We start from the raw sequence: 288358 nt of genomic DNA, 5'->3' as shown, positions 1-288358 counted from the left end.
AAGCCACCAAAATGTGTCAAGATGATAGCTGAGGGTGACAGATGCCTAGTGGAGGTGGCAGAAGATGAGTGCCCGTTGTGCTCTGAAATCAGCTGCTGCCACACAGGCTGTGTCCGTCCATTAAACTCCTTTTCCCAAGTCTTCATGCAGGCTGACACCTCCTGGAGGGTGTGATGAGAGCTGTACACTGGTGGAAATTAAAGGCTGGTCCAATTTAAACTAGTCTTTCTGAAAGAGCCCTCTTCTAAAAGTTAATGTTTTGTGAAGGAGGAGAAGTAATCCTTACTACCCACTTGTTATAACCTGTGAAAAGCACTTCATGGTTACAATAATGTAAATGTTTTTAACCATGTTAGGAAGTAGGGGGTAATAAAAATATCTGAGTGAATATGAGAGAGAGAGTGGGAGAGAGAGAGAGTTTTGGAGGCTGACGAATGAAATAGAGTTAATTCTTCATCTTCCACGAGAAGGCAACAGAGGAGCCCTAAAACGGAAAAAGCAAGTTATAAGTTGTAGTAGTAAAAACACGATATGAAGGAGAAGGCAAATAAGAATATTCAGCTTAAAGAATTGCGAGTGATTGGGGAAAGGAACAGGAAGTACAGTGAGATTAATCTTTGTTTTACAAAGAGATGTATTCTTTCTTAAACGTGTGCATGCCTGTTTATGATTGAAAACAAAAAACAGCAAAAGGAAATCTAATTATCTACCGAGTAATGTGAATACTTAGGATGATTTTATTTCTTCTTAATCCCTCACCCTACTTCCTCTTTATAATGAACAGTTTAGGATTTTCATTTCAGTATTATTAGCATTAAATTGTAAATTATAATGTCATTTGTCTTCTGTTTCATGTTTAACTTCATATTTGTAAGGATTTTATAATTATACTAATAACATTTTAGATGTAGCTATATTCTATTGGTCTCCCTCCTTCTGTTTCTTCTTTCATTCTTTTTTTTTTCCTAAATTTAATTCTGTCATTCTCCAGTTTTTTATTTTGATTTATCTCTACCTAGCAGGACTAAACCTTTGTATATTTTTAATAGTATGTTCAGGGAAGGTAACTGGGCACTTGCATCCTGGAACACAATTCCAGAGACAGAATTCTACAAGGATACTACAGCATAAAAAGCACTGTATCGCAGGTAAACGAGGATGGTGTGCTCTGGGAATTGGTATTAGAAGACTTGAAACTTGTCTTCAGTGATGATGACGGCACTGATGTTGAATATGTATATGAACAGTTAGAATAAAATAGATTCTGTTTTAGGAGTTCAAAAGCAGCCTTTTAAATTCAAACGTTATTTACATAAAACATTATTTTATATGAGTGCCTAACATATAATTTGATTATTACAAGTATGTGTGTGAGTATTTTAAAGATATTTATAAAAATGTATAACATCAAATTTGCCAAAAATTAACGTCAGATATTCTTGTTGATGAAAGTGGTTTCAGTCTTGATTTAGTGCCATATGGTATTGACTAGTCAATCTTCAAATGACCCAGTGAGTTAAATCTTTCTTGTGCAGATGAGCAAACAGAGGCTCAGAGAGTTAAACTTATGCTTAGTGTCACACAGCTATCGTGTTTCCCCAAAAATAAGACCTAGCCGGACCATCAACTCCAATGCATCGTTTGGAACAAAAATTAATGTAAGACCCGGTCTTATATTATATTATATCTGGTCTTATATTATATTAAAATAAGACTGGGTCTTATATTAATTTTTGCTCCAAAAGACACATTAGAGCTGATGGTCTGGCTAGGTCTTATTTTCGGGAAAACACAGCAGTGGAGAGGGGAGGTGGGAAATAAATACAGATCTAAATCACACCCAGCAAACTCTTAAGACATCTTAGTATGATCTAAACCAATTCCTTTCTTTACGGGAACCAGTGTTAAAAAGTCTGAGCTAGGGAAGGGCAAAGCTGGGTGGACAGGGTTTCATGTACAGGACAGTCTTAGTTTGAAGATTATAGTAGGGGTTGTGGAAAGAAGAGCAGAACTCTAGAGCTCAGCACTCAGGTAAAGGGCATATGGTAAAACACAGCACACCTGTGGACAGATTGCGCTTGCGTTATCATTTTCTCATCAAGCAGGCCTTGCCAAGGCTTCCACCTGTGTGGCACCCCGTGTTTTCTACAAGTCCTTGCTCCTCCATCAAGGCCTTTTCAAGTCCCTGCTCTGCTGGACTGCCTTCTCCGACCTACGTACTCCTTCCTCTGAGCTCCCCTGTGTACATATATGCCCTCATCATCATTATCATCATCCAATAACTCAAAGGCAATTATTAGTAGCATGTCTAGCTCCACACTGGATTGGAAGCTCCTTGAGGCCAGTGTTTAAGTTTTTTAAAGGCATTTCTCTGCACAGCCTAGCTGAGTATCTGGAACATAACAGGTGACCAATAGTAGATCCCTGCTCTGGTTATTACATGAATGAATGAATGAATGAATGAATGAACGAATGAATGAATGAATGAATGATAAACAGATTCCCTTGTAGGCTTATTGGTGCAATGGAGATTGGGAGCGTTGTTGAAAAACGGGTTCTGGGTATCATCACAGGAAAGAATTCAAGAACATACCAATAAGCCAAGCAAGCATTTAACACGAAAGAAAGACAGTACACTCTCCAGAAGGGAGAGCGCGCAGGTCCGGAGAAGAACAACTGCCCTGAAGAACAAAGAGGCTTAGGAATTTATTATTTCAAAATGAAGGTGTGAAATATTCAAGACTTAGGGGTGACATTACAGGTGTTCCTAGGCGGGGCCTCGCTTACCACACCTTCCCATCAGGAGGGGGGATTTTTGTCCTTATTTGGCCCTTGTGGGAACTGTCATGATGACACTGGGTGGAGATTTTCCCTAACCCCAATGCTAATAATATTATAATCCATTACGATTAGCTAATCTTCACCTTGGGTGGCAAGATGGTGTCCGGATCTGCTCTCGGACACCGAAATCTAGTCCTGGCCGGTCTGGTTGCTGTATTTTTTCTTATGGATGATCTCATCTCCTCCCTCCTTTGTTTTCCCACATTTCCTCTTTCTCTTCCTCCCCCTCTCTCCCTATGGCACTATTCTTTCTGCCTAAGGTAACAGGAGTACATTTGAAATAATTTTTCCTTGTTTTGATATTTTTATCCTGGAGGGAAAAAAATGGTGATGTTTCACAGAATGGTAGATTACGTTTCAAAACGCTGGAGATAATTTAATGTATGATCATCTATCATTCTGGAACTTGTTTTCCAGAGCTGGTTGTGTTTAATCATCTTGAATATTTGGACCTTACACTGAGAACATGAGGTATTGAGATATCAGACTGGGGCCTAAAGGATAAGCAGCATGTGGTCATGTGGGAGGGAGGGAGCATGCCTTCCCTTCACTCCTCCATGACACACTTAAGGAAACTTATACTGCTCTTAATTTGCAAGCTCTTAAAATTACAGGACCAATTTTCCTATTAGACACCTTGACATAATTGAGTGAAAGAGAAGTAATTTTGTTAAATTGATAGTAGAAAATGAGCTGTAGTCAATAAGTCTATAGAGATGCATGCTCTGAGTTGTCAGGGCACCCTAGTGCTACCCATTGTTCTTTGATCAGTCGATCTGAAGGAGAAGACAGGGTTTACTTTGGAGTCTGTTCTCCAGAAGAATGGACTGCTTAGATGTCTCAGAACCAGTGGAGGAGTAACGTGGTATTCCCCCAGGATGTGCTGTTCTTCCCATGGGCAGTCATTTCTATTCATGTTGTGGAGCACAACCACAGACTCTAAAGAATTTGTTCTGGGAAGTTATTCATTTCTGCAACAAACCAACCTTTCTACACTCTCGTATAGAGACATCTCAAATGTGTTTTATCCCTCACAGCTAGTCTACGCAAAGGATCTCTGGCACTGGGGGCTCTTTTGTTTTTTAATGAATTCACTTCAATGACGAGTAAATGTGACAGGTATTTCAGGAAGCACACACAACAGTTCAGCCAGGGATAGTTTAAAATTCTCTCACGTGTAATATCTCTAAGCCTAACATTTTGGTTGAAAATATAGGTTTTGTTTCCTTCTTTATCTTTTCCCATCTGAAACATTGTCTTCCCAACTCTTTGTGTACCTCATTGATGGGCTGGGAGAGAGGAAAGATTTAGGTTGCCTTTGCCAAAAAATAGCCTTGACTCTGTATATGTCACTCAGTAAACTACTCGATGCCTCAGATTTTGAACCTGTAGAATGAGTTGGTGGCAGTCTCCATGGCTTCAAATAATCCTGTGCTAAGGATTTACACATATGATTCTGAAGATGGACATCTTCAATCAAATATTTCACTAATACATTAAACAAAAATGAGCTGAGTGTCTTATCAGTTTTTCTGTTGTCGTCTGTGGTGGTGAATACTGCCACCATCTCTCTAGTTACGTAAAGGTACTTGAACGCCATCCTTGGTATTACAACCACATTACCTACCACGTACAAATCTGTGTGTTTGCCCTGATTTTTTCCTCATTCATGGCTTCTGTGTTAAATTGGCTTCGATGAACTTAAAGATGTTTGGATCATTGTTTAATAAAGACAATATTTTCGTAATATTTCTTGATATATTTTCCTTTTGGATAGGTACACTTTTTGGTGTTGACTAGATCATGAGATTGAAATAAAACATGTGAGGGACATTACATAAGGAAACAGAAGAGAGAAATGGGGGACACAGAAATCTCTCTTCTGGATTGGATATCGGACAGGGAAAGGGGAGTTGAAGGGAAACAGGTGGGATGTCTGCACTCATTCCTGGGGAAATCCCAACCTTGGATTTAGCAAGACATCACTGTATTCTGATACATAGAAAGTAGTTTACAAACAATTGAAGAAGGTATCTAGATTGGTGAAGTGACCTCCCAAACAAATGGAGGCCTGGAGTTGGGATGAGGAGGTCACAGGGACAGGAACTTTTGGACTAAGGGTAGAAGCTATGTCACTGATACCCAGAGTAAGTAGAATGTAAATACAATCAGGCAAGGATTTCTGCCTCTTTTGCTTACTACTGTGTGTTTCTAGAACCTAGAATACTGCCTGGTATATACTAGGTACCCAATAAATATTTATTGACTAAATAGGTGTGACAAGATACCCAAAAGAGTTAGACGTGGTCAAGTCCACTTCTGGAGACATTACCACCGGATATCCAGAGACCAGGCAGTGTGAGAAATGTCTCTGGGAGACAGGAGAAACCTCCAATCTCAATATATGGGTTCAAAACTGATACCAGGTTGGTATGTAAGTTCCTCACTCCCACCTCAAAACTTAGTTCTTAAGTTAAAGGCAGAGGAAGGGAAAACAAATCCTGAATTATTTTGGCTTCACCTGATGAAAGAGATTTTAAAACTATAGAAGAGGAAAACTGTTCTTAATTGACTATTTTCTTTTTCTCCTATCTCTTGAGGGACCATGCGAGCAGTTACAAAAAAGAGTGTTACAAGACATGACTGGGACCTCACCGCAATTGCTGTCATCTCCTGCCTTCTCTCTGCTGCCAGTTTTGTTCATTTGTAAAACCCTTTAATGACTTCAGGTAACATGGGAGAATGTTGAGCATTCAGACCCCACATGGCTTCACTATGTCTTCAATCTTACCTCTCACCTCCTACATGTCTCTTTTTAAAAGACATTTTTATTAAAAATATAGCTAACAAACAATATTATATTAGTTTCAGAGGTATACCATAGGTAGTCAACATTTATAGACCTAAAGAAGTGATCACCATGATAAGTCCAGCAACCATCTGACACTGTATCATGCTATCACAATATTATTGACTATGTTCCCCATGCTGTACATTACATGCCCATGACTTATTTATTTTGTACCTGGACATTTGAACCTCTTATGCCCCTTTACCTTTCCCCCCACTTTTACATTTTTAAATTACAGTTGACATTCAATATTATATTAATTTCAGGCATACAACACAGTGGTTAGACATTTATATAATTTAAGAAGTGATCTCTCTGAATAGTCTAGTACCCACCTGGCACTATGCATAGTTATTACCATATTACTGACTATACTCTCTCTCAATGCTTTACTTTACAGCCCCATGACTATTTTGTAACTACCAATTTGTACTTCTTAATCCCTTCATCTTTCTCACCCATGACCCCAAACCCCTCCCATCTGGCAAACATCAAAATGTTTTCTGTATCTATGACTTTGTTTCTGTTTTGTTTGTTTATTTTGTTCTTTAGATTCTACATGTAAGCAAAATTCTGAATTGCATCTGTCTTTCTCTGTCTCAGACTTCACTCAGCATAATACCCTCCAAGTCCATCCATGCCACCGCAGATGACCCATTCCCATCCATGGCTGAGCAATATTCCATTGTATCTATGAACCACCTCTTCTTTATCTATTCATCCATCGATGGCCACACAGGCTGCCTCCACATCCTGGCCATTGTAAACAGTGCTACAGTGAATATATCGATGCACACGTCCCCTTAAAGTAGCATTTCGGGTTTTTTCAGATACATACTCTCAAATGGGATTATTGAGTTCTTCATTGCTACTCCAGCTTTTTTTGTTGTTTTTGTTTCCATTTTCATGAAATCTTTTCCATCACTTTACTTTCTGTCTCTGCATGTCTTTCAATCTGAAGTGAGTCTCTTGTAGGCAGCATATATAAGGGTCTTATTTTCTTACCCATACAGCACTCCTATGTCTTTTGATTGGAACATTGAATCCATTTATATTGAAAATAATTGTTGATAGATTTGTAGCTATTGCCATTTTATTATTCATAATTTATGTTTTTCCATCTTAAAGAAGTCCCTGTAAGATTCCTTGTAATGCTGCTTTAGTGGTGATTAACTCCTTTAGTATTTTCTTGTCTGGGAAGCTCGTTATTATCTGTCCTTTGATTCTAAATGATAGCTCTGATGGGTACGGTAATCTGGTTATAGGTCCTTGTTTTTCATCACTTTGAATATTTTGTGTCAATCCCTTCTGGGAGGGGCCACGCTGCAAACTGAGGACATCTGCCCCCAGTACCATGCCTGGGTTAGCTCTGCAAAAAAACAGGATACCCCAAGACCTGCTGCCACCTGCAGGCTCTCTTAAGGTTCAGCTACTGATAAAGCCTCATGTGGTATGCAAGTTGGGTAAAGCAGTGTCTCAGGGAGTCACTAGAATAGGAAGAGTTGTGGTCACCAGGTTAATGTAAATTCTGGTTTGGTGCCAGTGCTGAGCCTGAATCAACTCAGCAAAAGTCTCAGATACCACCGAGGCCAGTTACCACCTGCCTGGGGCCTGCTGGACTCTGATAGTTTTCCAAGAAAGAGTGCAATGTGGGCAAGGCTGGCTGCTTGCAAGAGAGTGTCTCCAGCATTGGAGGAGTTGAGTGTAACAGGGTCCCAGCGGAGTGAGCAGGGTGAAGAAGCAGATTAAGATTTGGCTGTGTGGGGGAGGGCTCAACACAGGAATGATGGTACCTGCCTGAGGGCTGCATGGCAGCAGGGCCCCTCACAGGGAACGTTGCAACATCCTCTAGACCTTGCTCTGGAGCCACACACCTCAGTCTGCCCCCTATATGTCTCTGACACTCTCCCCTTCAAGTCACCACCCCTCCACCAAAGCCTAGGGTGAGTGACTGAGAGTGAGTGAGTCTGTGTACAGGCTGTTTAAGCAGATGTCTGGGTTTCCAGCAGCCTTCTGTCCCACCCAGATGGTTGGAATACCCACTGTTTTTCACCCAGATATTGTGGGGGCTCCTTCTTCTGGCTCTAGTATGCTGGCAGAGGAGCCTGGGGAGGGCTTGGAGTCCCTTGCTTCTCCTAGGGGAACTTCCATGACGGAGATATCCCTCCTGATTCTCAACTGCCATGCCACACAGAGTTTTGGGGCCAGTCCGGTTTGTGTCTCCACCCCTTCTACAAGTCTCGATGTGGATTCTTCTTTATGTTTTTAGTTATAGGACTTCTGTTTGACTAGACTTCAGATGGCTCTGCAAGTTGGTTGTTTTATAATTTAGTTGTAATTTTAATGTGTTCACAGAAGGATGTAGACACAGTGTTCATCTACTCCACCACCTTGGATCGCTCCTCTATATATCTCTTTTGTAGTCTTTATTTGAAGGCCACCACATTAAGCATCTGGTTTAAAGGAGAGTGATTGAAAAAAATCTGTTCAAGTTAAGGGCATCCTTTTCTAATTCACATCAAAATGCTACATGGGCTAGACATGGTCAGCTTTCCATCTCCAGAACCTGCACACCAACACATTCTCTCTCTCTCTGTAGGCTTCAGTTAAGTCAAATTAAGTTCCAATATAGAGACGTAATACAGTGGACAGGACTAGATTTTTTGAGTTTTGACTCTCATTTCAGCCACACACTAGCTATGCAAACTTGGCGAAGTCATGGGACACATTTGATTTCAATTTCTTCTTTCATTTAAGGAAATCTAATAGTGATCTTCAAATGGTGGTTTAAAAGTAAAAAATATGTTAGCATAAGTGGCCGTTCTTTGGAATTGCAAAAAAGCTGGATCGTGCCTTTTGGGAAGTTCCTTATCCTCTTTCCAATCCTTCAAATCAGAAAGAGGAAAACAAATCCTACAATAGGAGTTGGAGGGTATTGATTGTGAGAATAAAATAAGAAACATTTTTGTAATAACTAGTGCTGCAATCACTGCTAAGATTGGCTCTCATTTTATAATGAAATGTGATTCTGTGAAGTAGTAGTTAGCTAAATGTCAAATGAAGGTTATTCCATTAAAATGCTGTTTTAGTCCAATCAAGCAAAGACAAGCTCATGCCTCTATTACTATTACAGAGTACAGCTATTAGTATTTGCTGTATTTATGCAATTTTCTTTGGCTGGAGGTGTTTTTGATATTTTTTATTCAGCTTTTCTGCAGTATAATAGTGTGCGAATCTTTGTGATAATGAAAAATTGCACATTTCAATCTATAACATATATTAAAGTAACTCTGTAGTGCACTATGTGTGTGTGTGTGTCTAATGCTAATCTGCTATTTTAAAATAGGGCCACATGTTAAGGAGTTAAAACGTATGCAAGGCTTTGTCTTGATGCTAAGGTTTGGAGAAATGCAGTATGTTCTATGGCAAGAAAAACTAGCTTTAAAGTCAGAGGCAGAATATTTTGTCTTAGGTACTACACTTAACAAATTAGTTTGACCAAAATATTTAAACTCTCTGAGATTCAGTTTGCTTACTTGTGGAATTGAGGTTATAATTTCTCAGTCTTGTTATCTCTTTATTGTTGTAAGATGTAAAATAATTAGATAACTTTAAAAGTGAAATGTAAAATAAGAGATGAACTCAAGAGTATTATTATGAATCCTAGAACATAGCGTTTGGGGCAGACATATGTACTCATGTTGTGTTTACCAATTATTAACTGGATGACCTTAGGCTGATTACTTAGAACTCAGTCTTCTGTAGCCCCATCTGTTAAGAAGGGGGTGACATTTGTAAAAGGCCTTGGATGTGATGGACATTCAAAAATTAGCAATCTCAGAACTCTCCCCTTCAACCATATCTCTAAGTCAACACAAATGAAGCTTTTTATTTCTCTGAAAAAATTAGTTTCAGAGAAACTTTTTTCTGATCATAGTTGAGACAATTCTTTTTAAAACAAGCCAATAAGCAAACAAACAAAAAGCAAGGTACCTGTACTTAACTCCTGATAAATTGTGGAACCCTTGTCTAACTCATTCCTTGTTTTCTTGTCACATCGACGTGACAAATGAAAAAGTAGAGATGAATCAAAGACTTTCTCAAAGTCACATGCTATTATACTTTCCCAGCAAATGTGTTTATGAAAAATGAAGAACAGGTTACTTTTATTTCTTATATTATTTTGTTTAATTTAGGAAGAATTTAGTGACAAAAAATGGGCACAGTAAATAAATAGTTATTGTTAATCCATCACATATTAGTTCTGTATTACTTGTTGGTCAGTATGGAGTGCATGCTTCACCAGCAGAGTAATGATAAATATCTTCAAAAGGGTTCATTTCCTTTGTCTTTTCAGCACATAAATGGAAAAACTGGTTTATGTCAACTGAGTGGTTGTAACTTCACTTCTACCACATCTCTTAGTCTTCTTTTTAGTTTTTTTGCTCCTTTGAAGCTTCCATTTCTTGCATATTTTGTTATATACACACATACAGATATGTGTATATGTGTGTATATATGTACATACAATACATATACAGATGGATATATGTGTATATGCACACATACACATTCATGTATATATACATATGTGTATGTATGAGGTCTGACAATTAAGATCGTAAACTCATCCTAGAAAAAGTGCTATATACCTCATTGCTAAATATCACTATGGTCACCTTTGAAGTACTCCCGTTGGGAAACTCCCCAGTGCCTAGTTCACTCTTCAAAGCAATTTTGGTACTCTTTTTCTGGAATGGCCATCAGAGCTGTTGTTGTATTACACTTGATGTCCTGAATGTCATCAAAAGGTCTTCCTTTCAATATTTCCTTTGTCTTCAGGTAAAGAAAGAAGTCATTGGGGGCCATGTCAGGTGAGTAGGGAGGGTGTTCCAATACAGTGATTTGTTTACTGGCTAAAAACTCCTTTGCTTTTATTCATTGGTGAGCTCCTTCAGGACAACTTTTGTACACACCTTTCTCATGCCAAAATTTTCAGTTAAGGTTTGCCTAATTGAGTCTCTATTGATGTTTCCTTGGTCTGCTGTGCTACTCACAGTCAGCCGACAATTTTGACACAGAATTCTATGAATTTTTGCAATGTTTTCGTCAGTTCTTTCAGTTCTGCTCGTTACTGGCCGCCTGATCTCTCTTCATCAGTGACGCATTCTCTCCCCTCAGAAAAACGTTTAATCCATTTGTACACTGCCATTTTCTTCATGGCATTATCCCCATAAACTTGGACTAACATGTCCCTGATTTCACTTCCACTCTTGCCAAGTTTAACAAGAACTGTGATGTTTGTTCATTGCTCTAATTCAAGCTCAGACATTCTTGCGACAATACACAAAACCACGCAACAACAGTAATGAACACCACTCAGCAAGACACTGCTACACGTCAACACAAACACAACTGTGAGACACTCATGTACCAAGGTTATGAGACCTTACTGAACTGTTTATACAGTGCTGCCAATTTAAGCGCAGGGTAGCAAGTTTGTGAACTTAATTGTCAGACCTTGTACATATATGCACATGTGGATATATATATATATGTGTGTGTGTGTGTGTGTGTGTGTTTGTGTGTGTGTGTGTGTGTGTGTGTCTATATGCATATCTCCTGAGAACCACTGCTCAGTATAACTCAGGGTTTCATACACAGTTCTATAAATTTAGACTTGGCAGGGACTATTGGTAGCTGGCATTTTTTTTCTTTCATAAATACCCTTTTTAGAATTTCCTCTAAAACAACCCACTGGTGGATGTGAACCCTGATTTATTCCCAGCCACCATGGCAAGTACATGACTCTGTTAATCATGTGTGATGGAATTTCCTTCTTAATTTTTACTTGTTTGAAGAAACATCGTATATTGGATCCAGACTGTCCATGGAAGGATGTAAGACAGATTTAGACAGTTCCAGAGCCAGAGGGACACTCAGAGGCTATGTTTAACTTCACTTCAGAGAAGGAAATAGAGGCGCTGGAGACTTTCAGAGGCCAATGTTTGCAGAATCTCCGAGTTCTAGTCCAGTGCTGCCAGCAACAATCACTTTTTTTAAAGCTTTTTTTCCCTGTCATTTTGCTACTGATAGACCTTAAGAATATTTTCTAAAGTTAAAATATTTGTAGCAAATAACAAATGCCAATAAAGATATTTTAATCAAATCTTATTCTAAAAGTCATAAAACGTATACCTTAATAGAAAGATTCGCTTACTAGTTATGCGAGCATGTGACCACCCATTTATCCATCGAACCACCCATCCAGTAACACTTATTGAATATCGACCATAAATGAAAATTTATGCTAAGTTTGAGAATGAATATAATGATGAAGACTCAGTCCATTCCCTGGAAGTATTTTAGTTTCTTAGCAGCTAAAAGACAACCATAGGCTGTAGTTCAAAGTAAAATACAGTGTTTGAGATAGACATGGTAAGTTACCATCGGGCATAGAGAAATATTACTTCTAGCTGGGGCTCAGCCTAAGTGAGAAAGATGCCTGGAGCCAAACAGTAAATGGGGAAGATAGTCAATGCTGAGAACCAACTGAATAAACATGTAGAGCTAGGACAAATGATGAAGAGTGAGGAATGTTGGGGGATTTCATGCATGAAGGAGGTAGTGAGAGGTAAAGCCAGAGGAGTAGTATGAGATTTGAGCTTGAAGGACACTGAATGCCAAGGCATAGAGTTTGGTTATGAGGCAGAGAGGGGTCATTGAATGCTCCGTGCATGATGGCTGGAGGAGAAAAATGAGACAATGAAAACTGCTCTCTGGAGGGGAAAATTCTCATTATATAAACTGAGTGAGTGGGGAATTTTAAGTAAAAGGTGGTAAGCAAAGACTTTGAATGAAATTGGTATGATAAAAACACACCCACACCCACATACATACAAGCACTGGGGTAAGTGACTAGAATATACCATTTGGAATATAGTTAATCAGAGTGATTGTGGTGGAAGCCAGATTAAAGTAAGCCAGGTTTTGTGAAACAGTGACTAAATGGTCTGTAAGTAGTAGGTGGAAAAATCTTGATAAATATTTTGAGAAATTTGCCAGTGTTCTTCCATCAGTCTACCATGTTGCCTACCACACTGTAAGCACTCAATTAATATTTGTGCAATGAGTAAGTGAAAGGCCTATAAATCTTGATAAGCCATACATTTCTTTTCTCTGTGGAATTAGCTCTAGGTAAATTACCATATACGAAGAACCAGCCATCTTGTTCATTAAGTAAAACACAAATCTACGTGTCTGACCATTTGAAAATGTATATCTAAATGTGAATGTATGTATAGATATTATAGAAAATTAATATAGTAAGGATAGAAGAGTCAGATTACCTGAGTTTTAATATTTGCTCTGCCTTAGATAAACTTTTTTTAACCTCTTTGTGCCTCAGTTTCCTTCATTCTGTAGAATGGAGATTACAAAGTAGGCAGGTCCTAGCCATTTAATGAGGATTATGTATTAATACATGTAAGGTGCTTAGAAGAAACTCTGCAATACGGCACACATTATATTAATGTTTGGTTATTATTATTATTATTATTATTATTTTTAAAGAATATACTTTTGAGAATTTGCATGATCCCTATAAAATTTGTATTCTACCTTAAAATTTACAAACCACATTCACATACAATATCTTAATTTATTCCTCCATCTCACTCCCATCTCCTCCACATTTTTAGTGAGGAAAATTAAAATCTGTCAGGTTAATTGACCTGCCTAAGGTGGTACAACTGAGTCGTAAACCTAGGTCATCTAGTGAATAACCATTAATTTCTAAATGGTTGTTGTGTAGTAAGCATTGTTTTAAGAACACCACCAAAATAATCTCATTTAATTGTTATTAAGCAAGAATAGGGAACAGAGGATCAGAGAGGTTAAACGCATTACCTAAAGTTACACAGCTAGAAGGTCATAGGGAGGGCAGTAGAATATGAAATCAGGTCCCATATGTTCAAAGCTCAGTCTTTTGATCATCAAGCCGGAAGTGATGTATGAGAATGTGAAGTTCGAGGAAGAGAGAGAACACTTGGTAAAGATGGAAGAAAGGCATCTCTAAGATTGCTCAGTGGATTAATAATCTTCTCTGCCCCCTAGGATCTTAGTCCAGCCAATGCTTTTCTTGGTTCTCACATGCAGGAACTAAGCTCTTCCCTTTACCTTCATTTCTGAGGCCCATCTCTTTGACTCCCCTGGCCACTCTCTGCCTGGGCTCTGAGTAAACAACCACAGCCATAAACCCTTCATGTAGGTGCAGAGAAGAGCTGTTTTTCATCAGGTCGCTGTCGTCAGCTGGGGCTGCCAACTCCCCATCAAAGCCTCATAAACCCATTTATGAGACCCATAAAACGCTGCCTACTCCTGTTAGGAGAGAAGAGCACAGCCGTCAGACCCCAATCACTCTGGTTTCAATTGCTTCATTTCCATATGTCAGAATCCTTGGAAAACCAAACGCAGGCCACAGCCAAATAATAAAGTGGTCTTTGTGTTCCGGTGGAGTTCCTTTACCAGGCCTCCCGTGTCCTGTGTTACACAGTAGTGTTTGATACCCGGAGAGCAGTTCTGGGTGGTGGAGTCAGCAGCAAAGACTGCTGGGAATCATGTCTTCAGAGCTGGAAAAGTGTTGGCTGCAGAGTGGGTTCTGTTTTCCTCCCCATGGACCTTTAGAGAGAAGTCCACTTCCTGACAACCTCTCATGACTGCCCCACTGCAGTTGTACCCGTTTCCATTCATGTTCCTGCCAGCAGCTGTGTTTGACAAAAGAAAAGATAACCACCTTGTTAACTAGGTTCACGGATCTGCCCAGCCTCCAAGATTTTCTTGTCTACCAGCCTCACATAATGCTTCATCTTCTCTGCTCTGTCATAGAAAACCAGCCAATTTTACAATTCAGGGATAACCCAGTTCTCTAGTTAGTAGGCATTTTCATCCCGTGAGACTGTAAGCTTCCTTAGGAATAGGCATTACTTGTATTTCTTTATAAGTGTCTACACTTGCACCTGGTTTATAGAAAGAGTGCAAAACTTCAATAAATGAATCAGTATTATTACATGTATCAGTCAGTATATGCTAGGTTATGCTGTGGTAACAAACAGCACTGAAGGTTTACTTTTCATTCTTGCTGTCAGTCCATGTCAAGTTGGTTGTTCCATGCCTTCTTTACTCTGAGATCCAGACTAATGGAACTGTTTCTACCTGGAATATCCCCACCCTCTTGACAGAAGGAAAAGAGGACAGTGATGTGAAACCCAAGTTGGTTCAAAAGTTTCAGCTTCAAAGTTAGATACCTCACTTCTGCTCCCATTCAAATTTCATTCAAATGAGGAGCAGGTCTGACTTCAAGGGGCTGGGGAATTTTAATTCTCTCATGCACTATCACTTTCATAATTTCTGTTGTGTTTTGCCAGAGTTTAATTATTTACTTGCATTTGATGCCCCTAAGATACAATTTAGGGAACATAATATTTCATTGTAATTCCAAGCAGGCACAACTAATCTGAATATTTCAATAGCAGATGTACTTTTAGTACTTGAGAATGAAGCCAGTGACAAGACAGCAAACCAATATTGATGGTTTAGAATGGAAAAGCTTCATTCAGGTAATGTTTTGTGTTCAGCACTCCAACGTTATACATCTACAGTCCTGTATAAGAAGGCTCGGTGTCCAGATCAGTGATGGCTTTGGCACCAGAATGATCTTCAATCATCAAAGACAACTTCTATTATTACTATCAGCTTATAGTGACTTAGGCAAAGCAAGAGCTTGATATATTTCAGGAACATTTTCAACAAAAATTAGTCAAAACAAACAAATACAGAAAGCTTTTCTGTTGAAGCTACTTTTCAATTCTTACAAGAATATAGGGAGGCACAAGAACATCATATTCAGGAGTGGTTTTATTCTGCTTAGATTATTCCATGCAAGAAACCACTCCGCCAAGGAAATGACCTTCAGTAACATTATAACTGAGGTTTAAAGAGTTTGCTAATTGACTAGGAAGGAAAAAAATAAAAATGAAATTAAAAAATGAAGTCCTTAGCAATAAAGAAAAGGTATTCTGGGAGGGACTGCATATGGAGTTTATGTCAATTGTAACGATTTGGGAGGAGAGAGAGAAATTAACATTGACTGACTGAATGCTTGCAAAAACATTGTGCTGCATGCTTTTAACATATGGGATTTTGTAATTAATAACTCAGTGCAAGAGCCACTTCCTATGAGAAATCTCTCCCTTTACCCTCTAAAATTAGTTAATGATTAAACATAGTAACAGCTAATATATGTTGAACATTTCCTAAGTGCTATACCAGTGGTTCTCAAACAGTAGTGTGATTTGGTACCCGGGAGACATTTGGCATCGTCTAGAGACATTTTTGGCTGTCACAAATGGTGGAGGAGGGTAGAAATAGTTCCGTTACTGGCATCTAGTGGATGGGGACCATGGATGCTATAAATACCCTACCAAGCACAGGACAGACCCCATGGCGAAGAATTATCTGACCCACAGTGTCAGCAGTGCTGAGGTTGAGAAATCCTGTGTTAGATGAAGTTCCAAGTGTTTACATTAACAAATGGTAGATAGCTAATTTAATTAACTAATTTAATCCTCATGATACTCTTAAGAATACACAATATTGTTATTTACCTTTTACAGATTGGAAAACCGAGGCAAAGTATCCAGTAACTTCCCCAAGATTATATAGCAAGTGAGAGTTGGGGCTGGTGTTTGAAGACAGGCAGTCATGCTGCAGTCTCTGCATTCTTAGCCACTAGCCCTTGACTCTTCCCACCATCAAGTAAGTTTAGGGAGGGTGGGAACTCTGTATATTCACTACTGTTTTCCACCAAGCCTCTAGCACAATGCCCATAATAGTGTTTTAAAGTGTTTATTGAATGAATTAAGGAATTTATCCTCACTGTGTACCTGGTTGAGTACTAGTTTTTTAAGAAAGTGACTCCCAACTTTCAATCTAAATGAGTCCTTTATAAAGTAGTCTTCCAGAAATTCTATTTGTAGAAAAATATTTTACACCAAGCAGAAATCATTTATTCATTATTCAGTACTATCACACTGGTTTTCACTCAGTATGAGCCTCTGATCAACGTGAGATGAGGTTCTGTTGGCTGGACTGGGCTCTTGTCTGGAGATGGAAAGAATCCACTTTCAAGGTCACTCTTCCTCAGTCCTGGTGTTGGCTGCATTCAGTCCATTGTGGCTGTAAGACTGAGGCTGTAAGACTGATAGCCAGCCAGGGCCTATCTCAGCTCTTTAGGGCAATCTGCTTTCTTTCTCTTATTGCAGCACCTTCTTTAAGCCAGCAATGACACATCAAATCCCTGCAAGCTTGGAACCTCTGACTTCTTTACAGATGACCACCAACCAGTGAAAGCTCCCTGCTTTTAAGGGCTCATGTGATCAGAAGGAGCCTCCCCAGATAATCTCCCTTTTGTAAGGTCAACTGTGCCTCATAGCATAACATAATCATGGGAATGACGCCTCATCATATCCCCAGGGATTAGGACGTGAGATCTTTGGCAGAGGTGAAGGGGGAGGAAGAAGAAGTTAGACATTCTGCCTACGACAAAGCACATAATGAATACTCATTCTACGCCAGATAAGAGACAGTCTAACCAACCCCTTGATGCCAGTCTTGTGATCTCTGAGCATAGATCTCAGTGGATTATAACCTACAGAGCTATGAGCTAATACATGATGTTATTATAAGCCACTAAATTTGTGGTAATTCTGCATTTCTATGGCGCTCATGTTATAATGAAGATATATGGTATATAGTAGTTGCCTCATGAACATTTTTTGAAGAAGTGAACAGATGAATATTCAATTATCAACTTAATTATGACTAACAAAAGATAATTTTTACTATGTTCAAGTATTGTTATACATGCTTTACATTATTTAATACTTTAATCCTCATAACAACCCCATGTAGTAGGTTACTATTCTTATCTCCATTTTAAAAACGAAGACATGGGCACAGTGAGGTTAATAACTTGTCAAAAATTACAGAGCTAATAAATTTGGAACTGAGATTTAACCGTAGGTAGTCTGGCTTTAGAATCTGGGATATTAAAAAGCTATTCTGAGTAACTTCTCAACTGTGATAAGTAACATCAAAGAGAAATAGTGGGTATCATGTGAGGGGAGATAACCCGGCCTGGGCATCAGAAAAGGCTTTGTAAAGACATAACTTTAAGCCAAACTTTGAGGAGTCAATAGAAATTAGCTTGGAAAAGAGGTTGCAGAAATATTTTAAAAGGAAGAACTTGAGGGGATTATAGTGAAAAGCATAAGAAACTTAGATTTCTGTCAGTCCATGCAAGCTGGATAAATGTATTATTTTCCTCCAGCTTTAAAATTGAGCAGAGTTAAAAGACATCCCAAAATCTGGTTATCCCAGATGAGGAACCACTGAATGATGACAATGGGTGACTAGTTTGACAGTCACACGGGAAAAGAGAGAAAACAAAACAAATCAAAACACCTTTTTATCCCCCTGGAACTGGAGTTGCAAAGGAGTGTCCACAGGCCAAATCTGTCACCCTCCAGGTTTTTGTAAATAAAGTTTTATTGGAGCACAGCCACACTCATTTGTTTATGTATCGTCTATGGCTGCCTCCACATCACAAGAGCAGAGCTGAGTACTAGTGACAGAGACCATATGGCATGCAAAGCCTAAATAGTCACTATCTGGACATTTGCAGAAAACATTGGCCGACCTCCGCCACAGAACAAAGCTGCCAATAGTTGAAAAATAATCTTTTTTGTCAATTATGTGGTACAGTAACACTGTTTTCCAAGAGTACTGTCCAGGCCTATTCTGTTGGCTTTGGAAAGTACAAAGAACCTGGCAGTAGGGCTCTCGTCTGCCTAGAGACTATCTGAATGACTGGCTGGGGTCTGAGACATCAGGACACCTGCTTTACAGAATAAGTGGGAGGCTTGTTGGAAGCACGATCATACGGTGTATTCTTTACCCAAACATGAAGATGTTTAAAAACATTCTGGGACGTTTAATTTCTGCCAGGGTTCCCATGAAAAATACACCACCATGTATTTAAAGCAGCATACAAACAAACCTAAAAGTGCTCTATTATTAGTTGTCACTGCATATGGATTTCAGCACAAATTAGACAAAATACATCAAGGCGACCAGACTTCGTTGCTAGTGTCTGTCTCAAAAATACATATTTTTGTTCACAAGTTTTTAGATAATTTTTTAAACTTTCACATTATTTAGATCCTCTTAATGAATAATTCTTTAAAATATAAATTCAATGACTTTGCCATAATGGCTTTTTTATTGAATATAGAAAACTAATGGACACAGAGGCCATTTTTACAACTTGGTGTTGAAATACAACATATGTATAGAAAAATGCACATATCATATGTCCAGTTCAATGTATTCTCACAAATTAAACACATCTGTGTAAACAACACTTAGATCAAGGAACAGAAAGTCTCCAGCAGCCTTCTTATGCCCATTTTGAGTCAAAACTCATCTCAAGGGTAACACTTATCCTCACTTCTAACACAATTCATTAGTTTCGCCTGCTTTTATTTACTCTTTTGTGTCTTTCGCTCAACTTGATGTCTGTGAAATCAATCCATGTTGTTACATATAGTGGTAACTTGTTCATTCTCATGGCTATAAAGTATTCCATTGGGTGAATACATAATTTTTATTTACTCTATTGTTGAGGAGCATTTGGGTAGTTTCCAGATTGAGGCTATTGTGGATAGTGCTCCAGTGAACTTTCTTTTACATGGCTTTTGTTGAACATATAAATACATCTCTCCTTTTTTGCACAGTGAAAGTAATATATATATATATATATATATATATATATATATATATATATATATATTTGTTGAACCTGTGTAAAATGAATTATCTCTGTTTAATATATTATTTCTTGCCCAGAGTAAAAGAGACTAATTCATTTGAAAATATTCTTGATAATGAATTTAAAAATCTATTGTCATAGAATCATTAAGTCTTATACTTGGAGCACTTCAGAGGTCATCTCTAGGTCATCTCCATGATTAATTTCTCTAACATTCTCAACAAATAGGCAACCAGCTTCAGTTTATTTACTTCCAGATAAAAGAAACTTACTTCCTAAACAGGAAGCTACTTCAATTTTCACAAAGCTCAAATATTTAGAAAGTTATTCTTTATATTAGGTGGAAATACAGCTTAGTATTTACCCTTTGATACTAATTGTACTCTCAAAAGTCATATAGATCTGAACTTAATTCCTTTTCTGCATGGTGAACTTGTAGGTATTGAAACATAGTCATTGCGCCTTTGAAAAATGTCAGATTTCCATTTTTTTGTATAGGTAATTGTTTCTAGATTCTTCACCATCATGTAAACATTACATTTACACAGTCTAGTCTGTCACCATTTCTTAAATGTTGATGCTCATTTAAAAAAAAAAAAAAGACAGAGAAAGGGAGCAAGACTGGAAAACAGATACAAAAATAACGAATGTTATTTCTATATCCTAGGAAAACAGATAATTTAAATAAGTTTTGGCTTATATTTTTCCTAGGAATTCTAGAATGAACTTAGAAATTTTTTGGGGGGGTCGGGGTGGGGGAAGAAGCCATTAAACAATATGGTGTCCAAAGCTGAGCAAAATCTTTAGAGAATCACTAATCCAGTGCAGAACAGAACACAATTATTTTCTCTCTTACACTGAACCTGATTTTTCTATAAATAGTTCAATTTTGTTAATTATTTTTGGCAAACATTTAATTATCATATCATATGTGAGATATAGTCAATGAACATTTCATGATGACTTTCACTTATTCATTCAGCAATTACTTATTAAACACCTGTTGACCAAATAATATGAATTATTGGAGTCTCTGCTCTTAAGGGGCATACAACTGGTGAGGAAGGTAGATTTCTAAACCTGCCTGTATAAAACATGTGATAATAGCTGCAGCACAGCTATTATCCACAAAGGAGCACCCAGTCCATTTCCGAGTCTTGTTCATGAGCCCTGGAGTGAAGATACCCAAGGCTTCTGGAGAGCAGGACCACTACTTCGTATATGCACAGCTTGCCCGGAAGGGAGATGTGTGGGTCTGGTGTGACCCTGGAGGAGGGGAAGGAAGTGAGATAAAGTGGAGTTAGAGAGGCGGCTAAGAGTTGACCAGAGACCAGATTCTTAAAGGCTTTCTGAAAAGGTACTCTGATTTCAACGGGGCATCAGCAAAATGTTTAAGCTGTGAGGTGACATGATCAGACTGGGTGTATCCAAAAATGCATTGCGCCTGCATACCATTCCATTGTGCAGTCAGCTTTACAGGGTTGTGTATTTATCTTTAGTAATTTCTGTTTTAAAATTTATTTTCTATTACAGTTGACATACAATAGTATATTTGTTTCAGGCTACAACATAGTGGTTAGACATTTATATAACTTACAAAGTGATCCCTCTGGTAAGTCTATTACCCATCTGACACTATACCGTTAGTACAATACTACTGACTATATTCCCTATACCACACTTTACATCCCCATGACTATTTTTATAACTGGCAATTTGTACTTCTTAATCCCTTCACCCATGCTCCCAACCCCCTCCCCATCTGGTGATTATTAATTTGCTTTCTGTATGTATGAGTTTGTTTCTGTTTTGTTTATTCATTTATTTTGTTTATTAGATTCCACAGAGGCAAAATCATATGGTATTTGTCATTCTCTGTCTGACTTAGTCACTCAGCATCCATGTTGTGTCTTTAACAATTTCAATTTCAACCTAAATTTCATCATTGAATAAATAGCATTTCTATAGTCAATATACAGTTAATCTTTAATGGTCAGGGAGAAAAACTAATGAAACAGATATTTTTTTTTTTCCTAAACCAGATTTGCAAATTTCATTTTTCCTGGCTCTTTCATAGATGTTAACTTCAGACTTCAAATATTTATTTAATTTCACTGGTGTTGGTGGATTTACTATCTTTGAAAACTAAGTGTGACATAACTTTATTTCATATTAATAATGCTGTCTGAGCTTGGTTTCTATGACTTTTGGATACTCTTTGGAATGTAAAGGCGATCTTCTGGAAGGGGAACAAGACCTTCACAGCTGTGCTTCTGTTAAGCGGTTTCTGTCCAAAAATAATCGTGCTCTTGTGTTACCAGAGGGCACTGGGCTTTCTTTTGTGTTCAGCATTGATTTGGATCTGTAAGATTTAGTATGCCAAGTTTGTCATCGAATCTTTGGAACTCAGGAGAGAGAATGGAGTTTGAGGTTAGTTTTGCAGAAACAGAACTTTTTATTAATATTGGAAAATAGCCACATTGACTCAAGGAAGGGTGGAAAAGCAATGCTATGTCTCTTTCAGTTTGAAACAACACGCGATCTCTTGCTAAGTGCTTTACTCCAAAGAGCTGACAATGTACAGTATTGGGCTGCTTGAAAATCAGTGCTGGCGAGAGAAGGAATAATAGAATAATGTCTTTCCTCCAAAAAATGTCAAGGTCTTTGCCTGAACAGGCTTATTTGCCCACTGCTCTTTGGCACACATCAAATCCAGCCCTTTAACATCAGTCAAATTGTCCAGGTGACAAGCACAGAACTCATTCCACCAATTGCTCTGTGCCTGTATTTTCACATTTGGCTTGGCTGGCCCAGGTTCCCTCAGCAGTCTCTTAGAATGTGTGAAGAGAGAGATTATGCCCACACAGAACCTGTGTTCAAAATTATCTTCAGCTTTCAAACCAGTTCAAACTATCTGTACCTGAAATGAGAGAACCTTGGATTACCAAGCCCCTCCCTGCAAAATTCCTACCTGGTGGGCACATTTATTTTATAGATTATGTTATTGTCGTGGGGGGCATCCGGCGGGGTCTCTGCTCCCGCTCCCCACAAGAGAACTCAGGATATGGTGAGGCCAAAAAGGAATACCCACGGAGCCATAAGTAGGGGAGTCATATCACTATATTCTTGCTGGCGGCATCCGCCTCTCTGCAATCCGCACTTGCTAGCTCAGCCACCATCTTCTTGCTAGCCCCCAGTTTTCTGCTAGCCTAGCCACAGCAGTTATATTAGTGGCCAATGGCTCACTGGTTACAGCTGATGGCCAACTAGCCACAGCTGATGGCCATGCGATTACAGTTGATGGCCATTTACTACCTGAGCCAGCACCTGTCTATGTGAGGCCGAGAGCCTGGAAACTGCTTTCTGGGGTTCTGTCCCCACAGTTACTCAGTGTTATGAATTGAAGTGTGTCTCCACAAAAGATGTTGAAGTCCTAACCCTCACTACCTCAATGCTGAAGTCCTAACACCTACTACTTCAGAATGTGGCCTTATTTGGAAATAGGGTTGTAAGAGCTGTAATTAGTTAAGATGAGATCACACTGCAGTAGGCCCCTAATCCAGTACGACTATATCTAAATAAGAAAGGGAAATCTGGACACAGAGACACACTCAGGAAGAAGTCCACGTGAAGACTGGAGGTATGCCACCACAAGACAAGGAATAAGTTTCTGGTGAGAAGCTAGAGAGAGTCCTGAAACAGACCCTTCCCTAGTGCGTGAGAGGGAGCATGGTCCTACGGACACCTTGATCCCGCTAACCAAAGGTAAATTTGACATCTTGGTACCCTGGCCTGAAGAGCAGTCTGGGCTTCTTCTCTGGGTTGCTCTTCCTTGAGCTGTTCTAATAAAATTGCTTTATTGAATCAAGTCTAGGACTAGCACCGAGACACATTATCAACCAGCTTAGTGGCAGCCTTGCTTAGTTAGTCCTAGATGCCCAGAGGGATTGATTATCTAGCCTCCAAAATCCAGCTGTAGGGCACGGTGGCAGACCCTCATGGCAGGCAAGATGGACCACGTTCAAAAGACTTTTGGCACAGCTCTGAAATGACTTCCACCGGCCAACCTAGTGCCGTAATTCATTTTTAGTACATTGGTCCTTTATTCTCTGCTTAACCCTGGAAATAAAATTTGCCAACTTGAAATGTTAGAAATATTTTAGAAGTGGCTTTAGAACTATTAAGGTAATTTAAGATGAGGTTAACCATACTTTTATTTGGAAGAAGTTGGGGAACCAGCTTACAGTCTTTCCAGAAACGCTTTCTGTGGTGTATTCAGTAGACACATTTGAATATTAGCCATGAGCATTACATTATGTAGAAGACACAAAAATGAATATTTAAAAAGTGAGCTCCTCTATATGTTCAAATCAACAGATACCTGTTAAGTGAGAATAAGGTAAGAGCAATATTAACTTACTGAAAAATGAATGATTTGGGGTTCACCTTATGCCTGGCCCACGCTGTGCCTTGTTGATACAGCGATGAGTGAGATAAAATGGGCCCTGCTCTCGGGAATTTCCATTGTAGAAGAGGGTCTCTTTTTGGTTCTCAAGGGGTATGTAATCTAAAAGGGAGAGCAGATAAATGTAAAAATAACTATATTGAAACCAGATGTAAATAAAGAGACTTGAATGATAGGCAAATTTCTGTGAGCAAATAGAAGTGAAAGCAAATACAGTTATACAGTTAAAAATGAAGTGGGACAAATCACTGAAATATTAGTCCAAACCAAGAGTGATAATTGTGTAAATAGGCTTCTTAGACGTATATTCTGGCAAACTATAAAGTGACTGTGCTACTACTATTCTGTTATTCCTTTCCACCTCCTAATGCCTTCCCTTTATCGCCTGTTTTTGTTTCATCTTTGTAATCTCAGGAACAGGCTCTTTGTATAAGATGCTTATTAAGTTTATAATGATGCAGACAACAGCAGAATATTATTAGAAAATTTCTGAGCTCAATAGCACAACTCAATTACACACATTTTACCATACAGTGGAGGGGTGAGTGGGTCAACATGGCATGTTCATTTCTTTTATTACCAATGGTCAGTGGAAGGGGAGCAAATGTCTATTTATTTGAGGGAATCTGCTCCAGACGGCTAAACCAATATCTGCTAGTATAATTAAGATTACTGTTCTTGATTCCTTTAGAAGTAGAGTCAGACTGGAGAAAACATTCTAAAATGGAAAAAAGAAATCTATTTTTTTCAAGATTTTAATTTCTCTGTATGTCAGTGGAGATAATTATCACTAATGATTCATCCAACGAGAAATAATATAATATACAGAGGTAGGAACTAACCTTCAGGGAGCTTGAAGTCCTGGATTCTAGTTTCTACTGTGACACCAACTTTCTGTGTAGTTATTGAAAACACATGTTCTCTCTCTGAGCAGTATCTGTATCATCTGTAGAATCAGGTGACTTGGCCTGGCTGATCACTACATTTTCTTTCTGTTTTGAGATTCCGTCTTATAAAATTAGCTCATTTAAAACAAGAGGCCCATAATATACATATCTTGTGTTCTCTCTGGCTGTGTGTTGGCCAGCTGCTCTTGCCTGCATAGCTAATAATGTAAGCTATTGAGGAAATAGCCGGTAGCAATAGGGAACGTTTGTACCAGATGTGCTGCCAAGGGTCTTACTGTCTCTAGATTGTGCCTTTTCACCACAAAGCGGGGCATAGATGCTTATCCTATCTACATTGCACAGATGGGAAACGTGCTCTAGGTCATCCAGTTGAAAGATAGAGACTCGATTTGCACCTGAGTCCATAGGCTGGGCTAGAGCTCGAGGCTTCGTAGGTGGGTTGCATGGTGGGTGACTCCTCAAATGATGTATCTTGCCCCTGGAACCTGTGAATGTGACTGACCTTATTTAGAAACAGTCTCTTTGTAGATGTAATTAAAAATCTTGAGATAAGTTCATCCTGGGTTCAGGGTCGGTTGTAAATTTAATGACCCATGTCCTTATAAGAGACAGTAGAAGGGGACAAAGAGACACACAAGTGGAAAAGCCATGTGAAGATAGAGAAAGAGACTGGAGTGATACAGCCCTGTATCTGGAGCCCCTGGAAGCTGGACAGGCAAGGGGTGCTTGTCCCCCAGAGCCTCTGGAGGCAATGTGGCCCTGAGGACATCCTGATTTTGGATGCCTGGCCTCTAGAACTGTGAGAGAATAAATGTCTGTTACTTGAATCCAGCAAGATTGTGCTACTTTTTTTTTTTTTTTTAAAGAAGACTCTAGGAAACTAACACAGTTTCCATTCTGGTGGATCTTTAAAAATCACAGGAAGATTTTCTTAAATACAGACATCAGGGCTTGGGCCAGATCAATTGAACGAGGATGACATTTGTAAACACCAGACCATTTAGTTGCCATTAGTCTACAGAAAACTGTATTTTGGGAACAACCTCCTCACCCCCCTGCACCACCATGGCCCTCACCCGTGTCAGGGTGACTGAAATTAGCCATGCAGTGGGCAACTGCCTCAACAGGAGATCCGGAATTCTACCCCGTGAGCTCCCTGAAATTTCCTCATGCTTCTTGTTGCTCAGCAATTACTGACAAAATATTGTGACAATTCAGTACAATTTTTATTTGAACTATAAAGTAAAGTAAAATAAAATAAAATAAAATAAAATAAAATAAAATAAAATAAAATAAAATATCAACAAAACGTAAACGCTCAAAAATTTAAAAAGGTCCAGCGTTCATGTAGCTGCTTCTTTCCCTGGTCATTTGAAAGGTAGATGGTAACTCTTTAGCAGGATAATAGGAAAGTTAGGCTGGAACCCAGGCAAACCCTCTGATCTCAAGTATCAGAGTGTTCATCTATTTATTGTTTGATTTTATTGTGGTTATTTGTTTCAGTGTGGAGTCATCCTTTTTAGAAATGCACACTCGTCTAAAAAGCGGTTTTGTTTCTTCTTTGTAAAATTAGAAGCCACCAGTTTTTGTCAAACCTCTAGGTTAAATAGGGCTTTACTTTTGGGAAATCCCACAAAAAGCCTAGGATTCAAGTATTATGATAATATAAATGTACGTATACCACAATAAATAAAATAATCTCAGAGGTACCGTTTCCTGGTCTATAAAAAGAGAGTGGAAATGGCACATACTTTGCGGGAATCTTGGCAAGAGAACTTTGAGAATGAGATGACACCCGATACAATGCCTGGCATACTGTTTTTATTTTTGCTAGTGTCTTTTAATGGACTTGAGATAGGTTTTCTCTTTTAATCTCATCTGCTTTATGTTTTCCTAAGTACGTGTTTCTTATAAATAACTTTTTAGCAAGAAATTATTCTAGAGTATTTTATACTTATTAATACACTTCCAGGAATTTTTGTTAGGTGTTTATTTAGAAAAGATGTACAATCATTGTTTAATGGAGTAGTAATAAAGTCAATACTCTAAATAAGGAAAGATAATGCACCAAGGTTAAGTAATAACTTTATCTCCCTACATGCTTGATTGAATCAAGAATGCTTTTATTGGATTTTGTCCTAAAGAGAAACTGAACCATCTTCCTTTTGAATCCCAAGGACTAAAAGCATTTGAAGATTATTCTTGATTTTCTCATTTCAGTGAGCTCTACAGGAGAGTTTATTTTATTTGAGTTTTAGGAAAGGAGTTGTTCCCAAGGAAATAAATATCTTTTTGATTTATATTTTGCCTTGATTTTGTGGTAACAATAACACTTAACTAGTTAAGGATTTGCAAGGCCAGCTTTTTTCTCACTTCCCCCAATGGCTTCCTTCCTTCTCTTTTAAGAATTGCTGAAGACGCTTTTGAGTCAGTCAAATAAATCGGTTAATGACAGATTTCTGGAAAACTATTTTTTCTTAAATGTAAGATTTGCTTATTTCACCAGAAGACAGTGATGTTTAAGAAATCATATCAGTGCAGTGTCATGGGAAAGCTATCTTACGTCTACAACCTTAGGCTGCCTACTGGTGTAAATTAGTTTAATAGGTAACTGGAATTCCTTTTATCACTTTTACAATAATATGAGTTAATATTTGCTAAATTATTTTTGTGGTCTAAGAATTGTAATAAAACTTTGCATATGTAATCTTCTTCCTATATCCTTTTAAAAAGTGAGGAAATTGGAGCTCAGAGAAATTATATAATTTGCCTAAGGTTACATAGTTATTTTAATTTGCCTAAAGTCACATAGTTATTAACAATTATTCTTTTTCTAGCCTCTTTTGAAAAAAAAAAACATTTATTGGGGTGACACTGGTTAATAAAATTATGTAGGTTTCAAGTGTACAATTCTATAATACATCATCTGTATATTGCATTTTATGTTCACTACCCAAAGACAAATCTCCTTTCACCACCATATAGTTGACCCCCTTTACCCTTTTCTACATCCTTCTGCCCACCCCCCTGCCCGTTAACCCAACCCCCGTTCCCTCTGGTAACCACTATACTGTTGTCTGTGTCTATGAGTTTTTGTTTGTTTGTACTGGTTGTTGCTTTTAGTTTATATCCCACATATAAGTTACATCATATGGTTCTCAACTTTTCCATCTGACTTATTTCACTTAGCATGATATTCTCAAGATCCATCCATGTTGTCGCAAATGGCAGTTTTTTATCTTTTCTTATAGCTGAGTAATTTTCCATTGTATGTATGTACTGCATCTTCTTTATCCAATCATCTATCGAAGGACACTTTAGTTGTTTCCTTGCCTTGGCCACCATGAATAATACTGCAGTTAACATAGGGGTACATGTATCTTTATGGATAAATGTTTTCAAATTTTTCAGGTAGATACCTGAAAGAGGGATTGTGGGTCAGATAATAATTCTATTCTTAAATTTGAGGAACCTCCATACTGTTTTCCATAGTGGCTGTACCAACTTACATTCCCACCAGCAGTGTATGAGGGTTTCTTTCCCCTGCAACCTCTTCAACACTTGTTATTACCTGTCTTGTTTATGATAGCCATTCTAGCAAGTATGAGGTGGTACCCAGTGTGGTTTTGATTTGCATTTCCTTAATAGCTAGTGATTTTTAATAGTAGTTACTAGCAGTAGTACAGTAATGACATACAAAAAAGTAGCATAAGATAGTGTCTATTACTGATCCAAAGCTTTGAGACAATACATGATTTATTATTATCATATGTGCTCAATCAGGGAATGTTTCACACTAAACTGCAGGGCAGTTTTCTCCATGCATGTTTTGGTTAAGCATGTTTGGTTAAGCTGAATGGTTTGGTTAAGTTTCATTGTCACAGAGTAATCTCAATATAAAGCAAAGCAAAAAATTTAGCATTAAATTGAGAGCTGGCAGAGCAAACTGGCAAGCGCTTATATCAGTTATCTGTTTCAGCATAAAAATTAAAACAAACTTAGGGACTTAAAATAACATATTCATTTTCTCACAATATTTGTAGGTCAGGAGTCGGTGCACAACTTCCCTAGGTCCTCTGGTTCAGGGTCTCTCATGAGACTCCAGTTAAGGTGTCAACAAGGGCTGAGGTACATAGGAAATCTCGAATGGGGATCTGTTTCCAAGTTCATTTGTTTGCTACTTGCAAAATTACCTTCTTTTTGAGCTATTGGACTGAGAGCCAGAGTTCCTAGCAGGCTGTTGACAGGAGACCATTCTCAGGTCCATGCTACATGGCCCTTCCCAACATGGCAGCTTGCTTCATTGGGTACGGGAGAAAATTTGCTACCAAGACAGAAGTCAGAATTTGTGTGATCTAATTATGGAGATGACGTTTCCTAACTTTGAAATATTCTACTGGTTACTGAAGGTAAGGGGTTTTGGAAGACTGGGTATTGGGAGGTAGAAATCAGTGCGAAGCAGCCTACTATAAATCCTTTCCTCTTTTTTTTCTTTCTTTCTTTCTTTCTTTCTTTTTTTTTTTTTTTTTTTTTTTTTTTTTTTTTTTTTTTTTTTTTTTTTTTTTGCCATTTTGCTATGTTTCTGGACTGCTGTGTTATAGTGCTCTTGATACCTTTCAGGGGATAATTCAATAGGGAATCAGGTTCTTAAATTGGGTTCCCTGCCACTGAAATCTCCTCTCTGGTGCCTGTGATATCATTTGTCTGGCTCTCTAGCCTTTTGGATTCTACAGCCCTCTAGGTGTTCTTTGTCTATATATTGTACTTTCTATTATCACATCAAAGGTTTTTGTTTTTTTTTAACAGACTTGACTTTTTGAGAGAAGTATTGGGATCACAGCAAAATTGAGCAGAAAATAGAGAGAGTAGAAATATACCCACTGACCCCAGGCCCACTCCCTCACAGCCTCTCCAGCCATCAATATCCACTGTCATTTGTTATAATTGATGAACCTGCATTGACACATCATTATCACCCAAAGTCCATCATTTACATTAGGGTTTACTCTTGGTGTTGTACATTCTATAGGTGTTGACAAATTTATAACGACATGTGTGTACCATTATAGTGCCACACAGCAGAGTTTCACCGCCTTAAACATTCTTTCTGCTTCAGCTACTGATTCCTCCCCTCCGCCCCCAACCCCTGGCAACCACTAATCTTTTTACTTTCTCTATAGTTTTGCCCTTTCCAGAATGTCATATTGTTGGAATCGTATAGCATGTAGCCTTTTCAGATTGGCTTCTTTCACTTACTAATATGCCTTCAAGTTTCCTCCAGGTCTTTTCATGGTTTGATAGCTCATTTCTTTTTAGCACTGAATAATATTTCATTATTTGGATGTATCACAGTTTATCCATTAACCTACTACTGAAGGACATCTTGGTTGCTTCCAAGTTTTGGCAATTACGAATAAAGCTGCTATAAACATCTGTGTGCAGGATTTTGGGTGGACATAAATTTTCAACTCATTTGGGTAAATACCAAGGAACATTATTACTGGATCATATGGTAAAGTATGTTTCATTTTACAAGAAACTGCTACACTCTCATTCCAAGTGGTTGTACTATTTTGCATTCCTGTCAGCAATGAGTGAGAGTTCCCGTTGCTTCACTTCCTTGTCAGCAATCTGTTGTCAGTGTCCTATATTTTGGCCCTTCCAGTAGGTGTGTAAGTGGCATCTCGTTGTTGTTTTACTCAACAATTCCCTAAAGAAATATAAGATGGAGTATCTTTTCATAATCTTATTTGCTATGTATATCTTTGTTGAGGTGTCTGTTCTACGTTCTTTGCTCATTTTAAATCAGATTATTTATTTTCTTATTATTGAATTTCAAAGTTTTTTCATAGATTTTAGGTAACTGTCTTTTATCATATATGTATTTTGCAAATATTTGCTCCAAGCCTGTGGCCTGTCTTCTTCTTCTTTTGACATTCTCTTTTGAAGAACAGAGATTTTAATTTTAATTTTTTGAAGTATAATTTATCAATTATTTATTACATGTATTATGCTTTTGGTGTTGTATCTAAGAAAGTAATCACCAAATCCAATCAAAGTCATCACTAATCCTCTTAAATCATGCAGCTTTTCTCCTGTGCTATCTGCTAGGAGGTTTATAGATTTGCATTTTAATTTCAGGTCTCTTGTCCATTTTGTGTTTATTTTTGTGAAGGATATAGGTCTGTGCCTAGATTAATTTTTTGTTTTGTCTTCCATGTGGGTGTTCAGTTCTTCCAACACTATTTATTGAAAAGTCTGTCTTTTCTCCATTGTATTGCCTTGGCTACTTTGCCAAAGATCAATTGATTGTATTTATCTGGGTCTATTTTGGGACTCTCTATTCTGTTCCATTTATCTAATGTGTTGTGTTTTTTTTGTCAATACCACACTGTCTTGATTGCTGTAGCTTTATAATGTCTTTAAGGTGGGTAGTGTTAGTCCTCTGACTTTACTCTTTTCCTTCAATATTATGTTGGCTTTCCTGCATCTTGTGCCTTTTCACGCAAACTTTACAATCAGTGTGTTGATAGCTAATAAATAACTTGCAGGGATTTGTTTGAGATTGTGTTGACTCTATAGATCAAGTTGCGAAGAACTGACATCTTGACAATACTAAGTCTTATCCAAAAACATAGAATATCTCTTTATTTAGTTCTTTGACTTCTTTAATCAGAGCTGTGTACTTTCCCTCATACAGATCTTGTACACAATTTTGTGGTTTTTACCTAAGGGTTTTATTTTAGAGGGAGTTAATATAAATGGTATTGTGTGTTTCTTTTCAAATTCCACTTGTAGGATATACTGGAGCAATTAAATTTTGTACATCAAACATGGATCATACAATCCTGTTATAATTGCTAATAGTTCCAGGAGTTTATTATTCTTTTTGATTCTTTCAGGTTTTCTACATAGATGGTCATGCCATCTGCAAACAAAGACATTTTCATTTCTTCCTTTTTCATTTGTATACCTATAAGTCCTTTCTTACCTTAGTCGTTAGCTAGAACTTCCAGTATGATGTTGAAAAGTAGTAGAGAAAGGACACATCCTCACCCTTTTCCTAATCTTAATGGGAAATCTAAGTTCTCACCATTATGTATTATATTAGCTATAGGGTTTTTGTAGATGTTCATTATGAAATTGAGGAAGTTACCCTTTATTCCTAGTTTGCTAAGAGTTTTCTTTTCATCATGAATGGTTGTTAGATTTGTCAAATGTTTCTTTCCATCTACTGACACCATGTGTATTTTCTTCTTTAGTCTATTTATGTGTAATCTATTATTTTTCCAACCGGCCCAATTTAGGACAGTGGCTGCAGTTTTGACTGGGAAATTCTATTCAGGAGGAAGAAGTACAAAGCCTGAGCTTTCTTTTCCAAAGCAGTGTATAGTAGTAAAACTATATTCATAGCTATGTCTTTTTTTTTTTTTAACCAGTTTTCATTTGCTTTAGATCTTGGCGAGAGGGAGGACTATGATTAATTTTTGCATGTAAATAGAGCCCTCTGAGTTCCTAACAAAGAGTAGCAGCAAATTTTTAAGTATATGATGTGCATTAAATGAAATTTGTATTCCATCGTGCAGTACTTGGTACATGGTAAACAAATCAGAAGTTATTTCATCTTACTCTCCTTCTCTTCTCCCTCCACTTTCCCCCCTTCCTCTCTCTACTTTTAGTGATGATGATGATGATGATGATGAGATGGCTGTGATCAGACTGAGTTTTCTAAGGATTAAGCTAAATATTTTTTACTACCTAGACTACATATTTATATTTCCAAGGTTATGCTATGTGCTATACATTTTTAATATGTTACATATTCTATTACATATTCTCAGGTAAGCCAGAATATGCAAAGCAATCAACATATTAATAAAAATAAGTAAATTTTTTTGTATGTGGTTAAGAGGAATATGTAGAAGGGGTAATATATCAACTCTTATGAAAATAATACAAATGAATAACAGTATTATAGAGTGATCTAGTTAAAATATTTTCCTGGTAGGAGCATCCTGGCTGGTTAGATGCTTAGAAAGGCCACTGAGAAGCCGGGTATCTAGTGCTGGTGATTCCACTGTGCCCTGGATGGAGAGAGCTGGAAAAGAACCAAATTACTCGGTGAAAGAAATTGGGAATAAGTTTTAGAGACTGTATCGCAGATAAAAAGATGGTGTCTTGCAGGTGATGGCTAAAAAGGGATAGTCAGGAGAACAGGTTTTTCTTTTGGTATTAATAGTTTGGTGTGCAACACAAACCCTCTCCTTCATTTGTCACAAACTTTTCTTAGTAAACTCCAACAAATCTGCATTGCTCATGAGTAGTGTGATAAAATGATATATTTGGGGTGAGAAGATTCAGGAGCAAATCTTTTTTAAAGATTGGTTTGCTGTGAAAGCAAACACTACCCTTTGAAAAAATAGGCACATATGAACAAATAATTGAACGTCTCTAGTGCACTCACTAGTGTGCTATGTGCTGTGAATACAGAACTAAGTATGAAGACCCTGCCTTCACTGAAGCCACAGTCATTACTTCAGCATAGCTTGAAAATCTCATAGTTTATTGCTTGTAAACCTGTTGAGAATTATTGATAAATGTGCCTTGAAAAAGGGTTCCTTGATTAAAGAGGTTTGGAAAATGCTACATGCTCTAACTCCTCTTGGAGATTCCCAAAGCACGTTAGTGCAATAAAGACTCAGAAGTCTGTAATTAAGTGTACTCACCATCACATGTACTTATTTAACTTTGTTTAAGCCAGTTTTCCCCAAATGTTTTATTTGCTCATGAAACTCGTTTTTTTAAAGAACATGCTCATTACCTCCACTTGACAATGTTCCTGGGAAAATCTCATTTGGAAAAAACAAATTTAGCAGGAAAAATAAAGTACAGAATGTTGTATTTTTGTAAGGGGGCATGAAGTTGTTAACATAACAGCACATCGGAAAGAACTACCAGTCTCTTTGAAGTTCTTTGAGAATGATAACCCTGTTAGGTCATTGTATTAGTTAAGGTAAGTAACAAGAGCTGTTGTAACAAACAATCCCTAAATCTCAGTCACTGAGCATAATTAAAGTTTATGTCTTGCTTATGTCACCGTTGCTATGCTGGTTGGCATGGAGCATTGTTCCGTGGAGTCATCCAGTGAGTCAGGCTTCTTGCAACCATATTCCAAAGCTTCGGAGGACTGCACGTGATCATGGAGAATTATGCAGATAGTGTTGGGATCAGGCCTAGAAACAGCAGACATCCTTTCTGCCCACATTTCATTGTCTGGAACTTGGTCATATGGCCTCACATCTATTATTGTGCCCAGTAAAAAGAGGAGAACACAGATAAGGGCGAGCATTTGAAATTCCTATCACAAAATCTTAAAAGTGTTTAGGGGTTTGCTAGTGGAACAAAGTAGGTAAGAATATTTCAGATACAGGAAGCCACATAAATAAAGGGCACAGATTCACAAAATCAAAGGGAATTTTGAAGAACTGTGAGATGTCCTGATAGTAGATGAGTCTGAAGAGATCGTTTGGAATAGACTGTAAAGAATCTTAAGCCATGTGAAGACTTTTGGACTTTATATTATAAATGATTGGGAATCAATGGATGCATGAGTATATTTATTTCACATAAACATGTCTAATAAGAGTGTACAAGATGCACTAGCGAGAGGAAAGACTTGTGGAACGAGAGGAAAGACTTGTGGAAATAGAGGATAATGGATAAGAAGCTGTATACTTACTTGGAAGAGAGGTTTCAGATTCTTTATTGGGATTGCATTGGAGGTGGAAAGGATAAGCTAATTTGGAGAAATGATTTCTTGGAAAAATAAGCAAGATTTGATAAAGTGTTTGTTGTGGTGGAGGGCTGGGAGAAATGAATTTAAGGTTTCTGGGTTTTGAAATGAAGAGGATAGTGTCATAATTTATCAAGTGTTATTTTGGAGCTGGAGCAGATTTAGGGGTAAAGATAATAAGCTATATTTTTTCACATGGCATTTGGTGTGATTGTTGGAGGTACATGGCTGGAGTTTGCAAGTGAGTAAACTATTTCTTGGAGAAGAATAAACACTTGGACTCAACTTGAAACCTTCAGAATATGTGAGGTCACCACCTATGGATAACAGTTAGAAAGAAAAAAAAGAAAGGAAAGAGAGCCAAAGAGAGAACTCTATACAATGCTGAGAGTTAGGGGATGGGTAGAGAAACAAAATCGCTGAAATTATCTTAGTGATCAGAAATGAAAGTTTATCTAGGTTAGGGTGGTGTCCACCAGAACAAAAATGCCCTTTTATACAACATGATATCCAAGAACTTTCCTTCCTTGAGTAGCACAGACATTTTTGTCCCTGTCAAATAGAAAAATAAAATGTGTTGCTCTTGGGAGTAAAGAAGCGTCTCTGTGACCATGACTTCAAAACATGTTTCTGAACTTGTTGCTTTACTAATAGAAAGCATTTGTGTTGAAAACACAGCAGCCAATATCACTTTTTCCTATAGTATCAATATTTGGTAAACACCAGATTTTACTGGAAAAATAAGGGAAAGTAATTTCAGTATCCAGATGCATGTTATGGAATAAGGGACCGTTTGGGAAGTCAGAATGCTCCAATAGTCTTTGACCACTGATGCGGGATGGTTGACTTAGTGGGAAGATGGAAATGGCTGTCATATTTTTATTTACTTAGTGGAAGAAATATGAAACGAGTTCCATGAAAAATGCATATCCAAGGGAGAAAAGAAATAACTGCTAAATGGATCCTGATTTGGGGCATAATAGAAACTTGGTCATTTCCATATTTATTTGTTTATGAACATTTCATTTGTGAACTTTCAAATGAACATTTATAAGAGGTTTAGTATTTTGGGCAGGAGAAATGTATAATGAACATGGTGCCATTTTGGAATGTGAATAAGGAAGCAAAAATACATTATTCTATCCGTTTTCTCAATTTATTTAAAGCAACAGAAGGCTATTGATAATCGGCTATATTATTAAATTAGTGTTTCTTATGGATCTGTGCATTGTCCCACCAGATGCATGTTCTGTGTGTGCCTCTTTGCTCTAACCATTACTATCTTTCTCTTGTTGGCTTCCTTGCTTCTAGATAAAATTAATTTACAGTCTTCCAAGTATATTGGTATGGAATTGAGGAAATGCATGGAGATAACTTTCTCTCTGCTTTCTGCACAACACAGCCAAACTTCTCCAAAAATTTGCTATACTCCCAGTGCACTTTGCTGCCCTCTGGCTTAGACACTTTCCTACTCCTACATCACATCAAAACAATGCTGAGCAAGCTGCCAAGGATCTCTCCAAACAGTGGACTCCCTACTGGACGCCTTATGCATCCACCCAGTTCACATCTCTCTTGTTTTGCTGCTTTGGCTTCCATGAAACAATTCACTCCTGATTCTTTCCTTACTCTCTGGCCACTCCCTCTTTTTTTCTGCTCCACATCTCTGTAGGACACTCAAGTGTGGTCTGTCCTCGGATTCTCTTCTTTAAGCCCCCTTTCTGCTGACTCTGTGTCACATTCTTAATTTTCTATGTATGGGCTCACGGCATTATAAAATTTGGTTCAGAGATCATATTCAAATGGATTAACAGACTCCAAACAACATTAAAAAGCTATTAATAATTATGACATAATTAGCTTAAAGATCTTTCACAATGCAAAAAAAAAATAATAATCCACAGTCATTGCACTACTTGAATGGACTTCCTCAGCATGGGTTAGATAAGGTTGTTGTTCTGAGCATAAGTTCTCACTGATTAATCAGATAAGCTTCAAATGCATATCAGCAAAACCCTGGTCATTCTTTGGCACTAGCTTAACATTACAATACACCTGTACTTAGGGCACATTGTACCTCATCCTACAAAATATCTGCAAAAGTTTAATCAATTGTGCCATATAAATAGTTCTTCATTTAGTGCCCTGGTTTCTATTCACCATACATCCTCCAGTTACCTGACAAAGTTGGTAATATTTTATGACAGAGGTAAGAAATTATGTCTAGGAGCTTCCCTCCATTTCCCAACATGCCTTGTGGTCAGATTATGGGCACAGAACAGCTCTGGCAATGGATGTTGAATGGAAATGGCATATGTCTCTCCTAGCCTAAGGAATGTAAAAATAAAAATGATTTCTCCATGCTTGTTGTTCCCCTGCCCTAACAACCTTTGAGGCCAAATGTTCCAGATGCTGTAACTTCTTGATGGCTAAGGACAGTCTGCCACGGATCACAGCAGATGAGAGCAACTCTGAGATTCCAGAGCGATACCGTGGACTCAGCCCATCCTGACTAATACACTTGCAACTTTTCTTCTGATTGCCAGCATTTCTGCTTTCAATCCATTCTCTGCATCATTACCAGCTGTCTTTCTAAATGCACCTCACCCCATTTTTTTATTATATGATTTATTCATGTCTACGTCTATAAAGTCTACCTGCTCGGACAGCACACAAAGGGTCCTTCAGGAGCTGGTCCAGGACTACCTGAAGCCTCTTGTCCCCTGCAAGCTTTTCATGCACTTCCTCTCCAATCACATTAAGCAACACATAGGAGGAGGTCATGCTGTTTTTCTTCTTTTTTTTCTAACATGATATTTCCTTTGTTTTCATAAACGTAATAGGTACATATAGTCTCACTACAACAAGTCAAATAAGGTAGGAGAATACAGAGCAAAATGTAAAGCTTGCCCGTTTTCTTTTTTTCCTTACATTCATTTCCATCCTCAAAAATTACAAATCATGGTCTATCAACATTTGGGGGTACATTCTTTCAGTTTGCTTTCCATGAACTCACTTATGTAAATGTGCATATTCTCATATATCTTTTTCTAAAAATAAATATTAATCACAAGGCCACTTCCATCTGCAAGTGAACCTGGGAACTAGAGAGTTTTAGTTAGATAAATTGCCACATCCAACAAATCAAAGCTCTGTTAAGATGGAAAAAGAGAAGACTGGATATTGTGCTCCCCAGACTATAAAGAACATTTGGATGTCTAATGTGATGAACTAACTCATGTACCACATCTTCCACTTACCTGCTGTAGTGCTTTTAACAAGTCATATAAAGTCCCTGAACCTTAGTTTCTTAATTAAAAAAAAAAAAATGGAGATGTTAAAATCTCATTTACTTTATTCAAGGGGTACCGATGAATATTGAAGGAGATTATATATGGAAAACCACCTATAAGCATACATTGTAAAGTCTGCATTTGAAGATGACTTATTAAGCACCTACTCTGTGCCAGGTATGGTCTATGTGCTATACTTAAATCATCTCATTAACCTTCACAACAATAGTTATAGGTAATAAATATAGCCATTTATTGTTGAAATTGAAAAGCATGGTAAAAATTGAGGCTAGAGAGGTCGATAGAGACTTGATTCTAAAAAGCCTTGTAGATATTGTTACATAGAGTTTTTTTTTAATACTGTGGAGAGTCTTTGAAGCCTTTTAAACAAATGAGAGACATAATGAGATATGAATTTCAGAAATATCCACCTGGGTGGCAGGGAGGAAGGTTGATTAGGGGGTGAAAGGCGGTGTTGGGGTGGAGACAGTAGGATCAACAATACAAACGTGCTTGATTGTTTTTTACAGCCACTTTAATCCTGTATTTCAAATCATTAGTTTCTTATCATCTAAGAGGAAAAACATGCGATATACAGCTTTTGAAAAAAATGTTTCAGTGAGAAGATTTGCTAAACCTTGGTCAAAATTGATATCCAACGAAGGATTAAGGCTAGAGTTTCCTTGGCACTTTAGTGGCTTTGTTTTTGCTGATTAAGCTCTAATGCCTTTATGCTGCAAAAGGGTATGGATTTGACTTAGAGCCGCGTCCACCCTGATCAGTACAGAGTTTGCCTGTGACCAGAATCAGTGTGGGGCCTGAGGTGCATCTGCCTATTTCTGGGCTTGTGTGGGTTTACATGTCTTTGTACCTGGTTCCCTGTACCTGTTTCCATGTCCTTGATTTTGTGACTATGACAGATGCATTCTCAGCATGTTGCAGAGTAGAAAAGGAACACCTCCTATCTCTGGAAAACCCCAAATCTGTTTTAGAGGGACCAAACATTGATCTTTTCAGAATCACATATGCAAACAGATATACTTTTTATTATTTTCTTTGAAAATATGGATGATATAAGCCAACACAGAGTCACTTACATGGGGTATACCTTCAGTGTTGATTTCTGGGATGGTCCTTACTACCGTCTCCAGTGTTTCTCTTGTGCTCTCTTTGGTATCTCTGGGGCTAGAAGACCAGGAGATACATGTCCCAGCATTTCTTATTACATGTGTTTGGTTTGCTTTCCTCTAATAAATGACATTGCATGAGTGTTAGAAGGTGGAAGGGAGCAGAAGCCATGATACTTTGTTAGTGGCAGGTGGCACCTGGGCTTCAGCAGATATGAGGTTCTGCATCCGCAATGCCTTCTGGGAACGATTTGAAAATCACCCACCTTAATGCTTCAGGCAGCGGTGACCATTTGACATTGGTTTCCTGGAGTTTCTGACCTGGTTGAAACTTGTTGAGTCTCAAAAGGCTGGTCAGGTAAACCTGAGAGCTAGTGTCAGTCTTCTCTGATCTTGGTTCCTTCAGCCCTTTTTACAGTATTATTGGCACCAAATTCTGGGTAATAGATATTTTCCTGCTTAAAATACCTAGAAAAGCTCCTGTTTTATTCTCCAAACCTGACTAATACACCCCCTGGATCCTGTTACCCACCATGTTACTTAGAAATCTAAAGAGAAAATTACTGTTTTATTGCTGGTTACTCATATCAGGACTCTTGGTGGACTGAAAAATGGTCTGAGTGACACAATCAGCTGGGTGCACTGAGATAGTCCTCTTATCCAATGTGTTATCACATTTCTTGAGCCAAACCTTGAAAATTCATGACCTCTTCTTTTGATTTATCACTTCCATGCACCAGAAGCCGTCTCTCTTCCTTATAGAAAACAATTTCTTACAAGACTTATCTACAGAGGGTGCCAAAAAAATGTATGCGCATTTTAAGAAAGGAAATAAACTATTAAAATTGTAATGCTTAATATATACCAATAACAAAAGCTGAATACAAGTCACGTTTGACTTCAGCAATTACAAGAGGTGCTCAAAGTGGTTACCATCAGCGTCCAGACAATTCTGATTACAAATAACTACTGCTTGAGCAATGTTGACCATGGTGTCCACTTGTGTACATTTTTTTTTGGATACCCTCCATGTACCTCCTCCAGACAAACTTGTAAGAATTCTAGGGTGAACACAATGAAAATATCACCTGAGACCGCTGTTATACATGTGTGAACATCATATCGGATAAGAACAACTTTTGGCTTAATCAAAACACATTTGTATTTTGGTGTTTCTCTATGTTTTTGCTCAATCTTAGATAAAACACAGTTGGATAGTCACTTTAAGAAATAAACACTACCTTAATTCAGAAATTTCAATATCCAGTGTAATTATTAATCAAAACCCTGAACATTATTTAATGCCAGTCTTCTCCCCTCCTCAAGCTCTAACCTGTTTCAGGGTGTAGACCTGTAATTGCTTGGCTTCTATCCTATTTCTCTGCCTTCTTCTCCTGCTTTACTCTCATTTATTTTCTTCCCAATTTCTGAAAGCACCAAGTTAAGGGAAGGGGTTAGAGAAATTGTAACATAAAGAAAATACATAACTTTAATTTGTTCTCAGGTAAGTGGCTGTGTGTTCTCTGGTCCTGTCTTACATTTATCCTGTTTCCCCGAAAATAAGACCTAGCTGGACCATCAGCTCTAATGTGTCTTTTGGAGAAAAAATTAATATAAGACCAAGACCCAGTCTTATTTTAATATAAGATCGGGTCTTATATAATATAATATAATAAATATAATACAATATAATGTAATGTAATATAATATAAGACTGGGTATAATATAATATAATATAGTATAATACTGGGTATAATATAATATAATATAATATAATATAATATAATATAATACTGGATCTTATATTAATTTTTGCTCCAAAAGATGCATTAGCGCTGATGGTCCAGCTAGGTCATATTTTCAGGTAAACATGGTAAAGCTAGATCTTTCCTTATCCTAGGGTCACTTTTTTCTGGTCTTGTTGAAAAGTCCCTCTTGAACTCCTCCAACTGTAGGTCCTTTGATCTGGGGACAGATGCATCTCCATTCCAGCTCTTTGCCTCGGACTTTCTGAACTCCTAAAAACCAGTGTTAAAATAACATCTTGATGACGGCTTTCCTCTGCCTCTATGAGCCAACTTATATGAAGATGGCAAGGTGATCACAAGTCAGCTCTCTGTCTCCTGATTTGCCTGCATCAGGTCTGTGAAAACACCCATGAATCCTCTTCACTGACAAACTCAGGGAGCACAGCCATCCACCCGTCCTCTTTCTAATTTTTCCTGACATGTGTGATCTTCCATGCCCCTCCTTTTCCGTGAACATCTATAGTGGTCTTTTCTTTATTCCTTTAGTTGAGCTTCATTATTTCAATGCCTTTGTTCAATTATATTGAATTTGATTATTGCTTTAAACCTCCCAAGGATATCTATATATCTATATATCTATATATCTATATATCTATATCTATATCTATATCTAATCTATATCATCTATATCTATATCTATGTCTATATCTATATCTATATATTCTGTAAACTTGTTCTGTTTTCTAGAACCTCTTTCCCATTCTCTTCCATGGCAGATTTATAAGATCTTGATTTCAGGAGCCAGAGTAACTCTTTGGAAGTCTTTCTCTGCCTTCACCAGCTTCATGACCTTGGGTCAGTTATTTAACTTTCTTGTGTCTTACTTCCTTTATCTGTAATATGGGGTAAGAATAGTATCTCACATATAGGTTTCTTGTGAAACATAAATGATATGATCTACGTGGAGTCTTTAGCGTAATGACTGATGCTCAGTAAATGTTGGCTATTTTGCTGTTGTTATCTATGTCTAATTATACTCTTACTTCCCAGAGTGATACCGCTTAAGAATTACCTTCTCAAGGTAATAATTTAAGTGATTTGTAGAGGAGGAATCTAATCATCCTCCAATTTGAAGTGTCACTGAAAGTCAGGAAAATACTAATGTCACTTGAATGGAGGGAGTATATGACTAAAACACTAATGTAGAGAAAGGAATACACAGGACCAGGAGCAGCCTTGGAATTGAATGGAAGAAAATAAACTAGCAAAATAAACAAACAAATAAAAAAAGAATGAACAGCTCTTAATGGCAGGTAAGAAATAAGAAAACCCAGTATACAAAACGTGAAATGAGAGGTACTTGGAAGAGGTGTTTATCACAGTGGAGAGTTTAAGGAAATCAACTACTTCAGTAAGAACTCCATCCACTTTGACGTGCAGTGGTGCCTGCTATCCAAGCACTGCTCCGTGCAGTGGCTCCAAGGCAAACCCAGCAGATCCAAATCATGTCTTCAGATTTATGGTTAAGAAAAATTATTTCCTGAAGATGTCAAAAAAGAAAACTATTGATGTCCTGCTTGAGCAGTGAGTCTCAACCTAGGGAACTTTAAAACTATACCTGGGTTTTACTCTCAAAGATTCTAATTAAATTGGTTTAAGTGGTCTGGCAATTTAGAAAACTTCCAAGTTAATCCCAACATTTAGTCAAGAATGAGAATCACGTACTTGAGAATGATTCTCAGAGTATGACTTGGACCAGCAGAATCAGCATCACTTAGGAATTTGTGGGAAAGGCAAATTCTCTGGCCATTCCCGCCACTCACTGAATCAGAAACACTGGGAGTGAGCCCAGAATTTCGTCAAGCACTGCAGATGTCCCTAGTGCCCACTAAAATTTGAGAACCTTTCACTGGATTAGTGTAGAGTTTCAGTGGTGTTGGGGTTGGGGAGGGAGAAGCTAGGTTGCCAGCCTTTGCATAGACGATATATGATAAGAAAATGAAGTCGGGAATGGATATCGCCACAGTTTGGTGGTAGAGGGTGGTTGGACTGTTCCTCCTTCTTCTCCTTCTGCTTCTGCTTCCGTTTCATCTTTGCCTTCTCCTGGTTTATGCAGCTTTGTTGTATTTATTAATTTGTTAACATGGTATTTCTTAAACACTGCAGATAAGTTGAGCTGCCATACATACTTTGCTCCTGGTTGGAAAATTCTATGAAATTTGACATAGAGGCTAGGGAGAATTGGAAGGAGAAAGTCAACATGTCAGTGCTCAGAAATGTTACATAACTTGACCAATGTTTCTCAGCTAGTAGATGGCAGACCTGGGATTAGAATCCAGGGCGATTTCTCTCTCAGATATGTGTTCTTCCCCTTTTCGACACAATGCCCAGTCTTTCTTGCAGTAAGATGTGGCCATGTGATGGAGTTCTAGTTAATGTGAGAAGTGAAGGGACCTTCCGGATCTGGTTTGTACATCTCACCTGTTATTCTCCATGCTCTCTCCCTTTCTGATGGCTTCCTGTAAATGGGCCTGGCAACCCTGTTAGTGAAGATGGTGCAGCAAACACAATGGTAGGAACCTGGGTCCCTGAGTTGCCACTTGGAAGACATGTGACAAGCTTTGGACTTCACATAAGAGATAAAGTTTTGAAATTTGAGTGGTAAATGAAAAAGAAGCTGGCGCAACCCTAAAAGACCCCAAATCTGCAGTGATCGCTCAGAACACTCCTATAGTGGTGCTAAGCGTGTCTTCCCCCCTCTTATCTCTCCTGCTCATTGTCACACCTGCTCCCTTTAGAAACTTTCTGGCAGACCTAAAACAGTCTGAGCCTTTATGTCTCATTTGCTTCTGTTTTTGCTGAGGCTGATTAATTCCTGCCTATCATTTGCCTGCTTTGTGTGGATTTAGGAGTGAGACTTTTGTCTCCAGAATGGGATTCTAGTAGGATTCAGCATTCCCCTCAGCAGTGAAAACTTGGCCAGTCAGCTAACAAGTGAGTCGGTGTTCCAGCAATCGTCTTTCTAGACTCTCTTGGAAATGCTCTTTGCTTCTTCGCGGCTGATCTTTGATTCAAAACCCCACTTACTTCAGATACATTGTTGAACCAAACTTGGAGAGAAAATTAATATCCAACGGCTTTCTGGAAATCAGCAAAATCAGAGTTTTAAGCCCATCAAACATTCTTTAGCACCATTCACACGGTTAGCGTCATTAGAAAGAAAATTCAGATTATCTGTCTTCCTATGTATTTTTAAATTCACTTTAGCTAAATGGAGTCTGATGCTACAACTGCTTCTCATTATGCACTAATTACTTACTAAATTTGATTCAGAAGAACAAAGAAATTTTGAGTTATTCAAGGACAAAAAGTCTCCAATCCTCAAAAATATGCATTTTTTACATTCCTACTACTCAAAAATAGCTAACACATATTTCTTCACGTTTGAGGGGAAAATCTCCCAGGCTAAAGAATTTGTTCCAAGTTTTTTCAAGGAAAGAATTTATGCTCTAATTTGGTGCCTTAAAAAAGAAGAAGTTTGTAATAAGGTCGTCTCCTTGGTTCTAAAATGCCTTTACTTAGTGGTATTTTGAGCATGATTTTGACTGACTTTTTAGTGTGATTTCGATTTTCTTAAAGTGTTGTGACTCTCCATCATCCATTAACATCATTTTTTAATTTTTTATTTTTTTACTAAATGCTTATGGAAAAGTTTTCATGCTACCTACCCTCTTTGAAATTCACAATGTCACCAGCATATTGAAATTTCTGGCGTATCCTCCTGTAAAGTCAGCCTCCCCATCCCCGGCCAACCATTATTTTATATACACATATATATGTGTGTGTGTACATACATATATACACACACATCCTTGCTTTTTAAATATATTTAGTCACTTCTGTGTTTTTATATAATTTCTTCAGAAATTCTTTCTGTAAAAGCAATCTTCTGCTTGTTCTTTTGCTAACTTCACCTATTTTTCTCAACATAAGTCCTATAACTTTAGTGTGATTTTAACACATTTGAATTTCTGTCATTTACATTTACTATTCCCTTCATTATCTATCTTAGTGCTATGAGAGACCCTTAATACGTATTTCTTAGAAACTTGACTGAAGAAGAAAACAAGCCGATGTGTAGCAAATTCTCCTTCACTTCCCTACATAAAATGTGACATTTCTCAAGTTGCTTTGGATTTTTCTGTTGACATTTGTTTGACCTGTTTGGATTGGGCTGTAACAGGATTGGTCTGAGGCAACAGCATGTAACTGGGAAAAACATGTTTATTGACAATGAGGCACTCTTCAAGGTTTAGAGGACCCAGTTCTGACCTACGAATGCTTTTGTAATGTACTTGTTATAATTAGATATTTGTTTGTCTTCCCCACTGGACAGTAAATCTTGGCAGGCAAGAGTTTTGGCATAATAGTTCCTCTACCTCCATATCCTCACAGCCTAGCGCAGTGACTGACAGCAATTTAGCTAATGTGTGACTGAGCTTGCTATTTTCATAGGGAAAGAAGCTCTACTTGTAGTTCTAAGTCATCTAAAGCATTTACACAGTCAAGTTCTATGTTCTGGGGACATGGATCCATGTTGTATCCTCAGCACATGACCTATCAGGGAATTTTCCATATTTACAATTTGCATCATCAATATAATTTAAAATAAATGTTTTTAAATTTCATACATGCCCTTGTATTAATGGATGGTTTATTTCCCAGTATATTGTTTGCATATATTGCTGTAAGTTTGAAAGCTTTACTTGAGATGGAAGTGTCATGTTAGCCACCAGTTACTTCTCTCAGTCATCATATCCACAAATGATTGCATTGTTTTTGTCTTCCAAAATCAACTGTAAGGTAGTATATCCATGTTTAAGAGATGTGAATCAGCTGAGATGGCTTCATGCCGCTGGATTCAGGAAAACATTGCCTATAATTTGAAGTTGTTGGTTTTCTGGAAAATTTATGACTTCTCCTATAAATAAGGGCAAACTCTTCTATTAAAGCAGTATACAAATCAACTTAAGGCTTATAACAAAAAAAATGAAAAAAATATAAAAGTGATTAAAAATGTAAGTTAAGGAGAAATTATGATTACTATAGCTGTCACTAATATGAATACACATTAGTTAATTGATTAGTTAATATTAAAGAAAACCTTGATTTATGACATTTGTAAAAGAATGGTAAGGCAGACTTTATTCAGTATCTCCTTGATAGATTAGGGACCACTGCAATGGGGCTTTTGTAGTAGGGGAGAGAGACAGGGCTCAACTCCGAATATAATAAGAAAAAATGGGAATTTATAGCCAAGCAGCAGAGTGGGGCTTAGTAGTTAGAGAACTGAGAGAAAACATCAAGAATAAGAGGGGATTCTAGTTCACCCTGTCCAACATAACTTTTGCTAAAGCCATAACAGGGTGATCAGACATCACCTGGGGAATGGTAGAGCATGAAGAATTCTATTGGATATGGGGGTTGATTAGACATTGAGGGTGGGGGATTCTGCTTAACCAACTTGTCAGGATTCTTGCTAAAGTTGGGCAATTCAAAACTGAAAGAAACCCCAAAGTCAAGACCTAGTTGGGAAAAGGTTTCAGAAGAACTTGACTAGAATCTGGTCAAGGAGAGATTCTCTTTTAGTATAGATGTGGTCTTTATAAACCAGTTTCATTAAAAACTAGACTGGCATAGACATACAAAGATAACTAATGACTAATGATTAAACTCATATTCTTTTAACAGTTGTTGAGTTTTATTTAATGAAGAAAACTGATTGTGTATTTAAAATATGCAAACTAGAAAAATATTCAAATGCTAATTTCAATAATAATTTTATTTACGTTAAAAGAAATTTTTTAAACTCTGCATTTAAACACTATATTTTAAAACTGTAATTAGGTAAATCACTGTAAGTTTGAAACTTTGAGAGTAAAGTAACAATAAATAGCACCATAATAGGCATTATTTAGCTTCAAAATTTCTATAAAGTTCCCAACTCATGAAGGTAATACATAATAGTAACAATAAGAAACTTGCAGATATGAGTCAGTGTTTTTAGAATATCACCATTCAAAATCATTGTAGGTATTCTAATACTTTTGGCAATTTATCTTTTCTAAAATATATACATATTTAATATACAAGGAATGAGGCTAATTTTACCTTTTGTGACCTCCATGTCACAATCAGTCCCCACAATGGTGTCACTTGCCCAATTGTATATTTCAGTCTTGATCTGTAGCTGTCAAATAACTGGGGGGTCGGGGGGGGGTCATGTACTCTAAGGCCTCTCTTTGAAAATTCCCTTTCCCTCCTCTAGCTGCAGGTTTCCAAGATTTGCTTTCTTCCATCTTTCTTCTACAACACCATTTTAGGAATATCATCCATGTTGCCTATGTGGCGTGAAAATTGGGTAGCTGTCTTCGGGGGTCAGGGAAGAAAGAGAAGTTATATTTGTAGAACAAGGTAAAAGTATGGCTCTGGTGTATCAATTACATTCCACATCATATCAGTTTTTATCATTTTTCCCTATGATCTTTTCAGATGGAAGAAGATCTGCTGGGTGCCCTGCTGGTTGCTGCTCATTTGCTAATCTGAGTGTTGTTCTAATTGAGTGTATGGGAACTGGGGGTTATGGCTTGGAATGGAGCAGCTGGAGAGTCGATAAATGTATTCTAGTCATACGCATATTTGTTCACTTGAATGTCATATTCTAGTGACCCTTTGCTAAAATAAAACTTTTAGTTTATATCTTTATAATTAAATATAATTAATAAAATTTGGGAAATGCTCTCTAGAAAATTATAAGAATTTTGAGGACATTTTCTCTGACTACATCCTACATTTCTAATAAACTTGTAAGTAGCTAGCATGTTCATTTCTAACAATAAAATTCATATAAAAAGTGAATTTTAGTACTGTAGTACTGAAATAGTTAAGGTCAGGAATCACTAGTGTTTCTGGTTCCTGAGACCTGACAAAGAAGCCTGACTCCCACATTGATGATTTGGTCATCACCTAGTTGATGAGCCCAAAGTGGACTCATCAGTATCGAAGGTAGGAAACTAGAGATGAGAGATGAAAGAATATTAAAATGTTTGCCTCTTTGACCTCTGAAACGGTGGCAAAAGCGGGGAATTTGAAGATGGGAATCTGGGTTGGAAAAAGAATCCTTCATCTTTTTCCTTATCTTTAAAACTGGGGGTAATAGTACTTAGTTTTCAGGGTTGAAAAGAACCTACGATGATGTCTCATACTCCTTAGTCATGCTTTAGATTGGAACTATATTTCTGCAGCCATATATAGGAATTATTATTCCATAGGTAATGCAATGTACCTTTTAATTCCCACATTAAAGTTAGCCTCTTAATGTGCCCCATTCAAAACCCTATAGAATGTGCAATCTTTAATTTCTACCTTGAACTTTCTTTTCCACCATAGCCTCTGTAATTGGAACCATAAGGGGACTTACATGTTGGGCTATTATGCTCCCAAGGCTAAGACATAAGAACTAAATAAAACAACTTTACAAAAAAAAAAAAAAAATACTTGGTAAAGTTCTTGAGGGCTGATAATATCATCTGATATTCTGACTCTGTGATCTTGGTGGAAATTGGATGAGGTATGTGCTAAGTGCTTTTGTAATCATGAGGAAGATTATTTTATATCCTGAATGAACTATAAAATAAACTGCCTAGGGAGAGTTACACCAAAATATGCACACAGTTGTCTTGAATATTGGAAGATGGCAACTGATAGAACTCATCCGTGTACGACGTGTGATCAAGAAATATGGTGAATGTTTAAATAAAAAAAGTCATTACAGTAAAAGACACATTGCCATTAATCCCCCTCAGATTACTCTCCCATGCTTTGAACACACTTCTCCCAATATTCATTCTTGCCACTTTCTGAAGGAGTTCTGGAAGTCCTCTTTCATAAGTGTCTTTAGTTGCACTGTCTTGAATCATTTTGACTTTGGGGAAGAGCCAGAAGTCGCATGGTGCCAGATTGGGTGAATAAGGTTAATGAGGACACACTATAATGTTTTTATTTGACAGAAATTGCCGTACCAGAAGTGATGTGTGACACTGAGCCTTTCCGTTGTGATCAATAAATATGGTGAATGCTGCTGCCAAGTGGCTTCCAACAGAACGACAGGGATCTTCAATACTGAAAGCTGCGGGTCGAACCTTAGTAACAGTGTGTGACAAGTTTCAACTTGTTCGGTGCAGTCAATCAGGTGTGAGCTACGGTTGAGAGAAGGTGTGTTTTAAAGTGTGACGTAATCATCCTCCATCATGACAACGCTCCGTGTCACACATCGCTTCTTGTACATCAATTTCTGTCAAATAAAACCATTACAGTGTATCTTCATCTACCTCAGTCACCTGATCTGGCACCGTGCAACTTCTGGCTTTTCCCCAAAGTCAAAATGATTTAGGACATTGTGGCAGCCAGGACAGTGCAACTAAAGACAATCATGAAAGAGGACTTCCAGAACTGCTTTAGAAAGTGGCAAGAATGAACATTGGGATAAGTTTGTTCAAAGCAAGGAGGAGTATTCTGAGGGGTGATTAACGGAAATGTGTATTTTACTGTAATGATTTTTTTATTTATTTAAGCATTCACCATATTGTTTGATCACACCTTGTATACTAGTCAATGTATTTACAGCATTAGATAGATATGATTTTCTTTTCTTCATCATTTTTAAAGTGGAGATAACACTGACATCAGTGGTTGAAGTGTGGGCTTTGGGTACTACAATTAGCTTTAATTATTTGAGGAGTAAGAGATGTTAAATAACCTAATATACTTTAAAATTACAAGATGCATACAAATAAAAGTAACTGTTGTTGTAATATATAAAAAAGCCATAGTGTGTGTGTGTGTGTGTGTGTGTGTGTGTGTGTGTGTGTGTTGGCTGGCTTATAATCTTAAACTTCCCAAATGTTCAAGGCTCTATTAAAAATTGTGCCCAAACCAGAAACCTATTCTACTACTACGTGTTATAATTTAATATGATATATTGAAGGTATCGCACATTCACGGAGAAATGAAAGATTACTTAATATATTATACTGGCACACTTGGCAAGCTATTTGAAACAATAGCTGCTTTATTTTTTCATTTATAGGGAGTATTTGTCATTTTGGGGCAACTCAACATCTTTTGAACACCCATGTGTTGTTCTGAGAACTTTGCACATTATAAATTCTGCCTCTCCAAACTCAAAGTTTGGAACTGTCTCCTAACCCCCTTCAAAGGTAGATCAGAGCATTTGACCTGGGCTTCAAAAATTATATCTACAAACTCATGACTCAGATCATAAACTAGTTAGTGAAGAAGTAGACGACTTGGCCTTTTGGTAAGGATGGTGGCAGTGACATCTGTCTTTTTCTTTGTTAGTAATCGTGATCCCTGACTGATACATCATTTCACCCCATGCACCAAAATAAATTTCAGATGGAATAAATAGTTACATTTTAAAATTTAGATTTTAAAAAAACATATAAAAAATGTAAAAGAAAATTGCTATCAAACCGAGGAATGAAAAAGCACTTTAATTAAAAAAATGAAAGAAATCACAAAAAGAAAATCAATATATAAAAACGTAAATTATTTCTATCTCTAAATATATTCAGCAGATATAACTAGGTGCTAGATTAATTGCTTTATTATATAATGAGTTCATATGAAACCTATGACAACACAAATATTGTTACTGAAAGCTTGAGTTAAGTAGCAAAGAAATGATAAAAGAGAATTTATAAAGTAAAAAACAAATGGATAATAAATATTTGAGTAAGATATTCAAATCCATTGGAAATGAAAGAAATTTACATTAAAGCCATGATCAAACATAATTTATTGCCTCTCTGATAAGTAAAATTTTCCTTTATAATAGAAATACCTCATGCCAAGGAGTGTATAGAATGCTGGTATACTCATATACTAGTGGAGAGAGTACAAATTGATACAAGTATAACTTTTTGGGAAACATTTTAGAAATATACTCATATATCAAAATATTAATGTTTTTGGATGAGTATTTCCCCTCCTAGTAATGTTTTGTTAAGGAATAATCTGAAATATCCAACAAGAGTTATGCATAGGATGCTTGAAGAAGCATTAATTATTAAAGTACAAACATTTTAAAATTAAAGGACAAAAATTTAAATATCCAACAACAGAGAAATGGTTAAGTACATTATGGATGATTCATATAAGTGAATATTACAAAATTCTTAAAATTGTAAAATGTTCCTGAAGAGTTTTCAATAACAGAAAAATATACATTATAAATTAAGTGAAAATTGAGATGATGAAATTATCTCTATAGTCTGAGCTGAATTCACTATGTAAAGTACAGAGAAAAAAGGTGGGAAGGATGTCAGCAATCAATTCCTCTGGGGATGACTTGGTATAATTATTTCCATTTTTTATATATATTCATGCTTGCAGATTAATTTTTTATAATTAAGGAAAAAGTTTCATAAAAATAATTTTGTCCACAAGAAAAACTGGGTTGACTAACTTTGGTTTAAAAATAAAATGTTAAATTAAACAAGTTCTTGTTGGAAACAACGTGTTTTATGGAAAAAATTGTTTTTCACTTTTCTGCTGCCAAGATCATTTATTTTAAACAATGCTTTTATCTTGTGCCCTTTTTTAGAAACCTCATTGGCTCCCTGTTTCTTATGCCTTCAAGTATAAATCTCTTTGACTGCTTTCAAGGCCTTCCATAATTTTGTTCCATTGAAAATTATTTCCTCTTACTCTGCCTCCTGCTTGTCTAGATTCCAGCATGTATTGCGATCACCTTTGAAAGTCCATACTTGCTCATAACACACACACACACACACACACACACACACACACACACACACACACACATACCTTAGATTGTTTGCTCACCAATCTGAGAGAAACCATATCACTCATTCATTCTACACATATCTGGACCAGGTGCCGTTGTAGGAATGGGGGATACAGAGTGAAAAAGTGTAAGGAGCCTGCTCTCAAGGAAATTTTGGCCCAGAGGGAAAATTATTTAGCACTTATCCTCTAAAGGCCATGATGTGCGTGGACTCCTCTACGTTGAAGGTCTAACCTTAGAACTTAAGTGTGGCCCCAGAATTCTGCATATCCAGTCAAACGAATCTGGTACCTTGGATGAAAGAAAGCCTTCACTGTTTTTTTAATCTTTGGTTACCACATATTTACAAGAAAAAACTACATAACATGTACGATTGTAGGCGCTGTAATGAAAATGCTGTGGAGGGTGTTGTTCCTTGAAGCCATTCTGTTTTACCCCATAAAGTTTATGTGCCAGTCTTATTTTGTAATGTGTTACTAAAGAAAGTTTTATTTCCTCTGAGGAATTAATTTGCTTTATCCTCTTTGGTAACGATAAGATATGATACTTCCTGTTTCCCTTTTTGTCCCAACTACTGGGAAGATCAGTACCCTATTCTTCAGTTGCAGTGACATCTGCACATCTTGGCATACTTGCTGTAGTATTATTTTCAGATATTGATTTTTCATTTCTAATTATATTGCTTTCTTTTATTGCTTGTAACTTCTCTTAAGGAGGCCCAAACTCCTGTGAAAAGAGAAAAGGGTGCCACCCAGGTGCTGCCTGCCGCTTGAGGTAGTCATTCTCAGTTGCTTGGAGTGCTGATAGCCATTGGCTGTCAGCTGTGTCCCTCTTTGGTAATTGCCCTTAGTCAAAAAGAGCTTCCTTCCCAGGGCTATGTCCCCATCACTGGGGCAGCCCACCTCCAACACTTGGTTGACTGAGGCAGGCGTATAAAAACCCTAATCCTTTTTCTTCAAGGGAAGATAATGCTGAAGGTCATCCTAGATCAACTGCATTGTGGGTCAGCTTCTTCCTCCATCCAGCCCTGCATCTGTTACCCTCACAGGTGTTGTTTCCTAGAGCATTCACCATCACATCTCAGTCATGCAAATTTCAGTCTCACTATCTGTTTTCCAGGAAATCCTACTCAAATAATTATATTAATGGAAATAGAAAATGGTAATATTTCCTATTAGTCGTCCATAGGTACCCTCTACTGGGTCAGGTCAATAGCCTTGCTAACCCCAACCCCATATATCACATTATATCCATGAGGACACCATTGGTTATTGGTTTCTATTTTGCTGCGGACTTCTGCAGGTCTAAGAGTTAGAACCACACTTATTCTTAATTCTTCATTGATTTCTGGTCTCTGTTGTTTCAGAATGTTAGAGCCATATGGTTATACTTGATACCTCTTCCGTGCATCCTCACCTTTTTGTGTGTGTGTTCATGGTAAGCTTTCAAGTACTAGAAACTTTGGCAATGACTTGGAGGAGATTACATTGCCCTCATAGCTATTGTGATACTTACTTCTTCACTTTCAGCCTGTATCACTACTTGTGCAGAGAATATAATTGTATTGTCTGGAAATTACGAGCTTATATTTGCAAGAGGCAAAGCTCTACCCCATACGTACCCATTTGTGGTGTTGCTTGGGAATTATGATCTGGCTGACACCTATAATTAGAATCAAGGTTGTTTTAGTTTGCTAGGGTTTCTGTAACAAAGTAGCACTAATTTGGTGGCTTCAAACAACAAATATTTATTCTCCCACGGTGCTGAAAGCCAAAATCAAGGGTCTGGCAGAGCCACGTTCTCTCTGAAGGCTCTAGACAAGAATTTTTCCTTGCTGCTTCCTAATTTCTAGTGGTTGCTGGCAATCCTGGCAGTTCCTTGACTTGTAAGACCATCACTCCAGTCTCTGCATCTGTCAGCATATGGCTTTCTTCCGGGTGCCTCTGTATCCAAAATTTCCTCTTCTTATAAGGATACCTGTCATATTGGATCAGGACCCACCTTAATCCAGTAGTACCTCATCTGAACATAATCACATCATCAAAGATCGTTTTTCCAGATAAGGTCATATTCATTGCTATCAGGATGTAGGAGTTGAATGTTATCTTTTTGATGGACACAATTCAACCTACAAAGGTATATCTCACTCTGTTCTTAGCTTCTTGACCCAACGAGACCAACATGAGAGATGCGACCATGATACTAAGCATCTTCAGTTGAGTAACCTTCCTTGTATTTATTTATTGAAGTGTGACAACACACCTAAGAAAAGTTCACAGTGCTTTAGCTTAAACACCAACAGAGCCATGGCTGTAGACATCTGGCATTCCCTCCTTGCTTATGTAATGCCCTCCTCTTTCCCTTTCTCTGCCTGGGCCTGCCACTCTTTGCCCAAGGTATGCAGGGTGCAACATCTGGCAGAATTCTGTAATCTCCTCTTACCAATTGTACTTTTTGTTTCAAACCTTTTTCTTATGCTTCTTTTCTGTCATCCAGTTTCCATGTCCTGTGTATCAATCTTCAGGATTGTGTAAAATGATGAGAGTCATTCTGATGGCTCCTCATTTCTAAACTTTCTATATTAACTTGGAAAATGAACATTAATTCAGGAAGATGTTAAGAGACATTTTAAAGTGTGTGGATTGGAAGTGCTCCGCAGGCAAATAAATTTAGGAAATATTGTGTACTAGGTCTCCTCTTTCAGATTCACAAGGTCTTTAGCGTATTTAGGTTGTGGAATTTCCACAAGCAAAGAAGAGCAAAACAACAAAGTATATTGACCTGGGTGTAAGTCCGCATTTCCCAAATGTACTTAATCACAAAATATACTGGTAGAGCCATGTTGTGGAACTTTTTCATAGCTTCTGTCTGGGGAATAAAACAAAACTGTCACCATCTTGGTATATCTCTCCACACAGAAGGATTTTTAAAGTTAGTCTGTGACCCAAATGATAGAAGTCAATGATTGGGAATCTTAGGTAATAGTATTGGTTTCTAAGGGAAGCGACCAACACCTTTTAGGATGTATGTTAGCATGGATATTAAAAATATGGGTTCCAGAAACACATCACTTGAGTTTAAATTACTTTTCTCCAATAATAAACTGTGTGTCTTTGACCAAATTATCTAATCCCCCTTAGCTCAGTCTCCTCATTTATAAAATGACGATAATGACAGTAATACAGCATGATTGTGGAGATGGAGCAATCCATTTAAAAAGCCTAGCATAGTCCTCAGCATGCAATTCAGTCTCAGCCTAGAGTTCCTGCTACCAAACCTTCATTCTCTCTCATCACACACACACACACACACACACACACACACACACACACACACACACACACACACACTGCGTTATTAATGGTAAAATCATATTGAATGGTGGATACCTCCATTATTGTTCATCTTGGAGCTGGAATTTGCTTTTTCGCTTTGGAAAGGGCACTCTACTGAGAGTTAGGTTATCAGAACGCTGGTTCCAATTCTGGGATTACCCATCTGGGAGGCCTTGCGAATCAATTCTTTCTAGGTTTTATTTTCTTTACCTGTAAAGTGCACTGAAGATGCAAGAGATCTCCAGTCCCAAACTTTAAAAATCTAATTTTTTAAAAAAATCAACAACTATATTCTAGCATAATTGGCATTTTGTTTTCATGAATAAACACTTTATTTTCACATTCTGTATAACACTTCCCCATATTTCAATAGTTTTTAGTTTCTGCTAGCTCTTGCCTTAGCAGCTCAAAACTTTAGAGGATCACATTAAGATGCCTAAAAGATTTCAAGAAAAACATTGAAATGTTAGAAATCCATTCACCACAGATTTAGAGACTATCCTCCTTTCACTGGGGACTTAGATCAGGCAGCCTAGTGTAGGGTGAAGGGCATGACCTGGAATCATAAGACCTAAATAATTATCTTGGTTCTGTCAGTTTTCATTTGCTCAAGCCCTCTGTACCTCAGTTTCCTCATCCGTAAAATGGAATCTCTACTTTCATAGAGCTATTGTAAGATAATATATGCAAGATAATATGCAAGATAATAAAACAATGCCTATGTATTGTAGGCACTCATACATGTGTGTTCTTATTATTGCTAAGTAATCCAATAGTTTTACAGATGAGAACGCTGAGACTTGGAGATTAAAATTTCTGCCCTGGAAGTCACAGAAATAATTAATGTTAGAGACGTGATTTGATTCAGGTTTGGAGCCTCATTATCCCTCCCTTTTCTTAACAATTGCATTCCACCAAGATGGCTGTAAAACCAATCTCAGTTGCTTCAGTCACCCAATTTGATTACTCTCAAAAGCCCTAAATCACTTTGGCTTACTTTTTCAAAGTATATTAATTTTTAAACAATGTCTTATGATTCAGTGCTTTTTTTCCCCCCTGGTAGGTGAGATATAGCAGAAGGTTTTTATGAAGATGAAATACAAAAAAGGTAACTTAACTCCAGATATTTATTATCTATTTTACAAGTAAAGAACATATGTAAAATTTTAGAACGTGTTAGGAGAAAATCTGCCCCTTAGTCGTTTTTCATGAGGAGATTTTTTTGCCAGAACTCAGTCAGCATGGGTGCATTTATTCATGTAATAATATTTATTTAAAACCTGCTGTATTCACCAGATACTATTCTAGGGGAACAGGAGAGAGTGGTGAGCAAACCAGGTAAATTCTGTTTTCATGGAGTTAATATTCTGATACAGAGGTCAACAAACTAGGACCTCAGTCCTCAGTCCAAATATGGCCTCTACTGATGTTTGAAAATAGAGCTTTATTGGTACACAGCCATGCTAATTAATTTCTGTTTTGCTTATGACTACTTTTCACTATAGTGGTAGAGTTGAGAAGTTTCAATGTGGACCTCAAAGCCAAACGTATTTACTACCTAGCTCTTTACAGAGGATGTTTGTCCACCCACATTGCGCAGGAGAAGCCATTCAGTAAATAAGTAAACAAGCAAATAAATAAGATTTTTTCAGAGACCATGGATACAATAAAAGAGGATTATATAACAGAGCTAGCAGAGAGAGTCTTTATATTTGGGTGGTTATTAACGTCTTTCTGAGGTGGTGAGCTTTGAACTGAGAACTAGAATGACAAGAGGGAGTAAATATGTCAAAAATGAGTTGGCAAAATGTTTCTGGAAACAGGAACAGCAAGCACAAAGGACTGATCAAGAACGACCTTGGATAGAATGTTGTGAGTGAGGCCAAGAGCAGTAAACAGAAGGGGAGAGAACACGCAGGGGTTGAGTCACATAGGCGCCTCGCTGAGGAAAAGTGGCATTTGATTCAGAAAATTGGGGAGGACTTGACATCTGTTAGGGATAAAGGTTAGTACTTACGCATGACCTCTTCTCTCTTCTATACCGATCACAGGATGCAGAGCAAAGTCACCTTTTTCGCTATAGATAAAAGTCTTCATATTGCCGTTCCCCTACTTTTCTTGCCATGGGGGAGATGACTCTGGGTGCTTTTGGTCCAAAATCCTAGGTTCTGAGAGGGACATAGCTGGTCCTGCCCCATTCTCCAAACAGTTTTATCAGTAATAAAGTTTCACTGCATTGTAGAGCTGATTTGGCGTATTGTATGTTCTCAACTGCTGCAACCTGCAGAGGAAAGGAACAAGCCTCATACCCAGATTTATTTCAGTGAAGTAAAATGCTATTGCTATCATAACACAGAGTCCAGTGCAAATTTTCATGCGTAAAGCACAATTTACACACAGAATAAATGAACCAGCTAGGCAACATTGAGTCTAATATCTTATCCTAAAATGCAAAAGCAATCTTGTGATCTGCATTTGAAACTGTAATTGTCTGTGTAAGTCAGAGGCAAATGAGCAAAGAATAATGAAAATGCAAAACATCATATAGGTAACCACAACTGTTCTAACTAAAGGGATCTCTTTTAGGAGAACTGGGAAAAATCACAGATAGAAAGCTGGCAAAGTCGCAAGAATTGTCCAAACATTTCTCCTAACAGCCCTTAGTGACTACTTCACTGACAGTATGCCTGTATTGATTTTGCTTTCATCCAGGGCATTCTTAAGTTGCTTTACTTACATACTCATATAATCATTATGATACCCCTATTGTTATTGATTATTCCTAATAATTATTCATGTTAATATTATTTATAACATTATTAAATAATATTTTAATAATTTGTACAATTAAGTTTAGTGGCACAGTTAGGACCCCAGCCAACCCGTCTGATCCCAGAGCACACGCGGTCCTCACAGAACTGATTGGGGTCATATGGAGCAGACTATTCTAGAGAAGAGGGTGCATGAGGTGTGCAGTCAGATGGATCTAGATTCAAACCCGAGATCTGTTTCTCAGGGGCTGTAGGATTGGGAACATCTCATTATCTGTGCAATCTGGTTTCCTCCTCTCTAAGTTGTGGATAAAACACAGCACATAAGATTGTTTGAAGGACTAAATTAGTCAAAATGAGGAAAGCATAAAGTACAGCACTCCCACGGGTTAAGAGCCCCATGGGGAACAGCCATTTTTACAGTCCCAGCATTTCTGTAGCAATAGAGTGAACTGTGAACTCCAGCTCAAAGCAGTAATATGTTAACAATTGCCGAGTCAAACTATGTTTGAATATCTCAAATACAATTGATATGTTCCCTTAAAAAATCAATACACTGAAATTCTAGTAATTATAGATGTAGCAATTGAGAAGTAGTTTGTCACGGGCTCTCATACCAGGGGGACTCACAGCAGGGCCATGGCAGTGTGGGTGAGTGTCACAGCCGGGGACCAGGGGGTAGTACATGACCACACATAAAAGGCATAAAGAACCCAAACCAGAAGCAGAGAGCTGATATATAACTGCGTGGTAAGCAGTGTATCCTATCAGGTGGAGTCTTCTTTTTCTCACTGAATACTTCTGTAGGCTTTCTGTACTGTTAAGTTAAAGAAATCGAATCCGTCATATTTAAGACAAGAAATTCATACTTGCTAAACCCAGGTATTATTTGTGGTCACTTCTTGTACCTGTAGTAACAAGGTACTTACTTGTACCTAGAGTAAGAATTCTGTTCATTGGAACGGAATTCCTTGGAAACACAGGCCAAGGCAGGGTCTGTTTTTGATTGGATGTTTCACCTTTTATATTGGGGGTACCAAGTAAAATCAGGATAAAAATTGAACTTCCCGTGAAGAATATTCTTTTATTGTGAGAAAGTTTCATAGCAGCCATCATTAATTCACCACTGTTACATGCTAGGCAATTTCCTATTCTTTTAGATTTGTTTCTAACCCTTTCAAAAAGCCCATAGGATACTGTAGGCGACCATGACATTTAATACATTAATTAACTCACAAGAATTGTACATCTGGCACTGAAGTAGTAGAGTTTGGGATTTAGTTTCTCTGGTTCTGAAGTCCTTACCCTATTCTCCATGCAGTGATTCTCTGAACTTGAAACTGATGAATAACAAGCATTTCAACCAACCAGTGAAACCTAGGTTTCTAGAAGATGCTGCTTGAGTCTTCTATGGGCTGATCAAAGTTTCTGTTCATATTTTCATAGCACATCTTTTCAGAGGCAGGTGTAACAAATGGAATCAGAGCATATGCTTCCAATCTCTGTCTCCCTTCCCATTCCCCTGCAAACGACAACAAACCCTTTGCAGTCATGTCATTCTAGGTGCTAGTATAAGAGATTCAACAGCTTTATTTCATTGTGTTTTCTTAGCATCAAAATATCTTGCTTATTTGATCAAAACTTATGTCGATTCACTGGAAAAAAATTACCTAAGCCCGCTAGTTGTCAGTTAATTATCTAAATATTTCTCACCCAGATTTTGGTATATCAGAAAGGTCAATTTGAAATCTCAAAAACTTTTATCTTGTGTTGTCTAAACAAGTTATTATTTTTAGTTCTCCAAGTCAGAGTGAAGACCTTGACTTGGAAGAAAGATTATAACAAGACCAAAATCTGTTTTATTCCAAAAGTTAATTTCTTTGGCAAATTCTTTCAAGTGGAGAGAAATCTGTGGATTGGTCGCTATTGAAATCTATTTAACATGATCCTTTGTTTGTGACTTGGCACCTCTAGTGTATATCTGAACCTTTTTTCGTTGCTTTTTTAAATTTGGAAAAAGAAAGAAATGGCAAATAGTTTGGAAAAAAAAATAAAGATAACAGAAAAACCACCTGTGCTATTTAAATGAAAAAAAAAAAAAAAGATAAATTTTTATGTCTATTTTTAAAACCATGTAAATGGAAAAACATATGGTCTAATTTTACTCATTCACTATGGAAATTTTAATGAATGAGATTCTGAGCATAAAAATACCCAGCGCTGTTCACCTGGACCAAGCTGTGGTCTGAGCTAGTAATGAGGAGATTCTATAGCAGCCACCCTGGGCCATTCGGAGTCTGGCTTACGTACAGAATTCCAACCCACACCCCTGAAGGCCCTGCTTCTAAAACAACCCTGATGGGGGAGGAATTTTAGAAAACAAGAAAAAATTAGGCCACTGGTGAACTCATGGAAGCTGTTAGGGAAAGTCTAGTGGATGTCTGGGGACTTTTGACTCTTCAGATGTTATTTTCCTTCCTCTGATTTCTCACTGACAAACTTACGAGGTCAGACAATTAAGTTTGCGAACTCATCCTAGAAGAGGTGCTACGTACCTCATTGCTGAATATCACTATGGTCACCTTCGAAGTACTCCCTTGGGAATCTATGCACTGATGCCAGCACCTATTCCACCCTACAAAACAATTTTGGATCTCTTTTTCTGGAATGGCCATCAGAGCTGTCGTTGTATTACCCTTGATGTTCTGAATATCATCAAAATGTCTTTCTTTCAATATTTCCTTTATCTTCTGGTAAAGAAAGAAGTCATTGGGGGCAGATCAGGTGAGTAGGGAGGGTGTCCCAATACAGTTATTTGTTTACTGGCTAAAAACTTCCTCACAGACAGAGCCATGTGAGCTGGTGCATTGTTGTGATGCAAGAGCCATGAATTGTTGGTGAGAAATTCAGGTCATCTAACTTTTTCATGCAGCCTTTTCAGCACTTCCAAATAATAAACTTGGTTAACTGTTTGTCCAGTTGGTACAACTTCATAATGAATAATCCCTCTGATATCAATAAAGGTTAGCAACATCATTGCAAAAAGTTCATGAATTTAACTGTCAGACCTTGTAATATATATACATACATGTATACATATATAAAGTCACAGAGTCATTACTTATACTGATTCATATAAAGCCTATATAGTCCTCACAATAATTCTATGAATTATTTAAAAAAATAATTCCATTTTAGAGACGAGGAAAACAAAACATGGGCTTACTTCTCTTCCATAACGTCACATATCTAGTGAGCAGCAGTTGAAATCTGAATGCCAGAAGTGTGACTCCAGGACTCCCACATTACACTTCTCATGGCATTGGGGAATAGACCACCCACCATCTGCAAGGATCTTAGTCCTGCTCAGGCACCACGAAGATGATGACTTTGTGAATAATGTACTTTTCATTATTTCTTTTAACTTCTTTTCCTATTATGTAGGAAAGCTATTGATTTTTATATATTTACTTTGCTGTTGGGTAACTTATTGACCTCAATTATTAGTTGTAATAGCTTTTCAACGATGCCATCTGAGTTTTCTAGGTGTACAATCAGAGCATCTATAAGTGAGACAACTTTTTCTTCCTTCATTCCAATTGTTTATAACTTGTATAAGTTTCCTGCTTTATTAGATTGGATATACTGTAAGTTTTATTACAAATTAGTTGGAATGATGAAATGTGGCATTTTGGAGATTCTATAAACATCTAAGAAGCTTTTCAGGTATAAAGTAATAATGGTTCGTCCTAAATAATGGCATGGGAAAATCAATATCTATTAGAGAGGGATTTTATATTAAAAATTGACTAAGCTTGGGGATATGGCCTGGGAACATTAAAAGGTTTTTGACTCTGAAGCATGCAAGTCTAATTGATAATGACCAGGAAATTGACTCTGTTTTAATAGCTGTGGAATTCCACTAATCTGTTCATCTGAAATGAGGTGACTTGAAAGAAATAATTAGAATTTTCAGTTTGTATACTGTTCCAAGAATATGTCTTTAAGAGAAATATTTATACACACATGCATATATATTATTTTTACAGCCTCTCAAATAGTCTGATATTTGCTCTAACGACTTATAAAATATGTAAAGCTAGCATGATACTTATCTAATTTATAAAATAACTTGAAAAACAATATACTGACTCACATAGCCTTTTAAAGCCCTGAGATGGATAATATACTGGTTTTTTTAATTTAATACACTTCAAACTCATGAGAATAGCTCTTAAGGTTGGGTGTTAGTAGCAGATTCTTGATATAGCCAGTCTAAGGTGGAGCCTAGGGATCTACATTTTTAGCTATTAGTCCAGGTAATTCTGATAAATTGGGAAACCTCGGTCTTGGTCTTTACAGTTTGTACCAGCACTTTGCAGTTGTGTGCTTTCTTTGGTACTCACATCTCCGTCATTCCTGTACCATATTTCAACACCTTCTAATGTTTCTCTGAACAGACCATGTTGGTAAATTTTTCTCTATTCCTGTCCACATGGACAGGTTTGCCTGACACTGAGAGTGTCCTGGTTTGCCTATGAGACTAACAGCCAAGTTATCCTTCCAATGTCTATTCAGGCTGAGGGGAGTCTTTGTTCTCTTCCCCAAGGTGGTGAAGTTGAGGGTGTACATGCCCCTCCCACGTGGAGGATGCAGCCACGTCATCCTTTGAGCTCTAGTGGGACTGAGCAGAAGGACCACAGGACAGGGAGCTGTCCTCACACTTGCCAGCATCCACGACAGTCCCCAAACTATTGGAAATGCCCTGTTCCTTGGTGAGCTTTCATCCACAACCAAATGAGGATTAAACAAAAGTGAAAAAGCAAAATTTGTTTTTAAAAAAGGCACTCTGTCACTCCTACTTATTTTCTTGTGAGAAGTCAGAACACTATTCAGTATGGTCTATTTTATAAAAATAAAAATATACTATATATATCCTGTGAGTATAAGGAAATAAAATATCTGAGTCTGCAGAGCTTTTATCTACCTCCAATAATTACTTGTAAAGAAAAGGGGGATAGAATAAAAACACAAACCACTAAGATTGAGGAATGATGGTCCACCTGTTTCTGGAATCTAGTACAGATTTCCATTAACTGCAAGAACAATATGGGTGGATTGAAAAACACAATGGTGAATCAGAAACACAGTGCTACTAAACAGCTTGGGACTGTTTACTTGAAAGTAGGTAGAAATATCCTGTCAGACCCTCATTCAAAACCCATGTTGCATTTAACTTGAGGACTGATTAGCCAGCATTCTGAGATACCTGGAAAGGAAGGGAAGACCGGTGGTGAGTCACAACAACTATACATCCCACAAATAAACCTCTGGGGTTAGGACTGAAACACAAAAGTCAGGTCATAATAGTCATGGGTGAATTTAGTCTTGACTTTCTGCCTCGGCATGAGTGCCAGACAATCACAGATGATTCTAGAAGAGCACCTCTCAGGACCAGAGACTCGGAATTCAACCATGGACTCTGCACAGCACATTAGTGTGATGGCCAGTTTGAAGAATAAAATAAACAAAATAAATACAGCTTACCACACAGACCAACCAACCAACCGACACACTGCAGAACAAGACGAAGAAAATGGCATACTGAAGACAATCCTGAAAGAAGATACCGCAAACTGTGTCAATCATTGGCAGCATGTTTGAGTAAGTTTACAATTACAGGACCAAATATGATGGAGGCAGCCCTCATTTGAATGGAGAGTGTCCAAAACATGTGCCTAGAAACAGTCTCAGTGTATTACCATTTATATAATTTGGAAGATATTTTTGCGATCTCTCTCTTTCTCTGTCTCGCTCTCTCTCTCTCTTTTCTTTCTTTCCTTTTTTTTTCTTTTTTTTTTGTGAAAGAAAGAGAGCCCCATCTCTTCTTATATCCCTCCTGGGTGGTCCTGTTGTTCCTTCATAGGAGCAGAAAGGGTATAAATTTTTTCTTCACTCAGAGATCTTAAGTGGAGGTGATTGCGCTGCCTTTATTGTCTGTTGCATTCTTAGCACAGCCTTGCGTCTACTAGTTTGTGTAAGAGCCCAACAGGGGGCTTTCATTATCTTTTCTCTAAGTGTTGCCTTCCTTGCTTTTCCCCTTTGTTTCCTTTCTTTCTTCAGTTATCTTCATTTTCATTTTACTGGGATGTTTCTTTGGAAAAGGAGAAAATAGTATAGTCCTTTAAAAGTATATTGCATTCAAAACATAGCGAGATTAATAAATTGAGAGGAAAGGCTTGAATTGAGAAAGTTACAACTCCAAAAACTGCCATGGTGGGAGAGAAAAGAGGGAAAGAACAGTAGATCGCGTGAAACAATCTAAGGCGGAACGCTGAAAACCTCTATTCAAAAACGCAATAAATTGGACATTTACTTTAGTCTGTCAATCTCCTATTCTCAGCTCTTATATACCATCTCTTTTTCCTGATGCTTACTCTGAAGTATTTCCTCTCATGAAAAGAATGGAGTTTTTCAAACTCAAGAGCCTAATTAGGAACAAGGTTTTCCATCCTTTCACTATTGCATTGTAAGTTCAGCTTCTCTTTTCTGCACTATTTACAATGGAGGCATTTATAATAGAGGGTATCACAGTAGGACTGTACCGTCACTGGTAGTATCGAAATGAGGACTGTGGAGAGAAAATAGACATAAGTTCAAGTACTGTGGTGTCCATTCTTTGTGAGAGTTTCAGTCTAATGCAATAACAAGCAGACACCTACCATATTGGAGCCACACTCAGTGGGTTGCGAAACATTTCGGCACTGTCGTTAAACTGCTACGGCCATGTGGAATGAGCCTCCAATTTAGTATTGGAAAAATGCAGCTCACTTCCAAATTTTGACACCACTTTTTTAGGCTACTTTTGTTTAGATTTAAGGCAGGAGCAGAACTAGAAATAGAAATAAAGAAGTCAGAGACAGAGGGGAGTAAAGGAAGAATTTTCATGAAAGAGATAGAGTATTAGTTAGAAACACATACAACAGTGCTTCTCAAACTTTATTTTGGCATGCATACAAATCAACTGCAGGGCAAGATTCTTGTACCTCATTACCAGCTGTTCTGCAAAGGAGCCCAATAATTTGCATTTTCAATATACGTTCTGGTGATGGTAATTCTTTAAGTAAATACCTGGACCACACTTTGAGTAGCAAGGGCATGAGGCACGATGTTTCTAGGGAGAAAAATTAAAATAGGAGATCTTGAAATTTTGAAGTTGTCCTTGATTCTTTCTTTTACTCATATCCTACTTCCCTGAGCGCCCTCGCCCTCTCACAATTTCCAATCACTCGTAGATTGAGCTCATAGATTCTACCCTCAAATTACCTCTTTAGTTGACCCCCATATTTCCAGTCCCCACTTTAGTTCAAACCCTGATTACTGTTTGCCTGGATCTTCAATGGTATCTTGAAAGATCTCCCAGTTTCTAGTCTTGTCTCAATTTAATCTAGTGTCCATGTAACTTTCTTTTTCAAATAAAATCTGATCAAATTGTTCCTCTTATTAAAATCTAACAAAGACCTCCAATTCTCTACAGAGTGAAGTTCAAGCTTCTTAGCATTACATGTTAGGCCTTTCTGATCTCTCCCTCATCCAACTGTCCAGTTTTCTCTCTAGCAGTTCCCCATCCCATCCCCTCTAAGCAACTTTTTATTTATCTGACAGCCATGTTCAACTACCCATGGATTCCTGTCCCAGGAAGGCTATGGTCTCTCCAATTGAAATATTCTTACCAAGAAGAATTTCTATCCATCCTTCAAAATCCGACTCAAGCATAACTCTTCTGTGAAATTTTCCACGATTCTTCCATTAGCTAACTGCATAAATTCTTTCTGCTCTGTGGCCTCTTGTCACCTTGTTGTAATTATTTGCTTATTTTCTTCTCTAAAATAGTGTGATTCCTTTGAAAGCAGGGTTCAAAATGCAATTGCATCTAGCACAATGATGTTTGCTTAATTAAATTGATTTTAAAGAGATTAAATCACATTTGAAGATTTCTATTCTTCAAATATGGAGAGAAGAAAGGAAAGGTAAAGAAATTGTGTCATAGCCTCTAAAACAGTACTACAGAGTAATGTGATGATGTCTTTGCTAAAATGAGACAATTCAGTCAGGATTTCTGGCTTGTTAAGAGGCTTGTACAGATCACTGTTAGAACCACGGAACACTTAGAAACCAGAGAATGTGTCTGTCTGTCTGTGTTTCTAGTCTTATGCCAAAGTACATTGTTTAAATACTCAGTACAAATATCACCAATTGTATATAGAGCATGCAAATTGCTAATACTTGGGTTTAGTCCAGCTGTGAAAAAGTATTTGAAAAAGTATTGGATTTTACCTCATTAAACATGAAGCCTACAGCAAGTCTGAAGATTTTCTAAAGTATCTATTTTCCTATTAACCAAGAAGAAAAAATTGTCTTTGTAAAGTACAACATAACAGAATGCTTTCTCCCTTCCTCTTCTCGCATTCTATACTTGTATATACCAGCCAGAGTCATGGAAACTTGGGTTACCATAAAGTTATAGTATATCCTTTCATATCTCTAAGGCCAGGGGCAACTCTTAAAGATTTCAACTTTAAGAGGGAATAAGAGTTATTATAAAACCAAACAATCCTGGCCCCAAACACTACATGAATAGGCCAAGGAAAATTCACTGGGTAAATAACATAGATTTATAATGGCAGAAATAGGAAAACAATAGGCCCTGATAGAGCCCCATACAGGTAGGTGGTGGTTTGATAAATGCTGGTTTTTGAAATGTTTGACCAGGAGTCTGGTTCTCCATATGGTTTCAAGGCTATATATATATATATATATTTTAATCATAGCCCAAATTCTCATAAAAGAGTGACTCACTTAAACCTCTCTATCTGGCTTCTGTCTGTTAAAGCCCTCTGCTTTCAACATGGGCTCATAGTGACAGAAAGAAAGAGGGGGCTCTTTTTTATTTTGATAATTTTTATAAGAGTTTTTTTTGAGTCAAACTGACAAGACGTCAAGGAGCAAGATCTCAAATGCTCCCAAAGGGTTCTTGAGCTGATTCTGGGCCCCGCTTTCCTACGAAACTCAGGTATGTGCAAGCTACGGTAACACCGCACAGTGCAGCTGGGGGGCGTCCCGTGTCCTCGGATTCATTTGTCCCTGGAATTCTCATTCTAAACCTCCCTTTCCTGAGCCTTACCGTCATGGAATTCAGGAACAAATTCACACCTCCTGGGGCATTTTTGACCCAAAAGAGTCTTTAAGGTAGTACTGGCCTTCCCTTTGGAGACTATACCAATAATCATAACTATGGAAAGGTTACTGAGCTCACGGTTGCCAAGGAAACCAAGAGAGCAGAACACACCTGTTTCAGGAACTAGAACCTCCAGATGGAGAAGCACAGTTCAGAATGCAACTTGTGTAGCATCCAGCAGAATGATGTTTGCTCAATTAAATTGATTTTAAGAGAGATGAAATCGCATTTAAACATTTCCATTTTTGGTTCTCCGTCTGGCTCCAAGGCCTGTGGGTCATTTCTGTGATAGTTTTATTCACTGCCTCCAGATTTTCACCTCGATGCTTGAATCGTGTCTCCATACATTCTAAGCATAAACAACTCCAGTGATGAGGAATTCACTACTTGTAGAAGAGAGTACTTGCCTACCTAGAGATTCTCGGACTTTTAATCCTTAGAACAAATACAATCCACTTTCAAACTAAAAATCATTTAGTGTTGGAAAACATCACCAATTCTCCTAGTTCCTTTATGACAATATTTCTCTTGTCTTTAACTTCCTGATTACTCTCCTCTGAATATGATCTGATTTTAAACTTTACTTGATTTTTATGTAGGTTATGTAAAATTTTATGTTAATTTTATTTTTAATTATTAGGTGTTTTGTTATGTTTTAGTTGATAAAACATGTAGTTTCATAGTTTTAAAAACATTTCAAGTTTTCCAAACAAAATAAGGATTTAAATTTTTAGTGTATATGTGTGTGTATGTGTATAAAAGTATAAATATATGTATAAATTGTTGTGCTCTGAATGGAAGACAGATGTATTTTGAGTGACACACAGCACGATTGTCACTTCTCATATTTTTAGACTTTCCTACTTTAATGCAGCATAAACCTATCAAAGCCTTAAGTTGGGATTTATAATACTGTTGAATATTAGGTGTACCGTGAAAGAAACACAACAAGATAGATTTTTTGTTAAAAGAATACATACTGTATACTTGTGTTGTATGTTTTTGACCTAATATAGGGATCTATGTAATCTGTGTCTATCAACTTAGTATCATTTTGATCCAGCTACATGTGTGATGACCATAGTGGTGAACTTTGTTTTGTTTCAGTCACTGATTCAAATGTTGAACAGAACATTTACCCTGTGGTAAATCTTTCCAGGTTGAGAATTTAATTTTTACGAACAATATATGTATAATATATTAAATGTATAGGTGTGTGTGTGTGTGTGTGTGTATCTCAGAAATATAATGCTTGTTCAGCATTTGAAAATTAATCTGCATGATTTATCACATCAACTATAGAAAGAAGTGAAACCATTTGATCCTCTCAGAAGATATAGGAAATTACTTTAGAGAAATCCAACATCCATTCATGATAAAAGATCTCAGCAAACTAGGAACAGAAGGAAACTTTCTCAACAGGATAAAGGGCATCTACAAAAATGGATAGCTAACTTCTTAGTGGAACACTGAATGCTTTTCCCCTAAGACAGAGACAAAGGCAAATACGTCCACTCTTACCGGTCCAAAGAACAACATACTATAGGGTCTGGTCAGTGCATTGGGGTAAGAAAAAGAAATAAATCCATATTAAGGAATGGAAGAAATGAAACTATCTCTGTTTTCAGACAACATAATTATCAATTTAGAAAATACTGACGAATTTAGTAAGGATGCAGGATACAAAGTCAATATACAAAAATTAATCACACTTCAGATCATTAGACTTATTGTGGTGATTACTTCATAAGTTATACAAATGTGAAATCACTATGTTGTACACCTGAAACTAGTATATAATATTGTATGTCAACTATATTTTAATTTTAAAAATTAATCATATTTCTATATATTAAAAACACTTTGAAATTTATAAAAGCCATTTACAATAACACCAAAACATGAAATAATTAGGAATACATATAATAAAAAATATGCAAATTCTGTGCACTGAGCGCTATGAAACCAGATGAATGAAATATTTAAAAGAATGCATATATCCTGTATTCATGGATTGGGAAGGATTAATATTTATGTCAGTTATCTCCAAATTGCTTGCTAGCTTCAGAGTAATCTAAGTTAAAATTCTAGCAGAAAATCTTTGTAAAAATTGACATTCTGATTTTAAAACTTATATAGAAAGTCAATGAAATTAGAATAACTAAAATTTTTTAAAAAATCATGCAATTCTTGCACGACCTAATTTTAAGACTTATATAACTACACTATTCAATATAGTGAGGTGTTGGTGAAATTATAGATACAGAGATCAAAGGAACAGAATAGAGAATCCAGAAGTAGCCCTAAGGAGTAGGGTCAACAGAGTTGTAACAAATGACTAAAGGTAATTCAATGTTGAAATGACAATCATTTCAATAAATGATTTCAGAACAATTGGACATTTATACGCAAAAAAAAAAAAAAACACAAAAAAAAAACTTTGATTCTTAAACTCAAAATGGATCGTATACCTAAAACTGAAGCCGAAATGTACAAATGTTTTAGAAAACACCTGCTCATTGAAAGATACTCTTAAGAAAAATACAAGGCATAGACTGAAAGAAAATATTTTATATCACATATCTGATAAGGATTTTGTATCCTGGAGAGATAAAGAACACCTAGAACTTAACAGTAAGAAAGCAGACAATAATTGAAATGTTTTGAAATAATATTTGAACTGATACTTTACCAAAGAAGAAGATATATAGATATCAAATAAGCACATGTAAAGATGCTAAACATCATTAATCATTAGGGAAATACAAATTAAAACTATGATGAGCTACTGCAATTAGCATGGCAAAGATTTTAATAACTGACAACACAGTGTGTTTGTGAGAAATGCAAACCAACTGGGACTTTCATAATTTGCTGTTGAGAATGTCAAATGGTACCTTAACTGTGGAAAAATAAGTTGATAATTTTTTTATAAAGTGACGTATTCACTTGCCCCCAGTCCCACTACTGAGGATTTATCTGAGTGACATGAATGCTTGTTAATGCAAAAATCATATGCAAATATTTGTAACTTTATTCATAATCAACAAAACCTGAAAATAACTGAAATGTCCATTCACAGGTCAATGCATAAGCAAACTATGGTACATCATAGTATGGACTACTACTCAGCAAACAAAGGAACGAACTCCTGATACCACAGCAAAATGAATGAATTTCACATGCATTAAGGTAAATGAAAGAAACCAGCCCCCAAAGACTATCATATATGTGACATCTTGAGAAATACCAAACTATAGACACAGAAAATGGATTCATGATTATCAGAGGCTAGGGTGAGAGGGAAGGATGACTACGTAGGGGGATGGGGGAATTTTTTTGAGTTAACGGAATTTTTCTGTATTTTGATTTTGGTAGTTATATGACTATGTATTTGCAAAACCAGAGAACTGTATATAAAAGAGTATGAATTTTACTCTATAATGTATAACTTAATAAAAAATAGCTGATATAAAGAAGATTTAAAAAGGAAGCCATTCAAGTTACATAGGATTGAATTCCAGGCCAGATGATGTAGGTTGGAAATGTCATAGGACTTTAGAGAAGGAGCAAATCATCACACACTAGAAAGCCAGAACATTCTGACGGAGGACGTAATATTTTATTCAGATGTTGAACATCGCATTGGTAAAAGGAAGAGAAAAGAGCAAGATCAGAATGGTGAGGGGGAATTGTTTGAACAAAACTTTGTGCCATAATGATTTATTTTTCTGTTTTGTCTCAAGACTTGGAAAAGGCAAACAAGTATAACAAAGATTTAAATCCGGGTTTGTGAGTACATCGCTGCTTTATTATGAACCACCTATAGGATCTTGGATAAGTTTCTACAAATAGTTAATTTCCCATTTTGATATCCTTATAAGAGAAATAACAATTCATGTAGTAAGACTCAACAACTAACCAACATTTACTAAGTCAACAAATAACTTGGATCTGACAGTTTTGAGCTGAGGGACTGGGTATGTTACTTAACCTCTTTGAACTTCTTTTCTCTTCTCTAAAAAGAGAATGATGACGATACTTATATGTTACACTTGTTGAGAGTACAGAATAGCATCCATCATGGGGTCAATGAGTACTCAGCTTGTTTGTACTTATTCTAGGTCACATACAAAAAGAAATGGTCACAGCCCAGGAAGAGTATACGCAATATTCAAAGCCAAGAGAGCAAGAGAAAATCTGGTGCATTCCGGAAACGTAAAATAGTTGATGTGGTTGACACTCAGAGTTAAGGGGATGAAAGTGGTTAGAGAGAAAAGATGGAAAGTAGTTAAACCATGACGAACTATGTGTGCTTTGGCTGGAAGCCTTTATTTTATCTCTCACTATTAGAATAGCAATGGAGAAGTGTTGATTGATTTGAAAAATATTTGGGAGGCAGAATTTGCAGGGTTTAGTGACAAATTGGAATGGGAAATGAGGGTGAAGGAATCTGGGATAACTCATTCATTTGGCTTAAGTGACTGGAACGCCCCTGGTGTTAGTAACTAGGAAATGAAGGGCTAAAAAGAGGTGTGTGTGTGTGTGTGTGTGTGTGTGTGTGTGTGTGTATTGCACCAGAGGAATGGTTTATCAATTGATTTTATAATTGTTGGGTTTGAAAAGATAATATCCATCAAGTGGAAAATTTCAATAAGCAGCTGTTATTTGGATCTACAGTTCAGAAGAGAGATGTGAGGTTGAAGGAGATTAGTAAATTTTAGGATTTATAGGTGATAATTGTAGGAATAAAATAAATCAAATAAATTGAGTATATAAAATGGGCAGCTGGGCATAGAAGAGACCCAAAGACATAACTCCAGGAAATACACATGTTTGATGTCTAAGATAAGGAACTGAGTTCAAGATAGAGACTTTAAGGGAGAGACTAGATGATTCTGACAATAAAAATTATAAAGCCTAGTTAATATTGACTGCTTATGATGCAATAGACAATGTACAAAGTTATATATAATTATTATCTCATGTTATATATGGGGAAATGAAGGCTTATGGGGAATAAATGATGTCCCAAAGCACAGAGCTATACCGGTGAGTGGTGAGTTGAGGTTTGAAATTCAGGAAGACTGACTGCAGAGCTTGAATTCTTTACAAAGTAAATCCAACTTGGCGAATTGTCACAAAAGACATGAGGAAAGAGGAACATAAGAAGGAAGAGTTTAACTGAGTTAAAACAAAGTTTGTACACTTTGCATAGGATTTAACCATTGGAAGAGTAGACATGAGTGATCTTGAAAAGAGACATTCCCTATGTATCCCAGGAGGTGAAGCCAGATGACAAACACTGAGCAGGTGAAGCAAGGACAATAGCAGCCATGGTCTTATTGATGATTCCAAGATCACATATTTAGTAACCAGAGCTCTTGGATTTCTGGAATAACTTTAAGAACACAAAGACCTGACTGGTTTGTAAACAATATAAAGATTATTAGCAATCATGTATTTGCTACATGAATGCTGATAAGAGAAGTGAAACTCTTATGTTAAATAAGCAGGACTCATTATTTAGCAACAATGTCAAAAACAACATGTGTTTCCCCCACCCTTAGTATCCATTTCAACCCATATTGTAGGACTGGTTCTTCCTGTCCACCTGAACCAGAAAATTACATTAGGACTCAGGAATTTGCTGCTCACTCTTAGAGAATGAAAAGGTCTGTGTAACTTCTATCCACAAAGGAGACTCAATTCAATCATTAATTTGTGCAGAATAGTGTAATACTCAAAATCTTAGAACTTTAAAGGCCAGCTTTCCCATCCATCTCTTAGCTAGAACCTGAATCAGCTGATTATGTGCAGGGGTGGAGGTGAGACTTCATAGATTGCTTCTCTCTTTCCACTGCCAGCACTTTTGATCTTTCACTCTCACCTTGCTAATAGACTTCTGACCAATGGATCCGGGAACATTTTTTGCAATGAAAGAAAGAGAAATAAAGAGGCTCGGAAACTCTTTCATTCCAAAAAATGTAGTGAATGAGCTGAGTTTGATGCTCTCTGGGTCTATGAGGTGTTTACTGTTGACTGAATCACCCATTGAGAAGTTTCCTGAATTCTTATGAGACCCTTTCCCATCAGTGGGTACGCTCTAATTCTCTAGATGGACACGTGTGTTAATGTTATTGTTTGATCAATTCTGACTTTTGCAGGTAACAGGAAATACAGTTCTCATGTTCAAGGGATATTCCAAGATCCCTTGCTTATCCATGCATGGGAGAATAAAAGTCTCTCATTCCATTTCACTTTGTCACGCATAGTCTACTACAGATGCTTCTGGACTTTCAATGGGGCTGCATCCTGATAAACCCATTACTAGCTAAAGTATCGCAAGTTGAAAATGCATTTAATACAGCTAATCTACAGAACAGCATAGCTTAGCCTTGAACAATGTGAGTTTGAACTTTACAGGTCTACTTAAGGCAGATTTTTTCAATAAATATTCTAAATGTATTTTCTATTCTTTATGATTTTCTTAGTAGCATTTTCTTTACTCTAGCTTACTTTATTGTAAGAATACAGTATATAATACATTTAACATACAAAATATGTTAGTTGACTGTTGATGTTATCAGTAAGGCTTCGGGTCAGCAGTATGCTATTAGTAAAGTTTTGGGGAAGTCAAAAGTTATAGGAAGATTTTCAACTGCGTGGTATGAGAAACCCAAACCCCTGTGTTGTTTAAGGGTCAAATGTACACTGAAGAGTACTGGTTGTTCACCTTTGTGATCGCATGGTTGACTGGGAGCTGAGGCTCACTGCCACCGCTCAGCGCCATGACAGAATATCATACCCGCATATTGCTAACCTGGGGAAAAGATCAGAATTCAAAATATGGTTTCTACTGAATGCATGTAACTTTCACACCGTTGTGAAGTTGACAAATTGTAAGTTGAATCAATGTAAATTGGGGAAGCCCTGGAGTAGTTCAGAGGTACCAGCCACTTTGGGCTCATCTTCATAAGCAGATGAGCTGCCGTTGAACTGCTGTTGCTATGGTGCTATTTCAAGTGGACTCTAGGTTTTTCAGCAGGATACAGAAGTGAGTCCACTTTGTTTCCCAAGTTTCTAGGACATATGATAAGCACCTTCAGTGTCTGTCTGAAACGTCTGTCCCTAGGTTTGAGGTAAGGGGTAGGAACTCTCATCCCTTCCCTCTCAGGTATAGTAGTACTCATAGAACCCCAATGGCTTCCTCTAATATTACTCCTTAATCTCTCAACATTATAAACTTTATATGTGAGAGAAGGGTTAAAACTGTGAATTAGTTTTGTGATATAATCCTGGGCAGTCTTTAACCTCAATCTGGAAAGTGTCTAAATTCTTTAGGGTTTTGCCTAAATTGATTCTAAAATAATTTATTAAAATCGATTGACTTGAAACTGAGAGGATTTTTCTTCTCATTTGCATGACCGTTTTCTCTCTCTCTCAAAGAAAAAAAAAAAAAAGGATGGCAAAGAAAGAATTTAGATCCCATGCCTAGAAATGCTGCTGTTGTGTCTCTGAGTGAATAAATTCAGTTGAGCCGTAATTAAAATAGCAGCACAATGAATTAGCACAACTTCTTTGTGCAACATAATGATCAATAAAGAAAGACACAAGTGCCTTAGAGAAAAATTTAATCTAAGTGCAAATCTTTTATTTATAAGTTTCAAATTAAGTCTGCTTGACTTCTGAAAGTTCCATTCAAACATTAATAAATGTTTTTATATCAAAGGGGGAAAATGCCACACTTCTTTTGTAAACTAAAATGCATATGACTTTCCATGTTCCCAAATGAAGAGAACAAAAAAGAGCCAAACACAATATATGAGGAAAGAAATAAAAGTAAAATGAGTTTATCGTAAGCAAAGGTTTTAGTATAAGTCATGTCCACAATTGCATCCTATGTTATGAATAGTAATATTGTCTCGATTTATTTGTCAAACACAGGGAGTATTCTTGACTAAAGAATTCAATTTATATTAGAGTGAGCAATTTAAGTATTTTACTGTTATCATTGCTGACTGAGTCTCTATAAAGATCTTTGCCATTAAGGCAAGGTTAACATGGGGGAAAAGTGAAAGGAGATTAATCACTCTTTTTATGAACAATAGATGCTCATAGAACCAACCTGAGGATGGTCCACAAGGGCCCAGCAATGGCCTGCACTTCCAGTTACACCTTCACAGATGTTCTCATAGTTTAAAACATTATGCTTTATGGAAAGAGGAAATGGACACCAGCTTCTTGCGCTCATGAGACTTGAAATGTCTGATTTTATTCGTGGATGGCAAAGGACCCTAATTAAGACCGTAGTCAAAATACATGCAAAGTATTTTGTGAGGACTCCTCAATGAAGAATAAACACAGAGCACATAGGAAACCAGAATAAAATCACCAAAAACAAAGCCAGCTTGGGAATGAATATAAATTCTGGTTCTCACTTTGGATTGTTTTTAGAGATGTGCAGAGTAATTTCTTGGACTCCTGGTGAATCAGGAGTATTCACTTTAGTGAAGATCACATTAATATCATGAGATGAAAGCAGAGAATGACATGAAATAAAACAAAGTCCCTAAAGATTTATAGAGTCCTCCCCTCTCTCTACTATCACAGGGGCGACAGTAGTTATATAGGGTATTTATAATAGATCTGGTTGTAAACTGACTGTGTATTGGTTAATAATGTGAGATTTTGGAGTCAAGTGACCAGCATTGTAATGGTGCAGCTGCAATCCTGAAGTTGTTTTCTGATACATTTCCCTTGTTTGCTTCCATCATGTCAGCTACACATCCTAAAATATTACTTTGATCATCCCATGGTCAGTTTGGGAATTTGAAACATTTCACTGCTGTTCCCCCATTCCCACCCCCTCCACAAAAACTTTTTTTTTCCTAATCTCTTAAACTCAAGTTCAAAGACCTTCAGGAACATACCCCAACCTACTTTTCCCGGTGTTTTAACATTCTGTGTTCTACGTAAAGCTTCCCTGTCCTTCAAACTAGACACTTCACCTTCCTATGGGAAATCTTCAACATTCTTGCTTCCACTATTCTTGTTTATTCCTATTTGGAATGTTGTGATTCACCCCGACCTCTCTTAACTCTATCGCGCATCCTAAAATCTCCTCTACAAAGCTATGACAATTTCAAGATGAAATAACCTCTTTTTAAAAAATATTGACCGTGTAGTAACTATCTTTCCATGTATTTACTTGTCTACCTCCAGTGCGTGGATGTGCTAGTCCTCAAAGTGCAAGCAGAACAGGTTTTTCTTCCTTTGTTACTTGGCTGCGTTATTCCTCCCTCACCCAGTCCAACGTTTGAACAGATCCCATAGCTTCTTTGGTCATTTTCATCTATAAAAAAGTCCCACTTCTAGATATTTTTGAAAGTCCCATCAAGCCTACATTAAGACTGCAGTCTGATCTATTCTGTCCTCTCAGCTACTGCTGTTCCTGCAGGGGTCCCAAAGCTGGCAGACAGGACTTTTTGGTTCTATTACTTTAGGAGGACTCTGGTTCAGCTCTCTTAGCTCTTTGGTAAAACTTGGATCTTTGCTTCTTACTCCGGGCTATCTTTGCTTTCTTTGCAGGACAAGTTCAAGCAGTGCTAGTCCACTTTCAGATTTAAGCTTTCCAAAGAGCTTCAGACACCAAATCCCTTTGCTAAGCTTGCAAGTCAAAGAAAGCATGCAAGTCATAGAACAGGATAGGTCTTTGAAGTTCTATAGCTCAGCAAATAAAAGTATGATATTAGTCTCCTTTCTGACAAGCACACCAGTCTTTCTGAGGAGTACCATTGTTGCTTTCTGCATTTCAGTTTGGGTTGGAAACATAATAAGTAGTATTGGGGGAAGAAATCCAACATGGCACCATTTTTTAGCTCCTTCCTTGAGACGGAAAGAAAAAAAAAATAGAATCAATCAATGTAACATGTACCACATTAAGAGAATGAAGATTACAAAAAATGAAACAAAAACTCCCTTATGATCATCCATCTGATGCAGAAAAAGCATTTGAAGAAAGTCAATAACCTTGATAAAAACAACCAACAAACTAGAAGGAAATGGCCTTAACAGAATAAAGGCTATATATGAAAACACACAGCTAACATCATCCTCAGTGATGAAAGACTGAAAATTCTTCCTCTAAGTTTAGCCAAAGACCAGGATGCCTGCTTTTGCCACTTCTCTTTAACATGGTACTGGATGTCCTAGCCAGAGCAATTAGGCAAGACAAAGAAATAAAAATAAATACAAAGGGAATGGAAGAAGTAATATTATTTCTGTTTGCTGCAATATGATCTTATATGTTGAAAATCCTAAAGATTTCACACACACACACACACACACGCACACACACACACACCTACTAGAACTAATAAAAGGATTCTTTAAAATTGTAGGGTACAAAATCAATATACAAAAATCCGTTGCATTTCTATACACCATGTACCATACTATACACCAACTGTCAACAATCTGAAAAGGAAATTAAGAAAACAATTCAATTTACAGCGGAATACCTAGGAATAAACTTAAACAATGAGGCAAAAGACATGTATACTGAAAACTACAAAACACTGCTTAAAGAAATTAAAGAAGACACAGATAAATGGAAAAATATCCTATGCTGATGAATTAGGAGACTTAATATTGTTAAGATGTCAACACTACCTAATTTACACGTTTAATGTAATCCCTATCAAAATCCCATTAGCATTGCAAATGGCATTGTAAAGTCTATCCTAAAATTCATATGGGATATCAAAAGGACCCCAAAGGGCCAAAACAATCTTGAAAATAACAAAGTTGCATGTCTCACAGTTCTCAATTTTAAAACTTATTATCAAGCTAACATAATGAAAACAGTGTGATTACTGGTAAAAACTATACATATAGATCAATGTAATAGAATACACAGCCCAGAAATAAATCCTCATATAGATGGTCAAATGGTCTTCAACAAGCATGACAAAACCATTCAATGGGGATATGATGGTCTTTTCAACACATGATGCTGGGAAAAGTGGCTATCCACATGCAAAAAAAAAAAAAAGAAAGAAAGAAATTGGACCCTTACAAAATGACATATACAAAAATTAACTAAAAAAATTGATTAAAGACCTAAATACAGGTGCTAAAGCTAAAAAACTCTTAGAAGAAAATGGGGAAATCTTCAAGACATTGGTTTTTGCAATGATTTATTAGATATGATACCAAAAGCACAGGCAACAAAAGTAAAAATAGATAAGTTACATCAATATTAAAACTTCTGTGCATCAAGAGACAAAATAAACAGAGTGAAAAACAGCCTATGGAATGGGAGAAAATACTTAGAAATTATATATCTGATAAGAAGTTAATATCTAGAGTATACAATGAACTCCACAACTCATCAACAAAAACAACACAATTAAAAAAAATGTGCAAAGGACTTGAATAGATATTTTTCCGAAGAAGATGTGAAAATGGTCAAGAAGGACATGAAAAGGTAACAGATACCACTGATTATTATGGAAAAATAAATCAAATCATAATGAAATACCAACTCAGACCCATTAAGATGGCTACTCTGGAAAAAACAAAAATAGAAGTGTTGGTGAGGATGTGGAGAAATTGGTGCTCTTGTACACTGTTCACCGGGATGTAAAATGGTATAGCCACTGTGGAAAATAGTATGGAGGGTCCCCACAGAAATGAAAACAAAATTACCATGTGATCCATCAATTCCACTTCTGGGTAGATGCTCAAAATAATTGAAAGCAAGATCTCAGAGATACTTGTACACTCATGTTCCCAGCAGTGTTATTTGCGGTAGCTAAAAGGTGGAAGTAACCTAAATGTACATCTGGTAAATGGATAAACAAAATGTGCAATTAAAGATAGAACTATTCTGAGACTTTATTTAACACGAGTGCAGTAGGGACATTGCAGTAGGGAACGATTGGGACTACAAGGACAAGTGGGATTTACAATCCACAAGCAGAGTTAGGGGGTCAGTGAATTATTAAAAAGGAAACATCAAGGGAGGGGGATTCTTGCTAAACCAACTTAGACATAATAGGAGTCATGCTTAAGGCAGGCCAAGGGCTTCGATTTAAAGGTGGAGGACGAGGAACTTAGTCAGAAACCAAGGGTGGTAGAGTCACTCCATACTAACTTGGCGGGATTCTTGCCAAGACTGGGCTATGGAAGCCCAGCAAGGACAGAAGCCAAGATGAAGGCCTGGTTGTGAAGAGGGCTCAGAGGACCCTAAATGAAGTTTGATCAAGGAGAAAGTCTTTGTCAGTGGTATATACTCGTAAAACAAATAAAGTAATTTTTTCAGCCTTAAAAAAGAAGGGAATTCTGATTTATGCTTCAAGACGGATGAACCTTGAGGACACTATGCTAAATGACAAAAGCTAGTCATAAAAAGACAAAGTCCAATTCAGAGACAGAAAGTAAATGCCGGTTGCCAGAGTCTGGCAGGAGGAGGAAATGAGTCCTTATTTAATGGGTATAGATATTCAGTTTCACCACAAGAAGTTCTGTAAAACTTCTTACAACTTATCACTATTGAACTGTATACTTAAAAGTAATTAAGATGATAAATTTTATAATTACTTTATCGCAATTAAAAATAAATTAAAGAATTCTTCAGCAATGTACAAACTTCTCACTGCTGTTCATCATCAATTAGATTTTAGAAAAGTTTGAGTCTTATTACAACTACTTTGAAAGTCATCAGTGCGACTTAGGTTGAAATTTATTGTATTGAAATGTATTTACTGCAATTGCATTTTTAAAATTCTGGTTGATTTTTTTTAAACAAAATCTGTTGGAATACTTTAATCAAATATAATAAATGCAATCTATGAAACTTCATATTTTGACAGTTTCATTGAATTATAATTATTGAAAACAAAGCTTGCAGATGAGAAGTCATTGACATTAATCACGACAAAATCAAAATAGGATTTTAACAAATTAAATAATGAGTGCTCGAATAATGTATGACATGTTATTTTGAAATTCCATATTTGTGTTTTGGAACATTTTAACTTGGTGAAAAAAAAATCATTGTTATTGTTCCTCAGTTAAATTCACATTTAATAACAGAATGAAATAAAATTGATGAAGCCTAATTTTGCAGCATCCAATTTTGAAACATTAAAAAAAAATATGAGTAGAGAAATTATTTGATGAGTCTTACTGCATCAAAATATTTGTTGAAGAAAATACACTCTGAATGGAGGCAAGAAAACAATACCTGTGAGAATATTTGAGTTTCAATTTACACAATATAACAGGAAATATAGACTTGAGGATATCCTTCATTTAGCAGAATTTTCTCTGAGTTTACCAGTTATCTCAGCACCTATAAAAAGAATAGTCTCTCAACTATAAATATTATGGTCTATATAGAACAATCAAAGATACCAACAATTTCAAATTTATAAATCCCAAAATGTGACTTGGAGAAAAATTTCAGGCACATACTCTCCAATAGTCAGCATTTCTGGACTTTCATTTTTAATATTCTTAGTGTGTTAAATGGCATCTCATGGTGAGAAAAAATGACCATTCTCAGAACTTTATTTCTACTTTTTAATATTGTTGTCATATCATTTTGGAAATTATATTTTCTGCTGGTATATGTTTTTTAAAAATTGGGCTGGAGATAAGATTCTTGGATTGCAGATCTCTTTCCAAAGTGAAATGTAAATGTTGTTTCATGTTTTCTAGTTGTAAAATTACCATTTGAGAGTCACAATTGGGCAAGAAGTGACGAAAACGTGCCTGAGTGGATCACGTGGGGGCTGCATGTCTGCCCCTTTTTGTAAGAGCAGTCCAGCCTCTCATTGATAATCGGTCAATTATCCCAGCCAAGGTGATTCCTCTCCTTCCCTGCTGGTCCCAGGGTGCCCAGGCAGCTGTAAAGCTAATGGTTCCATGGGACCTTTGCTGTACGCTCTTTGTGGTAACAGGGGCTGATGATGTTTCACCTACCATAGGTGGGGCTGTCCTCACTGGCAACTGGGCAGCACGTGATCCATCTCCAGAATCCCTCATATCACCTTTCTCAGACCATTCTCAGTATGAGTATCTGGATGTAGATGCTGAGAGGTTTAGTTGGCAGAGTATTTATTAGGTTGGTGCAAAAGTCATTGCGGTTTCTGCAATTATTTTTAATCTTTTAAACCGCAATGACTTTTGCACCAACCTAATATTAGGCATCAACTCCTTTGGAAGAGAAGGGAAGAAATGATTGGGTAGAGGAGATGTTGAATCATGTCAACGTCCTAGCTAAGCTTCTTCCAACCCCGCAGGGAGTTCTGGAACAGAAAACCCATCGGAGTTGTCCAAAGGTGGCCCAAAATACTTGGGTCTTTATGCCTAAGTATTGATAATTCATTAGATGTGGGCAACCCCTGGGAAGGTATGCCCTAGATCTCTGCAGCCCCAGCAAACCCTGAAGGGAGTTAAAGCTGGGGCATTTGAAGTGGGTCAGGTGGACCACCTGGGGTCTAGACTCTAACTTTCCCTCTTTGTTTTCAGTGTTTCAGGTTTTTATATTTTGCTCTATGCTTTTTGATATTTTGTTCACTTGCTCTTACACGTCAATAGTAAAGCTCTCAACAATAACCTACTGAATTGTTTAATGGGAAAAAGCATGTTTTCTTTTTCTTTTTTTTTCTTCTAACTCTAAAATGCATTTTGGGAGATACTTTTCTTGTAACTTCTATAGTATTTTTACTCACGTTTTCATCTAAAGCCTCAGCTGTCTTCTTTCTTTGGGTCAATATTGTGATCACTCTGCATGTTTTCTACTTCCTGGTTGCTTGATCTCTTCAGGGAACTGGTCATTTTTCTTTGCCAGCTTCTGAGGCCTCTAGACTGGTTACTGCTATATCCTAAAATGTGCTGAGGGAGGGGCTCTCTTTCCCTGTGAGGTGGGGGGCAGTTGTGGAAGAGGGAGTGTTGCGTCCCCTGGCAGGGAGCGAGGAAGACGCTGTCTCCACTGTCTTGGACTCACAGGGCCAGGCCTCTGTCTACTCATTCACATGAGTTTCTGTCTCATCCATTTTCTGAAACTGTCTGATGATCATTCCCTTTCTCTAAGTCGGAAAAACACACAATGATTGTTATACTTCTTCCCATCTATGCCCACTTTGCCTCCCAGAGGCAATGCGTGAGAAGCTGGGAGGATTCTTCTGAAATTCATTTTACCTCTCTGAGACTCACTTTTCCCTCTTCTAAGATTTTACTCTTTGAGGAAATCAATCTCTATTCTGATTATTTCTAGAACTCTCTATACAGAACTGTCTACACAAGGAAAAATAAAAGACAAATTTGATAGCGAATGATAACACATCATTGTTAGAGGAAGACATTTTCTACAATCAGACTTGACTTTGAATCCCTGTTGTGTCATTTACCAGGTTTAAATGTTGGGCAAGTGATTTAATTAAAACAAGACTCAATTTATTTCCCTTAAAAATGTTTTTCAATTGCCTTGAAATTTAGTTGTGTTACTTAGAAATGATTTATATGTACTACTTATTTGGTGGGGCTCAAACTTGATTCTATGAACTCTTTTTTCCTACTACATATAAAAACTTATTTATTATAATGCAATTTCTAGCTTATATTCCAATAAAATGTGATTTAGTGTCACAGAAATTTGAATTTAGTAGAATTTCCACATGACTGAAAATATTCCTTTTTAAATTTTTCCCACCATTGGAAAACATTAGCAAATATATGTCAACAAAAGATATTGCTAAATTACACTGCATTATAATTGGAGTGGAACTGAGGAGTAGAAATAAAAGAGAGATGACAAATGTTGAGTGGGGGAGGGAGAAGGACGTAGTGTGTTAGAGATGGAGATAAATGTGAGAGACAGGGAGAGAAGAGATGCAGAGAGAGAGAGAGAGAGAGAGAGAGAGAGAGAGAGAGACACTTAGGCCTTTGGCTTTCCACTTCATGGATTAGTAGCCCAAGCCAATTAGATTTAAGGCAAGATAAATAACTCCAGCTGTCACTTTTGGATATATATACACACAAAAAGAATTAATCCTTTAACTCTGTCTCTAACTAAAATTAGCCTATATTAGGGGTCAGCAAACTACGGACCATGGACCAAATCCAGCCTGCCACCTGTTTTTGCATGATCTGCAAGATAAGAATATGATTACATTTTTAAATTGCTGATAAAATTCAAAGAAGAATACTGTTTTGTGGCATGTGAAAATGAAATGAAATTTGAATTTCCATGATTGTACATAAACTTTTATTGCAACACAAACTCCCCGATTCTTTTCCATGTTGCTTATGGCTGCTTTTGTGTTACCAGCAGAGTTAAGTAGTTGGAACAGAGACGGTACAGAGACTGCAAAGCCTAAAGTATTTACAGTTTGGCGCTGGTGTTTGGTGTCTCCTGGCGTTTGGTGTCTCCTGGACACGTGACCCAGTTCTAGTATTCAAGGAGAGGCTTTGTGAAAAGTGCTGACACTCCTTTCTGAGAAATGACATGAATAAAGTTGTTTCAGAATCAGCAGATCTAGGAAAAGTCTCCAGTTTGCCACATGGCTAAATTAATAAACATTCAAACAGATGACATTGTGTGTCCTGGTTGGTGCCTGAAACATCTTGGTAATTATCAAGTGGCTTCATTAATCACACCTGTCCCCTATTATACATTTCCAGCTTCTTATTAATTGTATTTTCTCTATTCTCCACTCAATAGTTCTGGGGATTCATCTCCTTAACTTATGTCTAACGTGTTCCTGAGCTGTATGTGGAGGTTAACACTGAGTTGAACACCAGGGTGGGTCAAACCAGAAATTCCAAAAAAGTTCTCTAACAATTTTTCTAAGGAACTGTGGGATCTTCAACCCATTGCTATATCCCCAAAAAAGGCTTTCTATTGCCATGTTTTGCTCTAAGGATTTATCCTTTTTACTGATTTCAGCATTCAATTATTTCTTTTCCTCTTTTTAATCTCCTTGGTTATTACTTTGGGTCTGTCCCTTCTTAGTCCTTATAGAAACACAAAAAGCAGGTAAAAAAATAATTCTTATCTGACTTCTTTTTTAGCTTTATTGAGGTATAATTGATATACGAAGAATTATACATATTTAATATATACAATTTGATGAGTTTGGACATATGCAGACACCTGTGGTAGTATAACCACACTCAAGGTAAGAGACATATCTAACACCTTTCAGAGTTTTCTTGTGTCCCTTGATTTTGCTTTCCTCTTTTTTTAATGGACAGTGTTCAATGGATACAAAGTTTCAGTTATACTAGATGAAAAATATCTGGAGATCTGCACAACATAGTGCCTGTAGTAAACAGTACGTGTTATGCACTTCAAGATTTGTTAAGAGGGTAGATCTCATGTTAAGTGCTCTTAAAACACACACACACACACACGCACACACACACACACACACACACACACACACACACACACCCCTCCTGAGATTTCTTATATTTAAGCCAGGTCAAGTGAAAGGAAGAAAGCTTAGAATAATCCAATTTTCTTTTGTAATGATTGGGATACACACCTAACCCTTGTGGTTATTTGCACTTCAACACGAAGTGTCTATATTTTTGCTTGTGTTAGCTCACAGCTTCTCATCTGCAGGAGGATCTATAATGTACCCTTAATAAAGGCAGCATCTGCCTAGCTCACAGTCAGGTATTATGAAATATCAAATTAGAGAAATCATGCCAAATTCATTTCCCTCTGATGAAATCGTAGGTGCATTTTGTCCTTTTCTACATTTTTATGAACATGACTGTCCAACTGCACGTATGACTTCACCGCTTTGCTTGAAGTGTGAGAGAAAGACAGGGCTCATCGACCTGTCGGGATCCTGAAACATACTGACGTCAGTTGTTTTGATTACTTTCAACTGAGTCAATTTGTTACAATCCTGATATGAGTTGACATGATGTGTGAATATATTGTGGAGGGAAATAGCCCACAGGCTGACATAGTCCTGACTGAGAAACCTCACAGGGTGCAAGAATTCCACTTGAATCCATCTATTGCAATTTTTCTCAACCTAAGGAGTAAACGTGTTGACATGTATATGCTTGTTCACCCAACCAGCATTTACTTTGCACCAGCCATTAGTGAAGGTCTCAGACGTAATTAAGACATCTTTGTTCCCCTAGAAGTGTTCAGAGTCTAGTAGAGAGGCAGACTTGTAAATCATACTACAAGGGGATGTAACACATGCTATGGCGAAAGTATGTACGTGTGGAGAAAGAACGACTTCTCAGAGAAGGGAATACGCATGCTAAGAACCAGGGATGTGTAGAACTCACCAGGGCAGCAAGATATCCCATTCCAGACAGAGCAGTGGATAATGGCTTGCTTCTAAGGATCTCTCCTGCCACCCCCATGAGCCACACCACACGGTGTTTTGTCCTTGAGCTGTCTGCAGCCCTTGAATCCGGGCTAGCCCTTGGATTCACTCTTGGTCAGTAAATGGTGGCAGAATTGATGCCATGTGACTTCTGAAGCTAGATTTTACAGCTTCCACCAGGGCCGCTTAGAATTCTTTTAGCATGTTCTCTCTTGGAACCCATCTTGTAAGTGCATCTGCTTGAGGCCGCCATGTTGTGAGAAGCCTGAGCCATGTGGAGAGACGCAGAGAATGAGACATGACACTGAGAAGGAGAGTCCAGGGAACGTCCTGTCAAGGCACCAGGCATGTACATGAAGAAACTATTTTAGAAGCGTGTCTTCTAGCCCCAGATACCTTAGGTACAGCCATGTGGAACCAGGCCCTTCCGAGATTGATGATCTTAAAAATGGGAGCCATGTAAAGGATTGTTTTAAGGCCCCAAGTTATGCAGTAGTTTGTGACATAGCAAAGAATAACTAGAGTAGAGGGCATATGTGCAAAATGCAGAGGTATGAAAAGGTCTATTCTAATCTGGGAGTAGCAAGTCGTTTAGTAGTGTAACATGGATACAGAATAAGTGCTAGAAGAAATATACTAGTTAGAACATCTGCAGTTACAAGTGTGGGAACTCTAGCTCAGTCAGAGTCCGGAGGTGCTCACTTCAAGCATGAGAGGGACAAGTGATTCAAATGAGGCTTTAGGTCTCTCTCCTCCAATCCCCCTCACCCCTTCCTCCTCTTTCTCCTCCTCCTCCTACTTTCTCTCTCTGTCTCCCTGTCTCTCTGTCTCTCAACACTATACAAGATGTGCTCAAAAAATATGATGAATGTTCAAATAAAAAATTATCACAGTAAAAGACACATTGCCATTAATCTCCCTAAAAATATCCACCACCTCTCGCTTCGAACACACTTATCGCATCGTTCTTGCCACTTTCTGAAGCAGTTCTAGAAGTCCTTTTTCATGAGTGCCTTTAGTTGCACTGTCTTGGCTGCCTCGATGTCCTGAATCGATTCAAAACATTTACCTTTCATGGTCATTTTGACTTTGAGGAAGAGCCAGAAGCTGCACGGTGCCAGATCTGGTGAATAAGGTGGATGAGGACACACTGCGATGTTTTTATTTGACAGAAACTGCCATACCCGAAGCGATCTGTGACACAGAGCGTTGTCATGATGGCCGATGAAGTAAAGAAACTCACAAAAGAAAATTTCCAGAACTGCTTTGGAAAGTGGCAAGAACAATGAGATAAGTATGTTCAAAACAAGGGGGAAATTTTTGAGGGAGGATTAATGGCAAGGTGTCGTTTCCTGTAATAATTTTTTAAATTATTATTATTGAAACATTCACCATATATTTCCATCACTCCTTGTACTTGCCACTATTTTCTACACAGTGGGGAAGGTGACAATAAGCAGCTTCCAATTCACATGACTGTACTTTTGTGATCCTTTCACTTCCAACTCCAAACTGAATAATCCAAGAGAAAGACTCTTATTGGCTCAACATGGTTCATTTGTCCATCCCTGGATCAAACACTGTGTCTGGTAAAATGGGCTATTATGATTCACTGGGTCAAGGTCAAATTTTCTGCCCAGGGGTTGCGGGTGCTGTGGGTTGTACATAGAAGTTGGATGCAAATCGAATTAATAGAATAAGAAAGAAGCTATTTTCCCAAAGAACAGGGATTGTTAGACAATAGTGCACTAGAGAGAGGAGAAAGTACCTTATTTCAGCAGGCTTTTGTCATGGAAAGTGTTATATTTGGGATACAGCCAGGATTTTTACCAGAGAATGTTATGTAGTCACTTTAGCTTGTGATTTATTAGATGTGTTCTCTTGCCTATATTGTTTGTCAAAGCTGCATGTATTTATTTATTTATGTACCTAGTCTTATTCTGTTTTATATTTAAAAAATGAGATGATCCTTTTCTCTTAGTGTGGAAAATATTGGTACATTATAAACCCTGAGTTTTTCTTCCAGTTGTACAGATGGATTTGTGTCAAGAGAACTGTATTGTTTCATTTAGTCCCTATGACATATTGTTTCAAGATACTTAATAAGGAAGTCTAGCTGTGGTATAAATTCTTCAATTCATTCATTTATTTGCAAACTAGTTACTGAAATGATCTTTTCTTAGAATATATGGGTGGGTAGATGACAGAGATAGATAGATAGATAGATAGATAGATAGATAGATAGATAGATAGATAGATAGATAGATAAATAGATAGATAGATTCTATTGGCCTTGATTTTTCCAGTGATCAAAATAAGTGGGGATGGATACACAAAGACAGTCAGTTACACTAGTTTTGATTTTCTACAAAGGAAAACATAAAATTGAACCATTTTTCAGCAATTAAAAAGGACGTTTCCCATATGAATCTTCATATAGAAGACCCCAAGAGAAAAAGAGAGGTACTAAACAATGTCTTATATATGTCTATCTTACAGCAAAAAAATCAGAAAATGTCTGAAACAAATAAGAGACAGCACCTTCCCCCAATCACTTACACAATAGTGTAAGAAATAAAGGTATGACCATGAAGAATAACTGTCTCTGAGTAATTGTGATTATGATATGGAGTTGTATTCCTGCTTCTCAGGAGTGGGACCCTCTCTTACGTATGTCTGGGATGTACCGGTCCAGTAGATAGGTTAGACAGACACCGAAGTGATTTTAGCTTGAAGTAACAAAAGACAATTAGCTGTGAAAATAGAAACAGGCACTATAATGTTTTGGAAAAAGCACTGAATGAGGACAAAGCAGATCTAAGTTTTCTGTTTGTTTTCTTTTTCAACTCTTGCTCTGATAAATTGTATGGACAAGTTATCACCCCACTCCAAGATCCCACTCTGTCATCAGCAACATGGTAACGTAAGCCAAAGAGACTTCTAAGATCCCTTTTAGCTTGAAGATCTTATGAATCTGTGTATTATGCATCTAAATTGATGTGCTCAGAGACCGTGAGGTGAGTTATGTACTATTACCTTCTAGACAATGGATTAAAAACGATGTAATGTCAGAGTGTAGAAGAAGTTTGACCGTGAACTCTAAGGGAAGGAGTTTGACCGTGGACTCTATATAGCCAGGTTCTATTTAATGCTGTGGTTTAGACTTGGATTTCGTCTACTTATTTGTAAAAGCAATGAAAAAGGCAGACTTTCTGCCTTCATGGAGCTTACCGTGATGAAAGAAACAGAATAAGTAAAACAAATAATGAAATAACTGTGCAGGGTGCTACATGCTCTGAAGGAGACAGGGCTCTGAAGTCAGGAACCATACCGTCCTGGAGAAGGAGAGCTCAGTGTGGAGCCCTCAGCCTCAAGTTGTTGACATTCGACTAAGACCTAGACCTGCAAGAGAAGACAACCAAGCGAAGAGACTTTCAGGTAGTAATAACAGCTGACACCAAAATCATGAGACTAGAATCAAGTCAGTACGTTGGAGAACCGAAAAGGAATTCTGTGTGTCTGGTAAAAAGGAGTGAGATGGAAAGAGGCGTAGGAGGGTCCTGGTGGGAGCTGTGACCTTGGAGTTCCTAGCGAAAGGGTTATCTATTATTTAATTTCATGGGTAGGGTTTTTTCAAGCAGACAATTTATAGCAAATATAAACTGAATTCATATGCGCCAGGTTCTGTCCAAATTGCCTTTCATATATCAATTTATTTAATCCTCACAACAACCCTATGAGATGGGAATTGTTATTACCCCGGTTTACAGTTGAGGAACCTGGGCAAAGAGAGGTTATTTAGCTGGGGGAAGATCACACAGCAAGATCGTTTCTAAGCTCTATTCATTCTTAGGCAGGCTGACGACAGGCTCTTACTGAATGTACCGTCTGGATGCGTTTCGTAACTTGGAAGTTTCAGATGCTTGATTTGTGTAGACGGAAAACATTCCACAAGCGAGTCTGGTTCTTTTCCCTCCTCCTTTTGAAGAAGCGCTGCTTGACATGGCACAGCCGTAGGTGGAGAGTTTGTGAATGTCATGAGCGTGACTCCTTCAGAATGAAAAGTACACCCCTTAAAAGAACAGTAGGGAACAAAGGGGCTGCTGGTGATGCTTGAAAGACTGTGTTTTTTTTTGTTGTTTTTCTGTGTTTTTTTTTAACTTATCTCATGACACACTTATCCTCTGTCTTCATACTCAGTTAGTGAAATTAACCTCAGCATAAGCTTGATTTACATGATTCTGGACCAGTTGTTTCAGTTAAAATAAGGTGATCCAGGGATAGAAACAGTGAGAGTTCTTTGTGCCTTAATTTTGACACTTGTGAGATGGGGAAGATTATGTATGTATGTGTAAAGATAAATCTGTAGATAGGTTAGATAGATGAATAGATACATACATAGATAGATAGATACATACATACATACATGCATACATACATACATACATATTAGGTTGGTGCAAAAGTAATTGCGGTTTAAAAGGTTAAAAATAATTGCAAAAACCTCAATTACCTTTGCACCAACCTAATATGTATAAAATGATTAAGATGATAGATCAATGATAAATATGTAAATATAAATAGAAATAGGTAACAAGAGATGATATCTAATGACAAGCTATTATTGATATGCTTAACAAGCAATAATGACAGTTAACATATATATTGAGTGTGTCTTATGTGTCAATTTTGTTCTAGGCACTTTAAATCAATTCTTTTAATCCCTTCTACAATTCCATGAGTATAATTATCCCCATTTTACAAATGAGGACACTGAGGCACAGAGTAACTCCCTCAAGGTCATAGAGTTAGTAAGTAGTGGTGTCAGGATTCACACCCACCAAATCCATCTGCAGCTTGTTCTACTAACCATTACCCTGACTCTCCCTCATGTATATCTTGATTAGACCTCCTTTACTGCTGGCAAGAAAGACTCTTATTCTTTTTGCTTTTCCTAACCTCACTATACACAGTATAGCAACAGTGAATAATATTTCTGATAGCTGTCAAAAACAGTAACCAATTAACATGGAAGAGAATGTCAGTTCCTACTTTGCAGGGGAAATCCTTAAAATAACATTTTATCTAATTTCTCTTCCTTTGCATTTAAAGAGGCAGGCCAGACATGTGGGAAGAAGTCACTCTTTTCTAAAGCATCCTAAATTAGGTGCTCATGGCCTGTGCTCCCACGAGTCTCTCTCTCTCCTGCCCCCACAGCCCTACCCAGAGCCATTTAATGGACAGATGATGGGGGATTGCACTCAGACTCTACTTGCTCATTGCCCGTGAGGTCATGGGCACTCCCGTTCAGTACCATTGACGAACCATTGCTTACATGAAATGTTAGCACAGTGCTGGGCAATTAGCAGATGCTCTCCAAATGGTCATTATGAGTTTCTGTAGTGAGCGAATTCTCCACTGTCTATAGGGAAGTGAAACTTCCAATTCAGCCTGGGATTAAAGTACATTAATCTGGAATGACATATGTGAACTGGTCTTAGACGTAATGTCTATCTATGTCCTTTCGTTATTTCGGAATTGAATAAATCTCCCTCTGCTTCTCATTGGCTCTATAATACTATTGAGATTGGTTTTTGATCCTGGGAGATGCAGATTTATGTCAGGATTGGATTTGGAGTCTTAAGAGGTTATTTTATGATCAACGGGACATTCAGCTCCTCCCTTGCTTTCCCATATGATTTTGTGAAAGCTGATCATATTTTATATTAGTAACCAAGTTTCAATTTACCATGTGGGACACATTTGCAAAGAGTATTCTGATGGTACATGTTTGCATGTAATTTCCTCTTGTTTCTTATCTAACAGTGCTGAAACAGGCCCACTGCATATTTTTGGTGATCATTAATGGTATTTCTGTTTTATTGAAAACCCTCCTCGAGACTAGAGCCGTGCTTCTTGATTTAACATGTATGTGAATCACTTGGGGACCTTGTGCTATTGCAGGTTTTGATTCTGTAGGTTTGTAATGAAATCCTGCATTTCCAAACATCGAGTAACCAGCTTCTGATAGTTCCTTAAACGAAGAGCTTTTAAATGTTTGCATTCCCGGGCCCTACTCTCAAAGATTCTGATTCAGTAAGACTGATGATCCGGTGTCTATGTATTTGAATATCTGCGTAAGTAATTCTGATCATGTGCTGTGTTGTAGAGCTGCCAAAATATATTCCAGTTGTGGATGTCTGGATTAATATGGGTCTAATCTATTTTTGCAGTCTACCCTTGTACATCTGTTCTTTGTCTATGCTGTAGGTACATCAAATTACTTACAATTCCCTGGCTACCTCCTCATATGTTGTTTCCTTTGCTTTAAAAGAAATAATATTGTCATTCTGTTTATTGAGGAAATGACTACTTATCTTATATAACTACTTATCTGATATAACCCTATCTTGGTAACGTTGTCTGATGCTCTAGCCTAATGGTTCTCAAATGGGGGTGATTTTGTCTCCCTCTCCCTTTAAAGATAATCGATAATGCCAGTAGATATTTTTGGTTGTCATAATTTGGGAGGAAGGGGTTGCTGATGGCATCTGGTGAGTAGAGGTCAGTGATGCTTCTAAACATTCTACAATACATAGAACAGTCCTCACCACAAGGAATCATCCAGCACAAAATATCCATAGCTGAGGTTGAGAAGCCCTGCTCTAGGCTGAATAGATGTCTGTCTTTTATTTTCCTCCTGAGTGATTCTTATTACCTATTAAACTTAATTTTGTATTATCTATTTTTCTATCCCCCTAGTAGCCTGTTATGTCCTTGGGCAAGGGATTATCCCTTTCACCTCTATTTCCTCACAATCAGTAGATTGGTATATCTACCAAAATATTAAAGAAAGTACACGGGTAAATATCTCCTTGATTATATAACTGAATTTATAAATAAACTCATATGCAGTGTTTTGTGCTAGGCAGATGGGCTAACCCAAGATCGAGATAGATTCATGGACTCTGGTTGAGGGTGAGATGTTACTCCAGCCTGAAAAGCATAATATCAAGTCATCAATCACCAACTGCAGACTCAACCCCCTGAGAAAAAAAACTCCATTTATCGTTTGCCAATTGGAAGGAATACAATTGACTAGAACCAGCTGGCTTTGGCCTCTCCCAAAGGCTGTGACCCATTTAATCAGTTTGGAATGCATCCATAACTTTGAAGGTGGACCAGGAAGGATGGCAAGCATGGATGAAGTCAGCTCCGACTAGCAATCTCCCCATTTAAAGTGTTTGATGGAAGAGACACGATGATTAAAAAAGAAAAAGCTATGTGAGTGGGGTCAGGGGTAAGGGTAGGAAGATGGGTCATTCTTTATGATTTTGAAAACTGACAAACTGTGTTTAGGTTGGAAAGACCCGAAAAACCTCACATAACTCAGCTTGTGCTTCATTTCATCCACAGCGTGGGGAAATAATGAAACCTGCAGTTCCTGCTTTCTATCTGTCATCTAAGCCATTCCAGGGACAGTAATCCTGGACAGTGTCTTTCAGTTGGAGCCATTTCCCTGGAGAGATGGAGTTATTAGGAAGAGATACACTGAAAGCTCATATACTTTCTCCTACCTGTTTTTGATTTTTCCTCTTCCTAATGCAATTTCTCTGATCTCTTGGAAGCTAGAGAAGCTAAACAAGAGAAGTTCTTTACTGCTCATATTTTTCAAATGTACTCCCCTAATTGAAAGGCTATACCATGTGCAAAATTCAGGTCTAGGAGATTGGAAATATTCTCTCTCATTTATATGGGGTACTCCTTCTGAAGAGCACACATTACACTTGTGTTTTTTGTCCTGACCTCACTGTACTGATTCACTTTCCTTTCCATGACCCAAAATGGCAGCCGCTCTGTAATTTTAATTTCAAACATCATTTTTCTTTTCGTGCCTTTAGTGCTCATTCCCTTAATACCCCAATTTAACATTTTTTTTGAAACACACTAAGTTGTAGGAGCCACTGATTGTTCATTTTACGGTCACTCTGCCCTTCATGCCCTCACTTAATCAGCATTGAATCCAGGGTCTATTACTCAGCTCTTTTATCCCCCTTCAACCCGTCTACTATTCTTTGCCTTTTTTTTATCTGCCCATCTGAGCACCCACGCTGGTTAATCCCAACTCTCTTCCTTTTCTACTCATGTACCAGAACAGCTGAAGGTGTCTGGAGAGAATCCCCTTTCCCAGTCCTGTTCTGCCCCCGCCACACACACAGCCACATCTATGTTTACGAGTCTCCCTTTAAATTTATGGCCATGACCTTGCGACTCTTAACACTCTTTTGAAGTCCAACTCACCTCTCTAGTCCAGAGGTTGGCAAATGTTTTCTGGAAGGAACAAGATAGAAAGTATTTTAAGCTGTGGGGGCCATACGGTTTCTGTCACAGTTCAGTCGTCTTGCAGGAAAGTAGCCGTAGGCAGTGCATACATGAATGGACATGGCTGCCCTCCAACAAAAGTGTTTATGAAAACAACCAGAGGGCTGGATTTGGCCCACAAGCTGTGCTTTTCTCCCTGCTCTAGACCATTCAGTCTTCTACTCTTCTGGATGACTATTTTATTATATCTTCTCGCTTTCCTCAAACCTTCTACACTCACCCCCCACTCCATGCCAAATCTTTGCTATTAGGCTTGCTCTCCATTTTATGAAAACATCAAAGGGAATCAGAAAGAAAGAATACAATCTTCTATGGATATGAGCTCTGCCTTCCCTCCTATCTCTGTGCCCGCAACACCCATATTTCTCTTTGAGGCCTACCGCACCCTTTGTGCACTGGACACCATCCCCTCTCCTCTACTTAAGGGAAAGTTTCAGCAATCCTCTCTTCTTTTTCCTGTACTATTAATTTTCCCCTTTGCTGGATTGTTTATATCAGCATATAAATAGGCTGCAATGGCTGCCATCTTTAAAAAGGAAAAGAAGATACAAATAAATGAAACATCCTTGGCCTCACATTTCTCCTTAGCCACAGCCCTGTTGTCCTGCTCCCCAGCAGCAAACCACTGTGAGTTACTTACACTCACCATCACCCTACTTTCTCTGTCTGTCCTTTCTTGAACCCACTCCCATCAGGTTATATCTCCACCATTACATGACAGCAACTCTTTACAGTTGACCTACCCCAGTTGCCTTCTCATTGTCAACTCTAACATTTATGATTAGTCTATATCCCAGAAACATTTAAGAAAATTGATCATTGCATTCTGTTTGCCATATCACCGTCACGTGGCTCCATGGATCCACTCTCTCTCGTTGCCTCCTATATCTCTGTTCTTCTCTGGCTCAGGATTTCATGGGCTGCTGGTTAAATGTCACCTTTTCAGAGACCTTCCCTGGTCACCTTATGTAAAACAGCAACCCCACCACAGCGTCCCCTATACCCCTTATTTGCTTTGTTTTCCTTATAGCACTGATCACCATAAAACTCCTCATATACTTGACATATGTTTATGTTTTTCGTCTTTGCTTCTTACCACTAGAGAGTAAGCTCTGTGAGTTCTGATAGCGTTGTGTTCACTATTGTATTCCTAACACCTAGACTATTTCTGGCATGGAGTAGACAATCAATAGCTGTTGAATGAATGTATGAATCTTTTAAAATCTTTCTACACACACACTCACATGAGATGCTCACAGCTTCCCCTTGAGTGTTATCCTTTTTATTTTACCACATAGAAGCTTAACACCCTAAGTGGCCAAGTGATCTGTGGAAGATCACATCTCAGGTGAGAAGCAAGCATGCAAAGAAAGATACATTTCACCACAATTTTTGGTTTGTTTTATGAGAGATGGCCATCCAGCCTCTCTTTAACATCCCAGTTTTGAGAGCCTAGCAGAAACCTACGCTGCTGAGGGGGCTCCATTTATTAGCCAACGTCCTCTACTTATCCCCCATTCAATCTGAGCAAGGACTCCATATTTCTGCCACAACTATTAAAACCCACCTTAAAAAAACGTGTGCCTGAATTTTCACAAGCTATTTTTGCTGCCTTTGTTTTCTTTGTCCACCATACAACCTCTTTCTTTTAGTACCTACAAGATGTTGCCCCCTTGCTGGAACATTCACCACTCTTCTCCAGTTGTTAGTTCTTTCTGTGAGCTCTGCATCACAGTATTCAGCTCTGCACTTTCTATCTGCCTAAGGACGGGGCGTGCCTTGTCGTCTTATCTCCTCTCAAGCTTGTAACAAAGGGACACTAATAAAAACTATCTTTTGTAGAGTCAGGCACTATGCTTGCCCTTTCACCTCTATGATTTCAGTTAATCTTCACAAAGCTATGAGATAAAGATCAAGAGAACCAGGATAAGAGAGTGTAATAACATCCTCACAACATCTGCAGTTTTTATATTTTACTTATTTTTTAAATTTTGTTAAGGAATAATTGACAAATACATATATTTAAAGTATCTAACATAATGATTCAATATACATATACATTGTAGAATAATTACTAAGAACAAGAAATACATCCATCACCTCACATGGTTAACATAGTTAATTATTTTCATTCTTTTATGGTGGTGAGAATGCTTAAAATCTACTCTCAGCAACTTCCAAGTATACAATATTGTATTATTAACTATAATCATCATGCTGTACATTAGTTATATACTCAGAACATTTTATAACTGAAAACTTGTACCCTTTGACCTATATCTCCCCATTTCCCCCTTTCTCTAGCCCCTAGCAACTACTGTTGAATTCCTTTCTATTTTCTGTTTCTATGAAGTTGGCTTTTCAATTTTTATTTATTTATTTATTTATTTATTTATTTATTTTAGATTCCTCATATAAATGATGCCATACAATATTTGTTGTTGTCTGGCTTATTTTACTTAGCATAATGCCCTCCAGATTTATTCATATTATTACAAATAGAAAGATTTCCTTTTTTATGGCTGATAAATATTCCATTATATATATATATATGTATATACATATAAACATGTATACATACATATATATATATACATATATATATATATATACCAAAAAAATAGACATTTTTCCAAAGACATACAAGTGACCAACAGATACATGAAAAAGTGCTCAAAGTCACTAATCATCAGGGAAATGCAAATCAAAACCACAATGAGATAGCACTTCACAGCTGTTAGGATGACTACTATCAAAAAGACAAGAGATAACAAATGTCAGTGAGGATGCAGAGAAAAGGAACCCTGTGCACTGTTGGTGGGAATGTAAATTGATATAGCCATTATGGAAACAATCTGAAGGTTCCTCAAAAAAGTTAAAACTGTAGCTACCATGTGATTCATCAATCTCACTCCCGGGTGTACATCCAAAGGAAATGAAATCAGTATCTCAAAGAGATATCTGCACTCCCCTTTTCATTGAAGCATTATTCACAATACCCAAGATAGGGAAAACAACCAAAGTGTCCTCTGATGAATGGATGGATTAAAAAAAAAAAAAGAAAAAGAAATGTGGCGACCACAGCTTTTAAACGTAAGAGTATGGACCACCTGTACCCACATCTGCTTGACTCTAATGGCCATGGTCTTAACTACTATGTCACGCTCAATAATTTTGAATGAAGGAAGGAAAAAATAAGCAAACAGAAGAATGGATAGGATCACATCCATCTTTGATCATTTGGTCTCGCCTGGTCTGCTGGAGCAACAGAGAATACTTGGGTTCATTCTGCAAAGAATGAGCTTGTCAGTCTTTGTAGAGAGCCACTGTGATCCTCCCACATCTCGTCTGCAAAGCCATCTCACTGTCTTGGCCGCTGCTAGACTCCACGACACCCAGGTGGTTGTCCTCTGAATGTCCAAAGGGACCAGCAGGAGCGGATCACTCTGTGATCTGACCACAGTGGCTCTGAGGTCAGAGAGTGTAGCACCAGTGGCCAAGAGCCTGAGTCATCTTGAGTGATTCTGCCTCCAGCACCCACAGGCTGGCTGCTTTTCTCTCAGTGACTTAACCTTCTTGTGGCTCAGTTTCTTCATCCGTAAACTGGGGTTAATAATGTGCCTCAAGGATTGTTAAAGAGTTAAACTAGTTAATATTAGTGAAGACCCTGGTGCATGGGAAACTCTGGTGAATTAGTTGGTAAATACAACTGATTTCTCCCCGCGTCTCTTGCATCTGACTTCAGCAGTACAGCAAAAGTGGCACTGAGCTTCGTGGTGGGTGATCTTAACCTGTCGTTGGAAAGAGCACAGAGAAACAATGTAGGCTTTGTTTCCTTGGGGCTGGTAATTTCTTCTGACCAATTTGACCTGTCGATTCAAAGAAAAAAAGAAAAAAAAAAACTGCCGAACACCTAGTCCTTCAGTCGAACATCCCTCTGGCGGATTATTTCACTGATTGATTGGACGGGCCGTTTGCCTGTGGAGATCAAAATGGCTTGTTTGGCATCTCCTGGCACAGGCTGAGAGCTGACCAATGATTTTTGAATTTAGGGAAATGGAATCTATGATGACTGTCTACTGCCATGATTGTGGCCAGGGTTATGACTCCAGGTCACGGCAAGGAAATTATCAGGGTAATTAAACTTCTGTTGGTGACCAAACATTGCGACTCATGGCTTTGGGGCCCTGGGTTGGTGTTGCTTTCTGTGCTTGGCAAGTGTACCAGGTCTAGGTTTCCCTGGCTGCTGCACAGCTGTGTGGACCCAGGGGATGTGGTTGTTGTTCTCTATGAGTGCCGACAAGAAAGCTTCCCATCCGGACTTTGTCACCTCTAACTTCTGTAATTCCCTTCCCACGGTGCATAAGACTCGGTTAATGTGCTGTGGGGCTGTGCAATGACTGTGCCCGAAAGTACACTGAGGCTCAGAGGTTAGACAGGACCCAAGTGGGCAGCATGGGTGATCCAAAACCAGACTCACTTTGCGGGGGAACAGTGTACTTAGGAAAGTCAGAGTTGCTCCCCTTTTAGTTCTCCTTAGAACCCAATGACACGACAACCATGAGGGCCCTTCTCTGAGAAGACTTGGCAGTTCCCAGCTGCGAAAGGCCTAACAGGCCAGGGAGGCACCCATGAAAGGACACGCTAATGAGCTGTCATTAGGGGTGATGCTGACCAGCCAATTCCTCTGTGAAACACTCCACACTTGAGTGGGCTTCATCTCCCTGCCCAAACTCAAACCGATGCTACCTGCCACCTCAGGGGCACTGTGACTACTGCGTCCTGGGCGGAGCTTCAGCGGTAGGCGTGTACAAAAGTCCATGTGGAAGACTTTACCCACCGCTTCTCCCTTCTGTCATCTCCCTTCCCTTTCCTTAGCAAGCCCTTCCTACTGATGTACTCATACCCACAACCTTGCTGCTCGAAGTGTGGTCCCATGAGCAGCAGCGCAGGCATCCCCTGGGACCCTGTCAGAATTATACAATCTCAGGGTCCACCCCAAACCTGTGGAGTGAGAATCCGCATTTTCACGAGACCCCTGATGATTCGAATGCACTTTCAAAGTTTGAGAAACACTGCGCTAGAACAGAATTTCCAAAAGGATTGTTGACATGGGGTACAGGAGTTGATTTTTAGGTCATAAGGTAGATGATATTTGGTTTCCCAGGAATCAGGGTTTCTGCAATAGTAAATGACATAGTAATGAGGTTATCCTTTTCCAATTCTTGTTCAGTCCTCTTGCCTAGAGAGAATCTAAGTTATAAGCTTGGGTTTTTAATGCTTCTTTAACATTTGCACCTCTCTTTTTCACACAGGAAGTACAGGCTCAGCATTCTTTGGCAGCCAACAGTAGCTAGCTGTAATTTAGCAATATTGCTTAATTTCCACTATATTTTTATGCATACTCTCTATTTGTTGCAAATTGAGTTGCTTTTTCTCCAGTGGAATTGGTACAAAGTTTAATCTTTAAACACATTTATTTCCATTAAAAATCTCAGTTGGATTCATATGGAAATGTTAAATAAATAATAATAACTATGATGCATGGATAGGGTAAAACTCATGCAGATATTTAAACAACTGTAAAAAAAAGCAAGCATTGATTTAGAGGTCTGAAATTAGAGTATGGCTTATAGCAGTTCTTCTCACACTTTAATATACAATTTAATCAACTGAAGGTCTCATTAAGATGAAAACTCTGATTCAATAGGCCTGGAATGGTCTAGGGGACTGGAGCTTCAGCCCTCAAACAAGTTCCATAATAATGCTGGGTGCCAATCCCACCATTTCTGTGAACATTCTGAATGACAATGGTGTAAGGGATAGGCACTCAAAAGGCCTTCCTTCAACTGCCATGCACAGAAATGCTGCTTACAGCTCCTGTTGATCCAACCAAGCTCACCAAGGGCTTACACTGGGGTAGGGTGGGGGCGACATTGATGCTAGTCATTGAGGTGATTGATATCAGCTCATGTTCTCTAGATAAGTGTTTCTTAAAATTTAGTGTTTTTCATAATCACTCAGAGTGTTTCTTAAACCACGCATTGCTGGGTCCATCAACACATTTTCTGACTAAGTTGGTCATAGGGATGGACTGTGAATTTGCATTTTTAACAAGTTTCAGAGGATGGTCATGTTACTTATCCAGAGACTGGCTTTGAGAACCTTTATATAATGGATATAAATATTTCCATTATATTTATCTCTCTTACACTGTAGGGAGAAGACAGGTCTAGTTTCCCACACAATTATCATGTTGATTTGAATAAAACCTTGTCATATTTTATTACCTCAACAAACTGGATCTTTCAATGAATAATGAAATTGGTGGGAATTTAAGTGATTGTAGGAAAGGGTGGGTAAGCTTTAACATCCAAGATACCCTCGGGTTGCAATTCTGACCTCTCAACCTGGAACAGAATGGTGTCTCCTTCCCTTATCTACTTCCGGTCTCAGCCCAAGTAGAACTGCTTCCAGAAGATCTTACCTATTCCCAAAATAACCTGTGAATTCTTGCATTCTTTTATAATTGTGTACATACATACATTTTTGTACTTCTAGTGCCTTGCAAAATTCCTGTGACATAGTGAGCATGGGTTAAATGTTAAAAAAAATACATAAGGAAGAGAGACGGTGCCATCTTTAATTTCAAAACCAGGCTGGTCCAGATATTTCACTAGATTTTTTTTTTTTTTGGTGGGGGTGTCCTGTGCATTGTAGAAATATTTAGCAGCAGTCCTGTACTCTACCCTTTATATCTCCCTGATGCCCAGATGTGACAAGCAGAAACATCTCCAAGCATTGCCAAAGGTCCCCTGGGGTGCAAATTGCATTCGGTTGAGAACCACTAATAAAGAGGACTCATAATGTATGTATCCATTATTCTGTTGATGGACATTTCAGTTGTTTTTGGTAGAATATATTCAGTTCCAAAGAATCAATCAATCTCTCTCTTTCTCTCCCGGCCTCTCTGCCTTTCATTCCTCACTTTTCTTTGGCTTGGTAATTTCTAATTGACTGGGTGAAAGAGATACCCAGGGTTAAGATGACTGTGGTGAACCCAGTGTGGGTAGGAGGACAGACCATTTGTGACAGGAAGCTTTTCAGTGTGGTGGATACATCTGAGAGTGCCTGACTCAGAAGCCATAGCGCCAAGACACTTACTCACCAACCTGTGTTTTAATTCTTTTCCTTCTCATATTTCTCTTACCCCAATCTGTCACATACTAGCATATATTTTCTAAGCATCCATTTTACTTTTTCATTTGTCATATAGCAATAATAATAGTACCTAAGTTAAAAGTTGTTGTGAGGATTAAATAAAAATAAAAAAAAAATACCCGTAGAGTGTTCCATGACAACACCTGGACCAATAAACATGAACAGCCAAATAAAGAAACCCTATTTTAAGACAGGAAGCACGCTACCATAGCTGGAGTCTTGTGGATGAGGGGATGGGAGGGAAGAGATGCTGTGGGGAAAGAGTCCCAGAGAGCAGTTTCCAGGCTCTCAGCCTCACGTAGAAAAGTGCTGGCTCGGTTATTAGGTGGCCATCATCTGTAATCAGATGGCCATCCACTGTGGCTGCATAGCCATCAGCTGTTACTGGTTAGCCATTAGCCACTAATATAACTGCCGTGGCTACGCTCAGGGGTTGGTTGGTTGGCAGAGAAGTGGACAGCGGAATGTGAATTGTGTTGCTCCTATTTCCTGTGTCTCGCCTGGCTGCCAGTGAGACTGGGGTGCAGGAAGACCCCCTCCCTGGGGTACTGGCGGATGTTTGCTTTTGTGTCTCGACCAGCCACCATCGAGAATATAGTGGTATGACTCCTCTATCTATGGCTCCGTTTTTGTTCCTTTTTGGCCTCACCCTATCTTGTGTTCTTGTGCGTGGAGCGGGAGCTGAGTCCCTGCATTACAGATGCAGTAGTAGACAAGGTCAGAGGCCAACACATATAGTTTTATAGGACAGGCCTGTTTGGAGTTTAAGTGTTATGAGAAGTAACTGGAGGGTTTGCAGCCAGTGTATTACACGATCTGATTTATGCTTTAGTTTGCACTGCCTTGCAGAGAGAATGGAGGCTAAGAGGCAAGAGTGGAACTGGGAGACTACTGCAGTTGTCCAGGTGTTAGAATATGGAGCTGGGACGAGGGTTTTACAGTGACGATGGACAGAAGTAGTCAAATGCACTCCGTATTCTGGAGTCTGTTGACAGAATTTGCTGAGAGATTGCTGAGCAGTGGGAAAGAAACAGAGGACTCAGGATGACGCTCGGGCCGAAGTTAGTGACTGAGGGTGCCATTTGCTGAGATGTGGAAACGCTAAAGGAGCAGGTTTCGGGATGCTGACCAGTGTGTTTGCTGAGGCCTACAAAGCTGTGACTGTTTACTAGATACATGTGAAGACATGTGAAGGAAGTGTAGAGTCTGAAGCTCAGACAGTAGTTTCAGAACTTGTGGTTCCGTATTTAGGAATCATTAACATTTAGAGTCTACTCAATGTCTTGCAGCTGGAGGAGATCTCATGAGATGCCAATAAAGGTAGAGAAGAGATTGCCTTCAATGAATTCCTGCCCACTGGGGCACCGAGGAGTGAATGCTGTAGGTTTGGCTGAAGAAGGGGACTTGTGCCCATTAAGACAGGACCTGAAGATGTGGCAGCACCTGGGAGGAACTGCTCAAGAGGGGCACCTGGAAGGATGGGAGTTATGTATAGTACTTACCACTAAGTCAAAGATTTCTGCACCAGACGTGGCAGGGGAACATGCAGGGAGAGGCAGTGGGTGTCTGAGCAGCAGAGTGAGGAAGGGTGGCAAGGCACCACAGATGCTTACTGATGCCTCAGCGTTCAATAAGTCCCTATTCTTGGCACAGCCTTAAAGGGTGGAATGTGCCCTTCAAGTGCCCTTGGCTCTTCAAGAATGCAACAAAAGAGCTGAAATTCCCATGAGCTAGAAAGGAATGGGACACTTAACCAAAACCAAGTTGGTCTAAAGAAAATAATGAAATAAGATTTGTTTCATGTAGCCTGAGATTTGCACCCACTGCATTCTGATTCTTTTTTTTTAATTGAAGTTTTTTGGGGTGACAACTGTTAGTAAAGTTACATAGATTTCAGGTATACAGTTTTGTAATACATCATCTATAACTCATATTGTGTGTTTACCACCCAGAGTCAGTTCTTTCCATCACCATATATTAGACCCTATTTACCCTCTTCTAAAGTCCCCCTCCCCCCTTACTCTCTGGTAACCCCAAAATGATTGTCTATGTCTGTGAGTTTTTGTTTCTTCATTTGTTTGTCTTGTTCTTCTGTTGTTTTCAGTTTTATATACCACATATCAGTGAAATCATACGGTTCTCTACTTTTTCTGTCTGACTTATTTAGTTTAGCAGCATACTCTCAAGATCCATCCTAATCGCTGATGATATACTTCCCTGACTAGTTTTTTGTTTGTTTGTTTGTTTTTTTCCCCTCATCATTTTGCCATTCCTACGGAATGCTTATGCTTGCCTACTATTTCAGTTTGGGAGGATGATCTTTTCTGTGCCGTGCTGAGTTAAAGAAGCATCTCTCTCTGCCTGGAACCATGAACCTGATACAGTTAACACAGTGAAATCTGCTGTAGTTTTAATCAGAGGTAGTTAATTTGATTTTCTAAAATTAAGCAGAGCATTAGCTTGTCATTAGTTCTGAGAATGACTGCATTTCTGAAGTCACTCGGCATACCCCAAACGGGCTTTATTGGATATGAATAATAACAACCTACAAATATATAGAGGATAACGAGCCTCTAGATGTTCTGTAAGGAAAAAAAGAAAAAAAAAGTCCCTGATGAGCATGAATGGTGACTCATGATGGCCAGAATTTTTAAAATTTATGATCATTACAACATGAAAAAATAATTATGAATAATACAAATCTGTTATGGTAATTAGCTGTAATGAATGCTCATGGTGAGCTAAATGAACTGGAACAATTTAAGGCAATAGCACATAATTTGCATTTTGTCTTATGTCAGATCATTTTATCATTAGACAGAGAAAGAGGGGTAAGAAAGATAAAGAGACAGAGGAGACAAAAAAAGGAGCTGATATAGAGAACATAAAATAAAGTGTTCAGCTTTCTATATTCCTGTCTTCTAGAAACAAAAACAAAAAAGTGAAAAATGCTGTGCATTGCATTTTCCTACTTCAGTTTTTGCAGCCCTTCCAGCTTCTTCTTTGGGGATGTCAGTAATGTGAGAAAGTAAATGAGAATTGATGTAGCATACATTCAAATCTTACAAACTAACTTGAGTTTGAACATCTACCTGCCTTTTTTATACATTACGTGATGTAGGCAACTTGCTTAACTGACCTAAGTCTCAGTTGAATTCTGAATATTGAATAAAAATAGATACTGCCTAAAGTTATGGTGAGGCGTGGATTAGCAGTATTAACAGCTAACTCTTAGTAAATGCTCATTATGTACCTGGCATCCTAGATACTTTCACATGAACTCAGTCATTTCATCCTCCTGACAACCCTAATCAGTAAGTGGTATATTTATCTCTTTTACAGTTGAGAAAACGAAGACACAAAGTGATGGAATATAAATAGCAAGTGGTGGAGTGGGATTCGGTACCCATGCAGTGAGTCTCCAGAACGCACCACTGTTCCCAGCAGCCTCTGCCAGCCGGACTCAGCACACCGCGGGCGACACAGGTCAATAGACGTGCAGGTATCTCGATTTTCCATATCACCTTCGCAACGCATGATCGCGTGTGCATTTACATTTGTGAGTGGGCCTTGTTGTAATTAATTCAACTCTGCAAGCTGAAGGGCAACATTTGGGGATGGTTTTCAAATTCCCCTAATGTAACCGGTCTTATCCAGTAAGGACCCCTGCCTTTTGAGATGACAAGTTTACTGCAAAGTGACTTTCTCAGTTGGAGGGTGATGGGCAGCTTTCAGAAGCAGGTTCTTCCTGACATTGAGCAATATCAAGGGCCATCACTCATCAACTGGTCGTCTAGGGATGGTCCTGGGGTGATCCCCTCCCCACCAACCTCCACAGGGGTCATTCTTTGACTGGCTGGTGAGCCTCTCCGGGTGGGGCTCAGTAATGGAAATGAGGGGTGGAGGCAGGTGTCCTGGAGCAGGAAGACAGGACGCCTAATTTACCCATTTCCTTTTCTCTGCTTGGGAATTATTTGCAAATAGAGTTACACATACACATCAGAACACAGTCCTGGTCTGTGTTCACTTAGATAATATTGGAAGAGGTACTCATTACATCCCTTTGATTTTTAAAAGGGAGCATTGAAAATAGAGCCCTAGTTTCATAACCCTATTTTGTTATTTCTTTGTATATTATATCAGGAGCTTTGTCAAATGGGAATGTTTTGGACTTTCCGTGTCCGGGGAGAAAGCTGGCACGGTTTATGCCGAGTTGAAAGTGTAGGAACTGTTAAGGTGCAGATGGGCTGACCCTCTCTGCTATATAGAGACATAAAATAAATGCAAAACCAAAACGAGGAATAAGCAAACATTAAGTGGGGTTCCTTATCCTGTGCATTGGCCCCTTTTCTTTTCCTTTAAAAAGAAATGCAGTGACTAGGAACCGCAGCCCAGCCCTTTCCTCTCCTAGTCCCACAGCGCTCGCTCCTTTCTGTCTTCCCTCAGGTCCCTTGGCTTGCTCACCACCTCCCCTGCTTCTGTTTGTTTCCTGGTGGTCTGCCTGCAAGAGCTTATCAAGTGACTGTGCACATAGCTGGGAGCTCCCCCTCTTTCCCCCCAACCCCCAGTTAGTTCCCTAATATCCTCCTGGAATCCCCCCGGGGCAAAAGGGTGGTTTGTTTCACTGTTTTTCCCTTTTGAGGATGTGCTTCCTCTTGTCAGACAAATGCCTCCAGGCTGAACAGGGACCCATAGGAATTTGCTTGGAAACAAAAGAGAGAACAGAAAGACAGGAGAGAGGAAAGTTCTTTTTCCACAGCATTTTTCCTCTGGGCAGGTTGACTCCAGCTCCAACTTCCCTGGGCAGAGCCACGGGGCTGAGATTAAGACACTGCCTCATCTGTATCTGTGGGTATCATATCAAGTGGGAAATCTGTCTGGGATTTAGATGGTGTCATTCACTCAAAGGACATATTTGTGACCCAGTGACTGCTAAAGTCTCACATATGAAATAGTGTGGTTGTTTGATTATAATCAGAAAAGACTGGGTTTCTTTAGCCTGCACAGGGGTCCTTACTCACAGTTGGAGTTAGCTTCAGGCAAAACAGAAATATGGGAAAAACATAGTTCTGGGTTGCCAATTATCTCAGGTCTCCAATAAGAATTGTTTTGTTTTCATTTTCTTGTCAATTGCTTTGTTAAAGGAGAGAGAGGGAGAGTGTGTGTGTGTGTGTGTGTGTGTGTGTGTGTGTGTGTGTGTGTGTGGAGAGAGAGAGAGAGAGAGAGAGAGAGAGAGAGAGAGAGAGAGAGAGAGAGAAACTTGCTTAAAATTTTTCATCAAGCGATGAGGACATATCTTTGCTGTAGCGATGGATTTTAGTGGTTTTCTAGGGACAAAAGGATATTTGAGATTCAACGTCCAGTTTTGCCATTTTCTCAGAGGACCTAGTGACACAATTTTATTCCTGGTTTACAAATTGGGGTTTCTTTAAAAAGCAATATATGGTCAGGTTGTGTGAACTGACTTTAATCAGAGTTCAAAGTCCCCGATTCCAAGGCTTAGATTTGTTGTTTTTACATTAATTCTGTGTGTTTGTCATTTCAAAGTAAATTTTTGTCTAAACCAAATACTTTCATGTAAGACAAGGACAGTCGGACATCAAAATATATATTCCCCCAGGGATGGCTTCAAATTATTTCTTTTGATAACATTCTGCCTGACATGTTCAGTGCACCCATCACATCAAAGCTGATTCTGTCTTTAAATAAATAAATAAATAAATAAATAAATAAATAAATAAATAGTACCCAAAAACAAAACAGCAGCCAAAAAAAAACCCACAAAAAACAGGGAAAAAAAACCCCCAAGGAAGACACTCTTTAATTTGTTTTTCTTAGAAAATGCATTTTCTACTTTTCTCTCCATGTGTATTTATAAAACCATTGATGTACTTTCAATAGAGGATTTTCAGTAACGTTTAATAGAGATGTAGAATGTACAATTCTTATTTTGAACACATGGGACCTGACCAATTTAGGAAAAGTTGTTAGAGGAGGTCATTTTGGGGCATTTCTATAAAATGTTTAATACTGACCTCAGTGGCCATGGACAGAATAAAAGCCTTCAAAGTACCTTCTCTTCCTGGAGGGTGATAAGTTGGCACAATGCTTAGAGTGCAACTTCTTTTCTGTAATTATTGCCAGACTTCTGGGTTCTGGCTTCCTGATGAACCTGACCTATCACACAAGGTCTCCGATTGCCTAAGAGATGGATCACTGAGATGGACCACTGAGATGGAGCAAATGATGTTTAAAACACTGATCAAAATGTTATCACTAATGTAAACACATTATGGAGGAAAAAATACATAGGTTAAATGTAGGTTTAAGGCTCTTCGTACTTTGTCTAAATGTCTTTTAGAAAGTGGCTTGGAAGTTGGATTTTAAGGACTGCTGAAATAGTAGTACTTTGATGAAACTGGTGATAATAGCTGTGATCAAATAAATAATACACTTCTGAGGTTTCATGTACTTATTATTTTCATAATAGTTATTGAGCATCTAGTATATGTCAGATGAATAGTGGGGAGATTGAGATGAATGCTGCAGTTACTGCCCTCATGGTACAAAAAGTCTGCTGAGAGAGGCAGATAGGAGGTGGGAGGGTTTCATGGAAGAGGAAACCATGGAGTTGTCAGGATTCTCCAGAGAAATATATGTATATGCATAGATACCTTTTTTTTTAAGGAATTGCCTTACACAATTGTGTAAGTATCTTTGGGGAGAACAATATATATTGGAAACTCAATAAAGTTGGTTAGTGTTAGCAATTTTGCCTAACAAGCTCAGTTTTCACCCTTTTAGCTAAAACTTCTTTTACCTTAGCATAAAATCTGGGAAAGAGGCCTAGGCTTTTTTGTGGTGTGCCCTGTTTGAACCAGGAATGGCACAGGACCCAAGACCTGTCATTGTTGAAAAGGTTCTCAGCTTGATCCTGGGCCCCTTTCTTTCTCCTTCTGGATTCTCTGCCCAGGTTACCTCTTGCACACCAACGCTGTCAGTCACTGCTGCATCCAGATGGCACACAAATTATATCTTTGGCCCACACTTTTTCTCTGAATTCCAGACCGATATAGTCTACTATCTTGTCTATATCTCTTCTCTAGAAAATCTTGGAGGAATCTTTCAAATCAAAGAAGACTTATTTTGAAAAGTGTCACTAATCCAATTAGGCTTAACCAGAAATTCCACGTTATCACTTAACCCACTCATTCCTACGCTCCCTCCACATCCAATTCATCACCAAATTCTGTTGATATTACTTTTTAAATTTCTGGAACCTGGCAATTTTTCTCTATATCTTTCCCCCTAAATCTTCAAACTACAATAAACCCTTACCGGTTTGACTGCAAAATTATTTTTTGTTCCTTGTATCACTTGTCAGTATTCTCCACGGGAGGGGGGGGGATATATATATGTATACACATATATATATGAAGTGGCTTACACAATCATGGGGACTGGCAATTGTGAAATTCATAGGGAAGGCTGGAAACTCAAGCAGTGTTGAGGCTGCAGTCTTGAGTCTAAAATCTGTAGGGCTGGCCATCAGGATAGAAACTCAGGCAGTATTTCTATGTGAGGCTTGAGACACAATTTCTTATTCTCTTAGAAGCCTCAGTTTTGACTCTTAGGTGTTCAACTGACTAGACGAGACCCATGCACTTTGTGGAGGGTAATCTCCTTTTCTTTGAATCAGCAGATTATAGATGTTAGGACATGTACAAAATACCCTCACAGTGACATGTAGGCTCATATTTGGCTGAATAGCTGGACACCCTATCCTTGCCAAGTTGTCACATTTCATCATCACACCTCTAATCCCTTTTCAGTACTACAGCGAGAGTTATGTTTACAAAGCATGAATTGAATGGTAGCATTGCTAACTTACATCTTAAATACTATAAACATCTCCCCATACTCTACCTGGCAGCATGGCCAAGTCAGACTAAGCTATACATTCATTTCTCCCATATCACACTCTGTGGATCAGCCGCAGTGGCTTTTTCTGTTTCTCTGGTTAGAGTTCCTTCCTCCGGCGACAAGGATTTTGCAGACTTTTTTTTCCTTCTACATGGAATGTTCTTCCTTCCTCTCTTTATTAGGTCCCTCCTATGCATCCGCATTTTAGCTCAAATGTTCCATGTTCAATAAAATCTTCCTAATTTCCTTGACAAGATCAAGTGTGTTAGATGCATTTACAGTGCTATGAACTTCTCCTTTACAACTTGTGTTCTAATACCTATTCATGTTTGTGTGATTGCTTGATTAAAGTCTGACGCACTTCTAAACAGTAAACATCAGTAGTTTGCTAAGAACAGAGACTATGATTGTTTCTGTTTATGATGGTATCCTCTGCATACAGTACACTGCTAGTTTCCTAGTGAATACTCAATCAATACTTATTGAAAGAAAGAAAAAATTAATATGAGTGAATAATTTTGGGGCAACTCTTTTACAATAAACATTGAATGTTTTGTGTGTAGCGACCCTCTCTTATTTTGCTATTTTTATCACCATGCCCAGCTTTTTACTAGGAATGTGAAAAGTTTCCTCTTGAAAAATTTAGCCTAGAGATATTGAGACAATAAGCATTCAAAGGCTGGCCCGGAGACCCAGAGTGCAGTACATAGAGTTGTAGTTGTTGGTCATGTATTGTTTGTAATAAGGCAATACAATAAAATAAGCAGAGGCAACTTTTGGGGAGAGAAGTGAGTTGGGTGACTACCTAATATGAAATAGACCATGGGGCCCTAAAGAGGTGAAGAGTGGCCTCAGTTGCTAAATTTCTGTGCTTTTTTTTTTTTGAAGTCTGGACATAACTTTACTTCAGTCCTTGTATTCTAAGAAATTTCTGTATCCCTATAATGAATCTCAACTGTACTATTCTGTTTTAATATTTAGGTTATTTATATGAGCTTTTACTCAAAGGAACTCTGAATTGAACAACCTGTCACGAGGGGATGCTCTGAAGAATTACTCACCATCCTGCCTTTCTTGTCTTTTTCTCCTGCCCTCTTCTCCTTCCCCTGTTCTCTGTTTATCTCAAATGCATATAGAGAATTACAGCAAAGGACATATTTTGCTGAGCTGCTCTAAAAGTGAGTGATGGGAATCGGGCTAGATTTACATAAAAGTTCAATAAGCTTAAAAATCCAGGAAGGAGCAAGTATAACAGTAATAACATTTACTACTTACTTATCATTTATTGGTTTCTTACATTGTGCCAGGTTCTCTGCTAGGTTTTTCTGAAAGCTTCCCTGACTGGCTCCCCTCTACCCTTGGTTGGATTAGGTACCACCCCCACCCCCCACCCCTTAGTCTTGTTTGCATCTTGTTAGCATACTTGCCACATTGTTTTATAATTGCTCTTATCAGTCATTCTCACCATGCAGTGTACTGTTTTCAGTTTGAAGAGCCTAACACAGTAATCTCTAAATCAAAGATGTTGAATTTGTGTCTTCTCTATGAACAAACAAATAGGTAAAACTACATCATCTTTAATAATTTCAACAGAACTAGCATGTATATAGTCCTTATTAGCTGCCAGTTATTTTTCTAAGTGCTTTGAATCTATTAAACTAATTCGAAGAGTTTTTTTTGAATTGCAAGGTAGGGGTTTCTGGATTCCTAAAATGGTAGTCTTTCCACCAAGTTTTGTCTCATTAGGGAAGCTGGGTTTAAGTTATGACTCTGTGCTTTATTTGTTTTGATATTGTATGTATTAGTGTTCTCCAGAGAAATAGAACCAATAGGATATATCTAAATAAATATAGTTATAGCTATAGATTAGATATAGATATAGTGATATATATATATATATATATATATATATATATATATATATATATATATATATATAGAGAGAGAGAGAGAGAGAGAGAGAGAGAGAGAGAGAGAGAGAGGTTTATTGTGAGGGATTGGCTTGTGTGATTATGGAGGCTCAAAGTCTTGCAATCTGCTGTCTACAAGCTGGGGGCTCAGGGGAGATGGTAGTTCTAGTTCAAACTGAAGACACAAGAACCAGGAGCACCAGTGTCTTAGGGCAGGAGAAAGTGGATGTCCCAGCACAAGTCAGAGAGCAAATTTGTCCTCCCCCTGCCTTTCTGTCCTATGCTGGCCCTCCATGGATTGGGTGATGCCTATCCACATTGCTGGACGTGATCTTCTTACTGAGTCAGCCAATCCAATGCTAGTCTCTTCCAGAAACACCCTCACAGACCCACCCAGGAGTCATGTTTCCCTAGCCCTTTGGGCATCTCTTAGCCCAGTCAAGTTGCCACAGAAAGTTAACCATCACTCTGGGCAAGTCACTTCACCCTATGAGAATCAGTGTTCTCTCATATAAAATGAGGATTGTGTCACACACTTCTCAGCATGTTGGCAAGATGGAATTGTATTTTCTTGGCTCTCTGGGCCAATGGGGTATTGTAAATCCTTAACATCCTTCACCATTACTTTTTAGATCAATGTAACAGCACAATCAAAGAAGAGAGAGACAAGAGGTTTCAGGGTATAGAGAAGATAGTGACTGGAATTATTGACCACTTTAAGATGAAAAAGAGAGGGAGTAGGATCAATGGATTTTAGGTCATGGTGCTACAGAAGGATTGGCAGAGTTGGACTACTAGATTGAGTAAGCTGGAAAGAAAGGAGATGCTGGTCAAAGTAGGGTATGCTCAGAATAAAGATTCAGAACAATAACCATAGTTGGAAATGACAAAGTTGAGGTGGAACCTTGGAATAGAGTGATAGTGAGTTGGCATCAACACTGGAGGATAGGTGAACAAAGAACTGAGAGCCAAGAGGGGGGAGAATAATCTACACAAATATATTGGAATTGTCTAGAACATAAGGCAGATAGAGCGTGTTAGAAAGAGTATAAGTGGCCTTGGAGTTAAAGAGGACAAAAATGACCTACATATTCCCACTGAATAATTGCAGTATGGAGTCAGAAGACTTGAACCTTACACTTTACGCTGCCAGTTGCAAGTAATATGACATTGTAAAAACTCTTTTCCTGAGTGTTAGATTTCCCATTTTTTAAAAAGTAATACAAGAACTGCTCTACATTCCTGAAATATGTTTTGACATGATCACAAGAAATAATGCATATGAAAGTTTTCTGGTGTAATACATGGAAATTATGAGATAGGTAGAGTGCCATCTTGACCTTTACATCTCAACCTTCATTTTTCAAATCAACATAACAGTTATTATTTCATCCAACACTTGGGGCACTCGGTCTGTGGTATAGAAAAGAAAGGGAGCACCCTTCTATTTTTTTTCTTTTATTCTTTTAAACAGGAGGCTGGATGACATTTGTGGTTGCTTTTTCATTTACTTTCCTATATTCATTATCTGTTTTCAAACACCTCACTCTGATCAATAAACATGGTAGATAATTTTATTCAATAAATATTTATAGAGCATCTGTTTGATGCCAAACACATTCACCATGTGAGATATTTTACATTTTTCCCCAATACATCTCAGTTTACTTTACAGTGAGTCCCTCCATTTTTATATATTTTTATTGTAGCTAGGTTCAGGAAAATACCCAAATTTTCTTCCAACCTAAATAATTTTTCATTGACAGAAAAATCCTATAGTGTCCTAGGTTCAACAGCATACCCTCTTACTCAACTTTAAGTCAAAGATCAGTAGAATTAATCTTGGTCTTATAATAATAATTACTAATAGTTATGAACGCTTTTAGAAATGGAACCAAATATATAATAACTCTGCTCTAATGATAATTACAGTCTCTAATTTGTCTCTATTTGCCAATAGATTTTGAATTCTTAGAGAGCAAGGGTTATGCCAATTTTGTATTTTTATTCCCAGGGCCTAGCACACAGTAGGTCCTCAATAAATGTTAATTGCTTCTAATTATATTAAAGATAGATGGAATTTATATAGAATAAAATGATCTTTGAAATGAATTATAAACCTCAAACCAAAACAAGTTAATACTTAATATGTAAAAATAGGTATTATTTCTAAATTAATATTATAAAAATCATACATCAAAACTCTAGTATCTCAAATATTTTTATCTTTGGTTTTAAGAAAGCAACAGCTATGCAAAATGCTTCTAAATGTTAAGAACATGTTTGTGTAGGATAAGTAATTTACCATGTCTGACATTAAACAGTAGTTTAACTGACCCCTCCACCCCTCAAACATCTGGTATGTCTCTAATAAATAGGGCAGCACAAAAGGTAATATAGAAGAAAAACTTGCTCAGGGGTTTAGGGATATAAGTTTGTTGGGCCTTGGGATTATGGATGTATATGCTTTTAATCATGAAAGATTATGAACATATAATCAGAATTTTTTATTAAAAAAATGTAAATAGCTTCTGAACAACCATTGGAATTTGAAATTAAAGCAGTGAGCTCAAAGGGCAATGTAATTTTCTTAACAATAACAGCTTCCATTGAATGAGAATTTTTGTTTCTCCTGGCATGGTGATAGGCAAATTGAATTCATTACCTTTCATCCTTAAAGCCATCTCAAAAGATAGGTATGGTCCTCCATTTGATTACAAAAAACTAAAGTGGCAAGAGGTGAACAAACTAGCTTCAGGTCACAGAATAGAAACTAGCAGACCAAGATTTGACTTCAGGTCTCATAGATGCTAAGGCACAAGCTTTATTTGCTACCTACCTCTTAGAGTTGTTGTGAGACTAAGATAATGGTATGTAAACACTTTGCATATATTAACATACTTAATCCTTGCTGCAACCCTATGAAAAAACTGGGAAACAGAGAAGGTATATAAGTTGGCCAAGGGCAAACAGCTGCCGTGTGAGACAAGGCTCTTCAGCATAGAACTACGCCATTTTCTTGAAAGAGGAGCAATTATGGACAGCTACTAGCTCAAAGCATGGTATATTTTTGGTACCAAATAATTGTAAACTCCTTTCTTTCTACTTCTTTAACGCCTTCCACAGAGTGAACACTTAGTATTTTGTTAAATGAATAGCCAAACTAACAGCTGATGTATATTACGTGTAGATGTACTTTAAAGCAACCCAAATACTAGGTAGGTAAAGGAAAATCCCTCAGACTATTGCTCTGACATTTCTGCCCTCCCACTTACTACAAGAGAATTACGATTTTCTGTATTTAGTTTTATAAAAATATATCTGGCACGGTCATCACTTTTTGGGTTATGTCTGTTTCATAAACTTTTGTAGTTGGGGCATTTTCATCTACATGCCAGGCAGTTTATGATTACTCTTTGTTTTATGACCCTTCAGTTAGTATGCAATCTATTTGACAGTGCTCATCCAACACCTATAGCAATTTTGCCTAATACGAGAGCACGTTTTCCTGAGACACTAACTTGGGCCTGAATAAATCAAATATAATCCAATACTTCTGCAATGCTTCCTTAATCGACTTATCTTCAAATGGCATGACAAAAAGAGTCATATTTTCTGGCATGATTTGTTTCTTTGGAAATCTATGCTAATTCCAGCTCATGGTCTATTGCTTTTTCTTTACTAGACTATTTTTATGAATAGGTAGTTCATCATTCTCGTGAAGCTAGAAATAAATATGCTTATGGAGAGAGGAGTTTTCACACCATCATCGTATTGCAGATCATTGAACTTCATCATTTGCCTTTATTTAATTTAGGTAAAATTGATAGGGAGACCATTTGGGGGATATTTATTTAGTTTGCAGTCATTTTTCTGTCCCTCCCCCAAACACATACAATTGAGCATTCGTGTGTATATTCTTTACCTCCCTTTACATAGAACATGGTTTTGAGACCTGGTTTTGAGGGCTAGAGGTAGTGATTTTTAATGCTATTTTGTTACTTTCTGTACCTAGTGCAATAAGAGACACATAGTAGGTGCTCAGCAATTCTAGTTGGCTCCTGTTCTCAGTGAATGAACCAAAAAGAAAAAAAGCCCTTCTTTTCAATATGCAGTACTTATATACCACTCCATTAAGTATATCATCATCCCAAGAATAGACACATGAAATATTTTCTGTTGGAGCTTTCTCTCTCTCTCTCTCTCTCTCTCTCTCTCTCTCTGTCTTCCCCTCCCTCCCTCCTTCTCCCCCTCCTTCTCCACCTCTCTGTATTTAATTTAACAATTGCTTCACAGTGATAGTGAGAAAGTTACTTAACCTTCATTTGTGTTATCATCTATAAAATGGTACAGTTACTCCTGACTCACAAACAACACATACGAGTGTGTAGCACCCTGGTGACTTTTAAGTTTAGATTCTTGTGCTGGATATTCGCATGACTCTAATATGCAAGCAATTTTTGTGTTTAGGAAATATCATGCCTATGTATGGTGTCTGTACAGCATGCTTTATACATTGGGTGATTGAAGATTTTTGGCTTGACTGTGTCAGCAAGGAAAAAGGGTATTTTCTTCCTAATGTAAAATTTCACTAAAATAAGTAGGTCAGGGTCTTAACTCCATGAGATTTCTTAGGTACCCACATTCATTTTCTCATGTTTCGCTATCATTCCCTGAGATGTTTCCTTGTCTGCAGGATAAAGTTTGTTCACCATCTCAATGTCCCCATCCCAGCTTTTGGGAAAGAGGAATGAGGACAGAGAGAACAAAAAACTTCCTTTTAAGGACACCATCCAGGAGTTTAACACATCACTCCCATCACAATTCACTGGCCAGAACTTAGTCAAGGGTCTTTGCTAGTTGCAATGGGGTCTGGGATCCATAGTCTTTAACCAGGAGGCTATGTGCTCAGTTGAAACCCAGAGGCTTAATTATTTAAAGGAAGAAAGAACAATGGATATGAGGGAATGATTAACAATTTGCATCACATATATGTCATTGCTACAGTTCTCTAAGGGTGATTCTATTGCCAGTATTCAATGGATAATGTAGTTGAAATTCATAGAGAAGAGGTTACTTGTCAAAAGTCACTTAAATGTGTAGATTGAGGAGGAAGGATGATTGCACTCAAGGCAGTACCACAATAGATTTTCAGCTATAACAGAGAATGAGAAAAATAGCTACTTAATGTTGTTTTGCAAACCCTTAAGAAAATCAGCAGCTACGGCGTTCATGTGCCATTGGCAAGCATGTGTTTTGGAGGCAATCTTGTGGGAGATGACAGAGAAGGAATAAATTAAATCATTGAAAGTAGTAGCTAGAATTAAGTCCTTGGGGATAAAGAAAAAGCATCATTTGTTTTCAGTTACCTGATTGCATAGGTCTCAAAAGATCTCCTAGAATGCCCTGGGTATTGAAATCTCCGTTTGTTTTTACACCATCACTTTTAGTTGAATTTTCAGTTTGAGAGAACAACCCTGGGAACACAAATAATGTAAATTTGCATGCAAACCATATTCAACCCTGAAAATGTGAGGATGACAAGACAATAAAAAATGTAGGAGCAAGAAGATTGGACCAAGCCTATCAATTTGCCAAAACTTTGAGGTCAGATGTCCATAAGCCATGAAAAGTTTAAAAATTACTCCGGATAAATAAATGTATGTTTGTAAGGATTGCTTACACAGTGTTTCTTGAGCTTTCTCTCTAGGAAAATGAGAAGTTAGGTGAGAGGACAAATGCTTTAGGGCCGGGAACAACATCAATACAAGGGAATGTCCCCAGGCATGAATGTGACATATTCAGCAGTACATCATTACTGTCCTTACCCCCTCACCCCCATTTGTGGGGGGAAATTTCTAAGCAGTCTCAAGTATTTAAAAATAATCTTAAGTTCTCCTATGAGGCATTAAACATTTTCCATCAGCCATCTAATTTTATTGCAGAGTTCTTATCTTTTACATTTTTCGCTTTTTTCTTTTTTTCACTTATGAAAGACTGAATTGGATTCCACTGGTATTCACACTCTTCTTTAACCTTATCAACACCCCCTAGCCCCCCTTACAGAAAGGTTACCTATAGGCTTCCATGGTAGATAACTTTGGAGGGTAGTAGGGAGGTTTGGGTTGGAGGCAATAAATATTGTCACTGAGAACCTAGAATATGAAAATAGAAGATGTTCCTGTATGTCAAGCATCATGACTAAAAAAGAGAATCTCAGTTGATTTCTTTGGTGGAATTAATCGGTTAACAGCAACAACAACAAAAAGAATCATATGACCTCAGCATCTCGTGTTATAGTCATCACCTCTGTAGATTCCTTCTTGTCCTGTGAATGCCCCCACACAGCCAAAATCGATGAATAAATTCAGAATCCTCGTCTAAGTAGCCTTTGGAAATTTTTCTCTCCTTGGTTATCCGTCAATATTCCAGTAATAAACACTCAGTGAGCCATGTACTATATTAATTTTCTAGTGTGCAGCATTATGCAAAACATCTAACTATGTTGATGAAAAAAATGGAGTTAGACTTTATAAGATTAATTTTAGTAGTTTATAAAATGCACAAAACAGTATGGTATATTTATCTTGTACTCTTGGTAAGGCTGTGTATTAGTCTGCTCAATCTGCCATGGAAGAATACCACAGACTGGCTTGCTTAAACAACAGAAATTAGTTTTTTCATGGTACCATAATCTGTAAGTTTAATATCAAAGTGCCAATATGTTTGGCATCTGTTTTGGCCTCTCTTTAGTGTGCAAACAGCTGCCATTTACTGCATCCTCACGTGGCCTTTATTCTTATGTGCACATGGAAAGAGGGAGAGGGAGGGAGGGAGGGAGGGAGGGAGGGAGGGAGGGAGAGAGAGAGAGAGAGAGAGAGAGAGAGAGAGAGAGAGAGAGAGAGAGTTCTCTTCTTATAAGGACACTACTCCTAGCAAATTGGGCCCCAGCCTTGTGACCTCATTTAACCTTAACTAAAGGTTAAAGGCCCTCTCTCCAAAAACAGTCATGTTGGGGCTTAGGGCTTCAATGTATTAATTTTGAGGGGTTACATTTCAGTCCATGACAAACTGTGGCTCCCCCGAAACACTATGAGAAATGAATCTATATCCTCAGTGAAGAAGGAAGCCAGACACTTTAAAAATATCTCCTTAACATAGGCAGCATTATGATATTTATTAGCTGTCATTTTAGAAATCACAAAACAGGATTTTGGTAGTTTGGGACATGGGACAAAGCTTTTTTGACAGAGGTGGTAAAATGGCCTTGGAAATGACAATAACCACCTGTAGGTAGGAAAGGTCTCAGAGGGACACAGGCAGTTGAAAGTTGAAATGAGGAACAGGGATGCAGAAATGGGTTACCAGGACCATGTTTGTCACATTCTTGCTCCTTTGGCATAATCCAACTGCTTTTCTACGCCTTGGCTAACATGTATTAAGTAAATTCTGGAAGTTCTCTGTCATGATTTACTAACACTGTCCTGATCCCCTTCTTGGGTCTCATTGTCCAGTTTTTCTCAATATCCTTGATCTCTGACATTTGATCCTAATTATCATTGTTCTTATTTCTTGGGCATGTTGACTGAAACTTCTGTTAGACATAATATTAAAAATAATAATGTATTCATGTAACTATAAAACTTCCATTAGACGTAATATTAAAAATAATAATATGTACATATAACTATAAGAATTGATACTATTATCACAAGTACTAATCTATAAAACATTAACTGATATTCCCTAAGAACTTACAATGGGTTAAGTGCTTTCCATTCATCTTTTCATTGTGTTCTAAAAATTATATTCTTTATTATCTCCATGCTTTTCTGGTATTGAACCTAGATCTCCTCCCTTGAGCCAGCATCCCTTGTTAGTTTGGGTGTTCTTATCTCAGAGTAAGAGATTGTATCTATCCTTTAGGCTATAACCTCTGATATAAAACTGCAGAGACACAGAATGGAAGAGGGTTTCTAATCTGAGTCCCCACAGCACAATGGCAGCACAGCAGGTGGCCAATTCAATGGTAAACATCCTTCAGATTCATTTGTTTGGTGTTAAGTAATGAAGACAATTGCTTGATGGGGTGGATTTTCCACTTGACATTAGGTCCTTATTGTTTATCACCATAAGGGAGAATATACAAGAGTGTTTCTGCAGACCTGTCATCTCCTCTCCTGACACCTCTAACCTGCACAGAGCATCTGCTCATCTGTTTTACTGTGGCTACACATCAAGGGCTCCCTTTCGCTTGGGTACCCAGGAATTTTCCTGATAAACAAACTGCTTAGAATGAAAGAGTATTTTAGACATAGAATTGTGCTTTCAGACTCTTGATCTCTTTTGAACCTATTTCATTACTCATTTAATGTAGCTTGAATTAAATTATTTTAAAGTTGATTCAATTAATTGTAATCTGCAAATCATTTGAAGCAACTATTGTATTATATTAGATTAATGTATAGTATGTTGAATGAGTGCCTAATATGTGCCTGACATTATAGTAAAGTGATAGTTTGTCATACTAAAAGGATGGACTGTGTAATGCAATACGGGTGTTCAATATGCGTTACTTTCATTTAAAGATGCAGAAACTGAGGCAGGAACACACACACACGCACACATCTTTTCCACATGTCTTTTCCAGAGCTTGTAAATGGCAGACAGTGCTGGGATTCGAAGCCATGGCGGAGAGACTGCAATTTTGATGTGTTTTACCATTATGGTGTGGTTTCTCAAACGATTTAGGCTTTTCCAAGTTATGAAATGTGGTCACAGGTAGCCATGGCCACTTCAGTTAATGTGTATCCTGGTTTATATAAAAGGTTTGTTTATTTGCTCCCCTCACTATTTCCTGTGTATCCTAATAACATGCCCATTTGCTTTATACGTTTACGGTAGGAGTGAAAATCATGCTTTTTCTGTATATATTAGAAATTCTCCTTGTCTTGAATAGAAGAACCAGAAAAAAAAAATTCTTGAACCACGTTAAATAGTGTTTCTGTATGAGGTCTGTGTGTTCTATTTTACTGTTTTTCCTCCGCAGAGATTATTTTATTTCCAGTGAGGTCTGAAGTGCAGTAAGTGTATCTTCGGATATTTAAGAGAATTAAAATCCTGCTTCAAGAGAATTAACATCAACCCATTTTGTGTTCATATTTTAGCATCCCCCAAGTCCCTCTGCCCACTTATTTTCTGACTAAAACCATAAGCACTCTCAGAGCCAATTTTCAAAAATTTTACTTTGAAATTTTTATTTGATCAGCAGCCTCAAGACCTGAAGGGGATTACATTTCCCCCCTTTTCTTGTTTCTCAAACTAGCATAAATAATCCTCTTTGTGATAACACCATCTCCCAGAGCCCTTGTTTATCATAAGAGGACTCTTGTTTCCATGGACTAATGCACTCAGAAGCTTGGCTGACTTTCTGATGCAAATGTTAGACAGGAACCATGTCTTTGGATTTCCAGCCAAATTGCTTCATTTTTACAACACTATGCTTGATTTATAGGGGTCTTTGAAATATTGAAATTGCCCCCCGCACTAAAGAAATGCAACATGTAGGCATTTTAGTATAGAAACATTAATAAGAATAATTTATAGGGGAAATGGCTTGCAGAGTTTTGGAAAATACTTAACTCTTTGAGCAAAATATGGCAGTGTCAATGAACACTGACATTCTAAAGGGAGGTACGTATATTGTGGGGTAACCAGAGGCAGTCCCAAGAGAAAGTCATAATTTCTTCACGTGGATTTCAATAACCGTTATAGAAATAGCAAAAAAAGGAACATAAGAAATCGATTTGTGAGTATTTTTGTTTTTCTTGTAGTATGCTTCATTTTTAAATTGATAAATGGTCCAAAATGACTATCAACCATGTACTTACTCAAAAATAGGGCTTGTATCTCAGTGAGGCATTTAACAGGGGATGATAGCAATGTCTGCATAGAAAGTGGGGAGGATGGAGACTAGAACTAATTTATTGTGCATACTCAACATGCCAGAAACAGGGACAGACAGCTTATGTGTCTTTTACATTCCATTCCGTCCATATATTGGGACAGATGGATGCAGGGGTGTTAGTGTTCACATGTCATTGCTAGAAGACAGAGAGGTGAAGTGATATGCCTCACATCTCAGGGTTAGTAAACCTTGGGTTGAATATGCAATTCAGAGCATATCTTGGTGAGGAGAAGACAGTACACTAGTAGGTTGATTTCAAAACATATTTATTTTATATATAGTTTTAAAATGCCAAAATACTACTACATCCTGTGAGTCCAAAATTATTTTTTTCTAGCTGTGTGACATTATTTCAACCCCAATTGGGTTTTTGGTGGTGTGCGAATGGGGAGTGGGTTCTGGGAACATGGTTTCCATCCCTCTTTAGAGTAGTTTCATATGGTATCATGTGTCACTTAAATAGTTTTATGACTGTTTAAACGTTATGGGGAATATTTCAAGATCCTTTAAACAAGGACCGTGTTTGACAAGAGACACATGGCAATAAAAACTAAAGTAGGAGGTTGAAGGGTGAGTAAGAAAAAAGTAAAAATGAAATGGGAGAACAAAGAAACAGGAAAAATGAGGAACAGGAGGGGGAAATGTTGATTAAATCCAATGCCTTAAAGACATGGGCTGCAACTGCTTCTGGATAATTTTATTCATTTGTGTTTAATTATTTTTGAGGTCATTATTATTATTTTTTTTGATGCTTTCTATGTGCCAGCCTTTGTTCTGAATAAGGAAGGTACACTGTTCCATGACCTCAGGGAGCTCGTCGCCTATGGGGTACGCCGAGATGGGGAGTGACTATGGGAGAACAACAGACGACCCTAATCCAAAGTTAAAAGTTTTGGAAAGGCCTCTAAAAGGAAGTGACAGTTGCACTGAGCTGAATCTAAGGGGGTAAGGAAGAATTCGGCAAAGATAAAGAAGTTAGGGCTGGAGACAGAAAATTGTTTTAGGTATATTTTTTGATATGCAGTAGCCCATGAGTGAAATGGGACAGTCCAGGAGATGTAAATAGTCTGGAATTCCTGGAATGTAGAGTGAGAGGACACCAGAAGTCGGAGGTAGGATTAATGGGTAGACTAAGAGGCTGTCCATTCATTTTTTTCATTAAAACAGACATCATTATCATAATTGCAATCATTCTGTCATTCATCTACTTACTATTCAGAAACATTTCTTATACAGCAGGGGCTCTGCCATTCAACATGAGTGTTTTACAAAGGAAAACGTTTTTTTATAAGTTCCTAGAAGAGTTTGGAAAAACACTCCTATGTTTCTCCTTTACTCACACACAAAACTTCTGACACCAGAGGTATGGGTTTTCTACACATCAACTAATGCTCTGGGACACGAGCTGGGTGTCCTATAATTCAATTCAATTCTGACACCATCGACATGGAGTCACCATCAAGTCCCACGAGCTAAGGGCTCAGACCCACAAGATTTCCCCCAATTCAGACACCGATTCTAAGTCCCAGGTCGTCTGTCATCTGCACTTCTGACTGACTGTAAGTTGGGCTTCCCATGAACCCCTCCTTGGATTCAGTAATTTACTAGGATGAACAACAGAACTCAGGGAAACACTTACATTTACTGGTTTAGTATAAAGGATATAACAAATGATACAGATGAACAATCAAGATGAAAAGATACATAGGGTGGGGTCCAGAAGGGTCCTTAGCTCAGGAGCCCCTGTTCCCAGGGGTTGGGGTGCTCCATTTTCCTGGTACGAAACTCTTTGAACGCTGTACTTTTTTGGATTTTCATGAGGCTTCATTATGGAGGTATGGCCAATCTTGAACACAATCTCCAGTCCTTTCTCCTTCCTAGAGTGTGGGGGTAAGATAGGAAGTTTCAAACTTCTAATCATGGCTTGGTCATTCCAATGACCAGCTGCCATCCTGAAGCCACCCAGGAACCAAGCAAGAGTCGCCTCATGAGTACAAAAGACACTGGCATCACTCAGGAAATTCCAAGGGCTTTAGGCGCCTTGTAGCAGGAACTGGGGTCAAAGTCCAAATATTAGAACAAAAAATGTTCCTAGTGTTATTATCATTAAGGGAATTACAAGGGTGGGTTTGGAGCTCTGCTCAAGGAACAAAGATTTTATACATACCTACATATATATATATATATATATATATATATATATATATATATATATACTTTTTCCTTATTATTTCACACTAGAAGACAAGGATCATACCTCTTTTTATCTGTTTTCTCAATGATAGCCTGAAAATTTCATTGTGTATAAAATTTGTTAGCATATATTAGGTACTTGTGGATTGTCTTGATGTTATAATTGATTCTAGATAGCAGCTAGGAGTAAGAAAACAGTTAAAACTCCATAAGAAAATTAAGAAAACAATTCCATTTACAGTAGGATATATATATATATATATATATATATATATATATATATATATAGTGTGTGTATATATACAGTAGGGTATATATATATATATATATACACACACACACATATGTATATATGTACATATATAATAAATTTAACAAGAGATGTGCAAAAATTGTACATTGAAAAGTATAAAACATAATTGAAAGAAAGTTAAAATGACCTAAATAAGTGGAAATTATGTTCATGGATTGAAAGAGTTAATATTGTTAAGGTGGCAATACTCCCCAAATTAATGTACAGATTCAAGATACTGTATATCAAAATCCTAGTTGTCTTTTTCTGCAGAAATTGATCAGTTGTTCTAAAATTCATATGGAAATACAAGAGACCTAGAATAATTGTGTAAGAGAAAACAAAGTCAATCAACTAACACTTCCTGATTTCAAAATCTATTATAAAATTACAGTAATCAATACAATGTGATATTGGCATAAGGATAGACACATAGATCAATGGAATAGAATTGAAAGTCCAGAAATAAACACTTACATTTATGGTCAATTGATTTTGACATAGTTGTCAAGACAATTCAGTGGAAGAAAGAATAGTTTTTTTCAACAAATGGTTCTGGTACAACTGGATAATTACTTGCGAAATAATTAAATTGGACTCCCACCTCATACCATATATAAAAATTAACACAAAATGAATCAGGACCTAAATGTAGAAGCTAAAACTTTGAAACTCTTAGAAGAAAACATGGGAGTAAATCTTTATGACCTCGAATTAGGTAACATTTTAAAAAATATGTTACATCAAAAGTAAAAAATACATAAATTGGACTCAATTAACATTTAAAATACTTTTGTACTTCCAAGGGCACAACCATGAAAATGAAAAGACAACCTATATATAGGAGAAAATATTTGTAGATCATATATTTGATAAGGAACTCTCATATAAAATATATATTTAAAAAATATTTTACAACTTATCTATAAAAATACAAATAACCCAATTAAAAATGGGCAGAGGACTTAAATAGATATTTCTCCAAAGAAGATATACAAATGGCAGTAAGCACATAAAAAGAGGCTAGGCATTGTTAGCCATCATGAAAATGCAAATCAAAATCACAATGAGATACCACTGTTTACCCAGTAGGATAGCTGTAATCAAAAAGTCACATAATAACAAGCCTTGGTAAAGATGTGGAGAAATCAGAACCCACATGAACCGCACATGGGATATAAAATGGTGCAGCTATTTTGGACAACAGTCTGGCAATTACTCAAGCCGTGAAATATAATGTTACCATATTATATGTTGCAGTAATTTCATTCCAAGGTGTGTGTGTGTGTGTGTGTGTGTGTGTGTGTGTGTGTCTATGAAAACATGTCTACACAAAAAGTTTTACATGAATGTTCATAGAAACATGATTTAGAGTAGAGAAACTAGAAACAGTCTAAATGCCCACCTCCTGGTGAATGGATAAACAAAATGCTGTATATCCAAACAATGGGATATTATTTGGCCATAAAAGTGAATGGAGTGACGATGCATGCTATATAGCATGAATGATCCTTGAAAGTGTTTTACTAAATGAAAGAAACCAGATACAAATGCCACTTATTATATGATTCCATTCATATAAAATGTCAGAAAAGACAAATCCACAGAGATAGAAAGTAGATAAGTAAATATATATGAGGATGATTTGATTAGAAAGCCTCTTCTTTCTGTCCCTTGCAATAAGCATTGACTTATCAAAAAGGCACACTCCACACAATGCGTAGGGCCCATGAAAATTTTTACTACACTTTCACTGAAGAATATAATCTTGATATTTATACAAATGCAGTAAATATAATATATATATTATATTATATATACATATACATATACACATACACATACACATACACACACACACACACACACACACATATATATATATATATATATATATATATATATATATATATATGTGTGTATATATATATATTTTTTAATGGAGTAAGGGGTCAACAGGAAAATGTAGCTAGGGCCGATCAAAGTCATAAGAAGATTCTACCTGCTTCAGTGGAAGACTACTTTCCCCATCCCACCTACAAGGTAGAAATCCCGAGGATGAAACGGAAGCTATATATCTTTGTGGTAAATTGCAAAAATGGCCATCATCATACTTTGCAATTCTTCCCATGAGACAATGGGTTCAATTTATCCACGCCTTGTATCTGGTCTCACCGTTGATCAGGAGGATGTGGCAGATCTGACATTGTGACAGTTCCAAGCTCAGGCCACACGAGGTCTGGCAGTTTCCATTCATGTGTCTTCGGAAACGGGCATGTGGATAAGCCTGGGCTAGCTCGCTGCAGGATGAGGGAGCAGGTAGAGGGAGGAACCAGTCAGTGTATTGTCCTAGGAAGCCATGCTAAAGCACCAAGCTCAGTCTACCTGCCCCTGATGGCAGGTCGAGATCCAGGAGCTGAACCTGGCTCCTTATTTTGCTTCCAATACAGCCCAAGATAGTCATTTACATTTTAATGTTTGACTCCAAATTTGATCTACTAGCTTACAAAAACTTCTTTAAAAATCACAATTTTAAAGTATTTATTCTTGAGTTTGGTGATGTTCATTTGACCTAGATGGACTTTCATTATCTTTAGAAGGTTATGTATGCCTTCCCACTGATTTCAGAAAGGTGAGCAGTTAACTCTCTGTGTTGGGAGACAATAACAGTCTCAACAGAGAACCACACACAATTTCAAATTTGCCTCATTATTTAGCCATCTTTGCCACAAACTACCTGTTAACAGTTAAAATTTTGACATGGACATTGTTGCTTTTTAGTTGAAAAGTTCAATTTTGCAACTAATTTAATTTTTTTCAAACAATCAAATGTTTTCTGCTTCGTATTTTGTTTTATAAGTAGATTTGTTTTTTTTTTGATATTGCAAAATTTGTTAAATGCAAAAATGTGATATAGTTTCGAGGAGGAAAATCGGATGCTGTAGCTTCTACCAAAGATAGCTGGTATAAAGTGACAAGGAACCATGAACTTCAAAAGTTCAAACACTGACAGTTCTAGTTAATCTTGTTCACAATCTCCAAAATGCTCAAAATGGACTCAATAATTTTTCACAATTTTTACCTTGTTTCTTGATGTGGTAGATTGGTGGAACTGTTCTATACAGAACAAATGTAACTGATCAGAGAGGATACTTTACCATCATGCAACGCTTGAAATCTAGTTTCTAATCTAGACACAGCCCAACCCCATACATGTACACCTGGAATGAATTATTTTGTTAATTTAGCACCTATCTAAAAGAAAATCATTTTCTTTCTTGCTTTAAAATTTGTTGAAAGTTCAGGAATATAGCAATAAATAAGAAATAAGAACATATAGAATTTATTGTTTCCAAGAGAGATTTGTAGGTGGTTGACTTTTGTCTAAATTTTGATGGTTTGAAACAACCACTGTTAATAAATGCACTCAATGATTAGAAATCAGTTATCTTAGGACCCTCATTACAATCTAGACTATTTAGTTAACATTACCATGTAACATCCAAATTAAAGTGATTAAATATATATTTTACCCAACATACTCTCTTCTGATAATAAATACTATCATACCTGGCTTCAGAAGTACATTGGAGGGACTTTGGACAAGACTACCTTCAGTCACCTGAATTTTTGGAAGTGAGATTACGATATCTCTCAGAGGGGAGCAAGCTGTTGTATTCTAGGACTAAAAAGGCAACATGTCTTTTAATACTGTGGTAATTCCCTTTCCCTAAGCAAAGCATTGCTAGAAAGGCCTTAAGATGAAATGGAATTGCTTTAAAGATAATTAAATTTTATGTCTATTTATCTATTATCTATCTATCTATTTTGCATATATGTTTATATATTTGCATATATACCAATATACATATAGAGTAATAAAGTTCCTTATAATAAACTGTATGCTTGAAACTTTGAAATACAGCTGAATGAATCAATGCCTGGCCTCTATAATATATTGTGAGTAGAGATAGAAGCAAGTTTTCCCAGCTGCATTAATTTATCACTTTTGTTGACAGATTGGGTACAATAAATTTCCACGCAGAGCAAATCACTCAGAGGCTCATCTCATCCAGAAAATCTCTGCAATTCTTTTTTTATACATAGTGTTTGCCATGAGCCAAAAAAGATATTTTAGGTGATATCTGCATCTTCAACTGGAACCTTTTTTTTCCTGTTGACTTTTTTTTAGATCATAGGTGCAGTGAGAGAGTAAGAAGAGACTGGGGCTCAATAGAAAGTATTAATGCTCCAGGTGTGGTTAAATGTGAATGAGATAGAGCAAGATATCCATTTTGAAAATAGCAAAACCTATAGGAGTAGGAGACCTGTGTAGCTGGAAACCACATAAATGATAATAGCATGTTAGGTAACTTATGTGTGCAACTTGTTGTATCAATCAAACTGTGGAAACCATCACCTAGACTTGCTTTTGTTGGCTACCAGTGGCTTGAAACAAGGGGTAAGCCCGGTTTCTAAGTGGCATAGTGATAGAGCATGCTGAGGGTTCTGTGTGAACTGTTAAATGGATGAGTAAGATGAACTCAACTTTTGTAGGTGCGAAAAGTGTTATTCTTAGTTGAGACACACATACTAGTAAAAAGAAAAAAAAAGTTACCTATGTTTCTAATTGAATGTCTAAGTTACTCTACATCTTTGAGTGAATGATTTTTGAACTAAGAATATAAGGAGTAACTAATGTGCTTCCCTTTTTTCTACCCATTGTCAAGTTACAAAACTCTCCCAGAAATTGTGGCTTTGACCTTAGAAGAGGTATGAAGTGGAGTTTTGGTCGGAGTTGAGAACCCTGACCTTAATTTTTAAAATTACAATATATAAACTATATTAATTTTTAAATTACAATAGCCATACTACCTTATAAAATAATATTTTAACTGTTTTCATGAAACTCTTGATCACAGCAGGATGTTCATAGGGTCATCATATTAGAGAAAAAGGAGCACCTTTCAACCTGAATTTGATCACCAAATTCTGCCTCTAGAAACCAGATTGAGTCAAACTGATACTTTCCCTGTCCTGGATCTACATTTTGTTTATTTATAGGGAAAGTGTTGAATTAAATCATAAAATTGTATTCTATTTTATTGAGAGGCAGCTGGGCACAGCGGATAGAACAGGCTTCGTAGGCTTTGCTTAAAATCGAAGTTCGCTGTTCTTCTTGTAACTCTGGGCCATCAGCTCTACTTCTCTGATCTAGTCTTTTTTGTTCTAAGTAAAATGTCAGATCTACCTTGTTGAGTTCTTTGTAATTTGGAGAATATTATTTGTCATGCTACCATTGCTCAGTAGATAGTTTCAATTGTTGCTTTTGTACGGCATGCTACGACGGAAAAGACTTATAAACTCTTTTCACATCAATTCAGTGAAACCAAAGGATACATGTATTATTACCTCATTCTTATAGATGGAGAATTGGACTCTCAGACAAGTGACTGATTTTTTTGAGTTCACAGCTAATAAGAATAGAGGTTATACTTGAACCTGTATCTTTTTGGTGTTTAAATCTTTCAACAAATACGTTGATTTGCTAAGATCCCTTCCTATCTTAAAGTCCATGGTACTGATGTGTACCAATCTCAGGTGATTTCTGGAAGCAGAATGCAATGATTTTTATTTCAAAATAGGTCTGAGATGAAAAGACTGTGTAATGCTGGTTATCCTGGCCTTCTGGCATTTACAATGCAATTTTATGTGCGATATCTCTGAGTTGCATTTATCTGTGGTATTATTTCCATATCCAAGTATGGCATTGAATGTGGAGAATTGAAAAAACGAAAAATCCATGGATCTATGTGTATGTATGTTTGTGTATGTGTGTGTGTGTGTGTGTGTGTGTATAAAATGCCAGCTAGTAATACTATTATCAGCATCATTATCATTTTATGATGTAATTTATTTAAACCTTTACTTAGCATAGTAGTTTCTGCAAACCAAGAGAGAAACACCCATTAGGTAACTTATTCAATATGAAATCTTTCCCTTGACCTATAAATCTCAAGTTCATCTAGAAAATTAATTGCAATGTCCTTAAACATAGCACTCTCCTGCAAATCAGAAATTTTCAGCTCAATGACAATATCTGATTTTGGCTTCAAGTTTAATACATTTAAAAAACATATATTGGTAACTGGTTATAGTCATTTGAACTTCCAAACATTTGTAAGTAGGATCCCAGAGCCATCTAAGCTTTTATTTCCTCAAAAGGGATCTTGGTACTCTCAAGTAATTATAAAATATCTAAATTTTCTATATGGAATCCTTATAACTTGTTTAATATCTAATGTGATATATCAGTTATTAAAAATAGCCTAGCCCTTATGTAAAAGCTCCTTTCTTAAACAACAAAACAAAACTTTTGAAATGATAACTATGTGAAATATATTAACATGTTTACATTTCAGATGTGAGCATTTTTATTTTATTTTGAAGTTACTATTTCCAATCTGAAATTCTTGAATGATTTTGTACTCGGCTTGCTTAATAGTTTTAATTAGTTGTGGATTTTTTGTTGTTGTTGGTTTGGTTTTTTTGTTTTGTTGTGTTTTGTTGTTTTTATAGGAAGATCCCGTACATAGTGTCATAGTTCTCATATTTCTACATAAACAGATCTGACAATCTGACAAATATGTGATTTTTGAAACTTATCTGAATAACTCATGGAATCTAAATATTTCATTATACTTGTGGTAGGCTAAATAATGTTACCCCAAAGATGTCTACGTCCTAATTCCCTGAACCTATGTTGTCTTATGTGGCAAAATGGACCTTGCAGTTGTGATGAAGAATTTTGAAATATGGGGATTATCGTAGACTATTTGGGTGGGTCCAATGTAATCACAAGTTTCCTTAATAGAAGAGGGCAGAGGGAGATGTGACCACAGAAGACGAGAGGATGATGGAAATAGAGGCTGTCATGATGCATTTTAAGATGGAGGAAGGGGTCATGAGTCAAATGCAGACATTCTCTAGAAGGTGGAAAACACAAGGAAACAGATTCTCCTCCTGATGCCTTCAGATGGAACACAACACTGCCAACACCCTGGTGTTAAGCTCCAGAACTATGAGAATAAATCTGTGTTGTTTTAAGCCACTGCATTTGTGGTAATTTGTCACAATGGCAATAGGAATCGAATATACCACTGTGGTGTATAACTAAAATTATACATTTTTTTTTTCTGTCCTTTTTCCTTTAAATAAAATATTAGTTGAACAAATGACAAATCTGGAATTTGGCAGTTTTCAGAGAAGGCAGCTAAGGAATTTTATCTTTATAATTCTTGGGATGGCTCTGATCTCTGGGAACAGGTTAAAGAGAAAGGTGGAGGGGCTAGAGTGAGAACACCCTGCTTATCTCCTGGCTGCTTAGAGTGGAATGGTCTGAACAAAAGATGTGGTCGATGCCTCCCTGTGCAAAAGTGACTGATCTTTGCAGCTGCTATTAATAAATGATACTGGCAATGAGGCTGGGTCATTTTTTTCATGTCCTTTCCAATCTTCACATTCTCCACATCTTAGATCTTTTCACTCATTCCTGGACACTGCCTAATGCACCAGAACATTGCATTAAGTGGCTCTCTGGCTCTCTCTATAAGCATTAAAATAAAAGAGTCATCAGGAAGGAAGAAAAAGATTATAGTAGAAAGAAAGGCCTTTTGTAAATTGCTTTCCAAGAGCGAGGCACCATTCCAGGAAAATGAAGGGCACTTTTCAATGGACTTTAACCTTCTCCCTTTGGTGGTATTAAAATCCTTCCTTGGGACATTATACAAGCCAATGTGACTATTTTGCCAGAAATTTTCCATTAAAATTATAATCATTTAATACTGTGAGGTGAGCCAAAGAGATTTTATTATATAGAGAGTGATCTTGAAATTTGCATTCTAAGTTAATTACTATTAACAGAACAAGCTTGTCAAATGTTTCTCCTCCTGGAAATCATCCAACTATATTTTATTTTTTTTTCCATAATTTTGTGCCAAAATATCAAGAATTCCCATTGAGGAAAAGCAATAAGTAGTTCTTTTAAGAGGAAACCTATGTTTTCAATACCATGATTCTGTGAAAAAATAAATATTCCTGACGGGTAAAATGTGATAGAAATTTAGACATGAGAATCTAAACATTTCACATGTCTTGCGGATCATGAGCATTTAAAATTCAGCAAAATGAAACATGAAAAAAATGTTAAATAGTGTGGGATAAAGTGACATACGAGTATAAAGAGAGAGATCTAAAATATGTGATTATGTCATACTCATTAATGAATTACTAATGCCGCACCAAATTTGATAAGTTTATGTGTAAGTGAAACTATATTCTGGGATCACTCCACTCACCTCATTCTTCTCTAATAAGTTCATGTTTATGAAATTGGGTTTAGAAGAGAAGAGAGTAAGCTTGCATATTTACTATACACCATGTGCAGGTATGTACTCCATGCCCCATCTATGCCATTTAGGTTAATCTCATTTCGCAAACTACAGAGAAAGAGAAACCCTGGGAGGTACCTACTTAGGATTTTGCAGGTAGTACATGACAGAGATAAGATGGGAATTTAAGTCTTGATGCAAAGACTATCCTGCTCTTTCCTCAAATGGGGGCATTCTGGAAAATGAGTGTCAAACAGGGAAAGGGAATGTTCAATTGGAATTTTTCTTGCTGGATTTGATGTAGAAGGGATGGTATTTTGAGGTTTGTTGAATTATTGCATGTGTCTTTGTTCTTTGTGTGTGTACATGCATGTATGTAACAACTGGCAGCTCATCTGCATCTATCAATGGAGAGGTTTTGCCACCAAAACTTACTTTTCACAATCCCTTGAAATAGTTTTGCAAAGGAGAAATGATTAAAACGGATCTGTGGATCTATGAAAATGGATCTATGACCATAACGACAGTTTGACACTTACAGAAACACAGAACTTGCAAGTAAATCATGTGTACATTATTTCTGGTAGGTGTGATATGATCTCATCAGGGAGAAAAGTCATGTAATTGTCATTTTGTGAGGGACAGAAATACAGAGGGTGTCAAAAAATGTACACACATTTTAAGAGATGTTATCTTAAAATGTAACCATAGTTTTGGCACCCCTGCTATATCCATTGACCTATAGAGACAGTATGGTATACTAAAAATATAGAAATAATGTTAGAAAACATTTAAAAGTTGATGTGTGCCAGATAACCTTCTAATTTCTTTAATGCATGCCACCATAGTCCTTACAATTACTTCATGATGTAGGTATTATTGTGGTCTCCAGTTTACCGATTGGAGAACCGAGGCACACAGACATAAAATAACTCAGGTAAGAAGGGGCACAGTGCGAATTCAAATCCAGATGTCCTGGCTCCAGAGCCCATAAGCTTCAATATTTAATTTCTACTAGGAGTTGAATAGATTGTCTTAAGATATTAAAACATGATGGGGAAGAATTGGAGTAAACAAAGTCCTAGAGCTAATGTATGGTATGAATTATCAGCACGAAAGAGTCCATGGAAGTGACTGACCAGGAGGAAGGGGAAACACCCATTTAGGCACATCCCTCATGAAATGTCAGGACACGAAAGATCTTAAAAAGATTCCAAAATTATACAGAGACAAAACAACAAGCTGGTCACTTACAAAGAAATGAGAATTAGATTGGCATCTGACTTCTCGTCAGCAAACCTGAATGTGACAGCAGAAACAAAAAAAATGTTATTATTAGTTCCAAACCAAACGGCTCTTCCATGCCCAAATGTCAAGGGCAAGTGCAGTGACAAGAGAAAGTTCCTGAGATGTCCTAAATTAAAATACAACAGGCCAGACAATGGGAGAGAGAGAGACAAGGGAGGTTATTCAGTTAAAAGAGCCTCTGGCTGAAATCAACTAAAGACTGTTCACATTCCAGAATGTATGTTGAAACTTAAATCAACTTCCAGGTGGCTATTTCAGCTCTTATCAGCCCATCACCAGACACCACTGCATCTTGCTTACCCATGAACTTTCAGGACTATTGTCCCCAACCAACCCAAAAGCAACAAATACTACTTCCCTATAGACTATGCACCTATCCCAAAACTTTCTTTGATTCACCTGTTTCTGTCCTCTTTATCTATAGCCAATGCAAATTCTTTCAAAACAACTTACGAGGTCGGACAATTAAGTTTGTGAACTCATCCTAGAAACAGTGCTACATACCTCATTGCTGAATATCACTATGGTCACCTTCGAAGCACTCCCCTTGGGAAGCTATGCACTAATGCCAGTGCCTAGTCCACCCTTCAAAGCAATTTTGGAATTCTTTTTCTGGAATGGCCATCAGACCTGTCATCGTATGACACTTGATGTCCTGCATATCATCAAAATGTTTTCCTTTCCATATTTCCTTTATCTTCGGGTAAAGGAAGAAGTCATTGGGGGCCAGGTCAGGTGACTAGGGAGGCTGTTCCAAAACAGTTATTTGTTTACTGGCTAAAAACTCCCTCCCGGACAGTGCAGTGTGAGCTGGTGCATTGTCATAATGCAAAAGCCATGAATTGTTGGTGAAATTTTCAGGTCACTAACTTTTCCACACAGCCTTTTCAGCATGTCCAAATAGTAAATTTGGTTAACTGTTTGTCCATTTGGTACAAATTCATAATGAATAATACCTCTGATATCAGAAAAGTTTAGTGGGTGGCCGGATGGCTCAGTTGGTTAGAGCGTGAGCTCTGAATAACAGGATTTCTGGTTCAATTCCCACATGGGCCAGTGAGCTGCACCCTCCACAACTAGATTGAAGACAATGAGCTGCCTGCTGAGCAGCCGGAGGGGCAGCCGGATGGCACAGTTGATGAGAGTGCAAGCTCTTAACAACAAGGTTGCTGGTTCAATTCCCACATGGGATGGTGGCTGTACCCCTGTATCTAAGATTGGAAATAGTGAGTGGACTTGCTGCTGAGCTGTACCCTCCATAACTAGATTGAAGGACAATGACTTGGAGCTGATGGGCCCTGGGCCCTGGAGAAACACAGAAGAAGGTTAGCAACATTGCTATAACAAGTTCATGAACTTAATTGTTAGACCTTGTACATCTTTCTTCTACAAATTCACATAAGAGCCCCTTCAAACCCAGGACAGGAGACATTTTTGTCTTCTCCATCTAACCCTGCTGCTGGTGACTCAGGGCCTGATCCTTTTTTGGCTAGCAAATGACTCAATATACCCTTTCTTTCAGAAAAACTTCTGGCCTTGAAGGTTTTTATTTAATAGCAGCATAGACACATATTTAGATATTTATAGATTCATAAAGTTTGCCATTCACCTCTTACAGTGATTTTCTAGAATATGCTCTAGCAAATTTAAGACAAAATATAGGAAAGAGGAAGAAAGACATGGGATTCAAAAAACATCATGCAAACTTGAGTAGAATTAAAAAACCCAGCTATTAATTATGCAATTAACTTAGAAAATAAATGAAATAAAATAGAACAGAAAGTCAAAAAGGTTTAAGAAAAAAAGCCATTAAAGAATAAAATTTATTCACTGTAACAAATAAACTGATGTAGAAGTTAGATGACCTTGGTGCAGTTTTTCTCAATCTTGTCACGATTGAAATTTTGGGTCAGATAATTCTTTAGTATGGGGGGGGGGGGCTGTCCTATGAATTACAGGATATTTAGCAGCAACTTGAAAAATGATGAAATGCTATTATCCTGTTTTGTGTAGTATGTGTTCAATAAATATTTGTTAACTGAACTAAGTTTACAGACATAAAAACAAATAAATGTCAAAAACATTTATGGAAAAAATAATGGTGAATAAAATATAGGAGAAAAGGGAGCATTGCATTAGTTTACATCATGAAAAATCAGAAAAATGATGTCTTAAGTTGATAGGTTATAAAACAAAATTTAAGTAAATATGCAAATCTATGTAGATAATAAATCAAGAAGCTGAAAATAAGATTTGGCATAATTTGGGTAGAACGAGATATATGGAAAACACAGCAGAAGGTAATTGAATCATAACCATCATATTTTATATTAGGAAGGCAATACTGTATCAGTTTGAAAATCAAGAATAGATATACAAACACTTTATATTTGGGTTTGGAGATAATTTCCAGGATGATTAAAATATGTAAAAAATAAAATAACACAAAAATACAAGTAAACAAATACCAACACATCAATGACACAAGAATCAGCAGTTGGGAAAGTCAATTTATTTGTGTTTCTAACTCCCTGATAGAGTTTAATACCGTGTTTCCCCCAAAATAAGACCTAGCTGGACAATCAGCTCTAATGCGTCTTTTGGAGCAAAAATTAACATAAGACCCGGTATGATATGATATGATATGGTATATATCATATCATATCATATCATATCATATCATATCATATCATATCGTATCATATTACATTATATAATACCTGGTCTTATATTATAGTAAAATAACACTGGGTTTTATATTAATTTTTGCTCCAAAAGACGCATTAGAGCTGATGATCCGGCTAGGTCTTATTTTTGGGGAAACACAGTATATACATTTTAATTTATTTTATTAAAATAAAATATTGTAATTTTTATAGAAGACCTTTGGGGAAATAACAGAATGGTCTCACTATGTAAAGGGCTAATTTCATATGAAACCTAACGTCCTCTTCAGGATCACTGAATAAAGAATGAGGAATTGGTAGACAAGTAGTAAGGAGATGCCTCTATAGAGGATTCCAGACCATGGAATGACATAATGCTTCCATTTTAGAAATAAAACTTTCATGGCTCAATGGATGATTGGTCAAAGAGGTAATAGAGATTAGAATTCAATTAGGAGGTTCTTTTGAATTAGAAGTTGAGAAATAATAATGGCTGGAACTCAAGAGCAGCTGTGGATTTCAAGAAAGGGGTCATAGACTGATGAGAAACTTGGGTAACAGGAGGGACAGGAGTTGGGGAAAAATTATCACAGGAGACAAAGGAAAAGAGAATGACTAGGAGAAACTCTATGGTGTTCCACTGGAAAATTGGCTGAATGGTGGTGTCATTCACTAGAAAAGGTAATATAGGAGAAGAGAATTTCATTTGGGAGAAAGGAAAAATGAATTTGATTTTGAAAATGTTGACTATGAGGGCCTGGGTTTCATTCGTGAAGATGCTGGAAATACAGGATGGGCTCAGAGGAGTAAATAGGACATAAATATTTGTTGAAACTCTTTAGTGCTACTGTTTTCAAGATATGTAATATCAATGTGAGAACTGGTATGCTAATATGCTGGTTGGGGCTCTAGCACTTAGCTATATAAGCTTGAAGAAATTATGTCTTTTCCACACCAGTAAAATGGGGCAAAGAGGGGTAAGATGATATTAAAGATACCTTGAGATTTGGGGAATTTGTCAAAACTGCTTATTGAAATTAGTCTAACATTGACGGTTAGGTTTGTAATATCAAATTGTTTTACTGGGAACATAAAGACTGTCGTAGTCTATGTTTCAGAGCGACATGCGTTCTAATCAGCTCCCCTCTATATTTGACATTTTCCGTGAACACAGAAAGGAAGTGAATGCCATACTGAGGCAGGAATTTTTACAGCTGCAAGTCTCTGATTTAATGTCACTCATTTTTAAAAATTTTTTATGATTGTGCTCATGGATTATATCTTATGTGGTGATGCCTAATATGTTTCTGATTTTAAATAAAGCATCTTTCTTATTTATTTTCAATCCATTTATAATAATCATTTTGTTGTTAATTTAAAAAATATCTTTAGGGAAGCTGGTTGAGCTGGGAAAAGATGTGCTCTGGGATTCTGGGGGATCTTTCAAAGATACTGTACATGTTTCTGGTTAGAGAAATGAAATTTTGGCCTGAGTAAATTTTTGTGGTTCAGATTGATGGGATCCTGTTCAATTTATATTTCCTGATTTTATCCTGATTGTCCAAAACACAGTTAATTTTTTTTCCTTGTTCTTTCTCTGTGCCTCTCTGGTCTAGAATGGAAATATGACTTCTCTAATTGTTTGGGAAATAGCTCAATATGAAACTTCATCAAATCCTACGGACAGCATTTTCCTGGGAAAAATGCCAAAATTGATCACTTATGCTAGATAGGAAAACCTCAGCAGGCTTTCCAAATTTAAATACTACGATTCTTCCAACAAAGATCTTTGAAAGCCAAGATATATGGGGTTTGCATGTTTTGGTTTACAGGACTCAAACTGAAATTTGAGTCACCTTGCTTTTCATTAAGTACCAGGAAGAGAGTAAACTAGTCCTTTCCTAGAATTCAACATAATCTGCTTCCAACTGTGTTCTGTGAATATAAAAGCGTTTCAAACGATTAAAAGATAACCTTGGATCTGTAATTCAGCCACAGTGTACATAATCATAGCACAGCTGACTTAAATCACATACGTTATCTTAGAGATAAATGACTCTTGATTGTGAATAGGGAGGAGACTTGAGATTTATAAAATTGAAGTTTAAAAATGAGTACATTCCAGGTTATATTTTCAATCCTACGTTTTGGAAAAATGCTTTCTACTTAATGCTTATTGGCTTATACAGAGAGTAGTACACATTAAACTATTGTTTAAGCATTTGTTCTTTGAGTTGATAGTCTTGTTTCTTAAGTAGCACAACTTAATATTTTAGTCCATGTTAAAATCCACATTATTAGAGCTATAGATTAATTGAAATTTAATTATTATTTTTAACATTCATTATTAATATCAAGTTTGAAAACTTTACATCACATAAAAATTGCTCCCCTGGAGAGAGAAATGGGATTAGTTTATGATCTGTCACACAAATTACATGTGTTTGCATCTTCTTAAGTGTACCAGGAAAGATATTTTAATGAAATATTGGAAATTCAGAAGAGAAAGGAGCTAATAGTCTGTTCATCCTAGTGTTAGATATCTTCAGAATAAGTCTTAAAACCTTAAATGAATTTATAAATAATAAAAACATTAAAATTTTAAGCTGGATTTACCTATACTTCACAATTATCAAGTATTTTTTTTAAACAGGTTAGCAAAACTAATCTCTTGATCACAATGTGTGTGCTACTAAAAAATATACAAATATAAAATTTGCATTCGTTGCTCTAAACTTATCTTAGAGATAAACAGCATTTGAAAATTATTTTTCTAATGGGCATATTTTCTTTCACTTTTCATTAAATTTTGTGTGTGGTAGTACTTACAACAATAAACATCCTGTTAACTTGGTAGTTGATGGTGTAATTTTTGGGTAGCCTAAAAGGGAATAGCCACTAAGATAACGTACCAGAAGCATCACAAACAACATCTACAAAAAAATTACATGACAAACTATTCCCATAGGTGTAGGTTAAATAAAACACAGCTATAAGTGCAACAGGGTTTCAACAACTCTGCAAGAGAAATGAGAAGCAGGGAATAAATGGCCCATGTGTCAAAAAACCCAGAAATTGCCCCATTTGTTGTAGTAAACTTGATGGGCAAATCTTGAACAGTCCAACTTGGAGGATATTTATAGAGGCTTAAATTTGTAAGGAAATTAATGGTGACCAACAGAATTTGAGACAATGTTGAGGTGGCCTGATTACTAAGAATCCTTGCAATTAATAAAATGGAATTCACTTTGGAATAAAGCACTGGACTTAGGTAAAATTGCTGTGAGTCGAAGCTACAATGAGCCAAGGATTGACTGAAGGCACAAAGAATGGATAGAGTCCATATAAAAGTCTGCAAAGAAAATGCAACCAGCACATCTCAGAAAATGCAAGGCCGTATGTTTGAATCATATGTGGTAACAATAGAGAATATTGCTGTACAGTCATGTAGTTAAATGCTTTTTAAACATACCCTACCCTTCTAAGAGACCAGGAAAATATTTTTCACTTAGAAATTAGCAACTGAAATATATTGCAATAGAACCCTGTATTAAGTCACTATAAGAAAAGAATAAAATGAGCAAAGTAACATATCTATAGATGTTTCAGTTATTCCAGAAAGTCATGAACAAAAAGAGATAAAATCTATAAAGCTATTATTTCAAAACAGCCAAAAAGGAATTAAGGAAAACACAGAAGAATTAGACAATCTTGGTAATGGTTGATTCAACAAATGAGAATATGAGTAAAGAACTAACAGAAGTCATACAATAGGTACAAATGAAAGAAAAAATATAATTTCAGAAGTTTTTAGCAAGAATTAAGGCTACAGATAATGTCAGAAGGGACATAGGTAATGGAAAGACAAAAAGAGAAGAAAAAAGGAAAGAAAATATAAAGAGAAAAAACGTTTTGTGAGAATATTATTAAAATAGGTAATGATGCAACATACATATGATGAAACAATTGCAGAAGAGGAATAGCAAACAAATGGAGCAGAACAAATACCAGTAAATAAAATTCGAGTAAATTTTCTTGGAATAAAAAAGACAAAACTACATATTGAAGCACATACTGCAACCCTGTGAAAATTGACTAGAAAGCTAATTTCAGGCACAATTAAAAACTTCAGAAAAACAAAAATTCCCTAGGCATCCCAAAAACATGAAGTCATTTAGAAGAAAAAGAATATCAGATTTTTATCAAAATTTATGAAATTAACATTTTATGCCAGAAGAAAATGTAAGAAAGGAAATGTAAGCCAACAATTGTATGTCTAACCAAATTGATATTTAAGTGTAGACAATTTTACAGAACATGGACACCCTATTAACATGCATAATGTCAGTTAATATTTTTGCACGAGTCCTTCATAAGAAATATACTAATGAAGGATCTTAAGATAACAGAAAAGTCTAAAAAGACACTGTCATGCATATTTAAAGTAAGCATTGAATATAATTTTATCATCAGAACTGAAATAAGTGTAGGGAGAATGTGAAGAGAAAAAGGAAAGCAGAATGAGTTTACTGATTGCCTTATGGATATAAACTGGGAGTGAAAATAGATAACCTCAAATTAAGCAGCAGGAGGAAGAAAAGAAAAAGATGAGCTTCTACTTAACAAACCTGCTTATAGTAGAAAACAAATAGACATTATCCAAAAAATAAAAAAAAATAAATTAAAAGTATTATATAAAGAAATTAATATAAATGTATCTATTACAAAAAATACAGATTTGGCTAAATATGGAGGAAAAGCGAGAGAAGGAGATGGAGAGGAAGAGGGAGAGGGAGAAGGAAAGGGGGGGGGGAGAGAGAGAGAGAGAGAGAGAGAGAGAGAGAGAGAGAGAGAGAGAGAGAAATATATACTGAAGTAAAGTGAAATTTAAAGGTAAATATAATATGGAAAATATTACAGAACTCAAAAGGCCAGATAGTCAAGGTTTAGTTAGGAAAGACAGAAGCCGCTCTATATATTCCTATATAATTGTTTTTAATGGAGAATGAGGGGCTTAAATTCCATTTGAGAAGTTGGAAGGGCAGACATCTGAGAAGCTACTTCTGAAAATCAGAGGATCTCCTATAAGCCAGAAGTCAACACTGAAGTCTCAACCCGAAACACCAAAGTGGGTAATTCTCAAAACTGGAAGCTGCTGCAATTCTTGGAAATCTGAGAATTCCCCACCAAATATTTTAAGCTGTAGTGGAGAAGCCAGTAATTCTTAAAAGTTGTAAAGATTTTCTTCTGTGCCCATATGTCTGGTTACAACTGTCTCAAGAGAATAATGTCATCTCTTTCATTTTGATCTTTTAAATTCATGCAAGTTCCTCTTATTGGCAATCTTTTACCTCGAATCATACAGACAAGGGGATTCTGGGAAATGCTCTGCAGAGGAGTGAGGTAAGGATGACGCTGACGTGACAGCATATAATCCATCGCAGTCAGCAAAGAAAGCCATGCAGTGTACTATATACAAGAAATGCATCTGAAACAAAAAGGTTCTGATATGCTTAAAATAAAATAGTGGAGAAAGATATACTGGGCAGTTGCAAATAAAAAATAAAAAACATGAGTCGTGATTTCTATATCTGATAAAGTTGAATTGAGGCCAAGAAACATGAAGAGAGACAAATAAGAACATTTTATAATGATAAAACCATATTTAATAATAAAGATATGAGTTACTAATATGCATACATCCAATAACACAGCAATGACTCACATAAAAATAAACTACAGGAGATACAAGGGAAAATAGATAATACAGAAATAATATAGGTAAGTAGCATTCTCTCAGCATAGATATTAATACCAATGTTAAAAAAAGCATCACCTGGATATTATATCTTTGCCTTGTTTTTAATACTGTAGGTGAAACAATATTTTATTGTATTTTAATTTTATATATCTTATACATAAACTTATATATATGTATATGTGTGTATGTGTGTGTATTCCTTTAAATTTTTAATTCTGTGAACCATTTGTTTATGTCTTTTGTGCACTTTATCTGTTGGTTTCTTTGTCTTTTTTATGGGAGATGTTTATTACTGCACACTGATAATACTGATATTCTTTGCTATGGTCTAAATGTATTATAAAATTGTGTCATGGAATTCGAGTTTCTACATAGCTCTAGCTGAGCCATAGTTGAGTGTACTTAGCCACTTCTTACAACTGAGTTCTGGCTGCTATGTAAATAGGTGACTCCATTCCTATACCTTCTGGCTGGAATTAGTTTTGCAATGTAATGCATTATTGCATTATAGTATATCTCTTCTAGATGTCTTTCGTTTATCACCAGTACTTAATATGTACAACCAAGGTTGTAGCTAATTCCCTTCACCCCTTTATTTGATTCAGCCTGTGATTTTACTGTCTCATAGGATTCTTTATTGTTTTCAGATTTTTCTATCTGGCTCTAGGCTTCAATTTTGTAGTCATTTTATGGACATTATTTAATTTATTTCAGAATGACTCCACACTGGTAAAATATATATTTCTAAATGTATGGACTTCAGCTTTCAGAAATATCCCATTATATCTTTCCTCATTGACAGTGGGAAAATGTGCTTATGGAATGGGCAAGTTTGGTCATGACAGCATTTCTATTTCTCTCTCTTAAGTGAGGAAAAGCAGTGAACAAACTAACCTGTGGGCCTCAGTGAAAATGTTCGATTACGTTGTCACACAAATACAGGCCTCATATTCCCCTCTCTTTTTATACCTGTTTCAAAGAAATAGAGAATACATTGGTTTGTACTACCCTTTCTCTCTCTCTCTCTCTCTCTCTCTCTCTCTCTCTCTCTCTCTCTCTCTCTTCTCCCTCTCAGGAAGGCAAATCTTGTCTCTGATGTCTGATCAACTGCCCAGGGCCCTACTATACCAGAAACAGATCTCCTAGATAACAATTTATCTACCAGTTTCTTGACTCATTTGATATTATGTTATTTGGACACTATTTGGACACTATCCTGTTGACCTAACTATAATTTTCTAATTGCCTTATCCACTATACTTAAAAATGATTCAGGTCAGATATTATTTCTATATTTTACATTTAACCCCACAAATTTGTCCCTGAGCTTTTATTCCATAAGTATTCTGTATTTGGCCTCGATGTTTATGCTTCAATTATCTTATGCTAGTGTTTCTTAGGTTATGAGAAGAACAATCAGCTTTCAAATTTCAAAGGAAGGGAAATCTTAAAGGATGAGGAGGGTTTAGATAAGCAGAAAGAAGGGAAACAATATTCAAGAGCATAAAATAGTTTTAAATTAGATATGGTTGCCTATATATACAATATTTTATACATAATGTAAAATCCTCCTTATTGCATTTTACTTTCTATTATGCCTTGTGGTATAGCAATTTAAACTTCAAATGCCTGTGTCATATAATTCTATCAGACACATAATATACCATTTGGATGAATGAATTCACTGATTCATGATTATATTTCCTCCTTACTGTTGTCTAGCAGCTGTGAAAATGGGGTAAGAACAGACTCTGGAAACAGATTTTTTGAATTTAGATTTTGTCTTTACTACTTTCTTGCAGTTTAGTCTTGGTCATGTTATTTAAACTTTCTCTGTTTCATTTGGCTCATCTATGAAAAGGCAGTATTAATGTCACACCTACCTCCTGTGGACGTTATAATGATTAAATGAGCATATACATGTTAATGAGTTAGAACAGTTCCTGGCAGCACAGTGAAGGGTCTGAAACCAAAATTCTTGGATAGGAGGCAGAGGCCAGATATAGATTAGTGTCATTTTAAACTACTTAAAAATTAGTTGTTTTGTCTGCCATTTCCACTTCTAGAGCTGTCTCCTACATCTGAGATCACCTATGTCTTAAAGTAGCAAGGAAGTTCTAAACTATAAACTAGGGGATGATATTTGCAAATAGAATCACGGTTCTATCATTTTGTCTTTCTATATAGCTCAAAGGCTACTGTTCTAGGTTGTCCTACGAGAGTCTAGAGAAGCCCCCTGCAAAACAAATTATAAGTTAGTTATTCAATACACTAATAATTTAACCACCCCATAAAACTTAAGATAATTACAAATGTTTTGGGATTGGTTTAGCAAAGAAGAGACTAAAGGAGAGAAATCTTATATTTTGGTTAATGACTCAAGAAAAGGTGGTATAGTTGGCTCAAAATACTCCATCTATTTTCACCCTGCTTGATTCATTATCCAAAATTCTTGCAATATTTAAGTGCTGTATTTAGAATTAGATATCAGGCACATATTCCAGCAATTTTAATATTATTATTTATCTTCCTTGAAAGCTATATTTGTATATAATGACCTATATAGAGATTAAAGACTTTTTATGTCTTTGAGGACTTATGTAACCAAGTTAAGAGAACAGTAAGACGGCATTTAAATACCAAGAGATCCGCTGTTATAAGTAAAACGGTTCTGTTATCTATTATAATATGCTCCCAGTCTTACTGTAAGTATTGAAGATAAAGTTGATCAAAATGAATGAACTGACACATAGATCAATGGAACAGAATAGAAAGGCCAAAAATAGTTCCACTTAAATATGGCCAATTGATTTTTGACAATGGTACAAAAACTATTGAATAGAGAAAGAATAGACTTTTCACAAAATGGTGTCAAAACAATTGATCATTCATTTGTAAAAAGAAAAAAACATCAACCTATGCCTCTCTCTTTATACCTATGAACTCAGGAAGGGTCATGGATCTAAATGTAAAATGTAAAAGTATAAGACTTTTAGAATAAAACATAAGAGGAAATCTTTTGTGACCTTGGGTTAGGCAGAGTTCTTAGGTATAATGGCAAAAGTATGATTCATTACGAAAATTGGTTATTTGCACTTGGTCAAAATTCAAAACTCTTGTTCTGAAAAATATTTCATTAAGAAAAATGAAAGAACAAGCTACAAAGTAGGAGAAAGCATTTGCAAATTCCAAAATCTATAAAGATTTCTCAAATTTTAACAATAAGTCAAGTGATAAATTTGGGGAAGGATTTGTACAGACTCTTCACCAAGAAAGATATATTGATGGAAAATAAGCATATGGAAAGATATTAAACATCAAATTAAACTGCAAATTAAAATATTGAGATACTCCTACCAAGTACTAGAGTGGCCTAAAGAAAGAGAAAACAAACTAGATAAAACAAACACACAAACTATACCAATCGCTGGCCAGAACGTAGAACAGCTCAAATTTTCAGCCACTCTGTAAAAGAATTTGGATATTTCTTATAAAGTTAAAACATATACTTACTTCTCTGGCCCAGCATGTAGTATTTACCCTAAACAAAAGGAAATACGTGTACCCCAAAACCAGTGTATAACTGTTTATAGCAGCTTTAATTCCTGGAAACAACTCATATGCCCCTTTTTCCCCCTGGCTTTATTGAGATATAATTCACATATAACATTGTGTAAGTTTAAGGTATACAAGGTGTTGATTTGATACACTTATATGTTGCAAAATGATTCCTACCCTAGTGTTAGTTGTATCACATCAAGTAATTACCATATCTTTTTTATAGTGAGAAATTTTAAGATTTACTCTCTTAACTTTCAAGTATATAATACAGTGTCATTAACTAAAATCACATGCATTAGATCCCCAGAACTTATTCATCTTAAAGCTGGAAGTTTGTCCTCTGACTAACATGTCCTTCAACCAGTAAATTGATACACAAACTGGTATAGCTATACAATAGAATAGTATGCCACAATAAAAGGGGCAAATGCTTGATACATGCAACAATATGGATGACCTCAGAGGCATTTTGCCAAGGACAAGAAGCCAGTATCAAAAGGCTGTTTACTCTATGATTCCATTTATACAGCATTCTCTTAAAAAGCAAGTCGACAGGAATAGAAAACAGGATCATGGTAGCCAGGGGTTAGATGTGAGGGTTCAGTTTCTTGGCAAAGGGACAGCAGAAGGGAATTTTTGGCATGTAAGAACTGTTTTGTATTTTGATTGTGGCAGTGAATACACCAATCTGGTGTTATTATAGAATAAGTAAAACAGTATACGAAAAAATAAAATAGTTAATTTTATTCTGTGCTAGCTTAAATTATATTTTAAAAATTAAAATATACTAGTACAAGCCATAGAACAAATTTAACTGAAATAGTTGGAGAAATCATTGGGGGAATTTCTAAGACTATAGAACACAAATATGTCTCAAATCAAGGTGAAAGGCCTCTTCTTAGAGCTACGTACCCATGTGTCTGTCTATGGGTGTGTGTGCTGGGATTGTATTATTGCAATCCCTACGGATATAGGACTTCAAACTTGAGGGACTTCAGAATTGTGGTTGCTTTCTAGTTGCTTCTAGTGCAAGCGAGCTCCAAGAATCAATTTTACAAACCTTGATATTAATTGAAATCCATCCATCTCTGGAGCTATGTGTGTGGATTGAAGAGTGAGAGGTCTTAGAATCTGAAAGCCTCCTTCATCTTGAGCAGAATCTCAGGAATCTGAGGTTGCGTGTTCTGCTAGACACTTCCTAGTCTCTGGTCTTTATTCAAACTGTCCTCTCATCTATTTCTGCTTCTCAGAGTCCTTCCCACTCGTCTTAATCCCACAATCAGCAGGAATATACCATGACCACCACCTGCCCCACACTGTTATATATAATTTATGTCTCCTGCATACTTTTAGTATTTAGATATAGCCCTGCAGTGACTATATCTGTTTGCTTTCTCCACCAGATTGCAATTTCCTTGAAATTACTATGAACTATTAATGTATGAATTTCACACTGCATTAAGTAGGTAGAGCCTTCATTTACTTTTTACTTTTTATTTTTTGCATGCCAATACACTAGGAACTGGAGTTACTGATAAGAATATTGCAGAGCATAGGTGCAAAATTTCAACAAGGGCTCAATCTGTGGGCTTCTTTGGATTTAAGCACGCCAGGATCATCACACTACTTTTTACCCACGTCTAGAATTGAATCAAGGACTGCCAGGTAGCAAAAGAATAAATAACTTTCTACCTAGGGGTAAGATGTAAATGGTATAAAAGGAAGATTTTGCCAAGCACACTCCCCTCTGTCTTGGAAAGAATGTTCCAAGCAGAAGGAAGAGAAAGTGGAAAACTGGGATAGGATTGCATCTGGAACACACTAGGAGAAGGAAAAGACCAGTTAAACATGAGCATACTGAACAAATGGAGGGAATTATAGGACAGGATGCAACAGAACTAATGGAGACCAGATCATGTGGTGCCTTCCAGGCTATTGTAAATATGCTGGCTTTTATTTTGAGTGAGATGGAGTGTTAGGGAAAAAAAATCTGAAAAGAAAAGTGATATGCTCACTGTAACTTTGGGTAAGAATAGACCTTAGTAGGGAAAGGATGTAGAAGAGGGATAAATTAGGTGAGTACGGAAAGAATCCAGGTGAGATAAGACAGTGGCTTAAACAAGGGTGTAATGACAATGATATTGAAAAGTGGTTTGATTCTGTATATTTTCAGAAGATATTTTCCTTGGTGTTGGAGTATAAGCAAAATAGAGGATTTGGGAATGATTTGGTCTGAGCAGCTAGAAAGCTTGAATTGTCATTTAATGAGATGGAGAAGACTTCAAGGGAAGCAAGTCTGTGGGGTTCTCACTTTTAGAAACGTTAGGTTCAACGTCAATATTAATCATCCGAGTGAAGCTGCCTAATAGGTGATTGTGTTTATGAGTCTAGTGTCCTAGGCTTGGACTAAAGATAAACATTTGGAAGTTGTCAGACTGGAGATGATATTTAAAACTAGGGTTTGGAGGAGATCACGTAGGGAGGGAGTGTAGATAGAAGGGCATTCTGAGGCTTGGCACTCAAGCCTTTCCATTGCCTAGGGATCAGAATATGTGGAGAAACTAACAAAGGAGATTGAAACGTAGCCCCTGGTATAGAAAGAGAAGCAAGTGAGAGGGATATCCCTGAAATTACGTGAATGAATGAGTTTCAAGAAGAGCTTGATTAACTGTGTCCCACAGAGCTAGTTGGTGAAGTACGATGTGGGCTTATAATTGAAAAGAACAGTTTCAGTAGAATAATGAGTTGAGATCTTGGTAAGATTGGGTTCAAGAGAGAATGAGAGAATATGATTTGGGGACATACATACAGATGCCTTTTTTTTTTTTTTTTTGAGGAGATTTTCTATAAAGGTGATAGACACTGGAAGGGGTTAAAGAGTCAGAGGAGAATTCCCTGTTGTCTTTTAATTTGAGAGTCATTAGAGCATATTTATATGCTGATGAGCATGAGCTAATAAAGAATAAAAGGCATTTAAATGCGTTAAAAACGCTGGAACAAGCTTGACCTTGAGTATGTGAGAAAAGACGGACTCTAGTGCACCACCGTTGAGGTTCATGGACAGGACATCCATCCTAAGTGCAATGAAGAAGGACTCTATAGATGTAAAAGTAATTTTGTTACAGGTATTCTGATCAGAGCATGTGGATTTCCTTTCTGATTGTTTCCATCTTGTCAGTGAAATGGCTCCTAAACCATAAACTGAGAATGAGGATGGTAGAGGAGGTGTCGGAAATTTGAGGAGAGAGAAGTTGTAAAATAGTTATCTCGGAGAACATGAAGGGCATACATTTGTACTAGAATTTCTGGACATGCATAATGGCCTGTGTGAAGTTAGCGTTCAGGCATTTAAAGTGAGTCTACTTAGCGTGGTTTCATCTAACCAAATTTAGATGCATAAGTACAGGTGAGGCATAGCTAGAGAGCTGGAATTTTACCAGGTAAGTTCAACACCGTGAGAGAGGGGCAAGGGAGATGGTGGATATACAAGAGTGTCATTAAAATCATGGACCTTGTTTGACGGCAGATTAGCAAAAGCTCCATTGTATGTCCCTACCCCCCATCTGACCTTGATCCATGGTATAAAGCTTCTGACACAAAGGGCACTGGCACTCTCATTATAGATGAATATGCATTAAAACATACCTACATCTCTCCTTGATAGTCTAACCAGAGAAATGTTCACTTTGATTCCACTTATTTTTACTTACCAGAGGCATTTAGTGATACTTTATGGGGAGCATACAATTTGCAAACAGTGAGGGAGTTAAGTCAGAGAGAAGTGCCTCACCCAGGGCCAGAGAGTGACTGAGTTGGGATCAGACCTATTGTATCCTTTTACAGGAGCCTTGCTTGGCCTGCTCCACAGACTGCCTCAGCCTGTGCCTCCGGCCATAATTTAATTCCATGTTAGTTTTACTTCTCTGGAGTAACTGTTATCTGACTTTCAATTTCCTTTGTACCTATTAGTGAAAGGGTCAAAAGTTTTGACTCTAACCAAACTCACCTCTAGTAAATGACAGCCCTTCTTTTTAACTTTCCTCAGTCTCAAAGCAGTAGTTAGAAAACTGCAAAAGCCTCTTTTTCTGCAATACAAATTACATATGGCATTAAAGAACTGAGAAAGTTTAGGAAACTAAATCTCAAAGGCAAATATAAGGTAATTAAATAACTTATTTTAGAGTGAGTGTTTATTTTCCCCTAACATGTGGATCACTAAAGGAAATAAAAATTAAGAAAATATCTTTTTATCGAAACACTAAGTGGAAATGTAACTTTAAAAGGAAGAGATTGCTCTCTTTTTTCACCATGGAGGCTAAGCTCTGGAGAATTGCTCTGCTCAAACTATGATGTATTCTTTACACATGCTCTACCTCCTAACGAAAGGGGGAAAAAAAATCCAAATGGAAGCATTTGTCTGCACTTTTCTTGTATTAAACCATTTGGAAATAAGTTACTTTGATTTGTAACTACTGTAGCTCAGTTATTACAATGTTTAGAGGAAGCTGTTTTGTAATGTGTTGACACTTGTTTACTATGCTAGTGTCTGGACTTTCTCATTCATGCTCACATGATATTCTGAGAGAGCTGTAAACCATGGCATTTTAAATATGTTGCCATCCAATTCTATGCATGTCCTGCAACTACATATTCCACAAGCACCTGAAATGGAACATTGTAATACTAATATTTCTTTTCTCCCATCAAACAGCACCCACTCTGGTTTTTCTGGTCATCTATTAAGGGGTCCAAGCAAAATATCTGGAATTTATCCTAGGCCCCATAGTCCCAGGGGTAAGAATTCAAGCTTTGGAGCTAGACAGACAAACATTCAAAACTTGACTGTGCATCTTTTTAAAGCTGCTATTTAGTTTCTACAAGCACCATATTGTTCATCTTTAAAAAAATAAGAAAATGATGGTGGCTAACCTATGGGGTTATTTTGAAGATTAAATAAGATAATACACCTAACAAATATTTACTGAGCACCTACTATCTGATGTTGTGTGGATACATCAGTGAACAAAATATGTAAGGTTAATCCTTTAACAGACAAAGCATTCTAATTGAGAAAACAGATATTAAATCAACACATCAATAAACAACCATGATTTTATCAAGTAGTAAATGCCATGATAGAAATGAAAGGGTGACGTGACAGAGATTGTGTAATTAGTTTGACAGGAGAGGAAAGAGCTTTGCAGGGAGGTGAAAATAAAAACCCAGCAATGCAGAGATCTGGGGGCAGAGGATTTCAGTGGAAGGGAAGGGCGCAATTATTGCAAAAACACTAAAATGGGAGTGGTGTTCTTGAGACATGTTCAACAACAGAAAATAGGCCAATATCATCAGAGAGGAATGAAAAAGTTACTGAAAGGTACAGATAACGTCAGAGAGATAGGCAGAGAACATATAATATAACATTTAAATATTTTTATATCAATGACAATGAAAAATGCAACATGTCAAGATTTAGGGGTTGGAAGTAAAGTAGTGCTTAAAGGGAAATTTATACCTACTTTTAAGTGTTTATATTAAAAAATAAGGAAGATATAAAATTAAAGACATAAATTTCACCTTAAAAGCCTGGAAAAAGAGTTTACCCAAGTAAAGTAGAAGAAAAACAAAAATAAAGAGGAGAAATCAAAGAAACATAAAGCAGACAAATAATGGTGAAAATGTATAAAACTAATATATAATTATTTTAAAGGATCAAAAAATTCGTTAACCTCTAGTTAGACTGATTAAAAGAGAGACAGAGAGAGGTGGTGGGGGTGTAGATGAAAAGGAGAAACACATCACAAATACTAGGAATGAAAAAAGAAGCAATTATCTCAGAACATAGCTATTAAGAGGATAATAAGAAAATACTATTAATAAATTTATGTGAACAAATTTGAAAATTTGGATGATACATAAAAATTATTGAAAATACATGTATCAAAATAGATTTTGAAATTTGAATGTTACTATAGCTATTAAATAAATCAGGTTTGTTATTAAAAAAAATTCTCAAAGGTAAATCTTCAGGACCAGATGTTCCAGTAGTAAAATTTATCAAACATACAATGAAGAAATAACACCAATTTTACACATATATTTTCAGAATGTAGAGGAGAGATCAGTATCCAAATCATTTTTTTGAGGCCAGTGTAACTCAAATACAAAAAAAGAAAAAAGAAAAAAAAGAAAAAAACAATATCCCTCATGAACATACATGCTAATTTCTTAGAAACATGTTAACACACCAAATCTGACAATACGAAAAACACTACGTCATGAAAAAGTAAGGATTATCCCAGATATGTAAGTATGTAAGATTGGTTTGTACTTTGAAAATCAATCAATATAATTCACCATATTAACAAAAAAAAGGATGAAAAAAATTTTAAGAATATGATTAAAATGTGAAAATTCAATATGATTATTTCCATTGCTGCATAAAAATCATTTGACAAAATTGAATACCTATTCAAAATAAAATGTATTAGCAAATTAAGGACAGCATGAAACTTTTTCAGTGATGAAGGGAATCTCTGAAAATTTCACATCCAATATTGTATGTGCTAGTAAAAGACTTAATTGCTTCCCTTTGGGATAGGAAACAAGAAAAGGAGACCCACTATTGCCATGACTATTCAACATTGTACTGGATGTGCTAGGCATAGCAATAAGGCAAGAAAAAGACAGAGAGAGTGCAAAGATTGGAAAGGAAGAAGCTAAACTCTCTAGTTGCAGGGATTTGCAGAAAATCCTAGGGAAGTTAACAAACAACTACTAAGACAAAAAATTAAATTTAGCAAGGTTTCAAATACAAGGTTAATGTAAAATATAAAGTGTGTTTGTATATACTAGAAGTAAACAATTGGAAATTCAAATTTAAAAAATCCTTTAACAATGACACCAAAACCACAAAATACTTAGGAAGATATCTAACAAAACAAATCCTCCACACTGAAAACTAAAAAAAAAAATAAAATAATGAAATGAAAGACCTTAATAAATGTATAGATCTATGGAGTCTATAGAATTCATAGGTTTCAAATGTATGAGTTGGAATGTTCATTATTAAGATGACAATTTAAAATATATATATATAAATAGTCAATAAATGACAGTCAAAGTTTCAGTACCTACTTTTTCTTATATAAATTGACAAGCTGATTCTAAAGAATATTGAATTGCAACTTAATTAGAATAGGCAGAATAAACAAAAACCTTATTATAACTGAATTATAAATGATTCATAGACCTAATGGTAAATCTAAAAGAATAAAACATCTAAAATAAAAAAAGGGGGGAAAATCTTTGCTACCCCAACATAGGCAAAGATATCTTAGATAGACTACGAAAAGCATGAAGCATAATAAAGAAGAGAAAATAATTAATTGGGTCTCACTGAAAAAAAGCCATTGAAATACTTCATTGAAAAGATGAAAATGAAAACTATACACCGGTAGAAAATATTTACAACACATATATGAGACAAAGGACTTATTTCCAGAATCTATGAAAAATGCTTTCAACTCAATAAGATAAACCATCCAATATGAATTGGGCAAAAGATTTGGACACTTCACACAAAAATAGATTGAAATGCTAAATAATCATATGAAAAGATACTCAATATCATTAATTATCAGGGAAATACAAATTAAATCACAGTAAGATACATATCCATTCCATTTTAGATTTGCTGAAATGAAAAATAAGGAGCATGCCAAGTACTGGCAAGGATTTGGAGTAACTAGAACTCTCATACACTGCTGTAGGAAAATATAAAATGTTACCACTGCTCTGCAAATAGTTTGACTGATTCTTTTATTATTATTATTATTATTATTATTATTATTATTATTATTAGTTTCAGGTGCACAAAACAAAGTAATACTTAGACGTTTATAATTTATATCCCTCACACTGTGTCAACCCCCTCCCCCCATGCACTATCCCTTGACATTGCACGGAGCCATTACATTTCCACTGTCTCTATTCCTCATGCTGTACTCTGCTTCTTGTAAGCATATATGTGTGTGTGTGTGTGTGTGTGTGTGTGTGTGTATGTGTATATATACATATAGACTTGTAGCTGACATTCATTATTGTTCCAGCTTCAGCTTCAGGTGTACAGTGCAGTGATCAGGCATCTACATCATCCCTGAGGTGGTCTCCCTAATGAGACAAGTGTCCATCGGATACCCTATAAAATCTTTACAATATTATTGATTACATTCCCCAAATTAACTTTCCTAACCCCGTGGCAATCTTGTGGTTACTGCTTTCTAATCCCCTCACCTTCCCCCTTATCCCCACCCCCCCGCCCATCTAGCAGCCCTCAGTTTTTCCTCTATGTCTGCGAAACTGTTTCTGATTAGTTCATTCACTTATTCTCTTCTTTAGATTCCACATATAAGTGAGATCATATGGTATTTGTCTTTCTCTGTCTGACTTCACTTAACATAATGTTCTCTGGGTCCATCCATGTTTTTGCAAATGGTAAGTTTTTTTTCCTTCTTTATGGCTGCATAATACTCCATTGTATAAATGTACCACAATTTCTTAATCTAGTCGTCTACTGATGGGCATTTCGGTTGTTTCCATGTCTTGGCTATTGTGTATAGTGCTGCAATAGACATAGGAGTGCATATATTTTTTTTTTAATTAGAGTTCTTAAAACATTAAATATACACCTGCCTTGTGACTCAGCCATTCTTTTCCCAGTTTTTCACAACGAGAAAGACAAACAAAAACATATGTGTGCATAATGACTTATATTTGAATGTTTCTAGCAGCTTTATTTGTAAAGGCCCCAAATGAGAAACAACTGAAATGTGCACGAAGAGGTAACTGGATAATTAACCTGTACAAGGAATGAATGAGTGATTGATACATGGAACATGAATCTCAAAATCATGACACTGAGTAAAAGAAGCAAAACAAGAGAGAGTTTACACTCCATGGGTCCATGGATGTAAATTCTAGACCATATAAACTAATTTATATTTTCAGAAAGCAGGTCAACTGTTTCCTGGAGACAGGTGGAATGGAGAATGTATTTCATATGGGCACAAGGCAATTTTGATGATGATAGAAATGTTCATTATCTTGATTCTGTGGTTGATTTCTTTTGCATATACAAATGTCAAAACCATTCAAATTGAACTATTCAAATACATGCTATTTACTTCAATGATATATCAATAATGTCATGAAATTAAAAAAAAAATCTGACAGCAACAAACATTTGGGGAAATAGGATCATCCTCAACTTCTGAGAATTTAAGTAGACACACTTTGAAAGTGACCTGACATAGTCTGATAAAATTGGAAATAAACATATCCAAACTCATATATTCTAATTCTGCAAAGGGAAACCTTCCCACATTTGCACAGAGTTACCTAGGAGGGCTCTTACTGCAGCATCACTTATAGTAGGTATGGTTTTTAAACTAGCAAGAAAATTCATTAGTAGGTGGATGATTGAATAAAATGCATACTCATCTAGGACACTATATGATGCTCTTAATACAAATAAACTAGATCTTCAATGGAAATGTGGTAGATGTACAAAACATCAGAACTGAATGAAAAAAGAAACATGATACAATATTATATATACATATAATATAACTCATGAAAATTAAACATACATCAAAATTATATTTTATGTACTTAAAACTATATATTTTATGTGCATCTATATGTACATTTATGACAATGGACATACATAGTAAATGTATTAGTAAATATACCATATATGCAGTACATATATAGCATATGTAGTATAAATGGACATAATTAGTATATAAAATGTTCTAAACTTATTATGTGTTTTTTTCTTCTTGAGGTTTAGTTAGTGCACAGGGAAATAATTTTCTTTTTAATTAAAGTTTATTGGGGTGACAATTGTTAGTAAAGTTACATAGATTTCAGGTGTACAATTCTGTAATACATCATTTATAAATCCCATTGTGTGTTCACCACCCAGAGTCAGTTCTCCTTCCATCTCCATATATTTGATCCCCTTTACCCTCTTCTACAATCTCCTCTCCCCCTTACCCTCTGGTAAACACTAAACTATTGTCTGTGTCTATGAGTTTTTGTTTCTTCATTTGTTTGTCTTGTTCTTTTGTTGTTTTTGGTTTATATACCACATATCAGTGAAATCACATGGTTCTCTGCTTTTTCTGTCTGACTTATTTCACTTAGCATTATAATCTCAAGATCCATACATGTTGTCACACATGGTCCTATTTCATCTTTTCTTACCGCCAAATAGTATTCCATTGTGTATATATCCCACAACTTCTTTATCCATTCATCTATCGAAAGACATTTTGGTTGTTTCCATGTCTTGGCCACCATAAATAAGGCTGCAATAAAATTTGAGGCGTCTCGGAGCTTAAGGAGGCTTTACCTTTATTTGTCATACATCATTTCCTAAAAAAGTCTTGAACAAATACTAAATTAATAGCTATTAGTTCTGGGTGTTTGGGATATGGGCATTTGTTATATTATTCTTGATAATTTTCAAAGCTTCTGAAATACACACAACACCTTGTACATATAGTATATACTTATGTATGTAAATATGTGTGTGTGTGCGCCTAAATGCCTAAACTATAGCTCTGAAAGGATACAAGCAGAAATGATAATAGTTGTTAGTTTAGCAGAGAATGGGATTCAGGATGGGCGATTTGAAGGTTTTTGCCTCTATCCATGTTGTTTGAATCTTGACAATGAGAATATACTTGTTTTTTATTATATACAAGTATAAAAACTGAATACAGTGGTACGTTGGTTTTTTAACGTTTCCGTTGACAAACATTTCGGTTTATGAACGCCATAAATTGCATGGATCTATATGGTATCATTAGATAGTAAAATTCATGCTAAATTTGCAGTTTTAGGGGTTGATTTTAAAGGTCTGGAACGGATTAATCCATTTTGCATTACTTTCTATGGGGAAACTGTGCCTCGGTTTTCGAACGTTTCAGAACTCAAACGGTCTTCCAGAATGGATTACGTTAGAAAACCGAGGTACCACTGTACTTAATGAAATTAAGTTAATGAAAAAATAACAATACACTGGGCCAAGTGCTCTGGTTGAGGCAAACATATGTTGCCTTCAGAGTACTGAGAAATGGTGGCTTTGGATTGTGGAGAATGGTTCCCGAAACGCTTTTTTTGAGAAGGTGACGCCTGAATAAAATCAGCCACCTAACTTGGGTGTTTAATTCAGTAGTCCAGTAGTTTGGATTAGAAAAATACACATTCTTACTTTCACTGGCATCTAATAGACCTTTAGCATTCTATCAATTACAAATGAGAGCAACAGACCTCATTGGTATTGACATACCTGTGACTTTGTGGCCAATAAAAGTCATGGCGTTTTCTTATCACATAATAGTTATCACATATCCAAATATTATTAACTCATCACTAAAAATTATGGTAATAATTAGATTTCCTGCAAGATCTTGCTATTTAGTTAGTATGTTAATAAAAAGGACATATATTTCTTTTGTTATTTTTAGAAATTTTAGTAACTGACTTCCTGTGTGTGTGTGTGTGTGTGTGTGTGTATAATGGTTTTAAAAAACATTATTCTGAGATGTCATAAATAAGCTTCACTAGTCCAAATGAATCCATGACATACATAAAAATGTTAAGAACCTCTATGTAGAAGAATAAATTAAGGAAGGACTGGTGATGGGTGGGATGGACAGGCATGGTGGGTGGAGGAGGAGAGCAGAGAAGGCAAAGGAAGCTGAATGTGGGACATGAGTATGTGATGGAAAATGGTACCTTAAGGCTCAGCTCATCAATGACCTTTTTATGTTGCAAATGTCTTTTTTTTCCCACAGTTACCTTGAAGGGGAAAAAAAAAGCTTCTATTCTTATCAATCTAATCAGCAGGTGGTTTGGTTCAGGAAGTGAATTACTATGGAGCATGAAAGCATATCATGAAAAAAGAATGCTTCTCAGATCCTATATTTCACCCCATTTTACATGAGAAAATTATTGTCCTCAGAGTTGAAACATGAGTTCATAGTTTGTAATTACCACAAGATAGGTTGTTTTATTTTTTAAAAAAAAAATCCTCTGAGATGCCCATGATCAAACTTGATCTGATTAGCAAATTTCGGGTATCACCATGATTATTAACATCCACATGGAAAATGAAAAATCCAGAGAAACACTGCATTTTGTCTAGATCAATAGAATTATTGTCTTCAAATAAAATTTTACTTGGAACTATAATATGTAAAACAAAAGGCAAAACTGCTCTGCTCGGTTTGCTAATGGGAAATTAGGAACTCTGCCCACTTTCCTTTCACCTTGTCTGCCATGGCGGCTCAGGTGGCTACTTTACTGCGACCTCAGGCTCCACGTACATCAACATCTAGATATTGGGAGGAACCCATCTTTTTCTCTGGAACTTTTCATTTTTATCTGTACTTTTGACAATGTGTAGCCTCAACTCCCTGGTTTTAAAATATCATTATCATGTGTTATATATCTATATATAGCTAAAATGTCAGATTTACGATTTGGGCATTGCGATTTGCGTCTCTTCAGACAGTGCAGGTAGGAACACCGTCCAGAAGACTAGAAAGGTAAAAATCCTTTCTGTTCCCTTTGCTATTTATTTCACCTTCTGGGTCATAGGCACTGAAAAAGTTCACAGAGCTGCTTGGTAAGCACATACTCAGTCATTTCAATAATATTTTGCTTAGTGTATTAGTGTGTTCTCTACCACGACATAAGTTTTTCTCATCTTCAATCCCTTCAGCTCTTGAACAATCATTCCTTTTGTACATTAGAGATTGACACCTGTACATTGGCTTTTCTGTAATGAATTCCGACCTTGCTATAACAAACCACAGATGAAAATTTCTAAATATTTCACGGTGCAACTAGCTGTCACTCAATAGTTCTACTTTGGCAATTTCACAAAGATATATTTGATTTTGTAGCTTTCATTCTAAATTCTATTGTATTTGCTTTATTATTTTATAAAAAATGATTCAGGAGAAAACCAAAATATTCCTATTTGGTTAAAATTAAATACAATTATAAACAATCTGTAGATATATCAGAAGTGCAGCTTTCATTGTTCTGGATTGGCTGGGTATTTATTAAAAATAAACCTCTCCATGTAAGTTCAATTTTGATAGAAAGAGCACTCTTATGACTTAATCGAAATAAATTGTATTAGTAAACATATTTAATAGGAACACAAAACTTTTTGTTATCTCTCACACCATAGCATATCTATTGCTCAACTTTAACAAATTCTGCTTCTCCATATGTTTTAGAGATAGCAAAGTCAGGGGGCTTCCTATGCAGTTTCTTGTTTCTGGCAGTCCGTGTACTACAGTGGTCATACTTGCAGATGGTGCTGTAAGCTCTGTAACTCCGAGCAAATCACTTAAATCTTCTGAACCTCTTTCCTCATTCATGAAATGGCAAAGGTTTGACTAGATGATCTCTAAAGTCCCTTTTAGAGCCATTGTTATAAGATTTAATATTTACTAGATTGAGTCAAGATATAGTCCTGGCCTTCTCCCAGCCATTACCTAAACCTGGAATTAACCGGCACCTCCAGCCAGCTAGCTGTCTGTGATTCCTTATACACTATATTTTAGTGTATTGATTGGATGATAACCTTTTCAAAATAAGACACTGCTCTTTCATATCACAAGTTATTTTTACTTTGATGCCTTCAAAGCCATGTATTCTCTTTAGATAAAGTATAAACTTATTGTATCTGAGAAATTCTGACATTAAAGTAAAAGGTTTTCAGAATAAAATCAATAGGCCTCAACTTTTCTTCAACACGTTGCCTTAAAATCGAAGGCCAACTGGTAATTTAGTTCCAGATCTGTTCATGACTTCACCGTAACTGAAAGTAGCTTCGGATGATTTTTTTTATCCAGCTGGGAAATTGATCTCATACATTACATTTAAATAGTTTAGTCTGTGCACTATTAGTAAACCGGCTAAAGAAGTCTCCAGTCTGTACAGTACTAATTCAGATAAGCTTGAGATTTGTTAGCATAATAATGAGGTAATAGTTTGTCTAATTTAATCTTGACACAGTGATATGTGACACTTTAATAATAGCTAATGTGACCTCAAAGGTTAATGATGGCATCTCTCATCTGAAGTGACAGACGACTTCAAGTTCTGCAGACGATCTTAATTTTTTTCCTTTTTTTATTAGGTTACTGGTGTAGTAATGAAGCTTCAGTGAAATGTTATCTGGAATTGCAAACTTGGCCAAATTAGTTCCAGAGGTCATGTGATGAGATGTTTCACTGTAAAAGTAAATGGCAGCACGGGGACAGTAGTGGACATGAGAAGGTGGCAATGCTTCTACGTAGACCTCTAGTTCACAGGGACTCCTCAGAGATGTTTCCGTGTATGGAACTTTCTCAATTGCCAAGATGAAGTTTTCTCAGGCTGTTGTATTATTTACCTCCCTCTCTCACTTTGTGCCATAACCATCTATGGGCTGCCGCCTTGCACGTAATACAGTGCTTGGCGACGTGAAGAGCATGGAGATGAACCACAATATGCTCCAGGCTGTAAAGAGTTTAAAATCTACTCAAGGAGAGACAACAGATAGACAAAGCACGGTAATGGAAGGTATGAGCACACTTACCTTATGAGAGAAAGAAAACAGTGCTTTTAGATTCATAGGACAGGAGAAGTTTCTCCCAACTCGAGGACTTACTATAGGCCATTTCCTGGGTCAGCCTCAGAAGCAGGAGGATTCAGAAGTATTCTGATTAAAGTATACCTTACTCTTTCTGCAGCCTTCCCCACCTTCTGCATCTTCTATATCTTCTGTGGTTGACACTGGAGAGAGAGAGAGAGAGAGAGAGAGAGAGAGAGAGAGAGAGAGAGAGAAAGAGAATATGATGAATATAGATGGATGGGATGGGGTGGAGAAAGGTGGTTTTGGTCATCAAGATATACAGGGGCTAGCTTCAAGAACATGGCTGTCTCAACAAGTTAAGAAAAGAAATCTAGGTGAATAGTCTTGAATGTTGAGGCTTGTGTGTGGATTCCTCTGATCCATTTATAGGCATATAATAGAGAGGAAGAACCTCTTCAGTGTGAGAAGTTTAGAAACTGTGGAAAGTGAGATGCATTTTATGCTTCAGATACTCTCCGAGGATCTCCTTTTTGAGCTCTCTTAGTTTAGATCTTGAAAATTCAGACTGTTTCTTTAATGTTAAGAAAGCCAAGGAAGGATTTGTCTTGGGTTGTGAAACAATATGCAGTAATCACCCCTTTTCCATGGTTTCACTGTCTGCCGTTTCAGTTACCCGAGGTCGGAAAATATTCAATGAAAAATTCCAGAAATAAACAATTCATAAATTTTAAATTGCTCGCTGTTCTGAGTAGCGTGATAAAATCTTGTACCATCACTCTGTCCCGCTGGACACAAATCATCCTTTTCCAACATATCCATGCTATAGGTTCAGTCCAATAAAATGAGAGAGAGAGAGAGAGAGAGAGAGAGAGAGAGAGAGAGAGAGAGAGACCACATTCACATAACTTTTATTACAGTATATTGTTATAATTGCTCTATTTTATTATTAGTCATTATTGTTAGTCTCTTACTGTGCCTAATTTATAAGTTGAACTTTATCATAGGTATGTACATATAGGAAAAAACAGTGTCAGGCATCCACTGGGGGGCTTGGAACTTATCCCCTGGGGGCTACTGTATCTTATACCTTCCACTCATTTATTGGTCAGATTTGGGAAGGCCCTGCCCTGGAGGACCACGACCCCATTTACTCATCTTTGGATTCCCCTCCCTCCTGTACAGTTCCTGGATAATTGAAAGCCTTCAGCAAAGTGTTGGTTAAGGAGAAATGAATTGATTGGACTAAATTAGTCCACGTGGCTGCCATGTGACCTTCAGCCCCGGTTGCATATATTTTTGTAGAAAACTCAATTCATTTATATAATCTATCAGCTCCCCCTTGTGACTGTCCAGCAGCCAGTTTGACAAAGAAGAACTAAAGGCACCTTTTCTTTATCTAGTTTCATTTCCTTGGTTCAGTGTTTAAGAGAGAGTTGTTGCTTAGAGATAATTACACTCTCATGCAAAGAAAAACCCAAGCCATTAAAATCAGTGAGAATAGGACCCTTTACCCTCTTACTCCAAAGGCATGTTCAGACTCATATGATTCACTCTGTAAAGGCTTCGTGCAATTGTTAGTGGAGTGAATGTGCTACCAACCTGCAGACACTGAGCACATAATGCAGCTCAGACTGTGGCAGGTGGGCTCCCGGACAAATTTTCTCAACGCTAGTAGTTTCATAGCCCATTAAGACCATCGAAAGTCATTTTTCTCTAAACACCACAGATACAATAAAAATAATAGAAAAGGAATCATCAACTTTTGCTCTGTTTCCTTATCTTCTGAATTTGTTTTTGAAATCCATCCATCTCATCTTAAATGAACTCTAATCCATTCTATTTTGTTCAGTGACTGTAGCTGCTCTTGTAGATTTTGAATTTTCTTCTGCCTTTTCTCACTTGCCTCTTCCTGTCAATCGCCCATGGCACAGGCCGGTGCTGTGGAAGTAGGAATCTCAGGGAAGGTCATTTTCAACTAGCAAATGGTGATACTGAACTTAAGTCCCAGCATTGAGACCTGATTTGCTGACTCTAGGACCAGACTTTTTCATTTATACAAGTGTTTTCAAAGAGTTTAAAGACCCATCGGCTACCATCCATCGTAAGGTCAGCTGGATACCTGTAAACTGTAGAATGAGGTGCCCACACCAGCCTTTTTAAATCAGACCCTCTGGCTTCTGATGTGGTCTCTAACCCATTTGCGTTCTGTAGATACTTCTTTATTATCCCCGTCTTCATCTCTTTTGCCTTCTTTTTAGAAAAGTAATCCTTAAGCTACCTTTAATGCCATTATTAAATATTCATCCATGTTATAAATATTTACTGAGCTCCTACTATGTGCCACACACAGAACCCAAGATGCCTTGAAGATGAATAAGTTATAATAGTTGACATCTTAGTTTGCATTGTCACTGGGGAAATCCGCCATCAGACTGATTAGTCTTGCCACTGGCTTTGTACATGCAGGAGGCATTCAAATTGAGATTAATATTCAATCATTTTCTAAAAACACATTCTCTTAACAGAGAGAGAGTAAAAGGAACAAAAGGAAACAACTTGTGTTCATAAACCAGTGAGAACTGTGAGGAAGGCATCAGGTAGTCCTGATACAACACTTAGGGAGGCTTAAGCAGAAAGATGACAGGTCAAAAATCCACTTCAAACCATCTCTCTGTGTATCTAACAACCCAGCCCAGTCCCTTCAGCCCCCACTGGTTCCCTTTGAAAGGAACTCACTGTGTAAGCAGGTGAGGGAATTTGTAACAGAGCATGATCAAAAGTAAATTGGGTGAGTAAGGGAAAGCAATTACACAGGGAGATCATTAATTGGGGGGCTTATCTGTTCAGTGAGTTTGGAATGTGTGAGCAGCGTGCTGTGAACAGAATTTCATGCGGGCTACTGTATGTGAAGAGCTGGCTGTGTGTGGGAGCTGCAGAGCGATTTGCCAAAAGTGTGGTAGGAACACCAGCCATCAAAAAGCCGCTGGGCTCTGAAAAGCTGGGAATTGAGTAAAGGTGAAAAGGCATGAAGTGATGTGAATTGGGACTTTTCACTTAAATAGAGCTGGAAGCTGAGGAAGTACAATCAGTAATAAAGGGTAGTAAAGGAAAGGCCAGGCGGAGGGGATTGGAAAAGTTCTTGCCAAGATCCCGTTTCATCAATCAAATTTAGATGCCTGCCGGGGCAAGGTCTACCTGGGCCTGGGATAAAATGTGCCTTGAAGTTCATAAAACTTATAAAAAACGGTCTGTTAGGAATCATACATATATACTGTGAGGAAAGAAGAAGTCATTTGTAAACCATTCACATACCTGGACAGAACACAATAAAATATGAGGAAGCAGAGGACCTGGTTAATGCAGATACTCATATTCCATTCCTTTCACCCATGGGCTTACCTGCTAAGAAATCTGAACCCCTAACTGTTCTTCCAGCAAGCCATGCCACCTCTAAACTATTTCGCTTGCCAGGACCCAACTTTCAAGTCCTAGCTCTGAGATCACTTCTTCTTTGAAATGAGTCAAAAAAGGCCAAATTAGTAGTCACAATATTGTCATGGGGATATGAAATACAGTTTGAGGAATATAATCAACAATGTTATAAAGAGTATGTAGGGTGCCAGATGGGCACATGTCTTATTAGGGAGCCCACTTCATGGACGGTGTAGGTGCCTGACCACTGCACTGTATACCTGAAGCTGAGCTGAATAATACTGAATGTCAATTATAATTAAATATATACTGGGGGTGCCAAAAAATGTATACATGTGGACACTTTGGTCAATGTTGCTCAAGCAGTAGTTCGCCATAATCAGAAATGTCTACACGTTGATGGGAGCCACTTTGAGCACCTCTTGTAATTGCAGAAGTCAAATGTGACTTGTATTCATCTTTTGTTGTCGGTATATATTGAGTATTATAATTTTAGTAGTTTTTTTCCTTTCTTAAAATGCGTATATATTTTGTTGGCACCCTCTCTATATATAGTCACGGGACACGGAGTACATACAGCACAGGGAAAAGAATCAATGGAGTTGTAACAGCTATATACGATGTTAGATGTATAGCAGATTGGGGGAGAGGGTTTATCACTTTGTGAGGGGTGTAAACGTCTAACTACATTGTTTTGTACACCTGAAACTGAAAAAGAAAAAGAAAAAAAAAAGAAAAGAATACTTTATGCTGGCAGAGTAGTGCCTGCACCTGGCCCCTGCCTAAACTCAGCAGCTTAACTTCATGCTTTTTTCCACCTTTCCTTCAGTTTCTTCAGCCCATGCACCTTCACACATGCTAGGATATCTTCCTCAAACATTGTGAAATCTCTCTTCAGCCTATAGAACGTTCTTCAAGAGTCAATTCCTCAGGGCAACCTCTTCTGATGCTCAAGTGCAGTAATCTTACACAGCCGGCACCTCTCATGTGAGACACTGATTATTTGGTATCCATATTCCTCCCGAAACTGTAAGCTCGGGGAGGTTAGGGCTCTGTGTGTGTTAGCCTCAGTTGTAGCCCTGCCTCCCAGCACAGCCCCTGGCATGTGTGAGGCCCAACACCTACGTGCTGCCCTTGGTCTTTCTTCCCAGTGGATTGTGAAATCCTTGAGGTCAAGGATTCTATCTTAGATTTGTTTCCACAGGCCATGAAAACACCTGATGCATGATAGATATGAGGTCTGACAATTAAGTTCACAAACTTGTTGCAATGATGTTGCTAACTTTTTTTGATATCAGAAGGATTATTCATTAAGAATTTGTACCAAGTGGACAAACAGTTAACTAAGTTTACTATTTGGAAATGCTGAAAAGGCTGTGTGAAAAGTTAGACGACTTGAGCTTTTCACCAACAATTCATGGCTCTTGCATCACGACAATGCACCAGCTCACACGGCACTGTCTGTGAGGGAGTTTTTAGCCCATAAACAAATAACTGTATTGGAACACCCTCCCTACTCACCTGATCTGGCTCCCAGTGACTTCTTTCTTTACCCAAAGATAAAGGGAATATTGAAAGGAAGACATTTTGATGACATTCAGGACATCAAGGGTAATACGATGACAGCTCTGATGGCCAATCCAGAAAAAGAGTTCCAAAATTGTTTTGTAGGGTGGACTAGGTGCTGGTGATGGTGCATAGCTTCCCAAGTGGAGTACTTCAAAGGTGACCGTGGTGATATTCAGCAATGAGGTATGGAACACTTTTTCCAGGATGAGTTCAAGAACTTAGTTGTCAAATCTCATATTAAATGTGTGTTAAATGAACAACGAAGAAAATATCCAGAGCAGGTTTTCTCAGTCTAGACACTATTGATGTTTTGGGCCGTATGGTTCTTTGTTGTGGGAGCCATCCTGTGTGCTGTAGAACATTTAACACTATCCCCGGCCTATACCAGATCGCAGTATATCACCCCTCGCAGCAGTGACAACCAAAAATGCATCTGGACTTTGATAGGTATTCCCAGTGGAGGTGGGGCAGTGGAGGTGAGGGTGCAATATCACCCCAGGCTGAGAACCACTGAGCTAGAGTGCACATTTTTAAGTTACCCAAACTGCCAGCTTTTGAAAAAAAAATGTGACCCATGGGCAATGGATAACAATTATATTTATGTAGGATTATTTGAAAATTTTTTCATTGATGCAAGCTATCATCTAAGCAGTTTATGGAATGAACTTTTACATAGGCAGGTAAAGGAAATATTCTTATAAGGATTAAATTAGGTAATGTACATAGAAGTATGCTAGCTTAGTGCCCAGCTCATAGTAGCACTTCAGTTAATTTTATTTTTCTTTCCTTGAACTGATTTAAGCATTCAGTTTCAAATGGTCACAGCTAACAATGAAATATTGGGAAGAGTTTTGTCAAATGGAATCTCTCTCTCTCTCTCTCTCTCTCTCTCTCTCTCTCTCTCTCTCTCTCTCTCTCTCTCTCGTTAATTTTATTTTAAAGGCAAACCTTTTTGACTAGTTGATTGACTGAGTTCTTTGTTAGGAGACTTGTGTGTTGATACAGAGAGTTGGTTAAGTTTCTTTCCTGCTGGGAAACACTAAATTACATCCCACCAACTTAAGCTCCCTGGAGTGACTTACACAGCGGTTGACTTTAGAGTTCACCGAAGGTGAAGGTTTGGGCTAAATGAGGTCAGATTTTCTCCGTGAAGCAGGACAAACAAAAATTTATAATGTCAGGCTTCTTGCTGTAATTTCCCAAAGTAGAAGGCTACTGGTTTCCGTTCCCCCAACTCTTTCCTGGAAAGAAACTATAGGAATTATCCCCAGAGGCTACTGGAAGAAGGAGAGTTTCTGGATAAGCAGATTTTTTTTTTCCTTTCATACCCAGGGGGATCCATGGCTGACTGAGTAGTAAATTTACTCTCAGTATTTCAGCTCACAAATAAAGAAGTAATAAGAGAAGGTCTGCATGTGGATTGGCCAAAATGGAAAATGGACAGTAAGCAACAGGGCTTTGTAAAAAAAAAACACGGCCTGCTGGAAATATGTGATTGCTATTTTGGAAAGAATTGCAAAATTGGAAGGTATAGAAAAGTGTAGATGTCATGTACTTTAAATTGAGGCAAACACTGGATACAACAATTTATGAAATGACATTTGCAAGAACAAACAGTCGATTTAGATTGCAATGTGGCTACAAGCCTGGGAGAGAGTGTGAGAATATTGGGGGTACAGATGGGAGGGCTGCAGATATGTCTGCAAACACCTAGGATTATTATTGCTGAAATTGCATCAGTTTTATTCTTATATTTGGGTTTTGGACTAAAATTGTTTTCTTGGCCACATCTTCCCTAATGTCAAATATTTTGTATGTTGTGTCCAAAATCTTCAATACATTTTTGTTTCCTGTGATTTCCACAATGAATTTTCTTCATGATGTCCACATTAAGTCCTAAAAAAAAGTTTTCTACTTCTTTCCTTTTTCCAACTTAAGATTCTTTTCTTGTAGGACACGTGGACATAAATATAAAGTTTTTAGGTAGTTATGGGATCCTAGGAGACTCATAAGCACTCTGGCCTCAGTTTCTATATTTGGAGAAGGAAAGACTGGGCAGTGTCAACAAAGTATGAATTCTTCTCCTTGACTCCTTTCTGCTTGGATCCAAGTCTGTTTTCTCTTGCTTATTTCATTTTAAGATGAAATCAGACTGAGAAATGGGTGTTTGGGGTTCCCTAGGATGGCGCCAAGCTGGTTATGACTTAGAATCTCATGAAAGGGCATAGATTTCTACATTATGAGCAAGAAGTATTAGAGATCAGTGTCCAGCTGAAGCCAGAAGCTTATGAACCAACATCAGGGATATGTAAACAGGACCAGACAGTCTAGAAGCTAGGGAGAACTTACTCCTTGTCTGCAACTTCTTTATCTGTAAAATGGAGTTTTCCATTTTTTCTATGAAAGTTTTTTTAGAAATACTTAAGAGTCTGAATCTATAAAATCAAGAAGAGGCAGTGTTGATAGGGGCCTAAGACAGAGGAAGAACAGGAGACTATGAGAAGACTCCTAATGGAAGATGAAACTGCTCAGAGTAATGCTTGTTCTGTATCTTGGAATATCGTGTAGATTTATCTCATCACTGCGAGTCTGGAACACTGGCCAGATGGTTAATGTGTGGGTGAACCGATGTCATTATGCAGTGTGGCAGTAGTCCCTCTGTGACCTGACTATTGAAGTATACACAAACGAATCACCACCTGCCTCCTTACCTGACTGTATGCTCAAGCGCCATAACAAAATGCCCGACTGGGTGACTTAAGCAATAGAAATTTGTATTATTACAGTTTTGGAGGCTAGAAGTCCAAGATCAAGGTGTCAGTAGGATTGGCTCCTAAGGAAGTCAATCTCCTTGAGTTGTAGGTGCTGCCCTCTTGTTGTGTCCTTGCACAGACTTTCCTCTGTGCCTTTACAGAAAGAGCTCTCTGGTGTCTCTTCCTTTTCTTAGAAGGATCCCAGTCTTATCAGATTTGGGCTCTGCCCTTATGGCCTTATTTAACCTTAAATACATCCCTAAAGAGGTCCAAATACAGTCACATTGAGGGTTAGGGCTTCAACACATGGATTTTGAGGAGGGGAACACAATTTGGTCCATAATCTCTACCATCTATTCTCCTTATTGCCTATGGGCTCCATCACAGAGATGCTTGGGGAAAGGTCGAGTTCAGTAGTTTCTTAAATAAGTTATTGGTAGATCCCAGGACAGTTTTGATACATGGTTTAGAACTGTTTTATTTGTTTGTTTTTGTTTGTTTGTTTGTTTGTTTTGCTATTTCCCACTTATGATTCCATTTATCTGGATTAATATATCAGAAATTCCCAACCAACCATGTGGACATAGCATTGGCTTTGTGTTACACATTTTAATTCTGTTATTTATTCACTATGAGGCCTTGGATGTATTATTTTAGACTTATCTGAGACTCTGTTTTTCCATCTGTAAATAGGAAAGGTAGGACTATTTCTGCTTGAACATAGACGACCTATTGCTAAATTAACTGTTTACCATGTTGACATCTGCCCTATATCTTCCTGCACTCTTTACTTTTTCTAATATTCCCGCCACTATTTTAAGACCAGCCCATGTCCTACCACTTCCATGAAGACGTCCATGAGATCCTAAAATATTCTCTCCTATTAGTACCCTGATAATATTTCTATGATAATGTTAACACCTTGTCCTAGAATTCTTTATGGACATCCCCACCATATTTTGAGAGCAGAGGCTCTGTAATTTAAAATTTTATTTGCATTCTATTTTTTTTTAGCAGGCCTCTGCACATTTTATAGATGCAATAATTGTTTCTTAAATTGTACTTACTGAATATAACTTTCAAAAAAACAAATATTTATCATAGACAAAAGAGGGAACCATCCCCAGGAAGCCTTCAAAGATACCCCTGGCTGATTTTTGTGGCTGTCACCTGGGCATCTGTCATAAAACCTAATACACATTTCTTTCCTTGTTAATTTACTTATCCTTCTCCCCACTATATTCTGAGGTCAGAGAGGACAGAAATTCTGTCTAATTCTCCTTTATGTCCCTAGGGCTACTGTGCTACTTATTAGATCAAAGATTTTTCAGCCCCCTGAATGGAAGTGGTATGTAACTGAAAGACACAGACTTAACTTAACTTTTGTATTTTTCCACCAGTAAAATATTTATTCTATCAGTACCTTATGCCAGGAGTTAGAGTCCCTTCATTAGTTAAACAAACACTTACTGAATACTTACAGTGTGTTAGGATATGTAATAGGCAACATAGCTTTACAGGCAAGAAAGACTCGGCCCCTAATTCAATATTTCATTCCTGTAGAAGAGGCCCACCAGTGGACAGAAAATTTTACCACCGAGTGAGAAACACTGTGATAGAAGGAATCCCAGAGGAAGCCCCATTGCTCCCATGCACTTGTTTCCTTCCTCCCTCATACACACCAGATTCTTTCCCACATGAAGCCTCCACACGTGTTCTTCTATCTGCCTAGAATATGTTTTTCCCTGCTGTCCCTATGATTGGCTCTTACTAATTACTCATGTTTCAATTTCAATGTCATCTCAAAAGAAAGACATTCTTGATGTTCTAACTTTTAAGCCAGCCTCTATTATTCTTTTGTACGTGAGCTTTGTTTTCTTTAGAACATTTATGAAATTCCACCTTGGAATTATGACATGTGTTTATTGCTTACATGATGTCTTTCTTCCCCATTAGACTATGCACTCTATGAGGGGAGGAACTCTGACTCTTTTCTGCAACACTATTTGAAGCACAGAACAGTTCTTGCAATAAACATAAGAGCTCAATAGACATCTGTTGATGAATAAATACAAGAATGAATGAACAGAGAAATGCTCAGCCTCAAGGGAGCCAGTGAGAAGAGGGCACAAGAACAGCTAAGAAGTAATGTTTATTTAGGATTCTGCCGTGATTCAAAGTGCTTTGATCTTCCCCTCTACGCATCGATAGATGAATGGATAAAGAAGTTGTGGCATTTTTTTATTTTTGTATTTAACATTGGGCGAATGGGAAAAATCTAAAACCCAGAACTAAATCCCTCTTCTAGAGATAAAGAATACATGGTGGAATGAGACCTCATAGTCAGATTTATTTTGAACCCAAATACTCTACGTTTCCATGAATTATAACAGTACCTCAAGCAGCTACAGGAATTGGTGCTGTCACCATTCATTTCCTTCTGGGGAAGCAAATACTTTACTACTCCAGTGTATCTTACAAACAAAATATTCAGGACTCAGAGAGATGGATAAAGGAATTTCTAGTGTTTTCTTCTGAGTCCTACAGACCCTTTAATTTCTGTCTGTAGAATCTCTCTATTTTAATGTTCATGATATTCTACTTTGTATTACATTAGCCCTGTTTTCATTCAGATAAGGAATATTAAATTTATGATAACATCTTTCATCACCAAGTACTTTGGATATTCTGCAGCAATTGCTTTGTTCACTATTAATTCTTTGCTTCACCAGAGTTAATTCTTTTATTAACAGCCACAGGTTTTCAGTGCTCTGTCTAGACGTCTCCTAATTTCTTCTTCCCATTCCCTTTATGTATTATTGAATTCTCTAAGTGAATTATTTAACTCTGCATAGCATTTTGGGATGTGATTTGCATGGAACATATTGCACAAACTAAAGTGTATCATATTAAAATGCTTGAAGGAAATGCCCCTGGGGAATGCACTATGCTTTATAGAATGGCTGTGGGGAAATTTTGAGTTCTAATATGACAGCATCGTGAAACCAACAAACAAAAGTGACATAGTCACATGCAAACATTTGACTTGCACTTAAGCAGATAAAATGTGTTTATGGACCAATTGAGCTTTTTTTGTTTTATTTTAAAATTTCTTTTCCCCTTTGACCTCAAATGTAATGGAAAGAGAAGAAAGGGATTCCCCGTCTTAATTAATCCCTACAACAATTTTATGGCATGGGAATTATTATCTCCATGTTATAGATAAGTAAAACATTTATCTGGAACAGAAAATCACAGATGATAGTTGACTTAAAGGTCATTCTGTGAAGTCTTGCGCCTTTCTCTAGATTCCGCTTTATTAAGAGAGTATATGACAGAGGATATAGTGTGATTGAGGGGATTGTACTCTGCCGTCAATGACTTTTTGTTTGATATTCAATATTACTGTCTATTAATTTCAGGTGTACAGCATAGTGGTTAGACATGTAATTTAAGAAGTGATCCCCCTGACTAGTCTAGTACCCACCTGGCACTATACATAATTATTACCATATCATTGACTATGTTCCCTATGCTTTATTCTATATCCCCATGACTATTTTGTAACTACCAATTTATACTTCTTAATCCCTTCGTTTTTCACCCTGCCCCACAAACCCCTAGCATCTATCACCTCAATAAATCTAGTACCCATCTGACACCATACATAAATATTACAATATTATTTACTATATTCCTTATGCTATACCCTATATCCCCATGACTATTGTATAACAGCCAATTTGTACTTCTTAATCCCGTCCCCTTTTTCACCCACTCCCAACCACCTCCTCCCATCTGGCATCCATCAAAATGTTTTCTGTATCTATGAATTTGTTTTTGTTTCATTTGTTTATTTTGTTCTTTAGATTCCATATATAAATGAAATCACATTGCATCTGTCCTTTTCTGTCTGACACTGCACTCAACACAATATCCTCTAGGTCCGTCCATATTGTTGCACATGGCAAGATTCCATTCTTTTTTATATTTATTTCCTTTATATTCACTACTGAGTAATACTCCATTATATGTATATATATATATATATATATATATATATATATATATATATATATATATATACACACACACAAGGGAATATATATGTATATACCACCTCCTCTTTATCTATTTTTCTACTAATGGACACCTAGATTGCTTCCATATTTGGATACCATAAACAATGCTGCAATGAGCATATGGACGCATGTGTCACCTTAAAATAGAGTTTTGAGTCCCTTCAGATAAATACCCAGAAATAGGATTACTAGGTCCTTCTTTGTCTCTTCTTATAGCCTTTGTTTTAAAGCCTGTTTTGTCTAGTATAAGTACATACATCGCTACTCCAACTTTTTGTTTTCATTTCCATTTTCATGAAATTTATTTTTTCTTTTCTTTCAGTCTGTATATATCTTTCAGTCAGAAGAGAGTCTCTTATAGGCTGCATATGTAAGGGTTTTTAATTCTCATCCATTCAGCACCCTATGTTGTTGATTGGAACATTTCATACATTTACCTTGAAAGCAATTGTTGATAGACATATAGTTATTTCCATTTTATTATTCATATTTTGATTTTTTTAAATCTTAAATAAATCCCTCTGAGATTCCTTGTGGTTGAAGATGGTGGCGAGGTCAAGAGTGGGATGATCCAGAGACTGAGCAATGGGTGAAGGGGGAATCCATGCAGGAGAAATCTTTTGCAAAGGTTTATGTGAGGTAGACACTAGCATCCCCCCCCCCACACACACACTGATAGATTTGCTTGGTTCTCTGTGAATATATATCACAAAGATGAGAGTGTTCAGTCTGATGGAGGCAGGTGTCTCTGAATGGCCTATGAAGGGACAAGTATGAACCCAGTATACGGAAGTACACCTTTCAATCTTCGTGGCTCATAGAAGACTCCATACACTACAGAGGGCATGATTGATTCTTATACCACTCTACAGTTTCATATTGTATATCAGAGGTCATCCTTTGAGGACTAAAATGGAAAGGGTTATATTACCATTAACATTTTGCCATATAAGTTATATTAACTTTCAAAGCCTATGTCAAATGTCGATGCTTTTTGAAGTAGTTCTAGTTCTCTAGCCAGGAATGAGGCATGTTGGTATTTTCTAACTTTGTCACTGTTTACATATGGTTCATTGAAGACGTATTTCCTGCCAAGAGATGTGTGAGGCTTTAAAGATGTCTGAATGAGCAGTCTGACATGAGTGCATGCATCAAGATTCCACATAGAAAAATGAACAGTCTAAGCCTGAAGGTCAAAGACCTTTCTTTGAATGAGCATCACCCAATTTCCAAATTGGGATTTGGTTCACCAAGTGATCTGAGTTTGCAAATGCAACTCAAAATGTTCTTTTTCAAAAATTACACTCAACTCCTTAAGAAAGACTTTTGTAAATTAGGGTTTGCCCAATCCGAGGAGAAACTGGGATTTTCAGGAATTAATCCTGCTTTACCAATCTTGGCCCTAAAATCTTTATTATAATAGTCATTGATGTTGACATTCAAATATTAATATAAAAATAACATGGGTGTTGGTTTGCTCTGGTCTTAAGACACTTCATATTGTGAAAACTGCATTATAAAAGCAATAGTTTTTCCAATGTGGGAGTATGGTTTGAGAGGTTTAGATTCCCATTTTAAAAAATCTAACCATTCTGCAGAGATTTCAATTGAAAGTTGTTGTTTTTTTAAAATATAATATAAAAGCTTAGCTACAAAAATCCAAAATTTGATTAGATCTCGCTTTTAACCAGTTTAATGATATCACAGTATTTATAATCACTAATGCATTTGCCTATAACCTACATACATTCATATGATTTTATCACTTTTATCTCCCATTTGATAACCAATGCATAAAGCCACTAAATCATCGGTCATGATGAATAACTTCTTCATGCTCATGTCACTAGTTTGTGACTAGATCAGCCTGATGCACGGCATGTTCTCAAAAACAAGACAGCTCCCATTTATTAAAGGCTTACTCTTTTACAGATATCTTGTAAGCATCTTTATGTAAAATATTTAATTTATCATCACAGCAGCCCCGTGAGATCGGTACTGATTTTAATCCCACATTAGTGAGGATAAAGTGGCTTCCAAGTAACAAAGCTGCACGGGAATTTGAGTCCTGATAATGATGTTCCGACAGCCCGTGTTCTTGGCTGACCCACCGTGGTAGCGCCCCTCATTAATCAGATAGCATTTTGAAAATGAGGGCTGTGGAAATACCTTACTTTATAAGACGATACAGGTTGTAGGGAGAAACAAGTGTATCTTACATATAATAAATTTGGACACAGAAGTTAATATAAAGGAAATAAATATGTTAATGGGCTTCTGTTATAAACTTCCAGTTACTTCATACTCAAATATTCGCAACAATTTTGACTCACTATGTGTAAGATACATCTCTTCTGTGGCTTAAATTCCGTTTCTCTCCTGAACTGGTTCTGATGGTCTTTTTCAGTTTATTTCACTGTTTCTGTGCTGTGTTGCCTACTTCTTGCTTTGGTACTCTTTTTATCAACTGCGGGAAAAATATGAGTACATACTGTTCGTGTAGTAAACCAAATTGTATTCTTTAAATAACATTTCTTTATTAGTTGTTTTCTAAGAAGGACTATCGATGTTTTCTAAGAAGGACTTTGCTTCATGATAACAGGTCATGCAAAATGCTGGCAGTCTGCCTACCTTACTGGTTAAACTGCAGACTTCAGTTGTAATTCTCTTTCTCACCTGAGTATTCCAGGCCAGAAATCTCTAGGTTGATATCAGTTATTTATTTATTTATTTATTTATTTATTTATTTATTTATTTATTGCCAGTGACTATAGAAGGGCATTTTTAAACTTTTTTTTTTTAAAGATACAAACACTTTCAAATTGTAGTCTCCGCTAACAATAGATTTTCCCACAAGTTAGCACACTGACATAGCCACTGCAGAAACATTTAATAGTGTATCACTCTCGGGAAGTCGTATCTCAAGCTACGACAACTTATCACATTCAATAGCATGTGGGCTGTTGTTCAACTTATGAGTGACTCAGTATGAGACCTCTGTAACCAGACTTTGATTCAGGCCAGCTGCGTTGCTGTAACTAAGTTACTTAGCCTCTTTAAAACTCAGTTTATTAACCTGTAAGATGTGCTTTAGACCTAATTTATAACAAAGCTCCTGCAACGGAGCAAGAGATGTATAAAATGTCAAATTCCCATTATTATGTTGAGGGCATTCCCTCTTCTTCCCTAGTTTGCCAGGAGTATGCATCATGAATGGGTGATGGATTTTGCAAAATGCTTTTTTTCTACATCAGCTGATATGATCATAAGGCTTGTCTTATTTTGACTGTGAATATGGTACACTAGCTGAGTTCTTATATGATCTATGTTCCTGCTAACACTCCAGTATTATCCACTACTATGCTACTTCTTGGCCACTAACTGTTTTTGGACCTTTGCACTTGTTGAACCTTCTCCCAAGAGATCCATGTGGTTAATATGTTCACTTTCCTGAATTCTGCTCAGATTGTATCTTCTTAGCAAGTCATACTCTGACCATTCTATTCAGTAATATAACCTGAACCTGGCACTTCTGATCCCCCTTGAACGGGCTAGTTTTTTACATAACATTTGTCACCTTCTAATGTAGCATATGACTTACTTTTCACTGTGTTTTTTGAATAGGTTTCTGTTTCTCCATCCCAACTCTTCCTCTCCCTCTCTAGCTCCTTCCCCTATAAAAATGTAAGTTCCATGAGGCCAAGGATTTTGTTTCTTTTGATGTATCCCAAGTACCTAGAACTGGCTCGTAGTAGATACTATATCCATATTATTGAATGAACAACTGGTTAACAGAATGAATACTTGAATGGGTTCTGCTTTCCTCTTTGTTAACTTCATTGTCACCTATTGCAGGTAGCTTTCCCCATGTGACTGAGGGAGAAGTGGGGTATGGTCATAGGGAGTGCCATCTTTACATCATATCACCCTAGTGAGTCCAGAGGAAACAGAAATGAATGGTATGTAGATAGATAGCTAGATAGACAGAGAGAGATAAAAGGATTGTGAGAATTGTAAAGCTGAGCTTGGCTAGTATTTCTAAACTTGTTTTCAGGGATAGTATGAGAAAAAGTTCTCTCCCCAGAATCAGAACCATGTGGATCTTGGTTTGGGTCGGGTCAAATAATTTACCCAGGGGAAATAATGTGCTTCACTACAAGAAAAGGGTAAGAAAATGTTGGGCAAACAAAATCCTCAGATGTTCACCATCGTCTTTATTTCAATGTGAGACCTCCAACACCCATTTTTATTTGACTAAAGGGCCAAAATGACCAGACAGTCTACCTTAAATCATCTTGAACTAGGAGTTACTCAAGAAGCTAACTCTTCCAAGTCCCTTAACCATCGAAAATTCAGAAAATTTTGTTGACACTGTTCTTTGCTCCCAAACCTTTTCAACTGACCACATTGTTAGCTTTTTCTAAATACACACAAAGAGGGCTCTTGGATAGCCACAAAGTTTATGTTTATTTTAAAGAAAATTGCTTTAGTCAGCAAAGATAACTTTATATATTGGCAAAGCGCTCCACAACTTATAGCAATTACAGAAAGATAGAGAGTTGAGAAAGTATACCACAAATGAAAACAAACATGAGATTTTATAATGGGTGGAAATAACAATGTGAATAAAACAAATTAAAAAGGAAAGTTTACAAGATATTAAGTTCCATATCGCATCTTTATTTGCCTGTGTTTGTGAAGTAAAATTATGTATAGTGAAACAAAATACTAATTACATTATATTATTTAATTGAAATTATTTAATATTTAATCAATATTTTATTTTTAATATTACTTAATATTTAATATATTATTTGATACTCATCACGGCACTAAGAGAGAGGATTTTTTTCCCATTTTACAAATTAGGAAACCAAATTCTCATAGTTAAGTCAGTTATTGATTCAATGTTAACAATGCAAGGTGGGGTATCAGACTAACCTAGGATTATCTAAACTTCAATTTTCTACATTAGACAACAATAATACTCTCTGAAGAGACTTGAGAGTATTTTCTTCTAAATCATCAATCATATAATTTACTAAACTGTTACAAGTAATGGTGACGCTGCAAGACTGAACTCGACTCGTTAGGTTCAAAAGCTCTGCGCATTATTTTTGTATAAATCTAAGATGCAAACCATTGAAATGAAGGGAAGTTCATAAACTGATTCTTTTGATTATTATTAACATAGGCCCAGGGTTAAGAATAGAAGTTAATTAGTGAAATGCACAAATGAAAATACGTATTTAAGCCAATCTTTATTATTGGAAGGTTGATCCCTCTAGTAAGAATGATTAATTACTACCCAACAAAGTATTCCAGATGAAAAGCATTTTATTGACTATACCATAACTACTACATCATGTAGTGAACTTAAGAACATCTATTATACTGTCATTTGTAGTAAAGATTTGAAGTAATTAAAACTCAGTTTATTTTTATAACAATATGATCAAGAAGAATGCTATTATTTTCTGTTACTTAAACTAAAAATAACCAGAGACCATGAGGCCCGGTAACATAAAGGGAAACAAGTAGTGTATTATTTTTGAAGACTGAACACATATTTAACAAAGGAGAAATAGTCCTATAGTATCTGTCTGTATTAAGATATCAATTAATTCCATTGACTCTATTCCCTATGCTATACACCATATCCCATGACTATATACATATTAAATTATAATTGACATACAGTATTATTCAGCTTCAGCTTCAGGTGTACAGTGCAGTGGAACTGTAATAGATATATATGATGTCAGAGGAGCAATAGATTGGGAGAGGGGAATTATCACTTTGTGATGGGTGAAATGTCTAACTATTGCATTGCTTTGTACAGCTGAAACTAATAAAAAAATTAAAATTAAATTAAATTTAAAAAGATATCTATTAATACTTTCACTTCTGGTGGTAAATTACATTTGAATTATAGATAGGCTACTTGTAAGAGGTACTGCTTGGTGATATTTCTACTAACTGACCTGGTGAACTTGGGCAAGTCATTTAGCTTCTCTGAGTCATTGTATCTTCATTTGTTACATATGGATATTATAGTCAGTTTTACACATATTTTGTTGGAATACAGTAGGACTGTACACACACACACGCGCGCGCACACACACACACACACACACACACACACACACACACTAACACCCAATAAATTGTCAAGTCCTAAACATATGTAAGGGATGGTTCTTACATGCATTATTAACCACTCTAAAAAATTTTTCAACAGTTTTTCACTTTTTTCATTGATCGAAAGTTCTTGTAACTAAAACTTGTCTTACTAAACAGAAAGCCAAGGGTGGCGGTAGGGAGCTTTATTTGTATAATATCCTTGAAATGTTTTTGCTAAACACCTGAACACCTATCTTTATATACATAGCACTTAATGAGAACATTAGGCCTCCGTGTGTGTGAGTGTGAGTGTATTTAAGTGAAAGGTTGATAATAGTAAGAAATGTGTGGCTGAAGCACTGGGGATTTTATTATAAAATTCCTAATCAGAAAACATGCAACAATAATTTATTTTCTAAGTAAACTTTGAGACATATATTCAATGTTTATTAAAAGAACTAGTTACCATGGCATCCTTGCAGAAAGATACAGTACTTGAAACAAAAACAGCCGTTTTAGTATTATTCTTCAGACTGAAAAATATACATATATAGAAATGGCAGTTGTGGTTAATATTATAAAAGCATGACTCTGTATGCCTTAGAACATATATTCCAACTGGGAGACTTTTTCAGAAAAGAAATGAGTTCAGTCAAAGGTTTTTTAAATACAGTATTTCACTTTTATTTATGTAGCTGGATAATTACATTTATGCGAGATAACATTTTCAGAATAAAATTGTATGTCCCTTAATAAACTGCCTGTGTTTATCTTTACTCTTACGACTCCCCTATCGGTTCTGTGGCCTCTAAATTGCCACATTACTTGTACTTCTCAGAATGTGAATTCCCCACACAGGCTAAGTTCTTTCATGGATTTTCATTTTATATAGTGACTCCTTTTGATTTCTGTGTCCTTTCTACATCCCATAACACCTCCTCTCCATGCTCTGCTCCATTCTTTAAGACTTAGCTGCAAAGGGTTAATATTTTGAATGTTCCTCTACTACCGAGTGAAATTAAGGGCTTCTTCATGCCTTTATAATTATTTTCATTTACTTCTGTAATAATGCAATGTAATTCAAGTTTCCACGTCTGACTTATTGACTTAACATGAGCTCCTTAAAAGAAAGATTCAACAAAGAAAAGGACTAGGAGATTTAGGTTTATTTATTCATTTATCCATTCATTCTTCATTTCAACAAATATTTACGGAGCATTTACCATATGTCACATAAGGAACCATCAGTAAAAATTCACATAATCCTTGCCTTCATCAAACTTACATGGACCCATGGGAAGATAGACATTTATCAAACAATCTTACAATCAAGTTCATTATTACAACTGTGATAAAGTCTGTGAAGGTGATGACATAGTGCTAGGGTATCTGTGATAGGGCAATTTAGCCTAATCTGGCAGATCACAAATGGCATCCCTAAGGAAAGCCTTTGTGATGGGTTATAAAATCAATTTAAGACTGATATGGTTGGAAGAGGGAGAGCAAAGAGGAACCTTGTAGGAGGTGAGTCAAGAGAGAGATGTAAGGGCCGGGACTATTTGGAATTCTGTCTCCATTCTAAGAGAGATAGGAAAGTGCTAAAAGTTTTAAAAGGAAGTGGCAGCATCAGCAAAGCAGAAAATCATACGGTCTTCAGTTTGTGTGAGTCAAATGTCACATGATGTGTGGTGAGATGTGATAAGAATTGGATTAGAAGGAGAGAACAAACCAGATTTGAGCTATCTTTAGCAGGTGACACTAATGAGACTTTTAATGGGTTGAGGGATCAAGGAAGTACCAGATCCCAAGGATGCCATCTACCATGTTTCCCCGAAAATAAGACCTAGCCGGACCATCAGCTCTAATGTTTCTTTTGGAGCAAAAATTAGTATAAGACCTGATCTTATTTTAATATAAGACCAGGTCTTATATAATTTATAATATAATATAATACAATATCGGATCTTATATTAATGTTTGCTCCAAAAGATGCATTAGAGCTGAATGTCCTGCTAAGTCTTATTTTTGGGGAAACATGGTAGGTTTCTGGCTGGACCCCCACCAGTTGCCCATCTTAGACTGGGAGCCACTGGACACAGAAGGTGGCTCCCACTCAGTCTGTGGCTTCTTCAAAGTCTTTGCTCAATGTCTTGGATATCACATTGAATTTGTTTATTTTTAGTGTTTAAAACAATTACTATGTTCATGACACTGTATCTGTTTTATTTATTTATTTATTTAAAGTAAAAAATAAGGCAGAATTCCTTCTCTTGAGATACCTATTACTATTTAATTAAGGACAAAATTATTACCGTGTTTCCCCCAAGATAAGACCTAGCCAGACAATCAGCTCTAATGCATCTTTTGGAGCAAAAATTAATATAAGACCCAGTATTATATTATTATATTATATTATATTACATTATATTATATACCTGGTCTTATAGTAAAATAAGATCCAGTATTTATTATATTATATTATATTATATTATATTATATTATATTATATTATATTATATTATATACCTGGTCTTATAGTAGAATAAGACCGGGTCTTATATTAATTTTTACTCCAAAAGACGCATCAGAGCTGACTGTCCTGCTAGTTCTTATTTTTGAGGAAACACGGCATACACATACAGTCACTCATTCTCTCATGGAATAGTCTTCCAGCAACAATGATTAAGGAAGGTATATTGGGGATCACAAAAGACCGAAGAAACTTACTACAAATAGGGAAATGTGAGAAGGAAAAATATAATGGAAGTAATGAATTTAAGTATGTCCTTAAGAGATGAGTATGAATTTGAAAAGCTATGAATATTGTGGTAGAGTAAACTTCTTGAACAATTGCAGGGAGAGGAGATTATTGGGGGAGCACACAGAAATAACGAGCAATCTAGTTTTGTGGGGACCTAAAGTGTTTGAGACAAAAATAAAAGGGGAGCACTAGCAAGGTTGATTTGGGATTTGACTGGCTTACTTTAGCAAGAGGAAAGGTTTTTTGAGTTAGATCCAATGATTGGTAAGAATTGGAATGGAATAGCCATAGGACTCTAGAAGATACTAGATAATTATGAAAAATATTTGACTTGGTGTATGGTCAGCACACTTTATGTTTGACTGAATTTGAAACATGAAGGTTAGAGAGGAAGAAAAGTTGACATACTAGTAAACATGATGCTAGATTCTATAATAAATAACTCCAATATTCCCTTAGTTTAATAAAATAGAACTTTATTTCTCATACAACTTTCCAAAGCAGATGTTCCTGGCAGGTGAGTATTTTTCCTCCATGTGTTGATTTAGTGACCCTATCTTGTGACTCGCCATGCCACAATGCCTAGGAGTTCTTTCATCCAGCTGGCAGAGGGGAAATAGAGCATATAGGAGGAAGAAATACTAGGCTGGATTCTAAAATTCCAGCCTAAAAATGATACTTAAAACTTCCACTTACATTGCATTGTCCTCTAGTCACATAGCCAGATTGGAACTCAAAGAAGGCAGGAAAATGTGGTTGAGTCGCATATATACAGACAAACGAATGGGAAACAGGCTCTCAGCCACAGCTAGCTCTCTCTTCCACAGATGATTTCAAGAATTCTTACATGCGACTGTGCTTGGGTGTTGGTATCACTAAACAATAGAAACAACATATAGAAAGAAAAATGATTCTAGGATCCTAATATGTTTAATGTGAAGTTTTTTAGGACACTGATTTGGCGTTTTGTAGCAGAAATTTGGTTTGTAAGTCTGAAACTTAGGGAAAACATTTGGGTTGCTCTTTTGTATATGGGGGAGAATTTATAGGCTAAGCTGATTGTTGAACAATTTATTCAATCGATAGAAATACGTTGATGCTAAAAATGTGATGGATGAAATAAATATGATGCCTTCTCTTTAGTGAAAGAAAGGGGATTTGGAAATTACCGAGAGGCCAGTTGAAATCAACACAGCAATAGAAGGCTTTGCGATGATAGATGTGTTCTATGTCTGTTCTGTTCCACACGCTAACTGACTACATACGGCTGGTTATTGAACACATGGCAGTGTGTTCAAGAAACCAAATTTTTAATTTTAATTAATTTTAATTAATTTTAATCTAAATCTAAATAAATTGAAACTCCTTATGACAGAGACTGTTTTAACTCATTTGAACAATAACAATCAAACACAATGACAACCGGTACCTCTGGAACACTTGCCATATGCCAAGTGCAATTCAAAACACCTTGCATATATTAACCAACTTAACCTTCATAGCAAGCTTGTGAGGTTAGTGCTATTATTATCATTACCATTTTTATTTCTGACGTGAAAGTAAGGCACAGATCTGTGAAATAGATTTCCTGTTCTTGGGAAATATACAGTCCAAGGCAGGAACTAGACAGGGATAGTTGTACTGCAATGGTGGTAGTAAGCGAGATAAAGGAAACCAGCACACACCTGTAATAAGCCAGGAAGGAAAAACTGGAATTTACCTGATAAAGATGGTGAGGCTCAGGTGGAAAATGGTATGCTACGTATTAACTAAGGCACGGTGGCAAAGCTAACTACATACAATCTTTTTTATAAACACCAATCAGCGTTCTTCCTTCCTTCTTTGCTCTGTCCTAGAATTATAGAATGTTCAGGTTACTCCTTTACCCACTTGGCAGATACCCAGTTATTTTTTACCTTAATCCTACCTTAGGTTATAGCATGTGGAGCCCCCGACAATATGGAGATAGTGAAATGTCAAAACATACAGGAGATCTTTCCCCTTCTCTGCCCTCTGCCTTCAGTGATCTGACTCTTGGTTTGCTTAATGCTGGAAATGGCTGCCTGGCCTGGCTGCCCTTTTCTTGGAGTAGGTCAGCCTGCCTGGAGCTGAGCTCAGCCCGTTTCCATGCATCATTAAGGCTGGATAATGATTAGCTAAATTATTCCTCTCTAAGCCTAATGAGCTGTAAGGTGATACATTTGTAGTTCAGTCTAAAAGATGTAAAAGGAGATGAAGTTTGTATCCAGAAAAATCTTCCTCTGGAAGCTTCCTTTGTCATCACAGAGAAATGTGGCCCACATGGTAAATCATTTACGAACTATTCTCAGCTTTGAGATGATAACAGGGAATTTTTCTAAATTTAGACACTATGTGTGTATACTAATGTGTTTATTCATTTTTGTGATCCTGGAGTTCTCTCAATTGGGGAAATATGTATATATATACATTTTAAGAAAGGAAAAAACTGTGTTAAAATTATAATACTCAATATATACCAATAACAAAAGATGAATACAAGTCATGTGTATACATTTTTCTGGCACCCTGGTATATTTTCTGCTTTTGGTTCTTTTCACTTTTCCTTTGAATTAGTCTTTTTTTATGCCTTGTTGATATGTTTAATATAGATTTGTCTTCTCTCTGAATTTATGCAATATAATGTTTCTGAAAGTTAAGCTTCCCATATTGCTTTTGTAAATGAATGAAAAAACTTTAGGTTAAAAGGTTGTAGGTGTATCATAATGTATGACTGTGTTTAAATCTGCTTAGGTAGAGTTTGACTTTATTTAAAGAAAGTCAACAACTTCATTTACTGATGACACATTTTGTGCCAGAAGCTTTATGTGCTTGTTAGGGCAGACTCAGCTATGAAAACAAAAGTGTTGAGAAGATAGAAGCGTATTTCTTCCTCGTGTAACTATCCTGGAAGATTGTTCAGGTAGGAAGAGTAACTTTTCTCCCCCAGGTCGTGCTGGGACCCAGTCCCCCTCTAGCTTGAGGCCGTAGCAGAAGAGAAAGGAAGTGTGGAAGTGGCACGCTGACTATCTTAAGAATCCTGACGAAGGATTTTCCCACATCGTTTCTACCCAGATTCCAAATGGAGCAAGCCTAGTTACATAATGTATCAGCAAGGGAGACTGGGAAATTTAGTCTAGATTTGTATCCATCTATGATCCCCATTTCTATGGAAAGAGAATTGATTTTGGTGACCTGTTGGATTTCTGCCACATTCTGATGTGTAAAGTATTGTATATATCCAATTGACACATCTACTTTTTTAATATAAGAAATAACTCATTTTTCAGATGCTCCAAACTTACATTGTCTTATTATCTTCTTTAATTCACCCCAGGTTCCCACACACATACACATAATTAGATCAATCTTTGTAATGTTTACCCCATTCTTCCCTTCATTACTGTTCTTGCTAGCAGTGCCTTTCAGACCTTGAGTCCATCTTTCCTGAACTTTGCTACCAGCTTCCCAGGAAGACGTCCTGCCTCCCATCCTTTTCCCTTCCAATCCATCATGCACACTGCCTCTAGATTAAATCTGCACACCCCTCTCTGCCCACACAAATCACCAGCTCAAAATCTATGGTGATGTTTCACTATAGCTTTGAGTTTAGACTGCCTCGCCCTGGGAGCCAAGGTGCTTCTCACCGTGGCACCCATCTGCCTTCTCAGTACTGCCTTACATTCTGGGGAGCACGCTGCGATCCAGTTATTTCCTACAATCCAGGTTTATTGCTTTTCTATCACTGCTCTAGCAAATTACCTCAAATTTAGTAGCTGAAGACTAGACCGATTTATCTTACAGTTCTGGAGGTCAAAACTTCAAATGGGTCTCACTGAGCTACAATTGAGGTGTCAGCCTGTTTCTTATGGAGGCTGGAAGAGAGAATCCATTTCCCTACCTTTCCAGTTATTAGAAGCTGTACGTATAACTTGGCATGTGGCCTCCTTCCTCGATCTTCAGACCTTGCAATTGCGTCACTTTAACCTAGCTTCTTTTGGCATCTTTTACTGACTCTCTTTTATGATGACATTGAGACCACTCAAATAACCTAGGATCATCTCCCTTTTTAAAAGATAAGTGACTAGTAACATTAATTCTCTCTGCAACCCTTTTGCCATGTAACTGAACATACCCCATGTGCTGGGGATTAGGATGTGAATATCTTGGGGAGGGGCATTATTCTGCCTACCACACCACGTTTTCCCTCTTGAGTCCTGCTTATTCTTCCCCTTCCTCAACGTCTCCCACCTCAGAATGTTCTTGCTAAGTCACTTGACCCTTTGAAACATCTTCCATCCTCCACCCTCAAAGTTCATCTCTGATTCAAGTTCCTCTCCAGCTTCTACTCCTTGGGAGAAAATCCATCCTTTCCTTGTCACTTTTTAAACAATTTGCCTGCTTCACTTTTAAAAAATTGATTGCATTTTGAATTATCTCTGTGGGTCGATTGCAGTCTTCTCGGAGAAAAGGCATTACGCTTTGTACTTTTTAATACCTTCATAGATTTTAAGAGTGTTCTTAAACATAATAACCACACATGGAATTTTTGTTGCATTGGCTAGAATTTACTCATTTACTGCCAGCAACCAAGGGGCACAGTAGCATAAATAATCATTTAAGAGCAGGCAACCCACAATTAAGTTGTATGTGTTTTAGGAATTCTTCTTACGTGGCTTTTGCAAGAGATGTCCAGTTAAATTTTCCTCCTCATACTGATTTAATTTTATATAGCTTCTCTCCTGTGTGGACTCAAGAGGAAACATGAAGATATCTTTGATAGCATGCTTACCCACCCTGATCACATTTATTGGTCTCCCCAAAATGGATTATCTGGAGAAATGGGATTTAGACATTTGTCTGAAGATTTTCTTATGACAGAAATACTTATAAAATTCCCCCCTGTGTGAATTTTCTGATGAATGACAAAGTTGATTTCTAAACTATTTTTCTTTTCCTATAGGTATCCAAAGTGTAGATTTTCCTCCCATGGGGACCCCTTGGTTGGCCTTTTGACAAACTAGCTTCTTAGCCTGTCACCCTGATTTGGATGTTGTCTTATACTTCGATCAAATGTTGACCTAGGAGCTTACTTAAATCTAATTTTCAGGCATAGTCTTTAATTCTTTTTCTTTACTTATGGGCTTTACTTTAATTACTCGTTTATTTGTAGCTTTCAGATTTTGAGACTATATATCATTCACTTCTTTTACTGAACTTTTACTGGAACTCTACTTAAAGAAGATGACCGTTTTGGTCTACAACTAAATCTCACATTGACATCATGTAATTTCCTTAGGACTTTCATTGTATTTTGTAAACCCAGGTCCTGTCTCTTGTCTGGAATGCATGGTCTGAGCAACATCAGTTGGGCTAGATAACTGGTTCTACCACTTGAGCTTGCATCACACGCGTCAGTCACCTGGACTGTTTGTCACACCAGTGACTTCCAGCCTCACTCCCTGACTTTCTGGGATGGGCTGCGAATTTGCATTTCTACTAAGTTCTCAGGCTATGCTATTTGCTGGGTGGGGACCACGCTTTAAAAAACACTGGTGTGGGTGATACCCTACAAGGGCAATCTAAAGAAGATTTAAGAAAATGTATTCATTAATTTATTCATTTATTTAACAAATATTTATTGTGTGCCTACTGCATCCAATTTCTAAAGTTTATATTCTTTTGCCTATTTAGAAAATTGATGACTCATAATCCAAAAACTCAAGATCAATAGCTTTGTGTGTGTGTGTGTGTGTGTGTGTGTATACTCATACACACTCAATTGAATGTTGCCTGTAGGCTCTTATCAGTATGCATATTTCTTTCTTATAATCTGTATACATTCATAATTGTGTATTTTGCTTTTCACTTACTGTGTTTCCCCTAAAATAAGACCTAGCCAGACAGTCAGCTCTAATGCGTCTTTTGGAGCAAAAATTAATATAAGACCCAGTCTTATATATTTTCTTATAGTAAAATAAGACTGGGTCTTATATTAATTTTTACTCTAAAAGATGCATTAGAGCTGGTTGGCTAGATCTTATTTTCGGGGAAACACGGTATTATATTATAAACTATTTTCCACTTTTTTTTTGTCTTCATAATTATCTAAATGGTTCCATAACTTTTTATTTAGATAAAATTGCATAGCATTTTCCTTTATTTTAACATATAAATCCATCTATTTCTCTAACTTAGAAAAATTTTTGAATATTATTCTTATGAAATATTCCTAGTGGAGAGGTTCTATGGTCAAAGTTATGAATATTTTTATGAATTTTAAATGAGAGTCTTCTTCATACGAGGTCTGACAATTAAGTTCGCAAACTTCTTACAACGATGTTGCTAACCTTTTTGATATCAGAAGGATTATTCATTATGAATTTGTACCACCTGGACAAACAGTTAACCAGGTTTACTATTTGGAAGTGCTGAAAAGGTTGCATGAAAAAGTTAGATGAAAACGACCTGAACTTTTCGCCAACAATTCATGGCTCTTGCATCACGACAATGCACCAGCTCATACAGTACTGTCTGTGAGGGAGTTTTTAGCCAGTAAACAATAACTGTATTGGAACACCCTCCCTACTCTGGCCCCCAATGACTTCTTTCTTTACCCGAAGATAAAGGAAATATTGAAAGAAAGACATTTTGATGACATTCAGGTCATCAAAGATAATACGATGACAGCTCTGATGGCCATTCCAGAAAAAGAGTTCCAAAATTGATTTGAGGGGTGGACTAGGCACTGGCATTGTGCATAGCTTCCCAAGGGGAGCACTTTGAAGGTGACTGTAGTGATATTCAGCAATGAGGTACGCAGCACTTTTTCTAGAATGCGTTCGCAAACTTAATTGTCATACCTCATATGAAACTGGTTTGCAAGCAGAAAAAACACTATGGAAAGAAGAAGGTATTTTTAAATGATAAAATCTATTTTTAAATGATAAAATCTATAGTTATCTATTAAGCATCTACTGTATTGCCTGGACCATATTCTTTTTGTCACAATCTACATCATCAGAATCATCTGCTCTAATATAAACTATAACACACACACACAAAATAAATGGATTTTGGATACATCCATGAGCAGGAACTTCACAGTCAGAAGTGGTCTGAAGTTCTAATCGCATTCTTAAATTGAGAAATCTGGCGTTTGAAGCAACCCTTGGCTTCTGCATATACTTACAGATACTTCATTTCACTCATACCGCAGTGTGGGGGAATACTTTCAAAGGTCACCTTTTGGAAAATGCTGACTTGTTTGTAACTTGTTCTATTTATAGGAATAAGGAAGTGTTAGTTAATCTGAATCATCACTCTGCTCCACGCCTGACATGGAACCGCAGGAAGCTTGCAGGGCACACGCATTTTTCACCTTCCCCTCCTCTCGCAGCCTCTCAGCACATGCTGTCAATTGTACTATATAAATAAACTTAGCAAAGTATGTAATTGCTGAGGATGGCTGTTATCTAAGATGAGGAAAAAAAAAATTATCAGCTAAACTAGGGACAAAAAACATACAGCTCTAAGCCTAGATTTATGGTCCGGAATCCCTATCAAGAACTACTCCATCTGCATTAGCAGGATTTCATATCCCTAGAGGTAAAAGCCTGTGATGAATATTTATTATGGCCAAGGGTCTTGTTCCCATTTTTTTATGCCTGCTTGTTTTTGTTCCTCTTATGTAACTGGGAAGTTTTGCTGTGATAAACAGCTAGGCCACGACACCAGGCATATGGTGGGTTCTTAAGACCTATTTGTTTAACCAAATGGGTTTTCTTGTTATCAAATTTAAGATAAAATCCTGGATTTACTTATTTGCTAACATTGTAGCCTTGTACCAGTTACTGTTATTCCCTGAATCTCATCTGACAAATGGGCATATTAACAACTACTGAGGTTTGATCTGAAGATGAATTAGTTAAATGTGCATAAAATAATACGTGTAAAATGAATAATGTGTGTCTGGAATACATTAGTTACTCCCTTCATATTAGCTATCCTATCCCATCCTCTCCTGTTTTAAAAAGAGCAGTAAAGAAGATTGTATTGCCATTTCTGATAAATCATCACATTTAAGAAGCTCTCAAAAGCCAAAAATAAATTCCACAAAATTAAAAAAAAATGGGTTAATTTTGATGTCTAACATTTATAGATGATTTGGAACAAGAATCAGGTTTTCTTTCTACTTCCTGGATAATTGCCTCAGTTAAGAGTTTGTATATTCAGAAGGCATTGAAGTTTTCAAAGGCACTTTTCCATAAATATCTTCTTTTTTGCTCCTCTAACTTGGAGGATAGAATTTTCAGTCCTGTCTTATACATTTGAAAATATAATAAAGATAAGTAAATATAACCCTGAATTTGAACAGGCTCTTTTTATTCCCCCAAACCTGTTCTTCTACAGTATTTGCCATCATAATTAATCTTAATTATGTAATTAACCAAGACTACAACCCAGCAAGTATCTTTCTCTACTGTTCTTCTTCCCCGTCATGTCCAATGTGTCTTCCAGGTCCATTGCTCCAGTTTCTAAGGTATATTTTGAATCCATCAAGTTTTCACTGTTGCACTTTCACTCCCTTAATCATTGCCACCATTGTATATTATCTGGTACTATTGTGAGGATAAAATGAAGATAGAAAAAAGATTAGCTGAAAAGTTAAAAACAAATGCACATTATTTTTTATTATTGAGGTTTTAGGGGTTGAATCAATAAAATCCCTTTTCTCCATCTGAAATGTTATCCGGTAGGGAGAGAGAGAGTAACCTGGCAGACGGAGATAAAAACATAGCCATCATCACTTCCCTGAATTCAGTTCAACACTTTCATTTGTTCATTGATAAAACATATGACCCTTCTCTGGGTGAATTTATGGCTTGAGTTTGAGAAACCTCTTTTAGTCTATCTGTAAACATGGTGTTCTAAATCTGCCTTGCCTTTGATTCTCTCTTAAGCCATGAACAACCAGGTTAGAGTTATTCTACTTTACACTAATTGGAGGGATGATGGCAAATTAACTGCCAAACCAAGATGGTGCCTACCACGATGCCATTGGGTCTCTGCCGTTCCCAGTCATGACCTTGCGGCTCAGCACCTCTGCCCCACCAAAGGTGGCTGTCTCTCTCGCCTCTCTGCTTTGTGGACACAGATCTTTTCAGTTTTGCACTTTTCCACCTTAGCATCATCTTATATCTAAGGTCCAATCTTCACCTCACTGGCTTCTGCAGAGGTCAAACCACACTCATACAGTTCAAGATCAAGCTGTACCTTTACATAGTCAAGGCCAGCATGCACTGCTCAATAAGCTAGAGTTGTCCAAGTTGGCTAAAGTCCTTGCAAGGCTTGTTTGCTAAAGACCTGTATTTTTCTATGAGCTATGCCTGCTAAAAATAGCCCTACCTACATCAATGAAGCCACTTGCCTGTGAACAAAGGCACCATAAACCATAACAAGGACAAAGTTCCACTTAGGCTTCACTTACTAAAGCCTGAAGAATAAAGCTGTCCACCAATCTCTCCCCATGGCATTTTGTTCCCCAAAGCTACTTCTTACCTTTTCTCAGGTTCCTAACCAATGCATGCAAATATTGACGTTTGGAGGAGCTTAATAAATAATAATTTTATTCCTAACCTTAGTTCAGAAGAAAATGAAATTCAGGAGCGAGAGATACAGAGAATCAAGGCATCTGCTTTATTGACATTAAGATAAAGGTAGTCTCCTGGCTCTGCATCACGAGTCACGTGAGCTTACTTTACTCCTTTACTCCTAAATGGAGCAGACCTGTCCACGGGTCACAGGCAGTACTGCATGATCAAAGACTTTGCCCAACATGTCAGAGCCCACCCACTAAATTATTCATGCCATGGACGAGCAGGAAGCCACTCTCTGTGAACAGGAAGACGAGAACAGAGGAGAAGATGGTAGCAGGATTGCTCAACGCATGTTTCTGACCACATTAGTCGGCTGGCTGACTTCTCCCAGCCCTGGAAGGAGCAACAGAGGTGGAGTCAGAGCCAGGAGACTTCATTTAGGTGAAGTTTCTTCACCTGGAAACAGGAGGGGTAGAGAATTACTGATCTGCTGCCAACAAATATGATTCTAAACTTCATTTCTTAGATGAAGAAAAAAACACTGAGTGCTTAAATGAACTGAGATACTAATGTTCATTAATTGTATACTAACATCAAAGAGATAAAAAGATGCTCTTATAAATATGCAGCTGGTGCGATTTTTCCCAATCCACTTATTCTGATGGTGATGATGATGATTAGAATATGCTTGTTGCTTACAATAATAAACAGAGCCTTCCCTATGCAGCACTATCTTTTTAAAAATCCTCTGAGTTTCTTTCTTCCTTCCTTTCTTCCTTCCTTCCTTCCTTCCTTCCTTCCTTCCTTCCTTCCTTCCTTCCTTCCTTCCTTCCTTTCTTCTTTTGGACCAATGCTTTTAAGTGTGTTAGTAAAGAGTGTGAGCACATATCAGAATGAAGTGAAGGGGAGGGCTATTTTCAGACTAAGTTACTCAGACAGAGATTCTGGTACCCAACTCTACCATTTCCAGTTGAGAAGCTCTTCTCAAGAGAGCTATAAAGCTGTGGTTTCAGAAACCAGCATGTTTTGTTTCTGAGGTCACCGGCCTGAAAGCCTTGACGCGCACTGCTTCTGAGTCCTGTTAATTCCCCATCAGCATGCCCACTTGTGGCCCCACCAGTCCCTCCATGGGCCCTCCACTGAACCCTTAGCTCAGCATTTGTCATTACCGTCCAGCTATCAAAGGCCTGTTGCCTCTTCTAAATCTTTCCTCCCATACTGCTCCCTCTTCATTCCCTATTCCCCATGAGGACACTCTGGTCAACCTATTACAAAAATTTGCCTGACTTGTAACCCTTCTCACAGAACAAGGGTTTCAGGTGTCACACTCTTTCATACACCCATTAATTCCTAAAATATCGTGGGCACCTCCATGTACACACAAGCTCGGATTACCAAGGTGGGGAAGACACAGAAATGGCCATGAAGAACACTGGTCAGAGTCTCTAACACTATGCCATGAAGAACACATAGAATCGTGGACCAATACAGAGTTATGCGTCGGAGTTCTTGAGGTGGGATCTAAGAAACCACACATATAACAGCTTCCCACCTGGTGACTACTGGGGCAGCCAGACTGGCCCTGGTCCATGGACAATGCTAAAAGACCCCTGTCCTACAGGATCTGCCTCCTCCCTGGCTTTGAGCATTCTCTAGCTGAGATCCGTTCTTTTCCAAAGTAGCCACAAATAGAGTCAGTCCTTTGTCTGATGAGGAACAAATCCTTGGGAGATAATCAACATTAAGACTCTGTATTAAATCTTCCCCAAGTGTTGTTTCCATGATTTGGAAGCATCAGCCATATTTACCATCTCAGTATCTTGTGTTGGAATGTCAAAATGTGTAACTTCATTTTCATGCATTATATCATTCAGTTCTCCTGTAGACTTGCCCAATAAACTACACAATGCCTAGTTACATTTGAATTTCAGATAAACAGTGAACATGTTTTTAGTGTAAGTATTTCCCAAAATTGCATGGGCATACTTATATTAAAAATGTATTTTTTAAAAAAAAATCTGAAATCCAAATTTAACTGGGCTTCCTGAATTTTTATTTGCTAAGTACGGTAAGCCTATGACCCCATAACAACCTATGAGGGAGCAATTATTCATCTTGCCTGATTTTATAGACGAGGACATTAATGTTCTGTAAGCCTGTGGCTTTATCCATGCCACATAGTGAGTTGTAGAGCAGACACCAGATCTAGGTTTCCTTACTTCTAGTCTAGGAAACTGTGTTTTACTGTTCTGGCTTGAAGGATGAGTCAAGAATGATTGGTCTGTGCTACTAACTGCTATATTTCATTACAGCACATACTATTTTATCATACGAAGTTTGGACAATTAAGTTCGCGAACTCATCCTAGAATAAATGCTACATACCTCATTGCTGAATATCACTATGGTCACCTTCGAAGTACTCCCCTTGGGAAGCTATGCACCAATGCCAGTGCCTAGTCCACCCTTCAAAGCAATATTGGAACTCTTTCTCTGGAATGGCCATCAGAGCTGTCGTCATATTACCCTTGATGTCCTGAATGTCGTCAAAATGTCTTTCTTTCAAAATTTCCTTTATCTTTGGGTAAAGAAAGAAGTCATTGGGGGCCAGATCAGGTGAGTAGGGAGGGTGTTCCAATATAGTTATTTGTTTACTGGCTAAAAACTCCCTCACAGGCAGTGCCGTGTGAGCTGGTGCATTGTCGTGATGCAAAAGCCATGAATTGTTGGTGAAAAGTTCAGGTCATCTAACTTTTTCACGCATTTCCAAATAGTAAACTTGGTTAACTGTTTGTCCAGTTGGTACAAATTCATAATGAATAATCCCTCTGACATAAAAAAAAAAGTTAGCAACAGCCTTGCAACAAGTTCGTGAACTTAATTGTCAGGTTTTTATACTGGGGCAGAGTCGTTACAAATATGATATAGACTTCTTCCTTGGGTTAAATCAATGTCCAGATGGCTACAAATTGTTTGAGAGAGAAAACTATTCTTGTAAATTAGTGGATTCCCATATACTTAGAAAAAACTATATTTATTCAAATATTGATTAAATAGGAATCCCAATAGGTCTGGAGAAAGTCCAATGAACATATTATAGCATAATTCATAACATGAATAAAAACTAAATATAAATCTTTATAAGAAATAGAAGGCCATCTTCCTAAATCTAGTTAGGAAGCTAGGAATTAATATCATGATTCAGGGATTAAGTCCTTGGACTTTGAAGTCAAATTTCCTGGGTTCAAATCTAGTTCTATCTTACTGCTTACTTACTATCTTAGGCAAGTTGCCTAGCTTATCTTGTCTGTAAAGTAGAGCTAATTATGTAAACATCTCATAGGGTTGTTATGAGGATTAATTAATACAAGTGAAGTGCTTAACAACAGTGGCTAGCAAGTAGGAAACACTCAGTAAATGTAAGCTGCTATGATTATTATTGTTTTCCTTCTGCAGTTGCTTATACCATCGTGTATTGTAATTATTCCAGGTTTCCCCTTGCCCAAATTGCCTCTCTTACTGGTCCCATTAAGAGCAATGATGAGTCCTATAACTTTAAACAGGGGTTTGGAACAACTGTTTCATTTATCAATGGACAGAAGTGACTATAAATGGTCAAAGCCTAGACTGTTGCCTAACTGTCAAATTCTGCCCCTAATTCTCAGAATTAGGCAAAGATCTTGGCCCATACTCACCTACAATGGTGTTTTACATGACTATCTCCTAGCCTTGTAAGGTAGAGATATTCAGGCAAGGACTCACTTTGAAAATGTACATTTATCATGAATTCAATCTTTGAATCTTCACTTAAGTTAATCAGCGGAAAGATGTTGGAAATGTGAAGCAATAAGATATAAAGACAGTTTGGAGTTCGTGAGTCTGAGCACATCAGACGAAGGTTTATGTCCTTTGGACACGTATTCCCCAAAATGAGTCTAGTTTTCATAGCCAACTTCTGCATGCTTCCCTCCATCTGCCAAAAGTTTGAGCATTGATAGGTCTGTGCCCTTTCTTCCGCTGATTGCACTGCCCCCATCACTGCCGGCTTTAAAATATTCAAACCACTAATGTAATATTCAGCACCTGCAAATACTGTGAAATATTAGTGCAGTGGTAATGAAAATGACTACACGTATAATGACAACAGGTGAAATTGCTCATAGCGGCTCCCGTAGCAAACTTAAGGTAGAAACTCCGTGAGCATAAATGGAGTATGTTCATGACAAATATGAAAATATCCCAAATTGCTAAAGTAATAAAGGTAAATATAATAAATCTCTTCTACAAATATAATAAGGTCCCTAACTGCAAATGTAATAAAACCTATCAACAGCTGCAATATATTTGGAACATATTATATAGCTTTACGAAGAATTATACCCCCTGCTGGTATGGCCTCAACAATGTCATGCTTTGTCTTCTACCAATGAGTCCAAATCCAGCAGACTACATGTTGCCCAGTATTTATTAAGTATGACAGAGCGTTAATACAACCAGGTTTGAATTGAAAATGAAATGCCCGATCCAGATGTGCTCTTTGGCCATTCTGCAAGCAGAGCCAAAGGCTGCGGATCTCCCACCAGGGGCTGAAATGCAGCCAGGAATGCTAAGCATGGGAGGTGAGGAATTGATGAATCACTGGATAGCTTTTTTGTTGCTGGGCTATGGTATCTGAATTGGAAAAGTGAGCAGTAGTACACAGGTCTAAGGAGGTAGGGGCGGGGGGATTGCAGTGAGAAAAAAAGGGATGTGGGGGGATGACATTCTGTAAAGGTCATGCGTGTGCCAGGCACTAGGACAGGTATTGTGTGTCTTCCCACCCTGGCTCACTATTTCCCTTTCTTCCCACAATTCAACACGTATTTTTTGAATCCCTACTAGTTTATAGCTGCTAATTATATTCAGGGAGAAAAGAGTAAATAATAAAGTCATCATCTCTGGCCAGGTGAGGCCCTTAAGTCCTGTGGGAGCATCCGGAAATAGCAAGGTGATTCTAACACAACGCAAATACGTGTCACAGGGCCAGAGAAGAGGATATGGGACAGAAACCTGAGGGATACCAACATTCAAAGGATGGGCAGTTACCCCGAATTTCTCATCCTCTCTCACGTTCAGCTGGTTCCCTTTTATTCTTTACATTATTTAGGTAATACACTGCTAAGAACTCAGCAGAAATAGATTACCAAGGCCAGCAACAGGACACCATGGCTATAAACCCCAAACCTTGCAAATCTACAAACCCTATAGCTTCGTCTAAACTGAATGTACACTTTTCTTGTAAATTATTATTTTCTGAAAAATTGAAAGAAAGAAATGAGTTCATTACAGTTATTGAGGCAATTCAACCTCCTACCCCACCCTGTGGCCTACCCCATGGTAACCAATGGCTGATGTGGTACCAGGTCTCACTCCTGGCTTGTGGTGCTCAGTGCTAAGGGCTCGGCGGGGTTTTATATACACATTTCTTTTCATCTTGTTTTACCCAATAATACAGCATGGAGATCACTTTTTTTTAAGAAAAGTACAAAACTGACTCAATATTTTTAAATACTGCATAATATTTCATTAGACTCCCTCAATTAACCAACATTTCAGAGTCTTCTTTCTCTTTATTCCTAATTATTTGCTTTTTTTTTTTTGCTAGCCCTCCCATCCAAAAAGAATACTACAATAGATGTTTTTGTACATACTGCTTTGAACACCTGAACTTAATCTGAATCTATTCGATAATAGTGAAAACCAAAAGTGAAAACTGTAAAGGCCATGGAAGTTTTGTTTTTAAAGATATTGACATATTGCTCTCTAAAATGCAGTACCAACCCACATCCTCACCTGCAGTCAACTGGCTGCCCATTTCCCACATCGAGTCACTAGCACTAGTCTGTATGTTACTTCACTTTTTTTTAATGTATATTACTTTACATTTTTTAAAACATAATTTGAGAGGTAAAATATGGTTTTTCATCATGTCTTCAACTTCTAACTGCCAGTGAGGCCAATAATCTTTGTATTTATCAGTCATTTGGATTTCTTATTCTATGAAATGCCAATTCATATAATATTCTTATTTTTAATCTTTTCTTATCAATATATATATGTATATTTGAGATAGTAATCACTTACCTTCCATATGAGTTACAAACACTCTACTATTTGACTATATTCATGGAATTCTTTTCATGTCCATTTTCCTCTATGACATCTGGGTTTCCTCTTACTTTAACAGGTCCACTCATTCCCAAAAGAGCTACATGAGAACTCCTAAATTTTTCTAATTTATTGTTTTATTTTACATTATTTTAAATGTATTACAAACTTATAAATTATATATACATATCATTTTGTATCATTTGCGTTTTGTTTACATGTATTTATGTAATTTATAATTCTTTTTATATTAAATAATTATACATTAGTCTGTAAGGAAATTATTTTTTTTATGCTGTGTGCTTTGTTTTCTTAGAGATGGCTAACTACCTATGCTGACTCGGAAACACACCTCCATTTTTCTACTGCATTGAGCTACAACTGGTCATATATTCAGTCATACTTTCAGGCAGGTGGATCTATTTTGAAGTAGTTGTGATAAGTTTGTCTATACCTATTTAATTGGCAACCATTTTTATTTTAATGGTACTATTGTAAGTTTTGCTATCTACTAAAGCAAATTATCTTCTGTTGCTTTTCATTTTTTCCATAATCAGAAATTTATCCTCTCATATGAACTGCAAAATCATCATCTCCAGTTTTAAAATAATAAGTTGGTTGTCTAATTCTATTTATAGTGTACTCATAAGAGGACTTACATTTTTGTTGCATTTGGTTTCTGTTCAATATATTGATTTGATATATGTCACATACAGGATATCCTTGCATTTTTTAATGATTTAACTTGATTTTATTATGCTGTATTATTATTATTTTATAACATAAGATTGAATTTCTAATATTTTTAGCCTTTTTTAAAAATTAAAGTTTATTAGGGTGACAATTGTTAGTAAAGTTACACAGGTTTCATTTTTAGCCTTTTAACAGACTTTATTTTTAGAGCAGTTTGAGGTTCACAGCAAAATAGAGCAGAAGGTACACAGATTTACCAATTTCTAATTTTTAATTTAGAAATTGTGTGTTATAAAAAATGTGATTGGTGTGAAGTTTCTGAAGTCTCTTTTTGTCTTGACAAATTTAGATATTAAGGTTTTATTAGTTTCTAAAAGTGGAATGAGGGGCTTTCAATCTTTTATAATTTGTAAAATTTTTCATAGCACTTGTTCTCATCTTGTTCACAGAGCCTGTGTAATTCTCTCCCTTTAAGTGTGGTGGTGGCCTGTCACTTGCTTTTAAACAACAGAACATGGCAAAGGTGACGGAATGTATGTGATTATGTGTACGTGATTATATTGCATAAAATTGTAATGCCCATCTTACTAGTTTTTCCCTTGCTGGATTTCAGGAAGCCATCAGCTGCTCTGGGGAGTTCCATGTGGAAAGGAACAGTGGGTGATCTCTAGGAGGTGAGGGCAGCGTCCAGTCAATAGTGAGTAAGAAACTGATGCCCTCAGTATCAAAACCACAAAAGCAAAACAAAACAAAACAAAAAACAAAAAAACCAAAAAAACTGATATACCAACAATTCAAGTGAGCTTTGTAGTAAATTAGCCTCAAATAGACCCCAGTACAGGCTGATACTTGGATTTAAGCCTTGTGAGAAGACCTTAGAGAGAATCCAGCTAAGCCACACCCAGACTCTTAATGCATAGAAACTGTGATACAGTGAGTATGTGTTTTAAGCTGGCAAACATGTAAGAATATTGTCATGAAGCAATAGAAAACTGTTATCAAATCAAATGGTAGCCACTCCAATATAGTAATACATTTTTAAATTTCTCTCCAGAAAGATTGTGTGCTCCAAGTGTAGCGGTACTATAAAAATACACGTTTCACCACATCCTTTCAGATGTTGAATATTTCCATTTTGTAATTTATTTGCTATTATTTGTTCATTTAATTTATATGTATATATATATATATATATATATATATATATATATATATATACACAAATATATATTTGCATATATGCATATATGTATACATACTTATATAGACAGATATTTGCTTATGAATGATGCTAAAAAGCTGTCAAGGTTTATTTTATATCTTTTATTTCTGTCATTTGTCTTATCCCTGATATGAATTGTCAACTCCTATCCTTTGCCTCTTGGCTACTGTAGTTTGAAAATTAATTTAGTAGAAAATTATTGTATCATTTCTGGTATATTTGGGAGTGCAAACATTTGTCACAGCAATGAAAAAATTTCTGTCCACTCTGTTTAGGCAGTTTCTAAATCACGCAAATCTCTTCTTCACTCTAAATAACCTCTCTGTATATACCAACCAAATATGGAAATTATTTTTTAATGTAAAGCTAACATTTATGAAGCATCCACTGTGTGACAAACAGCTTCTGCATGGCACAGGGTCCTTAGGTGATGAGCCCCTGATTGAATCCCCAGCATTGTACACAGTGATTGGCTTATGATAGTTGTTTAATAAATCATTACTGGATAAAAATAACAATCACATTTAACTGGGTGATTAATAAGTACAATCTGAGAAGAACCCACCTTGAAAGTGAATAAAGAAGAGAACATGGGTAGAAACTTCTGGCTATGTGGTCCACTAAAATGTTGTTCCTTGCTGCAAATTATCTTGCATCATGCATCTGTTTATTCTTTTGTAGTCTTAAAAGCACCTTCATTTGCTTCTTTCCAAAGCCCAATGAAATGGGCAAAACAGTTATATTTACCTGAACTCGAAAGTCAGAAAATTTAAGTAAGTTGTATATCATAGAGGTATTTTATGTCAGAATTGGGGCAAGAACCCAAACTTCTGACTCCAGTGCTCTTTCCATTATTCACACGCTATCTTAAACTGCTTATTTTAACATGTTTTCCTATGCAATGAAGTGTCTTCTATTGCTGTTTTTCATTATTCTTTATGTTCCCTACATTATGTCCCGTGTCCTCAGCAAGATCCTAAGTTTTATGATGGTTGACACTTGGTCTTATGTCTCTATTCTTGGTAACAACGGAACTTTGTAGGTCCTCAACAAATAGGTACTGCAGGATAGCATAAATGATATTACACCTGTGAACCTGTGATTCAGCTGTCTGTACTCTCACATCTTTGAACATCTCAACTCCCTCATCCACCTTCAGGTATAAACTATATTCAGTTGAATCTGGTGTCAGGCTATGCTAATATGGGCAACATGAAAAGTATACCTTTTGCAATCCCCATGTGATGAAACAGAAAAGGATGGGTCAGGCTTTGATTTGTGCAATGCCTTTGGCTAGACCATACATGCTGTCTTTCTAAGTATGGAGGTTATAAAACACAGGCATAGAAAATTCAGAGACAACCATGCATCAGTGGGGATGTCTATACTTCCTTACTGGACCAGTTAAAGGAAAATATTATCCTCTCTCATACAGTTGCCTTGCTGACTTTATGGAAGGTGACATTTCTCATGTAATCTTTGGTTAAATATCACATTTCAATGTCTTCATAATCATTCTTACATGTTTCAGAGTGAATCCTCATTTTTTGAAGATATACTGTTGTGAAGGAAACATGGGATTTTGCTTCCTTCTGGGCACAGGGGGATACATACATAGTTTTCAGAGATCAAGGAAGGTATAAGGTGGGGGATATTATTTGAACAAGCTGGAATAGCACATGCAATGATGTTCAGACATATTCAGGGAAATTCAAGAAGTTAAGTGTATCTAGGGTGTGGAATGGGTGTAGGGAAATGGAGCTGAAAGAGGAGAAAAACATGACCTGCACTAAGAAGTTTGAGGCTTCTACAAAAGACCAAGTAGATCAACAAAAGCCAGGAGAATGACATAATAATCCTTTGGTGACCGGGTGAAATTGAAATTAAAACCAAAATTATCTGTTAATAAAGAGGTTTTGGGGAAAAGTGAAAATGAGAAAGAGGGACAATGCAGTTGTAATCGTATTTGAATTTGAGTTTGAGTGCATTAGAATCCATCCATGACTTAAGTTATACCAGAGCCTTACAAGTCTGTAAAATGTAAATATTAATAATATCTTTTGAAAATATAATCATCATAATGAAATATAAAAGTACATAATCATGTGGGAATACAAGAGGCATTCAGTAACTGATATTATTCCTGTTGTTGTTAGCATGGCACACAAAACTTTGCACGACTTGGCGCCTGCTTTCCTCAGTACCTTTACTTCTCATCATTTCCTACTCCTGAATGTCAACTTTCAGCAACTTTAACATAGCTTGTTGTATCCAGGCTGAAGCTAATTCCACTTCCTCTGGAATATTTTCTCTGTGGTATTTCCTTCTCATCCTGACCTCACACCAGAGGATTTTCACCCACTTGGCAGGCTTTCCAGTCTTCCCCTCTGCTCCTCATAGGCTTGTGTGCATTTTAACACACCTTGTATCAAGGCCTTGTATGAAAATGATCTCTTCAGCTCTTTATCTCTTCTACTAGATATGATCTCTTGGAGTCTGGGCTGTGTCATATTCATTGCTATATCCCCAACACTTAGCGTCTACCTTACCATAACTGCGAAACTTGCTAAATTTCAAAGGTAGATGACGATTTAATAAAAACTGGCTAGAGCAGTTGTCCAAATTAAAGAGGAAAAATACAATTAAATAAGTAAATTTTACTGGAGATGCAGAGGAAGTAATGGCGTCAACAAACACCCAGCAGATAGAATAGAGAACATTTGGTGATTTCTTTCATATTGTAGTTAAAGAAGAGGGCAGGGTCGAGTTTAGCTCATGCTTTCTGGTACAGAGAAAGCGTTATTCACGGTGCCATTGCCCAAGATGGGGAATACAGATGGAAGAGGGCACCGCTTCTCGGCCTTTTGGCTAAGATCAAGGGCAGATGGAAGAGCGTATGCGCATGCGCATGTGCAGGCTGCCGATGGGAGATGCTCAGGAGACCTCTGAGAAAGCACAGGATTTAGATGGAAATGCATCATAATCAGACTTCAGTAATGTGATTTGCATTCACTTCTCATTCTGCCGGCAAGTCTTTCCTCTCATTCTTCATCTTGGTAATTGCTGCCTGTTTTCAAAATTTGACCCAGGTCCCTAACCTCTGGGGAGCTTTGTCTAACCCGCGGGTTGGATGAAGCTTCTCTCCTGCGAGCACATCCCGTTTTCTCTGGCATAAGACTTATCACACTGTCTCAGAGGAGATGCTCAACACTTACTCATTTATTTTTAATGAAGACTTATGGAATCAATAAGACTGATCTATTTTAAAATAAAATAAATTGTTTAGTTCCACAGCACTAAAAATTAGCCCTCACTGTAAAAATGTAAAAGAAATAATATACCCCAACAACCCAGAAGGCACACATCTTTATTAAGGCCAGATGGATTTTTTTTCCCCCTCAAACCAAGGCCTGCCGCAGCACAGCATTAGAGAAGATATCATTTTACTTTTAATTTGTATTCCCCGTTTCAGGATCCTGAGAGTTAAATCTTCAGATTATGCTAAACTGAATTTGTTCTGCATTAATTTTTCAGTAAAGGGCCTTGATCAGGGGTTCACTTAGTTGCTTAGAAGGAAATTCAGGACTCCAAATCAGTAGAAACCTTCCAACATTGAGGAAGTGGTTAAGCCTCTTGAAAAAAAATTGCAAACAAATTGTGTCAGGTGTTATTCCTCACTTTAGGAATAAACCTTGTAGAGAGAAATCATCACAAATGAAACTCTTAAAATGCCACTCAGTAAAAGATGTTGCCCAGTTTGGGGCTGAGAATTTCACTGTCATGATCTTAAGTGCATTTATGCGGTTTCAGTATCTTTCCATAACAGGCAGGAGGTGTTGTTCAAAGGGGCCCTGGGAAGATAAAGGGCTTACTTAAGAAACACTCATTGAGACCATGTACACACACACACACACACACACACACACACACACACACACACATATATATGTATGTATCAGCTATAAGGAATACATTCTAGGGATTTGAGGCAAATATCATTTTTTTTAAGACTTTCACGAAATATAGCTGGGCAATTGTTGTGCACTGATGTAACTTTTTTCCCTTTCCTTTCAGTTCTGTATATCCTATTGAGGGTGACTCAGGCATTGTCCACCCACACTTATGTGGTCACAATGAGAAACAGAATTAAAATCATATAAATCAAATTGCAGTGCCTGGCCAAAAGTAGGTGTTCAGTAAATATTTGTTCCTACACTTTTCTGCTTAATACCCTGATGATACGATAGTGACTGCTTTGTGAATGTGATAAAGCACTAATTTACCTTTTGGTAAGTATGTTTCACACTGTGGTTTTTCTTTCCTTTTAGTATCGCTTAAAAATACAAGCGAGAGAACTTACGCTCTAGCCTTCATGGCAATCTATGTATCTGCTAGCCATCGATCCAGCTTATGGAAAGGCACAGAGAGCCTAAATTGTGCTGAGCAAGTGGATTTTTTAAATGCAATTGCATTTCTCTGACTAGGGGCTCTGGTACAGTAATTACTTCTCTTCAAAGGAAACTTCTTAGCCCATCACAATGGCAACAGACCTAATAAAGCCAAATAGATCCCTGAAGTTATTGGAGCTGATCTTCTAGCTGATAGAAGCTATTTCCTTTAGTGTAAAAAGGAACACATCTCTGGCCTCTATTTTCTCGTTATAAAATTCAAATAAAGTATGTGGTAGCATTTCGCTCTCAAACCTCGCATGCTCTATCTTTTTCAAGCATTTCTAAGGGCACTTCCAAGGTCTTTGATTTCAGAGTAAATTGCCCATTGAACTTTAATTTGTCATCGTTGTTGTTTAGGGGACTGAAAATGTCTTAGACTACCTTGTAAGTTGAATGAGATTGAGTATAAGGTATATGGGAATCTTGCTACCACATTGCTGGCAGAAGCAGCGTTGAAAAATGCCCATACTCCTGAGTAGGTCCCTGGGCTCAGCAATTCCACTTGCTATAGAGGCTGATAATAGAAAATGAACTTGGCAAATGAGACTCAGGTTTGAAAGTTTTATCAGGTGTATCAGGGCAGGGACTAGAGTGAAGGCAAGTGGGGCAACTAGGGAGCAATGTTTAAGGAACTGCTACCTCTCAGGGCCAAGCAAGTCCCTCATTTGCTTTATCCCGGTCCTTAGCCATTCATCAAGATTGTTCTTGTGATTCAGGCCATCAGTGGTGGTGAGCCTTCCAACCTAGAGGTTATAATAATAAAAATTCATCATAATTTAGATATTCACTATAAAGCCCTACCCTAAGTGTTTTATTTTTCATTATCTCATTTTATCCTCTCTACAGCTCTCAGAGGAAGGGGGTGATAGTATCTCCGTTTTAAAGATGACTATGAGGCACAGATAAATAAAGTCATGACCCTAAGGTCTCACAGTAAGTTTAGGAAAGAGCTGGGATTAAAGCACAGACGCAACACACTGGAGAGCTGGGGTTCAGACCCAGGTTGGAGGACTCTCTCTAAAGCATATTTCCCATGCAAAGCAGGAGGCCAGAGTGACAGTCTGGGACCCTGGGCTTGGGGTGAGATCAGGACAAGGCTGTTCTGTGGTAGCTGAGGATGAAACTAAAAGAGATTCGAAAGACTATGTGACTCTGGGTGATGAACACACAATGGGATTTATAGATGATGTAATACAGAATTGTACACCTGAAATCTATGTAATTTTACTAACAATTGTCACCCCAATAAATTTAATTTAAAAAAAAAAAAAAGAAAAAAAAGAAAGACTGTGTGAAGAAAGTGAGACTGTGTCTGCATTAGTTTGTTAGGGCTGCCATAACAAAATACCATAGGTTGTGTGGCTTACCCAACAGAAACATTATTTTCTTACAATTCTGGAGGCTGGAAGTTCAAGACCAAGATGTTGACAGGTTTGTTTTCTTCTGAGGCCTCTCTCCTTGGCTTCCAGCCGTCTTCTTTCTGTGCTTTCACATGGCCATGCAGTCTTTCCTTGTGTGTGCACCCTCCGGCTGACTCTTCTTCTAAGGACACCAGTCCTGTTGGATTAGGACATCAGCCTTATGACCTTCACCTTAATTACCTATCTAAAGGTCTTATCTCCAAATATACTCACCTTGGAGGTTAGGCCTGCGACCTATGAAGTTTGGATGTAACAGTACAATTCATAACAGGAAGTTATAGACAGTTTGACTCCTGCTGTGCGAAGGGGAAGCGTTAGTCAGGATAAGCTAGGATCTGACGCAGCCTTAAAACCTAGTGAGTTAATGCAATAAACATGTATTTCTTATTTGTGCTGCAGGCACAGTGTGACTTGACAGAAGCCTTTTCATGTTTTCTCTCAGGGACCCAGCATGTCAGAGCCTTATCTCGACACGTGCTTCCACCAGTGTGGAGAGTGGAAAAAGGAAACTAAGAGAACTGTGCAGGGGTTTTTAAAGTTTCCACCAGTAGGTGACACACTTAACTTCCTTTCACATTTCAATGGCCAAAAGAAACTACGTAGCTATGCTTAAATTGAAAAGAGGTAGAAAGTGCAGTCCTACTATTATATGCCTGGAAGGAGCACAGGCAGAGAAGTGAGAATTGGAATTGAAGGAAATGTCTGTTATTTCCTTGGTGGGGAGACAGCTTTAAGAATGTAGGCTGTTTCATATATTTATTTGTTTGGTTTGGTTTTGGTTTTGGTTTACAGGGGCAATTTAATTCTTTACATTGTATTGCAAGATATTTAGCATTCCTGGCCACGCCCAATAAAAACCGGTAACTCCTCCCTACCTTCTTATGCAAACGAAAAACACTCCCTCCATTTTCACAACCCCTGAGGGAGGGAGCTGTGGGCTGGAAGAGCCGGGATATATCTTGTTGTAATTTAGGGTTGCTCACTAACACCCAAGGCTCACTCCTCAGTCCCAGACCATAGGTCTGTTTGTCGATAAAACAACACAAAATTCCCTTGCTCACAAATCTTGCTCTTTTTCAGAGCACATAAAACGGGAATGGAGTGAAGACACTGAAATGTATTCCCCAAGGATCAGGCACTGGGGTGTTAATAATTCTGTAAGGGATATGATGTCAGGGAAACCAGCAGTAAGAAGACCAAAGCAAACGAAGCAGGGGTGGGTCTAGCTCTGACATCTACAGAACTTGCAGGGAGAGGTTTGCCTAAATACCTGTAATGTTTGGTCTTAAGAAACAAACCTAAATATTAATTGTAATTAATCATAAATATAACAACTTGCAGATACCATGTGGAAACTCAGTTGGGTGTGTTATGATCTGCATACGTAAACAAGGAAACATATTGGTTTTGCTGACTATGGCCAACATCAAAACTAGTGAAATGTACAGATTTTAATACCTCATTTCATTGTTGTTTTGCAGCAGTAAAATACTTTTACAATTATGTAGCTTCAAGTATTTATTATGGGAAATTACATTTTCTTAATGTAATAACCTTTTAAGTTGTGCTAATACTTCATTTTAATTTCAAAACAATACCACTTACAATTTAGAACTTTTATTTTATGGCCTATTATTTTTCTACTCTTTTGCTGTATAAGTATTTTCCACTTACTATTATTTTCAAAATACGATGCTGGTATAAATCTGTCAAAGGAGAAGCTTAAATTAATATCTTTTGTGTTTTTATACATTTTAAATGCATGGCAATGAACAGAAATACAGACATTATTAGAATAATTAAAGGAACTTATTTAGGCAATTTAAAAACTGATACATAAAATATTAACATCTTTTCTATATAAAATAATAAGCAGATGAAGATCATAATAGAAGGAAAATTATCATATAGAATAGTCATAAAAAATGAGCATTCTTAAATTACAACATTTAGTCCAGGGATAGACTTGAGAAATATGCATGATTGATATGAAGCTAATGTTTTAAAAAATTCTGTTGAGCATAAATGAAGTTTGAAGTAATTGATCACTCTTGTATTGGAAGACTCAATGTAGTAAAAGTTTAAATACATGCAAACTGTAATCAGTGCATTACCAGGTAGAACACAAACACATTGCATTGAAAATAAGCATGGGATAATAGCTAGGCAAATAATGAATAAGAAGAATAGGACGATGTATTGTACAAGATACTGAATCTGGTTATAAAGCTATGGTGATTAAAACAATTTTCTATGGATGAGTGTGTCAATCAGGATGGATTAGGAGGTACTGTAGCAACAACATCAACATCTTCATGACCTGCAATAACAAAGGTTTAGCTTTTTGCTAGTTCTGCAGATCACCTCCCAGCTCTGTCCACAACTCCTGACTGTAGGATTCAAGCTGACGAAACAGTATCATCTTGAGCCATCACAGGCTCCCGTGGCTGATGGATAAAAGAGAGCTAAAGTATTTTACATTAAAAATAAAATACTTCAGGATTTATCACTTCTGTTCAATATTTATCAGTCAGAAATGACCCATCCTAGCTACGTGGCGGGGGTGGGGAGGGTTGTTGGAAAACAGAACTGTGCCATGTGCCTGAAAGACAAGGAGCCAAAAATAGCTGGTGATCAGCAGTAATGACTAGTACAATTAGAAAAGCAGATAAAGAAGCATCCAAGGTAGATTATATAAGAACGAAGTTTCTAATAAAGTTTGAAATATAACATTGAAATATAACAGTGAAATAGCATGTTTGTGAGTATGCGTGTGCGCATGTGTGTGTGCGTGTTCTTTACTAAGTAGCTAATCATTCATTCAAGAAAGCCTTATGCTTATGTTTTTACTGTGTGCCTAGAATATGCTAGACACTGTTATAGGTCTTCAGGATATACTGATGAACAAAGCAGACAAAAATCCCTGCCCTTATCTTGCTTTATGGAAATTCAGATCTGAGGGATACAGGACCCATGCCCTCACAGATCACAATCTATCCTTGGAAAAAGTGATTGTTACTAATGCATACATAATTTTACAAAAAAAAAAAAAAACCTTAATCACATGTGTCTTACTGTACTAGTAGATTGTTTGGATACTTGTTTTTGTTTTTTATTTTTATTTTTTCCCCTTCTTCTGCCTCCCCTGCCCCCCTCTCCCCCAACACCACTGTGATTCAAGCCATTGTTTCTCAGTCTAGTTCAGTGTTAGGAGCACAGTGCTCCAACCACCTGAGCCACCGGGCCGGTCCTAGATACTTGTCTGAATTCTTCATTTCCCTCTCGGCTTTTATATCATATTCTCATTAATCTATTTATTTTTAACACAGAAAACTATGCCGTGTCTTTTATTTGTTTCTTTTTTTTTCAGGCTACAGACAATAAATCAAATGTTTCTATTTATACATTTAATCTAAAAATTAAGATTATTTTACATAAAATGTATAATTGTGTGCATTAATTGCATAAACATTTAATAAATTGCAAAACTAAAAAGAAGGAAATAATTTCTTGTAATATACCATTTCTAGATGTCCACTTTCAATATTTTGTTGTTTTCATTCCTGTTTTCTTTATGGTATCTACCATATAAGAACTAGCTATTCCTTTATGGTCTGAAAAATCTGAGTAAAAACACCTGTGACTTTTCTTGAGTTTTTACTCTTATTATCAAATGATTCTTGATAACCTGTTCAAGTTATTGCTGTGTACTTTTTAATTAGGGTCTTCTATTTCTTCTTGTTTTGTTACACATTGCTTTTGAAATGATCAATTTCATGAATACATAAAACTAGTAATATCTCCCCTATCAGTCATACCTTTTGTTTCCTTTTAATTAGATACTATTTTGAGAGCAGTTTTTAGACTCACAGCAGAACAGAGGAGAAAGTGTAGAGTTCCCTTATACCCCTGGCTTCTACACACACACCACCTCCTGCATTTCAACATCACTCACTAGAGTGGTACATTTGTTACAATGAAGTAATCTACGCTGATACATCATTATCACCCAGAGTCTGTAGTTTATGTCAGGGTTCATTTATGGTGTTGTGAGTTCTATGGGTCTTGACACGTATATAATGTATCCACCATTAAATTATCGTGCAGAATAGTTTCACTGCTTTAAAAGTCTTCCTGTTCATCCTTCTCTCCGCCTGAGGCCCTGCAACTACTGAATTTTTTGCTGTCTCCATAGTTTTGTTTTTTTTCCAGAATATCACACAGTTGGGATCATACAGCCTTTCCAGATTGGCTTCTTTCACTTAGTAATATGTAAGTTTCTTCCATGTCTTTTCATGGCTTGATAGCTCCTTTCTTTTTAGTACTAAATAACTGGATGTATCTCAGTTTCTTTATGCAGTCACTTAAAAAGGGTTCTTGATTGTTTCTAAGTTTTGGCAATTATGAATAAAGCTGCTATAAACATTTGTGTGGAGGATTTTATGTGGATGTTTTTTTCAACACCTTTGGGTAAATACCAAAGGGTGTGTTTGCTGGATTATATGGTAGTGAGAAGTTTAATTTTATAATAAACTGTTAGACTGTCTTCTCAAGTGGCTGTACCACTTTGCAGTCCCAGCAACAATGTATGAGAGTTCCCATTGCTCCACATCCTCACCAGCACCTGGATTGCCAATGTTCTGAATTTTAGTCATCCTAACAGGTGTGTTGTGGTATCTCTTTTTTTGTTGTTGTTGTTAATTTGCAATTCCTTAATGGACATGTTTTCATATATAGATGGCTTATTTGCCATCTGTATATTTTCTTTGGTGAGTATCTGTTCAGGTATTTTGCCCTTTTTTTAAATTGGGTTGTTCATTTTCTTTGTGTTGATTTTAAGAGTTTTTTGTATATTTTGGATAATAGTCCTTGATCAGATGCCTTTTGCAGATATTTTCTTCTAAGTCTGTGGCTTGCTTTCTCATTCCTTTGACAGTGTCTTTCACAAAGCAGAAGTTTTTAACTCTAAGGAAGTCCAATTTATCAATTATTACTTATATGGATTGTGCCTTCGATGTTGTAACTAAAGTCATCACCATACCCAAGAACATCTAGATTTGCTCCTATGGTATCTTTTAAGAGTTTAATAGTTTTGCCTTTACATTTAGGTCTATGGCCCAGTTTGAGTTAATTTCTGTGACAGGTATAAGGTTGATGTCTAGATTCATTTGTTTGCATGAGAGTGTCCAGATGTTCCAACATCATTTGATGAAAGGACTATTTTTTTCTCCATTCTCTTGGCTTTCCTTCTTTGTCAAAGATCAGTTGACTATATTAATGTGAGTCCTTCTCTCTAGGCTCCGTATTCTGTTCTACTGATCTATTTGTCTATGTTTTTCACCAATACCAACATGTCTTGATTTCTGTAGTTTTATACTAAGCTTTGAAGTCAGTCAGTGTCAGTCCACCAACTTTGTTCTTCTTATTCAATACGGTGTTGGCTTTTCTGTATCTTTTGTCTTTATATATAAACTTTAGAATTAGTTTGTTGATAAGCACAAAACAACTTGCTAGGATTTTGATTGAGATTGCATTGACTCTATAGATCAAGTAGAGTAGAACTGACAATTTGACAATATTGAGTGTTCTTATCCATGAATATGAAATATCTCTCCATTTATTTAGGTCTTTTTGGATTTCATACATCAGAGTTTTGCAGTTTTTCCTCATAAAGATTTTATCCATATTTTTAAGTTTATACTTAAGCATTTCATTTTGGGGGGTATTAATACAGATGATGTTTTAAACTTCAAATTTTACCTGTTCTTTGCTTCATTATAGGAACACAACTATGCTTTGTATATTAAACTTACATCCTGCAATTTTGCTATAATCATTTATGAGTTCCAGGAGTCATATCCTTTTTTACTAAATTTGTGGGTTTTTTAGTTACTAGAACTGTAAAATTTTATTGCTTTAATTTAAAAAATTGGCACTACAGATTTTTTTTTAAAAAATCACATTACATTTTTTCATTCACTATTTTTTAATCTTTAAAAATTTTTCCATTTTTTAAAATATTGATTTTATGCTAATTTTACCTACATTTTTACTTAGATAAATATGTCACATATTCTCCTCCTGTCTCTAATCACAAAAGTATGGTACTTGATTTGCTGCTTTATGTCAAACTTTATAAATACAACTTTATATGTACCTCACACCTAGGCTATAATGGGTGATGAGCTGTGGAGTCACGTGACTAAAGAACTTTCAAGCTCTGTGACACTGAGCATGTGATATAAGACAGTAATACAGGAGGGAGTGGAACCAAATATTCAAACTATTAAAAGAGAGAAATCATAAGCCAAGAATAATATATCCAGCAAAGATATCCTTTAGATATGAAGGAGGAATAAAGACCTTTCCAGACATACAGAAGCTGAGGGAATTTTCTAATACACGACCTGCACTACAAGAAATACTAAAGGAGGCTATTCGACCACCATCAACAGGGACAATTTGTGGCAACCAAAACTCAAAAAGGGGGAGAGTAAAGGCCTGAACCGGAATATGGGAATGGAGAAAGTAAGTGTGCTGAAGATAATGGAATACTCTAAATATCAAACTTTCTTTTACATAAACTTAAGGGTAACCACTCAAAATAAATCCAGAATTGAAATATATACTGAAATAAAAGAAGAAACAGAGGGAAACATCATAGAATACCACCACACAGAAATAATAGACAACAACAAAAAGGCAAAGAAACAATGGAGACACAGCCTTACCAGAAAACTAAAGATAGAATGACAGGAAATCCTCACATATCAATAATCACCCTAAATGTAAATGGACTGAACTCACCAATAAAAAGGCACAGAGTAGCAGATTGGATCAAAAAACTAAACCCAACCTTATGCTGTCTCCAAGAGACACATCTCAGCTACAAGGACAAGCATAGACTCAAAGTGAAAGGGTGGAAATTGACACTCCAAGCAAATGGTACCCAGAGAAAATCAGGTGTAGCCATAATGATATCAGATGAAACAGACTTCAAGGTGAAAAAGATAACAAGAGATAAAGATGGACATTTCATAATGGTGAAGGGGACTGTACAACAAGAAGACATAACAGTCATCAATATTTATGCCCCCAATCAGGGAGCACCGAAATACACCAAGCAACTACTAACAGAACTAAAGGGAGAAATTGACCAAAACACAATTATACTAGGGGACTTAAATACATCATTGACAGCTATGGATAGATCATCCAAACAGAAAATAAATAACGAAATAGTAGCCCTAAATGACACATTAGATGAAATGGACATAATTGACATTTATAGAGCACTTCATCCTAAAACATCAGACTATACATTCTTTTCTGGTGTACACGGAACATTCTCAAGGATAGACCATATATTGGGACATAAAATCAGTCTCAACAAATTTAAGAAGATTGAAATCATACCATGCATATTCTCTGATCACAAGGCTTTGAAATTGGATATCAACTGTAAAAAGAAAGTGGGAAAAAACACAAATACATGGAGATTAAACAACATACTTTTAAAGAAGGACTGGGTCAAAGAAGAAATTAGAGGAGAGATCAAAAGATACATAGAAACAAATGACAATGAAAATACATCCTACCAAAATTTCTGGGATGCAGCGAAAGCAGTTTTAAGAGGGAAATTTATCTCATTACAGGCCTATCTCAAGAAACAAGAAAACTCCCAAATAAATAACCTCATGTTACACCTTAAAGAACTAGAAAAAGAAGAACAAGTAAAACCCAAGGTCAGCAGAAGAAAGGAAATAATAAAAATTAAAGCAGAAATAAATGAAATAGAGAACAAAAAGACAATAGAAAAAATTAATGTGACAAAGAGCTGGTTCTTTGAAAAGATTAACAAAATTGACAAACCCTTGGCTAGACTTACTAAGATAAAAAGAGAGAAGACACTGATTAACAAAATCAGAAACGTAAAAGGGGAAGTTATCACGGACACCACAGAAATACAAAGGATCATCCAAGAATACTATGAAGGACTATATGCCACCAAATTCAACAACCTAGAAGAAATGGACAAGTTCTTAGAAACATATAGCCTTCCAAGGCTGAACCATGAAGAACTGGAAAATCTAAACAGACCGATCACCAGCAACGAAATTGAATCAGTCATCCAAAACCTTCCCAAAAGCAAAAGTCCGGGACCAGATGGCTTCACTAGTGAATTCTACCAAACCTTCAAAGAGGATCTAATACCAATTCTGCACAAACTCTTCCAAAAAATTGAAGAAGAGACAGTACTCCCTAACTCATTTTATGAGGCCAACATTACCCTGATACCAAAACCTGGTAAGGACAGCACAAAAAAAGAAAACTACAGACCAATATCTCTAATGAATACCGATGCAAAAATCCTAAATAAAATTCTAGCAAATCGAATACAACAATGCATTAAAAAGATTATTCATCACGACCAAGTGGGGTTCATCCCCGGGGCACAAGGATGGTTCAACATCCGCAAATCCATCAATGTGATACATCACATAAACAAAATAAAGGACAAAAATCATATGATTATATCAATTGATGCAGAAAAAGCATTTGACAAGATACAACATCCATTTATGATTAAAACACTTAATAAAATGGGTATAGAAGGAAAATACCTTAACATAATAAAGGCCATATATGACAAGCCCTCTGCTAATCTCATAATTAATGGAGAAAAGCTGAAGCCCTTTTCTCTACGTTCAGGAACACGACAGGGATGTCCCCTATCACCTCTGCTTTTCAACATAGTGTTGGAAGTCCTTGCCAGAGCAATCAGGCAAGAGAAAGAAATAAAAGGCATCCAAATTGGGAATGAAGAAGTTAAATTATCACTCTTTGCAGATGACATGATGCTATATATAGAAAACCCTAAAGACTCCACCAAAAAGCTATTAGAAACAATCAACGAATACAGTAAAGTTGCCGGCTACAAAATCAACGCACAAAAGTCCATTGCCTTCCTATATACTAACAATGAAATCTCAGAAAAAGAAATACAAAAAACAATTCCTTTTGCAATTGCAGCAAAAAGAATAAAATACCTAGGAATAAACTTAACTAAGGATGTGAAAGACCTATATGCTGAAAACTATAAGACATTTTTGAAAGAAATTGAAGAAGACACAAAGAAATGGAAAGACATTCCGTGCTCATGGATTGGAAGAATCAACATAGTTAAAATGGCCATATTACCCAAAGCAATATACAGATTCAATGCAATCCCCATCAAAATCCCAATGGCATATTTTAAAGAAATAGAACAAAAAATCATCAGATTTGTTTGGAACCACAAAAGACCCCGAATAGCCAAAGCAATCTTAAGAAAAAAAAACTATAATGGAGGTATCACACTTCCTGACTTTGGCTTGTACTACAGGGCCACAATAATCAAAACAGCATGGTATTGGCAGAAAAACAGACACATAGACCAATGGAATAGAATTGAGAACCCAGAAATAAAACCACATAAATATGGACAGATAACTTTTGACAAAGAAGCTAAAAACATACAATGGAGCAAAGACAGCCTCTTCAATAAATGGTGCTGGGAGAATTGGATAGCCACGTGCAAAAGAATGAAACTGGACTGCTATTTGTCACCATGTACCAAAGTTAATTCAAAATGGATCAAAGACTTAAGCATAAGACCTGACACAATAAACTGCATAGAAGAAAACATAGGTACTAAACTTATGGACCTTGGGTTCAAAGAGCATTTTATGAACTTGACTCCAAAGGCAATGGAAGTAAAAGCTAAAATAAACGAATGGGACTATATGAAACTTAAAAGCTTCTGCACAGCAAAAGAAACCATTGACAAAATAAAGAGGCCACCAACTGAATGGGAGAAGATTTTTGCTAACAGTGCCTCCGATAAGGGGCTAGTATCCAGAATATACAAGGAACTCATGCAACTCAACAACAAAAAAACAAACAACCCAATTGAAAAATGGGCAGAGGACTTGAAGAGACATTTCTCCAAAGAGGACATACAAATGGCAAATAAACATATGAAAAAATGCTCAACATCACTAATCATCAGAGAAATGCAAATAAAAACCACAATGAGATATCACCTCACCCCAGTCAGAATGGCTATCATCAACAAGACAAATAGTAACAAATGTTGGAGAGGCTGTGGAGAAAAAGGAACCCTCATACACTGTTGGTGGGAATGCAGACTGGTGCAGCCATTATGGAAGGCAGTGTGGAGGTTCCTCAAAGAATTACGAATAGAATTGCCGTATGACCCAGCAATCCCTCTCCTGGGTATCTACCCAAAAAATCTGAAAACATTTAGAGATAAAGACACGTGTGCTCCAATGTTCATTGCAGCTTTGTTTACGGTGGCCAAGACATGGAAACAACCAAAATGTCCTTCGATAGATGAATGGATAAAGAAGTTGTGGTATATATACACAATGGAATACTATTCGGCAGTGAGAAAAGATGATATAGGAACATTTGTGACAACATGGATGGATCTTGAGAGAGTAATGCTGAGCGAAACAAGTCAGACAGAAAAAGCAGAGAACCATGTGATTTCACTGATATGTGGTATATAAACCAAAAACAACAAAAGAACAAGACAAACAAATGAGAAACAGAAACTCATAGACACGGACAATAGTTTAGTGGTTGCCAGAGGGTAAGGGGGGTGGGGGGGAGGTGAGGGTAAGGGGGATCGAATATATGGTGATGGAAGAACTGACTCTGGGTGATGAACATACAATGGGATTTATAGATGATGTAATACAGAATTGTACACCTGAAATCTATGTAATTTTACTAACAATTGTCACCCCAATAAATTTAATTAAAAACAAACAAACAAACAAACAAACAAACAAACAAACAAAAAAAAAAAAAAAAAAAAAAGACAATAATACTATCTTCCACACAGGGTAGTTGCAATGATTACATGAAATAGTGAACAAAACTGAGCAGAATATTAGGTACATAAGCACTTAATATTTTCATAATTTTAATGAGCTATAACATGTTTAATTATCTAATATTTGTATATATTTTACATATTTTTGGATATATGTATTTACTTAGATTCAGTATTTTACAGGCCTCTATTAAAGCAGATGAGGACTTATAAGTTATTTTATTCAAATTGTCTGTGTCTATTTTTATTCTCTGACCTGTCAGCGGTGACATGTAGAGATAGTTTATAGAGTTATATGCTATCTTATTAGGCCTGGATTTCTTCCACTTTAGTCAATGCATTTTCAGCACATTTTATTATTCTATATTTAGAAGCTTTGAATTTTGTATGACCTATTTGACGTAATTTCATTATGGAGTGAATAAAATATAGCCACGGTCATTTGTTTGTGTATCATCCATGGCAACTTTTGCACTACCACGCCAAAATTGAGTAGTAGAGACAGACAAATGGCCTGCAAAAACTGCAATATTTACTATTTGTTCCTTTATAGGAAAAAGTTTTCCTGCCGTGTGTATAACTTTGGATATTGTGGAATTTGTCACTTTCTGTATAATGTATTGCATTCTTATTATTGCTTAACTAGGATAGAATATGTTTGTAGTCTCAGACAGAACCAGGATGGAGAAAAACAGGGTAGAGGTCCACAAGAAAGACAATTAGTAGAACAAGGCCATTACATTGATCAACTTTGTCTCCCAAATTTGACTCCTGGTAGCATGTGGTCCCCCTTGTATATTATGTGGTGAATAAATATACTCACATATATCGGGAAGAGAGTTGCCTGTTTTTGTGTGTGTTTTTTTTCATTCATATATCTTCTGGAGGACACAAGGCTTTTCAACATATTTTTAAAACAAGTATTGATCCCCGTAGAGAGGTGTTTTGTTTTGTTTTTATTTTGTTTTGTTTTTTTGATGGTTTTGTTTGTATAGAATAGATGGGTGAGCTGGGAAATGATTATTAGATCCAGTTTATGACAAAGTTTTAAATAAATTTTAGAATTTATTGAATTTTAAAGACAATTTTTATTTCTAAACTACAATGCTATGGAAAGAAATATGATAAACAGGCCATATAAACTATATAAACTACTGTCTTTGAATCCCCCCAAGAGGAAGATTTTCCCAAATAGGTGGCTACTTCGGTGATGTCCCACTTCCCCCATGACAATGCTGATTTGTGAATATCACCAATGTTGTATCTACATTTATTTCAAGAAGTTCTGGAACATTTTTAAAGGGTCAAGAAAGAATTGATTTGAAATAACTTTAATTTACAAAATAAATATATGAAATGTAGCAATTTTAGGAGATGCTAGGATATGACATCCAATTAAACAAACAGAAAAATCAACTAACCACAGAGGCAAGCGATATGAACTCAAAGAACCATAGTGTTTACTGGAGAGGAAAAAAAACACTTATTTTACCATACTGATTTAAACTCTATGCAAAATCAGAGCACTTCCTGTCCGTTTGATTGTTTTAGCACACTGTCATAGTTAGTCTTATTACATTATTGTATTATTGTTGTCTTGTAGTTTTAACTCCTGCCGAGATAATATTTTGTTTCAAGAACTAGTGTCAGACTCCTTGAGACAAGGGGCCAAGTTTTGTATATGCACAAATTATTCAGCCATGAAATATAATAAAACACCAATAGACATGAGAAGACTTGAGATTCTTCTTAGATACTACTTACAATCCCCTTTACTTGTTTAAGTTATTGTAACCTCTCAGTGCTGGTTTCCATGTGCAATAGGGATAGGTCAATGAGAAAGCCACAACCCTTGCCTCATGGAGTGTACATTCTCATGGAGAAGTTGGAATATACACAAGTACACACCAGACAACATTTCCATGAGTAATGATAAAGAGCTGGGGTGGGGGGGGGGGTGGGAAGTGAATCGGAAGCAATGTGGTGTAATAGTGATAGCTGGGAGACGGGGCAGCTTCAGGATGAGGGTTCAAGAAGGTTAAGATCTAGCTAACAAAAGGAGCTAGGTTTAAGAAGAGAGGAAAGTGTGTTTCAGGCACAGTAAGTACTACATATGAAGTCCCTGAAGCAAAAACCAGCTCTACTTGCTCTGGAAGGGGCCAAAGGGCGCTATGGTTCACCAGGGCAGGGGGCAGCTGTTGGATACTGTGTTGGAGAGGTGTACCAGGAGGGCACTAGAAGGTTTTTGGTTTTTAATTTTTTTTTTTCAGTTACAGTTGACATTCACTATTATTTCACATTAGTTTTGGGTGTACAGCATAGTGATTAGACATTGATATAATTTATGCAGTGGTCTCCCCCCAATTAGTTTAGTACCCACCTGGCATTATACATAGTTGTTGCGACATTATTCACTCTGTTTCCTATGCTATACTCTACATCTCCGCGACTCTTTCGTCACTACCAATTTGTACTTTTTAATCTCTACTTTTTCACTCAGCTCCCCACCCTGCCTTCCCTCTGGCAACCATCAGTTTGCTCTCTGTATCTATGAGTGTGTTTCTGTTTTGTTTGTTTGTTTGTTTTGTTCTTTAGATTTCACATATAAATGAGATCATATGGGTATTTGTCTTTCTCTGTGTGAATTATTTCACTTAGCATAATACCCTCTAGGTCCATCCATGTTGTCACAAATGGTAAGATTTCTTTCTTTTGTATGGCTGAATAATATTCCATTGTAGGAGGTATGATCAAACAATATAGTGAATGTTTAAATAAAAAAAAATTATTACAGTAAATGACACATTGCCATTAATCCCCATCAAAACACTCCCCCTTGCTTCGAACACACTTATACCATCGTTCTTGCCACTTTATGAAGCAGTTCTGGAAGACCTCTTTTGTGAGTGTCTTTAGTTGCACTGTCGTGGCTGCCTCGATGTCCTAAAGCATTTTGACTTTGGGGAAGAGCCAGAAGTCGCACAGTGCCAGATCTGGTTAATAAGGTAGAAGAGGACACACCCATAAAGTTTTTGACAGAAATTGCCATACCAGAAGCGATGTGTGACACAGAGCATTGTCATGATGGAGAATGAAGTAAAGACACTCATGAAAGAGGATTTCCAGGACTGCTTCAGAAAGTGGCAAGAGCAATGGGATAAAAATGTTCAAAGCAGGGGGGTGGGGGATTGGGGGGAATTAATGACAATGTGTCTTTTACTGTAATACATTTTTTTAAATTTAGACATTCACTGCATTGTTTGATCACACCTCATACATATGCTTGTCTGTTGACAGGCACTTCCATATTTTGGCTATTGTAAATCGTATTGCTTCATTGAACGTAGGGGTGCAGTTATCTTTTTGAATTAGTGTTTTGTATTTCTTCAGATAAATATCCAGAAGTGGAATTGTTGGGTCATAAGGTAGTTCTATTTTTAATTTTTTGAGGAACCATTTTAAATCAAGAAGTAAAATGATCAGATTTTCACTTTGGAGGATACTTTTAGCTGCTATGTAGAAAATAGATATTAGAATGCAAAAAGTGAAAATGTGGAGACCAGTGGGGGGTTGTTGTCAAGATTCTTGGTTAGAAATAAAGGTGGCTTGAATGTCAGTGATTTTAATAGGCTTAAAGCAAAGTGGGTGGGTTCAGGACATTTTTGGAAAAAGAGCTTTGTTACTCTTACTGCACTGTGGAATTGTTACAGCTACTCACTGATTATTTTTAATTTTTGATAAATTCATATCAACAATTAATTACCTAAACTCTTTCCTTTCCTCCCCCCTCAACCCTCCCTCCCTGCTTAAATAAGTTCACCACTAAGCACATAGTATACTATAGCAATTTTTGTTTTCCTGGTCCTGTTTCAGTATAAAAATCTAGCTTCTGACAAAATAAGATCCAGGCACATAGTTGCTACTTGATAAATATTTGCCATAGTAATGACTGTATAAATAAAATATGGCAGACTTGCTTCAAAGCTATTGGGTCAAGGAGATATTTGAATGAATCAAATATAGATAAGGAGTTTATTGCTACAAGTTAAAATCAGTTGACAGTCTCTTCGTTTCAGGATGGGAATTTTATAATGTCACTGACCCTGGGATATTTTTTTAAATGAAAATTCTTGGCAGCATTAACTCAGTCTGGTAACATGAAATAATGTATATAAATGAGCGTTGAAAAGAACAAAGCTTTGTGTCAATAATAGTAAGAATTGCTATCATTTATTTTCTGACCCCTATGTGTCAGATCTCATACTAGGCATTTCCACATACATGATCTTGTTTAATTCTCACAAAAATCATAATGGAAAGACATTATACCTTTGTTTTAAAAGTGTGGGGTCTGCTACTCAGGAATCTTACTTAACAGTTGGACAAAGGATGTAGCTTTCATATTCTGAGCTGACTCATTCCATTGCGTCAATAAAGGGGGGTGACATTACTATCTTGATTTTGAAATAAATATTAACACACAAACATCTATGAAATTGTTGATTTCTTTGGAGAATATCTTAGAAATTATGCTACATATGTTCTTAGAATAATCATAAAATTATAGATTTTAGAGATAAATCTATAAGCGACCAGATAGTTCTTCATATGTAATTCCTTGCCCAATTGTCACATGTTCAAGGTCATTGGAAAGCAAAGCTAGGATTCAGATCCAATTTGGTGTCCTTTGGACCATAACATACGGATTCAGAATTTGACATTTTGTTCATCTCTATGTTTATAAGAAGACGAAGATAAAAGACCTAGAGAAATCTGTGAAAGAGCTCATTTTGCCACTGGTGAAAAGAATTTGTGTTTTACTTGAAAGAAAAAGATGACATGATAGAAGTAACAAATAGCTTTGTCTTTAAAAAACAGTATGCCCTACAAAATGCCAAAAATAATGGAACAAGGGTGCTTAGCATTATCACGAGAATGCAGTGCTCCAGTGTAGAGAAATATAGAGGTGAAATGGAAGCTGTTGGATGTCAAAAACAAACTTTGCGATGTCAGCAGTGTCAGTAGCAGAAACCTCTGGAATGCATGACAAGGAAAGTGGGAGACTGTGGTAAACAATAGAAACATTTGCCTTCATGGAGCATTCTAGATATTTCTCAACTAGAGAAGGGATTTTCATATCTCTGATCCCTTTAGCTCAAAATGGCCCCCAAATGACAAATACTGGGGCTTCTTTTTCCATTCTCCCTCCCCGACTGTGACCTCTGAGTCAAAAGAAGCACCCACATAGAAACATAAGCCTGGGGAGGGTGGCTCCATCCAGTCAGGATGCATAAATTCTTTAAATGTTTGCTGGGAACCCATCCGTAACAGCAAACTGAAAATGTCCCCACCCCTGCTGTATTTCTCAGAAGAGACTGAATTTTATACACTGTAATTAAGACAACTGATTTCTCCAAAAATTGTGGTTGCATTGAGTCCATCAATCACAATTTCTTTTAAATAAGGATAATTTTTTACCTTTCTCAGGTATGCAAAACTCCAATTTTGTCATAAGTTTGAATGAATCCAGAGTATTCACTGACATCACCAGAAGCTTTGGATATTAATCATACTTGTGATGTTATAAAAGAATGGGGTGGAAAAATATGAGAAATAAAGTCATTTAGATAGGCAGCAATTCATTACGGGCCATAACATTAAGAGTAAGGGGAACTACAAGTTAAAATGTCTTTTTTGACTTTGCCATGCTACTTTTTATATGGATAGTTAAAAGTGAATTGCAGTTCCTGTCCTGGAAATGGGATAGCGTGGTATCAAGAGTTCTACAGATTAATGTTTGGGAAGCTTAGGTTTAAATGACCAGGGACGTGACACGTTTATACTCACTTAACTGCTTCCCCGTTGTATTGAAATCTAAGCGCAGCTCAATGGTTATCTGGTGTCACTGATTCATAGGACTTGGATAGCCTTCAACCCACTGTGAGAAGAAATTTAAAAGTGTTTTCAAGTAGGTGGATGTAATATAGGAAAAAAAAGAAATCCTAGAAATAAGAAAGAGCCAAGGCAATGGTTTTCAATGGAAGATATGTTTGAATCATTTTGAGGTGCTGCCCCAAAAGTATTTAATACCACCCTGCGCATAGTCTATGGCAGAAATATACCCTATTTTTCTGAGCAGCAACGATCACATTTTGATTAAGTCGTTTTTTATGTAATTTCTTTGATTGATATCAGAGCCACTTCTAGGTTATGGGAAACTTAGGAGAAGAACTTGTGTCTGTATTGTTTTCCATCTGAATCCATCACCTAGTGAGGCCCTTCACTCATAGGAGGTAGTAGCAGATATTTATTAAGCAAATGCATGAATGAGTGAATGCCCTCAAAATGATATATTCTAATATTTAGTTTGAATAGATTGAATCATATGTATTTTCATAAACTGCCTCAGGCAATTCTGCTAAGAATTACTAGCCTAGAGATTTTTCACTTTACATTGGTCTCCATACCCTGATTCCTCCAAGCTTCGGCCTATAAGATCAGGCCTGGATCATTGTTTCCCTAAACTTGGCAGGGCCAAAGTATATATAATAAATTCCATCATTCTTACCTTCATATCTTTGTCAAAAAGTTTTCACTGGCACTTACTATGCTCCAGCACCATGTTTGGCGTGGATGACACACAACTGACTATCTGGGCCTTTGATACACGGACCTCTAGTCTGTCTGGAGGATTAGAAAGAGGAACACAGTCTGTAGGGAACGCTAGAGCCACTCGAGAAGGACAGAGAAACTCTGGGAGCACAGAGGTCAGCGCCTAGTCCAGGCTTGCAGGCCCCTCACTTTGGAGACCCTTTCTGCCTATCCTGCTGGGTATGAGCTACATGCAAATGCAGCATTTCCTGACCCAACCCTGAGTCTTCCGTGTCTGTGCTCTTCTTCCACTTCCTTCTCTACCCAAGTCTCAACTGCAAACCATGCACCATATCTCTTTTGGTGTGATTTCTGTTCATGCTGTTCCTTACCAGAGACTGGTCTCCTCTAGGCCTCTTTCATGCCTCAACCTGAACCCCTCCTACTTGGCCAGCACTCTAATTCTCAGTGCTTCACCCAAGGGAGTGTTTAAGAAAAATGGGTTGTTCAGAGCACTGACTTCTGAGTGTACAGCTACCTAGATTCCTTGTGGCTGAGACACATGCCCAATTCTCCCGTCCTTCTAACCTTTGAAATTTCAGCTCACTCTATCAAAAGTGACCCTAGGATTAACAATTTGGGGTCATAGAGATGTTCCTAGGATTTTAAATTTAAACTTTACAAAGTTTAATGAATCCTTTGACTAATACTAATACTTTTTTGGGAAGAATCTATTTGGAACAATAAAATATTTTGCAAAATTGCCCCTATTAATCTCTCTTATGCTTATATCCAAAAAGCAAAGCAAGTGTTATGTCGTTATTTCCAGGTGAACTGCAAATAAAACTCCCTTCATTGTGAATGACAAAAGCATGAGATGAGGCTTGTGTGAAACGAGGCTTCTGCTAGTTTTTTGCCAAAAAAAAAAAAAAACAATAAAAAAATTTTTTTCTTCAAATCCTTACTGCTCTTCCATAAATTAGCTGTTAAAATTATTTTCATTTTACAGATGAAGAAGCTAAGTTTAACAGAATTTTGATGATTTGACCAAGGTTATATACCTAGTAAGCCATACAGAGTGGTATTTGACCTCAGTCCTGACTCTCCCCAAAGCAACTCCTCTTAGAGAAATTCAATTAAGTAGTGACAAACCTGTGTGACTTGGATCCAGACTTTCTCTAGTTCCAGTCCTGGATCTCCCCCAGGAATCTGAGCAGATTATGGAATTTCCCTAAGCACCAGTCTTACAGTCAATAAAATGGGAATAAAAATGATGAAATAAGCTGTTGAATGGCTAAATAAATCATAGTAAGAGCTAATGTTTATCCAGTGGTTATCATTTACTGGGCACTGCTTGAAGCATTGGACCTGTATTAACTCATTTAATAACAAACATATAATTTAGGGGCAAATATTATGCCTATTTTATAGTTCCAGAAACTGAGGCATATACAAGTTTAAGATATTTATTTATTTATTTATTTATTTATTTATTTATTTGCCAAAGGTTTTATAGCAAGAAGTGGAAGAACAGAGATTTGAGCCTAGAGAAGCTAGCTCCATGATCTTATTAATCTTTACACTAGATAGTCTGTGTTAGTGTATGGTTTGGCATATATTAGTACATAATAAACCCTCAAAATTAATTAGTTTCCCTTAATCTATTTATTGTTATAGATTTCAAGCAATAAATATACCACCTTGACATCAACTTACTACGAACTTGTACAACGCTCTCTTTAAGTACAGCAAATAGCAAGTAAAATGAAGATATTCAATTAATACTGGTGGATTAGAAAGCAGTAGTGCTTTAACTCTTGGAGATATGGGCCTTCACAATGTTTTTTATTTACTTGGTGATTTTTTTTTTCCTTAAGCTCTTCTCTATTGTGCAAAACTAATAACAGTCACAACTTGTCTTGGCAAACGTCTTACATCAAAGTGTAAATTCCGCCCAACTCCCGCTCTCTCATATTTGTGTTGAGGAAAACCATATTCGAATATCTAGGTTTCTCCCACTCCTTGGCTCATGTATTTTAAAAACTATTGGTGAGTTCTGATGGCAAGTAAGTTATTTGGAGGGTTCTATAGAGCCACTACTTGGAACCGCCATGGCAAAGGGGTGACCTGAGGACCATTCTATGGTGAGTCTGCAAGGAGTGACAGCTTTAGATGTAGCGTCTGTGATTGGTGAGCATTGGAAGGACAGCAGACTGCATTTTTGGCATTATTGTTTCAGAATGCCAGGGCATTATGGGGACATGACTGTTAATAATAGAGCCTGCCATTGTTTTGCTGTTATTTTTTCTCAAAGCTTTCTGAGTGACAGTCCCTGGGGAGAGTGAATTATCGTCCTTAACTTGTAACTTAACTGCTCCTTTTGTCATTCTGCATAATTGCTGTCACCCAGGTAAAACTCAATGGTTTTTCTCTTTGGTAAATTCTCCCACACTCAGCTTGAAGCCCTTCAGGCAAGACAGGCTGTGGGGAACCGAGGAAGATAACAGTGACCTAAAGGGCTCCCAGAAGAGGACAGTCTTTGAAAGGCTTTGTCTGTGAAAACAATGCTAAGCACGGTGAAGACACTAGTTTAAATAACGACTTAGCAATTGCAAAAATAGATATTCAAATAGCATGTACCCCATATAGTAGTTGTGAAGATTAAATTTGTTGAGACATAAAAATTGCCGAGCCCAGTGTGTGGCATAAAATGAGAGCCTGGTCAGTGTTAGCTTTTATTACTTGTGACATTATGTATTTAATCATTGTAACCATATTCCAAGGTAGTTATTATTAGTTTCATTATACGGATGAGAAAACTAAACTTTATCGGAGCTGGGATCTCAAAGTAAGAAGTGCTTCACTTCCAAAATGACGCCCTGATTCACCCAGTGACTTGTGTCAAGTGAGCTATCAATACAGCTGGTCACCCAGGGGAAGTGAACAATCTTTGGGGTTGAATACAGACTATCTGGTTTACCATTTAGTCCCATCATTTATGTAAATTATTTCATTTTTTCGTAAAACTGTATTTTCATGAAACTAATATGATCAGTTAAATATAATAATCTATTTTGAAAGATAACTGTTTTAATGTTTTTTTTGTTTTCATGAAGGACTTGAGACTGATACTAGATATCGATAATATCTGCCACAATAATAATAGTAACCACAATAACAACAACTACAATAATTACCACTAGTTGAACATTTACTGTATGCCAAGCACTATTCTAAGGACTTACCGTCAATTATGTCCTTTAATTAAATCCTCATTAGGCAGATGCCATTAACATCCCTGATTTATACTGTATAAAGCTGAGACTCAGAGATGTAAAGTAACATACTAGAAGTCACAGTTACTAAATGGATGAGACAGGATCTGAATCCAGGCAATCAAACTTCAGAATTGTGGTCTTTTTCCCGGGCAATAAATGATCAATTGACACTCAAACCCAGCACTCCCTTTCTCGCATGCATGCTCACACTGTTTCTTCTCTTTCAAATCCTACATGAGCATAGATGTGTCTTGAATCCACCTTTTGCTGTACTCGGAATTGGTTTGATTAGATTTCAGAAAGCAAAATCTTTTTAGGCATTAGTATGATGCATATTGACAGTGCCCAAATAAATCAATGAGAGTAAGTACAATATGAGGACTGATTTCACTGACTGTATCGATGATTCTCAGTCAGATCTGGAAGGGCAGGAAAAGTGGCACAGCGGTGAGGGTAGGGATGGAGGTTGGAGCCTGGGGAGTAAAGGAAATCTCTTTGGAACCATGTTAGTATTTCTATGAGGTTGATGCAAAAGTAATTGCGGTTTTTGCAATTATTTTTAACCTTTTAAACCACAATTACTTTTGCACCAACCTAATAGAAAAGGGAGATGTACGTTGAAAAGCACCTTCATATGACCATTGTTTTCATTTTATACAAACTACAGAAAGTAAATCGCAGCAAGTTTTTGCTACTGTGTGTAGGTCGTGGGTTAAAAAGAGGCTCAATGACATTGAACTACCTAATGGTGCATCTAGTTTTTATTATACTGACACATATGTGAGGTTCAGACAGACTTGTGCATCAAGACTGATTTCATTTTTGAGAGAGTTACTATGACAGAAGTTCAACTTCATCGTCTTTAAAACAGGGATTCTGATACTTTTCTTGTAGATGCAGTTTCTAGCACATAGTAGGAACTCTATAACTGGAACTTTATTATTATTATCTATTTTAATAACAAAATTAAAGTAGTATTCACTGAATAGAAGAAAGATAAGTAGCTTTGATGATTTTTATATCCACATTAACTTTATTCTTAATGCCCATAATCTACTTACTATCTCTTTCTATAAGCGGTAATAATTGTAAATACACTCTCTCTCTCTCTTTTTGCTCTTTTTTTTCAGGATTTCTCTGATCCCCCTTTCAAAACAAGTTATCCCTTCAATTCATGCTTTGTGACTTTTCTCTCTAAGGTACTCAAAACAAGAGAGTCCAGTTTCCACAGCATACATAATGTATTTTGAATTAAAATGCACAGCAAAGAATTTTCACTCCTGACCATACTCCCGAAGAGTAAGCAGGTATTGTGATCTGTCCTTCTCTTGATGCAATGCCTAATAAGAGGACTTACGATGTACAAAGTCTTGGTTCCATATTGATTGGCTTTTAAAAGTAATGTGAAGACCAGCCTGTCTGCTCTGGAGATACACTGAGTTGCAAATTCCAGCTCTATTCTTTGAGGGGTTAAAGTGTCTCTGAGAACAAATCACCCCGGTGATCAGTTGGTGGTGATTCTGCCACTTTCTCATGGTCTGGACCTTAGTCATGAAGGGCCGATATTTTGCAGCTGCTGTGGCAGGCGTGGGGAGGAGCTGGGATTTAACCTAAGACATCAGCCAAGAGTTATTTATCTGTGGAAACCTTTCCAGTCTAAGTCAGTGTGTCTGGGCCTGCTGAGTCTGAGACTGTCTGCCTCTCTAGAAGGGCAGGAAAAGGCAGCCTCATCGCCAAAACTTAGAGGTAGGAAGAAAAGAGAGACCCTGTTTTAAACCTCTCTTCTCTTCCACTAAAAACAAACATGTATCTTTTGATTGCTGAATGCATTGTCTCCACAACCAGCTACACTGAATTTAGAGGCAGGAAAAGTGACTTCTCCCTTTCCCCGCTGCCCTGTCAGGACCTTTGAATTTCAAAAGCTGGCTTTTGAAGCACCTGGTTTTCCAGGAGTTTGAAATGTGTCCAATTGACTTAACTCAAACTTGTCTGGACACTCCTTTCAAGTGTGGAAACAGTGACCTCTTCGGTGGGAACAGGTCACTTTCCAGGGCCTTTTTCATGCTTGGATCCCCTGAGCTGCAGCCCCGTCAGGGCCTGCTGCTCCCTACTCTCTCAATCTCTGAACCCCTCCGTGAAAACGGCACAGTGGGGTGCATGTGGTTTGCAGAAGGTAACAGTGTTAGGCTTGCCTTTGATTCAGTTCTATTAAAATGTTCATGGATGACAAGTTTGTTTAGGGGAGGAAAGAGAAAGAAAAAAGAAACCAGGTACGTGTGTGTGAGTGTGGTGGAGGGTGGAGGATACCCTTACAGACCTGCTGATAAAAAACAGTTGATATTTGGAAGTGCATTATGGTTTTATTTTTCAACCAAACCACAGTGCTGAGGGGTTTGACTGCTGGGAGAAAAGAGGGCACGTTTGTCAGACTTTTCACTTGAATGTGTGCTATGGAGTTGGTAACTAAAATATCTGAGCAGATGTGAATTGCTCCGATGTCTAGTGGCTTTAGGGCCAGGGGTTTACCTTATGGTATTACAAGTCCTCCCTCTGGCTTATAACTGCTTTGTATTGAGTGAAGATATTTGAGAACCATTACCCCATAGAAAAACAGCTGAAAAATCAATTTGCCAACTGAAAAGTAAACTCACAGGTGTGGGGAGAAAAATTCAATGTCAGTACATTCAGAGAACTATATCTGCCTACTGTGTGATTTCAGTGCAAATTCTAGGACATAGTAGGTGTTTGGTAAATGTTGAATGAATGCATGCATGTAGTATGCTATGTTTGCACAACACATGTTACATAGTAGTTTACTGTTTTGCTGTTGATCTAAGTCATAGGTCAATAATGGGTCCATGTGATGTTAAGAAAAGAAAAACACTAGTTAGAAAGGACACCAACTCAACTTTGGTGTTCAATACATTTTGGTTGGATGAATTAAAATTTCACTATGGAAAAATATCACCAGTAATTTTATGCTATCTGTCGTTTCCCTCAAGGCTGTGAGAACCCAGATGCAAGCAGAACACACGTTAAACATATATTTATGGTAAACTCTTGCCATTACTCTTTCAGAAAAGAATTCCTATGGCAAACTATTTCTGGATTTGTCCAGAACAGTTGTTTAAGTCATAATTAAAACATTTTTCTTGGTTTGGAAGGGAAGAGGAATTGAGCCCTTGGCTGTCCAGCTGAGAGGAACAGCCCTTCACGGACAAGGAGGTGACATTCTTTCCGCCCATAAATCAGTGGCTTAATCCTTAGCAACAGACCTAATCATTGCTTCAGGCTTTCCAGCTGAGCTAAACCAACATAGTATGATGAGGACAGCTAAGAAAATATCTTATTGTTGGTCTATTGATTAAATCCTGTACACCATCACCCACATTTTAAGGTGAAAGTTAATAGAAGTTGGGAACCTCTCGCAGCATCTTCAAAGGGCTGTTTAATTATTTAGAGAAAGAATAGCCTGAGTCTACAGCTAAACATGCAGCCCAGTGTGTCTGCTTAACAGCCCTTTGTCTTACCTTGAATAGCAACCTCCCTTACGATGACCTCCTTTTCTTAGAAAGAGTTCCTGGAGAATATTGGTCACCTCTTGAGTAAATCAGTTGATTTCATTTTATCAGATCACAGTATCTCTATACTTAACGTTTTCCTCCTTACGTGGGCATCAAGGAGCACAGGGTCCCATTTCTTGCTCTGCCACAGACTTCATAAATACCAAGCATTTTTCATACCGTTTATTCCCTTTTGCTTACAAAAGGCTTCATGCGTATAACATTAAACACTGCTTTCCCCTTTCTCCGTTAAAAGTCTTGTGTGTGTATGTGAGTGTGTGTGTGTTTTGTAAACCATAGGCCACTTCTTTTTGTATTCTGTGATCTACGAATAACACCACTTGCACTATACATTTAACCACAAACTGTACTAAAATTACTAGCTGAGCCATCTTTGACAAGTTTTGAAAATCTTCTATGCTTTGTTTTCTTCTCTGTAAATGGAGACAATGATATTTATCTTATACTGTTGTAACGAGGATCAAATGAACTAATAATGTAAAGTATGAATGGTGAAGTTCAACCTGTGCCCTTGTCTCTGGGCTCCTTCAGACCATAGGAAGTAATTGAACCGACTTTAGATTCCTAGGACCTCAGCCACACCTGGCATGCATCTCAGTGCCTTTGGCCACGTCTTCTAGGCCTGACGTGGCCTTGTATCTTCCTGAAATACTCATTTACCTTCACCTTTCTTTCCCATGTCTTCCTGCTTCCTGCCAACCCCCCCCCAAAAAACGGATTCCTTGGTCGTTGGTGTGACTCTGCTATTCTGGACATACCAGCATTTCTTAATCTTGGCATTATTGACAGTTGGGGTTGGATAATTCTGTGTTGTGTGTGTCAGTCCTGTTCATTGTGGGATGTTAATCAACGTCCTTAATCTCTACCCATTCGATGCCTGTGACATCCTGCCAGTAGTGACATCCTCCCAGTAGTGACATCCTCCCAGTAGTGACAACCAAAAATGGCTTCAAGTACCACCAGATATCTATCCCTGGTGAGCTAAATTCCCTCGGTTAAGAACCATTGTTTTTATACCTCTGTCATACTAGTTATAACATTTTATGGTCCTTATTTTAGTATTTCCTAAACATTTATACAGCACATGTAATATGTGAGACATTTTTCTAAAAGCAGTGCATATGTTAATATGAATACTTATGAGTTAGGTGCTAGCTAGTATCATATCCAGTTTACAGCTGAGGAAACCAAGACCCTGGGAGTTTAGAGCTGAGGAAATTGAGGCAGCGAGAAGCTAAGTGACTGTCCAAGCTAATGAATGGAGAGTGCAGTTCACACTCAGGCAGCTTGCGTCTGGAACCTGTGTCCCTAACCACTACCCTCCGCTCTTTGTCTTGTGAGTGACTTTGTGTCTACCCTGGATGGTGTAAGCCTCTGGGGCATGGGTGGGGCGTGGGGGGGGGGACTCAGAGACTATAATTACCTTTCATTCCAGAGCATGAAGCTCAGAATAAATGTTAAGCCAGATGAGTGAGTGCCTGTCTGTAATTCTACCACTTTAGCAAGGACTGTTTTATATCATGGAGGGAAGCTAAAGATTTCAAGTCTAATGTAGTAAATAATTTCTAGATGAGGAAACTGAGACATAGGGAGAGTAAATGACTTCTGAAGATCACAAGGCTGGTGAGTGGCAGAGACAGGCCTGGATTCAAGTTTTCATGATGCAATGTTCTTTTACCATTTCCACGTCGTGTTCCTTTTTTTGGTTAATCTCATCTGTCAAAGTCTCCTCCTTCTCCTTCTTCTCCTTCTTCTTCTTCTTCTTCCATATTTCTTTGCCTATTTATTTTCTCCTAAAACTATGTTGGGTAATCATTAAAACCCACAGTATATGGCTGCACTTTACTGCACTTTTTCCATCCATGACAGAGAAATTCAAACCTCATAATGTTTAACATCTCTATTAATAATTTCCTTTCCAACAGCATCATTCTTCAAATCATTCTATGTTAATTATATCTCAATCAAGCTGGGAAAAAAACCCAAAGCAAAGCATTCCAAGCTCTTCAATTCTGGTCACTAGGTTTTCTTCCTTTCACAGTAAAGCTTCTTGAAGTTCTGCATAATGAAATTTGATTTACTGAGATGAGGAATTATCCGTTGATGACTTTTGGGATGTCAGATATAGTGGTAGAACTATTATAGAATTATTAGAGCTTTCTAGGCTTTCAGATCACACCTTCTGGTGCTTTATATAATTGTTCTTTTTTCTGCCAATAATGGTGATGACATGAGTGCTATTCTGGCTCACAATTACTGGAGCAAGAAGAGAATCTTAAATTATTTAGGAATTTAAATATGTATAATATTGCTAATAAGGCAGAGTCATAGCTGAATGATAGCATCAAAATAAATCTTACATGCAAGTAGGTATGCTTCACCTAAGTTTTATGTGATTTGTGGAACACCCAGAATGTCCTTTGCTTCCTCTAAATAGCTACTTACTTAAAGCCTATAATATCTTAAACTCCAGCATTAATGAATGAGTCCTTTTTCCTTGCTATGTTCTTTTAAAAGCCAGTAGGACTGGGAAGGAATTGCTAATTAAAATTAATTTGCACTGAGGTATTAACAGCAGCGCATAGTCGAAAAAATTTCTAGACACAGACTGAAAAGACATACTGACTGGCCTTGTTACATTGTACAAGTCACGTAACCCCTTTCAGCTTGACATTTTCATCTGGAAAACAGAAATGATGAAATTGACCCACACATTCCTACTGTGAGCATTAAATAATGTAATGGAAGCAAAAACACTTTTTAAAAGCTAATATGGCTATGTATTTCCCAGCTTTTGTGACATTCTTCTAACTAAAAGCCCAAGACATGAGGCCACTGAACGCCTAGGGTTGAGACATTTAAAATGGACTTCAAAGTTTTAGCCACAGTAATCCCTGCTTTTTTTTTTTTTTTTTTTTTTCTGATTTTTTTCAAGTTTGCAGGATTTCTGGAGTATGTGAGAGAAAAATGAAGCCCAACTGACTAATAATGGAACTGCAAAAAGATGTCTCAAATGACCAGCTGCCTTCCAGATATTACACCTCCTCCCGATTTCCCGTTACCCTTCCAGACTCCAGCTTTTCCATTTGCATTTGAGAAAATGAGGAGATGTTACTTAGCTCCCGATCTGACTTTTCTAATTCAAAAATGGAGATATGTTACTATATCAACTTAGGGAACTGCTATGGGAAACCATCTATTCCACGGATAAAACCAATGTGTAATATCCATCAGCCTATGTGGAGAGAATGGAATTTAAGCTTTTGGAAACCAATATGTTAGGGTCTTGGTAGCTACCAACCTAAATCTTAACAATATATAAAAATGGCTTCTTGCATTCAGGCAGGTCACCTGAACACTGCTTGTCAATGATCTGGGGGAGTTTCTACCTACTCTTCCTCATCTAAAATCCCACAATTACAGATGGTGTGGTCTCACTAGGCATTGTTAAAATTCCAGTATTACCTTGTGGAGTAGGTAGATCAAATAAATGATTGCCCACCTAGTTGTTAATCGTTTTCCTCTATCTGGGTTCAGTTGCCTGCCATTCTGCTTTGCTAGACGTTTTTACAAACATCGTCTAATTTGATATTCCCAGCAAAGCAGTGAGAGAGGTAAGTATTCTCATCTTCTATGCTGCTGATGAAGTTACTGACGCTATAGAGTTAAGTGTATGGGGTTTAGGTGTGCATCTAAGAGTCAAATTCTTATGTTCTTGCTGTAAGAAAGCACTTTTCCACACCAAATGCAACAGGACAATAAATGAACCTTAACAGACCACATGGTCAAGTCCTACCAATACTTTAAAACTCAGCACAAGCAGTGGATTCTATATCTAATCTTGAATTCAAACCTCAATCCTCCGAATTCCTATCATTCTTTATTAAAACCTCTTACTACTTATATTATCTTTTATTATCAGAACCATTCATGAGCATCTCCTTCACTAGAATTAATATTGTGGTATTTCCTACAATTCCAAACATTTCATCTTTCATATTCATTCATTCATTCATTCATTCATTTGTTCATTCTGTCCATGTTTTGGGCCTCAGGAATATAGAAATAAATATAATATATACAGCCCAGGGATTCTCACACCAACTTTTGTTAAATGAAAGAAATGCAACCTTCTTTGACTATTTTTTTTTTTACTTCCCCAAGTCCCTGGAGATATAAATTATCCTTTCATACATCTTTACTCACACATGTTTTTTATTTTAGGATATTTTTCTCCACCAAGTATGTATTTCTAGCATGTGATACTTAAGGTCTGGGAAATAAGTTCTCACGTGGTAGCACCTTTTGTCACCTATTTCAAAGACAAAATCCACATTTCTCCTTCATCTCACTTTTGCTTTTATAGCCATAAACTTGTCTGTATTCATTATAATCATTGTTGCTGACACAGATAATCAGCCCAGTATGTGAAGGAGTTTTCAGAATTTACCAGGCTGGAGAAGAGTTCCCTGGGTGAAATTTACCCAGATCCACATAAAATTCTTGTGCTTGCATGTAATTCATTTTCAGGCTTTTACTTTCTAAGTTATACATTCCTATGAACAGCACCGCCACACCCTACCTTGTGTTTGTTTTGTTTTTTAATATTTATGCCATAATTATTTAAAAAATAGTTTTTGATTTTATAATACTTTTAGATTTAGAGAGAAGTCGCAAAGATAATATAAAGTTCCCATGTTTCTTCACCTAGTTTCTCCATTGTCAACACCTTATGTTTCCATGGTACATTTGACAAAACTAAGAAATTGATATTGGTTCATTACTATTACCTAAAGCCCAGGCTTAATTTTGATTTTTCCAGTTTTTCCGTTAATATGCTTTTTCCCACTATCCAATCCTGGGTACCCTGTTGTATTTAGCTGTCATATTTCCACACACCTTCTGGTCTATGATAGTCTTTTCCTGTTTTTAATGACTTTGACAGTCTTGATGATTATTGGCCAGATATAGTGTAGAATTTTCCTCAGCTGGGTTTGTCTGATGTTTTTCTCAGTTAGACTGGGGATGTAAGTTTGGGATAGAATCCCACATGAGTGAGGTGCCCTTCTTATTACATTGTATCAGGCATACTTGTTATCCACATGACATTACTGGTGATGTTAACATCCATCAATTGGTTAATGCAGTGTTTTTCAGGTTTCTTCATTATATAGTCATTGTCTTTCTTTTCTTTGTGCTATTCTTGGGGGGGAATAAAAACTAAGTGTAGCGTAGTCTCAAGAGACATGGAGGGAATCTAAGCTCTCTGCTTTCCTGACAATTGGAATTATAATTATTTTGTAAGAATGTTTCATTGTTTCACATTTATTCATTCAATAGTTTATATCAGATGGAATCACATATTTATTTTATACTTTGGATTATAATCTAATGCTATGTTATTTATTATGTTGCTCAAATTGTTCCAGCTCTGTTCATTGAGAACTATTTTAGGTCTACCACTGCTTTTTAGTTTATGTGCTAACAAGTGTATTTGCTCACTACTGTCTATTTTGAAAATTCATATAGCTAGTATTTAATTAACCAGCTATAAAACAACATGGAAAAAGTGTAAAAAAATAATACAAGCAAAACTCTGCAGGATAGGAGCCCAGTGAGGGCAGAAACTTTGGTTCACTGCTGGGTCTCCAGTACTTAGACAAGTGTCTAACACTTAGTAAATGATCCACAACTGTTTGTGAATTCATTGGTTAGGAACATTACATCCCCTTAAACTGCTTCATTAAAAACTACCCTCTTACAACCTTATTATCTTTAGCTGCCCTTTCTTACCTAAATTCTGTCGCACAAATGTGTGTGCATGTGTATACCTACACATACAGGTCTATGTATATATATAAAACCCTAGTGAGGCAGAGGGTCCGTTTTCACTTCCTGCCACTTCCTTCCTTTCTCTCTCCATAATTTATTTTCTCTTACCAACCTTAGAATCCTTAATATAGTCTTTTTCAATCTTTTCCCATCCCACTTCTAATACTTTATTTCTGTAGCAGCCACTGTTTCACTCACCACTTACAGAGGAGACCATTGACAAAGTGAGGACAGTATCTTCTAGAAATATTTATGTTTGATTCTGGGAAAGGGAAGATACATATCCCAAATAGACAAAAAATGGATTCAATTTTTACCAAAGAGTTGAAAAAGAATATACCTTTAAATATATAGGCATGCTCATAAAAATGCTTTCTATTTTTATTGTTTCATTCATCATTTATCAAACAAACACAATTTGAGTGCCTATCAAGTACTATGAACTTTTAATATGCAAAAGAGGTCTCAGTCTCCCACCAGCTCCCCCCTAAGAAACTTGTAGGATTATTTCCTGATTAAGGTTATCATAATTATTAATTTACATAATTAAATTATTTAAAAGTTTGTTGTGACCTTCCAATAATATATCTGGAAACTTCTTTCATGGTGGACAGCAAGCAATAGTGTTCCTTCTGCATTCATGCTCTCCACCAGCCTCCAAAGAACGACATTCCCTTCAAACCTAGTTTTACTTCATCAATAAAATTAGAAATCTTGCCTTAAGTATTTCAGAAGTCCCTTCCAGTTAAAAAATTATATTTTCTAATGGGAAGAACAATCACTTTGAATCAATAGACTTGGGCTTAAATTCTGACCCCGTTATTTTAGGCAAATTACTAACATCTCTAAGACTCAGTTTCCGCATCACTAGACATTGAATATAATGACTTCTCAGATGTTTTTGAAATACATATAATTTCTAATTACACTATCCCTTTAATAAGTGCCATTTCCCTCCTTGACTGTAGGCTTCTCATAGTCTAAGACAAAACTTTGAAATAATAGATATGGTGTTAAAATCTGATCCCATCTTTTGGCAAATTATTTAACTTCTCTGGGATTCAGTTTCCTCACCTATAGAAATGTGGCTGATAGAATGATTCTCCTATTATTTCTTGATGATCAAATGAGCTTATATGTAGGAACTATCTGCCTCAAATATGTCATCAATGTATGCTAGTTCTTTCCTCTCTTTAGACCCCATCTTGATTTTGTTTGAGTTTGCCCAAAGGAAGAGACAGCTTTCAGACAGAAATCTGTTCCATGGGAGAGAGCATGAGCTTTGGAGTGAAGGAGACTCAAGAGTGAACCCTGGTTGAACCACTCATTAATACTTATAATACCTTCAGGCTTCTCCAGTTTGCTCATTTATAAAACAGTCAAATAGTGTTGGGAGGATTAAACCAGGTCATGCTTTCAAAAATAGTGCTGTTTGTTTTTTAAGGTAAGACCACTAAAAAAATAAGACTTTGAATACATGAGTAGAGTGAGTCAGATTTTTGCCTCATTATACAAATACTATTTTGAATATATATTTCTGAAACTATAACCTTGTTAATCTCATTCTTGAATCACATCTCTGAACAAGCATCAGGAGAAATATTCTGGGTGATAATGGCCTTTTGGCCCTGTATATTTAGTCCCTGATTCATTTCTTCAACTAATATTCATTTATTCATATGCTATGTACTTGTGTCTGTTCTAGCTGCTGTTTGTTCTAGGCTCTTTGAAAACATTTCTCTCACACAGTTTAAGATGATGTCAAAAAAAAAAAAAAAATCAAGCTATGTAATTATGTGATTATTAACATTTTTACCAAAGAGTTGAAAATGGTTATCAGACCATTACATGCTGAGCTACATTTAACGTCAAAAGTGAAAAATGAAAAAAAGACATTTCAGGACAATAGACATTATATGTGCAAAGATGTTAACCAAAGGATGATTGCTGTTTTTTATTTGGTAATCATTTATAAATGGAAATACGATTTACCTCAGAAGAGTCAGATAAGCATGGGAAATTTCTCTGTAAAGCATCTGAGTAGTATCTGAATTTTCTAAAAACTTTATGGCTATTTTTCCCTGAGATTGAAAAAGAAAACAGGTTCTAATTCTGGAGCAGAAAAATTCTAGCAAAAGACTGATAAATGCCCTACCTCTGCTCTCCATCAAAATAATCTTTCTCGTGGACTTCTGGAAAGCTGAGGCCATGCCATTGCTCCAAAAGAGACCTGATTGTATATTTACTGCCATGTTCATATGTCAACAATAATTCTCTTTGGAAAAGCAGTTTAAAGCGAGTTTAATATTTGAGGAACAACAGCCCTTTTGAATTATGAACATATGATTATTCATCTGCTAGATAATGTGACAACTAGAAAATGATAAACATGTATTTGGGACAAAGAGACATAAACTATATAGTAAGGTAATTTGATTGGTGGCCTGTGACATATAACCATAATTATGAGAAGTGCCATCTCCAGAGTAAAAAAAAACTTGTTTTTTTTTTTTTTTTTTTAATCCAGAATTTACAATTTCCTGGTTATGTGGCTTTGTGAGGATTTCTCTAACTCCCTTAAAACCGGGTTTCTTCCTTTATACAATAGGGCTGAGTCAGTTCTCTAACTTATGGATTGCCATAATGATTTCCTGAAATAATGCATCTGAAGTGCTTAGCGAAAAGTTTGGTGACCCTTAAGTAAGTTAATTTCAATATTTTTGTTAGTTTTAGTATTACTATTATTGTAATTGATGATAGTGATATTGTTGACGATGAGCTGAGAACAATAAGAACTAAGAAGATCTTTCAAATGTCCTCCATGCTTTCAATTTTGTAACTGGTTTATTCTCTAGCCATTTCTAGAGTGTTCTACCTTCCTTTGATCATTTCCATTCTTCTTCACTTCTTACTGCAATGTGGCTCTGAAATTGTTCTTTGTAGAGAATCTAGGGGGAGCTTGTGGTACAGGAATAAGAAAGCACCAGCAAAAATAAAGCAGGGCGAATTAGTGGAAGCCACCTGAGCTTTGGAGCAAAACAGCTGAGTTTGGATTGCCCTGCATCATTTGCTCTCTCCACGATCCTGCACACGTTTCTTAGTCTCTTACTCCTCAGATTCTCATCTGTAAAGGAGGAAAATCACAACCATGTCCCAGAATTAATCTGAAAGTTCAGCAAGATAAATAATTCATTAGAATCAAGAAATTGAAAGGCAAACATTTCAAGTACAAAGATGAACAAAAGACGTAAGCAAACATTTCACAAAAGAAGAGACACAAGTGATTATTGAATATGTAGCAAGAATTTCAGCTTCACTAGTAATCTGGAAAATGCAAATAAAAACCATAATGAGACATCTTTTTACCTATTGGATTGGCAATTTTTTTTTTTTTTTTTAAGTCTGACAATATTAAACACTGGTGAATATGGAGGAATAGGAACTCTCATCCATGGTGGTGAAAGAATAAAACAGTACAACTATTTTGGAAAACAACTTGTCATTAACTAGCAGGCCTGAAGGTTTGACTACACTAGGACCTGACAGTTGTACTACCTAGTCTTTACACAGGGGAACTATTTTGGAAGAATAGAGGATGTGAAAATGATTGACAGTTTTTATCACCATCTATATGCCAAGGGCTTTACAATGTCTTTGATTCTCTCAGAGATTCTATGAATGTGGCTCTTAAAGCCAGATAAAATATTCATGTGGCACAGTCCTTACAGATTATACTCTAGAGTGCCATTTATAATTTCATGATTTAATTAAGTGCTGGCCGGTGTACAGACATATGTACCGTGTGCCAGTTACTCACCCAGGGGATTGATCAGACACCATTGTCAGAAGGACAGGGCAGGGAGTCAGCGGAGATTGCTGCTTTGCATCCTGTCTCAAGTCTAAATGAAACTCGAGTTTTAGCCTCTGCTGTCACTTAGCCAGTGGTTGGCCTTTCCAGCAGGGTTCATAAATTACACTTCAAATAAACTTTATTCATAAATCACTAGTGTCTAATTGCATTTTGGGGACTCTTACTCCAGATCTCAGGCTTTTTTCTGCCTCTCGTTGCAAGATGCCATTCTGCTTGGTGACAGGAGATGAATACACATAAAATTTATGACTAATATGCTACTATATATTTCCACAATAACATATTTTAAAGCAAGCTCTCTTACCCAAGCTCCACATAATATATTCACCAGACAAATGGAGATCCCTCTTCACGGTGTAAGACATATTGACATCCATAACACTTTCAGTACTCAGGGTTTGAAAGTCTCCTTTCTAGTTTGTTGTTGCTGTACTAGCGCTCTAACTTGTTGAACTGCACACTGACGCAGTCAGTTTTTGTTTTTGTTTTTGTTTTTTGTTTTTTTGATTTCCAGTGCGACTCTGTTGATATTTCTTATCATTGTACTTCTGTAATTTTATTACATATTACATAAATTAGTTAAATAAAAGTGTAGGACTATTTTTGTAATAAAAACTCAATAAAGAGAATTCCTTAAAATACTTTGGAATTAGGTGAAGGTGAGACAACTGACAAGGTAGAGAAAATAGTCACAACAATCTAGGGTGCATCCATCAGACTATGTTTTATGAGTATCTCTAAATTCTTGCTTCAGTTGAAAGAAATTGGAATTGGAAATTGTACAAGTGCATTATGATAAAAGTCATATAAGAAAGATAAAGGAAATACAAAGATGGACATAGGCATGCCATCTTTAGATGTTTTAAGTTAAAAAAATATTATTTTCCTGCTGTCTAACCTTTTCAATGAATTGATCAATTACCCATCCTGATCAAGCTTCATAAAAGGGATTCTACAGTAGTGATAAAGTTTCTAACACAGATAGTTAGGGAAAAAAGCCAACTTTTCTGCAGTATTTTATGAGCAGAAAGCCTACAGGGATATTTTCTCAGCTAATTCTGAAATAACGGACTCCTATGGTAATGCACAGCCCCACTGTTGGAGGTGTTTTTAACTAGGTAACCATCCATCCAGGATGCTAGAGAAATTATTTTTGCTTTTGTTTGGGGATAAGACTTGATATATTCAAAAGGTCCTTATGCAATCAATAAAAATCTGTTTCCTGAAACCCTAAATTCAAGAATTCTGTATAAAACACCATGCTGTTGTAGGCCCAATGTTAAATATCATATCTTTCCTTGGGTAGCCTTTTTTGGGTTAACGTAGTAGTGGGGAGGGTGATTCCGTAAAGCCCTTCTGTGGGTTCCTCAGGGTGTTCAGAAGTGGGTTAGAGGAAGGGTCTTTCTTCTCTCTCTAGTTATAGGAGGCAAACCATGCATTGACTACCTACTTCAGGTGACAGCTGAGATAATACTGACTGTGGCCACCACTCATCCTTGTCAAGTTAAACATGGTGTCCACAGAAACTCTGACACATTCTTGACATTTGCTCTCCTGATGTCACGATGCGCTGATTAGCAGTTCTGATCTTTCAAAAAGAACTTCATAATTTTCCCTCCACCCTTTTAGGTTTTTGGTTGAGACACCCCCCTGCAATAAAAAGCAGATTAGCAAGAGAAAAACAAACAGAGGTTCAGTAACATGTACACCCCCTGTATACATGGGACATACCCGGTAACTCCCTGAAATGGCCCTGGCCACCACCTTAAATACCATCTCCAGCTAAAGACAAAAGAAGATGTAGGGGGTGGGGAAGCCACTTGTGGGAGGTTATCAGGCAAAGTGCAGTAAATGAGATATGGATGTTATGCAAATTTGAGTCCTTGCCTTCTCCACCGATCATAGGTTCTAGAAATTTAGTCATCCTTCTCTTTCTGGTACAGAGAGGGAGACACCCTTACAAATGGAGATTTTTCTTATTCATGTAAATGCCTGTTATAAAAGGGTAACTTCAACTTGGTTTACAGAACTTCTCCTGTGCCTATTCTTTCTTAAAAAATAATCAGCCTAAAATAATCCTTATGCCAAAGAGACATAGTTTGGGGAGGCAAGTTCTGCTCCCCTTTACCATTCTCTATTTCTGCAAAAGAAGGAGAGAGGCTATAGAGACTGGAAAGATGAAATCCTGGTAGCTTGTCTGGTGATGTAAAAGGGCGGAGTTCCACACTCAGGTTGCCAGGGTTTGTGAACAGTAGCTGACCCACTGGCAGCGTCCCAGAATCTCAGCAGGACTGGAGGTTCTGGATGGACAATATTACTTTGTTGAATTCTTCAAACTGAAATTAATCATGGCTGGGCATTGTTTAGAAATTGTCTGGGTGTATACTCTCCAGTAATTGATTTGTTTCCACATGGACACCTTATTTTCACTGCAAATGGTTTTCCTTGGTGGGTGATTTTATTCCTTTTTGTGTATGCCAAGGGACAGTGTGGTTTACTTCTAGTGATCATGTGGTTTTTAAGGCCATGTTACTTCATTCTTTGTCTCGGAAATCTGTGCTTGTAACCTACAGGAGGATGGGGTGTGGGACATCCTATAACTCTTAGTTAAACCTGGCTTCTAAAACCAACTCATCTTGTGCCCATGTTTGCTTCTCAAATATTAGATTCCTCCAACCCTGGAACACTAAGCAAGTTTGACTTTTGGAGGATAGCTTTATCAACCCAGTGGTATAGAGTAGAAATTGTACAGAGTTAGTGTTGATTATCTATTTAAAGATGAGAATGAAATGATGGCAAACAAAGTGGAATCCAGCATTAATATAAATGTGATTCATTAGCAGGGTGCTGAGCCAAGAGATGTTGTGGAATGGGACTACAGAGAACTTAGTAACCCTTCAGGACTTCGGGATCGCCACTTAGGACAATAGGGCTTGCCTCTTTTAGACACTCCAAACACTCAGTCCTTGAAATGCAGGGGCATCCTGGGAACAAAATTGGTCTTATGGATTGAGAGCTCTTTGTCTGGCTGACATGTTTTGTCATGATTGTAGCCATCTTTCTAGGAGCCCTCAAGGGTAGATACACAAGGAAACTCTAATGTGTTTTATTGATATTTGGCCTTTGGTACCCCCTCTCCCCCCAGCCCATGAGTTGAAATTCATGTATGGTTTCTTTATATTCAGTAACATATTGTGATGGTTGAACATACAGACTCCAAAGTCAGAATGCCTGGATTTGAGAACCATTTCTGCATTTTGCTAGCTGTGATCTTGGGTGAGTTAATTCTCTGGCCTCAGTTTTCTCCTCTATACAATGAGATCCATAGGGTCAATAAAAGGATTAAATGGGTTAATGAAAAATATTTAGAAAGTACCTGGTACCTAGTAAGTGCTACAACAAATGCAAGTGTTAATTGTTGTAATTGGTGGTCACAAAGTCAAGAATAACAGTAGGTTGATAGGGCCATTGTGGCCTCTTTCTCTAAGTGTCTACTCTGATTATTCCAGCCATCTTCTCATTCTGAACTGGAAGAACCTTAAATTAGAGGATCCTGTGGTTTTCCTTCTTTCTCATGGCTGAATAAAATTCCATTGTACGTGTATATTTATTCAGTCATCTGTTGATGGACATTTAGGTTGGTTCCATTTCTTGGCTACTGTGAATAGTGCTGTAGTGAACATGGGTGCACAGATAATCTTTTTGAGATGCTATTTTCATTACCTATGGGTATATATCAAGAAGTAGGATTACTGGATCTTATGGTAGCTTTATTTTTAAATTGTTGAGGTGCTTCCATAGTGTTTTCCATTGTGGCAGTGCCAAGTTACATTCCCATTAGTAGAGCACAAGGGTTTCCTTCTCTCCACATACTTTTCAATACTCCTTATCTTTGTCTTTTTTATTATGGTCATTCTAATGGGTATGAGGTCATATCGCTTTGTGGTTTGATTTGCATTTCCCTGATGATTAGTGCTGTTGAGCACCTTTTAATGTATCTGTTAGCCACTTTTATGTCTTCTTTCAAAAAAGGTCTATTCGGTTCCTCTGCTCATTTTTAAATTGGATATTTTCTTTTTTGCTATTGAGTTACATGAGTTATTCATATATTTTGGATATTAACCTCTTATCGGATATAAGATTTACAAATATCTTCTCCCATTCTATAAGTTGATTTTTCATTGTGTTGATTTTTTTTTTCTTTTGCTCTGCAAATGGTTTTTAATTTGCTGTAGTTCCATTTTTTATTTTTTATTTTTGGTTTTGTTGCATGTGCTTTGTGGTCATAGCCAAAAAGTTGTTGCCAAGACCAATGTCAAGAAGATTTTTTTCCTATGTTTTTTGTTTTTTTTTTCCCCTTAGGAGTTTTATGGTTTCAGTTCTTATGTTTTCATCTTAAGTCCATTGTGAGTTAATTTTTGTGAATGGTATAGGAGGGGTCCAATTTCATTCTCTGAACGTGGTTATCCAGTTTTCCCAACAGTATTTATTAAAGGGACTATCCTTTCCCCATTGAATATTCTTGGTTCCCTTGTCAATACTTGTTGATCATAGATGTGAGTGCTAATTTCTGGGCTCCTAGTTCTGTTCTATTGATATATGTGTCTGTTTTTATGCTAATACTTTGCTGTTTTGATTAGTATAATCTTGTAGAAAAGTTTGAAATCAGGAAGTGCAAAGCTTCCAACTTTGTTCTTCTTCCTCAAGATTGCTCTGGCTATTTGGGATCTTTTATGATTCTATACACATTTCAGGACTGTTTTTTCTATTCTGTGCAAAATATCATTGGAATTTTGACATGGAATTATATTAATCTATAGATGGTTTCTGATAGTATGAACATGTTAACAATATCGATTTTTATGATCCATGAACATAAGATACATTTCAACATATCTGTGTCTTCTTTAATTTCTTTCATTAAATTCTCATAGCTTTCAGTGTGTGGGTCTTTCACTTTCTTAGTTAAATTATTCCTAAGTATTTGGTTGTTTGGGATACTATTATGAATAAGATCACTTTATATATTTCTTTTTCAGATATTCTGTTGTTAGTGTATAAAAACAAAACTGATTTCTGTATGTTGATTTTTTTATCCAAGAATTTTATTGAATTCTCTGATTCATTCTAACAGTTTTCTGGTGAAATTTTCAGGATTTTCTATATATAAGATCATATCAACTGTTAACAAAAACAATTATGCTTCTTTCTTTCCAATTTGGATCCTTTTATATCTTTATTTTGAATGATTGTGCTAGCTAGGACTTCACTACTATGTTGAATAGGAGTGGTGAGAGTGGGCACTCTTGTGTTGTTTCTCATCATAAAGGAAAAATTTGCCATCTTTCACTGTTGAGTATTTTGGTAGCTGTAGGCTTATTACATAAGGCCTTTATTATGTTGAACTATGTTATTTTTACACCCAATTTGTTGAGCGTTTTTATCATGAAAAGATCTTGTATTTTGAATGCTTTTTCCTCACCTATTGAGATGATCACATAAATTGTATTTTCATTCAATTAATGTGGTGGTGTATCACATGTATTGATTTATGTGTGTTGAACAATCTTCGCATCCCAGGGATAAATCCCACTTGATCATTATGTATGATCCTTTTAATGTGTTGGTGAATTTGTTTTGCACATATTTTGTTGAGAATTTCTTCATCCCTATTTATTAAGGATATTGATCGGTAGTTTTCTTGTACTGTCCTTATCAGACTTCTGTATCAGGGTAATGCTGGACTTATAAAATGAGTTTGGAAGTATTTCCTCCTCTTCTACATTTTGGAAGAGTTTGAGAAGGATTGTCATTAATTATTCTTTAAATGTTTGGTAGAATTCACCAGTGAAACCATCTGGTCCTTGACTTTTTTTTTTTTTTTTGTAGTTGTTGGTTGTTTACCCTACTTTGAATTAGGCAGGGTCATAGCTCTTTGCCAGCCACATCTAGGTTCCAGGAATCTGTTTTTCTTTCATCTTGAGAGAATCTTTACTAAATCACAGGTCTAGGATGAAGAAGGTATGGAACTCTGCTTGTCCTATACACACATGCACATAAAAAGAAGAAACTGTGGAATGCAAGGATAGCACTGGGGAAGCAGGTGATTGACAGCCACCACATGCAATATGCAAGGTTTGCAATTTCCCTGCCCTCTAGAGTACTTCTTAAATACTACCAAATCAAGGATGGTTTCCGGACCATGGTACTTCTGGCTAACTGATCAGTCCTACTGCAGATGTTCATACTATACCCCTTATATTCACACAATTCAATCTGACTTAATTTCCCAGATGCATTTCCAGTGAGCAAACTTCTGTTAAAACCATGAAGGACACCCCTTTTTAATCATGTACAGCATTTATTTTTTCATGTGATCAAAGAATCTACCAATAAGTAAGGTGGAAAGTGTTTTGAAAAGGTCAAAAATGTTTGTCAAATAAAATTTATTAGTCAAATATTTTCTGATCAATCAGAAGTCATGTACAATCATGATATTCTTATTTTCCCCTAAAATCACCTGTTGAATGTTGAGGGGTAGAATAATTTTATAACCAGAACAATCATTGTGTTGAGTGTAGAACATATTAACACTGTTTTTCTTGTTTAAATTGTTCATTGCCGCGTGTGTGTGTGTGTGTGTGTGTGTGTGTGTGTGTGTGTGTATGTGAGTGTACATGGAATCAGACCAAGGAAGCACGTGACTTGGATTTTTATTATATTTAACAAACATTCTGGACAAGGTTAAAGCAATCCAACAAGGGATAGGGGCTTTATTGCGACTGGACTATGTTTTGCTTGCCATAGGCTTTAAGTAAAACTTCATCAATAAGTTTTAAAAAAATAGAAATTGTGGAATAAAGAAGATTCAAGGATGATTGAAAGCAATATTTCAAAGGCACTATTATAAGTATGCAATGTTTTCTAAGTATCTTTCCTCTATCTAATTCATAAATCTTTGAAGTTTGTACAAATATTTAAAAAATGACTTCGCCAAACACCATAGTTTTTGTTAACAGTACCTGAGACAGTGTCCAAGTAAACACCTTATCTCCTATGACACAGAAAATAGTGTATTAATATATTTTCTTCCGAACAGGTTTCCTAGCTGGAACCAATGAAATGGAACCCTTAAAATGTCAATATGAATAAATTACTGATAAACTCTTCACTTATCTTTAATGCTTTGCCAAACACCAACTTGATTGAAAAGCTGATATTTAGTAGAAAGAAGAAAGGGGGTATCTTGAGGAAGAATCAAACTAACAAGAGTTGTAGGGTAGAACATTTCTGTGTCAAATTCCATCTGAACAATCCTGTTTTTTTAAAGGTCGGAAGCCCATGCATACTTGGAATTTTTGCTTTCTGCCTTTGATTTAAAGCGCAAAATCAAAAGCCTGTTCTATGAAAAGAAGTGCACTTGAGCAACCCAGGAATGTGCTGAAGCCTTTCTACAAATTAATCTCTTCTTTAGTGAAGTGAAACATCAGGACCATTCAGGGACACTGGGAGGGGCTCGGGGGCTTGAATTTGAGCCAAGCTTAATGAGAAGGAGTTGGAGGCAAAATGGAATTGAACTGTACCTTGTTAACTGGTGAAAGCTGGGAATGAAGTGGACTTATTGGCCAAGAATTCTTTCCCTTTGTTGCAGTTAACTACAGGAGATATTTTGAGGTAGTTTTTTTATCTTGAATGATCATGGTATATTTTTTAAAGTGTATATTTTTAAATTTTGAGATAATTATCCATTTCTGATTTTTTTTTGCCTTATACTTGCCTTGAAGACAAAAAGTTTATGTTTCAATAAACTTTTTTTTTTTTTTTTAATTTGACCGTTTTATTGGGACTCTATATTGGGAATCACTGTGTCAGGTGCTGGGGAAATAGTGGTGATAATCAAACACCCTGGTCCAGAGTGACTCACATTCCAGTGGGCAATGCAGGAATCTCCCACTCTGAGCAAATCATTTCTTGTAGGGACCGTGCCATACCTTTCCAGAGAGACCCTCCTGTGGTGAAATGCTGGATTATTCCACAAATTTCTTCTAGAGAAAATTTATTAAGTCTGGTATCTTGATAATGAATGTTCAACTAGAACTCAGGAAACCTGGATTTTATGACAGAGAAAAATCATCTTGAACCAGTCACTAGAATGTTCTACGCCTGAGTTTCCTTTTTTGTTTTTTTTGTTTTTGATGGAGATGAGTCCTGTTCCAGAGGGCTATTGCGAAGCAAGGGCTGATCACACTTAGCAACAGTTTAATGTGTTTCTAAAGTGTCTTTCCTCTATCTAATGGAGCTCTGCTTTGTTCATTTAGCATCTTCGGAACATTCAGAAGATCCTAATTTTGGTGTTCTCTCTTAGGATTTTGTCTGCTAAAATGTTTATAGGGTAGAATAATACTGTGCCTAGAGTGGCCATAGGATTGAATGTGCAATAATAGTTGTGTATGAGGAGGCTCTCCAGAATGAATGACTTTCCAAAGCCATGAATAAAGTGGATAAGATGTGCACTGAGTTGGGGTGGAAAACATCCATTTATGTTTGTTTTGTCTCATCTGCTATTACTTTTCAATTTTACATATTTTATAACTCATATAATATATTAGAATAGTTGAGGTACACATAATTTGTATTAATAAGTAGACATATATTAGGAGTGCATGTTCTTTTTTGTGTGTGTGTTGACAGAGCTTATGTTCAAAAGAATCAAGAGATTCCTGCTTAGAGGGGGAACAACTGGTGGGAATGTATTTCTCATCAGTCAAAAGTAATAAAGTGTCCAAAGCCAGTTTAATTTAAATTATCTTTAATCTGAACCTAGAAAATTCTCTAGATATAAAACCAGAACTAGTGTCTGGTGTTGTTTTTCTCTTTTAATGTGTCTACAATCTGAAACTCTGATTTGGAGAGGTTCTTTGAAATCTGGAAGCCAGTTTTTAAACATCAGCTTTCAGGGTTCTTTTACAGCATGGGAAAAGGCTACAAAAATGAAACATGTCAGCATATTCTCCAGAGTGTTTCGTGACGTTGCAGGTTTGCACCTGTGGATCTACTTTCATCTCTTTCACCCTACTGTGAGCTCTGGGCAACCTGACCACAGTGACTGCAGCGTCTAAAGTTCTTTGGCTTCTTTTTACATTTGGCGGATGAGAAGCTTTGGCAGGTATGGAGAGTGTAGGAAGAGAAAGTGTGGGGCGTTTTGTACCTCAGTTTCCTCCTGACAAGGTGGCGAGTTGGCCAGTGGCTGAATGGCCACAAGCTCTGTCCAGCTGACTTCTACAGGCAGAGCTTGCCTGGGCTCTCGGTCCTTGTCCGTTCCTTTCTTCTTCAGGTTGAAAGAGGGTAAGCAAAATCTTGCCATTGCTCTATCGTTTGTTCTTGGTTTCCTGAACCCTGCCCCTTTGGTTGTTAAGTATCATTAAACTCGCCTTAATTGCCTCTTTTGGTTTACATCAATGTCCTGCTAGGACTCTGAATGAGTCCGCAATTCAATTCAGCTCACATCGCTTACTAAACTGCAGAAGATACATGGATGGATCACATACAGACCCACCTCTGACCATGTCCCAAGGTTATTAATTCCTTATATTCAAAGAGGGTATTTGTTGTAGTTCCTGTTAAACCAGAGTTTTTGTTTTGTTTTGTTTTTTAAACAATATATGTGAAAATAATCTCTTAGTAGAAAATATTATGTCCATAGTTTTTTTTCTTACCTGATGTAAACATGTCCCTGGAAAAGGAAGTGGGTGTCTGCCTAGACAGTTAGTTACCTTTTAGCAAGTCACCTACCAAGCCAAGATATTATCATGTAAAGAAAAGGTACCACATATAGTGATAGAATAAGAGGGTGAGTTTACTTGGAAACCAAATGCCAGACTTGTCCTGGTAGAACGAACTGACCCCAAGGACTGCATGCAGTTTATTATACTATGATTTAGATACATAAAGATACAAGTTTAGGAGAAAGATATGACTTTTGTTAAGTTTGGATTTCTGAAAGAATCTAATAGTGTTACTACTACTAACCAAAATACTTAACGTTTTTTAGTATTATTTGCTTTACATGTATTAACACATTTAATTCTCATAACAACCCACAAAGTAGGAACTATCCTTAACCTCTTTTTTTTCAAAGAAACTAAAGAATAGAAGAAGAAACTCACCCAAAATAGGAACCTATACAATCTAGCTCCACATATAAGCTGATGATTTTAAAGGATCAGGAGGAAAAAATAAGGTTGATTTGAAAAATATTTATGAATGAAAATAATTTTTCTTCCTCCCAACCATGACATACATTTGCCTCATTGTTAGAATAACTCCAAAAGAATTTTACTGCTAGTCTTCCTCTTGCATTCTAGGAAGTCCTTTGCTGCACTTACAAATGGATTACTTCAGAAAGAGAGGAAAAGGGATTCTATACGTCCTATGAGATATTTCAAAGGGATACATTTAGAAAAGAGAGATTTTTGGCTTTTTCAGTGTTAGAACATTAGTGTGAAAGTCATTTTTGAAGCAAATAAAAGTGCTCTTTTAAAGAAAAGCCACAATTGTCTAAAGCTTTTCCAGGCTGGTCGCATACCAGTGTACTTGTAAATCAAGCGATAGTCTGGGGTGCTTATGGAGCAGAGACAAATATTTCAACCTACGTTTACAATTAGAAATCGACCTTGAATAGCTACTCCCTTTGAGAAACTTTGAAATCTCCTGGATGTTTAAAATATGTCACATGGGCTGTTTTCTTTTTTCTTTTTTTTTAAATCACATTTAACTATGAATTTCACCTAGGAGGAAACACGGTTAGTTGGCAAACTATGGCCCCAACCAGGGTTGGACATGTGGTTTATCCTGCACAGAGCAGATGTGAGTGATCTGCGGCCTGCTCAGCTCTGATGCTGAGCAGGCCCTGGCCGAGCTCCTGAAATCTGGCTGCGATGTCTTTTGGCCAGGCTGTGCTGTGGATGAAATACATTCCATCGGAAGATCTCTCACTAACCTCCTAGGATTACCCTGCATTTCCGAGCCTGAAGTTCAGACTGTAGAAACAGCATTTCCCATAGAGTGCAGAGTATAAGAGCTACCCAAAGAGTAAAACAACACACACACACACATACACACACACACACACACACACACACACACACACAGGAATGCACGTCACGTGAGATCATTATTAAGAAGGAAAACAGTTTCTGATGGAAAATTCCAAGTTCCCTTTGAAAAACTGCCTTGGGGAGTGCCCTTAGGAAACAGAGGCCTCCATCGACTGCGCCATTAACCGTTCTTATGATTCTCTTCGAGTGTTTATAGATGGGAGTCAGAGTGTGGAATGTACCAATATTACACAAAAATTACAGTACAGTGATTGCTTCCTTTGCCAAGCCACTCTCCGGAAAGTCATGAAACACTGCAGTGGCATCTCTGGTATGTAGGGAAACTTAAGCTTTTACCTTTGTTTAACCTCACAAGCTAGGTCTGACCCAGAGCCTGCAGTGGAGGCATTATTAAGGCAAGCATTTTGAATGCATTTGGAAATGAGGGATGCTGGTATTGTGGACAAGTTTAACATCCCTCTGTCCCAGAGAGAACTTCCGCAGCCTTACTCGTGCTTGACGGGAAAGAAGCGATATTGTCTCTGCTTAAGAAACCAAAACTAATGTCGAGTCGCCAAGTTGGCGACTAGAGCTGTGCAGCAGTTCTGTGCTGAGTTGGTGCAGGTCCAGCTCGAATGGGGCCGGAGGTCACTGGTCTGGCTTGTCTCCTGGGGCTGTCATAGCTGCCCCATCTGGCACATGATGCCCTTCCCCACCAGGGCAACGGGGTTCTCAGAGCTCGCACGGGGCCTGGGTAGTTAGTTTGGGGCTCCGGTAAGGTGACTGCTCTCGGGTGTCAGTTCAGCTGCTCTTTGCTCTGGGACCTCGCACAACACGTTTAGGTTCTATCTTGGCCTCAATTTCTTTTTCTGAAGGTCTCTTGGAAATACTGTAATTTCGCCAGATAAATTCTTAGGCCACTAGTGGTAGGGAATACAGTTTCCATTTCTTCTCTTTCCCATTCAGTGCCTTACATGCTGCCAGATATCAAGACAGAATTAGAGAAATTCGTATTGATTTATACTGGGCCACCAGAATACACTGAATGGTGGCAGATTTCCTCTACGTAATATCAAATAATGATCCCGGTAATAGTACTAATAGTAACAGCAGCGGCAGCAGTACTCCTACTAGTAATAGTAGTGGCAGTGCTACTGCTAGTAGGAGGGCAGCTAACATTTGCCGACTACATGATGTTTCTCTAGTGTTAGAAGCTATTCTGATCCTCACTACAGCCCTCTGAGTTAGGTTCTGGTGCTGTATCCAGTTTATGGCAACCGAGGAAACTGAGACTGAGCACACTCAAGTTACTTGACCAAGGTCAATAGCAAGAAGTGACAGAACCAGGAATTGCTTACAGTTGGTTCCAAACTTAATGTCATTTAACCACTACAGAACTTTCTGGATGTGGACAAAGAGGCATTTCTAATAAATACAACCATCTCTTTATTCAATCTGTCAGTGTAGAGTGTTCACTACATTCAGATTTGTCTAGTTTAGCAAATTAGAGGTTAATTAGAGGTTAAATAACTGAAGAGTAGAGAAAGTGGAAACAGAGTTTGGTTTCACTTGACTATTTTCCTTATCACTAGCTCCTACCGTGAGAGCATTGCAGAAATTGAGGAACGTTTTCTTTGTTTCCTTTACAAACGAAATAAATCAGATTGCCCTGGGTTTAGTTATGCTCTTTCCGAAAAGATCTAAATTACTCTCTTCAGATTGTTGGGTTAAATCTGGTTTCTATCCAAAAGTACATTAGTAGATTGGTAAATTAACAAACTGAAACTTCAAGCAATCCTCAAACTAACTTCATTCTTGAATAAAAGCATGGATGCTTCTAGGTCCTTTCCTGTGGTGGGGATCAGTTTCACCTGAGGTTCTTCATGCCTTTAGGGCATTATTAGTCCAGCTTCCTGCTCAAAGGTTTTTAAAAAAAAAAATCTTTTCCATCTGTCTCTATGACTGGAACACCAGAAAGAAGGCAATTTATTGAGAGAGTTTAGTAATTAGACATCTTTTTAATCAGTACTATTGATGCTATGTACCAAATTTTGTCCCCTTTAAAGTACGTTGGAGCCCTAAACCACAATGTGACTGTATTTGGAAATAGAGCTTTTAGGAGATAATAAAGGTTAAATGAGGTCATAAGGGTGAGGCTTAAATCCCATAGCATTGGTGGCCTTGTAAGATGGGGAAGAGAGAGCTCTCCTGCCATTCCCTTCTCTTCCTCCTTCCCCTCCCTTCTCCTTCCTGTCTCCTCTTTTTTCTGCCCTTCCCTTTTTTGTGATGCATGTGAACACGTGGAGAGAGATCCCCGCCATATACAAGCCAGGAAGGAAACCCTCACCAGCACCTGACTATACTGGCAACATGACTTTGAACTTCCAGCCTCCAGAATTATGAGAAAATAAATTTGTATTGTTTAAGTTAAATCTATCTGTGAGGTTGTATTATGGCAGCCTTAGCAAAGTAATCAACCTCTTTCAGGCATTTAGAACTTGAGCAACAGGTATAATTTTTGAGTAAAAACCCTTCTCAGTATTTTTGATATCATACAAGTAAACCACAATCTACTCAAAGTTTTGATGGACAAGTAGAATTTTATTCTAGTTTTGCTTAAAAATGTAAAGCCATATAAACCTTAAATATGTTCCATTCCAACCTCCTCATTTTATATGTGAGGAAACTGAGGCATGCCAAGGGGACCTGACATGCAGAGACCCCCTCCTCCCATTAGTTAGTTGCAAAGTCTATACTAGATTTCAAATACTTCGATTTCAAGTTCTCTGTTCCTGCTACGATATAAAGCATTTTATCTTGACTTACATTTTTACCATCGATTCACTTTTATGTTTTTATTTCTCAACCTTCAATGTCCATGCGTTTATCCATAATATTTTGTTTGTTTCTTTAACTATTTATTTTGGAATATAAATTTTCTGTCTGGTTTTACTGCCCTTATAAACTACATGGTTTTCACACTACACTAACACGTTTTTCCATTTCTTGTATGTTTTACTCTATTAATAAATTACAGTGGTTTTCACTTATGCTTTTCAGCTCCATTAAAGCTGATTTGGCTGAAATGAACATGCAAATTTTTCTTTATTAAATGTCCTGAATTTGTAATTACAGGTCTTAATTAGATTATGGTCACTGTCCTTGAATTTTCTTCACTTCTGTATTACTAGACATCCCCCACCCCCACCCCCACATAAAAGAAGGTCTCTGGCTGTTTCCATTTTTAATTCTTCTTTCCGACACTACAAAAGAGCTTTTGTTATGCCCTCACAGGGAGTGCTGATGCCTTGTGAAGTCTGAGGATGGCTTTGTCAGATAGCATCTTGGCACAGCCTCAAATAAGCACTCAATCTTCATATGTTGATGCTATGTATAGACATGTGTGGTACTTTGTAGGCGTGTTGAAGACCATTTCTGATCTTTTTAAAATAAGGTAGTCTAATCTCCACATCAGATTAAAGTGGTGCAGAATCCCCTTTTCAATGGTTAAAAGTAGGTTTTAATCAAAGGGCTATCATGATGATGAAAGCAAATGTTTCTAGGGGACCTAAAAGTTCACAAAGGACTCTCACATACATGATTCCACAAACTCTTCACATTAAGCATGTGAGTTTACAGTCTGAATAACTTTGCATCCATTTTGCAGATGATGAAATGGACAATGAGAAATCTTAAGCGTCTGACTCAAGGACAAACCAGTACTGAAACTTCAAATCCATACTATGTTTTGTCTCCAGTCTCTTCTTTTTTGCCCTCTAGGTTCTTCCTTCCATGTTGCATTTCAACATCATTAAGGTATTGCTTTATTTACACAGTGTTTTGCTGAGTTCCTTTTAGGCTACGAGACTACAAAAATAAAATAAAATTAATCCAAGAAAATTGGATTAAATAAAATGTAGCTGTTAGTTCCAGTTACTAATCACATATTTTAAAACCACTAGTTTTTACCTCAGTTCCATTTTCAAACTAATTTATATTATTCGATATATAGCTTCAGTGAATCATGACCTAGGCTTGTTTAAGCCCAATTTTGACCTACAGAGCTCTACTGGGCAAGAAATATATCACCAAAGCACATGTGAGCCTCTGTTACTGTTTATGAAGGTACATTGACATTTTAATCCAGCACAGAAACTTGGAAAGAGACTGATGTTGTAGAGGTTAATAGCTTTTCAGACCTGTCTTCGTAGCTTGTCTTTAACGTGTTAGGCAAGATACTTAACCTCTGTAAGGCTCATTTTCTTCAATGTTGAAAAAATGCAAATAATTATAGTATCCCTGTCATGGATTTGTTAGCAACATTTGATAAAATAATATATGAAAATTCCTCTGCACACTGTGACACCTTGCTCTCTGAAGTTTACTTTCCTAAAATCAAAGCTAACCAAAATCATAGTTTCAAAGGTTTCTCGCTTCTATTACAAAGTCCACATTTTTTAGCTTAAAAACTCAAAAGTCTTCACAATCTCCATCCATTTTACATTCCAATTTCACCCACCCCTGTGGCATTTTCCCCCAATTTTCATTCCAGCCACACTGAAATTGCCACCATATCTTGACACCTACACGGTACTGTCGTTCTTACTTCATGAAGTGTTTGTATTTTATTTATCCTACTGCCATTTGTGGGAAGGTCCTCCCCTCCTTCTATAAAAGTACCACACTCCTTCAAGATAAAGCACATCAGGAGTTGATTGCTCTGCCCTCTGTTTCCAAGGTGCTTTCCCCTTTGTATCTGTAATAATACTTTCTGTACTTAATGGTATTTTATTACCCACAGCCCTGACTCCTTCAGTAGACTTCAGGTCCTCAGAGAAGGAACCCTTTTGGATTTATCTTTGCATTTTCAGTGTCAGGCACAGAGCAGATCGTCAATAACTGTTAGGTTGAATTGATCAATGAATCCATAAATTATGATAGAATCTTTACTATAGTGTGTGCCTCAGAGAACGCCTTGGACAACAAAGCTTTATCTGTAACATATTTAAAGTTCATTGAGTAAAAACTTGAAAGATAATTTGTGAGCTTTTGCTGAATTAAATGAGACGATCGCTAGGAAGTATTCAGCACAACGCAGATAATATCACAGGTGCTCAAAAACTTTAATCCTTGTACCCACAGGAGGGAATGTGTTAAAATCTGAAATGATCAGAGCAATGCTTTCTCTTAGTGAGATTTATCCTAAAATTGCTGAGCAACTGTGCATCCATTTAAAATAATATTTAGATAAACAGCTTGTTCAACTAGTTTTGCTCTGCTGATTTTAATGTACTCTGAAAATGTTTGGAAATGAATTTTGAATTAGAAAACTTCCAGAGAATCCAGGCAATCCATATCCCAACTAGTCTTCAGGTAATGGATAAATAATAACATCAGTTTTTCTTTTGTTTTCAATTTGAACTATTCCAACACATCAATATATATGGAAGAGCAATTATCCTAGTGTATGCTCAAAATATTGTTTATGTAGGTCAAACTAATTCCTTATTTGCATAATTTCTCTTTTCTCTATCAGAGAATACAATTTGAATTTTACTAAACAAAATGTATACAATTAAATCGTTCCTTGGAACCTATTTTTCCATCACTCTTAAGTAACTAAAGATGCAATAAACTGGTTGTGACTCCTTTGTTGATCTTAATTAGATATCTTAAATTTACCCAAATTGAATTTATTTTATGTTTGTTGTCTTGGGATTCAGAATAAGCCATCCAAGTCTGTGCTTTGGTTTTGTGTGCGAGATGGCATCATTTTAGGGAACCCATCAGCTCTATTAATAAGATTGCTTAGGAGAAGAACATTATTTTTTATTTATTTTCTGGATATCAGGTTATAAAAGGCCAAAATTAAGGAACAATAAATTATCTCTCAATGATCATAAAACAAAACTAAATTTGTGTCTTTGGGAAGAAAGAACAGAAATAATTTCCCCATATTCCTTATATTTATAAAATGAAATGTTGTGAGAACAAGAAAGAGATAACAACCTGGGATCAGAGTGCTGACTCCTCTTCCTTTTGTTCCAGGGCGGACATAACTACTAGATCTACTTTCTGACACATACATCCTCATCTCTGACAGATGTCCCTAAAATAAATAAGATCACAAAAGACTAGGGAAGGAATATTTCCACATTTAACCTCTTCAAGTGTCAGTTTTTTAATGTAGAATGGGGATAATATGAATCTCTGTCTCATAGTTGTTGAGATAATTAAATTAGTCGTTAATGTAACCAAGTACACGCTTGGTAAGGGTTACCTATTAATATTAAAGCTTGACCTTTAACTGCAAACTTTGAATCAACTTCCTGTTAATATTTAATCTTAATTTATGTTAATTCTAATAATAATCATGCATTGTTTTCATAAAACACATGATTTAAATCAGTGATAAGGCATTTACAAAGAAGACTGGCAAAGAAATAGCCTTCGGGAAGAATGTAGAGACCTGTGCATTTATTCACGCATCCACCTGTCCAGCCATCAGTCCACCCTAAACTGCCATCCATTTACTCAATACATATTACACTTGTAACTTGATCATGCCAAACAAATTATGTTGACTTTGGAAATGTGTCAACTTGCCTACGCTGAATTTCACTTTCCAGAATTCCTGTTCCTATATGTTTGCTGTTAGTGAGGTCCATAAGAGAGATCCTTGTGTGAGATTTGAAGGATGCAAGGGAAGGGGCAGCCATTTTGTGGCTCACTCACGTTGTCCTGTCCATTGTTGCACTCACTGGTATGAGGCAGTGGCCCGGCCTGCAACTCCTCCACCTCCCCTAGATTCATCTGCAGCTGCTCTGCTTCCTGGACTAGGTGAATGTGTTTAGCTCTTTGACAAAGGGCCCTGGCTTCTGCAAGACCCCTATACCATAAAGGTCAGAGCCAGCAAGTCAGACACAGACTTCAGTCTGTTCTCCTGAGCTCTAGGTCTTGCTTGTTCCCAGCTACTTCTTCTTCTCCCCTACTTTATATTATCTTCCCTTCCCAATTACATGCCCCACAAACTTCAAGCTTTAGCCTCAGACATGAATTCAATGCCCTTAGCCTGCTCCCACAATTGCATATAGTCACATCTCTGTAACAAATCCTTCCATATAAATATATCTTAGAAGTTCTGCTTCTCTGAATGAACCGGGATTCATGCACAAACCTATCATAGATCTACCATCATTGAATCATATCCTAGCCTTCTAAGTAATTTAGAGTACCTAACCAGTGTGTTTTCACATACATGTTTTAATTCTCTGCATAAGATCGACCACTCTCTGGTAATGCTTCAAGCTTCGTTTTTCCTGCTTCCTTGCATGTTTTTATCTGTCACCTTCTATAAATTCTCTAACATCAAAAATTGGTCTTGTTCACCAACACATAGGACAATGTCTGACAAACAGAATATACTTAAGAAATTTGTGTTGCATTAATGGATGGAAACATAAGAATGATCATTCTAGAGACAATGTGAAAAATGATTTCAAGATGAGGAAGCCTAGAGCCAAGAGTGGCTAAAAGGCATTTTCAGTAAGTGCTGCTTCCTTTGCCCTCTGCACTGGTTTCAGCTGTGGCTCTGTCGAGCAGTTCTGTGCACGCTGGCAGCATGACCTCAAGGACCTTACTGATCTCGGCTTTTCTGTCTCAGGGCATATTTGCCCAGACATTAGGACAGTTAGTGCTCCTTGGGCCACCCTTTCAACGGATAAGTTAAGGGAGACGGAATAAAGATGCACTTCCATCCTTCAAGGGGGAAATTCTGAGGCACAGTCTAAGTGGTTCTGTTGAGCTTCTCCAGCACCATTGAACTCCTTTGCTCCCAGTGGGACCAGCACGGTAACTCATCTTTGATCACCCTTTCTTCCTTCCCTGGCTCACTCTTCACTTGTGTTATTCCTGCTCCCTGGAATCACCTCACCAATAAACTACCTGCACCTAAGTTCCTGTCTCAGATTTTGCTGTCACAGGAAACTCAAACTAACACAAGGCTTTCCTAGTAATCTGTGCAGTGAGTATAACTATACCATTACTTTGAAACGTTAACATCTCTGCTCGTCCACTTCAATATTTACTCCAGAGATGCATGAAACAAGACCGGTTGTCAGTCCTTTCAAGGATATTTTGATGTGGGTGCCATACTGAGCAAGCATAGTAACTATATAAACACGTAAACATGCATACCACTAGAGTGTATTCTCATCATAGAAGGGTATCTTATCCAGATTTTACTAACTGAAGCAGAGAGAAAAAGGCAGAGGGAGAGGGGGAAAACACTTGACAGCATATTGTCCAAAACATAAGACTGAGAGAGGGCAAACAAACCAAAGACACGTGCTCATTCATTGCTTCATTCAACAGATACTCACTGAGAACCACCATATGCCAGACACTATTCTATATACAGGAAATATAATTATAAAAAAGAGGCATAAAAATCGTTTCCCTTCATGGGCCATTCAGTGAGTGCATTCATAATACCTCTGCTTTTAATGTAAATTCAGCTTATTTGGAAAGACACAATTAAGGACAGGGCAATTATTTAAGTACCAGATTTGAAACTTGTTTTCCTATAATAGATAAAAAGACTAAATAAACCAAGATAGTTTGTTAGGCAGAAGAACTATAACCACATGATCAATTTTATTTACTTCTATTCACATTTAAGAAGAATTGAATAGAGTCTTTAATGTGGGAATTTTAGAGGCAAAGAAAAACGGTGGAAAAAAAATTTAAATGCTGGTTTATAAAAAAAATTAGTTTGTTTGCAAGCATGGCTAATTTAATACAAGCAAGAACAAGTAGATTTTATTTAATAACCAATCTCAGTCTACTAGAAATTGAAATAAAGAGAGAATAGTCAACTCAGTGTGTACAGAAAACATTTTAAGCACAACCTTGGAGCTTATCTCTATTTCCTTTTCCTTTCCTCTCCTCTCTATTTTCTTTTCCTGTCTTTTTCTTTCTCTTCCCTTCCCCTCCCCTCCCTTCCCCTCCCCTCCCTTCCCTTTTCTTTTCTTTCCTTTCCATCTTCTTCAGTATCTGTAAAGCTTTTACTTTCTCTGAAAGTTTGTTCTCTGCAGAGACTCCCAGATGCCATTGGCACAAACATCACTCATTCCTGAGGGAAAATTCATAACCTGATTCTGCTAATGGTTATCTAAGCTAATTGCTGCCTCTCTGGTATTTGCTACTGTTTACCACTTCCTCTTTCATAAAATTAGCATCTTCTTTTGTTTCAAAAACATTGTTATTTTTTGTTCTCCTTATACTTGTATTCCTTCTCAATCTGTTCTTTATTTCACCACATCTTAAATATTTAAGTTATCCATGCTCTTTATTTCAGTCCCTTTGTTACTCATCAATGAAACATGGTTTCAAGATGCTTGACTGGCATTAGGGAATCTATGGTGTATAGCTATGGAATCCACTCATTCATTCATTCACTAAATATTTAATAAAATGATCCTTCCCTATACATGATAACTCCTGGTCCAACATGTAGTGTCATTATTCTACCACTATATCCAGAAAGATAATTAAGATTAAAGTATCTCAGCAGAATTGACGTCATACTAAAATTCAGTGGGTTACAAATAACAGAAACCACTCAACTATAAAAAGAAAAAAGAAAAAGAAAAAAAAACAAGGACTAGTTGAAGTAATAATGTGTAGTTCAGCAAATCTAAGGGTAGGGGATAGTTAGATCTTGGGAACAAATTGGAATCTGATATTCAAATATTGCCGTTTCTGTTTGTATTAGTGGACTATTACCACAATAATACTGAATAATAAGAAAAAAAAAACATTTCAAGAGAGCATATGACAACAGAAATTTATTTTTCTTGCTCATGGGTCTTCAGGTTAGTTTGGGAAGCTTGTCAGGCTGTGGCATGGCTGGGCTTAGTTGGAATTCTCTCCAGACTGTGGATTAGATTAACGTATACTCCATGTGCTTTCTCATGCTCTTTGGACCAAATGTTGCCTGGAGGGTGTACTTCTCCTAGTGCATCCATAGAATACACGAGTCTGAGTAGGAATAAGAAATGCCTATTAAAACTTCAGCCAGCAACTGGCATACTGTCACTTGATCCACATTCCATTGGCCAAAGCAAGTCACATGACCAAACCCAACATCAATGGGACAAGGAAAGATGCTCTACCTCCAGTGGGAGGTACCACAGAGTTACCTGGCAAAGGCTGTGGATACAGTACATATGAAGGGTCCATAAAGCACTGAGGAATAATGATCCAACCCACCATACTACCTCATTCCGTCCATTAATCCTGAATTACATACAATCATTAAAAGCATCACAAATCACTCAATCTCCCAGTGCAAAAGCCTTAGAAATGCCTTTGACATATCAGTTTGTAATTCCCTGCATCCAGTCAGTCATGAAGTTTCCTGTATTCTCTCTCATCTCCATCCCTTCTTTCATTTTTATTATAATTGCTTGATTTTAGGTTTTATATTATTATATGAATGTAGGTTTTATTGTGTTCATATTATTATACAAATATTTATTATTTGTATAATAATATAAACATAATTTATAAACATACAAATATAACTTAAATATTATACACACACACACACACACACACATACAAACAATTTCTTTATATTCTGAACTAGTTTTCCAGCCCCCAGCCTATCTCTACTGCTATCCACTATCTACACAGCACTTAAAGTTCCTCATTTCACTTTTCTAAAACACAGTACTGGGATTTTATTCCTTTTCTGAAAGATCTTTAATTATTCCACATTTTCTGAGATTCAAATTCCTTAGTGTGGAATAAAAGTCCATTCATGATCTTCTCCGAACTCATTTTTCAAGTTTCAGTTTCTTCTATCACCCAGCATGACTCCACACTCTGATCACATTCTTACATGTAATGCCTGTATAGTTCTATGAACTTATATATGAATTTCACTTTAAGGACTTCCTGTTACCTACCTCTTAAATATTTGCCTGTTTTTTGTTTTCTTTAGGCCTCACCTCAAATTGCAAATCTTTTGAGAAGCCTTGGCTCAGTTAGTCTTTCCTTCTTCTGTCCCACCACAGGGCTTCGTTTATCTATCATATTATTTGCCATATTACTTGAATGTTTACTATGAAGCATTTTATATACCATATTTATTTTCATCACTGCTTTCAACCTTTTGAGGTAGGCATTGCTATGTCCATCCTACCGATAAAGAAATCAAAGTTCAGAATACTTATGTAACTTAGCCAAGGTCACTGTACTCGGTAAGTGAAAAGGACAGCGTTCAAAGCCAAGTGCACTTGTTCTCATTGAATGTGTTTTCAAAAAGTGCTACATTATAATGCTTCACAATATATAGTTACTGATTTGTATGTCTATCTATTGTTCTCCAGGTGTGATTTGACCAAACCAGGGATCTAGTTTCATTCATTTTTGTATTACTACCAGCCAGTACTCTTTTCCACAAATATCTCATGGACAGATTTTAGCATGAATAAACAAACACTAAAGTGCAGTGTAGTAAAACAATAGATTATCCATTGACAGGTAGCTAGGAATGTGGTAGAAAAGCAAGGGAGATATATAAAGACCTGCAATTGGTCAGAGTAAAATAGAGAATTTGGAGGGGGAGAAAAATGTAAGCTTTTTAGTAGCCAAGGCCGAAGGAAATTGCCTTTTGGATTGAAACATAGCCCTCCAGAATTTCCAAAAGGCAATGGAAGGCAGTCTTGATGTATTATAGCGCATGTTTTATCTCATTTTCTTCCTGTTGTAAAAATGACTCAGTACTGCTTGGAGAGGGAAAGTGTTTACTTTGGCTTTTTGAATAATTTCCTGGGGAGAACTGCTATGTTTATTGTGGGAGGGGGATGGGAAACTTCAAAATTGGCTTTATTATGCAGAACATTTTTTTCAATAGACATCATAAAGTAGCTTTCTTTTCAGGAGGTCTCATTGCTACTCTTCAGTCTGTAATTATTAACATAACCCTCTAGGCACTCTCTTGTCATCTCCACCTGAATGTCCTATCTTGTTTTATCTGTGATCTTTCTGCTGCTTTATTAGTTTAAAGAGCCCTTGGCTACTCTCTAATGAGAGGAAACCAGGTTTCTGTAGCCTAGGTCACCCTCTATTGCTTGAAGGGAGAAAGAAGAAAGTTCACTGGAAGGTAAAGAGGGGGAAAAAAAAGCTGGCAGACCAAATTTCCTTAACATCTTTCTGTTACTACCAAGAACAACCTGCCTGATACTGAATTTTTGTTTTTGCTTGACTGAAGTAAAAAAAAAGAAAAAAAGAAAAAAGAAATCCTAACCCTACAATGTTTCCCTTGGAAGAATTAGCCTTACCTTGGTGTTGTCTATCTCTCCTGTGATCTCTAAATGCTGACAAATCTGCTGGACAACAAGCCCTGGTGTTTCTTTCTGGACCCCTAAGATTTCTTACGGCCGTTGGCCTGGGGCGAGGTTTTTCAGTCAGTGTCAGCTTCAAGCCAACAGCTTGCATCCTACTGCAAAATTTATGGAACATGCTGATGGAACAGTGAGGCTCCCTGGGAAGATGACTGGAATTGGCAGAGGAGTTTGTAGGTCTGAGCACTGCAGCCAGACCATCGGTTGTGTCTTCACCTGGTTGGACTGCAAAGGGCCGCATGCCTTGTTATCCGTTTTGCCGTTTTAACCAGAAGCTGCTTTGGGAGCAGCAGACACATCTTAGAATACACTAGAGTATTTTCCACAGCCTCATCTTCTGTTTTGTGGAGATCACTCTCTATCCAAGCTTCAAGTTTCCAGGGTGTTAAAAAAAAAAAAAAAAAAAGGAAGTATTGTGTTTGATTGGTCAGTTACCTGGTCTGTGTCAAACGCAAGAGGCCAGGAGTTAAAAGAATGAATGGGTTGTTTTAAATGGTAGTAGAAGCATCTGCCACAGTGCCTACTAAAGTTGTAGATAGTATACACCAAATGAGCACTTGGAGAGAAATCGACTATAGACTCTGAAGCCAGATTGCCTGGATTTTAATCCTGGTTCTATTCCTTATCAGCTAATTTTAGACTTTATTATTTTTTATTGAGTTTCTTTTTTTTATTAGTGCCTCAATTTATTCATCTATAACATGGGACAATGATCATTATGCCTCCTAGGTGTGGTCTAAGAACTGTGTGAGAAAATGCATGTACATTCTTATATTGGGCTCATGGCAGGTACTTCATTAATGTTAATTATTTGTTGAATAAGAACGATAAATAAAGAATATGGATCCCAGGCACTGTCAAGTTCCACTTTTCCTCATTCTTCAAAATAACACCTGAGATATAGCTGAAAACAATCATACTTCCTCAAGCCATTGCATTTCTGAAGGTAATATGAGGTGATCTGTCTTATATAATATTTATAAATATTATATCTTATGTACTACATTGTATAGTATATGCATAATATATACTATATTATGTATTCATGTGTTTATGTATAAATCTTTGTTTTCTTATATAATGCATTTAAATTGATGTATATTGATATATCATATTAAATCATTATGTTATATGTAATCTTATTTTTAGGCCCATTTCTGATACTACTGCTAAATATGAAATGTGTGTTTACATAGAGGAGAACAATTATTTTTGAAAGCTGAGTGTCTAGATTGTGACGGTGTTTGTATTAGCTGCTTGAGCTGATGTTTTCATAGTACCTGGTTTACAGAGTGTTTGTTTTATCAGCTTTTTGGGTTACTGTTTCATTTGGGCCAAAAATAGCCTCCTGGGAGAAGCAGGTTCTGACACATGATGATCTAGCATGAAAGCAGAGACCATCCGAGTCTAAACGTAAGATGGATGGGAATGATGTTGGGGAATTTTATGTGTAATTTGCTCAGATTGCCTCTCCATGTGAGCTTCCGCTTCATTTATTGGTTTGGTTTATTTAAATACAGTTTTTCCCAAAAAGAAGCTGATGAAAAATCAAGAGTGTTATTGAGCATCTTTGGTGATACATACAAAGCAGCAGTCCAAGGGACCATTAGATGTGTCCAGAGGCAGTCAGTTCCAATTAGGGACCAGCTTTGGCCAAATTATAATAAATCAAAAGAGGCATCCTGATGTGGTGGAAAAGACATGAGGCTTTGGAATGAGATGGAGCGGGGTCTGAGTCTTAACTCTGCCACGTGCTAGCTGTTGACCCCAAAGTTTCAGATTTCTGAGTTTCCTTATTTATGCTGAGAGACCTCAGTATTATTCCTTGGAGCTTCACTTTCTATATGGACATATTTATACATCCTTGCTGTTGAGTATTAAAGGAATAGTGCTGGAGAATTCAGTCAGACAACCAACTTAACCGGTTTTTATAATGAGTTCATATTTTTGAGCGATATGGATTTTTTCCCCTAACATAACATTAATAAATATTGTCAAATCATAACAGAAGTATACTGATGAGGTGAAAGTAGCATAGATTTTGGAGATAAAATGAAGTGGAACTGAATTTTAGACTTTATTATTTTTTATTGAGTTTCTTTTTTTTTTTTTTAACAACAGTTTTAGGTTTATAGCACAATTGAGGGAAAGGTACACAGAATTCCCATATAGTTCCCTGTGGCCCCACAAGCACAGGCTCCCCCATTAGCAACAGCCCCACAAGCGTGGGACATTTATTATAGCTGATGAACATACATTCACACATCATAATCACCTAACGTCCATAGTTTACTTTACAATTCACTCTTGTCTTGTTGTTGTGCATTCTGTGCATTTGAAAAAATGCATGATGACATGTATCCATTATTATGGTATCATGCTGAGTATTTCCACTGCACTGCAAATCCTCTGTGTTCTGCCTATTTCTCCCTCTCACTCCCGCTACCCACCTCTGGCAACCACTTTTTACGATCACTGTAGTTTTGCATTTTCCAGAATGTCATATGGTTGGAATTGTGCAATATATAGCCTTTAAGATTGGCTTCTTTCAGTTAGTAATATGCATGTAAGTTTCCTCCACGTCTTAGGTGCCTCAGTAGATCATTTCTTCTTAGCACTGAATAATATTCAATTGTCTCGATGGACCACAGTTTACTTATTCATTTACCCATTGAAGGACATCTTAGTTACTCCCAAATTGTGGCAATTATGAAGAAAGTGTTTTTTGTATGGACATAAGTTTTCAACTCATATGGGTAAATATGAAGGAGCAGGATTGCTGGAACATATTGTGAAAATATGTTTAGTTTAGTATGAAATTGCCTGTCATCCAGAGTGACTGTACCATTTTGCTGTCCCACCAGTAATGTATGGGAGTTCCTGTTGCTCCACATCCTCACCAATATTTGGTGTTGTCTGTGTTCTGTAGCCTTTATTTTTTAGACTGATAATACAGAGCTAGTTAATTCATCTATTAGCATCTTAGATTTTTTTCATTGGTACTATAGGATGTACTGAACCTGAGAATTTAAACAGCTATCTAGAGTGTTGAATATACATTCGTTTTCTCATTTCCTTCTTAAACTAGGAATGTGCTGTTTTTCAGTTTTGCTCGAAGCAACAAGGTGAAACCCTCATTTGCTGATCTAGTTGTGTCAGAGCTTTGTATTTTTGCATCTTTTTTTCAGAATTACAATATTGTTCTTTCCTTTCCTCTCTACCTAGTAAACCTTTATTTTTCTTTCAAGACCCATCTTAAATATCACAGGTCTGAAATATTACCCATCTCCCTTAATAATAAGATAATGAGGACCTCACATTTTGGGGACTGTACTCTTATCAGACGTCATTCTAGCCATTTGCCTAGATTAGTCTTTCTAATCTTCACATGAATTTCTCCATGAGATTGGAAAGGTAAAATGATGGACTCGGGGTCACACTACTGGTAGGTAATAGAGAAGTAGAGGGTGAGGGATTCTAATCTGTATGCATATATTCCTAAAACTTCAAGCAATATTCTTTTTTCTTTCTCCTATCTTCCTCTGCTCCCGGAGAGCTTTGCACTTGTCTTTCTTCTAACACACATGCCAGCTCAGCAGAATCAACGTTCATATACTCATCTCCCCTATTAAACTATAAATATCTTAAAGTTCAGACCCCTTAGCGTCTGAATCCTTGCATCCAAGCTCCTGTAGCAAGCACTCTCTGGAAGATATTAGATACTTTGCCAGTACTTGAGTTAACGTTTGCATCAACTATTGACATCCAGTTCCCACACAATCAATTTGTCACACAATGGAGTTATTAGCAAAACGATGCTTAGCGGATGCAATCCTTCCTGTGTCGTTCAGAAGATTCTACAAGGAAAGGGCTTGAGGAGAGATATGTCATTATAAGTATCAGTTATCAACAGCCAATAAGTACAAAAAACTGTTTTGTTTAAAGTAATACTTTTTCAGGAACTGTCTAAATTTCCCAGTAATCTAGTGATAGTCACATTTCTTTTTCTCCCCCCCATTTCATTCAATTATTTTTTCTTTTTTAGTTTCTTTTTTTAATTAGTTTTAGGTGTACAAAACAATAATAGTTAGACATTTACCTTTTATACTCCTCACAAAGTGATAAACCCCTTCCCCCGATCTACTACCCCTCTGACATCGCATACATCCATTACATTTCCACTGTCTCTATTCCTAATGCTGTACTCCACTTCTAGTCACATTTATTAATAGCTAAGATTTAAAATCCTAGTCTAGACCACACCGACTTATGCACATTATTCATGAGTGCAATATTTGGAGTATCGTATTTGGAGAGACATCAATGAAAGATGGTTTGTGGGATTTACATAAATGAGTTTTAAAAGATTCTACATATTCTGGTGTTCTATTATTACACAGAAAGTTAATTAAATAGAATTAATAAGGAGCCAGATTTTTCCATTAATTTTAGCAATTTAAAACTTTAAAAATAACACCTCTCCAACCATATATAGAAAAAAGGAAAATTTACTGACCTCATTTGATTGGTTATCTATTTTTGGAAGTCCCCAAGGTAGCAAACAATTACTCTTGTCAGTTTTTGTTACAGTCTTGGAAAGATCTAGGTCAACCCTTTTTCATTTCTTTTTTTCTGTATCATGTTTAAATGCAGACAACAAGGACATTCACAGGCTTATGCCAGAGACATCAATTGTTTTTTAATGAGGCCATAACCCTGAGTAGGTCATGGAATATTATAAATGAACATATTGCTGTCACTGGGGATGGGACTCTTGGCTGAAGGGTATCGATGAGGAAACACAATACCCGGACACAATATGCTGAACTGCCTAAGTTTCAAAAGGCAGTTAATTAGTAGACACTCTGTGAATGGCTCTTGCCCACGTCCTTGGTGCACTCAAGTTCTGTCTGTGTCAGTGAGAGAACTGTGCACTGCTCTTCTCAATAGAGGGCCAATTGGCGGAGACACATGACCAGGCTTTATCTACACAGTCAATTGGGAGAATTAAAAGGTCAGTCATTCAATAAGAAACATTTCCCTTTTGGTGGTCCTGTCTAGCAAGGAGATTATCCTCATGAATGAGTGAGAATAAGAACAATAGTTTGTGAGGACCTAGACCCAATCAATGAAAATTCTGAGGGGAAGGAGGAGTTGAAATGATATTGGGCTCTTCATCTTCAGCCTTCATCTGTTTGTCTAAACTCATCTTCCACGTCTCACTATCACACAATTAGTGTAGAAACAAGATGGAGCTCCCTTATTTTCCTGTTTTTATCTGATCCATCTAACCTGCAGTCTGTCACACATTTGTTCACTTCACCTGGGGCATCCTTCTTGCCTGCCTTCCTGAATAAAACATATGCATTAGTCCAGTCTCAGAATGTGTGCCAGCACTTCTGTGACAGCCTCTGACTCAGACAGGCAGTGCTGGGCCCATTGTGGGCACCTCTGGCACAAATGACTTTCTGTAACAAGGAGCTGTCTCTGCAAAGCAGTTTCCTGGGCAGGGATTCTATTTCCCAGGTTGTCTATTGTCTAGGCAGAATCCTTTAACTGGCTTTGACTGCGGCCTGTGGAGGGAAATGATGTGTGTCACTTTCAAGTTAAGGTGTTTGAGAAGGGCCGCGTCCTCTTCCGGCCCTCTTCCCACATCTGCCAGCTGGATACAGGGATGGACAGGCCCTAGAGGATGGCTGAGGGAGAAGATGGCTGAATCACACATGGGAGAAAACCACCTTTCTGCCATGCGGGGACACCTGAATGCAAGCTATCGAAATGTGGAATTCATTAGTTTTGCCAACTCAGATTTCTCTTAATAATGAAATATCCAAGAAGTAGTTTAACATATTGACTCTGTGCCATAAAACTTGCATTTTAAAAGTGCCATTAATTATAATATAATGTAATCACTATTCATTTGCAAGTTTCCTTTCCCTCTAAAATTAGGAAAAATGCCTTATCATTTTTTGGCTTTGCTACCTAGCAAACTGGTCACACTGTAACAGCGACACAAAATAAGATGAATAAACGTCAATATGAAAACTACTCTTTAAAGAGTACCTTTTCTGCCCAGTAATATATGTCATTTACATCTTTTAATCTGCAACATCTGTGTGAGGAGTATTAATTAATACCTTATGTTTTCCAGAAGTACATAATCATTTATTTGTTCAATGAGTATATGTTGATTCCTGATTCTGTATCATAGATTTTGCAAGAAACTAAAGACAACACTTCACAAAACACAGACTGTTTTTTTTGTTCTTTCAAAACCGATGGTTAGTATAGTGCATTAATTTCCAAATTTTATCATTAATGTCACTGGGGAAACTTAAAACATGCAAATCCCTTTTGGTCTGTAAGTCCAGAATTCCATGTTTAGACATAGTGCATAGTGGTGCTGAAATATTAACCAGATCTTTCTACTCCAGACCCAGTGCTCTTTCTGAATTAAAGAATTAAGAGGTTGTTTTGTGTCCCAGGAAAAGTAGTGGTAGTCGAGATCAGTGGACTTGGCTTGTTGACTGTGTTGCAATTGGTTTTGTTAAGAAAAGACACAGATGATATGACCTTTCAGCCCACTGAGATTTAGTAAGAAGTGGAATCCCAATTGTGCTGGCTGCTTGACTGTGTTGGGAGAACAACCAGACGCTCTGTGCCATTGATGTAGCCCTCTCACCAGCGTCGGGGTTGGAGATAATTTATATTCATAAACGGTCCTGGAGCTGGAAGGGAAACCGGATGAGAAGTGAAGTAATTTCTCCAACGGTAGAGCAAGGATTTGAATGCTGGGCTCTTCAGTTCTAGTCAACTTCACACTGAACGGAACCATCTTTTTCCTTCTCTAAGCTACCCTTTGTCTTTATTTTAAACTGAGCTTTCTTTATTCTTCAGAATATATTACGCCTATATAACAAAGAACAGCCTAAAAAACACAACCATTTACGCTTAATTTAAAAAAGGAAAGGAAAAAACAAAAAGAATTAGCTTTGTCAGTCCAATATTAAGAACTCCAAACTATTAGATATCTTACGAATTGGGAGAAACTTCTGGCCAATGTGACAGGATAATTTAAAGGATAATTGCTGTATTAGTTTGCTAGGACTGCCATAACAGAATACCACAGACTGGGTGGCTTACACAGTAGAAATTTATTTTCTCACAGTTTTGGAGGCTAGATATCGAAGATCAAGGTTTGGTTTTTTTCTGAGACCTGAGTTCTCTTTGGCTTGTAGATGGCCCCCTTCTCACTCTGTCCTCAAATGGTCTGTTTTCTGTGTGCATGCACCTCTGGTATCTCTTTGTATGTCCAAATATCCTCTTCTTGTGAGGACAGTGGTCAGATTGGATTAAAGTCCACCATAATGGCCTCATTTGACCTTACTCACTCATTTAAAAGTCTTACCTCTAAATACAGTCCCATTCGAGGTCCTGAGAGTTAGAGTACAACATGTGAGTTTTTGGGGCCAAAAATCAAACCATAATAGTTGCTGACTGAGTAGTATTGAATAACAACAATAAGGATGGCATAAACAGGTGTCTGTCTCATGAAATCTACGAGGTAAACTTAGCATATTTTTTCTGAAAAAAAAATTCCAGTAAAAATAAGTGTCAGTCTTTATGTAGCTCCACACATAAAAATACCTTAAATCCTTGATGATGCTATAACATCGCTATCATTGTATTAAACCAGTTTTTTTCATTAATAGTCCAAAATATATGACATTATTGCTGTATATTAATATATCCTGTATATTAATATATCGAGACCAGTTCTCAGTGCATTTGTCTTGGTGTCTGGTAGACCAGTATATTATCTGAATTCTAATTGTATTCTTTTCAGGTCAATGAGCTTTTGCAGATGACCTTCATGTCTGCAGAAGTAACAATGGTATGACACCTGATTTCACTCTCACTCAGATGTATGAAACCTCGTAATGCTATCCCTATACCCATGTAACAATCTTCCTATTGCTTGAAGTTAAAATTCAATGGCTCACTAGTTACAATTCATTGCACAAGATCAGTCATTTTGGATGATACCAGCTTGGAGCTAGGCCTCCTCCTTGTCTGTGTTTGCATGTCAGCTGGATTTCTCTGGGAGCAAAAATCCCGTCAATATCCATCCAAGGAAACTAGCTAGGAGAATAATTGAGAATGCATGTGGACCCTGATCAAACAAAGCTTCTTATCCTTTCAGAATAAGTTTCAGGAAATGCATAGCAAATATCCCATTTTATCAGCTAAATGCAAACATGTATCCAAGACTGCAAATATGGACCCTTTCATCAAATGTCTGTGAAGTTGGCTCCAGAAACTACTGTCCCCAGAAGAAACAATATAGTATAGTTCTTTTTTGTTTGTTTGTTTGTGTGTGTGTGGTTTTTTTTTTAATTGGGGACTATTGGGGAACAGTGTGTTTCTCCAGGGCCCATCAGCTCCAAGTCAGTGTGCTTCAATCTAGTTGTGGAGGGCGCAGCTCACCCCCAAGTCCAGTCTCTGTTTTCAATCTTTAGTTGCAGGGGGCACAGCCCACTATCCCAAGAGGGAATTGAACCAGCAACCTTGTTGTTAAGAGCTCATGCACAAACCAACTGAGCCATCCGGCTGCCCCTCTGGAGGCTCAGCAGCAGCTTATTGTCTTCAATCTAGTTGTGGAGGGTGCAGCTCACCGGCCCCTGTGGGAATCGAGCCAGCAACCCTGTTGTTCAGAGCTGGCGCTCTAACCACCTGAGCCATCCACACACCCAATAGTATGGTTTTTGTGAGCACAGCTAGCCCAGTGGTTTTCTCACACTTGTGCTGCCGCTATTACTCCCGACTGGATGGGGTATCTTTTTGCAAGTTTCTTAACCTCTTTGTGACTTGGTTTACTCTCCTGTTGATTGCAAATGATGGCAATCATCCCTGATCATTTTGTGACTTAAATATGATAATGGGTGTAAAGTTCTCAGCCACAGTGACCGGTATATACCAAGTTCTGAGTAAATGTTAACTTTACATATTATCCTACAATACATTGTAAGATGAAACTTTCTAGCAGATCTGAAATATATCAGTGAGGGCAAGCAACATACAGGACTCTTGCAATGAACACCAAGCTTCAAATTTTCTTGAGTCCTATACTCAGAGTTCTTGAGTTTTACGTGATTCACGTGCTGTTGCTGTGAATGGAAGTTTTGCCCACTGGCATTACGGTCGGGCAACAGGTGAACACCCACAGTCCAGCAAAGGAGAGTACGCCTTTCTACAGAATCATTCCATTCATACTTCTTGTTCCAATAGCATCAGAAACAACGTTTCCATTAATCATTTCATGAAGTACAAGAAAGTTTATCTGGCATATTTTCTCTTTGCTCTTTTTTTCCTTCACCAACCTCACATAGAGCTAAGCACTTGAAAAGGAAACAAAAAATTTAGTTTCTGTTATTTGTTGTCAAATGATTCACAGATTTTCTCAATACCATTTATAACATGTTAGCAGTGTCTTCGTAAGGTGTGCATTTGACTTTAAAATACAATGGGTCCTTTTAATTGAAAACAATAATAATAACAAGAGAAAGACACAGAGAGAATAACAGACACAGAGAGGGAAAGAAGAGGAGGAGGAAGAGAAGGAATAAGAAAGAGAAAGAGAAAAGGAGGGGAGGAGAGAAAGAAGAAAATAGAAGAACATAAACGTGCCAAGTAAAAACATCTTTAAACCCCTTTTCCTTGCACCTGAAATTTTATTTTAATAAAAGTCGAACCATCATCTTCCTGAAGAAACAGGAAGTTTTTATCTTAAAAATAGTGGTGGAGGTAGGAAAGTTAAGACTCAATTCAGTTCTACTTATAGTTAATGAACCACACACATATATATTAAATTGAATATATATATATATATATATATATATATATATATATATATATATATATATTCAATTTCTTGTGGGATATAAAGAAAAATGTATATTTGTCTAGTGTAAAATTTAAAGAAAATAGAGTGGATTCTGAGTCACATTTAGGTTCAAATCCCAGGTCCCACATATGCAACTTTCCCTTGGAAAGTGACTTTAACTCTGTTTCTTTCTATACATGATGGAGGTTGAAGTTTGCTATTTTAAAGACTTTTTATTTTAAAGAAACATCAAACACAGGCCAGACACACAGCAGATTTGTAATATATTTTAGCATTACGTCTGCCTGCCTTCAGGAAACTTGGATTTTCTTTGGCACATTACAGCATGAGCATATGATATAGAGCAACATGAGCTGCTCAGCTAGTAAGGTATTCAGAGAACTCCAAAAAAGATCACTGCTGATGTCTCATGGACCAGAAGAGATTGGGGCTAACCTAAGGAATTAATAGGTTTAAGGTGAATTTTCAGTGTCAAATACTGATCATAAGACTGTTAAATTAGTTTTATACACCATATATCAGGGTAGGTACAGTATAGAAAAACTAAGGAAAATTAACACCACCTATGTCTGTCAGAGAACAGCTCTGAAAACTGACTGTGAGAAGTGAATCAGGTTTTACATGCTAAAGGTGGAATTATGTTTTTAATTACAATTAAATTTAAAGCAGCAAAATGTCCCTTCATCATTGCAGTTTCACGAACTGGGATTGACTCTACTTCCACTCCTTATATGACCCCCATCCCTTTCTTTTTCAAAGGATCAAAGACATAAGATTAGGAAAGGAAAGGTAAAGACACTTTTCTGTTCTTTGTTGCAAAAAAAATTCTTGTTTGACCTTGATCTTTTAAAAGTGTTTGTATTTGCTTCCTTCCTAATTTACAAGGGCAAAAGTGGGCTTGGGTTTTTGTGCACATAGAATATTCTCTTTTTGATATTTAACTGAAGCTTATAAAAATCTGTTTGGATCAGTGATATATTGTGATCACACTGAAAATCTGTTAAGTTACAAATTTTTCTTGAAAGTTCAAGTGCTTCTGGGTTAAAATAAAGCCACAAAATCCATCATCTCCATAAAAAAAGAAAGTAAATAATAGATTAAAAAAATACAGACACACACCTACAACACAAAAATCATAATCCATGGTGGCTTTTCTCCACAAAGGAAAATGTAGTTATTTTTCTTTCTCCCTTATCCATTTATTCCTGGGAAAATTTACTCAGGATTTTTCATACACTTTCCCAAATTTCTCATTTCCAGGGGCATCTTCATTTACCTGTTCTTGGCTGTAGAACCCTTGACATCATCTTTATGCCTTACGTCATAAACTATGTCTATATTTTCCAAATAGTATGACTCTTTCTGTGACATTGGCTTTGTCACTTGTCTCATTGACATTTTATTTGATTTATACATTTTCTTTTCTGTTTTTTGTTTTGTTTTGTTTTGCTGTTTGTTTTTTTGTTTGTTTGTTTTTTGTTTTTTTGTTTTGTTTTTTTTTGGCCATCCATTCTGAAACCACTGTTAGGAAGGCCAGATTTGCCTTATAAATGGATTAGAATTATAGTGTTTCAGTAATCTTGTTTTTAATTTCTCCCTTTTGCCTACCTACTCACTGTACCAGATGAATTCCTAGTTCAGTCCTTTCTCATTTTTATGTTCAAAAGCCTCTTCCTTCCCCCATGCTTGCTCCATCTGTAGTCATCCAACAGCTTATCTGATAACAATTCCTACTTCTTTATTGTTTAAGTAAAATATGTCATAGTCATCCTTACTTTTTGCCCTGTCCTCAAATCCATTTTCACATTAATCAACCAGATGATCTATTTTGCTCTGCATCATTTGTACTGAGACTCCACATTATTGTCACCCCTCAACTGCTACCTCCCTGTGGATTAAGCAGTAGCCTATGCTCCATTGATCTACAGCTGCATGGATTCCTCCAAATTACTCCTAACTTGGTCATTGTAAGTGATTCTTTCATTTTTCTCCATTATGCTCTGGGTTGAGTGGGCTCAGCAGAGTGGTCCTCACTTGAGCTCTTTTGTTTATTCACAGTCAAATGATGCATGAGACTGAATGTCCAAGAGGGATTTCTAACTTGCCTGGCTCCTGTCTATTGACTAGACCTCAGTTGGGCCTGTCGATTGGACCATCTATGTCTGGACTTTCCATGTAACTGGAGTTTCTCACAGATGGCAATTAGGTTCTAAGCTAGAGCTTCTCGTGCGTGAGTTCAAGACAATTAGCTTGAAGCTGCAGGTCTTCCCATGAAATCCTTCTATTACTTCCATCTCATTTTATTTCTTAGACAAGTCATTAAGTCCACCCCAGATTCAAGAGGGGGGACATGAGCCTCCACCCCTTAATGTTAAAGGAGAAGCAGATGCGTAATATAGGGAGGGAAGAAATTGATGGGTATCACCTTCGAGACTCTACCATAGCCTTGTATTTGTCTTTTTGTTTCCTTCTTTGCCCCACTTCGCTAAATTATTGCTGAATCATCAAGAATAATTCTTTCTAAATATAAGTCAGATTCTCTTAGTCCTCTGCTCAAAACCCTGTAATGACTATCCATCTGACCTAGAGTGAAAGCCAAAGTCCTTACAGTGACCTGTAAAACCCTACACAATTTAGCTTTCTGCTACCTCTTCTATAAACTTATTTTCTACAACCCTTTCCACTCCTACTCGGCTTCAGCCACACTAGTTTCTTTATAGCTTTTTTTAAACACTTCAGACATTTTCCTGACCTGGGGCATTTGCCCTGGCTGTTCCCACTGCCTAAAATGTTCTTCACTCAGGTATCTACGTGGTTCCATCCACCATGGTTTTCAAGTCTTTGTTTAAATGTCACTTACTCAATGAGGTCTGACATGAATATCTAATTTAGAATGACAACCCCACCCCAGTTTAGGGTTTCCTAGTCTAAAATAAGTGGCTTCATTCGTTTCTGTTTTGATTGGGAACTTGTATTGTTCAATGGTCTGGGGAGCTGTTGCTTCTCTACCATCCATTGGAGGTGTGTTTGGGGAACCAATAATTTGGGCCTGGATTTTGGAGAACATTTCCTTGTTTGGAGGCGTCTATAAGTGGGATGTGTCATTAAGCATCAGTACACATCTGAGACATGCTTCCCTCCCTGAAGCGCTGAATTGGCATTGGCACAACTAAAGAGGCGTGGTTCTCCTAGAACAAACTATTCCATATTAGTCGAGTACTTTCTTTCCTCAATCGATTTGCTTTTTCTCTTCCTAATATAAGAACTGTCTTACACCCTTTTTAGCATTTTACCCATTTTCAAATCTCAGGGTCTGTCCCTGTTTCATCTCCTCCACATATATCCATGCTCCAAACTCTTACTATAAGTATTATCAATTTCATGAGGATATCTTTAAATTCAGTGTTCTTAAAGTGTGGTCCCTGGTGGTTTCTGAAGCTGTTTCATGAGGTCTTTTGGATTAGAATACTTCGTCAAATAAAAAGTAAAACTCATTTGCCCTTTTCACTCTCTCACTCTGCAAAAAGGCAGCATTAGACCCATACCTCCTGATGAATTAGGTTCTACAGTGCAGCTCAGAATATCATATCCTGTGGTTTCCACATTGGGTAGAAAAAAATAGAAAACAAACCACACCCATGTTTTCCAAAAGAGAGTGAGCTAAAGAAGAAACAAAGTGTCACTGAAAAATTGAGTTAGAAAAAGGTATAAATGCAAAGTCAGGTAAAAAAAAGACCTAGTGTGAAATTCAGAAACAGACTACTAAAATGTTTGTTTCAGTCAAAGGAATTCCAGCCCCAATTATTAGCACCTAATCATGATACCTCAATTTTTGGGTGTGTTTCCTGATTGGCCCATTGTCAACGATATATGAGGTGTTAGACTGAAAACAAAGTTAAGAAAAGGTGTCAACTGCCACATCTGGAATGGATTGAACCTTCCTTCCAGCCCTATTGTTAACACCCTCTTAACACCCTTCGTTTTATACTGCCTAAGCCAGGAAGGGGTAAATTGGTGGACGGGTAAGACAGTACAGCTGGAAGTACTTGTCTACTGTATATATAACTGTCTTCATGGGAAGAATTATTCCATATTATGAATAGACTTGAATTCCGCTGGTGTTTCATCTGCTTAATTGACAGCTCACTATCCTTTTATGCACACAACACCAAATAACCTAAGGAAACAACTGAATAAAATAAAATACATTGACTGAGTACCTATTCTATAGATATACTTAGAGATTCTCTACTAACAACATATACTGAGCAATCAAACATAAACAGGACCTAGACTTTAATGGCTTTCCCAGAAAGGATAATGGAATTATACTGAGTAAGCCATAATTTCATTGAAAGTTCTCCTTGTAAATCAACTGTTCATTTTTTGCAAGGCTCCTTCAGTGGTGTAAGAGGGAGGCTATAATGTAAAAAGAGGGAGAAACTCTACTCACACTATGGATGCACCCAAGACCCCAGCTGCCCTGGTCCAGGGCTATAAAAAAAAATAAAAAAAAAATACAACATTAAGGGACTCTGGAAAGAGCCTTGTTTCTAGATGTACCAAGAATCAGCAGACATAAGTTCAAGCCCACATCCTGACAATTACCAGGCAAAAGTGCCCCTTCATTTCTGTAGGTGCCATTTTTTTTTTACCTGTAAAATAAGAAAACGTCTAAACTCCTATGTAGATCTGAAAATCCTATGGCTTTAAGTAAATATGTGATTTCAAGCCCCAAAATGTCGTGGAAGTACCAGCTACAGGCACTTGTCCTATGAAGCACATCAGTTTGTGATGAGAGGGTCTGTTTTGGGCTAAGTTGTCACTCTGATTTCTGACAGTCTCTCAGACCCTGTCCCTGCAGTCACTAAACGGACAGACCCACTCAACTGTGCAACACAAACCAAGGAGAAGTGACAGGAGTGCACAGGTCTCAGCCACCAACACGTGCTCTTGCAGGGCAGTGACATAAGCACTCACCTGTTGGAGCTACAAGGGCAGCAAACTCAGTCAAAAGAGGCAGATGCATCTACTTAAACAAAAATATAGCTGGCTGCCACATTCAAAGGGGATTCTGAAGGGAAGTGAGAAATTCAGTGATCTAAAATGATGGCTGAATGGATACCTAAAGGAACGATATTCTTTGGATACTTTCGGTTTCAATAGAGGACACTAATATTTCCAAATAAGTGGAAAATAATTGGTATTTACTTCCTTTGTTATTCGATGGAATCATATTAATCAAACGAATTCTTAAGAATTCATTTTGACGTAACCTGACCCCATAGAAACTTTACTGCAACTTGGCCTTCGTTTAAATGTTTGCATGCAATATGTGACTGATATTTTTAATCAGAACCACATTCATCTGTGTGCCCTAAATCCCCTACAGCCCTCATTAAAAATGAAAAGTCTTCTGTCTAATTACTCCTGAGGTTGTTGAATTTCGCAAACTCACCGTTCCCCCTTCCTGAATTTTATTTTACTACTTGATCAACAGGAACTGTTTGTTGCATTTGGAGATTTCAGGTCTTATTTGGCCAGTGTGAAAGCTGGCACTGATTTCTACGCTAGATTTGCCACATGGGCTTCATGGGGAGACTCTGGGTGACATGAAATACTGTGCTGAGATAGTAATGCTCTCATAATCTCCACTTATTAAATTGTCAAGTGTGGTGACAGTCTTTATTAGCATTTGCTCCTTTGACTTTCCTTTTTTAACAATCAGCAATAAAACGTTCTTCCTACCCTCAAAACACATGTAAGTTGGTCATTATTTCTATTTCTGATGGGAGGAATTTTTTTTGCTGAGACACATCTAAAGCTTCTTTTTTTTTTTTTTTTTTTTTTTTTTAAATATATAGAGAGTGTATGAAATGCCCTTATCTCTGTGTGATGGTGTAAATTAGCTGACTCCTTTCCGTATAATATTCTGTATTTTCCAAACAATTTTAATATACGTCATTTACAAAGTTTTCTCTGGAGAAGTTTCCCCAGAAGTTGTACACATTTACATCCATCCATCACTGAAAACTCCTTCAAATAGCAGTGGATGATGCTAAGGTGGTTTGGGAAGTTGGCATAGATCTCCACATGAAGCTGCGAGTGGATGGCAGCACTTATGATTCAGGGGTGAAAGGATTGGCAGCTAAAAGCAATGCTGAGGGTGTTTTTTAGATGCCCCTGGTGGGGAACATTCTTGCCCCTTCTTTTGCCTTCCAGTTCATCGCAGGTTAACGTCACTGCCTCCAAGGGAAGCATGTGCCTGCCATCTCAACAGTTGGAAGAGTTAACTTGTTTTCCAAGGGAAGCTACACAGGAGTACTGAGTGCTAGACAACATGGAGCCCAGGAATGAGGAACAAGTAGAGATCACGTCATTAATGCTTAATGATGCAGCACTCGCACATAGCAAAGCTGATTGTGGGCTCTGTCTTGGCCATCGATGCTCATGCAATGCCAAGATGGCATGAAAAATACCTCTGCTCTGAAGGCTGTGGGTCAAAGGAGGCTGGAGATGAGATTACCTGGGGGAACTTAGTATGAGATTGGAGAGAAACCACAGAATGACCGGTGTGGATCCCACTGCCAATCTCAGTGCAGGTTGGGGGAATGTTATATACTTTTCATATTGGGTTTCCTAAGCCTAATTCCTAACAGGCATGGTGAAATCCCACTGGGGATTTCTGTTCCTCCTAATGCATTAAGCATCTCAGTTGGAAGGTCCCATAAAGCATTTTTCCCTGCTTTTTTTCTCTACAATACTGCAGCGAAAAAGGATTAAAAAAGAACAGCACAGGTGCAAGTTGCAGCTGTTGAGGGTAAACTCTGTTCTACTCTATTAATTCATATCCCACCAGGGGGACTGGAGAATAGTTTAGTTCCCATAAAAAAATTGTCTTCATCAAAAAGAAAGAAGTTTCTTATTCAGAGTATAGCATTGTTTCAGCCAAAGGGGCTTTTATAAGTGCAATTTCCTATCCTAGTTAAACAACCGCAGAAATAAAGAGGGACTGCCTTGGTTTTGGTTTAAAACTATTTAACATTTTACATATATATGTGTGTGTGTATATATGTATATATATACACACACACATATATATGTAAATATATATATATATATACACACATATATACACAGTATACTATACATATATATGGCATACTGCTATATACATACAAAATCTCAAGCCGCATTTTAGTAAAAGTTTAAGAAAACAAGGGTAAATAAGCCAGCCCTATATAATCAGTCTTTCATTGTGCTTAATTCTTGAATAAAAAACATCAATGACAATATATAAGTTTACATTATGTATTTATTTCAAAAAGTAAATCACATAATAAGGTACCCTTCCCATAAAACTATGGCTTAATCATTTTTATTTCCTGTAGCCTCATCTATAGCTGTGTATGTTTATCATCATGACCCCGATGTACGACTTTTAACTATTACATGAAGATTCACATATGTTCAGTCTGGAGAGGGCGGCGGGGAGAGGGAGAGAGAGAGACAGAAAGAGAGAGAGAGAGAGAGAGAGAGAGAGAGAGAGAGAGAGAGAGAGAGAGAGAGAGAGAGAGAGAAACAGGAAAGAGAAACAGGAGAGAAGGGGAAGGGAAGTACAGAGAATGTGCACTTTCTCCCTCCCTGACTAACGGGCTCTAGGGTGATGTTTAACTGAGAACCTCAGTTCCTTTCAAATCGATAGTAATTCCTGACTTTCTTATCTTTCAGAATAAGCATAAGAATCCAATAATAACATGATCAAAGATCGATTGTACTCTGTAAAGAAGTCTATGATCATTTTATGCTCTTTGTACCCAGATCACTCTGTCCTTTGATATTTTCATAAAATCTTCTTCACTCCCCTATCACGTTTCATGAGAAATCCATTGCCTCTCCAAGATTTGTTAACTTTTATATTTTCATGGTCACTTTTAACTCTGCGTTCCTCATGCTTATGCTACACTCCTTGGCGATCATTCTCTTCTCTTTAACGTGACTCAGATTTTATTTGTAATCGCTTGACGTTCATGAAACATTGGTCCCATGGGGCAGGTATGCCACAGAGACTGACCTTCAGTGCATCTGCCTCTTCTGGCCTTCCCAGTCAGGGAGCATTGTCACACTTCCTCTTTCTTTGCTCATCTCCACTAAGTCATCTTCTGTTCCCCCTCTTTCCTTTTTGCTCTTCTCATCTCTCAACCACCCCCAGTTTAATGTTAATTTTTTATAGAGCCATATATCTGTCACTGATTTTTCTTATCTAAATAAGGACATGCCAGAAGATGGAGAACATCATGTCAATTTCAGCACCAAAAATGGCAAATAGAAAAAGGCCATGCATTCTAGAAAGAAATGATGGCACTCCATTTTGGATGGAAAACGGATTTAAAGTACTATTTTATATAACTTTTTTTTTTTACTATTTTATATAACATTTTAATAACACATTCTTAAATCTTGAAATCACAAGTACGCATTGCTTAGATCCTCATACCTCTCTACTAAACCCATGGCAGACGTTTCTAAACAAACATGACCCTCTGGCTAGAGTTCAGAAATGACATTAGAATCCTTATCAGTAGAAGACTGCTGACCAATCCTGATAGATTGGAGTTGGCATAACAGATTGTACCTCTTTTCCATCCCTGCTTTAGAACATATGTGCAAAGATAGGCCTCAGAAGCATTGCAATCGTTCTTTCAATAAGTACACACTAATAGTTGGGCACCTTGATGATTGCTCAGAATATACAGATAATGGCTTTCATGGACATGACATTCCAGTGGAGGGGACAGCCAAGCCAATAAATAAGTGAAAGGATGTTTAGCAGGTTATATGATTGACGCATGGTTGAGGCTTTGTGAGGATATACAGGAGGGGGTGCTCTGTATACAACTGAGCTTAGAAAAATCTTCACAAAGGAGGGAGCATTTTAGATCTGCCTTGAGGGAAAGTAGAAGTTTGAAGGGTAAATAAGTAAGGCTCCAGGAAAAGAATTCTAGAAGGGAGGAATAATATGAATAGCCCACACACAGACACACACACACGCACACACACACACACACACACACACTACACATTCATATATATATATATATATATATATGTATATATATGAAATATATACATATGAAAGAATAGTGATTTTAGAAGTAAGCATTTTACAAATAAAGTTTGAATTTTTTTTTCCTATTTAGTATTTTAAATTTAATTGCATGATAATTTCTCCCTGGGACCCATTCACCCAATTCTTGTACCACTCCAGTGGGAAATTATTTTGGGTTCTATGTGTATTCTCATAGCGCTTTTAGGCAGTCAAATGTAATGTATACTACTTTTTTTGTTTGTTTGTTTGACATTTTTGTCAACTTTGCTAATGTATAATTGGCAGACAGTAAATGACACATGTTTAACGCGTATAATTTCACAACTCCTGACATACAAATACACCCATGAAATCATCCCCACAGTCAAGAGAGTGAACATACCTATCAACTTCAGAAGCCTTCCTTGAACCGCTTTGCAATCTCTCTCCTGCCATCTCTGCCATCCCCATGTCCATCCCCTGGCAACCGCTGGTCTGCTTTCACTATACGTTAGTTTGCATTTTCCAGTTTTATATAAAGGGAATAATACAACATATATTCTTGTTTTGTCTGGCTTCTTCCATTCAGCGTAATTATCTGGAGCTTCAGCCATGGTGGCCCTTGTCCCTTCCTCTTAATTGCTGAGTAGTGTTCAGCATAATGGAGACTGATTTGGGAGTTTTAAGCAATTGGATGCAATTGTCACCTGACATGCATTAGGTTCTAAATGAGTTGACTCTAATTCTATCTCTAAGCTACGTTCCTACTACTCTCTGCTCTTCTTTATAGGAATAGTGTAATACATTTTGTTCCATGAAGTGATTATTTTGGTTAAGCCTTTTACCTTTCTATAAGCGAATCACTATGCTCAGAAAAAAACAAAAAATGCTCCTGACATTTATCTAATGAGGGCCTATTTATTGTTAGGATTAGAGTGTCTCCTAAATCAGCATTAGAGTATCTTCTAAAATGCCTCCTCTATCTGTGATGGAGGTGTTTACTTTCTCCTCTGTGTTGCTTCAGGACTACTGTCATCTCTTGTAGAATTCATCACATTCTATACTAATTGTTTTTTTCCCATGTGTTTATGTCTTACTAGAACATGAGTTTCTCATGGGCCATACCATGTCTTGGCTCTCATTTTATATCCAACATTTAGTACAGTCCCAGAACTATAATTAGTATAAACGTGATTTCACATGAGCTTGCATTGTGATTATAATAGAGTTGAACTGAACAGAATAGAAATATTGGGATCGCCTCTCTTTAACCCTTGACATTAAATGGAGAAGACAATAATGATTACTCATGTTAGTGACTCATATCTGGGTAATATTAAAACAGGTGGCAGCTCTCGCCAGGTACCACTCTCAGGATGAAGGGGACTGGCTACTCTTACCTGGCAGACAAACATCTTCTGGAATCAGGGCTATACGTTTTGTTGAATTGAAGGGACTAAAGTATTTTTCTTAACTATAAACAAAGAGTTTCTTTTTGTTTTTAAATGTTATTAGCTCAAACAACCTTATTTGAGTCAATTTCATGGAATAAATAATACAATGCTTTAAGTAAGCATTTCACCATACGTTTAATCAACGGACAGAACACAGGCATAACTAATGATTCTCAGTTGAAGGTGTTTCAGCACCACTACGGAGTATTTAATGGTCAGGGCATTTTTCCTGCCTGAAGGTAATACTCCTCAGGGTGGGGGTGGGGGTAGAGGGACTACTGACATGTGGACAGTGGGTAGAGATAAACATTCTACAATGCTTGGGACAGTCTCTGCAAGGAAGATAATTTTTTGCCCTAAATCTTAATAGCAGTTCCATTGTGAAGCACTGATACTAAACGATTGGGGGGTATTTACCCCCAAAATGCTTATAAAAGTATCTTGGCCCTGGTTCTTTTCCATTGTCTGGTTGTGTATCCAATGTACGCATATATCTTACTATATAACACGTACTCCAAGTTGGCATATGCAGTTCTTTAGAAGAACCCCCTATCCAACTTGAAACTTTGATAAAATGCTGGTAGCACCAAGTGAGTAGGTGAGAATAATCCCAGGGGTTGAGTGATACCCAAACTATAAATTTTAGTTTGGAAATTCTTTAGTACAGTGGTTCTCACCTGGGGGCAATTTTGTCCCCCAGAAAACATTTGGCAATGCCTGGAGGTATTTTTGATTGTTTTATATTAGGAAAGTAACACTACTGGCAATTGGTGGGTAAAGAGTCCAGGGATGCTATTAAATATCCTACAGGGATGTTGTTAAACATCCTTAAATGCACTGGAAAGCCTCCCTCCCCCCAAAGCAAAGAATTACCCAACCCCAAATGTCAAAACTGTTGAGCTTGAGAACTCCTGCTTTAGAGTTGTCTTTCAAATTTGAAATGCACTAGAAGCCAAGAATATCTACTTTGGCTCATAGTTCCACTTCTGAGTGACAGTAGCAGGGTATTATCCTGGACCCTTTGATACAGGAGCACAGTGGCCTAAAGGGGGGTTAGAATTGGACATCAATACCTCCAGTCACCCTTTATTACCTATAGTTTATGTTCTAGACTCCTTAGCTGTGGGGTTCTCGATCCTGACCATACATCTGAACTGCTTGGAAGGTTGTAAAACACAGATTTCTGGGTCTCATACCTGGGACTCTGATTCAGTAGGTAGGGAGTGTGGCCAAGATCTTCATTTCTTACAAGTTCCTGGGAGATGCATCTGGTCCAGGAAACGTACTCTGCCTACCAGTGCCCGTAACTCTCCGTTTGTCTGGTCCCCACCTGTCTTTGGAACCCCATTAGTCATCACCAAGCATTTCTAGCAAAGTCAGGTACAATTCCTCTTTGATTCCTGCTTACCTCTTCCATTTATTGATTTATTTGTTTGCTTATTTTTACATTGGTGCCTTATTTCTGTTCCTTTTGCTCAGAATGACCTTTATTGCCACGGTTCACAGCATCTCCTTTTAAGAAAATAGGGTCAGGGTAAAACAAAACACAAGCCAATAAGCAACAAACAAAAAATCTCTGCCTTTCCCCTGTAATGAGCTTATTAACTGATGCTATAATAACTGACAGTGTTTTTGTCTTCATTTGGCTAGAGGCAGATTGACATCCCACCTCCTAAACAAAAATTAACTGAATACTATGAATTCCAATTTGCTAATGTTATGCCTTTCTTGCTTCCTTTTTCTTATTCACTCATTATTTTTCCCTAAACCCTGGTTTCTGCACCTTGCTATTTTAAAATTTTGTTTCATAACATTTTTATCAGCAATTTTTAAATCCTTTGAAAAACAGGGCAAGGTATAAATAATGAATAATACTTCCTTCAGGGTCCGTTAAAATGCTACCCCACACAAGAATTGCCCTGCACTCACAATCATAAAATGATCTCAAAATAATGATGCTCTCTTCTGAATTCTCTTAGGATATTATTTATATCCTTTGTATGTCATGCATTTTTTACATTGTAATGTTTTAAATTATGCAGTATTTGATAGTTTAATAGAAAATATGTGATATAAGCAGAAGTTAAGACACAAAGCAATAGAACAAAAGCCCCAGAAACCATTTTCTAACTTAAGTAATCACCGTTACAAACACTTCTGGGGCCATTGTTGACATGTGACCTTGTCTCATAGCAGGTGTTTCTGTAGGGCTGATTTTAACTGTATAGCTGAATGGAATTGCCAGATTATGTGTGATTGATGCTATGACATATTCTGGATTATTTTTCAAAGTGGTTGTACCACTTTACACTTCTCTTAGCACCAGATGAGAGTTATTCTTTCTTTAAAGCTTTAGCAACACTTTCATAGGGTCATATTTCTTGAATTTGGCCAATCCATCCAGAAGGTGTAAAGTAGTATTTCATCATGGTCTTTACAGGTCTTTCTGTGATTGAAATTGGAGATGAATTTATCCTTATTTTATTTATTTAGTTTTTTGCCTATCATGTTCCTAACTGTGAAATAGTTGTTCTTGTCTGGCAAACTTTTCAACTGGGTCATATGGCTTTTTCTCATTGATTTTTTTTTTTTTTTTTTTTTTTTTTTGTCTGTTTGTTTTTTAGGGATTCTTTATACACTCCAGGGAGAAATCTATGCAGTTATATGCATTACAGATTTCTTAATGTTAATATAGTTGCAGATGTTCTTTGATGAGCAGATGTTCTTAATGTTAATATAATTGAATTTATTAATCTTTACTTTTATGCTGAACAGGTTTGATTCTTTTTATGAAAAACCTATTTATAAAGACAGGCTTCTATATTGTTTTAACAGTTTTGAAATGTTTATTTCTCATTTAAGTCTGTACTCATTTGGATCTGTCATATATGGTAGGGATCTATCTATATTTACTTTTCTGAAGAATGTCAACATTATCTATTGAATGGTTTCTCTTTTTCTCCCTGATATTCAATGTCATCTTTCATGTAACAAGTTTCAACATATGAGTGATGTTGTTTCTGCATTCTCTGTTTTTTTTTTTTTTTTTTTTTTTCTCAGTTGGTCAGTTTGTCATCTTTTACAAATACCACACATTCTTATATAACTTTATAGTACATCTTCATATCTCACAGAGTATGTTCACATATATTATTCTATTTCTTCTAACTTTTCTTGGCTCTTATCTCTTTCACATGTATTTAATTATAAGATTGTTTAATTCCCAAAGAAAAGAAGGAACAATGAGGTTTTCATCAGAATTGCATGGAACCTCTAAATCAATTTGGAGAGAAATAATAACTTTATGATATTGAACCCTCTTATCCATGCATCTGGTAGACCTTTTCATTTATTTTGATATTCGTTTATGTTAGTCATCAAAGTTATGTATTTTCCTGTAAAATATTGTGCATATTTTATTTCTAGGAACTTTAATGTTTTTGCTATTGTAAATATTATCTTTTTTATTATGTTGCTGCCTATTTTGGCTTACTCATAGATTATAAACTTTAAAAAAAGTGTGTATATTTACATTATCTATAAATAACAAGTGCTTTATTTTCTTATCCTATCAGATGTCTATCTATCATCTATCTATCTATCTATCTATCTATCTATCTATCTATCTATCTATCTACCTATCTATCTAACTACCTATCTACCATCTATCTATCTTAGTACAATGACTAATGTCTTGAAGATAATGTTAAGTGGATGCATTGACGGTGACATACTTGTCTTACTTCTGCTGGTCGGGGGAGGCTTCTAAACTTCCTACCTTCAAGAATGATATTTCCTGTACTTGGGGGGTGGAGGCTGGGTGAAGTGCTATACCCTTAATAAGATTAAGGGATATCCATTCCAGCCCCAGTCTGATAAGGTATTTTTATTGTAAACAGATGTTGAGTTTATAAAATTATTTTCTCTTTTAATGTATAAACCTGATGGGTGGAAATAAAAATTTCATATGTTAAACCACTCATATTCCCAGGATAAGTCTAACTTATTTATAATAAGTTATCTTTTATGATTATAAATAATCATTTGTATACTACTGAATTTTGTTTGATAATATTTAATTAACTTTTAAATTTTATTTTATGGTAGTGAGGGTCTTTTGCCTGTAATTTTCACTTTTTATACCATTGTTATCTGTCTTTGGCAATAAGTTCATGTTGGCTTCATAGAATCAACTGGATGGTCGAGAGATTTTTAAACAAGTGTTAAGTTTGTCATCTATTGCGAGATTTGGCATAAATAACCTGAAGGCCATCAGAAACGTTTTTATATGAGGTATAAATAAACTTCTACCTTATTTTGCAGTTATTTATATAAAATGGAACAATATATTTTAATGTGTAATTTTTAATGTAATTAGAAGTACTTTTTAAATGTATTAAATTATTTTTAAACACCGTGTATATCTAAAGATGAGGTATTATCAAGGAAGACTTCCTGATATGTAACTTGAGTTTTTTAGTAATAAAACACAGCACACAGTTAGGCAAATCAGGCAGGAAGTAATAGACAACAGCTTCAGCATATGCAAAAACTTGGAGGCATATTAGAACTGTAATATATGTAGGGAAATACCAGCAATTGTATACCACTAGAATATAAAGTTTGGTGGAGAATGGCAGAAGTAGCAGTTGGTGGGAGAGCAAAGGCAAGATCAGAAAACATGCTAAGGAGCCTGATACCTCATCTATCTCATGGTACCTATGGCCTACAAGACAAAGGACCACTTAAAGGTCTTTGAGGTTGGCCATAGAGGATGTCAAGGCTTCCATTTAAAGGAGTAACGGACATCCTTGGAGACCCTGCTGTATTTTTCAGCCATTACTCCTAGAAACTGAACTCTCACAAGATAGTTTTTCCCTGGAAGGTGTTGAAGCAGAAAGGACAGGATCTGGACATTTTTCCCAGCTTGAGACTTTGTGTCTGTCTATGAATTTAGCAAGGCTTTGTAAGCATGAGAGCTTATCGTGGAAATTCTAATGCAGATTAGAATAATGAAGGTTCGAGATACAGAAAATAATGGGATCCTACAATAAATACGGATAGAGGAAATAGCTCTTATCATTAAAATATATAGGGGGATTTTCCTGTAAAAAAAAATGAGAGTTACAATTGGGAATTATTTCCCTGTGCAGTTTTATCTGGCAAACAATCATTAAGCAGGAAGTACATGAGAAATAGGAAGGATTAGTAGTTGGCGTAGTAAGAGTGCTGTGTTTGGAATTTTGTTCCTTAAAAATGAGCCTGGTACAGAATTCAGGAAGAGAGGCATTGCAAAGGGGGAGTTCACTGGATTTTGGCTTGAGTGAAAACAGAGCAGGATTTTTTTATTTTTTTTTTTAAGCTCAAGATCTATTCAAATCCTTATAAATTTCAGAGAGTAGGGAGACGCTACATAATGTTTCCAAAGGATTATTTTCTTTGAGAAATGGGTGCTTAGAAACTCTTAGCAGTATTACAGGCAAGAAAGGACTGAAATTTGCCTTGTTTTTAAGAAAGGGAAAAAAATTTATTCTAGCCCAGTGTCTTCCTTACACCAAGTTTTATTATCCTTTTCCATGTACATGAGCAAATAGATGTCAGATGCTAAAGGCCTGACTGAGGAAACTAAAGAAAAGCACCATATTCTATTAGGAATGAGAAACCTGGGGTTAAGAGAGTGGTACAAAGAGCCTAACTTCAATTACGTGTTGAATCATTTGCCCTCTCTGGGCCTCAGTTATCCCATGTATAATATGGGCTGAACTGTGTGTATATAATTCCTTCTGGTACAACATTATACTGCTCAATAAAAATGCATCTCCGTGCATCTCTGTAGTGGACACTGGTGTGTGTGTGTGTGTGTGTGTGTGTGTGTGTGTGTGTGTGTGTATTTACCTTTCTTCAGGTCATAGCATTTAGACTTAGTTTGACAATTTGCTGATACCCTGTTCTCTGTCCATTATGAACAAAGTGTATTTGCAAATACTAGTGTACTCCTGACATGTGGCATATGTCTGGCATTGTGATAGGTGCTTAATTCATATTGTTGCATAATTGTTCAACAATATATTTCAGGTGGACTTCCATTTTCCACTTCCAAGGAGATGCTTTGACCCAAGCCTAACTGATTTAAAAAAAAAAAAAGGAGGTTTTGTTGGTTTTAAAAGAAATATATATGTCACCTAAATTGGCCAAATAAGGTTTCATTTCATGATTTTGTTAGCACTATTAAGATAGAAAACTCTACTTCTAAATCTGAAGGTAATTTGAAGGAGTGTTTGGGATTCACAATAAGAAATCTGAGAACTCTAA

At 37.0% G+C, this 288358-nt stretch overlaps 1 long non-coding RNA gene across 1 annotated transcript; it reads left to right on the top strand.

The window, feature by feature from the left end:
• The first annotated feature begins 70228 nt into the window (after positions 1 to 70228).
• LOC148759326 (uncharacterized) lies at positions 70229 to 196654 on the top strand. The gene is made up of 3 exons (XR_016018196.1): positions 70229 to 70341; positions 104466 to 104625; positions 196564 to 196654. It is a non-coding gene; the product is annotated as an uncharacterized LOC148759326 (long non-coding RNA).
• The last annotated feature ends 91704 nt before the right edge of the window (positions 196655 to 288358 follow it).

Source organism: Rhinolophus sinicus, chromosome 1 (genome assembly GCF_057876585.1).
Source record: "Rhinolophus sinicus isolate RSI-liver-muscle chromosome 1, RSI-T2T, whole genome shotgun sequence".
NCBI classification, from domain to species: Eukaryota; Metazoa; Chordata; class Mammalia; order Chiroptera; family Rhinolophidae; genus Rhinolophus; species Rhinolophus sinicus.
Note: the sequence above shows the minus strand (reverse complement) of the source record. Positions and strands in the feature narration are given on the sequence as shown.